We start from the raw sequence: 235,245 nt of genomic DNA, 5'->3' as shown, positions 1-235,245 counted from the left end.
TTTCCCCCCAGTTCAGGATCCAGTCAGAATTGTGTATTGTATTTAATCTCTTTTAGTCTGGAAAATGTCCTCAGTCTTCCTTGGTCTTTCCATTTAACATTTTTTAATAATATTTTTGACATTTTTTAGTAATACCGGCTATTATTTTCTTTTAGAGAGGGAGAGGGGGAGAGAGATTTTTTTTTTTTTTTGGGAGAGAGATTTTTAAGCAGCACTGAGCTTAATCTCATGACCCTGAGATCACAACCTGAGCCAAAATCAAGAGTCAGATGTTCAACCAACTGAGCCACCCAGGTGCCCCCAGCCTAAGTTATTTTATAGAATGTCCTCAGTTTGGATTTCTCTACTGTTTCCTCATGGTAGGAACACATGGTTGGAATTTCATGACTGGAAGACTGCATAAATAATACCAATGTAATTCCTAAGGCATCAAATCTGGAGGTATGTGGTATTTAACCCCTATTAGTGACATTAATTTTGATTACTTGGTTAGGGTATTTTGACTTCTTCAGTGTAGTTACCCTTATTATTAAGTAATTTGGGAGAGGGATATATTGAGATTATGTTTTTTTGTTTTTGTTTTTAAGGATTTTATTTATTTATTCATGAGAGACACAGAGAGAGAGAGAGGCAAAGACACAGGCTGAGGGAGAAGCAGGCTCCCTGCAAGCAGCCCGACGTGGAACTTGATCCCGGATCCCGGGATCACGCCCTGGGCCAAAGGCAGATGCTTAACCGCTGAGCCACCCAGGTGTCCCGAGATTATGTTAAATAGCCTATTCCTAATAAATTATCACTCTCTGGATTTCTCATCAATTGATGATTCTTGCCAAACCTGTTTTATTTTTATGGTTGCAAAATGGTGATTTTTTTCCCCCTAACTTTTTTTTTTCCTAAAGATTTTATTTATTTATTCATGAGAGATACACAGAGAGAGAGAGAGAGGCAAAGATATAGGCAGAGGAGAAGCAGGCTCCCTAGAGGGAGCCTAATGTGGGACTTGATCCCAGGACCCTGGGATCATGCCCTGAGCCACCCAGTGCCATTTTTCCCCCTAATTCTTTCCTATATATATTTGTTGGCATTATAAAAAATAGCTTTCTTTGAAGAAGAATTTCCAATAAACAGATGGGTGTTAGGAATAGCATAGATCAAGACAGAGAATTAGAACGCCCAGGGGCTATTTGAGAAGTATGGCAAACAATCCAGTTTATTCGGTGCAAAGAGTACATGTAGGATAGTAATGGGCTGAAAATATTGGTTGAGAATAGATTATGGAAGGCTTTTAAAGCCATCCTATGGACTTTGGACTTATTTTTTACTATATCAATTTATTAAAGGAGAATGACATCATTAAAGCTTTAAGGTAATTGTCACCATAGTTCCTATAAAAATAGTTGATTTCCTCTGAGAGGCTATCAATAGGATGAGAGGAATACTAGATCTAGTTAAGAAGGTAGAAAGAACCTTGGAGGAACAGTGGTGGTAATGGACAAATTTGTTCTTAAAAAAGTGAAGATTCACCTTCAAATTACTAAATGAAAAAAAACCAAAACAATGAAAACAATGTTATCATAGAAAAATGGCCAACAGACATGTTTTCTCACAAAAGAGGAAACATGAATGGTAAAACAAGATACTAGTAATTAGGGAAATCAGTTGAAAACAGTGAGATGCCATTCGTTTTCATCAGATTGGCAAAAATCAATATGCCTGAAAAGTGTTGGCATAGAATAAGATGCTTTTATTTTAGGGAACATTTTGGCAATATCTAGTAAAGCTGAAGATGTGCATAACCAATGACCCAGCAACCCAACTTTAGATCTATATCCTAGGAACTCCTTGGGATTATATAAAATACTCTGTTCCTCATGAAATTTGACTCATGTAGACTTAGCATCAGTTGATGATTAATGTTAAATACATAAAAATGTCAAATACATCATTCATTAAAATATATGTATTACATTGTTTCTAATAGCAAAAAAGTCGAAAACCATATATGTATCAATAGGGAAATTGTTAAATAATTGTGATATGTTCTTATGGTCAAATTCTTTACACAGTGAAAGTGATTTTTGAGACTCTTGATGCCTACTCTTAAAGGGCTTTGCAGAACAGGTGAACCAGTTTCCATTCCCAACAGCAGTGTAGTAAAGTACCTCAAAAATATTCTTCTAGGGTACCTGGGTGGCTCAGTTGGTTAAGTGTTTGCCTTTGGCTTAGGTCATAATCTCAGGATTCTGGGATTGAGCCCTGCATCAGGCTTCCTGCTCAGTGGGGAGCCTGCTTCTCCCTTTCCCTCTGCCTGCAGCTGTCCCTGCTTGTGCTTTCTTCTTCCTGTGTCAAATCTTTAAAATCTATATATTCTTCTAGTTATAGACAAAAAAGGTGCCTAGTTATTATGTTAATTTAGATATTCAGCTCTTTTCCTTTATGTTCAAACTGAAATAACTTTTCCCTTATGTTCAAACAAGAAATAATTGATTTGAATTTGATAAGGCCACATAATAAATATTTTAGGCTTTCAGGACATACAGTCTCTTTGGAAACTACTCTGCTAAAAAAAAGGTGGGGGGGGAACTACTCTGCTGTTGTAGTATAAAAGCAGCCACAGACAATACATAAACAAGTGGGTATAGCTGTGTTCCAATAAAAACCTTATTTATGGACAATGAAATTTAAATTTCATATAATGTTCATATCAGGAAATATTTTTTTGATTTTACTTTTTTAAGTACTTGCACTTTAATCCAGGAAAGCTACTTTTCACATAGCCATTCTAATTCAGATTACTTCATTTGTAAGAAAAGATCTTAATTTCATAAAGTATCTGAGATCTTTCTGGCTTTTATTTTTCTTATAGCAGAGTTGATAGGATTGAGCATAATGTTAGGTATCAATAAATTTAAATTATCTTTATTCTCCCCAGAATTTTCAGAGTACTCTTTTTACTTGTTAGCTGTAACTGTAACCCGAAAATATTAATAATACAAAATTCTCTTGGGAAACTATTAAATATTTTCAACTTTTTTTTTTAAGATTTTAAAAATTTATTCATGAAAGACACAGAGAGAGAGGCAGAAACAGGCAGAGGGAGAAGCAGACTCCATGCAGGGAGCCCGATGTGGGACTCAATCCTGGGACTCCGGGATCACACCCTGAGCCGAAGGCAGATGCTCAACCACTGAGCCATTCGAGCATCCATTTTCAACTCTTTTTTAAAAGATTTATTTATTTTAGAGAGAGTGAGTGGGGAGAGGGGCAGAGGGAGAGAATCTTCAAGCAGACTCCCCACTGAGTGAGGAGCCCAATGCAGGGCTTGATCTCATGACCCTTGAAATCACCACCTGAGCTCTGAATCCAAGAGTTGGATGTTTAACTGACTGAGCCCTCCCCGCTTTTTTTCCACACCGAATGTGAGGCTTGAACTCAACCTTGAGATCGAGAATTGCATGCTTGGGTGCCTGGGTAGCTCAGTGGTTGAGCATCTGCCTTTGGCTCAGGTTGTGATCCTGGGGTCTGGGGATTGAGTCCTGCATCTGAGAATGAGTGGCAAATTATTCATTTGACCTACTTAGTGTTAGCTCAACTTACTGGAAACTGAAAAATACTTCAAAAAAGCCCCCCAAGATGACACTAATAATCTTTCCATAGTATAGCTCTGATTCCTCTCCCAATCACACAAGCTCCATCTCCTTTCTTATTCTAGTCCAAGTCCTACTCTGCCTAACTCAGCTTATAATCTATTTATCCTACTTCTTAAGCTATTATAACATTTATTGACTATACCAGCTATTTAATTCAAGGCTCAGGGCCAACTTATGTTGTCACTAGTCATACCAGGAACTAGCACAACAATCATTTATAAATATCTGTCATATACAAAAGGCACCAAACTGGGTGTTATGCTGTATTTTGGATTAATCTATCTCATTTCCTATAGATTAGCTGAGAACCAAGTAATATTAGGTTAAGAAACATGTAGATTTTATCTGGACAAGTAATGTGATTCTTTTCTTTGAAAATGCATAATAGGGATCCCTGAGTGGCGCAGCGGTTTGGCGCCTGCCTTTGGCCCAGGGCGCGATCCTGGAGACCCAGGATCGAATCCCACGTCGGGCTCCCGGTGCATGGAGCCTGCTTCTCCCTCTGCCTGTGTCTCTGCGCCCCCCTCTCTCTCTCTGTGACTATCATAAATAAATAAAAAATTAAAAAAAAAAAAAAAGAAAATGCATAATAGCTGGGGTGCCTGGCTGGCTCAGTCAGTAAAACATTCAACTTTTTATTTTTTTAAAGATTTTTATTTATTTATGAGAGACACCAAGAGAGACAGAGACACAGGCAGAGGAAGAAGCAGGCTCCCTGCAGGGAGCCCCTTGTAGACAAAAAAATTTGAAAATGAGGGTTTTTTTTTAAAGATTTTATTTATTCGTGAGAGGCATAGAGAGAGAGAGGCAGAGACACAGGCAGAGGGAGAAGCAGGCTCCCTGCAGGGAGCCCGATATGGGACTCGATCCCCATCCCGGATCTCCACGATCACACCCTGGGCTGAAGGCGGTGCTAAACCACTGAGCTACCCGGGCTGCCCTGAAAGTGAGTTTGGACTTGGGTTATCCTTTTATAGCATATAGTACTTAGAGATTGACATTGTGTGCCATTCTGCTATTCCATTTAATTACCTTTCAAGAAATGAATTTTTAAGCCTTCTTGAGAAATGAGTATAATCTCATCTCTACATCTGATTTGATGGCTTAGTTAGATAGCCTCAAAATAGAAGGTAAAGGGCTGTCTTTATCAAGTTTTTTATTTTTACCTTCAAGAGGCATTTCATGCCTCTTGGTGCTAACAGAGCTGGCTCCAAAAAGGAAAAGATTTTAAAGATTGTATTTATTTATTAGAGATTAAGAGGGCACAAGCAGGGGGAGGGCAGAGAAACAGGGAGAATCAGCCCCCCAGCTGAGCGGGGAGCCTGATGTGGGACTCTATCCCAGGACTCAGGATCATAACCTGAGCCAAAGGCAGAAGCTTAACTGACTGAGCCACCCAGGTGCCCAAGAAAAAGAAACTGAAATCAATAAATGAGGTAGGCTTGTATGAGTGCTATATATTTTTCTTTACTGGAATGTTACGGAATGAGTAGTTCTGTAGTTGTACACTGTACAACATTAAACTCACAGTTACTTGGAATAAAAAGCAACCAGGAAAAGGAAATAACCAGGTTTTTGTTCATTTTATATAATCCACTTTTATCAGTCATGTCATATTAAGGTAAGTCATTTTTTAAAAAGTAATTCGTAGTGTATCCTAAATTTGGCACATACTCAGATCAGGCTACATATGTAGGAATACTTATAAAAACTCACAGTGATGAACCTGAGGACTTTAAAATTCAGAATTGCTTTCCTCATATAAAAAATTGTTGGGACGCCTGGGTGGCTCAGTGGTTTAGCACTGCCTTCAGCCCAGGGCATGATCCTGGGGTCCTGGGATCGAGTCCCACGTTGGGCTCCCTGCATGGAACCTGCTTCTCCCTCTGTCTGTGGCTCTCATGAATAAATAAAATCTTTTAATAAATAAATAAATAAATAAATAAATAAATATTGCTTAATCAAAAGATTTTAACATTATTTAATTTTTCATTGTATATACTGAAAGGCATTTGTTGATCAAATAAATTAGATTATACTTCCTTGAAATTTTATTATTTTTTTTGAAATTTTATTATTGAGTTAATCAAAACCTTGTCTACCAGATTTTGGTTTTTAACCATTCTGTTCTGAGAGTTTACGCTATACGTGCTGCATACGTGCATTGCTATTAGTAGAACTATCTGGAGTGTGACAAAACTTTAAGATTGCTAAGAGATGGGTCATGCTTTTCTTTGGAGACAGTAATAACCCTAGGAAATGAATAGAGACAGTTCTGCGTATTTAGAAAGGAAGGAAAAAGTAGTTCATAAAAATCATTCCAACACCCTGATCCTCATCATTCCTTGATTGTATAGGTCTTCTCAAGCTTGTTGTGACTTTAATTTTTGGATATGAAAGGGATATTGTGACATGACACCTGACTCCCTATTGATCAGCAGGGTTGTAACTCTTCTGGTTTTTCTGTCCACAATGTTCTGTATTTGAACCAACTTTTCTGAGATGACTTAAGGTAATGTTATGAGCCAACTTCATTCTTTTGCTGGAATCTGATTTAACCTTTAGACAACATGGGAGGGGCCTATATGACTGAATTCCAGATTGTAATCCCACAGGGCTAGTCTGGGGTATTCACTTGGAACATGCTCAATCCTGACACAGAATAAAGATTCATTATAGATCTTATTTGCCATCCATGATACATTATAAAACTTGTCTACATAAATTAGATTTAGAATAAGCCTGAGTAGTGAATGATACTGAGTATAAATTTAGGTCCATCTCACACTAAAAAGGCCATGAAAAATTGTTATGGCTTTGTAAATGTTTCTTTTCAAGTGACCTTTGACCTAATCAGTTTCTTGTCCAGGGCCAAAATAAAGCGGGCACTATAGGTTGATAACCTGAGTCAGTGTATTTGATATGCTGCTTTTTACATAATCCTGTGGGATTCATATCAGTGGCCTTTGGGGGCTGAGATGTTTCAAAGCTGCTGTTTAAGTGGCAAAACCACTTATTGGATAAATGCTAAAGTATATCCCTCTTGGTTCATTAAAATCTGAATTTTAAATCATTGGTACAGTGGGTTAGGCTTGAAGTTCTGCTTTAAAATTAATCTCGGGCAGCCCAGGTGGCTCAGTGGTTTAGCGCCGCCTTCAGCCCAGGGTGTGATCCTGGAGACCCAGGATCGAGTCCCAAGTCGGGCTCCCTGCATGGAGACTGCTTCACCCTCTGCCTGTGTCTCTGCCTCTCCCTCTCTGTGTCTCTCATGAATAAATAAGTAAAATATTTAAAAAAATAAAAAATAAAATTAATCTCATGATGTTTGAGAAATACCTTTACTTGGTGGCTCATGCTGTTTTTAAAAGGTCAAGTTAAAAGGCAGGGGCCTTAATTTGGGGGCTGCTTAAACAACTATCAAGGAATCCAATGAATGTTCTGAGGTGTCATTCTCACTGGTTGTTTTATATATAATTTTTTTTATATAAAACATCATAATATTATATTTTACATTGTATATACATGGTATTTCCTGGCATTAAATATAAAATTAGGGATAGAATAACAGTTTCTTGTTCAAGTTTTTGAGAAACTGACACTCCTCAAAATAGCATATGAGCAATGCAGTTTTTGCTAATGGTACTTGCTGTGACTCAGAGTGAGGAACTACTATTGAATATTCTGATTAAAATAGCTTAAAATCGGAAGAATTTGACCATTTATTTGTATTAATATGGCTACTTAGTAAAACATTTTCTGAAACTAATAGCTGGGATGATACTACATTAATAGCAGTAGATATAGGGGTGCCTGTGTAGCTCAGTTGGTTAAGCATCTGCCTTCAGCTCAGGTCATGATCCCAAGGTCCAGGGATGGAGCCCCACACAGGCCTCCCGTCTGAGCAGGAAGCCTGCTTCTTCCTTTCCCTCTGTTGCTCCCCCTGCTTATGTTCCCTCACTGTCAAATAAAATCTTTAAAAAAAAAAAGAAGAAGATACATTAAAAGACTTTGTCATAGTTAGGAAAACGCCCCCCCCCCCCCCCCAAGCCAGCATTTTTGTTATCTGATTTACAAGTTTATCTTCTCTAACTTAAGATAGCACCTGAAAACAAAGCCATTTGGTTATTGCTCAGGTAAATGGGAACAGTGACTCAGCCTTCAGGACTTCTCAACCAAGGGAAAACCTTTCCTGTCTTGATACCATTAGCAGGAACAGCTTACTGCCATGAAAAGCTCTCTTTATTACCTCAGCCCAAATTATTGATCTTTAGAATGCACAGGTTTGGGTTTTAATGTTTATCCTCTGGATCATTTTTCCTCTTGAAAAATTTTGGATTTATTGATTTGAAGGATACAGTGTTAAAAATGAACTGGTAAATTGTAATCTATTTTTCTTCTGTCTAAATGACTTCTGAAAACAATGCATTTATTATATTTCTATGTGTGATGACACAGCAGTCATTAACAGAACCTCAGTGCACTTTCGGTTAGATAGTCCAGTCCACACATTCAAAGATCCAAGCTAAAATCAATTGCTTTGGGAATTCTAAATGTACTTAAAATTACAGGTCTCTATGAAAATGCACGACAATTATTAACAAATTAAAGAAAATTTTGGTGATCCATTCAAGATACAGCTCTTGTATCCCAGATTTTGAGATTAGATATGTAACCTGATTAAGCTACTACTTTTACTGTAGTAAAACAATAACACCTTTAGATTTTTAACTTAGAATTTTTCTAATTCCAAAAAGGATTGAAAGCAGCTATTAAACTGAAATTAGAAAGGTTATTTCAAATGTCGCAGAATACAGAACATCTTGAAGCATTTGGCCTAATAAAACAAAACGCAATTTTGCCTAGCATAAATACTCTTACTCTTTGCAGAACAGTCTTCTGTCTCCTCTCTTACCTGCCAAACATTCTTCTCAATTCGTGTGATATATTTTGGGAAAAACATTAAAAGCAATTTAAATGATTAAGCAAACCTCTCTAAGCAAAATTGCTTAACACACAAAATTATTTTACACCTAATAGGGTTTTATGTTTAATTGAAAAGGGCACTAAAAAGGATTACAGTGAAAAAAAATAAATAAATAAAAAGGATTACAGTGTACTTGTTTTTCCTCAAGATCTTTCTGGAAAAATAACATCTGTTATAAAGATGAAAGGCGCAGAACTAAATTCTTGTATTCTTTATTGCATTTGTGTTAATAATGAAATACTACAGCTTACACCTTAGAAATAAAGCACTGGAAAGGTTATTAATTGATAATGAATATTGTAGTTATCTTAATGCTGTTGGAAGACAAGATTCTCCAGCTTTGAAGTACTTACTTTCCCAAATACTGCTAATTAACTGGCAATGTGAAAGTGGTCCCACTGAAATACACCGCTAATAGTTAACCCCGTTTTCCAAAAATGTTTTTAGCCACACCTTAGAAGAACCTCAGAGGTTTCAAACCACCCCCTTAAACTCATTATCGAAATCTCTGACTCCTTATTTGCTGTCGCTAAAAAACTTTGCCTGCCACAATTTTGGCCCCATTCTGTAGTATTTACGAGGTACTCAAGGTCTCTATACTAACCTAGACCCGTATCACATACATGTCGGCCAAAATGTCCGCAGAAATAAGAAAGCTATCGCCAAGCCAGCCGAGACACCTCATAAACGGCCTTCACTGTCCTTTGAGCCAATTATTTAGGTAACATACAAAGAGACTGCTGGTTCTAGTTAGAATCCCACCGTCAGCTTCTCTAAGCGTCAGAAGGGTGTGCATAAGGGCAGGGGAGATCTCCAACCCCATCTCATTCCTCCACCCTGAGACGTAAGAAACCACCCACGGTACGAAAGCAGGCGGGGGAGGAATGCTGCAGCCGGCTGCCAGGAAAGCGCTCTGCTAGGAGGCCGTTTCCCTGAGTCACGGAGAGGGCGGGCGGCTGGGCCCACCTGCCCAAGCCATGTCCTCTTCGTGAGGGGCTCCGCTTAAATAGGCAGGGCCCACAGGGTATGGGAATAGCACCGCTATGCCCCGACGCGGCCCAACAGCCACAGCCATTCCCGAGAGACTGCCTCTCCCCCGAACTCGCTCTGTATTCTGGCAGCAGTCAGCCGACCCTTCCCGACCAGCATCACGTGCACGCGGAAGTGCGTGGGTGGGACCGAAGCGCCCACGGAAATGACGTCGCTCACTGCTAGTCGCATGATGTGGCAAAATGCAAAAAAAAAAAAAAAAAAAAGCGGGGGGAGGAAAAGCAGGAGGCTGGGGAAAGTGATGAGTCCAAAAAAGTAGTCCCTTTGAGTCCTCTAATTTACCCTCGTAGCGCAGCAGCAAGCGAGGTTCTCGGCGCACTGCGCCCCGAATTCCTGCGCCCCACTGCACCGCGGCACTCCGTGGAGGGGTACATAAGACGGAGGGGGTGAGGTGACTTGGGCGGAGTTCTGTCGTCGGGATCCCTCCGCAAGGCTCAGCCGTTTCCGGAGTCTGCGCTGCGCCCGGTTCCGCCATTGCGGCTCTCCCGGACCCTGGAGCCTCCGCCCCCGACCCGAGCTCTTTCGTCTGCCTGCCAGTTTCCTGCGTCCCCGGAGAGTATCCTGCTGAGCCCAGCCTCCCCCCTCCCCCTTCTCCTCCTCTCCCTTGGAGAGCCCGGGCAGCCACTGCCCCGCAGCCCCAGTGACAGGAGGAGACCATACACCCCGACAGCGCCATGGCCCAGATTCTGCCAATTCGTTTTCAGGAGCATCTCCAGGTGCGGCCGGGCCCGGGCCAGTGAGGGCTGTGGAGAGGGTGATAGGAAGGAAGGAGCCGGAGTTTGGGCCCAAGTAGAAAGAGCAGGATGGGAGGGGTGTGGGTATTGGTGCTTGGGGTAGGTGGAGGACGGGGGCGCTATCTTGGAAAGCTTAAGGGTTAACGACGTGGGGCTTGGATAGAAAGGACGAGAGTCGGGGTGCAAAGGGCAGCGAGGCCAGGCCTGGGTTCGAGGGCCTCTTTTCACTTCCTGGGTGATAAGAACTGCGCATTCTAACTCCCTCCCCTTTCGCCGTTTTATTCAGTTCATTCATTTGTGTAGATTGGGCGGGCGGGGGCAATTCTTCCGCATGTCCTCCAGAGCAAGGATTTTCATCCTCCTAGGCCAGTGCAGAGCTGTCACCTACCATTGCTCTTCTCTTACCCTTTCCCCTTCGTATCTGCACCCAACAGTTGTGGGGCGGGTGGGCTGGGGAGGAGCAACCTTTTTTCTTCCTCCCTCTGCGGCTCTCTACTGGGAAAGGCACCTTCCCCTGGGGGCTGTGGGTACGGCGGCGACTAGCCTCTTGCCTTCCCCGAGGCAGTAGGAACAGAAGGTCACTGAAGGAACAGAAGGAGGATAGAATGGGGGAACTTATTTCTCAGGGCGGTGTCAGTCTCAGAGTGCGTGGGGTCAAGGTCCCTAGGGGTATTCTTTTTTTTTTTTTTTTTTTCCCCTTATTTCTCTAGGGATGGTGTGGCTTTTATTCCCTCTTTCGTTTTAGGAGGTAGGAAAGAGTTATCAAGAGGTTATCTCGGGGTCTGCTGGAGTGTACTAGATAGTTGTGGGCTTGGTGTAAGTACCTCCCTCAGGATTGCATGGAATTGAACCGAGCCCTGGAGATAGAGCACACCTGCTCTGAGACATGCAAAGTTATTTGGTCTGTAATTGGCTTCCTTTTAGTAGGTTCTAGAGTTCTTTCCCATGGTGCATTTTCCTGTAGGCAACATACTGTCTTATCTGGCAGTGTGCCTGCAGCGGGCCGAAGCAGATGATCATTGGAGGGCTTGACTGAATTAAGCCTCTGTGAGCTTCTGATTTTTTCTTAGTTCACCAATCCTGGTTTTACTTTGGCTGCAGTAATTTATTCATATTAATTTGCTTTCTTCCCAAATATTCCCTTAAAGAGGCCAGCCTCAGCTCAGTCTTCTGAAGGCCTAAATTCATAATGATGAAAGATGCAACGATTTGACATAATATTAACATTAGTGACCTATTGGACACCTTATCATTGAAGACTATTTACTTTCTCCAGGTGATACACATAAAGGATTCTTGTTAATAAAAAGGTTGAATATGAATATTCAGACTATGGTAACAACCTCATTTCTTTACAGGTATTCTCTTGGCTTGCATGAGCAAGAAAATTTTTTACCTTTAAGTCTTAAAATGTAAGGAATCTAAAAAATAAGTAAAGCACTTCAGTCATCTGTAGTTTTCAGATAACTCGTCTGAAGTAATGGAGCACTTAAAAAAGGTTTAAAAATGTTAAATGAGGGAGTGGACACAGAAGTTACTGTTTTTGCTCAATTCAGGTTTTAATTGCTGTGGTTATTTCTGTTAAAGTGGGGTGTAAATGAACGTAGAAGGCTAGAAAGATATTTTTGGGTGTGAGGTGAAAACAGGCTCATCCTCACATTAGAGTGTTTCTGAAATATCTTTCTGCAGACAGAATGTTTACAAATTATAAATGGCAGGTACAGTTGTGTTTACAAGGCAGAGGTATATCCCATTAGTAAACCTTCTTTCTTGACTAGTGGTGGTTTGGGCAGTAGCTTTTCATTTTTATTAAAGAGGAGACAATTGTTAAATAATCCCAAAGATTGGAATCCAGCCTTGTCACTAATTGAAGACAGATTTAATATGGGTGTGATTTCTGAGTTTCTGCACATACTCAAGTGAGACCATTTTCTTCTGAAATAATTTGAAGATTTGAGTATAAAGCAGCTTTGCAAATGTATTTGAAAAATTCAGCCATTTTTTGTAGTAATACGTCATGCCCAAAGTTAAGCTTGCTACTCCAGATGATGATTCATTGCTCAGAGCCCCAATCAGTAACCTCTTCCAGAATATCTCCTAACTTCTCATTTTTATCCCTTACAAAATTAATAAAGATGATTTTAATTGATATCTCAGGGTTTTTTTTTTTCTGAGTCCTGCCAGTTCAAATAGCAGAAAACTTCCGAAACACTTAGAATAAAAATTGGGAACAAGAATTGAGGAACTTGAGTGTAGAATTAGCTTTTGTGAAAGTTTCTAAAGGTGAACGGTAAATTTGTTTTTAACTACTCTGGCCGACTGAAGTATCTGTCAGCAAGGCTTGGAAATAATCAAATGAATGTTAATATTTAAAGTTATGAAGTATTTTGCTTTTTGGGTTTTTTGTTTTTTGTTTTTTAGGATAGGCTGATAGTCAACAGATGAGTGCCTATTTGAGCAAGACATTGCTAGAGTTGCAGATTCTAAAAAAAAAAATCCTAGACTACACATAAAATGTTGCTTGGAGTTCTCACTTCTTGGCACATTAAGTTTCTTTATGCCATTTGCACATTCTGCTGTATTCCCAGGTTCTTAGGTTCTGCAATAAAAAAATCTCCCCACTTTTTTCTTTTCCCTTTGATCCATAAATGCCAGCATGGAATGTGTTGTGAATTATATGGTAGGGGTTCTTACTATGGTTGTTTTGATTTGAAAACAGTGCTCAGTATCACTGTGATATGCTATATGCTTAACTGTACTGCTTGGAGAGGCATACTGCCTGGAATTCTGCTACAGACTAACCTGGGAATGACCCCCAATCTTAAGATACATCACGTTTTTCAGAATTTTCCTAATGGTCAGTTTACTTAGCTTAAAGGGGTGTGGCTAATTCTAGTGAATATACTTTCACTCTATTTAGGAAATAATTTAAGACATGGAACTGTGTGCGTGTGTTTATAGAATCACGATCATTTTCATTTTAGTGTAATACATGATTTTAGAAACCATAACCTATGATATTTGAATTATATTTAACAATATATTTTTCCTGTCACTGATGTGGTTTTTCCTTTGGAGTATTACTGTCCAGTAGAACTTTCTTCCAGGGTGCCTGAGTGGCTTAGCTGGTTAAGCAGCAGACTCTTGATTTTGGCTCAGGTCATGATCTCAGGGTTATGAGATGGAGCCCTACTTTGGGCTCCACACGTAGCATGGAGCTTGCTTAAGATTCTGTCTCTCCCTCTCCTTCTGTCCCTCCCTCCCTTAAAAAAAACAACATTCTTTCATGATGAATATTTATACTAGGTACATAGGGATAGTGAAATGTGGCTTGCTGACTGAGGAGCTAAGGTTTTACTTTATTTCTTTTTAATTAATTTAAATGTAAGTGGCCACATGAGGCTCTTGTCTATGACATTGGACAGCACAATTACAGGCCAAACTGATGGGCTTTGTAAGAGTGAAGATTTATCTGATTATCCACATTTACATTTTATTAACTACAATTAAAACATTATTTGAGAGTAGTAGTTGGAAAAAAAGTGTTGGTTGAATACTGTCTCTTTTGGGATGTGGTAGTGATGAACAATGATTAATGAATGGAGAGAACAGCAGACTTCTCGTGAGAGCCTGTTTTTCCCTATGACTGTGGTTTGGTGTTTTCAGGTCTTCACTTAATCCCTCCAGACATCCTTATTAAATAAAGAGAGTGAAATTCTGCCCAAGGGAATACTGTCAGAATAGAATTTGATCCTGGGTCTTCAGATACAAAATATTTCATGAAAATAGAATGGCTGTGAGAGAAGTTATACAATATCCTACTGTACTTTTTTCTGTTGAACTTTGCTCTGAGAGTGTTATAATTTGACCCAGAATGTTGTCATTTCAGTGTGTAAGGAGTATAACATTTTCTTTTCTTTTTTTTTTTTTTTTGTAAGATTTTATTTATTCATGAGAGAGAGAGACACACACACACACACACACCTGGGGGGGGAGGAGGTGGCGGGGGGGGCGGGGGCGGGCAGAGACATAGGCAGAGGGAGGAGCAGGCTCCATGCAGGGTGCCTGATGTGAGACTCGATCCCGGGTCTCCAGGATCATGCCCTGGGCTGAAGGCAGCGCTAAACCGCTGAGCCACCTGGACTGCCCAACATTTTCAAATGAGATATTTTACCTTCCTTTTTGAGGATACTGATTTTTCAAAATCTGGTGTGTATTTTACACTTAGACCACATCTTAATTCAGACCCTATTTTCATTAGAAATATTTGATCTGTGTTTAGCTTTCATAATATTTGCAGTTGAAATAGCAGATTTGCATATCTAGGTTATTCCAAACATACTTAAGTTTTCCATAATTGAATCAATTATCAGTTACCATTTTGTTTTAATTATTTTAATTTTAAAATCTGTCACAGTAACCACATTTCAGGTGCTCAGTATCACATGTGGCTTGTTAAATGTGACTCCACTATAGAAGAACACAAGGTTAAGACTAACCTCTTCTTTTTCTCAGTAAAATAGGCCTACTGCCTCAAAAAGTTACCATAAAGGCCTGAAATCATTTATGTGGAAGTATTTGGTGTAGCACTTTAGGAACATTGTTAGCTATATAGTTTTTGTCTAGTGTATTTTATTCCTGTATTTCACAACAAGTGACACAGTATTTTTTTTGCAGACCTAGATATTTATGATTTATAAATATTTGGTACCTAAGATTTGAGTACTTACCAGCAACTGTGTTAGACTAGGGATAGAGTCGTGAACAATACCGACTATAGCTTACATTGATGAGTTGGCAAAGGCTGTCAACACATGGTTGCAACCATGGATGTTATTCAATGTTAGATGCTGTGCAGGACTTAATACAAATATTCATATGATACAAAATCGATCCCGGTTTGAAACTGTGCGCAAAAGAAAGAAATCTTTAAATCACTTTTTTTTTTTTTTTTTTTACGGCCCATGAGCACTTGCTGTCTGCCATTGGTACATTTTTAATTAGTGTTCCTTGGTCAGATACATTTGTTAAACCTGATCATATTTGATAAAATACCCACCTGGAATGCCAGTCAAACCCATGCTAGTGTTATATATGTTCTTCTATAAGATGGTAGTGTTAGGGGCACCTGGGTGTCTCAGTTGGTTAAGCAGCTGTCTTTTGCTCTGGTCATGATCCTGGGGTTCTGGGTTCAAGCCCTGCGTTGGAGACTATGCTCAGCCAGGAATCTGCTTTTACCTCGACTCTCCCTCTGTTCTCTCTCTCAAATAAATAAAATCTTTTTTTTTTTTTAAAAAAAGATGATAGTGTTAAAGTGAATGTTCTCATTTAGATGGGAAATGAGTTCATAACTGATATTTCAATTTTTTTTTTTTTTTTTAATTTATGATAGTCACACAGAGAGAGAGGCAGAGACACAGGCAGAGGGAGAAGCAGGCTCCATGCACCGGGAGCCCGACGTGGGATTCGATCCCGGGTCTCCAGGATCGCGCCCTGGGCCAAAGGCAGGCGCTAAACCACTGCGCCACCCAGGGATCCCGATATTTCAATCTTTTATATTAGAATGAGGTTATTTTTCTAAACTTATTTACATATATACCATGCTAAAGCTACTTTACAAAGTCAGCTTGTAAGTCATAGCAAAGTTTATGGCTCTTGATGTTTTCCCCCCTTTCTTGGCCAAATGCCTGTGGCTAATGCCCTTAACCTGAAGGGATGGCAGGATGCTTGGATCTGAATACATTATACATAACCCATCTGTCAGTTTTGGATTTTATGTCTCCTTTTTTTTGTGTTATGAGAGACATAATTTATTTTGTCCTAACTTAAAGGGAATAACTATTCATCAAATCTTAATTGTCCTGACATCCATAATATCAAAATTAATTGACCACTATAGATTTTTGAATACCTACTGTGTGTCAAGAAGGCAGGTAAATATTTTATGTTTATGATCTCATAATTAGCAAGAAAATCCCGTCAGGTAGGTAGGGTTAGCCTTATTTTGCACATGAGGAAACTGAAGTTCATAGCAGTTAAGTTGTAGAGTTACATAGTTGGTGAGTGGGTGGTCAGGCTTTATTACTTGGTCTTTTTGCATTGTGGCACATTGCCTCATTTGGTGAATGATTGTATAATTTGAACTGCAAAATATAGTACAATTTGTTTGCATCTGTGCTGTGGTGTTCTTTGATGTACACATTTTACCAGTGATTTGTTTTTAGGTCAGTAGGGTTTTTTAAAATATTTATTTATTCATGAGAGACACAGAAAGTGAGAGGTAGAGAGACAGGCAGAGGGAGAAGCAGGCTCCATGCAAGGAGCCTGAAGTGGGACTTGATCCCGGGTCTCCAGGATCACGCCCTGGACCAAAAGCAGGCCCTCAACCCCTGAGCCACCCAGGCGTCCTGGTCAGCAGTTTTTATATTAACAGAAGAGTAGGGGCCACTTAACCAACATTTGATTTTCTGTGCTTTAAATGGTTAGATGATTTCTTTTTTCTTTTTTTTTTTTTTAAGGTTTTATTTATTTATTCACGAGAGACAGAGAGAGAGAGAGGCAGAGGGACAAATAGGCTCCATGCAGGAAGCCTGACGTGGGACTCGATCCTGGGTTTCCAGGACTTGGACTGGACTGGACTGAAGGCGGCGCTAAGCCGCTAAGCCACCGGGGCTGCCCTGATGATGTTTTTTTTTTTTTTTTTTTTAATTTTTATTTATTTATGATAGTCACACAGAGAGAGAGAGAGAGAGAGGCAGAGACACAGGCAGAGGGAGAAGCAGGCTCCATGCACCGGGAGCCGGACGTGGGACTCCGATCCTGGGTCTCCAGGATCGCGCCCTGGGCCAAAGGCAGGCACTAAACCGCTGCGCCACCCAGGGATCCCTGATGATGTTTTCTTTATTCAAGTTCCTACTAGAAAATTGTGCAGAATGATTGGGATCAGGTTAACTTGTAACGAGATTATCTTTATTCCTCTCATAAAGCTGAAATTCTCAAATGTGTCTATGGTGTTTATCTTAATGAAAAAAGTGAATGTGTTCCAGTCTGAAGCCACTTCAGAAAACAGGAAACTGCTACTTTATTATTCACGATTTTGTATTTATACTGATACAAAACTTGAATAGGAAAACATGGTGCTGGAGTTGGGGGCAGGGTAGAAAGTGGAAGTTGAACATGTTTGCTTAGTGTGAATAGCATAACCATAGAGGGAAAAATGGTTACAAACTTGTAGGGTTGTGCTTTGGAGGTAGAACTACCCAGTAATATTAGTACTTCCTGTTCTGAATCATTGGGTAAATAGGGACTTTTTTAAATGTTCTGAAGTAAAGCTGATTTTAAAGCTTATTTCTGAAAGAACAGGGATTGAGTACATTGAAACCATTTTTGCCACATTAAGAAATTTTAGCTGTGTGCTATTGTAGAAAATGTCTCAGCTATTTAAGCTCTTTTTATTCTTTTTCAACTTCCTCATTTATTAAGTTAAAATAATACTTTTTGAAAAAAAAATAATACTTTTTGGCCATTGAGAAGTTAGACTGTGGTGTGTTTTTTGTGTTTATGTAGTAAGACTTGGCTTATATAGACACTCAAATGTTAGTTTTTTGCCCTATGCTAGAGAGGAGTCTCCCTTTATCTAGTAAAGTGGAACATACATGCCAAGCTAAAGGAAAATACCAGCTATGTGGTTTTTGAAGCCAAAAACTTATTCTTTCATTTTCTTCATGCAGTCCATTTCTTGAGTAGGAAAGGGAAGAACCCTAATTAGTGATACATGCTGGGGTTCCTAGAGATTGCAGTTTCTGATGACCTTGATCTATATCTATATAGGTAATTTTGTTTGTTTTAACAAAACAAACTTATTTTAAAGTTTTAGAGGACAGAGGCTGAAATGAATCCTGGAGGAGAAAATAGGGTGTTGGCAAGGGTTTATTATTTGTGGAGGCTCTAGAGCAGAATCCATTTGACTGAGAATCAGAGTAGAATCAGAAAATGGGATTTGGGTTGAGAGTTGCTTTCATCTGTTTCTGACTAGCTGAGAAAGAGGACTTAAAAACCACCATTGTGGACACAGTGAAGCCAGAGACTATCTGTGTATGTTCGGTTTGGCAAACAGCTGACTTTGGATCACTTCTTATTTGAGGATGAATAATTAGAGGGGAAAAAACCCGTAGGGAGAGCATGGCTTAAAAAATTCATGTCTTTCCCCATTCTGCAATACTATATATTCCTCCCCTTTGAACTGTGCAGATCTAAGGTAGTTTTCTTTTTTTACCAGAAAATATTCTTCAAGAAAGTGTTTCCATATATATATATTCTTTAAAATGTGTTTCTCCTTTTTTTTTTTTTTTTTTTTTTTTAATTTATGATAGTCACACACACACACAGAGAGAGAGAGAGAGGGGCAGAGGCAGAGGGAGAAGCAGGCTCCATGCACCGGGAGCCCGATGTGGGATTCGATCCCTGGTCTCCAGGATCAAAGGCAGGAGCTAAACCACTGCGCCACCCAGGGATCCCTCGTTTGTTTTTTTTTTTTTTTTTTTTTTTTTTTTAAGATTTTATTTGTTAGAGAATGAGCAGGGGAAGGGCAGAGGGAGAGGGACAAGCAGACTCCCTGCTGAGCAGGGAGCCTGACTCAGGACTCCACCCCAGGACTCTGAGATCCTGACCTGAGCTGAAGTCAGATGCTTAACCAACTGAGCCACTGAGGTGTCCCAAGAGTTTCCTTATATTATTATTATTATTTTTTAAAGATTTTATTTATTTATTCATGAGAGACACAGAGAGGCAGAGACCTAGGCAGAAGGAGAAACAGGCTCCTCACAGGGAGCCTGATGTAGGACTCCATCCCAGGATCCGGGATCAGGCCCTGAGCCAAAGGCAGATGCTCAACCGCTGAGCCACCCAGGCATCCCGTTTCCTTATATTAAAAGCCTTACTAAGTCTCCACTTTTTTTTTTTTTTTTAATGTAACTTCTCCATGCTTTCCCTATTTCCTTTGCTTTATTTTTCTCCAGGACCCTCATCTCAATTTAACATGTTTCACTTTTTTTTTTTTTTTTTTTTTTTTTATTCATGAGAGGCACAGAGAGAGAGAGAGGCAGAGACACAGGCAGAGGGAGAAGCAAGCTCCATGCAGGGAGCCCGATGTGGGACTCGATTCCGGGTCTCCAGGATCAGGCCCTGGGCTGAAAGCGGCGCTAAACTGCTGAGCCACCCAGGCTGCCCAAATCTCCACTTTTATTGAGTCCTCTCACAGTTACTTCTGTTTTGAATACTACGATACTGTTCATTGAAAGCTATTTTAGGCTTGAAATTATCTGGATTGATAAGAGGTAAATGTAACATCTAATATGTTTTCTGGCCTCACAACTACAACTGCTGGATGTAGCAAAGAAACATTTTAAACATCCCTCAAGAGGCATCTTGGTGGCTCAGTTGATTAAACATCTGCCTTCAACTCACGTCATGATCCCACAGTCCTGGGATTGAGCCCCACATCAAGCTTACTCCTTGGTGGGGAGCCTGTTTCTCCCTCTTCCTCTGCCACTCCCCTTGCTTGTGCGCTTGCTCTCTTGCACTCTCTCTCCCTCTCCCTCTCTCTCTCTCTCTGTCAAATAAGTAAAATCTTAAAAAAAAATCCCAAGACCCAATCCATCAGGGATATATTTCTGGGGACATAATCTAAGAACAAGTGAAAAAAAAACCAGCTCTTTTAATATGCAAATGGAAATTTTAAACATATTCTAATATTTCCATGATTGTTCCATAATAGATTTTTTTATAAAGCACTTCAGTGGAATGGAGATGACTTTCCAGTGTTAATGAAAACACTGATGTAAAAAAGTGCATATGAAGAGTTAAAGTGGTTTCTGAAATGTAAAGAGTAGAAAAACATTTTCAAGTAAATTATAATTTTATTTATTTTTAAGTATGCTATATTCCCAAAGTGGGGCTTGAACTCACAACCCTGAAATTAAGAGTCATGTACTCTTACTGACTGAGCCTGCTAGGTGCCCCTGTAAATTATAATTTTAAATATATTTGTAAACTGAGTCAAATGACTACATGAGCTATGTGTTAAGCATATCTAATCCCTATATTAACAGGACCAAAGTTCTTTTAAAATTGAGATGAAGTTCATATAACTTAAAAGTAACCATTTTAAAGTGAACAATTTAATGGTATTCAGTACATTCACAGTGTTTTGCAACCATTATCTGTATCTAGTTCCAAAATATTTTCATTGCCCCAAGAGGAAACCCCAAATTCATTAAGCTATATCTCATTGCCACCCCCACTCCCATGTCCTGCAACCACTAACACACTTAACGTCTTTATGGATTTACCCTTCAATAAAATCTTAAAATATGTGACCTTTTTTGTCTTTTACTAAGCATAATGTTTGAGGTTCATCCATGTTGCAGTACGTATCCGTACTTCATTCCCTAATGGCTCAATAATGCTCCATTGAATAGATATACTACATTTTATTTGTCCTTTCCTTAGTTGATGGACATTTGGATTCTTTCCACTTGTTGGCTATTACAAATGAATGGTGCTGCTATGAACATTAAAGTTTTTGTTTGAATACCTGTTTTCAAGTTCTTTTGGATATATACCTAGGAGTGGAATTGCCAGGTCATATGGTTTAGAACTGTGTGTTAAATTTTTGAGGGATTGTCCCACTGTTTTTCATAGTAGCTGCATCATTTTACATCCTCCCCAGCAATGTATATGAGAATTCCGGTTTTTCCACATTCTAATATTGGTCAAAAGCTTTTTTGAGTATCCAGGGAATCGTTTACTTGCCAAAATGAATACCCTATTTGGGCACATATGATATTCTTAGTTCTGTCTGTTCTCTCCCAGGTTTGTAACTCTGTCTTCCCTTAAATTGTATGTCCTGCTTCAGATTGTATTTCCATTTCTTAGACATTGTGTATACCCCTGCATATATCTGGGCCAAGCATGCATCCTTGTAACCTCAAGGCACCCTTATAATTATTGTGTGCAGCTTATGCACTGAGTAGAGAAGGCCATAGTGCTTTTACTGTAGAATTCTGTATATTAGTGTAGTGTCTGGCCTACAGTAGCTGCTTATTAATTGTTTATGTGATTATTGGAAAAATACTATAGAACAAGGAAGAGATCTAAGGAAATAAGTTTTTTTTCTACTGTAGCTAGAAGAAAACTTCAGAAAATTGTTGGCATCATCTGTGGCATATTTAAAAACTTGATATAATATGAATAGAAAGGCCTATGGAGCTAAAAGCCTGCAGTAATAAAATATATACAGAAACAGTTGATCCTGGATACAGGAACAGAATTGCCCCTGTGGAAATCAGCAAGGTGGAAGATTAACTTGAATTTTTTGAAAATTCTGTATTTAGAAATCACAATTAAAACAGGAGTTGTGACAGACTAAGTTACAAATCTAAGAACTATAGAAGCCAAAATAATTGGAATGAAAGCTTTTTCAGATAGTGGAAGAAAATTTAACAGATACAAAGTAAGAAACAGGATTTTTAAATTAATTAATTAATTATTGGAGTTCAATTTGCCAACATATAGCATATAACCCAGTGCTCATCCCCCTCAGTGCCCATCACCCAGTCACCCCAACCCCCTGCCCACCTCCCTTTCCACTATCCCTTGTTTGAGCAACAGGATTTAAAGAGTTCAAGGTTTGAGACAGGCCTGGGGAAGTTTAGTCCCATGAACTCAATTAAAAAAAAAAAATCTGCAAGCATCAAAAGCTTACCGTTTCCCTGACCAAAAAGCTAAAAGGTAGTCTTAAGTGTTAATTCTGAATGTCAGACAGTGAAGCGGTATTTATAGGGTTTGGGGATGGAAAGTTTTTTCCACTTTTTAGAAGATATGAGCTACAAATTGTACACTCAAAACCCTCTGAACCTAAAATCTGTTATTTTCCCTATAGGTTGTTATCTTAGTAGTAATGAGAAATTTGTAACTTAATACAAAGGTAAAGAAAGACGATTTCACACAAAATTTATACTTCAATAGTAGGTTATAAAATATTGATGTTAAATTGCCACATAATAGATACTCAATGGGTATCAGAAAATAAATCCTGGTCATTTAGTCATTTTAATGTTTCAGACTCCCTGAATTTGTTAATGTTAAATGATATTAAAAAAGATTGTAACTTTTTTTTCCCCAAAGATTTTATTTATTTATTTATTCATGAGAGACAACAGAGAGGCAGAGAAACAGGCAGATGGAGAAGCAGGCTGCCTACAGGGAGCCTGATATGGGACTTGATCCCAGGACACTGGAATCACATGACCTGAGCCAGAGCCAGATGCTCAACTACTGAGCTACCCAGGTGCCCCACTTATAACTCTTCTTGCTGAGTGTTATTCACTGTTGAACTTGGAATTTTTGGCATTTAGGTTCACAAGAAAATATTTCAGTGACTCAAATGTAAAAAAAAAAAAAAAAAAAAATGGTTTCAGTCTTGTAACTTATATCACCTACATGCTGATCATGCTTTAAATGATTGCTCCAACTAGAAAAATGAGCAATAATTGTATAATGTCTAATTTCCTAGCAGGTCTATTGGTATAGGGTAGAAAAAGACATGAATATGTGCAGCAGTAACGGAGTTGACCGGAATCACTGGGCTCCCACTTAAAAATAATTTTGGGAAGTTAGGTCATAGAATGAAGTTTCCTTGGAACCTTTACAGTTTTAATAGTAAGGAAACTGACCAGATGTTGTAGTTATCTATACCAGGAAACCAAGCCTTTGGTGTCTGCCTAGGGACATTTTAATCATCTTTTGAAGTTTTTTTTTTTTTTTTCTTTTGAAGTTTAATGTTAAGTCAGCACTAGGTATTTATTATAATCTTGAACCCTCATAGTAGCCTCATTTCTAGTTCTTTGAAAAGAACGTTTGGACGTACTATGACCTACCAACCCCATACCTGCCCCATACACACCTATCATCAGTGATGGCTTTGGTGGCATTCTTGTTTTGTACAGCTGAATGGCATGCAGAAAAGGGTGGAACCTTGGAGAGTCTGCAACATATAGGGCATAAAAATTTCCCTATATTCCCTTGCAGCTTGATCAAAATTGATGTGTGATATTCCATGTAATTATTGGATTGTTTTTTAATAATGAGTCAAATTTGAAGTTTTTTAATTTTCCAGTCGGTAATTGACTATAAGTAGGAAAAATTCTCTTTGAGTTTCCTGATAATTTCTCAAAGCTAATAGTCTTACAGTCCTTCTTGAATGTAGTACTTAATTTTGGAGCAAGTGACCAGGGTCCAGTTCTTAAGAGACAGTGATTTCCTCAAAGGCTAAGATGGAGTAGAAACCAAAGGGTCAGCAAGAGTTAAAGGCATTTTTACTTGCTTGAAATGTGTGGAGCACACAAAACAATGGCCAGTATCCTGTTGATGGAAGAACTAAAGGAATCCTGCATTCTCAGCATTTTTCTTCATTTCCTGTAGAAGACAGCAACTGCAGCTTTTATGTGACATTCTGCTGGTTTCATGGCTAATTTCAAGGGCTCCATGAAGTGGCTACTATCAGCATTTTTTGTCACTGTGATTGATATTAATAAAGGCTGAGAATGTTTAGGGACTTTAAAAGGAAATTATGCTGAGTGAAATACTTGGGATAGGAAGTTAACCAAATCTTTAGGCACTTAACTTCAAAATAACTGCATCAAGTGATGCCCAAATATCAGCAGGTCTCTCTCAAATTGTTTACTTCTTAATAGGCGTTACCACTACAGAGCTAAGTCTTTATCAAGATACCAGATTCAACTACAGAAAAGGTATCTGAAATAGGACTGTATACATAGAGCACTTACAAAATAGTCTCATCTGAAACGTAGTAGCTCATATATACTTCCTTTACATTCTAACTATTCAGATGAAAGGAGGAAGGATCTGGAAAGTGTAAAGCCAAGCACTAATTGTGAAACATAAGTTCTTAGTAATACTGTCATAAACACAAGTTTTAAGGTATTTTGATTTTCAGCTGATAAATGAGTTTCTGTTCTGAGTTTACTACTCATTCATTAGGAAGCTGTCTGTCTCCCTGAGCATGCTTATAAAGAAGGCTGTTTGCAGTGAATGTTCCTATTTGATCAAATGTAACAACTGCTTCTTGAAATTAGTAGGCTTAAAGCAAGACTAATATTTCTTTAATTGTATAATGTTTGTAGGCACACACAGTTGTGATTTATTGCTGAGAATGGAGATTGTGCTAACAGTCTCCTTTTCAGTCCAAGAATTGGGCTTGAAAAGTAGCATGGTTTTACTTTGTTGTACTGCCCTTTTTAATAAATGTATACTATTGGGTTACATATATCCATAGTCCATCTGGTCCCTTTAACAATATTTTCTAGGAAAAAAACAAAACAAAAATTTTCTAGGTTGATCACTAATATATTCTCGTAAGATGCTGACTCACCATTGCTGGGTTCCTCATTCCTTGTTATATGGAGGTTTTCCTAAGCTGTCTTTAGTACCATGTGTTTTGAACAAATTGGCACACCCTAGGTTTGACAATGTCATGGTGTCAGGGTCCCTGAGGTAGATAACTATAAAATGACAGAAATTCATAAAACACGGAGTGCTTACGTGCTAACTCGCTTTAACCTTTCATGTAGCACCTAGGCATGCTGTGCTCACCCTTGAGCAAGCATGGACACTTTCTCTTTTCTATTTACCACACATACAATCAAATCAAGTCTAGTTTCAAAACCAAGCTTTTAAAGTGTTAAAAACTGATGAGTCTTTAACTTAGATTTCTTAATCTAGTATTTTTGAAATTGTTTTTTTCCATATTTCTTTGATTTTTCAGTATGATCTCTTTCACACTTAGGGTTTTTTTTTTTTTTCTTTCTTTCTTTCTTTCTTTTTTTAATGATAGAGAGAGAGAGAGAGAGAGAGAGAGAGAGAGAGAGGCAGAGACACAGGCAGAGGGAGAAGCAGGCTCCACGCACCGGGAGCCCGACGGTGGGACTCGATCCCGGGTCTCCAGGATCGTGCCCTGGGCCAAAGGCAGGCGCCAAACTGCTGCGCCACCCAGGGATCCCCCACACTTAGGTTTTTTAAATTAGGGTTTCATCATAGAGATGTGTACTCTTTCTCCAAAAGCTTTATCATATTGAGAAATTGACACAGTGGTAGTTTACCAAGCATAGAGATGGCTTCTCTTTTTTCGTGTTCTCTGAAGAAAGTGCATCTTATTATATCTGCACATTCTTAGTCTTTTATAATGTTGGGCCTTTGCTATTTGAAAGCTTAGTGATTTCTTTTTTTAAAGATATTTATTTTTTATTAATGAGAGAGAGGCAGAGAGAGAGAAGCAGGCTCCATGCAGGGAGCCCAACACGGGACTCGATCCCGGGTCTCCAGGATCACGCCCTGGGCTGAAGGCAGGCGCCAAACCACTGAGCCACCCAGGCGGCCCAAGCTTAGTGATTTCGTTAGGGGAAAGAGGCACCCAGATTGAGGAGTTTTTCTTGGGTTCTGACTTCTGCTAGTATTGAACTTTGCAGATTTTTTCTCCAAGCCTCCTATAGCTATCTGGACTCTGAAACTTGAAAATTTTACTTTTCCCTGCTTCTCCCATTTTGTTTGAAATTCTTGTGTAACGTTACCAACTGTCTTTCATATTTTGCTGGAGTTTAATGTTAAGTAAGTTTTCATTTTCTCCTTATTAGACTTCCAAGAAAACGTCTGAAAACCGTGCTCTTCCTTAGACTGTGGTGATGGAAATATATATTTTGTGCTTTCTAATACAGTAGTCACATGTGACTGTTGAGTACTTGAAATGTAACTAGTGTGACTGACAAACTGGATATTAAATTTTATTTAGTTAAAATTGAATAGCTGAGCAGCTTGGGTGGCGCAGTGGTTTAGCACCACCTTCAGCCCAGGGCGTGATCCTGGGGTCCCAGGATCGAGTCCCATTTCGGGCTCCCTGCATGGGGCCTGCTTCTCCCTCTGCCTATGTCTCTGCCTCTCTCATGAATAAATAAATAAATAAATAAATAAATAAATAAATAAATAAATAATCTTAAAAAAAATAAAATTGAATAGCTGCATATGAACAGTGGCTACTATCTTGGACAGTATAAGTGCAGCAAACCTCTTAGTTCTGATTGGACAGACATCTGGTGTACAACGCCTTTACAGAACAGCATAACTCTTACACTTGAATTACATCACTCTTTGGTTTGATTATCATCTTTACCTTTTGAAAGATGTATTGTTCCTTCCTGCCCCATAGGTAAATTGCCTAATAAAAATCTATTCCTTATAATTTAATTTTTGGGATGCCTGGGTGGTCTTTGGCTCAGGGCATGATCCTGGAGTCCTGGGATCGAGTCCCACATCGGGCTCCCTGCATGGAGCCTGCTCCTCTCTCTGCCTGTGTCTCTGCCTCTCACTCTCTCTGTCTCTCATGAATAAATAAATAAAATCTTAAAAAAAAAAAAGGACTGGCTTTTATACAATTTAATTTTCAATTTCTCTAACCTTATAAGAGAATATAATTCCTTTTTAAAAACTTTAAAAAATAAATTTGCAAGCTTTCCTATAAGACTGGGGAGAGCTATATCCCAGTCACTTAGATTTTTTATTTTTTGCAATATTTGCTTTTGTTTTAAACATTTTAAAGAAATTCAAGCTGTCATGCCATTTCATTTCTAAATAAAATGCTCCAGCATGCATCTTTAGAAAATAAAGAAATACTTCTTATAATTATGAAATTATAGCTGCCTAATACTTAATAATCCTTTAATATCTTAAAAAATAGTCCATATTCAAATTTCTGATTGTCCCCAAATATTATTTGGTTTGTTTAAATCCATATTCAGGCAAGATCTACATGTTGCTTTCAGTTATGTCTCTTAAGTTTCTTTTAAACATTTTTCTTTTTACAGAGTTTCAAATTTACAGAAAAGTTAAAGAATTCCCATATACATTCTTTTTTTTTTTCCTTAATAATTTTTTTTCTTAATTTTTTTATTCGTGAGAGGCACAGAGAGAGAAGCAGAGACACACACAGGCAGAGGGAGAAGCAGGCTTCTTGCAGGGAGCATGATATGGGGCTCAGTCCTGGGACCTGGGAACCTGGATGATGGCCTGAGCCACCCAGGCACCCTTCCCATATACATTTTTTTTTATTCTTTTAAGATTTTATTTATTTATGAGAGAGACGGGGGGTGGGGTGGGAGGCGGGGCAGAGACGTAGACAGGGGGAGGAAAAGCAGGTTTCCATGCAGGGAGCCCGATGCTAGACTTGATCCAGGGACTCTGGGATCACGCCCTGAGCCAAAGGCAAACACTCAACCACTGAGCAACCCAAGCATCCCTCCCATATACATTCTTAACCAAGATTCAGCAGTTCGTCACTTTTTTTTTTTTTTTTTTTTACTAGATTTATCCTCTTTGTCTCCATACATACATTTTGTACTGAACTGTTTGAAGGTAATTTGCAGACATAATACCTCTTTATCACAAGTATACTGTGGGGTATATTTATTGAGAATAATAAAATGGTCTTACATAAGCCACTACAGTTAAAAGGGAAGAAACTGGCTGATAGAATCTTGTTATCTAATCTCAGGCCTTATTTACATTTCATCAGTTGTTTCAGTAACATCTTTTATATCAAAAGTCCAGGAACAAGAGTTGCTTTGTGTTGTTCTGTCTCCAAGGTTTTTTTTTTAAAAGCTATAACTCTATATTTTAAGACTCAGATATGTTTGAAAAATGCAGGTCATTTGGGGGGCTTGAGACTTGATCCCAGGACTCTGAGATCATGACCTAAGCCAGAGTCCGATGCTTATCCAACTGAGCCACCCAGGTGCCCCTCTCTTCCCTTTTGTAGTAAGAAGTATCTTGGGAAGACTATGTAAATATGTATGTGACCACATATGTAATAACCACACTACAGTTACCAAAGGGAGGAAATTTCATCTGTTAATTTTAGTACAGGTTGATGAATCTTTCCTGAATCAATTATTGTAATACTTGCAAAAGAGTGACTTTTTAAAAATTCCATTGGTCTTTCACCATTTTAAAGTTTGCTTTCTTTAAGGAACAGCTTTTCATTTTTTGTTACTTAAATTTTTATTTATATTAGTGTGAACTCCTGATTTTAAAAACCTCTTTTAATCTGTAATTGTCCTGAAAAGTAATTGACTGTATACATATAGCAAAAGGAAATGCTATCACTCTATATAAGATGATTCTCACCTCTGTAATATTAGTTAGGCATATTGAAGAGCAAAGATGGAAGAGGCTTGGATAAGTTGACCTGGAATTATGTAGGTATGTGCTGACTGGGAACCTCTGGTTTTGGAAAGGTATAGTATAGGTGTGTACCTTAAACTTTTCTGTATGTTGAAAGAAATTCTATGCTTGCTTTACATTTTACCGTCTTTTTTTTTTTTTTAGTCTTGAGCTCTTTAGGGCAAAGAGAATTTTTTGATGATACTGACCTTATGCCATCTGTTTGCATTAGGTTTCCCAGCTTGCTCTCTCAGCACAGGTGTTAGAGGAATATTTGCCAAGTTTGTTTGAAAGCCTTAGCAATGTTCATGGTGCACCTAAAGAAAAGAATTAAAATAGGGTTACTTAGTATGAAAATGTTATGTGATTTTGAAGATTCTGGTCTATCTAACTTTAGTCAGTCAAATTAAAGAACAGAATTGAAAGATTTTAAGTATAATTTCCTTTTTTTTTTTTTTTTTAAGACATTTCAGTGTCTGAGTAAGTTAAGCAGCCAGAGACCATTACTCTGTTATCAGCAGTCAAAAGATATTCACGCCCAGGGTTGCGAACAACCCAGACAGCTGAATTAAACAGATAGTAAAATGCAAATACAAAAAAAAAGCTAATTTTGAACTGGCCTTATATACTAATGTGTTGTGTGTTCCAATAGCATCTGTCAAGCCTTTACTACGTGTCAGAAATTGTTCTAAGTGCTTTACATTAAACCCTCACAATTCTGGGGTAGATCCTGACATTTCAGATGTTTCAGAAGAGGAAACAGATAACTGATTTCCCCAGATCATTTATGTGGCAAAACTGGGGCTAAACCCAGACATATTTTTCTTATGAAGAATCCACAGAACCAACTAAATTTGGATAGCACTTGTACTTCATAATCAAAGTTATATATTTTTATAGTAATTGTCTACTTGAATGAACAACCTGTGTTCTCTAGATAATGCAGAATCTGAAATACCGCGTCACACTACAAAAACTGAGAATGTAGTGGTTTTTTTCCCCCCCGGCATGTTTTTTTTTTTTTTTTTTTTAAGATTTTATTTATATATGAGAGAGAGAGAGAGAGAGGCAGAGACATAGGCAGAGAGAGAGGCAGAGACATAGGCAGGGAGAGAAGCAGGCTCCATGCAGAGAGCCTGATGTGGTACTCATTCCCGGGACTCCAGGATCACACCCTCGGCCGAAGGCGGCGCTAAGGCGCCGCTAAACCGCTGAGCCACCCAGGGATCCCTCCCCCAGGCATGTTACTTGAAATTGGGATGTGGAGGAGAGGAAAAGGAAAAAGAAACACTTTTTTTTTTTTTTTTTTTAAGATTTTACTTATTAGAGAGAGAAAGCACGAGTAGAGAAAGCATGAGTAGGGGCAGAGGCAGAGGGAGAAGTGGAGCAGGGAGCCTGATGCAGGGCTCAATTCCAGAACCCCAATATCATGACCCAAGCCAGAGGCAGACTTTTAACCAACTGAACCACCCAGGCACCCATTTTTTATTATTTCTAACCTGTAACTCCAGGACTCCCCAGAGTTTTGGGCTAGCTGATTAACAGTAAATTTATTAAGCTTTTTGGAAATTAAACTGGGCTTAAATGTCAAGTCCTATAGTAGTACCATTTAAGGACCAGGACCCAAAATGTAGTATGGAAATCAAAATAATTGCAACATTCGAGTTTTTTTTTTTTTTCTTTTTCTCAAAAGGGAGCAGTTGATAATTCATATGGCTTCGTGTATATACCATTAGTGGGTTTTTTTTTTTTTTTTTGGGAGGATGCAAATCTATACTTTCATATACATAGGCTGTCCCTAAAATGGAAAAGTATCTCTAATTGCTGGGGAGAAAAGTATTACTGGAAACATAGGTGGGTGACTTTTCATAGTATACCTTTTGTACTGTTTGAGTACTTTGCCATACATGTAATAACAATTCAAAAAAATACATAACCCCTTTTCTTGGACCTACGTTTATTGATTCCATATTCTTTTGAATTTTTAATCAAAAGTTAGAAGATTTTTGAAGTTAAAAAAAATTTTACTAGAAATTTCCAAGTATATAGCAAAACAATATCCCCAGCTTCAGTAGTAGCAATATTTTGCCAAATGAAACTATAAAAAATGTAGCCAGAATTTGAATATTATTGTGTATTCTCTGAAAATAGCTGCAAGTTTGAAGACTCATATATCCTCTGAATTTATTAATGGGTTTTGCACAGCTTCTTTGGTTGGTAGCTCATATACCATCACACGTTTACAAATAACTAAGAATTTTTTATGGGTAGTTTGTGCTGTTTGAAAATAAAACCTTTTTAAAGACATTGTTGCATTAAAATTTTTTTTATCTGTACAGATATTAGTAGACATAGTTCCCTAGTATAACCCTTTTATATGATGATCTATTTTATTAAGGATGTACCTAAGCCAAATTGCTATTAATGATGGTGTCTTGTCCTGTTACTTTGTTTTGGGATGTTTCACTTTTAAATATGTTATAGGAAAATATGGGAAGAATTGGTGAGTGTTCTGAGCACTTTCACTGAAAAGTATCACTAGTAAGGAAAAAAATCTCACTGACCTTACTTGAAGTCATCAAATGTAACTTTCTGTTAACTGATAGGAATATGTCTCTTAAAGTTCTGTCACTTATCCTAACAACTGGGAGAGGCTTTTTATTTAGGAAGGAGCAATTTCCTGGATAGTAGTGTAAATGGGCATCACTTCAGTATGCTTTTTTAAATGTTTAAGCATAAAAAAAAATAAAACATTTAAGCATGTGGAATTGGTGAGAGCTTGACATTTGCCTCTTGTTTAATTTTGTTTTGTAAATAGAATACGTATGTCTATTTCACATGGAGTATTTTGAATAGCACTAGTACATTCATGGTAGAGAAGATAAAAAATATATATGCATAGCTTTCTTGGTAGAATGTGTAATGAAGAATGAGAAAAGAATGTATGATTATGTAGATTGCAAGGAGCACAAGAACCCCATCCATTTGTAACCAAGTCTGTTTTTTCTGCAAATAGCCCTGAGGCCTAAGGTCCGTGCTGTTGACAGCATGCTTTTCTGATTGCATTTATTTGAAGGGACTTTACTATTTTCTTCATCTACTATCTTTCCTAATAGTTTTCTTTTCTTATAGTTGTCTTGCACCTGACTCTGAGGAATAATTTGGGATTCAGTTAGTTGCTATTTGACTAACACTATTAAATTTTTACTCTTTCTCAACATTGTAGAATTTAAGCTGTGAGAATTGAAATTCAGAATTGTCCTATGTGCATGTTTGGTGTAGTGACTTAGAAACATAGAATTCTTTTTTTTTATTTTTTTATTTTTTTTACAGAATAGTTAAGATAATGTGTTGCTTTTACACATAGAGTTCTAGGGAGTCATTGGAATTTTTTCTCCACAATTATTAGAAAGGTAGCTATGGATTAAATTTACAAAAGTTTGAGGATCATCCACTCAGAAAAATAGATGTGTATAATAAACCTCTGACACTGGGGATCCCTGGGTGGCTCAGCGGTTTAGCGCCTGCCTTTGGCCCAGGGCGCGATCCTGGAGTCCTGGGATCGAGTCCCACGTCGGGCTCTCGGCATGGAGCCTGCTTCTCCCTCTGCCTGTGTCTCTGCCTCTCTCTCTCTCTCTCTCTCTCTCATAAATAAATAAATAAATCTTTTAAAATAAATAAATAAACAAACAAACCTCTGAAACTAGATGGACAATTTGGTTCATTGAGGTCCCCAGAAGCCCACCCACAGACCCTTTATATGCAGTTGGAGTCCTCTTTTGTTTATCTTCCTTCATTAGTTCATAGGAATAAATGAAAATTAACTTTTAAATTTTTTTTTTTTTAATGGAGACTCTTATTTATTTATTCACAAGAGACACCGATATAGGCAGAGGGAGAAGCAGGCTTCAGGCAGGGAGCCTGACATGGGACTCGATCTTGGGTCTTCAGGATCAGGCCCTGGGCTGAAGGTGGCGTTAAACCACTGAGCCACTGAGCCACCCAGGGTCCCTAATTTTTAAAGTTTTATTGTAACCAAATTTATTATAAATGATATCCCAGCTTGTATACTTGCTTTGCATTGCAGCATATACTTGAGTTTGTAAAGCTAATCTATTTTATTACCATGTTTGTATTAATAGTTAAACAGTTGCTTGACTCCTTGCCCTGGTATTCAGTAACTAAGTTACTGTAACTACACATAACTGGTTGTGCTTGCAGTCATTGAGGTATAAGAGGAAAATTAAAGTGCAGTCTTTTTATGTTGTATTTTATTCAGATCCTGGCCTGATTATAATTAAGTCCTATTAGCAGAATTTGACAGAAAGAATTTAGATAAAATACAATGAACTTTACAGAGCCAGTCCATAAGAGAGTAGTGAATGGTGGTTTCTGGGGAAGGAATTTGGATATCTAGGGGACTTGGGCAGAAGGAAGACTTATTTTTTTTTTATTGTTGTGTTTTTCCTGTGCTTTTTCATTTTTGTTTGTGTTTTGTTCCATGTGAACTTATAATCCATTAGAGAAAAGAAAAATATTGGCCAAGGCTAATAAAACCTTCAAGTAACTTTTTAGTGGGACTGTTAGTAGCTGTTACACTACATTTAGTCACCCAGAATGTTGATGACCCACTCTGGTAGAGACCTTCTTTTAGCAAGTGCCTTTTGATCTTACACACTTAACTGGTTTTCAAGGATCTACTATCTTTAGATCCTCTGTATTTCTTTAGCAAACACTTCAATATCTTCTGAGTATTCAAAGCAAATCTGATTCCATTATTTTCCTTGTTAAAACCCTTAAGTAGCTTCCTTTTGCTTATTGAAGACATTCGGGATTCTTATGGGATACATTTAGCTCATCATTCTGGCCCTTGATTGTCTTTAAAACCTTAATTCTTTACTCTGCAAGCCTTTCATAGTCTGTAACTTCCCGTGTTACAGAAGTACTTGCATTTCCCTGAGCAGACTACCCTTTCACATCTCTGGGCGCTAGTATTTGTTCTTCCTTCTGTTGAGTATTCTCCTGTCTGTCTCCCTTGAACACATTCCCTTAGCTGTGGGCCTTTTTTTTGACAAGCTCCCTCTTACATTTCTTTGTTTTGGCTTTTTTTTTTTCCCCCAAAGCATTGCTAATTGTTACTTGTCTGTCTGCTTTTGTTAGTATGAATTCCTTTAGATAAGAACTCTGAAATTTTAAATATCTTTTTATGGTGAACTTAATTTTCAGATTCCTACAGTCCAGTGCATGTGAACAAGTGACTGCTAAATATTAAAGGGGGTAAGGGAAGACAGATCTTAAACAAAGAAACATTGATGACCTCAAATCCCCTGATCACAAAGACTAGCTCTTAGGTGTAGCACTTTCCTTTGCTCTTTTATGTATTTGTTCCATCTCTTAGTTTTAACTCTGGAGTTATACATCTCTAATTAGAACTACAAGGTTATAACAAAATAATTGAATGCCATATTTGTTAGGAGAACAAACAGTCCATCATTTGGCTATCCAAGTGCCTTATTTGAATGGATGTATTGGAGTTGGCACTGTTGACGTTAAAGCATTAATGGTTAAATGAAGATTTGTAATGATGACAATACACGAATATATCAAGTCTTTCTGATTCACTTTGTAACATGATTTATTATGTTTTTGTTTTTCCCCCCAGCTCCAGAACCTGGGTATAAACCCAGCAAACATTGGCTTCAGTACCCTAACTATGGAGTCAGACAAATTCATCTGCATTAGAGAGAAAGTAGGAGAGCAGGCCCAGGTGGTAATCATTGATATGAATGACCCAAGTAATCCAATTCGAAGACCAATTTCAGCAGACAGCGCCATCATGAATCCAGCTAGCAAAGTAATTGCATTGAAAGGTATAAAAGATTGTGGGGATTTGTTTCTTTCTTTTTATCTTCCTATGCATAATTTATTCAAATACAGTTGATTAGGATTTACTTTTCTTAGTATATTGATTAAATTTGGTTAAGTCTGCAAAGTTAAAGCTATTACTAAATTTGATTTTAACTACTTTCATGACTTGGCATGTTTCTGTGAAATGTTTTATTTTCTACTCAGCAAAGACTATTTGGAAAAAATTTAAGTTTTAGATTGAATGAATTTAAATTTTATACCTCCAGTGTAATAAGATCATGCTAGAAATATAACTCCATATGCAGAAGATAAGAAATTAGGGATTCATATTCTGGAATAAAATGCTTTAATAGCACTGAAACATTGCAGAATTTTGTTATGAAGATAAACTTAACCATTTATGCCGTTCCTTTTTTATACTTCAGGTGTGTGTTTCTGTTAGATTATCAAGTTCTACAAATGTCTTGAATTGGGTGCTTGGCTGGCTCAGGCAGTAGAGCATGAGAGCATGACTCTTGATTTCAGGGTCATGAGTTCAAGCCCCACGTTGTTGGGTGTGGAGCCTACTTGTAAAAAACATGTATTAAATTAACACTGATTGTTAGAAGTGTGTATATACATGGATGGATATTAAAGCTTTGGAATCAAGGGTGTTAGACTTTATTCAGACTGACTTTTTGGTTCTCACAGTAGGGAATGCATAACCTACCAGTCTAAGCAGTTCAATGAAACTCCTACTGTCTGGGAGCCTATTTTAATATTTTTCCTTTGAAGTATACAGTGAGGATATAATTGCTCCTTTAAAACAAAAGTTTGTGAGAAGACTAAATGATAAGCTGGCTGACTGTAAAAGAGGCATTTAATTGTCTATGTTTTGCTTTGTTGTTTCTTTTCTTGGTAGTAAGAGGAGTTCAGATTCCTAGTAATTTCTTCATAGATTTGTGGATGAGTAGTCAAAGGCGCTGAGGGTTTTAAACAGATTTTTTTTCTTCAAATGATTTAAACTTTGTGTTTAGTAGTGATACTGGTTGGATATTAAATGCAGGGTTGGAGGCAAGCATATTCAAATAACTGTGTCACCTTTACATATCCAAGATAGAGTTGTTGATCTCATCTTAAGGAAAGATGGTCCAGCTTTCACCTAGGACCACACGTTTTATGGCAGCAAGCTTCTTGCTTCTATTAAACAATACATATATTATACTTGAAAGTATTAGCTCCCTTCAGCCTCCTTAAAGAATTTAAATTCAACTGCTTAGCAGCTCTTACACCTCTCTATTAAGAGGCCATCGTTTTAATTTTCTCACAATTCTTTTCTATTTTTAATGTTATTGTTATCTTATCACATTTCTTAATGCTTTCTTATGTGTGCAGATGGTGAGTTATCTCAAATTAGATTGTATCAGTTATTGTCCTGTTATATAAAAAGAATAAATTGAAAAGATTATCAGAGCATTGTAATAATAGCATTCTAGATTTATGCCTATATGTCTATATTAGAGTTAAGCTGTCATCCTGCCCTTGCCCTCCTTTCCAAATCACCCTACATACGTATACTCCAACCCTTTTTGTGTGAAAATAAATAAAAGCCTATTAACTAGAGGCTGGGAAAGGCAGCAAAGGAAATTAAGACATTCCCAAATACTGCTTCCCTCTGAAGACAATTGTAAACCCTTTGCTTCTTTTTATAAACAGGACTATAACTCTAACAATTGTTCAAGTCTGGTTGTGGTTTACATATTGTGTGGGATGGGAATAGCATTCTTTGTTTTATGGAAGAAATATTTTACACATATGGTAAGAAGGGTAATGGTACAAAGCTGTTTGTTTTGTGTCCCATCCTGCCCCCCCCCCACCCCTGCCCACTATCTTTATAAGTTTTGTTTTTCAAGAGCCAGATTCTCTGTGGCTCAGGAATAGAGTTTTCCTTAGTGTCGAAGGACTAATCTGTATTAGTCTAGTGACAGCTGTGGGCTTTGACCTCTATTAATATAGACCAAATCACTTTTCAGACTGATGATTTTCAAATTACAAGTATAAGCCTTTGCATCTGACTTGGTAAACTCTTAACACTCAAGGCAAATTTCATCCTTCTTTTACTGTTTGCTGTCTTATTTGGATGAAGCCCAAACTTTGTTCATATCTCTAGTATATTAACAGCATCTGAAACTGTTCTCCTTTGTCTCCTTTTTTCGCCAGCACCTCTACCTTTCCCTTTGTATCTTAAACCAGTGAAATGTAGCATGCATTTCTTCTCTTATGTGCTTAATACAAGGCAGAGTTGAAGTAGATCCTCCTCCAAAAAGGCAGTTTCCACAAGATTTGGTGGATGGGGAATGACTGCCTTTTAAAAAGTAGATGTTTCCCCATGTGCTTGTATCAGATTTGTTTTGTTCTGTATTACCTACAACTAATTTAGTTCGTGCATAAAGTAAACATTCTAATTATAAGCATGAAGGCTACAACCTTGTTTTCCATCACTATTAAGTCTTTAGATTCATTTTTAGTTGGGATTTAGAATTCTATAGAAATGATACTATTTAAAATGTCTTTAGTAGAGGTATTACAGTTTTTGCTTCAGCTGTAGATATAGATTTTTGGCTTAGTCTCAGCTATCTCTTCAAAGGTTGCTGCTCTATCAGTATGACTTCTGTAGTTGGTTATTAGTCTCCTGATAGAACCATTTTGTTTTGAAGTTACAGATCTTGTTACAGAGATAGTCTAGCTAGATAAAAATTTATCCTGAACTTTGCTTTCTTTATGATTCATAATTCTTAATTTTGTTTTTAGCTGGGAAAACTCTTCAGATATTTAACATTGAAATGAAAAGTAAAATGAAAGCCCATACCATGACTGATGATGTCACCTTCTGGAAATGGATCTCTTTGAATACGGTTGCTCTTGTTACGGATAATGCAGTTTATCACTGGAGTATGGAAGGAGAATCTCAGCCAGTGAAAATGTTTGATCGCCATTCTAGCCTCGCAGGGTGCCAGATTATCAACTATCGTACAGATGCAAAGCAAAAGTGGTTACTTCTGACTGGCATATCTGCACAGGTAATGTTTTTTTTATAGTTTTTCTTTTTTAAGAAATAAAGATTGTTAGCTTAATGGCTTTATACTGACATACATTCTCAAAGTACTCTTACCAAGTGAGATTTTTTTTCAAGATAGTGTAAAGAGATGGTTGTATTTGAGGCACACTTTAAATATTCATATTAAGCTTTAATAAGATAATGTTGGGGCCAAATTTTAAATTAAGAGGTATTAAATCTAGGGATGCCTGAGTGGCTCAGTGGTTGAGCGTCTGCCTCCGGCTCCAGGCGTGATCTCGGGATCTGGGATAAAGTCCCATATCAGGTTTCTTGCAGGGAGCCTGCTTCTCCCTCTGCCTATGTCTCTGCCTCTCTCTCTCTGTGTCTCTCATGAATAAATAAAGTATTTTAAGAAGTTAAAAAAAAAAAGTATTAAATTTATATTGAGAGACTAAATTTACAAAGAATTCTAAATCCTGCCAAAGGTGATATGAAGCATTTTAATTATTTTACTGGTTAATGAATCTGGGAGTTATTGATTCATTGGGTCCCCAAAATTTATTCTCTTTGATCCTTTGTAGCAAAATCGTGTGGTGGGAGCTATGCAGTTATATTCTGTAGATAGGAAAGTGTCTCAGCCCATTGAAGGACATGCGGCTAGCTTTGCCCAGTTTAAGATGGAAGGAAATGCAGAAGAATCAACGTTATTTTGTTTTGCAGTACGGGGTCAAGCTGGAGGGAAGGTAAGTCTTGGCTTTGGAAATTATTATGTACTGAGAACTTGTCTTTGTTTCTTTACTAATTAGTCCTCTGATTTCAAAATAGTCTTCTCCTTTCATTGTTAATTTGTTTTTAATATTCAGATTTGTGGTGACTTAGTTTGTTTAAATTTTGCTTCTAGTGCTACGTACCTAAAATAAATAATGTTTTCTTATGATACGTGTTTAAAATGAATAATGTTCTTTAACAACTTTTTTACATCACCTGTTTATGATTAACACTTTATTTTGATTGCCTTAACCAAAGGCCTTAATCTGATGGTTTTCAGCTTTACTGTGTATGAGAATCATTAGGGTTGCTACAGTGTACATTTGTTTGCCTTATATCTAGAGAGTCTGACTCAGTAAGTGGAGCCAATAATATATTTTAAATGCTCCAGGTGACTAGATTGATGTGGACCACAATTTGAATAATATGGTCTTAAGTCGGCTTCTCAACCCTGACTATACATTGGAACCACCTGGACAAATTGAAGTACTTATATGTTGGGGTTCTTAATTACAATAGTTACAATTAAAATAATTACAAAATGCAAGGCCTGGTTGATTAGAATATAAAAAGTTTAGCAAAAAGATAATAGGTAGTTTATAATTAGCTAGGAAGGTTAAAGACTAAGGTTGGATAAAAAATGAAGAGGAATAAAGGAGAATGGGCAGCAGCCACGTTCCTAGCAAAAGACCTGACACAGAACTCTGAGGATTCAGGTGCTACTATGATTTTATTGCTGGATGCCAGTTAGTACTGCTGGCCTGGAAACTCCGTTTAGCTGCTGTTGTAGCTATCAGAGTATAATCTCTGAAGTCTTCCATAACTAGTTAAAAAAATTAACAAAACTGATGAATCACTAGCCTCTACCTCTGAAATTAATACATTCATTAAATGTTAATTAATTGAATTTAAATTTTTAAAAAATATGTTTATTCAAACTGAAGGTTGCTAGGGAGGATGGGGGATTGGGGTAACTGGGTGATGGATGTTAAAATGGGCACGGGAGGTAATGAACACTGGGTGTTCTAAGACTGATGGATGAATCATTGAATTCTACCTCTGAAACTAATCACTATATGTTAATTGAATATAGATCTAAATATATATAAAATAAAGATTTAAATATAGATTTATAAAAAATAAGCTCAGAAAAAAAAGAGATAAGATAGAGATTGCTTGAAACCTATAGCTTCTTAGCAGAGAGAGAACATATGCACAGAAAGTTACAATTCTGCCGAAAACTTCAGAATAAGAATCCCTGAACTGAGGAATGAGCCATTCAACCTTTCAATATGATAAAGATAGAAAGCATTGGTATTTAGTCTACGGTCATGCCACCTTGAACGTGCCTGATTTCCTCTGATCCTGGAAGCTTAGCAGGGTCAGTCCTGCTTAGTACTTGGATGGGAGAAAACATTGATATTTTGGTCTGAATTTAACAAAAAGACACATAAGTTTTAGAAATCAGATCTTATCCTTAAGACCTAAAGCTGAGGGACGCCTGGGTGACTCAGTGGTTGAGTATATGCCTTCAGCTCAGGGCGTGATCCTGGGGTCCCAGGATCGAGTCCCACATTGGGCTCACCATGGGGAACCTGCTTCTGTCTCTGCTCTCTCTGTCTCTCATAAATAAATAAAATCTTTTTTTTTAAATCCTAAAGGTGACATACCTTTTGAAAAATCTTACTGAGAAAAAACTTTTAATATCATTTTTATAGCATCTGAAGACCTGTTTCTAGGTTCTTGAGCCTATTTGATACATTGTGCTATATATCTTTTGTAATCTGCCATGGCTTTTAGAAGACAGCTATGTTCTCTGCTGTAGTGTGTCATGGCTTTTGAAGGAAGACAATTCTTAAGTATGGGTAGTTATCCTAATTAAGGATGAGACCCAGAGGTTTCTTATAGTACATATCTTGGAAACCATGTTGTTTTTTTGAGTTCATTCCTGACATGACTAAGCTAAAATACATAATGCTCCCTTATTGAGACTATTTAGTTTCTTTTGCTTGGCTGATGTGCAGCATCAGATATTTTAAACCAGAATGTTCTCATCCATGACATATATGTGATTAGAGAGACAACTTAGGTGTACACTTTCAATATCTGTGTTAGAGTATAGACAGAGAAGAATTTAACAAATTAGAATTCTGTTTGTAAGAAGTAAATTATAATTGAAAGCCATGAGAAAAGTACCTTCCTGGGTCATATATTACCATTATGTGCCCTTAATTTAAGGTAGATGAGGGTGATCCCTCTAGCAAATAACTTCTTAAAGTTTTTAGGGCAGCCCAGGTGGCTCAGTGGTTTAGCGCTGCCTTCAGCCCCGGGCGTGATCCTGGAGTCCCAGGATCAAGTCCCACGTCGGGCTCCCTGCATGGAGCCTGCCTTCTCCCTCTGCCTATGTCTCTGCGTCTCTCCCTCCCTCCCTCTCTCTCTCTCATGAATAAATAAATAAAATTTAAAAATAAAGTTTTTATCTTGAAATAATACATATTCATAGGCAGCTACAAAGACCATACAGAGCAATCCCTGTGTTCTTTACCTAGTTTTTGGTTATATCTTACATAGCTATAGTGCAGTAGAAAAACTGGAACTTGACATTGGTACACTTGTATTATTCTATATCATTCTGCAGGAGTAGATTCATGATATATACTATTTCATCACTACAGATTTAGCCCTGCTACTCCTTATAGTCATACCTACTTGCCCCTGCTCTTCCCCAGTATCTCTAACTCCTGATTATCTCTAACTCCAAATTATTCTTCATCTGTATAATGGTCACTTCAAGAATGCTACATAGAACACCGTAACATGTGACCCTTTGAGATTGGCTTTTTTTTTTCCACTTAGCATAATGCCCGTGAGAATTTATTATTATTATTATTATTATTATTATTATTATTATTATTATTACTGGGGAGTATTCCATGGTATGGTTGTACTGTAGTTTAATACCTATTTTAGGACATTTGGGTTGTTCCCAATCTGAGGCTACAAATAAAGCTGCTGTGATGAACTGCTAAATGATACAGATTTGTACCAGGTTTACTTTCTTTTGTATAGTTACATATCATTGAAGTTGGCACACCACCTACAGGAAACCAGCCCTTTCCAAAGAAGGCAGTGGATGTTTTCTTTCCTCCAGAAGCACAAAATGACTTCCCTGTTGCAATGCAGGTATTTTAAGCAAACAAATGGACTTTTAAAATCTCTCCTCTTAACAAAATTAATCCCAAAATTATTACAGTCAATATAATTTAGTAGTGCTTAGAAAAATACCCTTTATTTAAGTGTAAAGTTTACTAGTGAAACTTTGTAAAGAAAATTCTTAATTTTCATGTAATACATAAACTCTGGGTTATCCTAAGTTCAAAATTATGTTTTCTCATTTATACATTTTATTCATACTCTATTTACTATAAGAGCTTGGAATAGTAAATGTGCTGTAAAAATGAGGAAACCATATATATTAACTTTTCATATAAGTTTGTTGTCAAAGTTCTAAAATTTATCCTCTCTAAAATGGAATTGGGTTAAATTTTAGCTTTATAGATTCATAATTTACTGAATTGTTGATTTTCTTCATACAGATCAGTGAAAAACATGATGTAGTATTCTTGATTACTAAGTATGGCTATATCCACCTCTATGATCTTGAGACTGGTACCTGTATCTACATGAACAGAATCAGTGGAGAAACAATCTTTGTTACTGCACCTCATGAAGCCACAGCTGGAATAATTGGAGTAAACAGAAAGGGACAAGTAAGGAAACCTTGAAACAAGCAATGAAATAACACTACTTTTTAACTTTACTTTTTTTCCCCCAAAGCAAATGATTTGGATGTCAGAAATAATATATACATAAAAATACAGAAGCATATGTTAAGAGTCTCTCATTGATTCTGTCTCAGAGAAGAAACTTTTGACATTAAAGCCACTTAAGATTTTGTTTATCTGTCTTCATTGTCAAAAGAATCTACTCTCAGGGTGCCTGGGTTGCTCATTCCATTAAGTGTCTAGATCATGATTTCAGCTCAGGTCTATCTCATGTGTTAGGGGATCCAGGGATCAAGTAGAGCTCTGCACTCAGCAGGGGCAGGGTGGGGAGGGGGGAGTTGCGTGGGAATTCTGCTTGAAGAGTCTGTTCCTCTGCACCTCAAATAAATAAATCTTAAAAAAGAAAGAAAGGACTCTCCATGCAAAGAAACAAGGGTCACATTTGACAGATGTTTTACTTTTGTTTAATACAGGTTTTTTTCTTCCTGTGATTGCTAAGACAGATGATCAACTACTGGGGAAAGAATTCTTTCTACATCTCTTTTTCTAATTCGTTAATTATTATTAAATATTTAATGTTAGAAAGTGATATGTTACAGTAGGTGTTCCGGGGTACCTGGAAAGCTTATCCAATTAGATAGGGAAATATTAGCTATTCTGAAATTGTCACAAGTGATCCTTTTTCTGTTTTCTTAGTATTTTAGTGTAATCAAAAATATCCCATCAGGAGGTATCTATTTTCTTAAAATGATTAAAATTTCAAGGAATACTGTTACTGTTTGTTTTTGCCTTTTGCTAGTTTTACTTTAAATTAGTATTTTTCCTAGATAGTAAGCAAAGGAAGTAAATAGGGTTTTTTCTCTTTTGTTCTACTAATTTTTGGAAAATGTTATGTATGTAAAGAGGCAAATACTATAGAGAAAGGGAGTCTTTCCTATCCATTTCCTATCTTATCTCCACACCTGGTTAGGTGCTTCTGCTTTATGCCCCTAGAACTTAGGTAGCCCTCCTCATTTACATCTATCACAGTGAATTAAAATTGCTTGTTTATCTGCTTCCAACACTATTCCTATTCTTCATTAGGAAAGGGGCTTTTCTTTGTTTAAAGGTATTTCTATACCAGTCAGTGTCTTGGCACTAAAACAACTCTAAAAATTCATTAGCTTTCATTTATTTAGTTGTTTGGATCTCTCTCTTGGAAAAATCAAGAATGAGTTGGCCTTTTGGTGAACTAGGTTAGTGATAATTTAATAATCATGAAGTTATTAAGCCAAAGACCTTATTTCTGCTGCTGTGCTGATGTTTTTAAGATAATAATACTTAAAATATCTGGAAAAATTTCGCCATATATATTGGCTATTCATAACTGATTCTGTAAATTTATTGATTATTCTCCTTCCCAACAAATTTTCTGTTCCAATTGCTTGGAGTAGGGGTTTGGGTGTTTATAGTGACCTTAGGCTTCAAGGCATTTCCTCTGGTCTCTGATCAAAGCCAATTCTTGTTGGACATATGCCCTGAGGGAATGAGTCTTCCTCAAGCTTAAAAGCTACGAAGAGAACATTATTGTCAATATCTAGATTAAATTCCGAACTTGGCAGAACTGAGTGTGTTAGAAGGTAGGGGAACCTTCTCTGTCTCTTGTACATACTAAGTACTGGTTGCAAGAAATTTGTTAGAACAGTCTAAAATAGGATAAAGATGAAACTGTGGATTTGGTGTTTGGGGAAGGAAAAGGTGTGTAGCATTCAGTAAGAAGCTTCAGACATTGTAGTTGGAACTGGATTTGTTCATCTTTCTTTTCCTGGGTGCTAAGCACTACCTTAAGAATGAGGGTCTGAGGGGCAGCCCCAGTGGCTCAGCGGTTTAGCGTCGCCTTCAGTCCAGGGCCTGATCCTGGAGTCCCAGGATGGAGTCCCACGTTGGGCTCCCTGCAGGGAGCCTGCTTCTCCCTCTGCCTGTGTCTCTGCCTCTCTCTCTCTCTCTCTGTCTCTCATGAATAAAAAAAAAAAAAAAAAAAGAATGAGGGTCTGGAATGCAAATGACTTAAAGAAAGAAAGTACTTCCTTCCTTTAAGTCTTAATTTGTAGTAGAATGACATGAAGCAATACAGGATAGCCTAAGCTTTGGGGATAAGGGTCTGACCTACATGTGAGAACATTTGGAAGTTAAAATGTCCTCATTTTTCTCAAAAGGAAGAATAGAACAGACAGGGTACACCATTACGTATCTATTTGGTTGTTGAATTCTCAGGTTGTATTTTGATTCTTGTTAGTCCTGGGACAGAAATTGCCCATTTTCATTTATTTAACAATACCAAGCACTTATTTCAGGCAAAACACTGTCTGGTGCTAATAAATACAACTAAGGAAAGATATGTCCCTGTCCTTATGTAATAGTGGCTGAGAAATATGAGAAATTTTAGAATAAGAAATGCTATTAGGATAATATTAGTAGTTTATAAGCTGAGGTGTATAACAGCTCTGGTGATGGGGAGAGGAATGGATATGTAGATAGTGAAGTGAAGGCTCCCTTTCTCATGTCAGGTGATAGTTTAAGTTTTAGACAAGTAAGTAAGGCAGCACTCCGTGACTGACTTTTTAGGAGCACTAAGGGTGAGTAACTCTCTTCCAAATGGAAGCAGTTAGAAATGCTTTTACTGATGCTATGTTTATTAAGCACCTACTGCATACCTTGCATTATATTAGATGCATGAGGATTCAGTGATCCCTCCCCTCTTTGAGTATATAACCTGGCCTCTTGCAGTATAAATGTAATTAAAGAAAATTACTGAAAATCTTTGTTTAAAAAAATTCCTAGACTTAAACTAAAAGGAATATATCTTAAACTTCTTACAGCTGAGCCCTAGATGTCATTTAAATTGCAAAGCTTTTTCATATTCCTGTAGGTTATCCAGATTGTCTCCTAAGAATCAATAAACCATATGGAGAGTTGCCTTTCAGAGCTCAACTAAATGAGAGTCTTAATCTTTGATATTAACCATGTTAAGAATGAATGGGTGATAGCAAAGCAATTAGTTTGGACAATATGAAGATAGTATGAAGTAGGGAGTTTTTTATATCACAGAATGGCCATATTTTAGGAATCCCCAAATGGCTTAGTCGTCTTTCTCTTGGCCTCTTTTTGTTTTTGTTTTTGTTTTGTTCGGTTTGTTTTTTTGTTTTTGAGAGAGAGCGCACATGCATGTGTGCAGGAGCAGAGGAGGGGAAGAAAATTCTCAAGCAGGGTCCATACTTCATCATGGAACCGATATGGGGCTTGATCCCATGACCCTGAGATTATGACCTGAGTTGAAATCAAGAGTCAGATGCTTAACTGACTGAGCTACCCAGGTACCCCTAAATATTTTTTTTTTAATTTTTAATGGCGGGATCCCTGGGTGGTGCAGCGGTTTGGCGCCTGCCTTTGGCCCAGGGCGCGATCCTGTAGACCCGGGATCGAATCCCACGTCGGGTTCCCGGTGCATGGAGCCTGCTTCTCCCTCTGCCTGTGTCTCTGCCCCTCTCTCTCTCTCTCTCTCTCTCTCTCTCTGTGACTATCATAAATAAATAAAAATTTAAAAATTTTTAATGGCAGCAAGAATGCAGTTGTTGTAATTTCATTACCTTTATGACTCAGTAGTAAACAGCTCTAAACAGATTTGGTATCACTGATATCCAAATGAATACATTGCAGCTATTCATTAATCTTTAAATTGCAGGTTCTGTCAGTATGTGTGGAAGAAGAAAACATAATTCCTTATATCACCAATGTCCTACAAAATCCTGATTTGGCTTTGAGAATGGCTGTACGTAACAACTTAGCTGGTGCTGAAGAACTCTTTGCCCGGAAATTTAATGCTCTTTTTGCCCAGGGGAATTACTCAGAGGCAGCAAAGGTGGCTGCTAATGCACCAAAGGTAAATAGTTACGGAAATGAAGTTGCCATGATTGGATTAATGTTAATATATTCAATTTCTAATAATAATAGAAGTGGAACCAGCTTTCTATAGAGAAACTAACCCTTTTTAGGTTGCACTTTCCTCTAGTAGTATATGCTACTTGTCAGTGCCTCTAGAGTTGCTTAGCTTTTTAAAAGTCAATGTCAGAAGATTATGTAGATCTAGCAAACTAATTTACATAGATGTAATGTTCAGTTATAACACCATTAGCCTTCATCAATGATAGCCACAGATTTTATTTCTAAACTTGAAAAGTAAATAGATCCTGTTTAGTTTATGATAAGATTTATCTGAAATTTCACTGTATTCTCATCATCTTAGTATGTTGGACTGAATTAACACCCTACACACTAATCAGTATCATGAAGTTTGTACTTAACGTGAAACTGGAACAATAGTTAGCCATAATTACTTTACGCTTATGCTGTTCTCTTAAACATTGGCATTGTGATTGGATTGGTATATTTCTGATTCTGAATTATTCTCATAACCTTGAACCAGAGTTGTGACAGACATTAACTGAATCTTTGCTATTCAGTGTGTGAAGATTTGAAATTTGTTATATTGGTAGAAGAAATCCTGCTTTCAAGATTGACCAAGAGATCCTTGGAGTTATTAATGTGATGTTAGATTACCTTTGAAAGGAATCTTTAACATTCCTCTTTCTTAAAGGGAATCCTTCGTACTCCAGACACTATCCGTCGGTTCCAGAGTGTCCCAGCCCAGCCAGGTCAAACTTCTCCTCTACTTCAGTACTTTGGAATCCTCTTGGATCAAGGTCAGCTAAACAAATATGAATCCTTGGAACTATGTAGGCCTGTACTTCAGCAAGGGCGGAAACAGCTTTTGGAGAAATGGTTAAAAGAAGATAAGGTATATTAACTACGTTAACATACTTTTGCTTTGATTGTATTTAAATACGATGGTAGCAAGGTAGAAACATCTAGGCTGCCCCAAAATGTCCATTATTTACTGCTTATAGGAATAGAATAAGGGCAGACCTTGTATGAGATGCATTTAACTCACTACCTCTTTAAAATGTATTTTTTATGGCATGTTGAGATAGGGTATCTTTGTTCAGTTTTTTTAAGTGGAATCCAGGATTTTTGCTTGGTGCTTAAAATTACTAACCTGGAAGCAAATTGCTATCCTTTTGCTTTAGAAAAAGTTTAGTATGAGAAGCTTACTTCAGTATATATTCATATTTGTTAACATCTATAATACTTATTTCTACATAGGAATATATTTTTGTATCTCACATCCCACATTTGATATGCACAGTAGCTTCAACCATACAAACACCACATCTTTTAGAACTTACCAAGTATGATGAAAATGGTAATTGCTACTAATAACTGTGTTTTTTTTTTTTTTTTAAAGATTTTATTTATTTATTAATGAGAGGCAGACACACACACACACACAGAGGCAGAGGCAGAAGCAGGCTCCATGCAGGGAAGCTAACATGGGACTCGATCCTGGGTCTCCAGGGATCAGGCCCTGGGCTGAAGGCAGTGCTAAACTGCTGAGCCACCTGGGCTGCCCATGTGTTTGGATGTGCAAGGGAAACATAAAATGTTGGATCATTGATAAGATACAAGACATCAGGATTGCCTAATTAGCACTGTTAGAGATTCCCAAAGTGATTTCACAGAATGTTAATTAGCATTACATGGAAAAATATTTAACTAATTTCTTGAAATTTACTTAAATTGTACTCTTAAAATCTGTTCTTAACCAGTTTTCTTTACTGTAAAGTTTCCTTATGCTTTATGTTTGCCCAGTGATTTCTTTTTACACAGAGCATCCAATAGTACTTAAAGCACATTATGGAAAATGTTGCTTATTTGTAAGGCAGCTAGCAAGTTTAAACAATTCCTTGGTGGCATTATTCCTTTCATACCAACGTAGAAAGCCTTTTTCTACAAAGTGATAATGCTGAATTACCCTATCTTCTGTCACTGTCAAGTGAGTTGGTACTGTTCAAAATAACTCTGAGTAGTGAATAACTTTTAATGTTATTACACCTTTCAGCTTTAGCATATATTGGTAATATTTTTACATTACTAATTCTAAGCCCTTGTTCCCTTTTTTTTTTTTTTTTTTAAGTCCTTGTTTCTTGACCAGCTTCTGGTAATCTTATAGGATACTGGAGAATAGTGCTTCAGAGTTGGAGTAGTGGACAGGAGTCTGCTGAAGAGTAGTTGCTAGCCACACTAGCGAGTATTTGAAGTCTGTCCTGAATGTTTAAGGGAGGATCGGAACAGCCAAAGTAACTGAGTTGACCCATATAGCTGTGTGAAAGCTTTTTGGATATCAGTACCTTTCTTGTAAATGGTCATATGATTTATTTATGGTGAAAGGGACACTGGTCAACTCTAAATTAGTGTATTCAGTTAAGAGGTATAGACTCTGAGGCTGCCCTGGTGGCTCAGCAGTTTAGCACCGCCTTCAGTCCAGGGCCTGATCCTGGAGTCCCAGGATGGAGTCCCACGTCAGGTTCCCTGCATGGAGCCTGCTTCTCCCTCTGCCTGTGTGTTTCTGCTTCTCTCTCTCTCTCTCTCTCTCTCTCTCTGTCTCTCATGAATAAATAAATAAAATATTAAAAAAAAAAAAAGGTATAGACTCTGGTAGAACTTTTTTACTTGTCGGTGATAAACGCTATCCTTTGACATAACCAATAAAAGTAGAAAATCAAAACTCTTAGAGAAACTGTTTTCCTCATTGGGCAGCTAACTCAGGTTAAATAGTGCAGAGGAGAGGGTATCTGTGTACCACCTAAAAATTCTAAAGTTTTTATCTCTGACCTCATAAAGTTAGTATGTTCTGCTTTGCAACCTTAGATCCAAAATTCAAAATAATAATGATCTTAGATCCTATAGACATACAAATTATGCCTTAATATTAGGAAGGGCCCTTAGGGTAAGCCTCATCTGGCTCCTAAAATATTAAATTTTCATTTGATAACATTACATTAAAAGTTTGATTCTTTTTTAAAAATTGGGACCATGCAGATCTGATTATCTGAATATTCATAATAGATAGAAGTACAGGATTCTGCTTTTTAAGTACCTACTTTCTTAACAAAGTAGTTGGTTATATCTATAAGTATGAAGTCTTAGTGAGCTTTTTATCCTTAAGTAGGATGTGTGAAGAATTCTACTGAGACAGTGCTTTGAATACAAGATCAAGAGTCTTTACTAACCACAATGCTTGCATATTTATAATATATTCTGGGACAATTGAGTAAGTGCCTGTCATAATAGCTAATATGTATAGTGGAAGTAATATCAATGACTCATTTATAAAATAGCTCATGGATCACTAAACAATCTCTTTTTCCTTTGGACAGCTGGAATGTTCTGAAGAACTGGGTGACCTTGTGAAATCTGTGGACCCTACATTGGCACTTAGTGTATACCTGCGGGCTAATGTCCCAAATAAAGTCATTCAGTGTTTTGCAGAAACAGGTCAAGTCCAGAAGATTGTTTTATATGCTAAAAAAGTGAGTTCAGTGAAACAGATTCTTAATATAAATTCATGAAAGCATTGAAATATTAGCCTATAGGAATGGTCAGTGACTTTAATAGTGGATTTCTTTAAATTTTGAATTACTTGAAAAAGTATAAAAACTCTGTTTTAGCTCCACATATAGAATTACACTAATTAAAAAATGATACTCTGGGGCTCCTGACTGGCTCAGTTGGTAGGCATATGAGACTCTTAATCTCAGGGTCGAGTTTGAGCCCACAGTGGGTACAGATATTGTCTTAAAAAAACTGTTTAAAAAAAAATGGAGACATTCTTACTTGCCTTCTCAGAATTTAAGATGTCAGGGGCCTGTTTAACCTGTTAGAACAAACTTTGAAATTCATTGGAACTAAGTAAGTCATTTATAAAAACTTACAGCTCTCCATTCAAATATGTTATCACCAAAGTGTCTATTTGCCTATTATGAGTCAAACATGTTAAGTTAAAACTGAATTTGTACTTGCACCAGTAGTTCTATATTAGAAAAATTCTGTTGTAGAAAAAGCCTTTAAATGATATAAAAATGAAATTTTACAGCAGCATTACAAATTTTTGTCTATTTGTAGGTTGGATATACTCCAGACTGGATATTTCTGCTGAGAAATGTCATGCGTATCAGTCCAGATCAAGGACAGCAGTTTGCCCAAATGTTAGTTCAAGATGAAGAACCTCTTGCTGATATCACACAGGTAAAGGCAACTTCTGTAGAAGTTGATTTAAAAAGTGAATGAGGGGGATCTGAATTTAAACAGCTTTGGAGAAGGGGCACTGTGGTGGTTCAGTGGTTGAGCATCTGTCTTTGGCTCAGTTCATGATCCCAGGGTTCTCGGATTGAGTCCTGAGTCAGGCTCCCCAGAGGGCGCCTGCTTCTCCCTCTGTGTCTCTGCCTCTCTCTGTCTCATGAATAAATAAATAAAATCTTTAGAAATAAATAATAAACAGCTTTGAAGAAGAATGGGTTAATTTTTTAATTTGTAGAAGTTAGAGCTATGTCTGTCTGCATAGATAAACCTCAAGTAGCTTATTAAACAGAAAACAAGTTGCAGAGGAATGAACAGGAAGGTACCACATATATACAGTTTTAAAACATGCAAAACACTCTCTTATTTAGAGATATATATGTATTAAAAATGAACAAAATATAGGAATAATAAAACAAGGATGGTTGCTGCCATTGGATTAGGGAAGAGATGGATATTGGGAGTGGAACTCAGACTCCTTCATATTTTGTATCTTTTAAATAGTTCATCAAAATTTTAAAGCCATTGTTTTGATTGTATTCTGCTATTATATATAATATCTTGATTTTTTTTTTTTTTTTACCACAACTAAAAGCTGTAGAGGACAAAAATTTATTCTTAAATTATGAAGTTTTAAATGATATTTAAATCTGGGATTCAGTCTGGCAATTTTTTATATAAAGAGATACCTAATTTCCTTTCAGGTACAAATTGTCAATAGTATCATAAATCAAGTTTTAAATATCTTAAAACAATTTTCTTCAAATGCTTTTTTTCCAGATTGTTGATGTCTTTATGGAATACAATCTAATTCAGCAGTGTACTGCATTCTTGCTTGATGCCCTAAAGAATAATCGCCCATCTGAAGGTCCTTTACAGACACGATTGCTTGAGATGAACCTTATGCATGCACCTCAAGTAAGGTTTTCCTGCTTTTTAGGCATGTTTCCACTGTTATAGTAGTTATTGACAGCTTCTTAGATTAAGCTCTTGGAAGCTACTGAGATGCCTTTGTACTCTCTCCTTATTTATTCACAATTGAATCTTAATATGTAATCTGGATATAGAATTATTGATGTAAATGGGATATAAGATAAATTTGTCCTATTTGTGGTTTCTTAGGTTGCAGATGCTATTCTAGGGAATCAGATGTTTACGCATTATGACCGGGCTCATATCGCTCAGCTGTGTGAAAAGGCTGGTTTACTGCAGCGTGCATTAGAACACTTCACTGATTTATATGACATAAAGCGTGCGGTTGTTCACACTCATCTTCTTAACCCTGAGGTATTTTTAGTTTCTTACCTAAAAGATGGTGATATGATTGATTGGTATACTGAAAATGTAGGACTGAATAATAGTAATTTCATTCCAATAAGGTTCAATATTATTTCACATGTGTATTTATTTACCTGTTATTTTGTCCTCCAGTGGTTAGTGAATTACTTTGGGTCCTTATCAGTAGAAGACTCCCTAGAATGCCTCAGGGCCATGCTGTCTGCCAACATTCGTCAGAATCTGCAGATCTGTGTTCAGGTGGCTTCGAAGTATCATGAACAACTGTCAACTCAATCTCTAATTGAACTTTTTGAATCTTTCAAGAGTTTTGAAGGTAATTAAGAGTTTGAGTTGTTTTTAATTAGAGAGCCAAGAGAGATATTATTATGATCATGTACTGTTGGAAATTTTATCTTTCTACAAGCTTAATTTTATGGGACAGTTTGAGTTTTATTTAATAAATGTCAGCTCTTTTATGTCAGGTTTTTTTATCATAATTGAATAAAATGAAAATACTAATCAGGTATAATAAGATTTCACACTTAGACCATTCTGACTCTTAAAATGATAAATGTTTCTAGCCAAGAACATTTTGTGACTTGTCACTATACACTAGGTTTTCTCAGCCTTTGCACTATAGATAATTTGGGCTGGATAATTTGTTTTAGGGACAAGTTGTCACGTGCATGCAGGATATTTAGCAGCATCCCTGGCTTCTACCTGGCTTCTTTAGATGCCAGTAGCATCAGCTCCAACAGTTGCAACCACCAAAAGTGTCTCCAAACATTGCCAAATGTCTGTCTCCTGGGAAGAAAATCACCCCGTGTGAGAATCACTGATATACTGAATACTAACGTAATCACTATTGGGTAACTGTTAGGTTTAATAGCTAAACTTTGGTTTCTAGTTATCTTTTTTCCCTTCTTTTTGTCATTTTGGTCTAGTCAGAAAGAATAAGATTTCTACTACTTAAGTTTCTCGATTTCTGTATATTAACTACACACTAAATTGATTTTGTTCATTCAGGTTCTCTAGCCACGTGTAGATATATAAATTTAAAGTAATTAAAATTGAATACAATTAAAATTTTAGTTCTTCAGTCACAGTACCACATTTCAGGTGTTTAATAGCTGTGTACTGTTAGTAGCTACCATATTGGACATGCCGATATAGCACATGTTTTTATTGTTCTGTAAAGTTTTGTTGGACAGCACTGCATTAGTCTTTTCAAACCACTTTTGTAGTTTTGCTATTAATTGCATATAGGAAAAACCTGTTATAAAGGACTTCGTTTAAAATTTCTCATATATAGGGAGCACCTGGGCGGCTCAGTCTCTTAAGCATCTACCTTTGGCAGAGGTCATGATCCCAGGCTCCTGGATCAAACCCTGAGTTGGGCTTCCTGCTCATAGTGGGAAGCCTGTTTCTCCTTTCCCTCCGATTGTGCTCTGTCTTGCTACCTCTCTCAAATAAATATAAGATACATATCTTATAAGATTTATTTATTTATCTGAAAGAGATAGCAAATAAATAAATTTATTTATTTATTTTTAAAGATTTTATTTATTCATGAGAGACACAGAGACAGGCAGAGGGAAAAGCAAGCTCCCTATGGAGAACCTGATGTGGGACTTAATCCCAGGACCCTGGGATCACAACCTGAGCCAAAGGCAGATGCTGAACCACTGAGCCACCATGTGCCCCTAAATAAAATCTTTTTTTAAAATTCATTAAAATTTTTCATGGAATATGGTGTGGTTTTATTTAAAATTTCTCATATGGAACATGGTATGATTAGCTTTGGTATTAAGTAGTTGCCTCTTTCTCAACTACTAGAAAATATTGAATGATCTGTTTTGTAGAGATTACAGTGTATATTCATTTATTGAATTGGTTATTGGATTAATTAGTATTCTTATTAAGCTTTTTGAGCAACCAGTTTTTATTTGGGGCTATTCAATATAACATTTATTTTTAAATTGAGGTATAATCAACATACTATTTTTTTAATTGCTTAAATATTTTTCAGTTCTATCATTCTCAAAGGTGCACCTATACTTAATTTCAATTATTTGTCTCTTTAAGGTCTCTTTTATTTTCTGGGATCCATTGTTAACTTTAGTCAGGACCCAGATGTGCACTTTAAGTATATTCAGGCAGCTTGCAAGACTGGGCAGATCAAAGAAGTAGAAAGAATCTGCAGAGAAAGCAACTGCTATGATCCTGAGCGAGTCAAGAATTTTCTCAAGGTAAGTGGTTTTGAATAATGCACTTTCTGGCTGGAATGAAGATCAGCAGTTCTACGTCAGTATCATCATAGTTTTAAAATATTTGTTTTCCCTAAATGGAAAATTCTCAGCAAAATTGTGTGCTGAATTATTTCTTCCAAATTTAACATTCTGTGGTTTCCTTTGAAATAAGGAAGGGAGTTGGTAAGTAATACTTAAGAAGGACCATCTCTTTAAAAGAAGAGAAAAATGGCACTATGTCGAAGAAATTTCCTTCCACTTGAATTTTTGAAGAAAAATTTTGAAATGTGGTTGGAGATTCTCAATGTCACTTTAGAATTTCAAGTATGCTCCCTTTGAAGATAAGAACAGTTTGTCCTCAGTGTCCTCTTTTATATACAGACGACTATCTAAAGGACTTAGATTTATCTCTCTCTCAAATTAGCTATTGTTTAGAAACTAAATATTAATTGTGTATAATTCATTAAACTGAAGGTACGATCTAACAAAAACCCCTCAGCTTTGCAATACTAGTTACAGAAAACTGCCTGTGTTGCAGTAAAGAGTAATGATTTAAAGATTTTTAGCTCTTCAAAACATACCTAAAGACAGTTAAATTAATGTTTACTTAACTTTAGCTTTATTCTCATACCTTCCAGTCACACTATGAGGAAAATAAAAGCTTTAAAATTGGCAGTTGTCGATAAAAATCAGGTAAACTATAGGATACTTAGAGAACCCCTTAAAGATATATATATTTTGCATTTAAATAATACACGAAATGATTCTAGGGATTGTATGTAAAGTTCTTAGTTTTTGTCTTTTTGGAAGAATTTTTACATTGACACTAAACCCAAAATGTTTATTTTGTAATTAAGTAGGAAAACCAGGCTTTTCCTATTCCTATACTGTTATTTTAGATAATCTATAGTTTTATTAACTGTTCTTTTGAAGAATTACTACTGGGTTCTAGATTAAATAGCTAAATAGAGGTTTTAATGTAATGAAGTAGTTAAAGTATAGAAGTTGCCTTATATTTTAGATTAAAAGATAAACTTTTCTCCATGGTATAGTTTATATAATACCTTGGCCATCACGAGTATTCTCAGTAGCCTAGATAGTATGATATGTTTGAACCCAAGTCTTTGTGGTATCAGAAAGCCCTCCAAATGAGAGAAAGATTTGATGCTCTATGCTTGACTAGAGTACCATGACTACAATTTAGTTCCTTCTTTGAGTATCGGTACTGTTTCCTTTTTAAAAAATACTACCAGATTCTTAGATTCCCTTTTCGTTGTTGTTAAACTCTTGACTGTTAAGCTTCAGTTGTCATTTCTTTAGAATTGCATTTGTATTTTTTAAGTGATTTATGTGTAAAGCAGGACTAAATGAACATCACAATTAAGTGAAAATAGTTATTGAGCTTCAAAAAAAAGAAAATCCTCTGGATTTTAGCATAGTGTAGCCTTAAGTTGCTTAGCCCCTGAGATCTAATGAGAAGAGGACTCCCCTTCCACACATCATGCTGTGAATTAGGTGCAAATCTGATAGAGTGGGGAAATGGATGTGGATTTTGGGCTTTTAAACCAGTGAGACCTGGTTCAAATTCTATTTCTGTTATTAGCTATTATTTGTTCATTCGGTATTTACCTAGCTGTTACCTCAGGCAAATTAACTTAGCCTCAGTTTTTCTGACCAGAAGCTGTGTTGATCTAGTCAGTACCTTGTATTGCCATAGGTATTCAAGTGATAACCATTGTTAATAAACTGTTGGTGGGCCTTGGAAATAAGGTAGTCAGCCTACCTATCTTTTTCTATCAAGCAAGTTTTATCATTGGTTTTAAGTTATTCATGACTTTGTGAAGGAATTTTAATTCCAGCCCAAGTTAGAGGTAAACCTTGTGTCTTATCTTCAGTCTGAGATGGGAGCTCAGTACTAAGATGCTACTATTGTATTCAACCTTTCACCCCAGTAGTAAAAATAGAACATACTAGACACTTTACTCACTTTCCTTATTGACCTGTACAATATAGCTGTAATGCTACATCTCATCATCACTGCCATTAAATTTCAGTTTGGAGATCCTAGCTGTATAATAATTGGTGTTATATGTAAACTCTGATAAGAAAAAATACTCTGATCTTGAACATTCAAGTGGCAATTCCATGTTAGCCACCAGGAATACAGAGATTGGTAGATTATAACTTTGTCTTTAAAGGAGCCTGTGAGCAGGAGGAAGTGGTTTCAGTAGCATCATTTGGCTCATACGTTCACCCTGTAGAACTATAGCTATCCATAGAAAGCATGGAACTGTTCTTTGGACCCATGATCTGCTTTCTACTACCTTTGATCTTTTTTTTTTTTTTTTTTTTTTTAATAATTTTTCTTTTCTGGTTGTACTTAAACCACACTGGCCTGCTTGTTATTCCTCAAACTCCCTGAACCTTCTCCTGCCCCAGGACCCTTGCTTGTGCCCCTTTCTACTTTTTTTCTCAAATCTTCAAATCTTCATGATTAGGATTCCTTACCTTTGTTCAGATTTCTGATGAAATGTTATGAGAAAGGATGTCTCAGATTACCCTGTTTAGAATAAAATCTATTCCTATTCCATCTTCACCTCTCCCATATCCTGTTTTATTTTTCCTTAGAACACTTAATATTATAAGACATTATTTTTTCCCACTAGAACATATGTTCCTTGAGGGAATGCTTTACTTTGTTCCTTGCTATTTCATTGCATAAGAACAGTGTCCGGTATATGGGTACTCAGTAAATATTAGTTAAGTAAGTAACATAATGTTTAAGAAAACCTCTGAATGTGTTTATATAATTTCAATTTTGTTCTTCAAATCTTTAACCATATAATAGCTAGAGGGTTAAGCTTTTTAATACATAATTTAAAATATTAATAGCATTACTCCCATGTGTGAAATCATGTGCAAATTAAGGCAGTCAAGAAAATACACTAGTGTTTGTCTACTTTTCCAATCTTAAATTTTCATTGGAAATACATTCTGGTTATCTTTACCAACAGAAACCTCAAACACCCATGCATGCATGAGAATAGAACACATAGGTAATCTTCCATTATTTTCAAGTGTATTTTCTAAGTGGTAAAGTATGTAATATTTTATGTGTATATTAAAGAGGATAAAGAAGATTAGTATATTGATCCACTAACTTTCTGATGTTCATTTAGTAGGAAAAATTTGGCTAACTGAAATATTTTGGATAGGTAGATCCAACATGTTTTAGAAATGATTGTAGTTGTTAGTACAGGTTTCCATGGTGCTAAATACATGCTTTAGACTTTCCTTAATGTGAAAAATCTGCAGCTGGACTTCCACTTCAGATTTACAGCCATTTTGATTTTTTTTTTTCATGATTTCCCTGACTCCTAGATTTAGTTGGGTATTCTCTGAACATTTCATAGTCTAATCTTCAAATTTATGATTGGATGAGTGATGTGCACTAAACTTTAGGAACCATTTTATTTTAATATTGCAAATAATATTCTGAGTGGCTGTCATTAGGGAAAGTCTAACCTGCTTAGTTGTGCTTCCTTAATAAACTGACATAGAGGAATCATTTATTGAGGAATGTTTCACTGTGTATAAATGAATTCCTGATGGAAACTGTTATTTTTTGTGCTGTACCTTATGTCTGTGGAATGTAACAGGACATGTATCAGGTAAATGCCCAGTACAGGTCTTAGCTACCTGTCTGTACCATCTGTGTCAATCTATAAGTAGGATTATAGCTTGGTATTTGTAATGGTAAAAGTAATTGGTAATTTAAAGATGTCTTTTTCTTTTTTAAATGTGTGGTGTTTTTTGTTTTGTTTTGTTTTTTTAAATCATCATGCTGCTCCTTGTAGGCTTTATTGTAATAGTGTTAGAAGTTGGCCATATAGATTGGAATTGGGAGGGGTGAAAAAGAAATCATTAGTTTGAAATAACTATGAGCCATTTATGCCATAATTTTTATAATGTGACTATAGTTCTTATGAACTCCAAACTCAGTTGCAATGTTACTATTAATGAAAGTCCCACTGTGATGATTTTATATCCTAAGTGCCACTAGTGGCTCATAAATCTTAATTTGTTATCTTTTTTTTGGTAAAGGGTGTTTTGCACTGAGGCTAAGTCTAGCTTAATAAAAATTTAATGAAACTGGGATGGGCACACACCATCTACTGGGGCATTTCTTTCTTTGAGAGAAGAGCCAAGTTTATGTGAGCCTCTCTTACCAGTGTAGAACAGCTTCTCATATTTTACATAGATTTGATAGCTCAAAAAAGGAGAAAATTAAGGCTACTTTTTGTTCTTTTTTCAGGAAGCGAAGCTAACAGATCAGTTACCACTTATCATTGTATGTGACCGATTTGACTTTGTCCATGATTTGGTGCTCTATTTATATAGAAATAATCTTCAAAAGTATATAGAAATATATGTACAGAAGGTAAGTAATATTTAAAAATACCTTATTGTAAATTTTACTTCTCACACTCTGGAAATCTTCATATCCTTTGAAATTCTGTACTACAAAATGGGAGTAGTCTGCTACAGTGCCTTTCAACTTTTTTTTTCTCCTTAGACTTCTTATTTAGATTGGAAATTTACATTCATATTAAGCCTTTAAAGCAGAACAAACTGCTATAGTTGGAAAAGTTGGATGACCTACACACTAGTTAACTTGAACCCAACCCCTGAAGTATATCCATGTAGAAGTCATAGACTCTAAAGCAGAGTTTTAAAACCATCTTAACATAGATATTTGAAACTTTACTTTGTAACTAGAGAAAAAAGAAAAACAGTTTTATTCTAATGGAGACCTTTTAATTAGTCTTCCATAGACATTCTGTGACTATAGCCTCTTTGGACAGACTGACTTTATTTAGAGCAGTCGGAGGTATGAATTAACCAACCCATACTTCCTGCTAACTTTTTCTACTAGCAAATTCAGACTCTTGGTTTATTACTGAATTTTAAAACTGAGCTTCAAAGAGGGAAATGAGTTTAATTTTTTTAAACTCCTTTTTTGCTTTGCTTGTTAATAACATAATGACTTCTTTTTTTTTTTTTTTTTTTCTTAAACCATAGGTAAATCCAAGTCGACTTCCTGTGGTTATTGGAGGATTGCTTGATGTTGATTGCTCTGAAGATGTTATTAAAAATTTGATTCTTGTTGTAAGAGGTCAATTCTCTACTGATGAGCTTGTTGCTGAGGTTGAAAAAAGAAACAGGTGTAGTACCATTTGAACCTACATAACTCCTATAAATGAGTAGTCTCTCTTAGCATGCTATTGGATAAAAAATAACAGCCTGTCATTTGCCTAAAAGCTATTCAGTAAAATGTGCGTCATAATTCCCTGGAGACCTCCAATTGAGAAGTGAAGATAGCTTGAGTACTGGAAAAAAAATCTGTTTCTAAAACATTACAGTTTTGTCATACAGACATTATTTGCGTGTTTATAATTAAAACTGTGTGGTTTGACTATATGTTTTTAATGTAAACTACATAAAAAGCCTCTTTTTAGTTAGGTCCAATACCACTGTTTTAGTAACTAATTCTTCTTTGGTTAATTTTTCTCAAATGAGAGAAAAAAGTTTCCTGTGTAACTCTGGGTTAAACTGATTTATTTTGAACCTAAATGTGATAACATGAATTCTGAATTTCCAGTGGAAGAGAATAGAGTATAAGTGCTTCTAATACTGTACTATGAAGTCCTTTTTCTAGCTGGGACATTTTGATGAACTAGTGTTTAGAAAGTATTGATATAGTGAATGAGGTTGGTGGATTGGTCGAACAGTGGAAAGTTACTCTGGGTATGAAAAGATATAAGAAAACCTGTGGGGTTTAATTTTAACCTTAGTATAGGTATCCTAAAAATGATATTCATAGAATTTGCATTTGAATATTTCAAACAGAAAAATTGTGTAAAGACAATGGAGATATATATATACACATATATATAATACTGATTTTAAAAGCTTGAGCCTCATTTGAACTGATTATAGGTCATTACAATTTAACATTTAGAAAGAGGTTTGAGTTGAGTCTTAAATCTAATACCTGAAAACAATCTTTTGTTGTTGTTGCAAGCAAATAGCCAGAGAATTACAGTTAGACTATTTGGTCTTTAACTTACAAATTATATTATGATAAGCTAGATTAACATCTGAGTCACTAGTCTGGATGTGCTTTAGCTAATCTTTATTCTTTCGGTTGCCATGGCACATCTGCTTAGGTTGCACATGTTTATAGGATCTTGATTTTTTTTTTTTTTTGCCTTAATATTAAAGTTGTGTCTTTACTCTAATGGGAGTATGTTCATAATAACTATATGATTTTGATAGCCAAAATATGGCTTGTTGTTTTTCCTCTGGGTATTTTTTTTTTAATTTTTAAAAAAGTTTATTTAATCTTTATACCTAACGTGGGGTTTGAACTCAGTACCCTGAGATCAAGAATTACGTGTTCCACCAACTGAGCCAGCCAGGCACCTCCCTCTGGGTGCTTTTAATACTTAAACCAGGGTCAGGAGTGTTGGGTCATCAGGACCATTAAAACAAAAGCTAATATAGCTCAGTGAAACCATGATCCTTGGTGAAGTGATCATATGACTGCTAGAATTATTAAACCCAGAGCTTCTGAAGCTACCAGATTTTGTTCCCATTGTGTATTTAGTGTACTGCACCCTTTTGCTATAGGTAATGTCTATTAATTGTGTTAGATTTGTAAGGAACCTTAGATAATCTGGCCTGTTTTCTCATATGACATCCCCATCTTCTAAACAAAATTTCTCTGAGGTCTAGATATTTTGTTTAGTATAAGAAAATAACAATATGAATCTATAATCTCTTTTTTCTATATCCTATCTGAATAATGTAGCAGATAGATCTTGGAGATTCTAAAGATAGTCTTTTATACCTTTTGTGTAATCTTGGGCAAATCATTTCACCATCTCTGAATCGTAATTTCCCAATTTGTAGTAGAATTGTTGAGAATTCAAAATTATGTATGGGAAAGCATATTATATACCATAATACTTCTGTAATTAGCATTGTCAAGAGTTGTGTGTTTTTTTTTATAATATAGCATGTGTGGTTTTGTGTTGTTTTGTGTATATGTGTGTTTCGTTTTTTTGTTTTTGTTTTTGTTTTTTTAAATATTAGATTGAAACTACTTCTGCCTTGGCTAGAGGCCAGAATTCATGAGGGCTGTGAGGAGCCTGCTACTCACAACGCATTAGCCAAAATCTACATAGACAGTAATAACAACCCAGAGAGATTTCTTCGTGAAAATCCTTATTATGACAGTCGCGTTGTTGGAAAGTATTGTGAGAAGAGAGATCCACATCTGGCCTGTGTTGCTTATGAACGTGGCCAATGTGATCTGGAACTTATTAATGTGAGTACTATTAGTTAAATATGTATAGAGAGAAGGCTGCATTTTTAAAAACCTGTTGTATAATGTTAGATTAGTGAATTTTGAGTTTCACAGTGGCTAATACAGAACATTCCTTGTAGATGTGTGCTTTTTAAAAAAACTTTATTTGCCAATAATTATGAATTTAAAGTGGCCAAAATAGTAAATTAAGTCTGTATTCACCTATTAACATTTTAACTCCAGTAGTTTTATCACTTGTGTTCTCGTACACTCATTCTCATACATAAACATACATACACACCATACATACAAATATATGTATACATATGAGAATAGGTTGCATACCTCTTCAGTGTATATTTCCTAAGACTTAAATATTCTGTTTCATAACCACACTGTAGATACCAACTTGAGTCATCCTGACACTGATAGAATAATTTAAAAATCTGTAATATTCTAGTTTTGTCATTGACCCAATAATGTCCTTTTTAGCTTTTTTTTCTAGGATTGCTTATTGAATTTTAATAAAAACTTGGTTGTGACCTACTCAAGCTTATATGTAAAAGTGATTAATTAAAAAATTATTAAAACCATATACCAGATTATATATATATTAACATACATGTATATAATATATATATATATTATATATATATCATACAAAATAACCTTTAAAAGCAAAGTTAGTCTATAAGAAGTCTTTACTTTTTTACCTTGAAACTAACCTTTAATATCTTATTTAGGTTTGCAATGAGAATTCCCTCTTCAAAAGTCTTTCCCGCTATTTGGTACGCCGAAAGGATCCAGAATTATGGGGTAGTGTGCTGCTGGAAAGCAATCCTTACAGGAGACCCCTAATTGACCAGGTAAAATTGGCAATTGTGTTTAAGGCTCATCCTTTCAACTATGAATAAAACCTTTCCCATCATCATATCTATATGTACTTAAATGGATCATATTTAACTATGAGAAGTCAGTAAAAAGTAGAAGAAAATAAAATTAAACTAATATACATATATCTTGCACACATATCATAAAATGAAAACTTTTTCTTAAAGATTTTATTTTTGCGAGAACAGAGTGCACTTGAGCACAAGCAGGGGGGAGGGTAGTGGAAGAGGTAGGAGGAGCAGACCCCTTGCTGAGCAGGGAGCCTGATATGGGGCTCAATCTAAGAACCCTGGGATCATGACCTGGGCTGAAGACAAATGCTTAACCTACTGAGCCACTCAGGTTCCCATAAACGTTTTTTCAAAACCCTAAAATTAGAGGTTGTTATAATGGTTCTTAAATTCTCCTGGTAGAAGTATAAATAAGGAAGCAAATAAATTGAGGGTTATTTTTCATTCCTCTCCTAGGAAGCATTTCTAAGGAAAATTCCCATGTTAGATACAAAGCTTCCTGGAAAAAATATTGAAGCACCTGGGAGCCATATAATTAGCCAAAAATAGAGGAATTACTGAGTCCATATTGCCACATCTGTGTGGTTGAATTCATATGTAGCCATTAAAGTTATGGATAATATTTTAATCAGAGAAAAAGAAATTATCTTATTAGGTGATTTTTCTAAAGAACAGAAATACACATAATGTGGGTATATGTGGATTTGTGTAGAAAACCCTTCATGTTGTGAATTTAAAGGTATTTATTCTCAAGTTTTCTACCGAGATGCCAGCCTAAGAGTAGAATGTTTTCTTCATAACTACCTTGATTTTCAGTACCATTAACTCCCTGTGTATGTATGTAATCTGTAGGTTGTACAGACAGCCTTGTCTGAGACTCAGGACCCTGAAGAAGTATCAGTAACTGTCAAGGCTTTTATGACTGCAGACCTTCCTAATGAACTCATTGAACTACTGGAGAAAATTGTCCTTGATAACTCTGTATTTAGTGAACACAGGTATGTTATAAGAAGAGTCCATTGGCTATTTCTATTCAGTCTTCAGTTACCGTCTATCACTTTTGAGAAGGAACAAAGAGACAAAGATTAGAGAAAGTTGTTTGAATTCTGACTCTTCTAATACCCTCCTTTTCTAACTCTGCCCCTGAGAAAAAACTCCTCATAGCCACAGTGTTTATTCTTTATGACTGATAAGCTTTTGAAATAATGCATTCAAATTTTTGTTTTCTTAAAAGGAATCTGCAAAATCTCCTCATCCTCACTGCAATCAAGGCTGACCGTACACGTGTTATGGAGTATATTAACCGCCTGGATAATTATGATGCCCCAGATATTGCCAATATTGCCATCTGCAATGAGTTGTTTGAAGAAGCATTTGCCATTTTCCGGAAATTTGATGTTAATACTTCAGCAGTTCAGGTAGGTCTTCACATTCACAAGTTGATTCAATATTATGTGTTGTCCTGTTAGGCCTGGTGCCCAGCAAAATCGATTGCTTTGGCTATAGAAAAGCAATAAAATCCTAACTGTTTAAATGTAATTGCTATGTGGCAAGATTGATTCAATTTTATTGATTGATTCAATTTGAACCCAAATTCAAATATTGGTTGCCTAGGTCTTGATTGAACATATTGGAAATTTGGATCGGGCATATGAGTTTGCTGAACGCTGCAATGAACCTGCAGTTTGGAGTCAGCTTGCTAAAGCCCAGTTGCAGAAAGGAATGGTGAAAGAAGCCATTGATTCTTATATCAAAGCAGATGATCCTTCATCCTACATGGAAGTTGTTCAGGCTGCCAACACTAGTGGTACGACTTACTTTTATGTGTTTGTGACCTCAGAAAATGTACCTAAGCTATGATTAAGCTAAGCATTAATATTTAGGTCTATTCCGAATTTATATAGGAGTTAGATACTGCATGGTTACTTATGAAGACATTTACCACTTAATCTTAGTCCACATACAGAGAGGTTCCATTTTGTGAATTTAAAAAGGTCCATAGGGAAGATTAGTTTTCTGTTTTGAAATCTCCTAAAATTCTCATCAAATTCTAATCTTACAACCTAAAGGAAAAGGGGAATTCAGCTATTCATTTGGTCAGTGGTAATACAGAAATGTAATAGAAATTTTGCTATTTTAGATAAATTTTATTGTTTATGTTATTCTCTATGTTATTTCCTTAGAAAGGAAATAAATAGCAGTTCTCACTTGAGTGAAAAGATAAATGTTAGGATGTTAGTGTTTGAATTTATTTTCTTCTTTATACCTAGGAAACTGGGAAGAACTGGTGAAGTACTTGCAGATGGCCCGTAAGAAGGCTCGTGAGTCCTATGTGGAGACAGAATTGATATTTGCCTTGGCTAAAACAAACCGCCTTGCAGAGTTAGAAGAGTTCATCAATGGGCCAAATAATGCTCATATCCAACAAGTGGGTTTCCTATTCCGATATTTTTCAGAGAATAAAAATAAACGGTTAAGCCACTTTGTTAATAGGATCTAAACCCGTCACAACTGATGATTTCCAAGGAAAAATAATGTTTCTCAGTATTAAATTGGGTTATGACTTTAGAAAGAGGATTGAGTTTATACTTACTGAAAATAGATTGTTTGTTTCAGGTTGGCGACCGTTGTTACGATGAAAAAATGTATGATGCTGCTAAACTATTGTACAATAATGTATCCAATTTTGGACGCTTGGCATCTACTCTGGTTCACCTGGGTGAATATCAGGCAGCTGTTGATGGAGCTAGGAAAGCTAACAGTACTCGAACATGGAAAGAGGTAATCTCAACATCCATTTGAGTGAAGAATTAGGATTCTTAGAAATCTTTTTAAACTGATTGACTTAACCAGCCATGTTTATATTTGAGTTTTCATAATTGAAATTTTTGTTATAGGTCTGCTTTGCCTGTGTAGATGGCAAGGAGTTCCGTCTTGCTCAGATGTGTGGGCTTCATATTGTAGTACATGCAGATGAATTGGAGGAACTTATCAACTACTATCAGGTAATGAACAGGAGTCTTGTATTAATTGAGATCTATTGCCACAGGTAGTCTTATCTTTAATTGTGTATTTCCTTATTTAGGATCGAGGATACTTTGAAGAACTGATAACCATGTTGGAAGCAGCATTGGGACTTGAGCGAGCTCATATGGGAATGTTTACCGAATTAGCTATTCTGTATTCTAAATTTAAGCCACAAAAAATGAGGGAGCACCTGGAGCTATTCTGGTCCAGAGTGAATATTCCTAAGGTAACCCAACCTTTTAACATTGTGAGGTAGCTCTATAGCTGTAACTGAAACCTTAAAATATCTTTTCTTTTTAAGGTTTTAGCTAGAATACAGACCCATATCTAAAGCAATTAAATCTTTCTAGGTGCTTAGAGCTGCAGAACAAGCTCATCTTTGGGCAGAATTGGTGTTTTTGTATGACAAGTATGAAGAATATGATAATGCCATAATTACAATGATGAATCATCCAACTGATGCGTGGAAAGAAGGACAGTTCAAAGATATCATTACCAAGGTGTGTGACTTCTTCAGAATATGAAGCTTCAAAAGGAGAGAGCTCATTAGGAAATAACTTACATATGGATTTTTCCCATTTTAGGTTGCAAATGTGGAACTATATTACAGAGCAATACAGTTCTACTTGGAATTCAAGCCTCTGTTGTTAAATGATTTGCTGATGGTGCTGTCTCCACGGTTGGATCATACTCGTGCAGTCAATTATTTCAGCAAGGTAATTTAAAAACTTGAGAACCTCATAGCAAGGCAGTAAGGCATATCTGGATAACTTTTGTTGAACAATAAGGATATGCTACGTTTGTAACAAAACTCTTTATTTTGAAGGTTAAACAGCTACCACTGGTGAAACCATATTTGCGTTCAGTTCAAAACCACAATAACAAATCTGTGAATGAATCACTGAACAACCTCTTTATTACAGAAGAAGATTATCAGGTAAAACATACAAATATGTTTATATGCAAAAACTCAAAACTCAGATTATGATTGAGTCACTAGGTTGATATGTTTTGGAGTAAAAAAAAAAAAAACACATTATCTTTTAGGTTTGTAAACAGTAGGTACTTATATGCCTGCGATCTAAACTTAGTGTTTTCAGGAACGATAAATCTGAGCTCTAATTGTCTGTTTTGTAGAATTTTGCTTAGATCATGTCTTGGTTAATGCTTAAGAAAAAAATACTATTGTTACTTTGTCCTTAAACACCTAGATTGTACGTAAGGCTCAAAAAAGCCTTTGATCTCTTAACTAGTCTATGAAATTATTTGGTATTAAGTATATTCACTGCTTTTCTTGCCCAGTAGCATATTAGTATCTGTCTTTTAATAAACTTTCCCTTGTGAAGAATTTTGCAAACATAAAATCAGAAGTAAGATTAAGCTAGTTGCCTTTTTTCTTTATCAACATGATGGGTTCAGATCTTATACTGCTCTATATTACTAAATACCATGTTGTGTTGTATCAGGAGTTTCTCTAAAGCATAAAATCTTTCCTCCAAATTATGAATCCTCCCATTTTCATAACTATTCAAGTTCTTGATACTAAACACTTTGGAAAAAATTGTATCTTTAGAAATTTTATAGAATCTGGGACATCTGGGTGGCTCAGCGGTTGAGCATCTGCCTTTGGTCCAGGGCGTGATCCTGGAGTCCTGGGATCGAGTCCCACATGGGGCTCCCTACATGGAGTCTGCTTCTCCCTCTGCCTATGTCTCTGCCTCTCTCTCTGTGTCTCTCATGAGTAAATAAGTAAAATCTTTAAAAAAAATTTTTTTTATAGTACCTTTGAGCACTTTATTGTTACGCAGTCAGATTGAAGAACCTTGATACTTGTTCAGCTTACAACTTTCTAGCCTGACACTTGAATTTAGGCTGTCGTATTGTAATAATAGCTCATTGGTCAATTTGTATTTTATATATACACTTCATACATCATATTGATCAAGTCTTATACATTCAGTCATATACAGTAATGACTTCTTGATAAAAAATGATGGAACAAATTTTAAACTAAAATGAAACTGATTTGGCATTGTATGGTTTTGTTTTGTTTTTTAAGGCTCTGCGAACATCAATAGATGCTTATGACAATTTTGACAATATCTCACTTGCTCAGCGTTTGGAAAAACATGAACTCATTGAGTTCAGAAGAATTGCTGCTTATCTTTTCAAAGGCAACAATCGCTGGAAACAGAGTGTAGAGCTGTGCAAAAAAGATAGCCTGTATAAGGTGGATAAAGGTGGTGGGGCTGGTCTGTTAAATCGAGTACTAGATGATCTGTCTTAATCCTAAAAATGGTATATTCGAAGTGATGTGGTCTGTACAAGTATAAGTATATGAGAATTGCCCTCAAGCCCCCATTTGAGGGAGATAGTAATTATCAATTTCTTGATTCTAGGGGTCTTCTGTTTATGTCAAACCTCTTAAAAAAATTTCCTTGTCTTCTTTTCTTTCAACAAATCTTCAATTTAAATGATATAACTGGGATTTATTCCCCCTATTGTATTACTTGTTTTGCCAGTTTAGTGTATTTGAGTTTAAAATTATTTGAGTTTAAAATTATTTGACCTTCATCCTTTTCTTTGAATAGGATGCAATGCAGTATGCCTCTGAATCTAAAGATACTGAGTTGGCTGAAGAACTCCTACAGTGGTTTTTGCAGGAAGAAAAAAGAGAGTGCTTTGGAGCTTGTCTTTTTACCTGTTATGATCTTTTAAGGCCAGATGTTGTCCTGGAAACTGCATGGAGGCACAATATCATGGATTTTGCCATGCCCTATTTCATCCAGGTCATGAAAGAATACTTGACAAAGGTAATGGTGCCTCTGGGTGTATTCAGAACTACTTACCTTGAGGATATATAAAATTCCATGCACAGATTTATTTTTTTCAAATGCTTTTTCTCTAGTAGAAGTGTAAGTCATTTGGTTGTCATAAAATATTTTTGTTCTCCAGAAATGTGTAATATCTGGCAAATGACATTGAATGGAAAAGGGAACTTAAACATAACTTGTCAGAATTTTTACCTCTTCATGTATTACTGAAGGTGAATAGTACTACTTCTATATTGTATGTTTGGTTCTTTTTTTTTTTTTTTTAAAAACATAAAGATTTTTTTTCTCCCCAAAATAAAATCTTCCTTAAATCAGTTCCTATAACTCAGTTATCCATAACTTGGTAGTGTAGATTCCCTTTGTTTGGTTGCTTCTTGACTTTAGTATGTCTGCCTGTTTCTTCTGGGGAAGCAAAATCTATATTCTTAACATCCCATTAATCTCAATATTTTGATAGCTTCATCCCCAATTTAAAAATATCCTAGCAGGTTAATAATTAACATATTACCTAAAAGTGCATTAAACAAGCTGTGGGTATAATCATCTTACAAAATTCATTTACCTATCTAGTGTTACTTTTTGATGTCATAATATTTTTTTTTTTACTCACTTGATCCTCAACAGTTAGTAGCTCTTTTACTGTAGAACATTTTAAAATGGTCCTAAAGGATCCACTTGTTAAAAGTAAAACATGCTTATTAAAATCAGTTTCACATCTGATCTCTTCAGCATGCCTGAGGAAAGGGGGGAAATGTACTATCAATGACCCCCAGTATGAATATTTCCTTAGGGTGCCATCTAAGTAGATACCATTGTGTTCCATTATAATTTTATTTATTTGAGAGAGAGAGGAAGTGAGCACAAGCAGGGGTGGGGGGTGAAGGGAGCAGAGGGAGAAGCAGGCTGGCTCTCCCCACTGAGCAGGGAGCCCACCATGGGGCTTGATCCCAGAATCCTGGGATCATGACCTGAACCGAAGGCAGACGCTTAACCAGCTGAGCCACCCAGACATCGCTCAGTTTTAATTTTTTAAGAATTAGCATTTTTGGTATAAAAACTGCTTCAAGTCCAATGTAAGAAAACTGTTGCCTTATATTAGCCATGATGAGAATAGCTTCTTTTCATATGCATAATGCCAACTTATGAGACTTGGCTCTAAGCTGCTGTTAACCGAAATGCTGTAAGTTTTACTAGCGATTAAGCTGCTTTCTTTCACACTGACTCTAGCATAAATTCTTCTGCAATAAGCTCTGAAATTTAAAAAAATATATTCTAAATTTTGCTTCCAGTATGCCCTTTATTTTCACTTTTCTCATGCCTTTTTTAGTGGTTAGATGTTTCTCCCCTAAACCTTTGTTGCTGATTCTACCTTTTTATGCTCAATATGGAATTTGATTTTTTTCTAAGCTGCACCTTCTGAATTCCTTTGCAGGTTGATGCAATAAAGGAAAAGGTGAAAGTTGATTCTTTTCCATCTTTAAGTCTGGAGGACTAAGTCTAAGAAACTTGCATGATTTTTTTTTCCTTCCTTTTCTACACTGCTGCTGCTGCTTTTTCCCCCAATAAATTTTCACTAAAGCCTCTGCAAGTCCCTTGAAACATAACTATAATAGAGCTGTAGGACATTAGTAGATGTTTGCTACTAATCGGCTAATAGGCTTTAGGAAGGGCAGGAGGCTAATCAGTAGTTGGTTCACAGTCTCTCTTAAATATATTATTAAAAACCGAGCATGGTGAGTTTCCATATTAATTACAAAGTTTCAGGAAATTTCTCTTCCCTGTCAGAATATCTGGACCATAATAGGATTTTCTTAATACTCTAAATAAATTTAAGCAGCCTCTGGTTTTATTTTGTGAGCTTGCCTGACAGTTGTTGAATTTATATATGTGTGTGTGTGTATATATATATATACATATATATATATACGCCCTAAAAGGCTTTTTGGGGTTTTTTTTGGTATTGAAGGACTGTGATCCAGTTTCTGATCTCTTGATTCTTACTAATTTTTTGCTGAAAGTAGATACAAGAGATACTAGCTGCTTCCGAAGAGACTTTCCTCATGTTTCTCCAGGTGTCCAGTTCTTATGGTGCTAGTCCATTTTCAAGAATTAAAACTTTTTTAATCATGAGAATAGCTTGCTATAATTGTTGCCAAGCAACATGGATTATTTCTGTATATAATGAAGCAATATTAACTTCTTCCTATAATAAGGCATACCTCTGAAGCTACCTAAAATTTGCTCTCTTATTCATCCGTTGGCTTGTCCAAGGTCAAATTTAGGCACCTTTTGGTTGCTGCTTCCTTCATTGGCTTGTCTCCATCCCAGTTTAACTGAAACAAACTTAATGTCTGGTATCAAATTGTTGTAGTAAAAGGGTGGGAAGGTAAAGGAGAGTTGAAACAAATTTGAAAGAATTTGGGTGGGGCACAATGCCTTGGAATCATATTTAACCAAACTGGAATCACCATTGGAACTTAAGGCAAACCTGAGTAAAATGCATTGTGTGTGAGGCCCTTCAGCAGCTAGTAAGCAAGGCAGTTAGAAAGCGTGTGTGTGAAAAACAGGTAATTGAACTGCAGTGTTATGCATTGTTTTAAATCAAGCATGTACAACAGTCATTGCAATTACATCATACTACTTTTGAAACTCTTAAATAAGCATTGCTGTGGGCTGTGTGTGTTTCTTGAGAGCCTGTATAGCAACAGTCATCTTCAGATCTCACTTCTTGCTTCAGTACTTTTGCCTTTTTTTCATGCACACATACACCAAAATAACTGACTGCATGTTAACTTTTCCTCTGCAGCATATTGCAGTCTTTGTGGAAAAGCCTTTTACATTATAGTGAATTTTTAATAGTACAGATGGAACTGAACTCAGTGACATGCTTACCTATAATTTTTCTTTTTAAATCCAAGGATCAGAAACTTTTGTTACAGCTCTTAACAAAAGCTTGTGTTCATAAAAGCCTTCTCTGCTTCTCTTTTTTGAGCAATCTAAATTGGGTCAGTAGAAACAAAAATTAGATGTTGCGATGCCAGAGGCTGTCCCATTATATAGAAAAATAAAATTTTTTTGCTTAATTTGATGCTATTCCTTCAGAGTTCTTCTCCCCGCCACCCCCCCCCCCCCCCCATGCCCAACCTATCTGTGTTCATGCCTGGGCATTGCGCTATTCCTAGCTCTTCTGAATCTTCAATATACTTCTTTAATAGGACATCTTTCTTCAACATCTGACTCAGATTCACCTCTGACATTAATGTTTAAACCTGTGTTCACTTAAGATTCTTTTCCTTAAAGTCTGGAAATGTTTTATGCAGTGGTGACTTTTTTTTGGTTGGTGTTTCATTTTTCTTCTAGTAACTTGAAAGTAATGTACACTCATACATGTATGCTTTTTTTGTATAACCTCTTGGATACTGTTAACAAAACTCCAAATGACCCTGATGGCACAGACTGTGCTTTAAAGTATACAATTGAAAGAATTTTTTAAGTTTGAATACCAGATATTGGGTATTTTTCATGGTACTTCTACTCCATAGTTGTTTTTAATTTGATATTGGGGTAATTTCTAACACATGAACACTTAGGCTATAAAATAGTAAAATAGCATGCAAAAGCAAACCAACCCATTTTCCTAGTGTAGAAAAACCACATTTTATCTGAAGGTGTCTAAGGTGTCTACCTCAACTTACTTTTCTCAAATTATTCCCTGATAAACTAGAATGAATTAGACTTATGTATAATATTTAATATGGGACAATTAAAATATGTATAAAATACTGTCCTGACCTTAATAACCTATGTGAAGACTCACACTATTTTAAATAGTTTCAAATAGAAACTAGGGATTGCTTTGACCTTTTTAGGACCCAGTCTTTATACTTTTTCACTAAAGTCTGCATGTCTTTTTTGGTGAGTAATTTTCACTATTTGCTTTACTGAGTAATATGCCATGAACATTCATTAAAAGTTTTTCCTGCACTCTGCCCCCCCATCTTACCCAATGCATTTAGGATTTTGAAAAACATGAGTAATAGATAACATCAAAATCTGAAGCTTTAGTTTTATTTCAAGTATAATGATAGACTTTTAAAATATAGTTTAAAAGACAAATATAGTTTAAAATGCATTTGGATGTTGTTTAGTAGACATCCCATAAGCCCACTATCCTAGTATGATTTCTCCCCAATTCTTTGCAGAATTACAGAACCAAATCATGTTAGTCCTGGAACAAATGTTGCAGAATATCTTAATGCAACTATATCATTATACAGACAAGGAAATTTGAGGATCAGTGTGATGGTTTGCTAGGGTCACTCAGCTAGCTTGTGGAATGACCTATGTATTCCAGCTCCTTTCTTTCACTTTTTTCTTTTTTTTCTTTCTTAACATTTGAACTTTACAGTATTAGGTCTGATACTATCCACTTTTATTTAGAGTAGTTAGCATGTAATAGCCACTTAGTTCTTTGACTTCATTAAAAGCAAAGAAAATTCTTCCTCAAAGACATTGGGGCAAAAATTAGGCATTCCTACTACTATTTCTACTTCTTAGAAAATAGAGCATTAAAGCACGCAGCCTGTCTTTATCTAAAAAGATGGAATATGGAGCCACTTTGTGTCTTAAACTTCAGTCCACATATGTAGCAATTATCTGCAGACACTATGCACAAATGAGAAAAGATAGCTTATTCTAAATGAGTATTTGTCCAGTCATTAACTCATTTCACTTTTTTGAATATCTTTTCCTTTGGGAAGGGAAGTCTTGCCTGGTCATGAGTTCATTATTATTACCTTTGATATGGTTTAAACTTCATTTGAAAAAGTGGTTCCTTCTTGTTATTTCCCTCCCTCAGGCTGGCTGCATCCTAGCATGCCCAGTTTTAGCCTGGCGTGAGCTTTTATGGCATTTATAAATCCCTCCTTCCTGAGGGTTTATAATGACAGTGCTAAAAAATCACCTTGACTGAACTGTGAACATTGCCATTGAATTTGAGGGGGCCTGAGAATGTTCTTTAGTCTGTTTTATTTTGACAAATTTAACATACTAAGGCTTTTCCACTTTCTGCCATAAACCTAGGTTTATAATACTTTTGAGGTACTAAGTAACATTACCTGTTTTTCTCCAGGTGGATAAATTAGATGCTTCAGAATCACTGAGAAAAGAAGAAGAACAAGCTACAGAGACACAACCTATTGTTTATGGTAATCTCGCTCTCTTTTTAACCCCACAGAAAATAGTAGACAAATGTTTCATTCTTTAGGGATCCTACCTCAAAACAGAAATATAGCAAGTTTCTAAACTGTAGAAGGCTCACTGAGTTTAGGAATAATTCTGCCATCTTTTTCTGAAAATAATCTTAAAGCAGACATTGACATTGTTGATGAAGGTCATCTTAAATGCATAGACAGTACTTAAAAACAGTCACTTAAGATCATAAGTTAAATTTTCCTATTGCCTGCTCACTGATTGATTCATAAATTACTAAGAAAGAAGTATTAATGAATTCAGCTTTCAGAAGTACAGAGGTAAGAGAACATGCCAAGGCTGTCTTTAGTGTGCTTTACATAAAGAGTACATCTTTTTAAGTTCTAACCAGGGCAGAGAACTGGGTTATTTCCATTTGAGAACTTTCCAGAGAGATAGGATCTCGAAAGTCTCAGTGAATATTGAAGGCAATTTAATTTCTTCTTCCACGTGCAATTCTGAACTACTTCCTTTTCCCTTTCACTCTTGGTGAACAGACTCGTTTGAACAGTGAATTAGAAGCGTTACAACCCGGTGTTCTTTGGAGGAAGGCATAAAATTGTGACCATTAGATCTTAGCTTGCTAAAGGAAATAATAATATACAAATTATTGCGAGAACTCATTATTATAGTTAAAAAGTATATGGGGAATTTAGAGGACTGTGTAGTTTTGATAAAGTTGGAGAAGACCAATTTAAAAGTAGATTAAAGATGATTAGATTAAAGCAGGCTAAAATTAAAAAAAAACAGGCTAAAATATTTGAGTGAGATGTTCGACATATTTGAGATAAGGAAACAGTAGGAACAATACTGCTTTGGGGACACCTATTGAATTTGGCTTACTTTCAGAGTGTTTAAATGGAGAGTCCTTCTAGGCAGTTGAAAATTTCAGTATCAAAAAAAAGAAAAAGAAAATTTCGGTATCGAGGTGAAAAGCGGTTTTTACAAACTGTTGGTTTCCAAAAAGAATTTGCTCACAATAATTTTGGTTTTCATGAAAAAAGACATGAGGTCACTTGTCTGAGAGAAACCTGATACTAGGCTTACGTTCTAGTGGAGGATTACGAATACTTTTATAGGAGAGTGGGTAGATAGCCTCCTTTTAGATAGCCAGGTTTCCTACAGGTTGTTTTCTTTATGTGATCACCATTATTTAAAATACATAAGAGTGTTGGGCCGCCTGGCTGGCTCAGTCAGTAGAGCATGTGACTTGATCCTCAGGGTTGTGATATCGAGCCCACTGTTGATGGGTAGTTTACTTAAAAACTTTTTTTTTAATGAAGTACATAAGAGTGTTAACATAGTTTTTGAAACAGTATATATGCTCTAATGTATTCATTCCCATTGCATATTTGAATATGTTTTGTTATTTTTGATTTCTCTTACTTAGTACTGGATTCTTTGCTAGGTATGCATTAGGTTGCTATTTCATTACTGTTTAGATAGCTTAAATCAGAAATATTTTTAAGATTGATTGATTGATTAAGAGCTTGGATCTGGACAGGGGCTGAGGGAGAGAGAATCTCAAGCAGACTCCTCTCTGAGTGCAGAGCTTGCCATGGGGCTTTGATCCCATGACCTGAGAGTCCAGATTCAGATGCTAACCTACTCCAGGTGGCCATTTAAATTAGAAATTTAAACCTATCTTTAAAAGTTCATTTGTACAACAAAAAATAAAAAATAAAAAATAAAATAAAAGTTCATTTGTGAGAAAAACACATCTATTAAAAAATTAAGCTTTCCTGTGCTTACTATATTGTTCCCAGATACAATGTGCAAATACCAGCTAGTGATAAGCTTATTGGCAGCTGTCTTGCTCGGTCATGTGGCGCATGCCTCTGCATATTGCCTTAATGAAATAACATAGTTACTGTTACAGTTCTGCCCTCTGCCTTGAATTGTTGGCTTTTTAGGCAGAACCATTCTTAGGATGATTGTCCTGCCAAAATTGTAATAGTCAAAAGCACCACTACAAAACTCATTCTAAGTTGTGATAATGTTATTAGAGTTGGGGAGATTGGAGTGTAATCATCCTATAATGCTAACGGTTTCTCCCACCTTCCACCCCCCATCCCCTGCCCCTTCTTGTCTTTCTTGTTTTTAGGTCAGCCCCAATTGATGCTGACAGCAGGACCCAGTGTTGCAGTCCCTCCCCAGGCACCTTTTGGCTATGGTTATACTGCACCACCCTATGGGCAGCCACAGCCTGGCTTTGGGTACAGCATGTGAGAGAGAATGCTGATCCTGTAGTCGCCTATTTTCGTACTGAAACATCGTCTCTACCCACTTCTCAGTTTATAATGGGAAAACAGGCACATGTTCTTGTAACCTTTATTTCATGAAGGACTACTTTTTGTTTCTAACTATAAACTCGGATCACCTGTGTTAAAAGCTTATTTCACATTCCGCATCATTTTAGAATTTATTTTCAAAGGGGAATAGTTTCAATGTTTTATTCACTTGGGCTTTTTTTTCTTCCCCCTCATTCTTTGAAGAACTGCTTAATAATCTGTTGTGAAGAACCTGATTTGCACTCTGTAGTGTTTAAAGAAAAAAAAACTCTAATATTGAATCTCTTAAATTTAGTGTATGTAAACAGCTTTCGATATGTATTGTCTAAATGCATTTAAATCTCTTTTACTCAAAAGCTACAGCAAAAATACTGGTATGTGACCACGTAAGACTGTCAATGCCAACAAAGACAACACTAATCAGCATATCCTACAGTGGATTGCAGTGCTCTCCAAATTATTTGAAAAATGCATTACAGACAACTTGCCTGACTTTGAGCATAAAAGGCCCTCTAACCTATGCAGGTTTCCTCATTACGCATCTAGAAAATGCTAGTGTGTTTTTGCTCACTTCATACGTAACAGGTGCCCTTATGTTGTGCTGTATCCTGTGCTTTTTCTGTGGGACCATTCCATTCAGGAACAGAGCACCATGATTCCAATCTGTGTGTATTTACTAACCCTTCCCTGAGGTTTGTGTATGTTGGATATTGTGGTGTTTTAGATCACTGAGTGTACAGAAGAGAGAATTCAAACAAAATATTGCTGTTCTTCAGTTTTGTTTGTGGAATTTGAAATTACTCAAATTTAAAATAAATTACTGGACTGTGGAAATAACATGTAGAATGGCAGTTTTAATTAAATACCTCTCAAACTTAAACCAAAAGAACCATGGTTGTAGTGGTTTCATATTGGATACTGAGGTGGAGTACTGTGAGGCAGGAGCGCAGCAGCAGAATGAGCACTGGGATACGGAGAAACACAGCATTATATCATGTGCATTCTGTAGTTAACAAGGTACATGCAGTAGTCTGAAGAACTAGCACTGTAGTGGGCTACATTTTGGCTGTCTCCATCCTTTTAACCAGAGGGCACCTAGGTTTTGATATAAGCATTTCACTTAAATGAACAGATCGTGGATGTGATATTAACTTGAAATAAAAAGATGTAAGCATGTATCCCTTACCATGAATAGTAAGGGCCCTTACATTATGGGTACTTTGACTTTTTTAATCCAGTGTTTGAATTCAACCCTTATTGTTGATGGCTAATAATGTTACTTTAAGTTCATTTCATTGTTAATCCTCACCAGAAGGATGCTCTTTAACCACCATGTGTTTGAGTTTCTTCCAAATTTCTTTTTTGGGATTGCGTTCTAGTGTCAAAGCATTATGGTCTGAAAATATGCAGGGGACAGTCCCAATCTTTGGTATAGGTTGAGACCTGATTTGTGACCCAGGATGTGGTCTATTCTGGAGAAAGTTCCATGTGCACTTGAGAAGAATGTCTATTCAGTTGCATTTGGATGGAACATTCTGTATATATCTATGAAATCTATTTAGTCCACTGTATTATTTAAGGCCCTTGTATCTTTGATGATTGTTCTGCTTAGAAGATCTGTCATTTGCAGAAAGTACAGTGTTGAAGTCTCCTACTATTAGTGTATTATTATCTCAGTATCTCTTTACCTTGTTATTAATTGATATACTTGACAGCTCTCCCATTAAGGGGTATAAATAAATACTCATGATTGTTTGGTCTTCTTGTTGGATAGACCCTTTACGTATGATACAGTGTCTCTCTTCATCTCTTACTACAGTCTTTGGTATAAACTTTATGTGATATGAGGATTGCTACCCCAGCTTTCTTTTGAGAACCATTTGAATGGTAAATGTTTCTTCACTCCTTCATTTTCAGGCAGGAGGTGTCCTTAGGTCTAAAATAAGTCTCTTGGGGATCCCTGGGTGGCGCAGCGGTTTAGCGCCTGCCTTTGGCCCAGGGCGCGATCCTGGAGACCCGGGATCGAATCCCACGTCGGGCTCCTGGTGCATGGAGCCTGCTTCTCCCTCTGCCTATGTCTCTGCCTCTCTCTCTCTCTCTCTCTGTGACTATCATAAATAAAAAAATAAATAAATAAATAAGTCTCTTGTAGATAGCATATAGATGAGTCTTGGTATCTAGTCTGATACCCTGTGTCTTTTGATGGGATCATTTAGCCCATTCACGTTCAGAGTTAACTATTGAAAGATATGAATTTAGTGTCATCGTAATACCTGTTCTGACCCTGTTTTTGTAGATTGTTTCTTTGGGCTTCCTCTTTCTTTTACAGGGTCCCCCTTAATATTTCCTGCAGAGCTGGTTTGGTAGTCACGTATTCTTTCAGTTTCTGCCTATCCTGGAAGTTCTTTTCTCTCTCCTCGATGGGATGAGTACTGGGTGTCACACTATATGTTGGCAAATTGAACTTCAATAAAAACAACAAAAAAAAGTAAAAAAAAAAAAAAATCCTCACTAGAGTTAGAGAGCCCCCTACCTAGTGTCTTGTATTGCTCTTGAATTCTCTACATAAAGCAAATGACCATAAGCTGCTTTGGAAGACTTTTCTTCTTCTTCTTTTTAAACTTAGAACCCTTGCCCTTCCCCACTTTTAATCATCCCATCCCTTACTTTCCTATCAAAAATTATAGTATTAGATGGAAAATCCCTTTTCCTTTTCAGTTTCTCCTAGTGAAAAGATCCGGCTGTTTGTTTCTGCTGGATCTCTGCCCACCCACCCACCCACCCCCACCCTCCTTCATTGTTAATCAAAATCACCAGGGAGAATAACCATGGTCGCTGGGGGTTCATTCTTTTCAGAATTCAAGATTTATTCTTGTGGACCTTTCCTGTACTTTGAATCAGTTGTGGGTTTGTTTTCTGTCTTTCCAATGGAATAATTCATCTCTTAAGTTTTAAATATTCAGTAAAGGTTTTCTTATAAATTTAAGAAAAAAAGCTTTAATGTGCTATCTCCAATGCTGTGGAGTTGCCACATAAACCACCCGTAATGGGCTATAGTTAAACTGCTGTGGTATATGACATAGATTCACATCCTGAGCAAGCTGAACCTCTGACCATGTTCCCTCTTGTGTATGTTAACATGTTGAATACTTTCCAGAATTATTTGCCAGGAGTATGTTGAAATCACAAAATGCCTATCTCAAGAGTTGGCGGTAAAGTGTTATACAATAAGTGGTATAACAAATTGGTAATAAACTTTAAGTTGTCTTCCCTAACATTACTTTGAAGGATGGTCTGGGAGGAGGAAGTAAAAACAAAATGGGCTATTAAGAGTTCTTATAATTGTCTAAGTTTAACTGAAACTGGAAGGAAGGAAGAGCAGCGAGATTAATGGGAGTCTTCTCAGGAAGTAAGCATGCTTTCCATGATCTTTTGTCCTAGTATCGAAATATGGCCATTGTACCAAAAAATCTGATACTTGTTAACTATTTCAACATAGTATAGTAAGAACAGACAGACATGATGTCCAAGTAGTATGGCTGCTTGAATTTTGTGTAAATTGATTTAGTCATGTAGACATTTTCACATGAGTGGTTTTCAAACTTCTTAGTATCCTTTTATACTCTTAAAATTATTGACAATCCCAAATTAGTTTAGGTGGAATTGTACATGTTAATATTTACTGTATTAATAATTAAAACAAATTTTAAAAATCACTTAAATATAACTATAAAACTCCTTGCATGTTAATTATGAATCAACCATATATCTCAGAGTGGCACTGCACTGTTTTTTTGCAAATCTCTTCAAAGTTCATCTTCACAGAAGACTGCTGGATTCTATTTGCTTCTGTATTCAGTATATTCCCTTTTTTAAGTATGTGAAGAAAGTCTAGCCTCATGGAGATATGTAATGAGGAAAGGAGTATTTTAATAGCCTTTTGAGATACATATGTGTGGATAGTAGTTGAAATGTGGAATCTGAAACCATAACAGTGAACTTTTTGTAATGTTATATTAAAATCCATTAGTGTTCTTTGAATGGATCTTTTACCCATGCATGATTTGTACCCTCCTGCATTCGTTATATGAAAAATACTGATTCACTAAGTTGAATAGGTCTTCTAAATGTTGACAGATATCTTTTAAATAATTTGTTAGGAACACTGATCTTATCAGAAAATCTTTTTTTTTTTTTTAATCAGAAAATCTTAAGTTTTGGGAAACTTAGGAGGAAAGGCAGAAGTTTTCCAGAATATCTGCCAAACACCCAGGTCTGGATGGGTAACTAGTTTGTCAGTTTTTGCAAGTAAAAATCTAATATGACAAAGTTCAGTTCACAACTCAGCCACACATTTTTTCCTCAAGACAACATTCATACATCAGTGTGTACTGGACCAGAAGTGTTTAATGTTAGAGAATATCAAGACAAGGATCAAATTTAATACTTCTTTTTTACTACTTTATCAAGGACATGAAGTGAAAACTTTGTTTTGTTTTTTACTGTAAGTATAGGGCAGTGAAGTACTACTTGTATAGGTTAGGGTGCTCCTGCCTTGATTTGTGAAAGGTGCTAACAGTTTTATCCACCTTTACAAATGTCAACACAGAAAAAAAAAGTGTCTTAGCATTATGAAAATAGTTTTGACCCCTTGCAAGTATCTTAAAGACCCTACGGGCTCTACAGAGTATACCCCAAGAACTATAAGATGAAGCACCCTGTAAAATAAATACTAAGTATAGGAGAAATAAGCACACTATATTTCCAGATTTACTAGCATTTGTATACAATTCATCTTAGTAGCTATACCATGACTTCTTACAATTACTTGAGTCAGCCACAGCAGGCCATCCTGTTGGGAATGTGCCATCTTTGAACTTGGGAGTCATCATTCTCTGAGGCAAGCCTCAGAAATTACCTGAGCCAGAATCCTACATTTACAATTGACTTCTCTTCATCTCAGTTACATACTATTGCATCACTTTTAAACCTAGTATAAACCTTCTATTTAAAAACAGTTGCTACCGTGGCATCATTCACAGATGCAATTTCTCCTGTGCTGTCATATGTCAGCATAAACTCTATAAAACTGACTAAATATTAGAAGCAGTAGTTGTTAGTGTTCTGCCCAGACTCCACTGACCTTAGACCCTGGAAGTTGAGTTATTGTGCTGCTTATGTTGAAGTTAAACACAGAAGACTGGAACTACTTTTTTTTTTTTTTTTTTATGATAGTCACACACACACACAGAGGCAGAGACATAGGCAGAGGGAGAAGCAGGCTCCATGCACCGGGAGCCCGACGTGGGATTCAATCCCCGGTCTCCAGGATCGCGCCCTGGGCCAAAGGCAGGCGCCAGACCGCTGTGCCACCCAGGGATCCCGGACTGGAACTACTTAATGTGCATCTGTTAACCAAAATTCTCCCTGGTACCACCAGTTCTTAGGAATATACTTGATTTAGAAATACTGTCAGGATCCCTCTAAAAGAAGGTTTCATTCAAGAAACTGTAGCTTCTGAGAACTGGGACCTCCGTATTCTGCAATAATAGGCATATAAAGATCAGAAGGGAAATAAAAGTACTCTTAAATCTGATTCCTTAAATTCTAGGTAAAGAAACTGTAGGATGTTGGGATGACCTACTACATTCACTTCACAATTACAAGTCATTTTACAAGTTTTTCAATGCCTTCATTATTAGGAAAGTTGAGGGAAGTAAAAGGAATTTTTATAGGCCATGGTGTAGAAGCACTACTGAGAACCTTTGGCCAATGTGGGTCAGGGAAATGAACGTGAAGTACTGCACAGGTAGGTTACATCCACTGCTATAAAACCTCAACCTTGAAACAGAAAAATCTAGGAGATTAGATAGTAATCCCACTGTGTGGGGCCATACCATGATCTATTAACGATTGGCTATCAGTCATCCAAAAAGTGATCGCAGGAAAACAAATTCTAGTTTGCATCCAATGGGAATACCTTGAACCCCTGATCCTTCAAGAGGGTACAGCAATGCTGTCTTAGAGAAGAAGAGCTCTTAAAACATAGGGACCTAACTATGCACGGGAAATGCTGTCCCCTGTCCCCCACCCTTGGATTCCAATCTTGTGATCAGTTTCTCACAAAAACATTTTTTATTTCAGCAATCACTTGAACCATCGGGATCACTTAACCAACTTTTTTTTTGTTAAGCCCAAGATAACTGTGAGCCAAGTACATGACAGAAAAAAATGGGAATGGATTTTCACCTCAAAAATACTTAAGCTGAGTGTGGGAAGAAATTCAGCTTTTATTGTTAGAATTTACAGTTTCCAAGCACATCATGTTGGGACTATCATACAAAATTCCTAGTAAAGTTTTAGGTGACCAGTGACTTTGTCAATTAGGTCTGCTGGTCCTGGCCCAATTCCCAAGACAGTTCTAGAGCCTGGTGCAATCTGAGTACGTCCAGCATCTTGGATTAAACTTACAGTCAGTCCTAGCATTTTCGCATGGGTCAATAATTCAACCAAGGTTTCTTCATCAGGGGCTTTGACCACCACTTTGGGCTGGCCACAGTATTCCCATTGTTTGAGCAACTCAGGGTTTCTCCTTTGAATTTGCTTGTAGGCAGAAACAGCAGCATGAGAGCACTGGGCAGCCACTTTCCCTTTTCCCATCTTTAAGTCATTTCGAACCACAAGAATCATTTTATACTCCCCACTCTCTCCTAAGATGCTTGCTTCACTTCCAGTCTCTGTGTCTGTCTCGCTGACCGAGCTTCTGGGGATCATCCCAAAGCGTACACGGAGGCCCCAGCCCAGGCACATGCCACAAGCAACTCCGGCAGCCAAGCTGAGTGCACCAGGATGAGCCAAATATTCCATCACCAAGGATTTGGAGAGCATCTTAAAGGAAAGGAAAGGAGTTATCACTATCTAGCAGTGAAAAGATACAGGCTTATCAGACAAAACATCCTGACAATATATGTATGCGGCAATATCTTAAAATTATATGAAGTCATCCAGAAAAAAAGCAAAATAGGGGTGCCTGGGTGGCTCAGTTGGTTAAGCGTCTGCCTTTGGCTTAGGTCATGATCCCAGGGTCCTTGGATCCAGCCCTACATCAGGTTCCCTGCTCAGCAAGGAGTCTGCATCTCCCTCTCCCTCTGCTGTTGCCCCTGCTTGTGTTCACTCTCTGTCAAATAAATAAAATCTTAAAAAAAAAAATTATATATATATATATCTTTACTGTTTTTTCTCTTCTGTGTACTAGAAAAAGATTCAAGAAAAGTAAAGCAGTTTAAGACTTTGAATCTCAACATGAGGAATATCTATCTTGTTCTTAGATACAATAAAGCTCTGTTCCTCAGTCTTCCCTAAGTCTTGTAGAAGAATAAAATATTCCATTTTACCAAGTTGTCTAAATGACCCAAAGAAACCATGAATAATTCATCCCTTCTCTGGAATATAGTGCTCATTTACTTGTGTCTTTATAATCAAGTAGTTCTCAATGGGGATGGTACCAAGTCCTCAAAAAGTTTCTGGCTGTCAAAACTGGGCCTGGAGTTGAGGTGCACTGGTGACATTTTCCTAGACCTAAGCATGGAATGTTAAAAATCTTACAAAGGAAGATTTGTTCCATTAGAAATTATTCTAGATGGGGATCCCTGGGTGGCGCAGCGGTTTGGCGCCTGCCTTTGGCCCAGAGCACGATCCTGGAGACCCGGGATCGAATCCCACGTCAGGCTCCCGGTGCATGGAGCCTGCTTCTCTCTCTGCCTCCCTCTCTCTCTCTCTCTGTGACTATCATAAATAAATAAAAATTAAAAAAAAAAAAAGAAATTATTCTAGATGAAAAACTATTAACACCTGAGACTAGAACCCAACTTCATTATACATATGGACACAAAGTATTTTTTGCATAGTTCTAATATACACTGAATTTACCATATAAAACAAAGATAAAAAAATAATAAAACAAAGATCATCCTTTATATTTTAAAAATTCCTGTTACCTCAGCTAGCTGTTGACAGTATTTGAGTCACCAATAAAACACCTATATCAGTCTACATTTGAAACCATTAAATTCATAATGCTTCCATGTATAGGCACAACCATCAGTTTCTTCTAGTGGGAGAGTAAGCATTTATATACTGAAATACATGAGGCCACCATATTTGTAGTGCTTATAAGTAACACCTTCTGTTATGCATTGCATAATCTACATGGCATAGATGGCAGTCAAATTTCCTTTTCTCAGGGATCCCTGGGTGGCTCAGCAGTTTAGCGCCTGCCTTTGGCCCAGGGCATGATCCTGTAGTCCCGGGATCCAGTCCCGTGTCTGGCTCCCGACATGGAGCCTGCTTCTCCCTCTGCCTGTGTCTCTGCCTCTCTCTCTCTCTATTGTGAATAAATAAATAAATCTTAAAAAAAAAAAAAAATTCCTTGTCTCATGTATGTTAAAATGAGGAGATTATGTTAAGGTTTTTGAAATTAAATTTTTTTTAATTTTTTTTATTTATTTATGATAGTCACACAGAGAGAGAGAGAGAGAGGCAGAGACATAGAGGAAGAAGCAGGCTCCATGCATCGGGAGCCCGACGTGGGATTCGATCCCGGGTCTCCAGGATCGCGCCCTGGGCCAAAGGCAGGCGCTAAACCGCTGCGCCACCGAGGGATCCCGGTTTTTGAAATTACATGATAGATTGTACAATTTTTTTTTTTTAAGATTTTATTTAAGTGAGAGTGAGAACGCAGAGCACAAGCTGGGGGAGAGGCATAGAGAGAGGAAGGAGCAGACTCCCTACTGAGCAGGGAGCCTGATGTGGGGCTTGATCCCAGGACTCTGGGATTGTGACCTGAGCCAAAGGCACATGCTTAATTGAGCCACCCAGGTGCCCTTTATTATATATTTTAAATGAGGATGGAGTGTCTGGCTGGCTTAGTCCATAGAGCATGTGCCTCTTGATCTCAGTTGTGGGTTCAAGCTCCATATTGGGTGTAGCTCCTTGCTTGGCGGGGAGTATGTTTATTCCTCTCCTGCCGCTGTTCCCTGCTCATGGCTCTGCACCTCTCTGTCTCTTTTGTGCAAATAAATAAAATCTTAAAAAAATAATAAAATCTTAAAAAAAATAAATGACAGCATAGGAGATGTTAAAATTTTGGAGATATAATCCACATACTACAAAATTCACCTTTTTTAAAATACACAATTTACTACAATTTTGTAATATATTCACAAGTTTGTGCAACCATCACCACTATCTAATCCCAGAACATTTTCATTGTTTCAAAAAGAAATCCCTGTACCCATTAGCAGTTGATTCTCATCCACCTCTGGGCCCTAGGCAATCACTAATCTATTTTGCCTATTCTGGACATTCATATAAATCAAACCATACAGGGATCCCTGGGTGGCGCAGCGGTTTGGCGCCTGCCTTTGGCCCAGGGCGCAATCCTGGAGACCCGGGATCGAATCCCATATCGGGCTCCCTGCATGGAGCCTGCTTCTCCCTCTGCCTGTGTCTCTGCGCCTCTCTCTCTCTCTCTCTGTGACTATCATAAATAAATAAAAATTAAAAAAAAAAAATCAAACCATACAATAGGTGACCTTTTGTTTCACGCTTCTATCACCTAACATGTTTTCAAGGTTCATCCATGTTGAGGCATGTATCAGTACTTCATTCCCATGTTCTTAATGCTGCTCTATTTTGCCTTTCCCAGTAGTCTAGATGAGGTGACACTTAGACAAGAGAAGCAGGAATGAAAACAGAAAGAAGTGGCTCAGGCACCTGTGTATGATTTGGAGATTCACTGGAAATCTAGTGATAAAAGAAAGGGAGTTCAGAATTACCTAGCTTTGAACAAATGGAGAAAAGAGGTACTCTTTACTGATGAAGAAAATTTTTGTGATATAGCAGGTTTGAAAAGTAAAAGATACTGAAATCAGTTCAAGGGATATTACACTTGGTTTGACCAAAAGACATCCTGGTTAGAGATGTCCAGCAACAACAATAAGAAAGGATATGCCATCTTAAAGGTCAGAAGATAAGTCTCAGCCAGAAATACAGATTTAAGAAAACTTAACATGTAACTGTAGTTACTCAAGTGATGAAAGTAGTGAGGCCACTGGGAAAAGTATACAGAGTGAAGGAAAGGCTAAAACAGAATCCTGAAGAAATGAACATTGAGGGATCAGAGAGTGACGTGGAGTGGCCAGAGGTAGGAGGTTGTCAGTACCTAGTTTCATTCCTTTCACTGTTGTCTAATCTGGTGACATGGCTGTACTGACATAATTTATGGATCTAGATGCCTTTGCAGTCAGGAAAAAAAAATTAAATTTTTAGTAGAACCTACATTATCTCAATACATCTATCATTCAGTTACTACATGAGGTTTACGTGTCAGCAGGACTTTTCTCTGATAATCTAACAACTAGGGAAACCTGGGTGGCTTAGTGGTTGAGCGGCTACCTTCAGCCCAGGCTGTGATCCTGGAGTCCCAGGATCGAGTCCCACATCGGGCTCCCTACATAGAGCCTGCTTCTCCCTCTGCCTATGTCTCTGCCTCTGTGTGTCTCATAAAAAAAAAAAAAAAAAAAAAAAGGTCTAACAACCAGACTCCAAAATGAACAAATATCAAATTACATAAAAATTATATATATAAAACCTCCATGTTAACAATTAGAATGTTCTGCACTAATTTTAGGTTGCAAAGTAACCAATATCCTATATATCAGATTCAGGTACTAACTGGAGAAGGGAACTGCATATAGAGGACCTGTTGTGCATTTCCATCATGGTTGTTGTGGGGGGAAAAAAAAAAAAGGACATGAAGCTCACATTAAAGACAAGAAAAATAAAGATCCAACAGAGAAGCTACTTATCCCCAGTAGCATAACTAATAAAAGTAGTATAAAATATACTCATCCAGAGGTCATGACAGAAAACTTCTCATCTTCTCAACTGTATCTAAAAAGATATGTACCAGTAAGAGTCAGCACCCCCCACCAAAAAAGAAGTTCCAGAAATTACTAAGCTTACTGCTTTGGTACCGTATCTCATGAGAACTCCAATTCTTTTTTTTTAATTTTTTTTTTTTTTTTTTTTTTTTAATTTATGATAGTCACAGAGAGAGAGAGAGAAAGGCAGAGACACAGGGAGAAGCAGGCTCCATGCACCGGGAGCCTGATGTGGGACTCGACTCCGGGTCTACAGGATCGCGCCCTGGGCCAAAGGCAGGCGCTAAACCACTGCGCCACCCAGGGATCCCCGAGAACTCCAATTCTAACATGTTAATATTAACATCCTTAGGATATTCTAATCTCCTACCAGCCTAATCACATTTTTTTAAAAGATTTTATTTATTTATTCATGAGAGAGAGAGAGAGATCGAGAGAGGCAGAGACAGGAGCAGAGGGAGAAGCAGCCTCCATGCAGAGGATGCAGAACTCGATCCCAGAACTCCAGGATCACGCCCTGGGTGGAAGGCAGGCGCCAAACTGCTGAGCCACCCAGGCGTCCCCTTAATCACATTATCATGTAACTCCTCCAAAAGGTGTTTCAGCCTGTCCCCCTTTCTGCATATCCAATACAACATATCAATAAACCCAGTGCTTAAGACTACGGAAAAGAGAACTATTCTTAGTCTCATGGATAATCCTGGGCAATGATGACACTGCAAAACAAACATGTCCTATAAAACCCTCCTCCTGGTGGGTTCTAATTCCTCTACCAGATTAAGGCCCTTTCACCAATGCTCTTGATCCATTCCCTTCTGAACCATGTTCCACCCATTAATTCCACTCCACCGGCCATACCTTGGCCTTTCCAACCCTCCCCCACCCAAAAAAAAACACCTTCCTCAAATCCTCTTTGACTCTTAAACCATTGCCTGACTTTTCCTCTTCTGTTTACCTCTAAACTTTAATTACCTGCCTCCTTTCCCCACTCAACTGAAATTGCTAAGGAATTAGACACTTGTTAATTGCCAAATGTAGTTGCCTCTTTTAGGCTTCATCTTAAGCTTTCCCCACCACTCGTTGATAACTTCTTTTTTACTCTTCTTCCCCAAATTCTTTAATCTTCCACCCTGTTGGGGCACCTGGGTACCTCAGTGGTTGAGTGTCTGCCTTTGGCTCAGCTTGTGATCCTGGGGTCCTGCGATCAAGTTCCATGAAAAATAGAGACCAAAACAAATAAATAGGACAGAGAAATTTAGAGGTATAGAGATAATGCCAGAAACAAAAGAAAATATCAAAAATAAAACTACTGGGATGCCTGGGTGGCTCAGTGTTGAGTGTCCGCCTTTGGCTCAGGTCGAGATCCTGGAGTCCTGGGATAGAGTCCCACATCAGGCTCCCCACAGGGAGCCTGCTTCTCCGAGTATGTCTCTGCCTCTCTCTGTATGTCTCTCATGAATAATAAATAAAATCTTAAAAAAAAAAAACAAAAACAAAACCATACACACAAGTTTCACCCTATTATCATCCTACCTTTCTCATAGCTTTTTTCTGTCTCCTCCAGCTCTATGTCTCGTTCATCCCCAATGAACATAATACACCTGCTTTGGCCCTCTCTTCAGTCTATACCTACAATGTCCAATATAGTAGCCATCAGTCAAACATAGTTATTTAAACTTAATTAAAACTAAATAAAAATTCAACTCTTCAGTTGCACTGAGCCATATTTCAAGTGCTCAACAGCTCAACAACTTAAAAGTGGCTAGCAGCTACTCTATTAAGATTTTTTTTTTTAAGATCTTATTTCTTTATTCATGAGAGACACACACACATAGAGAGAGAGAGAGAGAGAGAGAGAGAGAGAGGCAGAGACACAGGCAGAGGGAGAAGCAGGCTCCATACAGGGAGCCCGACGACGTGAGACTCCATCCCGGGTCTCCAGGATCAGGCCCAGGGCTGAAGGTGGCGCTAAACTGCTGAGCCACCTGGGCCGCCCTCTATTAAGATTTAGAACATTTCCATGCAAGTTCTATTGGACAGTGATAGTCTATATACTCTCTTTCCATTGAACTGACTGATATTTATGGAGGGTCTTTTGTGCACCAGGCACTGTTCTGGACCCTAAAGATAGAGCACTGGAGAAAACAAAGTCCTGCTATGGAGCCGACATCTAGTAGGAGGAAAGAGACAATCTCATTTATTTCCAAACTGTCATAGGGCTCCTAAGGCCTCTCCTGGGCTCCTAACTTGAAATTTACAGCTTCTGCTAGAGTGCTATGAATTATTATACTCTGTCCCAAACTGAATTCGGTATCTTCTTTTTCCTCTCAAATTTCCTTTTACTGTATTCTTGATTTCTTTCTTTCTTTCTTTTTTTTAAAAGATTTATCCATTCATGATAGACACAGAAAGAGAGAGAAAGAGAGAGAGAGAGAGAGAGAGGCAGAGGGAGGGAAAAGCAGGCTCCATGCCGGGAGCCCGACGCAGGACTCGATCCCAGGTCTCCAGGATGGCGCCCTAGGCCAAAGGCAGGCGCCAAACCGCTGAGCCACCCAGGGATCCCCTGTATTCTTGATTTCTGAGTAACCCTGGCCTTTTTTTCCTATGTCCTACCACATCCAGTTACCAAACCTTGTTGAATTTATCTGTACTAAACCTCTCTCTCTACCTTTACTATCACTGCCCTAATGAACTCTTGGCCCAAAGCCTCCAAAATTAACTTCTCTAACTGATCCTTCCACATTTGCTTCATGCATGTCCTAGTTCACCCTAGTCCATCTGGCATTAATATTATGCTTCTAAAACACAAATTTGATCCTGTAGTTTCCCAGATCAAAAACCACCAGATAAACGCCTTAAGTATAAAACAAATCCCTTAGCACAAACTCAAAGCATCACATAATTTGGTTACAAACTACTTTATCCTTCTAATCTACTCTCCTGCTACATACTGTACTACCCAGCCACCCCAAATTACTAGATCCCTTCAGGAATCAATCTCTCCCACAAAATTTTCTACTTTTCTCCACTTAAATACACAAATACAATCTCTTCAGCCACGAAGGCTGATTCAAAGGACACCTGTCTCTTAAGTCTCTTATCTCCCAATCAATCTTAATTATTTACTCTACAGAACTGCTGTAGTAATTACACATAATCATCATACGTACATCATATTCTCAGCGTCTGGTACCTGGGGAGTACCACGTTAAAGGACTAAATACTTCTCTGAACATTTATGTCTGTGTTACGCGGAAAGACCCATTTTTCGGTCATATTCGTGGAAACCTTTTCTTTCCTAGTAGGACTCAACAGCTTCATACTCTGCGGGTATTCGAGAAGTACTCAACAGAATGTAAGGCCTGCGCGGTATTTTCTCACATTCGGAGCCAGCGCATCGATGCTGCCTGACTGGAGGCTCTGCCTGGAAACCAGAAATTCTGGGTCCTTCTCCTTCCCAGGATCTTGGTCCCTTCTCCCAAAGGACGACTGGCAGAACAAGAACAGGGGCTCCAGCGTCCACTTGGGCGGAAGAGTTTATGGAGATGAAAGGCTGGGAGAGGAGGTATGGAATGAGGTGGGAAGAAACATTCCAACTGGAGAGAGAATGGAGAATGACATCCCTCTCCTCAGCCCTGTGAAGGGCCGACTTACCGAGCGAACTTCCCCGGCGCCTCACTCGTGCCTCTGCGTTTTTTCCCTGCGGGTAGTGAACACGCTTCTAACCCGCGAGTTACCTCTTCCGGGACTCCCTAATAAGTTCCGGATCAAGAACGGCGAAGTGAACAGTCATTCTTTCTCTCGCCCCGCCCACAGGTCCCGAACCTAGACCCGAATTGAAGTCCCGCGACGATCAGCGGACGTTGCCGAAAGGAGAGGGGGAACTTTTGTGTTTTTAGAGGCGGTCCCCGAGGGGGGGCTGAAGGGGGTGGGGTGGAGAACGGACCGGAAGTGACGTATACGAGTTCCGGTTGGCCGGACCCCAGCGGCGGGTGTGAGAATCCGTCGGCAGCCGCTTGCAGGATCCTGAGATCGGGAGACGCCGGGGTCAGAGCGGGTAGGTAGGTATACGAGCGCGTGGAATTGGGGACGGAAGCCTGACACTATCCTCAGAGCTTGGCTTCTTCCGGAGCTCTCCCACTTAGACTATGCGGATCTGGGGCACCGTGATTTCGACTTCAGGCAGTGTTTTAGGGCGCTGGTGACTCGGAGTGTCTGTCTGGCGGTAGCCTGGTTATCTGGGACACCTCCTCAGGGTTGGCTACCAGTACAGTGAACCCATACATTGGGTTTCCTGCCGTTCGCTCTCATTGTCGCAGACTTGGAAGCTGTCCTAAACGTTCTGTAGAGTACCCATCTCTTCTCCGAGGGTATCTAGGACCTCAGAGTAAATGGAGAAGATCCTCCCTGCTGATGACCAAGCTGTTTCTCAGGACCTGTCAGTGTGACCTCCTCAACCACTAACACATGGCACTAAACGTATTCATTCGCTACTAAACAAAATTTAGGCGTGTGAGTGCCATCTGAAGCGTTGGTGGCCAAGGGAATGGGGCCTTCCCGCCCTTGATCTTTTGCAAAGAACTGTCACGGATCTCCTACTAATTTTTAAAGGGTAGGTTCTCTACCTCTTCCAAATCCCTGGCCACTCCCCGCCCCTTTGTTGTTCTCTTGCAGTGGAGGTATTTGCAGTACAACCTGGAGATCAACTTAATCTCTAAACTTCCAAGAAGCCATATGTGGCCCTGTGTCACACTAAGATTACCTCATGACTTCTAGTAGGTTTAAACTATTATCTTTTGCTTTTCTGCAAATCTATGCAAAAAATCTCATATAGGCTCTGGCACTGTTTTATCTATCATGGCAAGACAGCCCCTTTTCCTAACTTTAATGTCTTTCAATTCTCCTTTGGGGCTGATGTCAGAAATTTTGTAGACAGACTACACTGATCTTTTGGAGAAGCTTGTACAAGTATTTCTGGTGTTGTAATGATAGAGAATTAAATGTTCTGACTCCTACTGCCTATGTGTAGTATGAACTATGATCTTTAGTTGTGTATTTTTAGCATAAATGATGATAATAAGAAATTATTCATTAGGCAACATTCATGCATTCTAGAATGTGGTTTTATTGACCTTTGGAGGAGGGATGGTAGTACCCAGACAAATGTGGCCAATTTGTATGGGTGTGAAATGATTCTATAGTGGAAATCGTTTGTATTTTACTTCTTTGCCTGTGTTATAAAACACTAAAGCTGCCCCCCCCCCTTTGAGGAATATATCCTACTTGATTAATATAGTTTAATTTCTGTGGTTTACGTTCCAGAATAAAGATTGGTTGGTTACCTAACTTTCTGAGCTGGTCTGGATCGTGACGATAAAAGTACTGCTCACGTATTTCATAGAATTGTCATAATGATTAAGTGAGATAGTAAATGGGAAATCACTGTATAAATGAAAATATGGTAATGTCAGTTTACTCTGAAAGCTGGAAATGTACCAGTGCAGAATTCTGTTGCTTTGTATCATTTCACAATTTGATGTTTTATATTGTGTCATTTATCTGAAAATATTATCATACACTCTTCTGAGATGATCTTTGCCCTACTATTGACCCCAATAAAAACTACCTAAGAGTAGTGTGATACTGTAACCCATTGAATTAGTCACTGTGGTTAATAAGTAGGTGACTAGAAAATGAATATAGTTTTGCATTTGGGAGTTTAAATCTGACCTTTGTTGGTCATCATGTATTGTCACTTAAGAATTTACAAGTGCAGAAGAAGGTTAAGTTTTTGGTGTTTACATATAGTTAACTAAAGGTAGAAAGTAGCCTTACTTACTTTATTAAGTAAAAAATTTTATCATTTTACCTGAAACTTACTGAAAGCAATATTTAGAATTGGAAGCATCCTCTGTGAACAGATAGTTATAATCTTCCCCAGAAACAATCAGTAATTGGCTTGCCTGAGATAATATGGTTTAGGTAGTACCAGAGCCTGAACTGGAAATGAGGTCCTAAGTATTCTTTCTGTTCTGCTAAGGTTGTCTCTAGGCATCTTTTTATGGTTTGGTAATATTTCCTGGTCTGCATGAAAATGGTTTCTTTTATGTATTAAAGGGATCTAAAGGTTTTCATTTTTCCCTCTTTTTTGCTGATTTAGTCTTGTAAATTCTAGGAAAACAACATTGTGCATGGCAAAATTTGTAGTAGACTGGAATAAGGAAAGAAAAAAAGAAAATTAGTTCTGTTCTTCAGAACTGTTATTCTAAGTTCGTGCTTCATTACTATCAGGTATCAAGGTGTCTTCTTTCTAACAAGTGGAAAAGAGAGTATCTTTGTAACACATGTCTCTACTGAATGAATGTTGTTGGTAGTAAGTAGGAGGCAACTGCATTAATTTCTTTATTCCTGCTAAAAGAAATTCCCTCCCCCAAACAAAAGAAATTCCCCCAACTGTTTGTAATTTTAATATTGTTACATTAATTATCTATTAATCTATAAAGTCATTTCTCGATTTTATTCTGGGTAAATAGCCACTGTAGAATACTTAATTCTTTGTCTTGTTGAGAACCTTTTTGCTTCTGCAGATTCCACAAAACCTATTTAGTCTCTCCTTTTTTTTTGGAGATTATAGGGCCAGATACTTATTATCACTGCTCTTTTGTCCAGGGCTCTTTGTTGGAGAGAGTGTGTGTGTGTGTGTGTGTGTGTGTGTGTGTCTACATCTGTCTGTCTTTGGTATAGAAATAAACACCAGATTAGAGAATCTTTACTAACCTCAGAAACAGATTTGATTGTTGTTGTATTAATCTGCTTTCACAGACTTGCAAATATTTTGAGGAGTAAACTTTTAAAGTGTTTATTGCTTCAAGAAACTCTGGGAAAGCAACTTTGTATAGGGTTTGCCAAACTGATATTATATATTATGTAAACCTTCTGTAAAGCTCATTTGAAAATATTATGCACCTTGAAGGTTTTGGAAATTTGAGCAGAAGATACTTTTCTGTGTCAGATAAAAGATTAAGGCACTTTTATTTTATTTTATTTTTTTTTAATTTTTTTTTTTTATTTATTTATGATAGTCACAGAGAGAGAGAGAGAGAGAGAGAGAGAGAGGCAGAGACACAGGCAGAGGGAGAAGCAGGCTCCATGCACCGGAAGCCTGACGTGGGATTCGATCCCGGGTCTCCAGAATCGCGCCCTGGGCCAAAGGCAGGCGCCAAACCGCTGCGCCACCCAGGGATCCCAAGGCACTTTTATTTATTTTTAAGGCATTTTTAAATAAAGCAAGGGCAACCCACTGAATAATCCTATGCTAGCTTGTCTAATGGTAGTTGGTAGAATTTGTCAGTATTCAGAAATATATAATCTTTTCAGTAGTTCATTATGATGTTTTCTCTTGTTCTTGAGGTTCTTTAATAATAAGCTTGGTCTTTATAGATTTTTTTGGAAGGACTAGGTAGATAGTGTTAAGAGCCAGGGCTAATAAACTAGATTGTCTTGTTTCAAATTCCACCTCTTAATACTGTGCAACCTTTAGGCTGGTTACTTAACCTCTTGCCATCTCAATTTCTTCCTAGACAATGAAGTCAGTACCTTTACTGTTAGGGTTAAATGAATAGATTTAAGTAAAGCATTTAGAATGGCATACAGTTAACAATGACTGTCACCACTGTTATCCTTCTGTAGCCTACTGTACAGTTGCTAAGAGAAAACTCTTTCCAGCCCTCTTTGAAAGCATGCCTTTGTTGCTGCTTACTTGATCATTGTTTACTCAGTATTTTTGTTTTGTTTCAAGTTTTTATTTAAATTCTAGTTAACATATAGGGTAATATTAGTTTTAGGAGTAGAATTTAGTGATTTATCACTTACATTTAGTGCTCATCATAAGTGCCCTCCTACTGCCCATCACTCACTTAGCCCATCTCCCGCCTCCCTCCTTCCGTCACCTTTCAGTTTGTTTTCTGTAGTTAAGAGTTTCCTATATTTTGCTTCCCTCTCTTTTTTCCCCCTTCTCATTGTTCATCTGTTTCTTAAGTTCAACAGTGAAATCATATGGTATTTGTCTTTCTCTGACTGACTTATTTCACTTAGCATAATACACTCTAGCTCCATCCATGTTGTTGCAAACGGCAAGATTTCATTCTTTTTGATGGCTGAGTAATATTTCTGTGTGTGTGTGTGTGTGTGTGTGTGTGTGTGTTTATGCACCGCATCTTTATCCATTTATCGGTTGATGGATATTTGGGCTCTTTCCATAATTTGGCTGTTGATAATGTTGCTATAAACATCAGTGTGCATCTTGTTTGCTCAGTATTAATGAAGGTTCAGTAAATAAATATATATACATTTAATTGTGTGTATATTTTACAGCATATGTGAGACTTTTTAAAAACGAGGTGTTCTTGTAGGCTATGCTTTCATTATTTTTGTATTATTGTTAATAGTTTACATTATTTGTATAATCAGTAACAATTTGAGAATTGAAATTTGAGAATTTGTTGGCTGATGATGTCTTCTAGCACTTTCTTTGCATGGGAAGAGTATTTTGCAATGACATCTAGTGCTCATATCTGTTCATTCATCCAATCAGTGAGCAAAAATCTTAAATTCTAGGTCTTTTTACCAGGTTTTGAGGAAAACAGTGGGAAGCAAAGACAAACATCTTTTAGTTGGGAGGCTAATAGAGATAAAGGTATTTGAGTTGGGAGCCTAATAGAGAAAAAAGTAAATACAAAAATGAACGATTAAACCCACTGTAATAAGTATCACGAAGGAGATAAACAAAGGCCTGAAAGAGAGTTAATGTGGATTTGTGCCTATTTGAGACTTAGCACAGTATACCGGAATATAGAGACATGAAATAAGGTAGGAAATATACTCATGGTCCAGGTTATGTAGAGCTTTACAGGCCATGGAAATTAGTTTGGATTTGATTTTGAGTATAATAGGAGGTCCTTCTACAATTTCAAATAGGGGAGTAATATAATTTGTAAGAAGACCACTCATGTTTGTATGTGAAGGATGAATTGAAAAGGACAAGAATAAAAATGGAAAGAGAAGTTAGGAGTTCATGGCAGTAGTCTAAGTGAGAGATGAAGATGGCCTGGACCAGAGTGGTGACAAAAAAGTGGTGAGCTGTGGGTGGATGGATACTAAATATATTTGGAATCAGACTAGGTCTTGGATTAAATCTGAGGAGTAAGGAAATGAGAAGAGTCAGGGATGACTGTGCTTCTGGATTTAGTAACTGGGTGGATAGAGTTGTGCCAAGTACTAGGAGAGGGAAGGTTTGGGGAGGACCAGGTTTGTTACAAGAAGGGGGATGGGAATGAGGAAGAAAGGATATACTAAATTTGAGATGCTTAGGAATCACCATATGTGCTCTTAGGTGTATAGATCTAGAGATAAAGACCAGAAATATAAATTGAGGCTAGTATTTTAAACTGCAGGACCAGAAAAATCACCTGGAGAGAGAGGGAAGAGGAGAGGGCCCAGATCAGGTAAAAGAGAGCTGGCAAAGGGGCCTAGGAGCGTTTGAAGGAAGAATGATCAGATACACAAAACTAATAAAAGTAGTTAAACCTAGCAGGGAGCATACTAGATAGATGAGGAACAGAGGGAAACAAGATTTTTCAGTTTGTATACACGCACATATATACATCTATGTTTTTATATACGTATATATGTAAGACATGTAAAGCATGTGAAAAATTTTACTTATTCAGAATTCTTTAAAAAGGGTCAGTTCTGGGCACCTGGGTAGTTCAGTGGGTTAAGCATGTGCCTCTGGCTCAGGTCATGATTCTGGGGTTCTGGAATTAAGCCCTACATCGGGCTCCCTGTTCAGTGGGGAGTCTGCTTCTCCTTCTGCCTCTCCCCACTGCTAGTGCTCTCTCTCACTCTCTCAAATAAATAAATATATATATGTATCTAAATAAGATATCTAAATAATTTATTATTATTATTATTATTATATACTTAAAAAAGAAAAAGATCAGTTCTGTCAAATCTTGCTCTGTGGTCTAAATGAGACCAAAGTCCAGTGAAGTTGAAACTGATGATCTGACTAACCACTTCCTTATTGTTGAGTCTGATTCCTTCCAGAAACTTTCAAGTCTCCACATTGCAAAAAGCATTTAATCAAATATACTATACAAGTTTTTCTGCCTCTTTTTAAGTTTTTAAGGTCTATTTATAGGAGATTTTATACTGCTTCTATGGAGCAGATTTTTCTTTAATTTTTTATTAAATAATCATAGGGATATCTCTAGGATCTCTATGCTTTCAAAACTTTTATTTTTAGAAATTTAAATATTTGAATTTATCAGTACTTTAATCACTATGGATAAGTGATGCATCTCAAAGTATGCCTAGCAGATAGTATGTACTCAGTAAATATTTGTTGAACAAGTAAGTGAAAAATTCATTTTCAGGGATGCCTGGGTGGCTCAGTTGATTAAGCATCTGCCTTCAGCTCAGGTCATGAGCCTGGGGTCCTTAGGGTCAAGCTGTGCATCAGGCTCCCTGTTTAGCAGGGAGCCTGCTTCTTTCTCTCCCTCTGCACCTCCCTTGTTCATTCTTTCTCCCTCTCTCTTTCGCTCGCTCGCTTGCTTGCTCTCTCTCAAGTAAATAAATTAAAATCTTAATAAAAAGAAATTCATTTTCACTGCTATATAAAATTGCATTGTATAATTATATGCCAATTTATTTATTTGTTCTTCTGACAATGGGCATTTGTGTTGTTAGAGCTTTTGCTATTAAGACCAGTGTTGCTAAAAAATATTATTGTACATATCAACTCTTTATATGCAAGAGGTTCTTTTGGCTATATGTCTAGACATAGAATTGCTAGCGAGGTTATACCAGTATTCAATTTATACACGTTGTCTTCCAAACTTTGCTATTGTCATCTTAATTTCTGCTGAAAGAATCCATGTAAAGAATGGTATGGTGAATTATAAAATTGAATATTGAATAGCAGAATGATCATAAATTCTCATCATTGTATGCATACCCCTTTTTTAAAAATTTTTATTTATTTATTATAGTCACAGAGAGAGAGAGAGAGAGAGAGAGAGAGAGAGAGAGGCAGAGACACAGGCAGAGGGAGAAGCAGGCTCCATGCACCGGGAGCCCGACGTGGGATTCGATCCCGGGTCTCCAGGATCGCGCCCTGGGCCAAAGGCAGGCGCTAAACCGCTGCACCACCCAGGGATCCCCTGCATACCCCTTTGTAATATGATTTTACTGTTACTCTGCTCCTTGACTGTGTACTTGGCTATATGATTTGCTTTGACCAAGAAGACATTAGCAAGTATGATATAAGCAGAGACTTGAAAAACTTGCATATTGGGGCTTTTCTTCTCATACAGCTCTTTGGAACCCTGAGCCTACCATGTGAAAAAAGACCAGACTAGCCTTCTGGGATAGGGGACCTTACACGAGGCATCCCAGCTGAGACCTGCCGTTCAAGAGCCAACCTACCTTAGACCAGAATTGCCCGGCCTAACTCACAGAATTGTGAGAAATATTAGATGATTTTTGAAGTCACTAAATTTTGGAGCTAAATTGTTACATAGTAAAACATACTGGATAAAAATGGTATCTCATTGTGATCTTGATTTATATTTTTTGATCGTCAGTGAGATCAAGTAGGTATCTTCATTATTGGCCATATATCCTCTCCTATGAAATATCTCTTTATGTCTTCTGCCTATTTTACTTTTGTAGGGTTGTCTTTTAATATTTTCAGTTCTATATATAATCTGCCTACTTAGTCCTTTTCAGTTAGGTGTTTTCTCTGGTTTATCTTTTCACTTAAGATATCTTGTAATGAATTTAAGTTTTAATTTCGGTGTTCTGTTTATTAATGTTTTCCTTTATGGAAAGCTCTTTTTTGTGTGTCTTAAGAAATCATTCCCTACCCCAAGGCAGAAAGGTATTTATATTTTCTTCTAAAAGTTTTGCTTTTTGACTTTTAAATCTTTAATCCACTTGGAATTGAATTTTGTGCATGGTTCAAAGTAGTAATCCAAATTTTCTTTTCTTATATGGATAACCAATTTGAATAATTTCTCCTTTCCCAACTGCTCTGTCTTGCCGTAAAGAGTTCCAAAAATACAAGAATCTTTTGAAATGCCCTCTATTCTGTTTCTTGGTCAGTTTCTCTATTTCTATACCTATACAAGACACCTTCATTATTTATTACTATAATATATGTGTATAAATACATGGAGACACAAGACCTTTGATGGATACATGTATCTTGCAAATATTTTCTCTCTTTCTGTGGCTTACCTTTTTGGTTTTCTTAACCATGTTTCAAAGAGCAAAAGTTTTTAAACTTTATAAAATCCAGTTTATCAATTTTGTCTTTTTAAATCCTAAGAAACATTTGTGTACTCCAAGACTACAAAGATTTTCTCCTGTTTTTTTTTCCTAGAAGCTTTATAGTATTAGTTCTTACATTTAGATCTATGATCCACTTCAAATCAGTTGTTGCATTTGAGAAACAAGGGTCAATGTCCACTTTTTTTTTTTTTTAATGATAGTCACAGAGAGAGAGAGAGAGAGGGGCAGAGACATAAGCAGAGGGAGAAGCAGGCTCCATGCACTGGGAGCCTGATGTGGGATTCGATCCCGGGTCTCCAGGATCGCGCCCTGGGCCAAAGGCAGGCGCCAAACCGCTGCGCCACCCAGGGATCCCAATGTCCACTTTTTCATAAAAATACTTAGCTATCAGCAGCCCGGATGGCTCCGCGGTTTAGTGCCGCCTTGGCCCAGGGCATGATCCTGGAGACCCGGGATTGAGTCCCACGTCAGGCTCCCTGCATGGAGCCTGCTTCTCCCTCTGCCTGTGTCTCTGCCTCTCTCTCTCTCTCTCTCTCTCTCGAATAAATAAAATCTTAAAAAAAAAAAAAAAAAACTTAGTTATTCTAGTGCTGTTTGTTGAGAAGACTTTCCTTTCACCATTGAATTGACTTTCCATTGACCATGGAATTGCTTTGTACGTTTGTTGAAAATTAATTGACCCAATATATGTAGGTCTAATTCTGTTCCACCAATCTATGTCTGTCCTTTTGCCAAAACCACACTATCATTACTGTAGCTTTATAATAAATCTTGAAATCAATTAGTGCAAGTCTTACAGCTTTGTTCTTTATCCAAATTGTTTTAGCAGTTCTGAGTTCTTTGTGATTCCATATAAGTTTGAATCCATTTGTCTTTTGATTTTTTAAAAAGCTTGCTTGAGAGGCGCTTGGGTGGTTCAGTTGGTTAAGCATCTGACTTTGGCTCAGGTTATGATCTCCCAGTCCTGGGATCGAGCCTTTGGGCTCCACATTCAGCAAGGAGTCTGCTTTCCCCTCTGCCCCTCCTCTTGTTCGTGTATGCGCATGCTCTCTTTTTTTCTCTCTCTCAAACAAAACCCTTAAAAAGAAAAAGTTTGCTTGAGTTTTGATTGAGATTGCATTAAACCTATATATCAGTTTGAGGAAAATTGTCATATTAACAATATCAAGTCTCTCAAATGATGTCCATCAATCTAGGAAATACAATATATCTCAAGTAGTACAAATAAAAATAAATCCAGTCCAGAAACACTGCAATCAAATCGCAAAACACTGAAGTAAAGAGGTCTTGATCCTCAAAGAATTCGAAAAGAAAGGACACATTGCTAAAAATGGAAGAACAATTAGAATCAAAGAATTCTCAACAGCAACAATAAAAGCCAAAACAACGATTGATGGACTCATTTTTTGAAATTTTAAGTCTTTATCTTTTTAATTTACATTTCTCCCATTCTTTATACTCTTCTGGGATTGCAATTAAACAAATAATAGACCTTCTCATTCTGTCCTCTGTGTCTTTTATTTGCTTATATTTTCCATTCCTATCTCTGCTGCATTCTTAATAAATTCCCTGGATAGCTTATCCAGTTCACTTCATCTGTATTTGATCTATACCTTTATCTGTCCATTGGCTTTTAATTTCAACAATTATTACTTCTAGAAGTTCCATTTGCTTTTCTTTCCTTCAAATCTATGTAGGTGTGATAGTTTTTATTGTGTATTCATTCATCTTTGTGATTGCATCCATTGTTCTGTAAACATTTTATACATAGTTATTTTATAATATACTTAATCTGTACCTGAATTTTTAATATCTTTTGTTCTTGTCCTGAAGAGGTAGGGGATTGGTGGGGCCACTTGGAAGGGTTTACAGTGATAATGGCTTGTTTTCTGGAACTTCTGTGAGTTTATTGATTGATCTTATTCTGTTGAGAATCCAACAGACCTGATTTACAAAGAGGGTTTACATTTCTGCTTAGAGTTAGAAAGACACCTCTGACTTAGGACTACATCAGTGGCTCTGTGGTTGTAGCAGATGAAATATTCTCTACCTTCTTTTGGGTCTCCTGCTGGACCTAGGAATTAAGTTGATATGACATATTAGTAGGAGAAAAGCATAAAACTTTACTAATTGTCTTTACATGTAAATGGAAACATTCACAAGGGAATGAAGACCCCAAGAAGTGACCAGAGCAGGACGCTTTTATACCTTTTAGACCAAGAAACAATAAATTTGTGAAGACATGACAAGACAAAGAAGTTCGATCCAAAGGTAGTAAATGGTAAAGACGTAACTAGGAAGATAAGGGTTAATTTAACAAAGCTTGTTTGTACAGATTTATCAGCCCCAAGTTCCCATCTCTGATGATAAGAGTGTCTTCCTTCCTTCTGGTACAGGGTGGATACCTTTGACATGGGAGTTTTATTTCTTGCTTTCAGAAAGAAAAAAGAGAGTAAATGTGTCTGTTTAAAGAACAGAGTGCCATTTCTTATAAATTCCTTTAATTCAAAGTAATCAGTATGCCAAAGTGACATATTTTGGGGTGACAGTCTGTTTTTCTTCATGGATTTTTGCCCAAAGAAAAAGTCACTGATACAGCTTCCCACCTCCAAAGTTCAGTCTTCCTACAAAGATGTTGGTCTCAGAATCTTTCCTCCGGATAGCTTGAGCACTCTCTATTGCCTTTTGCTCTTACCATTTTCCTTCCTACTGCTCAAGTTTTCTTCTTTTCCTACCATGCCTTGCAATCTTCCTAGCTCTTAGACCATTCAGTCTCTCTGGGTCAGTTGTGTAGTTTACTTATTTTTTGGAGAGATAGAAGGGAGACGTTGGAGACTGCCTCTTCCCTTTGTGAAACCAGTGATATCTCAAAGAATATATCCAGTCCTGGGTACAGTTTTTACAGAAAGGATAGAACCCTCAAAATTCCTAGTACGTGTATCTGACTTCACATAGTAAATATTACTAGAAAGTTTAATTTACATTTTTCCATGTGTTGTGTTTTAGTTTATTATTTTATAAAACCCTATTTGGATGCTAAGAATTCATTGTTACATGTAGTGACACCATAATTTATCTATTCAGTAGGTTCTAATTTTCTTAAGATAGAAGTGAAGGTACCTAAGTGATTATTATCAGGAAGCTATATAATATTTAAGAGAAAATGAAACCCCCAAAAAACCCTTTAAAGTGGGCAAAGAATGACAGTTCAACGTAGAAAGTGTTGTAGGTAATTCTGGCCTCTTTAATGTTGAATGACCAAAAAATACCAATATTTATTTTCATTTACCCATTTAGTGGGTCTAGTGACGACATTTCAATGGATGGATAACAAAGTTCTAGTATTTTTCTAAAGAGATAATTTTTAAAAATCTGTTTCATAGATCATAAAGCTTAGAATTATCTGGATCAAATCCATCATTTTGATTTAAATAATCTGAAATGTGTACCTTGGTCATTTGCAGATATTCTGTGATTTAACTCATTTTCTTATTAATGACTTGTATGGGCTAGTTTATATTCCTAGGCATTTAGGGGCAGTAAAGTAGGGAGTCTGTTAAGCAATCTGAATTTAAAATTTTGTCGGGGGGATCCCTGGGTGGCGCAGCGGTTTGGCGCCTGCCTTTGGCCCAGGGCGCGATCCTGGAGACCCGGGATCAAATCCCACGTCGGGCTCCCAGTGTATGGAGCCTGCTTCTCCCTCTGCCTGTGTCTCTGCCTCTCTGTCTCTCTCTGTGTGACTATCATGAATAAATAAATAAAATCTTTAAAAAATAAAAAAATAAAAAAATAAAATTTTGTCGGGAGTACACAAACAGTAAAAACCCACAAAGAAATGACTGAAAGAAGCACAGGTGAAGTCACAGGATTTTAATGACAGTCCATAATTTATCTCTTTGTGAGAATCAACAGAGATGAGTGTTCTCTTTACTAATGGGAAATGTTTGTGAATACTAGAACATGCTAAACTTTTGGAACTGTTTTGTTATTGTTTTATTTTTTCTTGACTCAGGAATTCATTGATGAGAATTGAAAGGACTCTCACTAGACTGTTTTGTGTAGCAGAAGAACCATTGATTTTGGATGTATAAACCGGAGGTTGAACTCTCACTTTGCCATTTGTATGCTACTGAATTGCTGTTGAGGGCCCCTTTAGCCCTGAATTTCTCAATTGTAGAAGGCAAGGATAAAAACAACTGTTCCCTAACAAGGGTTGTTAATATCAGTTTAGCTAATCTGCATCTAAACTATAAATCACTATACAGCATAGTTCTTGTTACATAAATCCAAACCCTAACCTTGGACTGGGTTAGACTATTAGAATAGACTATTAGAATTCTTAGACTATTAGAATAGAAAGAAAATTATGGCAGTAATTTACTTTATGTGCCTGATAATTGGATGCAGAAAGAAAGAATCAGCTATGTGAAGTAACATTCCCAAGGTCTCACAGTTAACTGAATCTCCCAACTTTGGAATGTTACTCTTTTTACTGTTTTAGATCTTAACCTTACTCCCCCATCTTTTTGGTGAAAATGTTTGCCTAAGATTGCACTGGTTATGAAAAACTGAATGAACATTTAGTAGATTGAGAGAAAATGAGAAATGGGATTTTTCAAGCTGTAATTTTGCAAATTATGTATTTTCTCCATTAAAATAAAATCATGGGGCAGCCCCCGTGACGCAGCGGTTTAGCGCCGCCTGCAGCCTAGGGCATGATCCTGGAGACCCTGGGTGAGTCCCACGTCAGGCTCTCTGCATGGAGCCTGCTTCTCCCTCTCTGCCTGTGTCTCTGCCTCTCTTTCTCTCTCTCTGTGTGTGTGTGTGTGTGTATGTGTGTGTCTCTATGAATAAATAAATAAATAATCTTTAAAAAAATAAATAAAAATCATGTTTTTACCCATGGGAACATAAAATTATATCTTTACATATTAGAAGTGAGAGATAAACATTCCCCCCAAAGCTATGAAACTCTGAAAAAGGGGGGTCCCTAAAATGTTCTCCAGGTTGTAGCTTTACTTAAAATTTTATCTAATTAAAAGTTAGATCCGGAACAATGGCCTGTTCAACAATTAGAAGACTATTTAATGTATTTTACACTTCACTAAATTAAGTTGAAGGACATTTTAAGCCAGAAATATAGACCCTTATAATCTACTGACCTATTATTGGGAGATATATTGAGATTTTGAATGCATAAATTGTATCCTAACTTGGGGTTTTAATTTGTCTAATTCCCCTAAGACTTTAGAAAGTTCAAAAAGAGGGGCGCTTGGTGGCTCAGTTGGTTACATAGCCAGCTCTCAATTTCAGCTCAGGTCACAATCTCGGGGTTCTGGGATCGAGCTTTGCATCAAGCTTCCATGTGGGGCTCTGAAGCTCAGTGGAGAGTCAGCTTGAGGATTCCTTCCCTTTTCTCTCTGCCCATTTCCCCCTCTAAAATAAATTAATAAATCTTTTTTTTAAAAAAAGTTAAAGGATTCAAGGACTTTGTTTTTTCATATACTTTATTCAACTAATGAATTTTCAAAGAACACACTTTTATACTGCCCAGCCATGTGATAATCTCTGGTTCTTAGAGCCAGATGATCTAAGAGTTAGTGATATTGTGCATGGTGTTTGAATTATCTTTGGCTTTTTACCCCTGCACAAGTGGAAAACTGTATCAAAAAGCCTCACTAGTCAAAATATATTTATTACTGTTTGTTTAGATTATCTACTAAATTTCCAACAATAAATTGCAATTTCTTAATCTTAATAGTTGTAGAGAAGTCTACAGCTACTTTGAAGAAGTCTGTGAATGAATGTACTGAATAGCCCCATTAACTATACATGCTTCTGGAAGCAAGAAAGGTTACTGAAAAGTGTAATATTCATGCATGCCTTGTATGAAGAACAGTGTGCATTATTGAGAAAGCTGACTTAATATTTTTGTGAGAATGTAGAATCACTTGAATAAATCATTTTTTTAATGAAATGTGTTCATTTTATTTAGGAATACAGTGGCCAAGAAAATTAGTCAATGGCTTCATCACTCTTTTCATGTTAAATTCTCCACTGATTCCTATTACTCTGGGAATTGCTATTTTCATGTCATCCTAAATGTTATTTGTGTTGCTTTAGGGAACGCAAAGTAATTTAGTTTCACATTGTTTTTGCATTACAAATGTAGCTAATGTTTAAAATGAATGGAGTATTATAGTCTTAGCAGTGGATGTACAGCCTACAAAGAACCTTTGTGAGCTGATTTTGGCAGTATTTTCTCAACACTCCTGCGAGAAACAAAACACCCCACATGTTTTAATATCAACCTTTTATTTTAAATGCTTCAACTGTACTTAAAATCTGCTAGTTGCAACATTTTAAAGTATTTCTTGTATATAAATATATCCTCACAATGAAAATTATTATTCAATGTTTGATTTATGCTTCTTTCTTATTTATGTCTTCTCATCCTATCCACAGACCTATAGAGTTTAACAGTTTTATTCTTAAAAATAAAAATTAAGTTGGGGTACCTGGGTGGCTCAGTCAGTTAAACTTCTGCCTTTAGCTTGGGTCATGATCCCGGGGTCATGGAATGGAGCATGGCATCTGCCTCCCCACTCAGTGGGAAGTCTGCCTCTCTTTCCCTCTGCAGCTCCCCCTGCTCACTTATTCTCTGTGTGTGTGTCAAATAAATAAATAAACTAAACTAGAAATAAATATATAAACTTAGTCGCAGGCTATTAAAATTGTTATTATGGGCAGCCCTGGTGGCGCAGCGGTTTGGCGCCGTCTGCAGCCCAGGGTGTGATTCTGGTGGCCCAGGATCGAGTCCCACGTCAGGCTCCCTGCATGGAGCCTGCTTCTCCCTCTGCCTGTGTCTCTCCCTCTCTCTCTATCGCTCATGAATAAATTAATTAATTAATTTTAAAAAATTAAAATAAAATAAAATTGTTATTATAACTCACTGCAAAGTAAGCTCCATTGATTGTCAGGAATATGTGCTAGATTCCTGTTTCAGGAGATTTTAGTCCTTTAAACAATCTAGGAATTCTTTGGATTTATCCACATGCCTCAGAATCTAACATTGTTTCATCACAAATTTCCAGAAAAAAACTTTGTAAAGACTTTACTTTGAGAGAACATGAGTTTATTTTTTTATGTAAAATTTTTAAGTTTTGTAGTTTTTTATTTTTATTTATTTATTTTTAAGATTTTATTTATTCATTTGATAGAGCACAAGCAGGGAGAGTGGCAGGCAGAGGGAGGGAGAAGCAGGCTCCCTGCTGAGCAGAGAGCCCAATGTGGTGCTGATCCCAGGATCCTGAGATCATGACCTGAGCCAAAGTCAGATGCTTAACCAGTTGAGCCACCCAGGCACCATGAGACCATGAATTTAAAGTAGCTGTGCAGTTTTGTGATTTTTCTCCAGTTACATTCAGCTGGTCAGACAGACCTTAAGAATGCAGGTTGTTCAGGGACATGCAGTTGTGCAACATGGTATATGATTGAGGAAGATGGGGACAAAGGAATTAGGGGTGTTTTCAAGGGAGTTATTTTATTATTTTATTATTTTATTTTATTTTATTTTATTTATGAGAGACAGAGAGAGAGGCAGAGACACAGGCAGAGGGAGAAGAAGCAGGCTCCATGCAGGGAGCCTTACGTGGGACCCGATCCCGGGTCTCCAGGATCACGCCCTGGGCCAAAGGCGGCGCTAAACCGCTGAGCCACATGGGTTGCCGTTTTCAAGGGAGTTTGAAGAGACAAAGAATAGTGTAAAATATTTTCAAAAATGCTTAAAATGCAAAAAAGTTGTGATGCTTTTATAATCTTAACTAGAACACAGGTAGTTCTTTGCATGTTTGCCTTATTAGTTCTTTCGGAATGGCAAAAGTTTTTCAAAAGTTGTTTTTAAAACTGTGAATTGGGATCCCTGGGTGGCTCAGCGGTTTAATGCCTGCCTTTAGCCCAGGGCATGATCCTGGAGTCATAGGATCAAGTCCCACATCGGGCTCCCTGCATGGAGCCTGCTTCTATCTCTGCCTGTGTCTCTGCCTCTCTCTCTCTCTGTGTGTCTCTCATGAATAAATGAATAAAATCTTAAAAAAAAAATAAAAATAAAAAATAAAACTGTGAACTTATTTTGTTTGTAAGAAGTAGACTGATTAAAAGAAAATAACTTCCCTTGGTTATTCCTTACAAAACAAAATTCCAGACTATTTTGTTTTCCAGAGAATTGAGTAGGAAATGTCAGTAAGCTGTTTTCTTTTATAGCGTATTGTGTAAGAACACATTATTTGCTCAAATGAAAATTCCTATTGCAATATCTTTAAAAACATCTTCAAATAATTGCATAATACCATTATTATAAGTAAGAACTCAAATATACTCAAGTTGTTTTGGACAAAAGTTTTTAACTCAGCTATCACAGTCTTTTGCACAGGGACAAGTTTTAAAATTTTTTCTTCATAACATAGATACCCCTTTGTGACTTGTTCATCCTTTTGCCACAAATTAATTACATTTTACTTATTGTGATGTAGGTGAATGGCTGTTCATCCCTGAAACAAATTCCCTACAGAATTAGGCTTGATACGAATGCATCAGATAGAAAATCCCAAACATCCTCAGTTAATTTTATTTATAAAGCCCAGAAAGCATGATTTTTGGAATAGATTTACACTTTGTGAACCTGTTGTGATTCTCTGGTTTTAGAGATTTTCACAAAATAACGTCATTTATCTTTTTTTTGGAATTGCTTGGGCTATATCTTTTGAAAACATCCTCACATAAGTATGACTTAAGTTTGCAGAATCAAATTTCCAGCTTTTATGAATTCTTCTGAATGTACTCTCTGAGCTCCCATACTTGCTTCTGTACTTTCTTCCTCATCATTACAGCTAGTATATATTGAGTTCGTAGGAAAAGTGAGAGAATATAATTAGTATTTTATATGCATTACCTTGTTTGATCCTCATAGCAACGCTTTGATATATGTCATGTTATCTCTATTTTACAGATTAAAGAAACTGACATTTAGAGAGATTTAGAAATATGTCCAAGTTCATAGATACTTAAGTTTGAGTTTGAATCCAGTTCTGTTAGACTCCAAAACCTATTTTCTTCCCACTAAGTTAGATATTATGTATCTATTTCATTTTAAGTGAAGTCCTGTGCTCGTCTGGCTTCCCCACCAGAAGGAAGGACCCTCTGGAAGACAAGGACCTTGTGTTATTTGTATTTATGTCTTCAGAGTCTGGTACAGCCCCCAGGATTTTTTTTTTGATCCCCAAATTTTTTAAATGAGAATTTTAAAAATTTTTTCAGTGAAAGACACTGAAATAGCAATGAGGCATGTACCAATGAAGTAGTTCCTCTAGTGTAAGCAGTTTACTGCCTCATAAACCTCCTACCCTTTTGATGTGGTTATACACATGCATGTACAAACACACACACATACATGCATTCTTTCATTCTTACCAATACCGTGGCACCGAGAATTTGTTATCATTTTGTAGATCCGAAAATCAAGGTCTAGGAATGCCTGGTAGCTCAGTTGGTAGAGCATGACTCTTGGTCTCGGGGTTGTGAGTTCTAGCTTCATTTTGGGTGTAGAGATTACTTTAAAATAAAATCCAAGCAAACAAAAAAAGAAAATCAAGATCTAGAAAAAATGAGATTTGCTTAAGATCACATCACTAATTAGTGACAAATCTGGGATGCAAATCCAGATTTTCAAGCTTTCTTATAATCATCTACTCTAGGCTATCCATCTGTGCTAGTGGAAACCTATACTTTATTTCTTGATTTCTTTATTTGCTTATTGTGAAATGATGGCAAGAAAACAAAGGTGTTCACAAGTGGATTATGTCTAAAAGAAGACACCTTCTGTGGGACACCTGAGTGGCTCAGCGGTTGAGCGTCTGTCTGCCTTTGGCTCAGGGCATGATCCCGGAGTCCCTGAGTCCCGCATCGGGCTCTCTTCAGAGGAACCTGCTTCTCCCTCTGCCTATGTCTCTACCTCTCTATCTGCGTCTCTCATGAATAAATAAATAAAATCTTAAAAAAAAAAAAAAAAGACACCTTCTGTTGAAGTAATGGATGTATGCTCTTTGTTCAGTCTTTTTATATATAGTCTTTCACTTATTTTCCTTTACAAAGCATATATTTTGCAGGTAGTAATTATAGTTAGAATTTTAGTCAAGGAATAAAATAGTTCCAACTAACTATAGAAAGACCGAACCCGTGACTATATCATATTCTAATCAGTTGAATATAGGCTTAACAGGATTCCTGGCACACTCAGTGTTTTAAGGACTCTGCATTGCAAATCAGACCAAAGTACTGTGCTTCTTCTTCTTTTTCTTTAAAATGTATTTATTTGGGGGGTGGAAGGGGCAGAGGAAGAGAGACAATCAACTTGATCTCAGCACCCTAAGATCATGAACTGAGCTGAAATCAAGAGCCAGCCAACTGACTGAGCCATCTAGGCACCCCAGAGTTCTGTGCTTCTTGAGTAGAAAGATTTGCTTTACTAACACCTAAAAGAATTATAGCAGTTATAGACAATCTTGCATTTTTGTGTAGAATAATTATGTCAGCACAATTTATATATTATAATACAGGGGTTTAAAGTAAAAATTTATATCTATACATGTAATATAAAACATGATATAAAGAATAAATTTAGCATAAACATTTTGGAATGACTAGAAAAGTTTACAACTACATGACTTTTATACTTTTGCTACTTCTATTAGGGTTTCTGTACAAATTATTCAAATCTTGATTATAATAGAGAAGATGGAAGTGTAAACACGTTATTCAAATAGTGTGTAGAATATTATTACCATGTTGATTTCTCAGTTTTATTCAGTCATAAATGCAAAGCAGAACTATGTAACATGTCATTGGATTTTATTTTGCCTTGTTAGCTCCTCAAGAGTTATTGATCTATGAAATGGCAGAGAATGGAAAAAATTGTGACCAGAGACGTGTAGCAATGAACAAGGAACAATATAATGGAAACTTCACAGGTAAATTATGGTGGTTTGGAGGTAGAAGATCTACAGGTTTAAATGATATCCTTTTCATTGGAATAAAATAGAAATATATCTAGTATTTACTATCTTCTGTTAATAATATGTTAAGATACATAAGATTCTTATATGTCTTTATATAAGATTACAGAAGTCCCAGCCCCTTGTTTGCATTTTCTTTTTCCATGGTTTCAGTTACCTGTGGCCAATTGCAGTCCAGTAACAGAATGATCTATTATCAGAAGTCCAGTAAAAGCCTAATGCCACAATGTAATGCAACAATGCCTGCATCATTTACTTCACTTCCTCTCATTACATAGGCATTTTATCATATCATGTAATCTCAAGGACGACAGTACAATAAAACACTTTGAGAGAGAGAGTTAACATTCACATAACTTCTATTATAGTGTATTTTTATAATTATTTTATTATTAGTTACTGCTATCAATCTTACTGTGCCTAATTTATAAATTAAACTTTATCACAGCTATATAGATACAGGAAAAAACATACTATATATAGAATTTAGTACTATCTGTAGCTTCAGACATCCACTTGATGTCTTGGAACATGTCCCCCACAGATAAGGGGTGACTACTGTAATTATCTTTTGTTTATGCTTCATAGTAAATGAAATTATGGGCCATTTGGTGAACTCTTCACAGTAAATGAAATTATAGGACCATACAGGCCTATATGGTGAATTTTGACAGTGATAGCAGAAGCAGCCTAACCACAGTCACATCAGCAGTGGTCTAGGTACAAGATGATGATTTGTTAATCTTATAGTATGGTTAATATTTATTTGGGATTGTTTGGTGCTCAGTTTTATCGTGCTGCTTTGTAACTTTAGAAGTAAATTATAAAGTTATTTATTATAATAATCCTAAACATACAAATATCAAAAAAGTCAGAATGTGATCATTGTGGGTTTATCTTAAATCTTTCATTTGCGACAAATAAATTTGTATTTTAATCAAAATCAGAATTTGTGGTAAATTTCAGTATTTTCATACTCTTTTCATACATTTACCCCCCCCAAAAAAAAACCCTGAAAGCCCTGAAAATTATGGCTTTTATTTACATAGATGGTTCAAGTAGGAGCTTTCCTTACTGTGTTGAAAGGACAATGAAAGATTTTCCATTTCTGTTCATTGTAATAGTTTTCTTTTTGACTTCTAAATTGTTTGGCATCTCAAATGTATTGCAAATAAACTCTAGCATGGTGATAATATATTATAGAAGTTATCTTATGTTGGAAGAAGTACAAACTATGTGAAATAGTAGCTCCTCTTTGTCCTGATCACTACGTTGCCTTGGAGAACACATTTTGCAGCACTTCTCTGACTTTTGGTTACTCCGATTATTGATAAATTTTATACCATTTCACCAAGAGTTTCAGGTTTCAGAGATAGGCGTGCATATGTCATATAGTCTCTTCACATTAGGAGCTTAGGCATAGTATTTTTTCTTTCTCTCTAAAGGAATGCACATTTATATATTCTTTCCCTACTGCCTACTCCCTTGAAATTTAAAATTAATGTTAGTATGGCATATTTACTCTCCTGTACAGTGTTTCTTTTTTTAGCTTAATATTTCCTAAGGATTTTGCTGTAATTGTACATGAAGAACTTAATCATTATGGCTGTTTAGTTTCCCATCGTATGAGAATTACTCTTCTGTTTTCTGTTGTTAACATTTAAGTTGATTATAATCTTTTGTTTAGACAGATAACATTGAACTGAATACACTTGTACAAGAAACATTTCACCTCATACTTAATCATTATTAGAAATGGGATTATTAGGGATCCCTGGGTAGCTCAGCAGTTTAGCGCCTGCCTTTGGCCCAGGGCGCGATCTGGAGTCCCGGGATTGAGTCCTACATCAGGCTCCCTGCATGGAGCCTGTTTATCCTTCTGCCTGTGTCTCTGCCTCTCTCTCTCTCTGTATCTCTCATGAATGAATAAATAAAATCTTAAAAAAAAAATGGAACTATCTGGTATATGCATTTGCAATTTTGATATTAACCTTAATTGTACTCTTACTAAGTGTCAGACTCTTCTGAGAACTTTACATATATTAACTCATTAAATCTTTTCAGTGACGTTAAAATAGTAAGTACTATTTTCATCTTCATTTTAGAGAAGGGAAAACTGAGACATAAAAAAATTAACTAACTAACTTGCCCAAGGTCATTTGACTTGTAGCCAGGATTTGGAACCAAGTAGTTTGCCTTCCCATTTGGAACTCTAAACCACTTTGCTCTGTGATATGATGCTGAATTACCCTTCATAGAAGGTGGGCCAACTTAGTATCCCAGTAGTGTACAAGAACAGAAATTTGTGTCCTGACAATAAAATCACTGCAAAAATCATTCTTAGAATATAGCAGAAGTACGTTAGCCAAAACTTATTATAATGTGAACATATTGCTTGTTTTTTGAGGTTTTTATGCAGTCCTTTAAATATGGGTTGTAAAAGTAGATTAATTTTGAAAGTGATGAGGAGAAGTAAACATTCTGTTTTACCTTCTGCACTAATGTTTTTCAGACCCCTCTTCAATGAATGAAAAGAAGAGGAGGGATCGGGAAGAAAGGCAGAATATTGTCCTGTGGAGACAGCCACTCATTACCTTGCAGTATTTTTCTCTGGAAATCCTAGTAATCTTGAAGGACTGGACCTCAAAGTAAATATCTTCCATTACCTTTTATATAAACCTTATTTACTAACTTTAGAAATCTTTAACAATCTCCTACTCTTTACCAACTGCTCTTTCAAAATGAATTAAATTTAAAATATTTAGGAACATTTATTTTCCTTTCTGAAGTTTGCAGAAAAATAGATTAGGGGAATATATTGCTATTTGCTCACTGGATTATTACAGTCTTTTATGCAAAGAAGAACCTAGAAAACAAGATATTTTTTTTTCTTCTGGCTTTACCTTTAGAAGAAATTGGGCCTGTGTACATTAGATACACTGATTCTTTGGTAGGGCAGGGTCCAGGATATGTGGCACTTTTACTGATAATTTGAGTCAGTGAAAAAGGACTCTGCCATGGAAATGTGTTGTATCTTTAAGGTCAGTACTTATAAGCCCTGTTTCAGATATCATAACAAGCAAGTTGAACCTTTACATACTTTATCATTTTGGCTTGTCTTTCTAAGTTATTATCTTTAATAATATCCTGTTTTTATTGTATTTAGTTTCTAAAACATTTTGTAACCTTTTTCGGTTCATTTGCTCCTTAAAGCAACTCTGTGAAACTAGTGAAACAAGTTTATGATTACAGTTGGCTCTTGAACAACATGGGGTTTGGGGATTCCAACCCCCACACATTTGAAAATCTGTGTATAATTTTTGACTCCTCAAAAACATAACTACCAACTGGAAATTTGTTGGCATAATTTTGACTGGAAATTTTTGGAGATATATATATATATATATATATATATATATATATATATATATATATATATTACATGCTGTATTCTTAGAATATAGTAAACTAGGGAGAAGAAAATGTTATTAAGAAAAATATATGGAAGAGAGCAGCCTCAGTGGCTTAGTGGTTTAGCGCTGCCTTCAGCCCAGGGCGTGATCCTGGAGACCCCGATCGAGTCCCACATTGGGTTCCTTGCAGGGAGCCTGCTTCTCCCTCTGCTGTCTCTGTCTCTCTCTCTCTGTGTGTCTCTAATGAATAAATAAAATCTTTAAAAAAAAAAAAAGAAAAGAAAAGAAAAACATATGGAAGAGAAAATAACCTTTACAGTACTATACTGTAAAAAATCCACGTGTGATCCCTGTGCAGCTCTGACCCATTTTGTACAAGGGTCAATTTTATTATGATCTTGAAAACAAAAAACCGAATCAGATTAGTTGTCTTACTCAATGTGCGATACTTAGGGACTCTGACCCAGGTCCTCTAACTTGAAGGCCAGTCTTCTTTTCATGCCTCTCCCAGTGGGAAGTTGAGTTGTAAACAAGATCAGTCTTTTGGGTAAGGGAAAGGCTACAGTTGGGCTTATGATAAGAAATTGAGTGTTCTATACCCATGTATCTTCTCTTGACCTCTGTAACCCAAGAGACCATCGTGTTTAAGGACAGAAGAGTTCAGCACAAAAGATATGATTCTCTAGCTATGTTAAATAACATAAGTGCTTCAATAAGAAATTGTTTTGGAAGTGGTAAATACTGAAAGTGAGACTGAGATATTTCATTTATTTTTGTTTTTAAATTGTTTTTAAGATTATGGCATCGTCAAAGCATTGTGGTGTCTTTTTTACTGCTGCTTGCTGTACTTACAGCTACGTATTATACTGAAGGAGCACATCAACAGGTAAGAGGTTCTGCTTTTCTGTTTTTGTACCTCATACCTCCCAAAGAATTTTAAAAAGGGACTATTGTGGATTTGATAACAGTTTTTAACCGCTACATTTTTAGACTTGGTTTTGTCTTTTAAATTTATCTCATAACTGATATCTTAATGTCTTTCTTTTAAGACCAAATATTAAAAATATTCTTGTGTCAGTTCATGGCTGCTGAGCATTTACGCATCATTTTTATTTTCAAGGTTTCAAATGTAACTTTCCTGATTGTGTTTAGTCAAAATAGTCATGAATCCTTTAATCAGCACCAAGTCTTCATATTTTTTTTAACACACTCCTGTGATCCATCCAAACAGATATATTCATCTTAGATTGAAAGTTAGGTTTTATAAGTCTAAAATAGGGAGAAGTTAATTTGCCAGTAGTCTGTAAGTACAACATAACTGAAAGGAAAATAGGACGTTTTGTTAATAACTTTTGTTAAAATAGTAAGACATTAGTGTATTCTAATAGGAAATGGTTTTAAATGTGGTATCGTTTTATATTTTAAAGCAGTTAACCTCTAATTGCAAAGAAGTTTTTATAGTTTTAAATGCATTTCTCTTAAATATTTTGAAGAAATCTATGCCAGTAAGAGTTTGTGAGGAACTGGTTTGATGAATTTGCTTGCCGGTATGAGAGTCTAGGACCTAGTGTCTGGAATGCCTCCAACAAGTCCTTTGCTCAGTGGACTTTGTTCAGTTTGCTCGTTTAAAAAGCATCTGGGTCTTAAAGTTACAAAAATAATTTTATTCCATTTTTTACTTGGATAAACAAGAATCTATTCCATTCACAAATACATAAATAACTGCCCCACTCTCATGCTGTTTATTACAATGCTTTCTTAAACAAAATGCTTTTTGTAACTTTTAGATAGATTTAAAAATTTTATTCTTATAGTTATCTTATTAGTAATTTGTGTTTTTCCTGTAAATGTCATTATATAGGAATGGTAGGACTTTAAAGGTGTAAAAACAAGAGCTTTATTAGAATCAGATGAATTTGTTGCCTCTCTGCCATCATATATATGAAGAATTAGGCCTTTTGAAGGGGTTTTTACTCTTAATGCTTTCTTCCTACTAGAAATTTATATAGTTGGTTTGTTTTATTTTGATCATAGGTGGTATATAACACATTTTTGTTTAACAAATTTGTTGAGTTTTTTTTCACTGGATCCTTTTTGTTTTTCAGTATGTGCAACGTATAGAGAAACAGTTTCTTTTGTATGCCTACTGGATAGGCTTAGGAATTTTATCTTCTGTTGGGCTTGGAACAGGGCTGCACACCTTCCTCCTTTATCTGGTAAGAATAACAATAAGCAAGATTGAAAGAGATGTTTCAATTGGTGCTTTTACTTCAGAAGTTAAAAATCTAAGATTTTTATTTACCTTTGCATTTTAAAAGCATTCTCATCCTCAAATCAGTGTTTTAAATTTGATTTAGAATTCTGTTTTTTTTTTTTTTTTTTTCCTTTTGGGTTGAGGATTTAAAAAGAGAAGGATAAAACCCTTGGGCAAATGAGATTGTTTAATTAAATTAATTCACCCGGGAAATGTTTTTTCCTTCCAGATTTTGGAATAATGGTTCTTTTGCTTATGTAATTATTATTTTAATAGTTGAAGTTCTTTAAATGTACAAAATAACATGTAAGGCTTAGAATTAATTTAAACAGTTTACTTTGTTAATCAGCAAATGAGAAATGGTGTCTTCCCTCATGTCATCAAACACCATGTATACACACTTGAATAGTCATTTTGGTATTCTAACTGAATGTGGTTAATGAAGTGTTATTCATATAGAATTAAAAGCTTCCTTAAGCCCTTTTAAATCAAAATATAAAATGTACCCCTCCTAAAAATATTTTATTTATGAAATTGGAGAGATAAAAGATAGGTTTTCCAAATGTACTGAAATAATAGCAGAATTAAGACCAGGAGATGAAAAGCAGGACATCTAGGGCACAGAATGTAAATGACATTTTTGGGGTCATGTAAATATGGGCTTGATGAGTGAGTGCTTCATTAAATTTTGTGCCGGGATGTCTCTCTTATTTCACTCTATTCCTGTTCCTGAGGAATTGAAAACCATTCCCTATTTGAAACAGCTTGATCTTGGTTGGGGAAAGACAGGTAAAAAGTTGTCACAGCAGTACTAATTGCTGAATAAAGTTCAGCACAGCAAACACTTGCAACCTTTATGCTTCAATGAATTCATTTCTGAAGCAGGGAAGTATTAAGGAATGATTGTTCAGAAGACTGCTGACTTAATGGCTTGAAGAATAATTTGAGAATTAATCTGTAATGCATACCTTCTCCAAGTTTATAACACTTGAAAATCTGAAATTTTATAATTCTGTTCATGATTGGTTGCTGATTTTATCCCAAATAGGGACATAAATCTCAGAGAACTAATCTATATCAGTGTTTCTTTAATATTTACATTCTTAGAAGTATGCTATATTAGAGGTTGAGGGAGAAGAGAAAAGAAGGAATTAAAGAGTCTAGGTTACCTTCTGTTCTTTTCTAGACCTTTCCTCTGAGACTCCTTGGGGAAACCAGATTAAGGAACTCATTTGTAGCATTTTATTAATTTAGGAGTATCCAAAAAGCAACCCAGGTAGCAGATTCTGCCAAACCTTAAAGAGAGATTCTAATGAAATTGCACAAGTTAAAGAAATTTGAAATAGGGAAGTTTTATGTTTCCTCTTTCTTTTCATGTCCATGAGAAACCTTTATGAAATGACATTTATAAAATGTCTTAATGTGAAGCATTATTTAGTTCCTTCGATCCATGAAGGACTTAGAAACGTACAGTCATTTATTATTAAATTCATTTGAGTGAAAAATTAGGTCTTTGCCATAAATTAAGCAGCTACTTCTGCTGGGGGATCAGAGTGCAGATGTAATAGAGTGTGGTTAGGCTTTTCATAAGTGTGGAAGGAATTCCTCAAGAGTTACTTGAAGAAACATGTTATACTCTCATTAAAGTCAATACTGTATATATTATACTAGTTTACCAAGTATATAGATTTAATCAAGGAGCATCTAAAACTGTGTTGCATTTTACATGAGAGCTATATAAAACTTTTGTGGCGGGGATCCCTGGGTGGCGCAGCGGTTTGGCGCCTGCCTTTGGCCCAGGGCGCGATCCTGGAGACCCGGGATCGAATCCCACATCGGGCTCCCTGCATGGAGCCTGCTTCTCCCTCTGCCTGTGTCTCTGCCTCTCTCTCTCTCTGTGAGACTATCATAAATAAATAAAAATTTTAAAAAAAATGTAAAACTTTTGTGGCACAGTGCCTTGGTGGCACATTGAGTTATTTGCCTGACTCTTGGTTTTGGCTCAGGTCATGATATTGGGTTGTGAGATTTAGCCCCACTCCACGCGTAGCATGAATTCTGCCAAAGTTTCTTTCTCCCTCTCCCTCTGCCACTCTTCCCCTTGCGTGCACACTGTCTCTTAAATAGATAAATCAATCAACATGATAAATAAATAAAAGTTTTGTGGCGTTATCACTGCTGATAATAAACTGGGGTCCAGAATGGATCAGACTACTTTTTCAGCATTAAGTAAATTTGATTTTTGTTTGTGAGTAGCATTTATAATTATTTTAAATGTGCTAAAATTAAATACAAGTAAAATAACCATATCTGCATTTTGAATATATGTTACTGGCTGTACTGGGGGAGATAGGTTGAAAGTGGGAGAAAAAGAAGATAGGGCAGTTATGATAACCCTTCAGAGAGATACAGGCTTCCATGGAGATAGCAAGAAGTATGGAGAGCAGGGGAAATTACAAAAAAGAATTTGCAGAGAGACATCAAACAGAATGGAACTAAAAGATGGTATAAATTTTTAGTATTTCAGAAGAGTGATTGGAGTAGTAGTAGCATTTGGATGAAACAGGATACATCTTAGAGAAATGTGAATAGTACAATCGCTAAGATACTGTGATTTAGTTATGGGGGAAAGAGCCAAAGATAACTGTTGGATTTTGCTTAGAGTGAGTAGATGCTGATACCATTACTTTTTTTTTTAAAGATTTTATTTATTCATGAGAGACACAGAGAGAGAGAGAGAGAGAGAGGCAGAGACACAGGCAGAGGGAGAAGCAGGCTCCATGCATGGAGCCCAACGCGGGACTCGATCCCAGGTCTTCAGGATCAGGCCCTTGGCTGAAGGCAGCGCTAAACCGCTGAGCCACCCGGGCTGCCTGATGCTGATGCCATTACTGAAGAGAAAACAATTTTGTATTATAAATATCTGAAAAGAGAAATTTTAAAAGATGTACTATATTGCAGGGTAGATGACATCTTCACCTGATTTGAGTGGGTTACTCATGCCAGTGGTTGGACAGAAAGAAAAGGGAAATTTACAAAGGACTAAGAACACCCACTCCCCCTCCCTCCCTCCCTTCCTTCCTTTCTTTTTCTCTCTCTTTAGAGAGAGAGAATGAGAACATGCCTGTGACAGGGCAGGGGGAGGGGCAGAGGGAGAGAGGTAGAGAGAATCTTAAGCAGGCTCCACACCCAGTACGTGATCTGATGACCCTAATTGGGATCATGACCAGAGCCAAAACCAAGAGTCAGTCACTTAATCACTGAACCACCCAGCTGCAGTGCCCTATTTCTCTCCTCCTTTCTTCCCTCCCTCCTTCCCTCCCTCTCTCCCTTCCTTTCTTCCTCTCTCCCTCCCCCCTCCCCTTTCCTTTCCTTTCTTTTCCTTTCCTTTCCTTTCCTTTCCTTTCCTTTCCTTTCCTTTCCTTTCCTTTCCTTTCCTTTTCCTTTTCCTTTTCCTTTTCCTTTTCCTTTTCCTTTTCCTTTTCCTTTTCCTTTTCCTTTTTCTTTTCTTTTCCTCCCTTCCTTCCTTCTTCCCTTTCCCTTTCCCTTTCCCTTTCCCTTTCCCTTCCCTTTCCCTTTCCCTTCCCTTTTCCTTCCCTTCAGGCTGACTGGCTGGCTTGCTTTCTTTATTTTTTGCATCAGTTTTAGGGTTACAGAAAGGATAAAGTTTTCATGTACCATTTTACACACACAAACACAGAGTTTTCCTTTTGTTTTGTTTATTAATTAAGGCATAATTGATATTAAATATTATTTTAGTTTTAGATGTACAATATGATAATAGTTTCACTATTATTAACATCTTACTTTGGTATAGTACATTTGTTACAATTAAGGAGCCAGTATTGATACATTATTAACTAAAGCCAATTATTTACATTAGAGTTCATTTTTTATTTTACAGTTCTATGGGTTTTTTTTTTTAAGATTTTATTTATTTATTCATGAAAGACACAGAGAGAGAGAGGCAGAGACATAGGCAGAAGGAGAAGTAGGCTCCATGCAGGAAGCCCGATGTGGAACTTGATCCTGGGACTCCAGGATCCCGCTCTGAGCCAAAGGCAAGTGCTCAACCGCTGAGCCACCCAGGTGTCCCTAGTTCTATGGGATTTTTTTTTTTTAAGATTTTATTTATTTATTCATAGAGACACAGAGAGAGAATGAGAGGCAGAGACAGGCAGAGGGAAAAGCGGGCTCCATCCAGAGAGCCCGATGTGGGACTCGATCCAGGGTCTCCAGGATCACACCCCGGGCTGCAGGCGGCGCTAAACCGCTGTGCCACTGGGGCTGTCCCATATGGGATTTGACAAATAGATAATGTTATGTATCCTCCACTATAGTATCATATGGAATAATTTCACTCCACTAAAAATTGCCTGTGTTCTTTCTACCTATTTACTGCTACCTTCCACCTCCCCTCCACCCATAAACCCTTAGTAACCACTGATCCTTTTATTGTCTCTGTAAGTTTTGGCTTTTCCAAAATGTTACATAGTTGGATTTGTATATTATATGTTTACTCCCTGGCTTCTTTCACTTAACAATATGCATTTAAAATTCCTCCATGAAAAAAAAAATTCCTCCATGTCTTTTTATGGCTTGCGGCTTCATTTCTTTTTAATGCGAATAGTATTCCATTTTCTGGATGTACCACCAGAGTTTGTTTCTCCCTCTGCCTGTATCTCTGACACTCTCTTTGTGTCTCTCATGAATAAATGAATAAAATTTAAAAAAAGCCGGATGCCTGGGTGGCTTAGCGGTTGAGCATCTGCCTTTAGCCCAGGGCGTGATCCTGGGGTGCTGGATGGAGTTCCACATCGGGCTCCCTGCATGGAGCCTGCTTCCCCCTCTGCCTGTGTCTCTGCCTCTCTCTCTCTGTGTCTCTCATGAATAAATAAATAAAATCTTTAAAAAAAAAAGAAAAACTGCTATGAACATTTTGCCTGTATAAAAATTTTCAACTCATTTGGGCAATTATTAGAGACATGACTCATGGATTGTGTATATTAATTACTGGTATACAGGAAAGCAGTTAACTTGTATATTAACTTTGTGTACTACAACCTTGCTATAACAATGTTCCAGGACTTTTTTGTTTGTTCTTTAGGATTTCCTACATTGATAATCATCTCATCTGCAAATAAAATTTTGTTTGTTTCTTCTTAATCTGTATATCCTTTCATTTTCTTTTTGTACTGCATTAACTAGGTCTTCCAGTATGATGTTGAATAGGAGTGGTGAGGGGACATTATGCTTTGTTCTTAGTGGGAAATATCTGGTTTCTCACCATTAAGTATTATGTTAGCTGTAGGATATAGCAAATGTACTTTATTGAGTTGATAAAACTTCATCTCTATTCCTAGTTTGCCCAGGGTTTTATCATGCATAGATGTTATTTTTGTCAAAAGAACACTTTTTTAGACAGTAGTGATCAGAAATGAATGAAAGACCAATATATCAAACAAATTCAGTATGTAAAGGCTTGGGGCACAGTTTGTTAATATTAAAAAGAAATAGAAAGACTCAGCATATGACATTTCCATTTGACCAGATTTAATTTTTAGACCTTTTCATTTAGACATAGGCTTTCCTTCCAGAATTCCTTAAGTATAATGGGGATTGTGGAGAAAAAATGAGCATCTTCAAAAAATAGTTTTCAGAATTGAGCAAAAGGAAAATGTAAGATATCACTGGTCTTTATTTTTCAATTGCCTGGTTGGGATGGAAGTCAGATTGCAAGGAGTTCACACTACTGTTACTACTATTAATACAATAACAAACATGATCATGGTCCTTACAGTAATACTAGCAAAAGTGAACTTTATTATTTTTAATCCTTATTTGTTGTTTATTTTTATGGTGTACATACCTCCAGGAAGATTTTACATTCCCATCATATTTGACCCCAGCCATAGATTTGCTTTGACCAATGAAATGTGAGTATAAGTGATAGCTACTGCTTCCTGGCAGGAGCTGCAAGGTTTGTCATACTCTTTCACCTGTCTGTTGTATGAAGATGGAGCCTGAAACTCTATGATGAGCAGATTCCCTTTGCCATGCTGTGATGGATATGTATAGTCAGGGAGAAGTAAACTTATTTTAAGCTATGTAGATTTTTGGATTGTTTGTTATTGTAGCTTTACCTGAATAATAGGCTAGCTAACAGTACTGAATGCTTACTGTGTGCCAGGCTGTGTGTGTGCTCACCACTTTACATGAATTATCTCATGTATTCCTCCCAAGAGGAAAGTAATCAATAACCAGATATGGAGGGAAAAAATTCATCAGTAAGTATCGACTATCCACTTGTAAACTTTGGCAATTTTGGAACAGATCAAAATAGCCAGGAGCAAAGCAGAATCAAATAAAAGTTTAAAAATTTGATCTGTGTTATTAAGAAGCTATTCTAAATAATTGGTTTATATTTTGGAGGAAATATAAGCTACTCTAAATAATTTGTTTATATTTTTAAAACTTAACATTTTCTTGGTGCTAGATGACCAAGGAATATATCCTTTTTGATCACCACTCTTTTTGCTTTGTATCTGTGAGATGTGATTGTATTTGGAAAGTCCTAATTATACTTCTTTTGACTTATGAGCCTTTATTATCACTTAGGAATGTGATACTAGCATTCTCACGTCATATATTTGTGCTAATGAAACTGGCACATTTTCTATGTACATATATAACTCTTCAGTCAAGAAAACAAGTGACCAAGTTAGGAGATTAGTCTGGTCAGAATTTAACTATCCTTTTGACAATAATTTGCAGTAAAATAGGTGAAAAATAGGGGAAAAAAATAAAAACAAAAGGAAGAATGGGATGTCTGGGTAGCTCAGCGATTCAGCACCTGCCTTCAGCCCAGGGCGTGATCCTGGAGACCTGGGATCGAGTTCCATATTGGGCTCCCTGCATGAAGCCTGCTTCTCCCTCTGCCTATGTCTCTGCCTCTCTCTCTCTGTGTGTCTCTCATGAATTAAAAAAAAAAAAAAAAAAGGAAAAGATTTAACTCATTCTTTATCATGGTACTCTTTACTAGAAATTATGGCTTAAAAATGAAAGAGGGAAATTTTTCCTGTTTAAATAAGCAACACTTCCCAGTTAGGTCCTTCTCAGTATAGAAGTTAACTCTTTTAGAAGTTTTAATTAGAACTCATTGTACAACTAAATAGTGATCTCAGAGTGTTACTATATTTCCTACAATATTAGATACTTGTATATCTGCCTTTAAAATGGAAAGATTGTCTTGGAGCATCGGGTTGGCTCAGACAGTAGAGCCTCTGACCCTTTATCTCAAGGTTGTGAGTTCGAGCCCCACATTGGGTGCAGCGCCTACTTAAAATAAAAAAATAAAATGAAAAAATTGTCTTGGTTTTTAAGTTTGTTAATAATTTCGTTTATATTTTAGGTATAATTGAAAAGTTATAACTTAATTCAGATGGCCTGAAGGTCCTCATTACTTCTTTAAACATCAGAAGTAAAAGTCGTTGCTTGATCCACATTAAATTTAATGAAAATCAATAGAGAAAAATGACCAGTTTGGGCTACCATCAAATATTCTAAGTTGATTTGAAAACAGTGGAAATCTAGTAGTTTTCCGAGAACAGATATCTAGCCACAAAGTTAGATACTGTTTATGCAGAATTACTGATTACTAACCAGACAGTAAGGGAATGGAAAGTGAATGGATTTTTTTCTCAGAGGCCAAGGGGAGTTAATTGGGCCTCTAGGTTCGTTGTTTTTTTTCTTTAATTGTCGTAGTCAACAAATGGGCTTCAGGAAGTCTGTTAATGCCCTGAAACTACACATATTGTTATGTTTCGTTGCAAATATGCATTTTTCTTGTTAAAAAGGACCTATTATATTAGATTCACCAAAGACTAACCCTTAAGAACCACTCTTCTAGAACTTTTTTCCTAAGTATGTCTATATTTGGCTGCCACTAGGTGGCATTGCTAATACAACTAATGTACAGTACTATATTTGCAAGTTCTCTTCTAGATAAATATGAAACCCTCAAAAAGTTCTACTTAGGGATGCCTGGGTGGCTCAGTGCTTTAGCATCTGCCTCTGGCTCGCGGCATAATCCCGGGGTCCTGGGATTGGGCTCCCAGTGAGGAGCCTGATTCTCTCCCTGCCTATGTCTCTGCCTCTCTTTCTGTCTCTCATGAATAAATAAATAAAATCTTTAAGAAAAAAAAAAAGTTCCACTTAGATTAGAGTCATATTCTATTATTTATCTATATTTACACTTACATAATATCAATTAATGCACGTGAGTGGAAAATAAATTTTCTTAAGAGTTTTCTGTATTCATTAATTAGTTTAACAATTATTATCCTTTCCTTCCATCATAACATAAATATTTACAGGTAGGTCATACTTCCTTGACATGCTCAGTTTCAGATATAATGCCAATTCCATTCTTTTCTTTATTATTTAAGAATATACAGGGATCCCTGGGTGGCGCAGGGATCCCTGGGTGGCGCAGCGGTTTGGCGCCTGCCTTTGGCCCAGGGCGCGATCCTGGAGACCCGGGATCGAATCCCACGTCGGGCTCCCAGTGCATGGAGCCTGCTTCTCCCTCTGCCTGTGTCTCTGCCTCATTCTCTCTGTCTCTCTCTGTGACTATCACAAATAAATAAAAATTAAAAAAAAAAAAAGAATATACAAGTGATTGAAGGTGATTTTGTTATGGGACTAAAGTCTTTCATTCCTATCATGGAAAGTGATAAAGGTATTCAGAGTCAAGCAGCTGGGTTTGAATGCCTAATAAAATATTACTAACTGTGATATTTGGCAAGTTTCTTAACTTTTAAACCTTAGTTTAGTCAGCTGAAAATGGGAATGATAATAATAGTACTTATTGAATAAGCCTGTTTTGAGGATTAGATGAAATAACACATGTACTCTTCAGTTCAGTGGCTAATATATATATAAGGTTTTCAATAAGTGATGACTACTATTATCATTATTCTTACTCTGATTTTACTTAAAAAGCAGTCATTTCATTTTACATACTTTAGCTATTATTTTTAAGAAATTTTAATCAACATTTCCCACAATTGATTTTAAAGTAGCATTATGTTAGCATAGTTGAAAACCACTGATCATTGTTCCATTTTCAGTGATGATAGGTTAGGCAATTTGGATCAGTTCTCTCAGGAAAGAATCTTTAAAAGGTTGATATTAAAGAGGAAGCCTAGAGAGGTGGTACTGGACAATGATATGCCTCGATAAACCTGCAGGCTTTGGATTGGAACCCTAAGGGGCCACATTTTAAAGTAAAGATGGGGCAGCCCGCGTGGCTCAGCAGTTTAGCGCCGCCTTCGGCCCGGGGCCTGATCCTGGAAACCTGGGATCCAGTTGCATGTCAGGCTCCCTGCATGGAGCCTGCTTCTCCCTCTGCCTGTGTCTCTGCCTCTCTGCCTCTCTCTCTGTGTCTTTCATGAATAAATAAATAAAATCTTAAAAAAAATAAAAATAAAGTAAGGATGAATTAGATATAAATTAGGCCTTACAGGAACTAAATCTCAGGCTTAACTCTCAAGTGTGAAGGAAAATAAAACCATCCTAGGCTTCACCTTAACTTTATTTTTTTCTTGTATAAGTCCAGCACTCAATCAAAAGTAATCAGATATTTGAGGAGACCAGATAGATTGGTCAATACAAAGAAATAATAGGAATAGATCCATTAAGGGTCCATTTAATGAAGTTATTATACATGTATTTTAATCTAAAAGCAATGTGTTCAAGGTAATAAAAAACAAGTTTAAGTATTTCAACAGAGAATTAGAGACTATAAAATATAAAAAAAAGCCAAATGGAAAATCTAGAATTGAAAAAACATAGTAACTGAAATTAAAAACTCTATTAATGGACTTTCAGTAGACATAGCTAAAACAGGACTAATAAACTGCAAAGTTGGCCAGGGAAAAATGTCAAGAATTAAAAAGGATTGGAGAAAAAAAAAAAAACATGTACTTCAAAGAAACTCCATTAAGACTGATTTCTTACTATCAAGGGTTTGTTGAGGAGTCAAGGGCTGACAGTGGAATGGTATCTTTTTTTTAAAAGATTTACTTTTTTTTAAGATTATTCATTTGAGAGAGAGAAAGCTACCCAGAGCATGAGCGGGAAGGAGGGTTAGAGGGAGAAGGAGGAGCTGACTCCTCACTGAGCAGGGAAGCCCTATTCAGGACCCAATCCCAGAATCCCGGGATCCTGACCTGAGCTCAGGGCAGACACTTAACGGACTGAGCCACCCAGGTGCCCCAAAGATTTATTTTTTATTTGAGAGACATTGCATGCATGTGAGAAAGTGTGAGCATGAGCAGGAGAGGGAGAGAGAATTTCTCCCAACCAGACTCTGCACTGAGCACGGAGCCCAATTTACGGCTCAATCTCATGACCTGGAGATTACCACCTTAGCTAAAACCAAGAGTCAGAGGCCCAACCAACTGCGCTACTCAGGCACCCCTGGAATGGTAACTTTAAAGGGCTAAAAAAAAAATAGCTAACAACAAAGGACTCTATACTCAAAGTATTCCTGTGAACAGTGTAAAATAAAGATATTTTTAAAAAACAGAAATTTTGTTTTTTAAACTAACCAGCTAACATTCTCTAAAGGAAATAGTAAAAGATGTTCTTTGAATCGAAGTAAAGTGATTCTATATTGAAGCCCAGATATTCAGGAAGGAAAAGTTATAAAAGAGTAAATATATGGATAAATTTAAATTAAGATGAGTAGTAATGATAATGTCTTGAGAGATTAAAATGTAGCAAAAGAATTAGAATATATGATCTACAAATCAGATGTGTAATAATTGAAATTGTTGAAGATCATTCTAAGGTATATATATTGCCCTGTTAAAGCAAGATATTAGTTTATATAATACTTTAATAAATAAAGACTTATAATCTTTAGGGGAAGCATTACAGATATATAACTATCAAGCTAATAGGGGCAGGTAAGAATTGAGTAGTATTTTAAATTTATTTTATTTTATTTTTTTGATAGAGAGTGCAAGCGGGACATGGGGGAAGTGGTGCAGAGGGAGAGGAAGAGAGAGAATCTTAAGTAGGCTGTATGCACCCCAACATGGGACTTGATCTCACAACCCTCAGATCATGCCCCAAGCTGAAATCAAGAATCCAAGGCTTAACTGACTGAGACACTCAGGCATCCCCAAAATTGAGTAATTTTTAAAAAACCAAGGGCCCCTGGGTGGCTCAGTTGGTTAAGCATTTGACTCTTGATCTCAGTTTAGGTCTTGATCTCAGGGTCATCAGTTCAGGTCCTGTGTTGGGCTCTATGCTGTGCGTGGAGTGTAATAGAAAAAAAAAAAAAAAGAAAAGAAAAGGAAAAGAAAGAAAAAGAAAAAAGCCAAAAGAAGGCAAGGAAGAACAAAATGAATATAGAACAGGCAGGATGAATAGTAAGCGTTCAATGGTAGACTTAAATCCAAATATATCAATTTTTATGTAAGTATAAATGGAGTAAATATTCCTTTCTGTTGTCCAAATAAATGTAAAAAAATATTTAACTGTTTGTTGTATACGAACTATGTAAAATATGAATACACAGAAAGATTGATAGTAAAAGGATGGAAAAAGATGAGCCCATTTAGTGTCAACCAAGAAAAAGCTTATGTAGTTATATTGAAATCCACGTGGAGTATGAGGCAAGAAGTGTAATAGATAGGATCCATTCATTCTTTTTGTAAATTATTATTTTATTTTTTTAAGAATTTTTTAAAGGTTTTATTTATTTATTCATGAGAGACACAGAGAGAGAGGCAGAGACATAGGCAGAGGGAGAAGCAGGCTCCACACAAGGGAGCCCGACGTGGGACTCGATCCCTTGTCTCCAGGATCACGACCTGAGCCAAAGGCAGATGCGTTAACCGCTGAGCCACCCAGGTGTCCCTATTATTTTATTTTTAAAGTAGGCTCCGTACCCAGTTCAGAGTCCAACACAGGGTTCAAACTCACAACCTTGAGATCAAGAGTCAGATGGTTGGGGGCACCTGGGTGGCTCAGTGGTTGAGCATCTACCTTTGGCTCAGGTTGTGATCCCAGGGTACTAAGATCCAGTCCCGCATCAGACTCCCAACAGACAGCCTGCTTCTCCCTCTGCATATGTGTCTGTCTCTCTCTGTGTCTCTCATGAATAAATAAGATCTTAAAAAATAAAAAAGAATCAGACACTTGGGGCACCTGGTTGGCTCAATTAAGTGTCTGATACCAGATCTTAGGGTCATGAGATGGAGCCCTGCATCAGGCTCTCTGTTGGACGTGAAACCTATGAGATTCTCTCTCCCTCTCCTGCCCACTTAGCCTCGGTCAGTCACTCTCTCTAAACAAAACAAAACAAAACAAAACAAAACAAAACAAAAAAACTTGGATGCTTACCCGACTGAGCCACCCAGGCACCCCTAGAATGCATCCTTTTTTTTTTTTTTTTCTTTTTAGATTTTATTTATTTATTTGAGAGAGAGCATGAGTGGCAAGGAGAGACAAAGAAGCAGACCCCACTGAGCAGGGAGCCCGATGTGGGACTCGGTCCCTGGACCCCAGGATCATGACCTAAGCTGAAGGCAGATGCTTAACCACCTGAGCCACCCAGGCACCCTAGGATGCATTCATTCTTTTTTTCTTTTCTTTTTGCATCAATTCTTAATAATAAAAGATTCAATTCATCAGGAAGATATAATAGCTATAAATTTGTATTTATTTAATAATATATACTCAACATATAAAAAGCAAAATTGGGAGCATCTCACTGACTCAGTCTGTAGAGCATGCAACTCTTGATCTCAGGGTTGTGTTCAAGTCTACTGTTGGGGTTACTTACTTTAAAAAATAAAAATAGGGCAGCCTGGGTAGCAGTTTAGCGCTGCCTTCAGCCCAGGACCTGATCCTGGAGACCTGGGATCAAGTCCCATGTCAGGCTCCCTGCATGGAGCCTGCTTCTCCCTCTGCCTGTCTCTCTGCCTCTCTCTCTCTCTCTCTCTCTCTCTCTCTCTCTGTGTGTGTGTGTGTGTGTCTCATGAATAATAAATAAATAAATAAATAAATAAATAATCTTAAAAGAAATAAAAATAGGGCGGCCCGGGTGGCTCAGTGGTTTAGCGCTGCTTTCAGCCCAGGGCCTGATCCTGGAGACCTGGGATCCAGTCCCACGTCGGGCTCCCTGCATGGAGCCTGCTTCTCCCTCTGCTTTTGTCTCTGCCTCTCTCTCTCTTTCTCTCTCTCTCTCTCTCTCTTTGTATCTCTCATGAATAAATAAATAAAATCTTTAAAAATAAATAAATAAAAATAAAAAGCAAAATTTGGCAGAACTACAGAGAGGAGATAACTTCCATAAATTAGTGGGAGAGTATAGTAGAATTGTTGGTATAGTTCTTTTGCCAAAGTACAAGGTATATAACATACACATAACAGTTGTATTTCTGTATACTACAGTAAACATTTAGAGAGTGAAATTTTTTAGAAGGTACTATTTATAATAGCGTTTTTTAAAAAAGCAAAATCTAGGGACGGCTGAGTGGCTCAGCAGTTGGGCGTCTGCCTTTGGCTCAGGGTGTGATCTCAGCACCCCAGGATCGAGTACTGCATCAGGCTCCCTGCGTGGGGCCTGCTTCTCCCTCTGCCTATGTGTCTGCCTCTCTCTCTCTCTCTCTTTCTCTGTATCTCTGATGAATAAATAAATAAAATCTTTAAAAAAAAAACAAAATCTAGGAATACATTTAATAAAAGATGTGGTTGGCCTCTGCATAAATTGTAAAATACTATTGGAAGCAGAAAGATCTAGGTAAAAGAAGGGATGTATCATGTTCATTAACTAAAAGATACAATATTGCAAGGCAGCGAGTTCTTCCCATTTTAATCTACAAAATCCGTGCAATATCAGTCAAAACTTTGTAGAAATTGACAAACCAATTATTAAAAGTTTTCAATGCAGTAGCTTTGTAATCAATCTTGATAACCAATAGGATATGTCCCTTTATTGTGTGTTTGTTTCTTGAACTAGATAGAAGATACTTGTGCTATAATAATTCATTAGGATGTATGCATAATGCACTTTTCTGTATATACTGTACTTAAATATCCTGTTTTAGTATATATAATCATTTGTTAGAATTTTATATTCTGAGGGTGTCTAGGTGCCTCAGTTGGTTAAGCATCCGATGCTTGGTTTCAACTCAGGTCCTGATCTCATGGGTCATGATATCAAGGTCTGTGTCATAAGACTGAGCCACGAGATTGAGTCCCATGTCGGCCTCCAGCTCAACAGGAGTCTGCTTGGATAATCTCTCCTCCTACCCACCTTCCCCACCCCAACCCCTCTCCCCGCTGCTCACATGTGCATGAGCTCTCTCTCTTTCTCAAATAAATACTTTTTAAAAAAAGAATTTTATAGTTCTTTTGCCAAAGTACATATGGGTAATGTCTGCTATAGTTATTGTATTTTATTTTATTTAAGTTTTATTTATTTAAGTAATCTCTATACCTCATGTGGGGCTCATACTAGGACTCCAAAATCCAGAGTTGCATGCTCCTCCGATTGAGGAGGCACCCCTGCTCTACTTATTTTAAATTGGCATCTAACTACTTCCTAAAATCAGAAATACTCATTTAGATAACATTCATTTTTCAGAGACTTTTTCAAACTAAGACTGCAAGGAAATGGGTTGTCTTACGTATTCTCAAAAAATTAAATTCTCTCATAAAATTATCACTGTAGTAGTTCATTTTAGTCCACTTTAAAAACCTTGAACATTTACTCAGTGCAAAACAGTCTGAAATACTATGTGAATTACAAAAGGAATTGGATATGTAGAGCAGAAGATATATATTACATAAATAATTATACTCCAGGATATTGTGGTAAGTACTCACATAGTGATACTTGTAAATTGTTTTGGGACCCCTAAAATAAGGAGGAATTCTCTTGGACAAAGAAGAATAGGAAAAGTTCATGAAGATGGTTTTGTTGAGGGAAAGACAGTGAATGCAGAGATATAAAAATAGGATATCTTGGAAAGAAGACCAATGTGAGAAAATAAGTTGGTGCCAAATGGTAGAAGGCTTTGAATGTCAGACTAGGGAGTTTATGTTTATTGTGACATAAAGAGATTTTCAAACAAGTTTTAACATGTGTTTTAGGAACATAACTCTCGTAGCAATGTGGAGGATAGATTTGGTGGGAAAGCAACTGAAAATGAGTCCAGTTAGAAGGTAGCTGGCCAGGTGAGAGGTAGCAATTACCTGATCTAAAGCAGTGGCAGGGGATCCCTGGGTGGCGCAGCGGTTTGGCGCCTGCCTTTGGGCCAGGGCGCGATCCTGGAGACCCGGGATCGAATCCCACATCAGGCTCCCGGTGCATGGAGCCTGCTTCTCCCTCTGCCTGTTGTGTCTCTGCCTCTCTCTCTCTCTCTCTGTATGACTATCATAAATAAATTAAAAAAATGTTTAAAAAAAAAATAAAGCAGTGGCAGTAGGAAGAGTTTCAAATTTGGGGGATTGGATAATGTATGGCAGTGCAAGTAGCTGAAATAAGAAAAACTAAATATACTATAAAATATGTATACTAAAATTTGAGCTTCGCTTCTAAAATATAAGCTCTTGGGGCACTTGGATGGCTCAGTCAGTTAAGTGACTGACTCTTGATTTCAGCTCAGGTCATGATCTCTGAGTTGTGAGATTGAGTCCCATCCTTGGTGTGGAGCCTACTTAAAATATTTTCTCTCTTCCTCTCTTTCTGCCCCCCCAGTCAAACAAACCCAAATATATAAAATAAAATATAAGCTGACAGGAATTTTTTCTGTTCTACTTACTGCTATATTCTTGGTATCTAGAATAGTATCTAGTGCATAGTAGGTATTCAATAAATATATGTTGAATAGTTAATATAAAATCTTTGAAAAAACCTGGGGGTGTGCAGAATAAAACAGAATAGTTGGACTTCTTTTATTGGCAAAACCAACTGTCCCTAACATTTGACTATTTGTGACTGTTGATGAAAAATGACCTAATCTGTATATGGCTTTTTATTATTTTGCATAATAGTTTTATACTGAGCATCACTACAGCCTCCTTTTTTTTTTTTTTAAAGATTTAATTTATTTATTCATAAGAGACAGAGAGAGGCAGAGACATAGGCAGAGGGAGAAGCAGGCTCCATGCAGGGAGCACAATGTGGGACTCGATCCCAGGACTCCAGGATCATGCCCTGAGCCAAAGGCAGATGCTCAACCGCTGAGCCACCCAGGCATCCCTCACTACAACCTCTTTAATTCCCCAGCAGATAAAACTATATACATACTCTCTGCTTTACGTACAACATTGTAATATGGTCTTTGCATTAAATTTACATAAATTTAGATAAATACCAAGTACAATGAATGACTTAACATGTGATTTTTTTAAATTATTATTTAGTGTATATGAACATGCTTACCAACTTTGGTATGTCTGTATAGTAAAGTATATTATTTTTTGGTCTAAGAAAGTATCCTTACTAGATAACAAAATAGAAATGAAATAGCATTTATACGGGTGCCTGGGTGGCTCAGTTGTTTAAGCATCTGCCTTCAGCTCAGGTCATGATCCCAGGGTCCTGGGATCTAGCCCCACAGTGGGCTCCCTGCTGAGCAGGGGAGCCTACTTCTTCCTTTCCCTCTACCTGCTGCTCACCCTGTTTATGCACTCTTTCTCTCTCTCTCAAATAAATAAAATCTTTTTTAAAAAAAGAAATAGCATTTGTAAACTACTTCTGATTTTATTTCTTTTGGGGGTGTGGGGAAAACACCGGTTTTATTTATTATGCAGGCATTTTTTGTTCCTTTGTGTGATGTCTCTTTCATGAGCAAATTTTCCCTGGCGAATAGTACAGGCTACTGATTTTATTCATTTACTTTACTCATGTTTTTTTTATAAGTATATCATATGTAAAAAGGCTTCTGTAGCTGGCAGGTTTTTCTCAGATTGTGCCTTCTAAGCACTCTTCTTTTGGATATTCATTTCCAGAAATCCATTAACAAATCTATTTTAGTCTTAACAAGCATGTAGCAGGTTTCCTTTCAGAAGATTTAGAACATGAGTGATCCAGGAATGCTTATTTACTAGTGGAAATTATGCCCAGAGTAAAACAATAAGTTAATGAATGTAATGTTGTTGCTGTTAACCTCTTTGATGCATCACTGTTCAGATGAGTCAAAATTTCCACTTTAATAATGGTCTGACCCAGGGCTAGACAGCCCAGTGGTCAGCATTTTTTTTGTAAAGAGCCAGATGGTGTCTTAGGCTATACAGTCTCTCTTGCAACTCCGATCTATCATTGCAATAAGAAAGCATCCAAGGACAATGTGTAAAGGAATGAATGTGGCTGTTTTTTCTAATCAGCCTTTACTCACAAAAACAGGTGGCTGCCTGCATTGATCTGCAGGCTCTAGTTTGCTAACCCGTGCTCTAACTCACAGAGTGACAAGTACATTAGAAGAAGCATATTGAGTTTGAAAGCTTTAGTGAGCTAGCCACCTTCTAAGGATTTTTAAAAGACATGTGCACTTGACTCAAATGGATGCATTTGCCAAAAAAAAGGAGTGATCACTTCTCTCTTCCAGGTCATAACGTTAGACTTAACATGATGCTTTATTTTTTTTTATTTTTATTTTTTTCATGATGTTGATGTTTTATAAGAGAATATAGTTGTGCAAATGCTTGAATGGTCTAGAAAACCATCAAGGGGAAAATAATAGCAACTTTGCATGAAGAGGAAAGTAGGAGAATTTCCTCAAAATAAGCTAATGACAGCAAGATTTTATTCTATGTTGTAATTGTTGATGTGTGCAGTTATTAAATACTGGTTTTAAGAACATTGCAATTATTTTGAGAAGTAAATTTATGGATTAAGTTTAGATTGTTATAAACAGTTGGGAGAACTGATGGATTATTTCAGTAGCCACCTTAGAATTACTTCCCATTACTAGAAAAATATGGTTCATAATCCTGTAAACAACCAGGTTAACATAAACAGGAACTTTGGTACTTGATAATGAGAAATATATCTCAGGCATGCTCCTTATACGCACATACATTATTATTCACCAAGTTACAACAAGCAGATAATTAAAGAGCCGTTTGTAAACTGTAAGTGTGATTAAGACTTAATTTAACCTGTTCTATTTAACAGTAACAAAGAGAATAAGTCCTTTGGCAAGAATTTATGCCTTAAATAATGTGATATTGAACACTTTTGACACTAGGTGGAGCACTTTGCTGGACAAAGCCTTAACAAGCTCTATATTCCTTCAAATAAACGCAGCTCCTAGAAAAAGTCTGATGAGAACAGTTACCTATCAACGATAATGATAAAAGACACCCAGATATTGAGCTATAAATAGAAGACTGAATATATTTTGCAGATAACGCTCCCCTTTGTGTGTATGTGTGTGTGTATACACATATATACATATATGTATATATAAAGATTTTATTTGAGAATTTTTATTTGAGAGAGCATGAGTAGGGGGAGGGGCAGAGGGACAAGCACACTCCTTGCTGAGTCGGGGAGCCTGACACAGGCTCCAGCCCAGGACCCTGAGATCATGCCCTGAGTTGAAGTCAGACACTTAACCAACTAAGCCATGTGGGACTCCATCCCAGGTCTCCCGGATCACGCCTTGGACTGAAGGCGGCGCTAAACCGCTGAGCCATCCGGGCTGCCCTTCTTAATACTTTTTGACTGTTGGCTCTTTAAGGCCTAAAGTAAATATTACTTGGAAAACTGCATGCGTAGGGATTGAAATGAAATACCAAAATAGGTTCAGTTAAAAAAAATAGTAACTATTTAATTCCATTGAGGTAGAATATTCTTTTAAAAAATTGTTAGCTAACCTCTTTACCTTTTTCCTGCTTGACTTCTGACTATTGCTTAATTGCTCACCTGTCTATACCTCTGCAAGAGGGAAAAAAAAAACAGCGAAGACATTGGCAAAAGTAGGATTCTGGTATAACGTGATACTGCTCTGTATAGGTATAATGACTCTGGCTATAAGTATGCAATGATTCAGGGCTCTTGCGGGAAGACCAAACAGGCCCTTCTTAGAAAAGATCTGTTTGTGCTTTTTTTGATGAAGCATGATCAGCTTTCCTCCCTGCCTTTCCCCAAGGAATGACTCATCTATTAACTCTTGTGAGTATCACCACATCAAAAGAAGAAACCAAGGCCTTTAGGACATAGGGCCAGGTTTTCACATAACAAAAGGGGTATGCATAGACTGGATAACTTCCTGCCCTTAAATCACTGTTTATTAATGTGTGCTTAAATGAAAGGTAAGGAGATTTGGTTTAGCTGAAATCTGTCCTGTTGGGTATGTATATGTGTGTGTGTGTGTGTGTGTATGTATATATAAAACAATTTATGATAACCTTCTTAAATTCTCTATAAATATGTGGCATGCTTCTCCTGAACACTTAAATCATCTTGATAATCAAAAGTTGCTTAGGTTTAGATAAGAAAAGTAAAACATGTCTAGGGGTACCAGCCTGGTTCAGTGGGTAGAGTATGCAATTCTTGTTCTTGGAGTTATAAGTTCAAGCCTCACACATGGAAACATGTCTTATGGATTAATTCAGTATAATGAAAAGGACTTCAACAGCATGTCCTTATAACTTGGGAGCTTGAACTGTAGAATTTACTATACATTTTTTTGGGTTCGGTTAGCAGTTTTATACTTCCTATAATACTTTTACTGTAGGATCTCGTATAGGGGCGCCTGGATGACGCAGCCGGTTGAATGTCGGAGTCTTGGCTTCAGTTCAGACTGATCTCATCCAGCCCAGAGTCAGGCTCCTGCTCAGCCTAGAGTCTACTTGAAGATTCTTTCTGCCCCTCCCCCTACTTGCGCACATGCATGCATGCTTTCTCTCTAAAATAATTTTTTTTAAATCTCATATATTCTTGCTGTCACTTAAGTTGTACATGAATTATTATTACTACTACTACTACCACTACTACTGCTACTATTAGGCTTTTAATCAAATGAATGTGAGATAAAAGTCTGATTGTATCTAGTAAGTTACTAGCAAATTCAGAAAACAAACCCACATTAATGCCCAAATTACTGGTTTTTGACATATGATACTGCATTTTATAGAGAGGGACATAGGTTTATTTTATTTTTTAAGATTTTATTTATTCACTCATGAGAGACACAGAGAGAGAGAGCGAGAGAGAGAGAGGCAGAGACACAGGCAGAGAGAGAAGCAGGCTCCATGCAGGGAGCTCGATGTGGGACTCAATCCCCAGTCTCCAGGATCACACCCTGGGCCAAAGGCAGGCGCCAAACCGCTGAGCCATCCAGGGATCCCCGGGACATAGGTTTAATTTGTAAACTTGAGACCTTCCTCACAAAGACAATATAAGCACTAGTTAAACTTTTCAGTGCCCATTTGGAATTAACAGTTTTATGCTCTAGCCTTCTAGAATGATTTGCTGTACACCATAGCCTTAGGTAAATTGTTTTCTGACTATGATGAGAAAAGCAACAATTAAAGGAATATGAGAAGTAGAATTCCTGTTTCCAAAAGCATTTTTAAAGTCCCCTCAAAATTGGACTTAAAGAAAACAAAGGTTTTGCAAGTTGTACAGACAACCATTTGTCATCTCTTTTCATTTATTTATCACCCAGATATTCCTAATGAATCACATTCCAGACTAACCACTGACTCCTTTTGTTCCTTGGTGAAGGAGTGTGGCAAACAAATGTTTTCCCAGTGAATCAGCACAGGATTCTTGATTTTATTACCTTTGCCCTAAAATTTCCAGACAAAACTAATTGGAAATTTTGCCTTTGGGATCTCACTTGACTTCTGTGTATGGATGATGGATTAGGCTATGAATTGACATTACAGATGTTGTACAAACAACTCTAGTCTTTAGGAATGTTTTATCAGTTCTAAGGGAGCCGCCTAATGTGGAAGAATGTCTGTCTGTCCCCTTATCTTCCTTACAAAAACTCCTGCATATACATACTGCACTCTTAATATGATATCATATTCTTCATTTTGGTTGATAAAGAGGTGTGGCTAAATAGTCTAACAATTAACTAATATAACCATTTTAGGGTTTTACTTTTAAAAAATGTCTCAAAAAATAAAAAATACTAATTTTTTTAAAAAGTCTCTACAAGATAGGGCCACCAGATAAATCCAACAGTAAAGTTCAAAAGTAGAAAACATTTTTTTTTTAATGAAGCAGCAATGCACATACAAGTTTGTCATTTTGCTAATATTTTTTTCAGGGATTAACATAAATATCCCACAACTCCTAATGTGTTTGTAGTACCAAGACTATTATCGGGGTTTTTATAGGTACTACATTATTATCCAGGCATTACTTACAGCTTCTCTTTGCTACCAAATTAGGGTATTTTTGTGTCATATGATTTCAGGAATGGTGATTTTTTTTTTATATTTTATTTATTTATTCATAAGAGACACAGAGAGAGAGAGGCAGAGACACAGGCAGTGAGAAGGAGGCTCCACGCAGGGAGCCCAAAGTGGGACTCGATCCCGGGACTACAGGATCACGCCCTGGGCCAACGGCAGTGCTAAACCGCAGAGCCACCCAGTCTGCCCAGGAATGGTGATTTTATCTCTCTAGGACAATTTTTTTTAATTCTAAATTTGTCTTAGAACTTTATATTACTATTCCTGATGTTAGAGTACAAATTGATCTCATAGAATTGTCCTTAAATTTTTTTTCAATCAATCCCTAAACATCCTTTTATATTCTTCTCATGAAAGAGTTTAAATTGTATAAATATAACTTAAAATTTATCTTTAAAGAATATTTTAGAAGTTAAGATGCTTTTTCCACAAATATCTATATCTGCTCTTATAAGAAATTTTACCTCCAAATTAACTATGATTTTACTCTTATCCTGACATAGCATTCCCTGGCCAAGCAAGCATCGTTTATCTTGGACAAGGCAAATTATTCCATGATCAAAATTTTGGAAAATATAATGTAATACATCTCATGAGACTAGATAGATATATGAGCCTTTGAACTGAAGCAAAACCAGATGTCTGATAGATCGCAAATAGCTGATCTTATTGAGGTGACTTCACTTAGAATGACTATACTGAATTACTTTAAAAAAAAAAAAAACGACCTAAAACCTGCCTTTTTGATGAGTGTAACTGTTCATTACAATCATAAAATTCCTTTCTTAATATTAACAGGAACTTCTATTGGCAGTAATTAGGAATTCTCAGGAGTTATGAATAAAGTCAATGAATGTAACTGTGAGTTGGTCTCTAGGAAACATATAGAGCTTACTTTGCTGGGGAGTAACAGTCTGGGCTAGATTTGGCTATTTAGCTTCTTTGATTACCACCTTATAGGTTAAAGGATACTGACTTTTACTGGAGAAATTAACCTACAAGGATCTTCATTTGCCACTTTTCCTTGGGTAGTGCTCCTTGTATTGATCTTTACCTTGCCACACGGCACATCCTTTTAAATGCACTCATTTTGTATCACATCACATGGTCTATCTTGATGAATGTTCCATGTGTTCTTGAAAAGAAAATGGCTTTTGGCTTTAAGTGGTGTGTTCCATATTGTTCAAATGTTCTATATCCATACTGGTTGTCAATTTAATTGTTCTATCAACTAAGAAGAATATTGACATTTCCAGCTGTAATTGGGGATGTTTTGTGCTGTAATGGTGGGCTTCTTATAGATGACAAGTACTGAGGTCTTGTTTTAATCCAATCTGACACTCTGCCTTTTCATTTGTATGTTTGGTCCACTTATAATTAATGTAGTTCTCAATATGGTTGGGTTTAAATGTAACCTCAAACCATTTGTCCCACTTATTTTTTATTCTTCTTTTCCTACCTTTTTTTGGATTGAGCATTTTTTTAGTATATATAATATAACTGCTTTGCAATAGTATATTCCCGTTTCTCCCTCCCATACTCTATGGTGTTGTCATATATTTTACTTCTACATGTGCCATAGTTTTTTTTTTTTAAGATATTATTTATTTTAGAGAGGGGGGGGGGATGTAAGTGCAGGAGGGAGGGGCAAAGGGAGAGGGAGAAGCAGAGTCTCTGTTGAGCAGGGAACCTGATGTGGTTCTTGATCCCAGGACCCTGGGATCATGTCCTGGGCCGAAGGCAGACATTTAACCAACTGAGCTAACCAGGTGCCCCCATAGTTTTTACTTCAGACAATGATATTTTTGAAGAGATTTTAATGAGAACGAAAGGTCTTTTATATTTCAGTACTCTTTACTCCTCTGTGTACTTTAAATTTTTCATCTGGTATCACTTTTAAAGTTTTTTTTTTTTAATTTTATTTATTTATGATAGTCACACACACACACACACAGAGAGAGAGAGAGAGAGAGAGACAGGCAGAGACATAGGCAGAGGGAGAAGCAGGCTCCATGCACCGGGAGCCCGACGTGGGATTCGATCCCGGGTCTCCAGGATCGCGCCCTGGGCCAAAGGCAGGCGCCAAACTGCTGCGCCACCCAGGGATCCCCGGTATCACTTTTCTTCTATCTGAGAACTTCCTTTAATGTTTGTTACAGTGCAAATCTGGTAAAACTAATTTTTTTGGCTTTTGTTTATCTGAAAATGTCTTTATGTTATCTTCTCTTTTGAAGTATATTTTCCCTGGATTCTAGATTTTTTTTTTCTCTCAGTATTTCAGAGAAGTAATTCCATTGTCTTTTGGTTTGCATTATTCTGATATGAAATCTTATCTATGTTTCTCTGTAGATAATTTATCTTTACCCCTCCAATTGCTTTTAAGATTTTCTCATCATTATTGAGTTATAGCAATTTGATCATATTATGATTATGGTTATTTGTTTTATTTTCTTCATATTTGTTTAGACTGAGGTTTATTGAGTTTCTTTCTTAGCTTTGTGAATTGATGGATTGGTATTTTCCTGCACACACTCCTCTTCACCAACACATACCTTCTTCTCTCTTTCTGGGATTCCAGTTACATGTATAGTAGACTGGTTGGTATTATTCCACAGATTGCTGAGGTTTATTTCTTTCATACACTTTACTCTCTGTATCCTTTAGGTTGGACACTTTCTATTGCCCTGTCTTCAAGTTCTCTAATATTTTCTTTTGCAGTATCTAACCTATTGACAATCTAGCCAATGAATTTTTCTATTCAGGTATTATATTTTCAGCCCTACTAGTTCAATTTTTTATACTTTATTTCTTCCCTCATGTGTTTATGTTTTCCTTTAAATCAGGTATCAACAAACTTTTTCTGTAAAGGGCCATGTAGTAAATATTTTAGATTTTGTGGACTACAGAGTCTTTTCAAAGCTATTCAGTTTTGCTATCGTAGCACAGTATTAGCCAGATACAATAGGTAAATGGATGCACATGGCTGTATTTGAAACTTTCTTTATAAAACTGGTGTGAGTCAAATTTGGCCCATAGTTTAAAGTTTAAAGTTTGCCTTGAACACTTTTATACTTACTGTTTTTAGGTTCTTGTCTGCTAATTCCATTATCTCTGACATTTTGTTGCTATTGACTAATGTTTCTTTGGTTATGGGTCATATTTTTGTGCTTCACAGATCTAGTTGTTCCTTATTGGATGCTGGGCATATATTAAATTGTTGATTATATGGATTTTGTTGTCTTCGTTTGCAGAGTGTCAATTTCTTTGTTTTGGTGGGCAGTTACCTATGGATCAGCTTGATCTGTTTAAGGGCTTTTTTTTTTTTTTTTTTTTTTAAAGGAAAAACATGTTAGAGCCTATCTGGAGTAACTATACTCTAGGCTTTTTCTAAGTCTTCCCTGAATGCTGAGTCTCCATTCTAGCTTATTGAAGTATAAGTGTTTCCTAGTCCTGTGTGGACTCTAGGAACTGTTTAATTAACAATTCCTTGTTAGTTGTTTTCCGACTACTTGTACTTTGCCTAGCCTAATGGAATCTGACCCTGGCCTGCAATGTAGCTTTGTATGTCAAAGTCTCACAGGGACATTGTGCATATTTCTAGAGTTCTTTCTCTACATAGCTCCCTCTTCATCAGTATTCTGTCCCATAGATTTCAACTATTCAGCCTGCCTAAACTCAGATTTACTTCTGAACTAACCAAGACCTTTTTTTTTTTTTTAAGTTTATTTATTATTATATACCCAACATGGGGCTCAAACTCACGACCCTGAGATGAAGAGTTTGTGCTCTTCAGACTGAGCCAGCCAGGTACCCCAAGATCACCATGCTTTGCTGGGGCTGTTTCTCTTTGGATTTTGTTATTGACATGGAATGTGTCTACAGATATAAAACCAGAGCCATCATAGGGGTTCCTCATTTGTATCCCTTCTCTCAGCAGTCAGAAATCAAGTACTGTGGTACAGTGCCTGAAAAGAATTATTTCATAGGTTTTATCTAGTTTTCTAGATTATTGTAGATGTAAAAGTCCGTACCACTTCATGATCTGAAGCAGAAAGCCCCTAACCAAAGACCAGGACATCTAACCCATACATACCAATACCTGCATATTTGTAGATTTTGAAAATAAATTTAAAAGGTAGTTTGAATATGTTTAACCTTTAAAATTATTTTAAAGCCATTTTTTAGTTTCGGTGTTTGGATTTTTCATGTAAACTAATATTTATTTTAGTCAATTCAATTATATTTAGGAACCACCAGCCTAAATGTTGAAAAGAACTTTTGAAGTTTCTTATAGTTAGCATAGTTTAAACTAAAATGTCAAGGTACAGGCTAAATGGACTCTTGAGAATGAACAAAGGACAAGAAGCAGAGTTATTTGTGTCCATTTTGCTGGGAACCACCACATCTGCCTCTAAGGCTGAGTAATCATGACTTATTAGTGTGGTTATGGAAAGTATATATCAGTTTAGTTGTGTGAATGAACTGTCCTTTCTTTAGGGGAAAAATTCTCATCAGATTGCTGAAATTTTCCCTTTTTAGAATTACTTAAAATTGAAACTATGAATAAGTCTTTTATCTTGTTGGATAATGTGTTTGATCTGTTGAGGTACATACTTTATTATATTTCTAGAATAGAAATATAATTTTGTCTTTCCTGTGCATCCCAGAAATCTTACTAGTTTGGCATCCAGGACAGTTTAATTTTTGTTCACTTAGAGTTCATTTCTAGAGTTGAGGTGTAGTTCCTACATCTTACAGAAGACAATTGTGTGGGGGTAATTTGGACAAACCCTTCACTTTCTGGTTTTACTTACTGATATCACATTTTTCTTTGTGTTTTCAAACATCACAGGTGGAAGTTACAACTTTTTTTTCTTTTAATTGTATCTGATACTTAGCTATGTGTACAGTAAGAAATTTTTCACTAATTCAATTATTTTGGATTCCACAAACTTTAAACTTTTGTAAATTTATTTTTTTTAAGATTTTATTTATTTATTTGAGAGAGAACACACCAGGGGAGGGGCGGAGGGAAAAGCAGACTTCCTGCTTAGCTGGACTTGGACACTTGCTCTCAGGACTCCTCCGGGATCACAACGTGAGCTTAAGGCAGATGCTTAACTGACTGAGACAACCAGGTGCTCCTAAACTATTTTTTTTTAATGAATCACAAACTAATCCTTTTTCCCCCAGCTATGATATCTCTTATGCATATAGTATTCAAAGAAGCAGTTGTGAATTTCGTGGTTAATCATAATTTTTAAGGAAAATATGACTACTCAAAAGTGTTTATATACTTATTTTTTAAAAGTAAATATTACTGTTTTTGGATTTCTGTGAATTAAAACTCAAGAAAAAAGGAACAGACTAAAAATTTACATATAATTTTTTGGTCCAGAAAAAACTAGTAATTAATTGATTCAGTGCGAAGTGTAGAACTTCATTTTTTAGATTTTATTTAAACAAATAATTGCATATAGGGAGAAATGTAGCTTAGATTTATGAATATATTTTTCATATTAATCTGCAACAGAAAGTTTTATTTTAAATCACTTTTTATCTTGATAGCAATAGTTCTTTAATGCTTTATTTTCATTATTGCATCCTGTGCACATTTGTCTTTGAACCACAAATTCTTTTTTTTTTTAAACTTTATTTATTTGAGAGCTCACAAGCACACAAGTGTGGGGGGAGGGACAGAGGAAGAAGGAGAAAGAGAATCTTTTTCTTTTTAAAGATTTTATTTAGGGTAGCCCCCGTGGCTCAGCGGTTTATCACCACCTTCAGCCCGGGGCATGATCCTGGAGTCCCAGGATTGAGTCCCACGTCAGGCTCCCTGCATGGAGCCTGCTTCTCCCTCTGCCTGTGTCTCTGCCTCTCTCTCTAAGTCTCTCATTAATAAATGAATAAAATCTTTAAAAAAATTGTTTTAAAAAAATAAAATAAAGATTTTATTTATTTGAGAGAGTGAGCGAGAGAGAGCACAAGCAGCGGGAGGGACAGAGACAGAAGGAGAAGCAGACTCCCCAGTGAGCAGGGAGACCAATTCAAGGCTTGATCCTGGGATTCCAGGATCATGACCTGAACTGAAGGCAGAGGCTGAACTGACTGACCTACCAAGGCACCCTGGAGAAAGAATCTTTAGCAGGGAGCAGACTCCCCACTGAATGTGGAGTCTGACATGGGATTCAATCTCACAACCCCAAGATCACGTCCTGAACTGAAGTCAAGATGCTTAACGACTGAGTGCCCATGAACCACAAATTCTTTTACCTTATAATTTAAAAAGGCTCTCATATCTACCGAGACCACTTTATGTGTATGTGTATAGAAAGAGTGTGAAAGAATAAAATGTATATTTTCTACATATGTAACATATAATTTCATGTTATATTATTCATAATACTGTGTTAAAATTTTTTAATATATTATTCTATAAAATTTTATTCTACAGATATAGTATTTTTCATCATAATAACTAATGGCTAGTACATTTTAAGGGCTTATTCTAAGCTGAGTACTTTTTATGAGTTGACTGATTTAAACCTTACAATATACCCAGAATGGAGGTTCTGAAGATATTTGATTTCCATTTTATAGATTAGGAAAGCAAGACTCAGAAGATACGTGGCAGAGGCCAGAACCAGAACCAGAACATCTAGCTCTAGAAGTTATGCTATGGCCACTGTGTCTACAGTATGCTTTACCCCTGTGTGTTAGAGCAACATGTTAAGGATGTCCAGGGTTTAGCTCTGACACCTCATGAGAACTTTGGAAATTATTGTTAGAGTTTATTGACATATTTGATTATATTTAGAATTTTGAACTTTGGACCTGATGTCCCAGGAATTTATATTTTTAATAAACTCCTTAATTAGTTCTTATGCATGCCCCTTGCCTTGGCATTCATGTGCACTTGGGAACCATTGTATCTAAGCTTTTATCACACATCTAATATTAATCCATTTTAACCTATGTGATTATTATTAATTTATAACATTTCAAAATATAGATACAAAATAACACAAAAGCTACCATAGAAAAACTTGCTTTAAAAGAAAAACTCACTGGGGTTCCTGGGTGACTCAGTAGGTTAAGCATCTGCATTTGGCTCAGGTCATGATCTCAGGATCCTGGGATTGAGCCCCACATCAGGCTCCTTGTTCAGTGGGGAGTCTGTTTCTCCCTCTGTCTCTAACCCTCCTCCCTACTTGTGCTCTCTCACTCTCTCTCTCAAGTAAATAAATAAAATCTTAAAAAGAAAAGAAACACTCACTGATAGTGGTTCCACAGCTTTATTTTGTTTTAGGTTCTATTATCTTTGGGAAAGGTAAGTGAGGTAATTACTTCACCAACTGTTTTTAACTAAGTAAAAAAAGTGGTATTCTCAAATTATGCAAAAAGGAATAGGGCACAGGAAGTTTTTTGTCTCAGGCTATAACATTCTTACAATTGAGAATATAGACAAAATCAGAACAAAGCCAGAAATCATATGGTTTCTAGGGGCTGGTGTTGGGGGAGAAGACTGACTACCAAAGGACACTAGGGAACTTTTTGTAGTAATGGAAATGTTCTATATCTTGATTTGTTGTGGTTATACAGTTGAATATATTAGTCAAAATTCATTGAACTATAGACCTAAAAGAAACAGACTCTTACTATATGTAAATTATACCCCAGTAAATCTGATTTTTTTAAAAAAAGCAAGCCTGTGATGCCTGGTGGCTTAGTGGTTGAGCGTCTGCCTTTGGCTCAGGTTGTGATCTCAGGGTCCTGGAATCGAGTCCCACATCAGGCTCCCCAGATCCCGCATCAGGCTCCCCACAGGGAGCCTGCTTTTCCCTCTGCCTATGTCTCTGCCTCTCTCTCTGTCTCATGAATAAATAAAATTTTAAAATAATAAAGAAAGCTAGCCATGAAGAAATTCTGAGAAGTATTATTTTTTTCAAATTACCAACTGCAACTTGAAATATTTAGACAGATTCTTTTTTTTTTTAATTTTATTTAATTATTCATGAGAAACACAGAAAGAGAGGCAGAGACACAGGCAGAGGGAGGGAGCAGACTCCATGCAAGGAACCCAATGTGGGACTCAATCCCAGGAATCCAGGATCAAGCCCTGTGCCAAAGGCAGACAGACACTCAACTGCTGACCCACCCAGGCGTCCCAGTTAGGTGGATTCTTGTTCTTTAAAAGCTAAGATTTTGGGGGGCACTTCAGTGGCTCAGTAAGTTGAACATCCAACTTTTGATTTCAGCTGAGGTCATGCTCTCTCAGGGTCATGAGATTGAGCTGCACATTGGGCTCCATGCTGGATATGGAGCCTGCTTAAGGTTCTCTCTCTCCCCCTCCCTCTGCCCCTTCTCTCCCTCTCTTTCTAATATAAATAAAAGCTAAGATTTCTCTATGTATAGTAATTAAGATACTGTTAAAATGATATGTATATTGATAATTCCTTTTTCCTTAATATTTCTCACCAGAGGTTTCTCTTATTTGTTTTATAGGGTCCACATATAGCTTCAGTTACATTAGCTGCTTATGAATGCAATTCAGTTAATTTCCCTGAACCACCCTATCCTGATCAGATTATTTGTCCAGATGAAGATGGCATTGAAGGAACCATTTCTTTATGGAGCATCATCTCAAAAGTTAGAATTGAGGCCTGCATGTGGGTAAGATGTCTGTTTTCATCTTTGTCTAAAATTAACCTCACTATCTTGATACTTTGTTGTACTTCATTGAAATTGAGTCCAGATATATATCCACATAGCAAGTCAGTAGATAACTCATGAAGTCACCAATTATCTGCTTCCAGGTAAGAGAAACCCTTTACAGCTTCCCCTATTCATGAAGAACATTCATAAGGAAGGCATGAAGCCATAGGTACCACAAAGCAAGGGGTGCCAAGTAGACAACAGGAAGGAAAAGGAGTACAGATAATGCAACTATACTACTTTGCAAAATTTTACCGATGTTTGTATATTTGACAAACACATAGCAAGTGGCTATATCTCAGTCCCAGATTGGTAAACATTTTATGTCTCTCTCCTATATTGAGATACTCTGTGTTTATTCTTAGGAGGCTTATTTCATTTTCTGAGTTGTTAATAATACTAAAGTAAGGTCAGATTATTTCTTAATAAACCAAATTTTACTATAGTGGAGATATCAGACTATATGGTGATCTTTTAGTTGTACCAGTTATTCTTTTTATGGTTTGCTTAAATATATTTTGGGAAGCTTTTGGACTGTATGTTCAGTGGCAGGTTATTTTAATCCTTACAAAGCATTCTTTTCTTTTTTCTTTATGCCTATGTTCATTCAAATGTGCATCATTGAGAAATAGTTCCTATGCTAAAAACTTTCTTTTATCATTTGGACTCATTTAGTTATATGTTCCTGGTAACTTTTTTCCCCTAACAGTGTCTTATAAAGTAAAACATATGAAACAGATCACTTAAAAATCTTAACTAAAATGAGCATGAATATCATATCCACAGAAGAGGAAGATTTTTCAAATATATTTATTTAAATGTTAGTAAGTATGTTTGATGTGTTTTTTTTTTCAAACTATTGTCTTTAATTTTATTTTTTATTTATTTTTATTTTTTTAGAATTTTTTTAAGATTTTTATTTATTTATTCATAGAGACAGACAGAGAGAGAGAGAGAGGCAGAGACACAGGCAGAGGGAAAAGCAGCTCCATGCAGGGATCCCGACGTGGGACTCGATCCCGGGTCTCCAGGATCACACCCTGGGCTGCAGGCGGCGCTAAACTGCTGCGCCAATGGGGCTGCCCTGTCTTTGATTTTAATATAAGTTATTTGTCTGTTGTAGTATATATACTATAACCTAATATGTTTGTTTTAAAAGAATTATAAGGAAAATGCCATATGTTGAATTTGTTGAATGTGAAAGACAGGAAAAATTGTATTTCCTGTTACTCTTTTATAAACACTGGAAACAAGATCATTGTACTAGCTGTGTATGTTTTATAAATTTGACCATTAATCTTTTGATGAAAAATTGTTATTAAAATAACAAAAGATACTTGGATCATGCTAGAAAGAAATCATGTATATAGATTTTGGTTTTCTATTTTCCTTCTGTTATTTTACAAATGATTTACATGGCTGGATTAACGCTAATGCCAACAAAGAAAAGCTTCCATTGGAGCTGGCAGTGATAATTGCCTCCTCCAGCTCCCATAGTTCATATTGTCTGAAGAGCTCATTTGGCCTGGCTCCATGCATGCCTAAAATTAGTTAACTTGGCTGGTGTAGCAGCTTGCTTTCCCAAACAAATTTTAAGCTGCTAAAAAATATAGATTGTTCCTTAAATTTATTATCCTCACAGCAATCAGCATTAGGCTTTGCACATAGTACAAGAATGTTGATAAATATTAATTGGCTGAGTGCTCCTCATACTTCCTTTTTTGAAAGTATTTTTTGTGATGTATAAAGTATAGCACATATCAAGTTATGTTTAAATTGGTTCCTTTTGTTCTCGACGTTTATATAGATAGTCCTTTCAACAAAAGGTACTGGGAAAACAATATTCACATGCAAAAGAATGAATTTGCGTCCTTACCTTGTGCCTTACATAAAAATTAAAATGCTTCGAAGACCTAAATTTATGAACTAAAACTATAAAACTCTTAGAGGAAAATGTAGAGACAAATCTGTGTGATGTCACATTTAGCAGTGGTTTCTTAAATATGACCCCAAAAGCATAGGCAACAAGAAAAAAAAATAGATAAATTGAACTTCACTAAAATTAAAATATCTTATACATCAAAGGACATTAATAAGAGAGTGAAAAGACAACCCTACAGAATAGGAGAAGATGTTCATAAATCATATATCTGATAAACGTTTAATATCCAGAATCTTTGAAGGACTTCTGCAAATCAGCAACAAAAGATAAACAACCCAATTTTAAAAATGGGCAAAGAAGTTGAGTAGACTTTTCTCCAAAGAAGATATACAAATGGCCAGTAAGTGTACAGATTGTCAGCATCATTTAGTCATTGGGGAAGTGCAAATCCAAACCACAAAGAAATATCCCTTTACACACATTAGGATGGCTGCTATTTCTTTAAAAAGAAAACAAGTGTTAGGATGTGGAGAGATTGGAACTCTCGTAGATTGTTGGGGAGAATGTAAAGTGATTCAGCTGCTGGAGAAAAGAGTTGAGTGGAATTTCAAAAATTTAAAACATAGATTTACCATTTGATCCTCCTCTAATTCTGCTCCTACATAGATACCCACAAAGAACTGAAAACTAGGACTCCAGTATAATAAGTATATATACTTGTACTTCACTTTCATCAGCATTATTCACATTTTCAGAAAGGTGGAAACAACACAGTGTCCCTCAGCAGACAAATGGGTTATCAAAATGTAGGTGACCATCCACTGCCAAGGCCTGGCCAGGGGCTGCTTTCTGCTGCTTGGGCATCTTGTCCAAAGCTAAGGCCTTAGGCTTGGTCTCTTCCAGGTTACATGGCACTCAGTTTCTGAATGCCTATAGGAAGGAGCTCTTTGACCAAAGAACACCACTTCTTACATAGCCTGGCTTTGTTAGGGGTGCCCCATTGCAGAAAGGCCCTCTGGGCCAGGATACTGCTAGCCTCTGGAAGTACCTTATTCTGCAACAGCTTTTACTGCCAGGCTCAAAGTGCAGACCCCAGCATCCAGACTTGGGCTTCTGTGGGAAGGAGCCTGCTAATTTTGGGTTGGATCTTTGAGCTTCCTTGTATTTGATGTCTAGGTACTTCTCTGACAGTTGGAGCAGGGAGGGAAGGGAATTAAAAGAGAAAGGGAAAAAAAAGGTAGTATATACATATGATTGAATATTACTCATCCATAAAAAGGAATAGAGTTTTGGGCAGCCCGGGTGGCTCAGCAGTTTAGCACCGCCTTCAGCCCAGGGCCTGATCCTGGGGACCTGAGATCAAGTCCCACGTTGGGCTTCCTGCATGGTGGCTGCTTCTCCCTCTGCCTGTGTCTCTGCCTCTCTCATTTATTCTCTCATGAATAAATTTTTAAAATCTTTTAAAAAAATGGAATAGAGTTTTGATTTGTGCTATAATATGGATGAACCTTGAAAACATTATGTTAAATGAAATAAGCCATTACATAGAAAGACAGATATTATATGATTCCACTTATGTGAATTGTATAGAAGAGTGAAATTCATAGAGACAAGAAGTAGATTTGATGTTACCAGAGTTGTGGGAATGAGAAGTTAATGCTTAAGAGGTGCAGAGTTTCTGTTTGGGTGATGAAAAATACTGTAAATAATAATAATGATAGCTGCACAATATTGTGAATGCAGTTAATGCCACTTAGTTTTATATTTTAAAATGGTTAAATGGAACCCAGTCATAAAAAAGCTCATACTACTGAGGTTGAGAAACCTAATTAGAATGTGTGGGTCTTAATTCTTGTACTTTACCCTTCTATAAATGTGATCCCATTTATGTTCATATTCAACTGTTTTTTTAAGAGAATGTCTTGCTTGATTTAAAATTTATATCTTATTTGAAATTTTTATCTAATTTGTACTTATTAGCAAAGTAAAATGTCTTTACAGACTTCACTGTCATTATAAATGTACTGAATCAGTAAAATTATTAAAATAGGAAGTACTTCCAATGATAAGATAAAAGACTTGGGCTAACCCTCAGTTTGAAATTATTCCTATGGGTCTTTGAAACAAGCGGAAATGAATTGTTTGATATTGCTGATCATTAGTTACTTTTTTTCATTGCATCTTTTGATCTTCCCCAGTTTAGATGTACCACCAATGCATGGCTTCACAAATTTTTTACTCTTGAATTCCAATAACAGTTATTATATATCCAAGCACCTTAGATTCAGAGTGAACAGAACTGAACAGTTTCTATCCTCACAGAGTTTTACATTCTAGTGAGGGAAATAATTATGAAAAAAATGTATAATTGAGTATCATGGGAAAATTATGTATATAAATATGAAGGAGAATACTGTATAACAAAAATTTCCCCTAGTGTGTGATTCAGGGAGGATTTCCATGAAGAAGCAGTGTACCAGTTCAGATCTAGGAATGATAAGGAGTAAAGCAGGACAGCAGGGCAAGGGAGAAAAAGAGCATGTGTGTTGACTTTTAGATAAAAAGCATCACCTTTTAAGGTCATTATTTGTTAAGTTCATGGTTAGAGGATATTTATTGTGGTAAAATATACATAATGTAAGTTTTACCATTTTAACCATTTTTAAAAAGATTTATTTATTCTAGAGCAAGGGATAGGGAGACTAATCTGTATTCTACTTTCTGCCTCTTTGAATATGTCTAATCTTAGACACCCCATCTAAATGGAATCACATAACACTTGTTTTCCATGTCTGGGTTATTTAACTCAGTGTAATGTGTTCAGGTTTTATCCATGCTGTAGCATTTGTCAGAATTTCATTCCCTCCTGAAGCCATTTTAAAACTGACCTCAAGGGAAACTGGAAGCAAATTTTCTGTTTTATTTGCAAAACAGTCTTGATAATTCTACTAGAATTGGTAAAATAGTTTTTTTAAAACATTGCTGTGTAAGAGCCCTGAATTTCTCAATGGTTTCAAGCTTACCCTCCTAACTTCTGCTTTTAACTTCTGATTTATGTTTGTAATTGGAATATGTTTTGTTTTTAAAAATTATTAATACACAGATTATACAAAACTACCGTAATTTCTGAGAGTCAGCATATATATAATTTTCTGCTTTCCAGATTTGTATTATTAAACTTATGATTCCCAATGTAGAAAAGCAAAACACTGCTGATTTACTTGTGAATCCACTTGACAAAACTTTTTAAAAGGATAAAAATTCACTTTTCTCCTCCCCCAAATCTTTGAATAAAATTGACACTTGAAGAAGATATTTCCCTCTTGCTTTTGCATGTTTGTGCACGTTAAACTCTTCTCCAATTCAAGAAGCAGAGATTTCAGGGTAATCAATTGATATAGAGCACATGGCTTTAAGAAGAGCATTCTAAATTATCGTTTGACTAAAAACCACTTGCCTCTTTGTTTTGCAATAAGGAAGCCAGTTATTTCTTCCCCTTAATTAAACCTAGGCTGGCAGTTTTTAGTGTTCCACAGTTCTGTTTTGGCTTTTTGTTATGATTTTGCAAGAATTATAAAATTGTTTTGTAAGAATCATGAAATTATAGGACTTCAGTATCAGATAACTGATTAAAGAAACTTTTATTTCTAGGATATAATGTGTTTTGGGGAACCTGTCTAGATGACTATATTTCTTTTATTTATTTGCATAAAAAAACAAGTATTGACTTATGATCACCCTTCTTGTTTCTTGATAATGTGGGAAAACATGAGAAGAATTAAACAGTAACAATAAATATGGTCAACCGAGCTGCATAAGATAGTATGCAGCTCTTGATTTTATTTCAATCTACTATTACTTCCTTTTTAATTTTAAGGAAACTCGTCATGAGTTTGTTTTTTTTTTCTTTTTTTTTTTTGTTTTTTTTGTTTTTTTTTTTCGTCATGAGTTTGAATCATATGATTGCCTTCAGAACTATTGAACGTTTGAGTTAACAGGTTTTAAGAGAAGTTCATGTTTTGAATAAAATGTTGCAATTAACTTTTCTTCCTATTTTTTGTAATGGGAAAAAATTAAGTATAGAGAATTATATAATTAATCTAATAATCTCACCCAACCTCAGCTAATACTAATTCCTGGCTAGTATTGATTATCTATATCCTTTGTCACTTGGTTGTCAATTATCTTGAAGCATATCGTATATACCATGTCACATTTCATCTGTAAATGTATCAACCTTAGACTTAAAAAACATTATCACACCCAAGAGAAATTAGGAATAGTCTTTTCAAATCCATTACTCCATTAATGTTCAGGTTTTTTTATTGCGTTTATTTCCTTGTTTTTCATTGCGTTTATTTCCTTGTTTTTCATTTCAAATTTGTTTGTTATTGATACTGGGTTGTTTGTCAAATATAGTTTCCCACCATCTGGATTTTACTGATTGTATCCCAATTGGTGTAGTTCAAATACATAAAAAAGTTCTGTTCTCTTTGTTTCCTGTGAGTTGATAGATTAGAGGCTTGAAAAAAAAAATTTTTTTTTTACAAAAATACACTTCATAGTCTTGTGTATTTCTACCACAAGGTATAATAATGTCTGATTGTCTTTCTTTTTCTGACATTAGCACCATTGTTACACAAGTCCATTGTTTTATTAGGGGTTATATACTGGGGGTATTCCAACCACATCAGAAATGTTCTGACTAGGGACACCTGGGTGGCTCAGCAGTTGACCGTCACCTTTGGCTCAGGGCATGATCCTGGAGTCCCGGGATCAAGTCCCACACCAGGCTTCCTGCATGCAACCTGCTTCTCCCTCTGCCTGTGTCTCTGCCTCTCTCTCTCTCTCTCTCTCTCTCTCTCACTCTTTCTCTTTGTGTGTGTGTCTGTCATGAATAAATAAATATTTTTTAAAAATATTCTGACTAGAATATTTTTATAAAGAAAAACTTCTTTTCACCAATTTGGTTACTCTGAGATATCTTTCATATAGGTAAGACAGGATAAGTAATGGATTCTTTGCCTTTATCTGTTTTTTAATTTTTATTCATTTATGTTTATTTTTTAAAGATTTTATTTATTTATTCATGAGAGACAGAGAGAAAGAGAGAGGCAGAGACACAGGTAGAGGGAGAAGCAGGTTCCATGAAGGAAGCCTGATGTGGGACTCAATCCCGGGACCCTGGGATCATGCCCCAAGCCAAAGGCAGACGCTCAACTGCTGAGCCACCCAGGCGTCCCTTTACCTGTTTTTTTAAATAATAAATTGGTTCTCTCATATTCTCCAAAGTTGACTAATGTTAACTTTTTTTTGTTTAGTAAATATGATTTGTGTTTTATTCATATGTCCTTCAATGTATATGTCTCTCCTCCCTCTCATCTCTCTCTCTCTCTCTCTTTCTCTCTCTCTCTCTATTAAGTATAGCCTGATTCTTTTGGTGCTTAAGGATATTCTTTTTCAGAACTCTTGCTTCACATATGGATAATGAAGTTTCACATGGAGATTGTTGATTCCACGTGTAAAAATATAGCACAAAATGTTAGAATTTGATAATGTTCTTTGGGGATTCTTTTCAAGGCATTTGAGGACATAGTTATAGTACAGAGAAAATAGACCTAAAATTGCTGCTGAGAACTACGAAAGCTTTTTCATTCACTATGACTCAAGGCAGAGAAGGATGGTTCAAATTTGTGAATTTTCCTGGAGACTGTGTACCTTTTACATTATTATCTATCTTGTATTTAAGCCTTTTAAGTCCAAATCAAGTTCATGATTCTCTTACCTTGTTTTCATCCTTATGTCCTGAGTTGATTGAAAAAAAAAAATTCTCTTCAAAAACAAGAATCCACAAAGTGACTGAAACATGAGTCACTCAATGTCCTGAGGAAATAAACACTTTTTCCTGTGGTGAAAATTTATCTGTCCTAATGTTGAGTTTTCAAGGGGCTTCCTGACCACGATTTGTTAAAAGTTTTAACTCTGCACAAAAAAAAGTTGTATTGAGATTAAAGCAACACCCTAAACACCAGAAGATTTTCCAGAAAAAAAATTTTTATTTTTTATTTTTTTGAAAAAAATTTTAATATTTTATCTAACAGTTCTATTAGTGAATACTCATTACCAAATCATTTGAAAATTTGAAAAGGGGAAAATTGGCAGAAATAACAGTGTAAGTAGAGATGCTAGAGAACTAACATTTAGTGTTTGCAATGCACCAGATATTATCTAAGATTTTAATGTATATTACCTTGTCTGACATTGCATAGACAATATAAGGGCCAGGAATCACACTTACGTGCTCTTGATTATGTAATATATGCTTTCCTCCCTAACACATACATCTTATCATGCTTTTGGTGATATAGAAAAATATAGATTTGTTCTGTGTAGTGTCATTGTGTTGGCAACAGAATCTCATGTGAATATTTTGGTTTTTTCACATAGGGTATCGGTACAGCAATTGGAGAGCTGCCTCCATATTTCATGGCAAGGGCAGCTCGCCTCTCAGGTGCTGAACCAGATGATGAAGAGTATCAGGAATTCGAAGAAATGCTGGAACACGCAGAGACTGCACAAGTAAGAACAGTAGGAAAAAAAAAAAACAGAATACCTTAATTATCCTTAAAGAATTTATGGCTAAGGTGAAATTGTTAATAGTTACTTTGCAGAAGAAAATTACCAGTGTAAAAATAGAAAATACAGGGTTTGGGATAGAATATTCAGAAAAGCTGAAGTATAAAAGTGATTATAATCTTGATTTTAGAATAGAGAGATACAGAAAGTCCACAAGACAACTCACATTAAGCTGAAACACCTGGCCAGAAAGTAGGGTAAGTTGATGTTGCCAATGAAGTTAAGGAACTGAAACATTTCTTTATCCATTATGTGTTTTTAAGTATTACCAAGCAGACCACTAACAAAATAAAAAGGACAAGTAGATGGGTCAGGTTATGAGTCCAAAATAGTAGAACTTGTAAATTAAGTTTTTGAGAATAACATCAAAATAGTTTGCCATGTTAGGGCAGCCCAGGTGGCTCAGCGGTTTAACTCCGCCTTCAGCCCAGGGCGTGATCCTGGAGACCCAAGATCGAGTCCCACGTCAGGCTTCCTGCATGGAACCTGCTTCTTCCTCTGCCTGTGTCTCTCATGAATAAATAAATAAAATCTTAAAAAAAAAAAAAATTTGCCATGTTAGAGGAAATTATTTGGAATTCCTAATTAAGAAAGGACAATTACAAGGTCAGCTCAGTTGGTAGAACATGCATCTCTTGATCTCAGGGTCATGAGTTCAGGCCCATGTTGAGAGTAAAGATTACTTAAAAAAAAAAAAAAAAAGATTTTTGGGACACCAGGTTGGCTCAGTCAGTAGAGACTGTGATTCTTGATCTTGAGGTCATCAATTTGAACCCCACATTGGGCATAGAAATTAACTTTTAAAAAAACCGAGCAACTTGAGTGGCTCAGTCAGTTGGGCATCTGCCTTCGGCTTGAGTCATAATCCCACGGTCCTGGGATAGAGCCCTGTATCGTGTGTGTGTGTGTGTGTGTATAAGTATATTATTAAGAAAGAAAGGACAATATAATATACTAATCCTTTAACAGTGAGAGGGAAGAAAGGCTGTGGCCTTTATACCTGAATATAAACTATGTATCAACTTGTATCTTAATGTTATAAAATAGGTATTTTATTCTTTGTAGGAAAATTACTAAGAATATTATTAACTGATTGAGTCTCCATCTTAGGAATGATAGTAGAAATCAACATAGTCAAAAATAAAAAGGATATAAAAGAGATTTTTGAATTATTATATATAAAATAGATCTCCCTTTCCAGTGAAATGAAATGGAAAAGTTGTCTTACTGGGATGCCTGGGTGGCTCAGCAGTTGAGCCATCTGCCTTAGGCTCAGGGCATGATCCCAGAGTTCCAGCCAGGATCAAGTCCCATGTCAGGCTCCCTGCAAGGAGCCTGCTTCTCCCTCTGCCTATGTCTCTGCCTTCTCTCTGTTTCTCTCATAAATAAATAAATAAAGTCTTAAAAAATAATAATAATAATTTGTGAAAAGTTGTCTTACTGTTTTGTGTTTTTAAGTGCGTGTACCCACGTGAGCAGACACACATTTTTATTAGGAATGAGTTCATAGTTTTCCTCTGAGTGGAACCTGAGGCTCAAAAAAAACCATTACCCTCGAGGGGGAAGAAAATATATATTTTAATGACAGATGGGCTTTTTAAAAAGGCATTTTGAGGGGCAGCCCTGGTGGCTCAGCGGTTTAGCGCCATCTTCAGCCCAGGGTGTGATCCTAGAGACCTGGGATCAAGTTCCACATCAGGATCTCTGCATGGAGCCTGCTTCTCCCTCTGCCTGTGTCTCTGCCTCTCTCTCTCTCTCTTTCTCTCTCTCTCTCTCTGTCTCTCATGAAAAAATAAATAAAATCTTTAAAAAAAAAGAAAAATTTCAAATATGAATATAGAATAGCCAAATAACCAAACATAAAACAAATGAATCAGAGAGATTTGAGCATCTGCTCTGTGTAGAAAGAGACAAGTTGGCCTTGGTATTTGCTTTGCCTTATCTATCAACCAGGTATTATGTCTCTTTTCCTCACAACATAATGCTTATATTAATGCTAATAGTTGTTACTAATATAAAACAATTTTTAAATTATTTTAATGCCTTTTAAAATCCAATATCTAATTTAACCCTTATATGGAAAGGTACCTTTCTTCTAATTTTATTGAAAACTTCAGATCTAGAAGTTGTTACCTCCCTAATTTTACACACTTAGAAGTAGAGCTAGAACCAGAACTCAGAATGCCATTGGTATATTCCAATTACTGAAACCATGTTCAACTGTAGACTAAATGGCTAAGTATTTTCAGTAGTAACAACTGATACATTTGGAATTGTGGCAATAATAATGTATGTCATTTAACATCTCAAAAACTCCTCTCTCCATCTATATTAAATGAGCAAACTGAAAGTAGAATAAGTCTAGGATCCTTGCAGTTTAAAATTTTTATGCTATGGATTGGATGCCAAATAGGCATAAGTATTGTTTTCTGTTAAGTCAACTAATATACTATTTTTGTTTTCCTTTTTTTTTTTAACTTTTTGTTGTGGAATTAACAGTTTTTCATTTGCATAGTTTTTTCAATTTCTTCTCTCCATTCTACCAGCTCTGCAAAACACTTTGTTTCTTTCTTTTTTTTTTTTTAATATTTTATTTATTTATTCATGAGAGACACAGAGAGAGAGGCAGAGACATAGGCAGAGGGAGAAGCAGGCTCCATCCAGGGAGCCTGATGTGGGACTCAATCCCGGGACTCCAGGGACTCACACCCTGAACCAAAGGCAGACGCTCAACCACTGAGCCACCCAGACGTCCCTGCAAAACACCTTTCTTTATCACTTTCCACTTGGTGAAACCTATAAAATATTATCAGTTCTGTCTTCTTTCTTGGGAGTCCTCACTCAGGAGCTAGCGCCCTGTACACACACTGTAATCTGGACTGTATTCTCTTGGATTCCCTTTGCACAGTTACTGCTTTTACAGTTTGGATCTCTTGTCTTCTTTCTTTTGTTTTTGCTGTTTTTTCCCTTTCTTTCTTTTTTTATTTTTGTAATTTCTACTCCCAACATGAGGCTCAACCTCACGACCAAGAGTTGCAGACTCTTCCAAGTGAACCAGCCAGGGCCACTTGTTTTCTTCTTTCTTAATTTACTCCCTCATTTTGGTTGAACACATTCTACCATAGCTTCCTGAGAAAGATTGAGTCGATGGAAATTCTGAAAATACTGTGTCCTTTACTCACACTTAATAACTGAATGTAGTATTCTAAGTTGAAAATCATTGTTTTAACTTAGAATTTGGAAGTCATTGCTCAATTATCTTTAGACCTGTGATGTTGATATTGTTGGAGCTAATGCCATCCTGACTCTTCTTCATAGACAGTCTTTTTAGGTTATTTTATTTTCTTCTCTATATACTGTTAGATTCATTATCTGAGGTATGGGTCTTTAAAATTTTAAATTTTAAAGTTTTATTCTAAGCACTCAGAAGCTTGTCAATCTAGAGTCCATTTGTTTGGGGAAATGTTCTTGTATTTTTTCTGTGTCTATTCACCTTTTTAGTCTCTATTTTTGCTTTCTGTAATTCTTATTATTTTGGTGTTGGGCCTCCAACATTCATCCTTTTAAATTTTTTTTGATAATTTTGCTTCTAATATTTATCACATTCTACTTTACATGCACGGTCTTTATCTTTTAACTCTAATATTAAAATGGTTTTCCACTGTCATATTTATTTTCAAAAAGTAATTTTTACTATATTTCCAAGAAATGATTTCTTGTCTTTTTTTAAGATTTATTAATTTGTTTTTGAGAGAGAGAGCATTCATGAGTATGAGCACTGAGGGGAGGGGCAGAGGGAAAATGAGAGAGAATCTCAAGCAGACTCTGCTGAGCATGGAGCCCAACTCAGGGCTCAGTCTCATGACCCTGAGATCATGACTTGAGCCAAAATCAAGAGTCAGACACTTAACTGACTGAGCTACCTGGGCACCCCAGTTTCTTTTGTTTTTAAAGATACCCTAGTTTCTTTGGTTTCTTCAGTTTTTTTGTTACTCCAGGCATTGTTTCTGTTTTTTCCTTTGTTCTGCTTCCTGTTGGAAGCTTTCCTCCAACCTGTGATCCTTATTTTTCTGTTTATATGTAAGAATAAGGCACTTAAAAGTTGAATGGAAGCTATGTGTGTGGAAGCAAGTTGTAGGAGTGGCAGGCCATCTTATTTATTGGAACCTCCATATATCAGTTTCTGTGGCTCTTTCATTTGGGATAGTTCATTTTCTCTAGTGATGGACTCTCCAATTTTTTGCTTGGGGAATATAAACTTTGTTGCTAACATTGTAAAACGAGGCTATAGAAGTGGGGTTAAAGATGACCATTTACCATATAGACTTACCATTTAACTCGTTAGTGTTTAGTCTAGATACCTACACAAACATGTCCTGAGCCCAGAACCTTTTGGTTCACTTTATCTAGAGACTATACTTGATGTCTTTTATGGGACTAGGAGGAATTATCTGGCTGTGCTAAGTAGTGAGGGGACCTGGGAGTCTACTTATACAGTCTCCTTGGGGACTCAGTTGGTTGAAATGTCTGACTCTTGATTTTGGCTGAGATCACGATCTCAGGGTCATAAGATTGAGCCCTGCATCAGGCTCTGCACTTAGTTAGCAAGGAATCTGCTTTTCTCTTTCTCCCTCAGCCCCTCTTACCAATGGTGCTCCCTCACTAAAATAAATAATCTTAAAAAAAAAATACAGTCTCTCTGGTTTTAGCCCTACCTCAGCCTCTCCTGCATTTCAGCCAAAAATCCTTTTTGGAGTTATGTAATATGCATCACTTTGCTTCTCTTTCAAATCCTTCACTGTAGGTTCTCAGGTATAATATTTTTTCCATCTTTCCTTACCTTCATTAATGTTCATTTCATCAAAGACAGAGTTCATGTTTCTATTTTTTTTTGTTTTGGGGGCTTATTATTAAGATAGGAGGTGTTCCAGCTATCTCTTGCTGAGTAACAAACTATGCCAATATTAAGTGTTTTTTTTTTTTTTTAATTTTTATTTATTCAAGAGAGACACAGAGAGAGAGAGAGAGGCAGAGACACAGGGAGAGGGAGAAGCAGGCTCCATGCAGGGATCCTGATGTGGAACTTGATCCCAGGTCTCCAGGATCACACCCTGGGCTGAAGGCAGCGCTAAACCGCTGAGCCACCTGGGCTGCCCAATATTAAGTGGTTTTAAACAAGAACATTTATAGTGCTCACAGATGTGAAATTTGTTGAAACGAGTTTGACTGTAAATTAGAGAATTTACTTTTTTTTTTAAGATTTTTATTTATTTATTCATGAGAGACACAGAATGAGCAAGAGGCAGAGACACAGGCAGAGGGAGAAGCAGGCTCCATGCAGGGAGCCCGATTCAGGACTCGATCCTGGTCTCCGGAATCATGCCCTGGGCCAAAGGCAGGCACTAAACCACTGGGATCCCCAGAATTGACTTTTAAGATGGTTTACTTACATGACTGACAAATTGATGCTGGCTGTTGGCTTGGAGTTCAGCTGGACTCTTGGTTTGGGATTTCAAGTTATTCTTCATGGAGATTTTTGGGCTTCCTCATACCATGGCACTTGAGTTACAAAAACATCTGTTCCGAAGGAATTTAGGTGAAAGATATAAGGTTTCTTAGTTGACATAATCTCAGAAATCTCAATCACCTTGCCACATTTTGTAGGCCAAGTAAGTCACTAAAGTTAACCCAAATTCAGAGAGTCAAATTAAATTCCACCTCTTAGTGAGAGGAGTAAGGAAGAATTTGCAGCCTTCTCTAATCTACCACAGGGACAAAGGTCTTATTTGATTATCTTGTAGTGGGAACCTTCCTGTAATATTTTTAATAGGAGGGACACCTGGGTGGCTTAGCAGTTGAGCATCTGCCTTCAGCTCAGGGCATGATCCTGGAGTTCCATGATCAACTCCCAAACTGGGCTTCCTGCATGGAGCCTGCTTCTCCCTCTGCCTGTGCCTCTGCCTCTCTGTGTCTCTCATGAATAAATAAATAAAATCTTTTAAAAATATTTTTTTAATAGGATATATCATTGGCAAACCAGAATTTCTTTATAGGAGGGGAATGGGTTGGTAAATGATCTTGAATGTGTATAATGTAAGAAGTTGTTGAAAAGAATTTAGACAATGATGCCTGGGTGGCTCAGCAGTTGAGCGTATGCCTTCGGCTCACGCCGTGATTCTGGGGTTCCAGGATTGAGTCCCATATTGGGCTCCCTGTGAGGAGCCTGCTTCTCCCTCTCTCTTTCTGTGTCTCTCATGAATAAATAACTAAAATCTTTAAAAAAAGAAAATAATTTAGACATATTTATTTGAATGGGGGAAATGATGAACTTGTCACATATCCAAAAGTTGTCTCTCCTGTGACAAGAGGATATAGTCATGCTGAAACTATAGAGGTAAACTTTGTCTTAGAATTAGTGGGTAGAGGTTTTCTGAGGCCTACAATGGCTCAATGTTGTTAAAACAACTGCCTATCAACTTTAATTGTGTACAAATGGAATTGCTATTTCGAAAAGAATGAATGCCTTATCTCTCTCTGTAATATCTTTCATGGATCCATGCACAGCACTTCCTGCGTTGTGTAGAATACTAACTGGATGACTCATTTCATTCTTTACAAGTTTTTAATTCTGGGATTATAAATAATACATTCTGTAAACTTGTTAACATCTAAAAGCTCAATCTCTAAAAACTCAGATCCTCTAAAATTTGATAAAATTAATTATTCTTTTTTTAAGATTTATTCATTCATTCATTCATTCATTCATTCATTCATGAGAGACGGGGGGGTGGGCGGCAGAGACACAGGCAGAGGGAGAAGCAGGCTCCATGCAGGGAGCCGGACGTGGGGACTTGATCCCGGGTTTCTAGGATCATGACCTCGGCCAAAGGCAGCACTAAACTGCTGAGCCACCCGGGCTGCCCCAAAGTTAATTATTCTTCATCTTGTATGTATGATTTGAGCTTTTGAAGACTTTTGAGTCTTAAAGATACTTAATCTTTCTTTACCATTAGGGCAGTAATCTTTTTTGCTCATCTATTACAGCCCTGATTATTTTAGTTATTTTTTGACTGGATCTTCTCTAATTCTGCTTTGATGGTTTTGAGTTGTGGAAACCAGCCTGCACACTGTCTTCTGATGGTTATGAGGTTTGGCTGCTTTTATACTATAAAGCCAATAATTACAATCACTGTTTTAGGATAAGCTGTATATTTCTTATTCCTTAACTTTATATTGGCTTATATTGAAAAACCAAGTAAGCAAAGTGTGGGCATTCTTTTTCATGTCCTTAAATCAGAAGTTAAATATTCGGGCAGCCCCGGTGGCCCAACGGTTTAGCGCCACCGTCAGTCCAGGGCATGATCCTGGAGACCGGGGATCAAGTCCCACGTCAGGCTCCCCGCATGGAGCCTGCTTCTCCCTCTGCCTGTGTCTCTGCCTCTCTCTCTGTGTGTGTGTCTCTCAGGAATAAATACATAAAATCTTTAAAAAAAAAAAAAAGAAGTTAAATATTCTTTTTTGTATTTTAATACTCTATTTATTTTTTCCTGAGAGATAAAGAGAGAAGCAGGGACGGTAGAGGGAGAAACAGGTTCCTTCTCTCCCAGATCATGCCCTGATCCAAAGGCGGACACTCAACTGCTGAGCAACCCAGGCATCCAAGAAGTTGTTATATATTCTTTATGAATGTTTCATTTAAAATTTCTATGCAGGGAAATCCCTGGGTGGCTCAGCGGTTTGGTGCCTGCCTTTGGCCCAGGGTGTGATCCTGGAGTCCTGGGATTGAGTCCCACATCAGGCTCCCTGCATGGAGCCTGCTTCTCCCTCTGCCTGTGTCTCTGCCTCTCTCTCTCATGAATAAATAAATAAAATCTTTTTTAAAAATAATAAATAAATAAATAAATAAATAAATAAATAAATAAATAGAAAATTTCTACCCAGAAATACAGTTATATGTATTGTCAACCAGTTTTACAAAATAATTAAATGAAGTAATATGATAAAAGACTAATTCTTCATCCCTGACAACTATTGATTTCAATAAAACTATGTATAAGACCCTTAAATGAAGTGCCACAGTACAATTCTGAAGTTGAGATATTTTTCCTGATTTGGCAGGAAGCACATTCAAGAACATATAGTGAATCTCAGAACCAGCACCCAACCCAGTTTTCTGACATCTAGATTAGTTTTCTGCTTACTGTACAACAACATAGCAACATTTTCCTCTAGGTTAATGCAATAAAAAGTGAAGAACTAAATTAAAATTTGTTTTCTTCTGTATTTGATTTTTCTTTCTTTATGGCCTTTCCTTTTTTTTTTTTTTTTTTTTTTGACCAGTTTTCATCAGTTCTGTGGTTCATTATAGATTTTAGCATATGTGAGTATAGTTATCCCTGTATTTTTTTCCCCAGGTTTAGACAAGGGGTTGTGTGAGGTTTATAATTTTCATTTATTTATTTTGTGGTTATAGAGGATGGAAGTAGAATAGTTGGAGAGGTGATTATTGCCAGTTTTCCACATTATGAATTATCTGTCAGAGTCCTAATGTTTTAAATCATTTAAAGAAGAGTTTCTAATTATGGCTTAGCAGAAATAAGTTTTTGTTTTTGTTTGTTCTTGGAAACACTGTGGACTGTTACTATGTCCAAGTAAGATCTATTATACCTCAGCTATTTGATACACTTTTGTGACACATTCTCATTTTTGTTTTTAAGGTTTTTCACTATGCAATTAAATTTGTAACAATTTACAAGGATTTTTTGTCATTTTATTTGTAAACAGTAATCTTAAAAACATTTTTTTATGTTTTCTTCCTTTTTTAAGATTTTATTTATTCATGAGAGACACAGAAAGAGAGTCAGAGACACAGGCAGAGGGAGGAGAAGCAGGTTCCATGTAAGGAGCCCAGTGTGGGTCTTGATCCTGGAAATCTGGGATCACTCCCTGAGCCAAAGGCAGATACTCAACCCCTGAGCCACCCAGCCATCCCTTTTTATGTTTTCAGTAACAAATTTGTCTTAGAGTCTTTGCTTCTGTTATTTTTCCAAATTTGCATATTTTAAAAGTACATTAATGCTTAAAATAATAGGATTGGAACATTCCAGAAGTAGTAAAAGCAAAAAGTGAAAGCCCACATGCCTACTTCCCAGAGTAGTATAATAATCACCACATTCTAGACTGTTTTCTTTCCATATATAACTTTTAAAAATAAAAACTAGAATCATACCATAAATATTAGTCTGAAGTTCCTTTTTTCACATGTATGTCATAGACATTTGATACTGATTTTAAAAATTGTGTTCTTGGGGTACCTAGGTGGCTCAGTTGGTTGGGCATCTGCCTTTCAGCTCAGGTTGTGATCCTGGGACTAGCCCTATGTTAGACTCCCCAGTTAGTAGGGGTGTGCTTCTCCCTATGCCCCTATTCCTGTTCATGCTCCATCTCTCTCAAAAATAAATAAATAAAATCTTTTAAAAAATAAAAATAATAAATAATAAAGCTGTGTTTTATTATGAAGTGACACAGGTCATTGTGGAAAATTTGTCTGTATATTTAAAAATAATTCTTCCATCCTTCAGTCTGTTTTCCTATAAGCATCTATAAGAGTGAATCTGTTTATTGCTTTGTGACTTGTTTTGAATATAAACACATCCTATGGGGATGCCTGGGTAGCTCAGTGTTTAAGCATCTGCCTTCGCCTTTGGCTCAGGGCATGATCCCAGGTCCAAGGTCCAGGGATCGAGTCCCACATTGGGCTCCCCGTAGGGAGCCTATGTCTCTCCCTCTGTCTCTGTGTCTATTTATGAATAAATAAATAAAATCTTAAAAAAAAATACTCAGCTGTAGCCGTGAGTTCAGTTGGGTTGGTGACCGCCTATCCTATAATTAATTAATTAATTAGTAAGTAAAAAGTAAAAACATCCTATGGACCTTTTTCAGTGTCATTAAATATTTTCCACATCTTTGCTTTTTATAACAACTTTCTTCCTGGTTATAAAGTATTCTTTGTATGACATGATGAAAATACAGATAAACAAAAAAAAGAAAGAAGAAAACTTTCATCTAACTGGTTTCTTTACCCAGTTTTTATATTTAGTGTATGTCTCACTTTGTTGTTGATTGATATTTTTAAGGAGATTCCTTTTGTCATATGCTTCCACTATTTTTTCCATATTGTTTATTCTGAGTGTTCTTATGTTTTACTTCTTGGATAAAGAAGTGTACTTTTTTATTTGATTGACTGATTGATTGATTGATTGATTTTTAAAGATTTTTATTCATCCATTCATGAGAGACACAGAGAAAGGCAGAGACACAGGCAAAGAGAGAAGCAGTTTCCATGCAGGGAGCGCTGCGTGGGACTCGAACCTGGGAATCCAGGATCACACCCTGAGCCAAAGGCAGGCACCCCACCACTGAGCCACTTAGGTGTCCCATGTTTACTTTTTTAAAAATTCTAATATCTTAGACTTTTCCTTTTGGAATAATGTCTAAAATTATCTTGCTGAACCCTTATGATTATGTAGTGAATATTCAGCCATATTCCCCTTTAATATTTTTATGGTTTGATTCTTTTACCCTTATATATTTATTAAAATATTTTTATTTATCATATAATATAGAAATCTGACTTTTTCACCTTTAAGTAACTAGCTATGTATATATCATTTCAACATTTTCCCAGTGGTATGGCTATCTTAGTTTTGTCTTACACTTTATTGGTATAAATTGGATATTATTTATTTCTAAATGTTTCTGGTACATAAAAAGATACTAGGTTTTTATTTGTTAAGCTATAACTTTAATGACCTTTTTTTATTTATATCGTATTGGTTGTGATTTAAAATTTTTTCATACTATTCAGTTTCACAATGATCCAAAAGTTTATCTGACTTTGGTGTTATAATCTCCTCACAGATACATGTATTTTGAAAACCCTCAATTTGATAAGAGCAGTAAAATATAGAAAAGTTGAATCAACCAGCTAGAACAGGGAATTAAGGAGAATGAGTAATATGAATGAATATTTAAATTTTAAGATTGCCTGAAACTGAGGTAGAAAATGTGTTTTTTATTCATTTAGGTAGAGCCCTTTGATAGAATAGGTTTATCAGCAGGAAGAATGAAAAAAATACTTGGCTTTCAGTGCTTTATCATGTGCTCTCCAACTAGGCTAAAGGGTGTATGTGCTTTTACTAGGAAACTATTACTAGGTAGCAATCTACAGCCAAGTATTTGCTTAAATTCTACTTTTGACTAATGATTAGGTTTTATACTATAGTATTTTGAGAGGAATAAGAGATTATTAATCGATTCATCTAAATTCAGATTCCTTATGGTACCTAATTTATTTTCATGAGTACAGCACTGAGATTAGGCAGTATTTTTCCACTAAGCTGACTTCCTTTTGTTCTTGGCTTTCTATCATGTTTTCACTTGATGTCTGTGGGAGGTAGACATGAATAAATGTAGCTTCCTATGACCTTGAACTATTCTGGCATAATTATAAAATTTAAGTCAAGATAGCTGTCTGTATGCTTTATGGACTATTTCATGCAAGGTCTTTTTTATTATTTTATTTAGAGAAAGAGAGAGCACAAATGTGCAAACAGAGGGAAAGGGAGAGAATCTTCAAGCAGACTCTGCACTGAGTGGGGAGCCCAGCATGGGGCTCGATCTCATGACCCTGAGATCACCTGAGCCGAAATCAAAAGTCAGATGTTTAATTGACAAACCCACCCAGGTGCCCCTCATGAAAGGTTTAATTATTCTCTTCATGATATTCTTTTTCTTCTTTGTACCTGATTTTTGTTAATGTCACCATCCTCATAATCACAGTCAAAACTGAGTCATCTGACTCTCTCCTTGTTTCCCATATCCAGTCATTCTTCAAGGCCTATGACTCTATCTCCTCAGTATCTTCATATTTGCCCTCTCTGGTTCAAATCTTTACCACCTCTTCCCTGAACATTTCCAGTGACTTCCTAATAGGTCTCCTCTTTACTAGTTTTCTTTCCTCAAATCTGTTCCTGCAAAAAGCAACAAAAACGACTTTCTGAAAAAATACCTTTAGTCATGAAACTTTGGTGCCCAAAAATCTTCCTAATCCCTGGAAATTGTTTCTCGCTATAACTTTCTTGTGTCGTATTCTACCTTCTTTTAAAACTATTTTTGAAAAAAAAAAAAAAAAACTATTTTTGGGGCAGCCCCGGTGTCTCAGTGGTTTAGCGTCGCCTTCAGCCCAAGGCGTGATATTGGAGACCCGGGATCGAGTCCCACGTTGGGCTCCCTGCATGGAGCCTTCCTCTCCTTTGCCTGTGCCTCTGCCTCTCTCTCTCTCTCTCCCCCTGTCTCTGTGTCTTTCATGATTAAATAAATAAAACCTTTAAAAAAAAAAACCTATTTATAGACTTTTTGGAGTACCTGGCTAGCTCATTCAGTAAAGCATGTGAGTTTTGATCCCAGGCTGGTGAGCCTAAGCCCCTTATTGGGGGATAGAGTTTTCTTTAAAAAAATAAAATAAAATAATAAAATAAATTTTTTTAAAAAGGGCAGCCCGGGTAGCTCAGTGGTTTAGCACCACCTTCAGCCCAGGGCATGATCCTAGAGACCTGGATAGAGTCCCACATCAGGCTCCCTGCATGGAGCCTGCTTCTCCCTCTGCCTGTGTGTGTCTCTCTCTCTCTCTCTCTCTTTCTCTCCTCTCTGTGTATTCTCATGAATAAATAAATAAAATCTTTAAAGAAAATAAAAATAAAAAGTATTTTTAAAAAATAAAACTATGGACTTTTCTTTTCTTTCCCAGGAGTCTGTAAACTGCTTGAGAAGGGAGTACCAAAATTATTTTCAGCAACACTTGCCTAGTCTTGCACATACTACTCATGTGGTAGATACTTTGAATAAACTAAGGAATATCAAGAGAAAAAGTGTACATTACATGAAACATTTTCACTTAATAATCTCACTCCACTGCAAAATAAAATGTAAACTGCAGTGAGTGAACACAGATCATTTTATGTAAGAAAGACTGAATTTTCTACATCTTTGAATTTAATAGGCACCTCAGAACGAGGCTTGAAGGTAATATAGGAAACACCAGTAGTTAAATGACTAATTTTTAAATTCACATTAGGTAAAACAAGATTTATAAAATTCCATATTTTAGAAACATGAAATTTCTTGTGGCACCTTATTTATTCTCTAAGCTGCATAGCCGAAGAAAAGGGGAAAATTAAAAACATTAGGAATAAAAAATTTTGAAAAATAAAGTAACCTATTCACTTGATGTATCATAAAAGATTACAGCAGCCAGTATTATTGAAGCAGTGGGAAATGGGAGCATGGGGGTGGTTGTGGTATTTTTGTGTTTAAAGCTTACACAATAGAGCAGGAATGTTGTACATATTTACTTGGGAGAATATGGTTTGAATAAGTTTGCTTTCCTAAACACCATCTCTCCAAGTGACCTAGCTACTTGGATTCTTTTGCACAAAGTATTAGGTTGCTGATTGTGTGAAATTTACTGTTTCTTATTATTCCTATAGGAAATTGAAAATTAAGGCAGAAGTAGAAATTTAATATTCTTAAAACTTTATCTGTTAAGGGGTGCCTGGGTGGCTCGGTTGGTTAAGCATCTGCCTTCAGCTCAGATCATGAATTTGGGGTCCTGGGATCTAGTCCTGCATTGGGCTCCCTGCTCAGCTGGGAGTCTGCTTCTCCTTCTGTGTCTCCCCCTCCCCTTGCTCATGTTCTCTCTCTCTCTCTCAAATAAATAAATAAATAAATAAATAAATAAATAAATAAATAAAATCTTTAAGAAAAACAACAACTATCTGTTAAGAGAATGCAATTTTTTCCTCCATATTTAGTTTGCTTTTCTCCTGAATGTAAGTCATGAGTCTGTGGTACACCATCTTAGGTTAAGTATTTCCTCAAAGGCGATTTTACAGTTTCTGGATTTAATCTTAATTTAAGGGAACATATTTTTAGCTTCTGTGTAGGACTGCAATATATAAATTGATGAATACTTGCCACTTAATCTGATTTATTGAAGCTAAATCCCCAAATTAAGTTTAAATACTAATATCTTTTACTAGTCTTACTATATTTAAGGCCCAAAACACTTTTTTCTTAGGCTAATAAGATCCTTTCCTATTCAGAAATTTCAGGTTATTTACATTACTTTTTTAGTGAAAACACATAACACAAAAAAGTTCATCAGTTGTAACGGTAGTTCTCATTTTTATGGCTGGTATGTTACTCTGTATGTAGTAGGATAAATTACCCAGTGAACATTCCCCCAAAGTACAAGATGATAATTAAAGGTTCTTTTCACATTCTTTTGGTAGTGATAGAATATGTGTTTGAACATTGGAGTTTAGAGACTATGAGAAAGTAATAATGATTATTTATACACCACTGAAGTGTTTTATCATACCTTTGATACTCTTGTCTGTTAAGCACATTTTCCAATGAAGTGTTTGCAGTTGCCCATACCATGTCAATGCCTGCTAGTTTTTACCCCTGTGAACTCTCTGTTCCTTTACATACAGAAATTTATGAAAGAGTTCATGATGTTGATGATCTGAAACCCAACAGGACTATTTTTGTATACTTCAGTGCCAGTTGAACACACTGGGTGTCAGTTGTTGCTGGGACCTGTTTTTGACTTTCTCAAACCTTTACTGGCTGTGGTTTGTCTGGCCATCACATGACTTCTCTGAAAATTCCCCCTCCCCTTCATTTCCAGTAAACTGTTTGAGTAGGAGTGAGTCAGAGTGAAACCAGCTTCCCTGTAACCGCAGGGCTTGTTAAAGAATTTGTCAACGTGGACTCTAGAGGGTTTGCATTAAGCTTTGCAGTAACTACTATGATTTGTGTTGCGTCAGGACTTCCACAGAAAAGCTTCCTGCTCTCAAGATCTTTTCCCTGTTTGCAAAGGGTTAAACTGATAAACTTTGCCATAATGAACAGTAGAGACACATGTTAAACACTTTTCTTTATCGTTTAAAGGCGTGTCAAAGCTACCAGGGCTTACTGTAGTTTCTCTTTTCAGAATCAACCACACCCAACAACATTTAGTTTTTGAAAAGACAGGCCTGCTAGATCTTCTTTCAGAGCTGGCTCATGATTTTACCACAAAGTACAATCAAGATTAAGCAATTTTAAGTGGTCTCTTTTGAAGGATTCTGTTGCAGGATATTGCGACTGCTAGCACATTTAGCTTTGGTACACAAAGGTCACTTGCATTGGGCTCAACAAGAAAAGGTAGCACTTGAAATAGTTCTATAGTTGTAGTTTCTAAGCACACATACTTAGCATGTTTTATTGTGGAATTCTTTTTTTTCTAAGAGTTTTTATTTGAGAGAGAGAGAGAGCACGAGCAGGGGGAGGGGTAGAGGGAGAAGCAGAAGCAGACTCTTTGCTGAGCAGGGAGCCTGATGTGGGACTCAATCCCAGGACTCTGGGATCATGACCGGAGCCAAAGGCAGAATTTAGCGACTGAGCCACCCAAGCACCCATATTGTGGAATTCTTAATACCTCATTTTATTTGCTTTCCCAGGAAACTTTTACTTTATTTTGAACTCTTTTCTCGGTACCTCACTCCCAGACTTTTAATCCTTATTTGTTTTCTGAGTCTTCTCTATTTCTTTAATCTATTTTTATAGTGGTATTAGCTAACTGGAGAGGAGTTGCAGCTTGATGCAAGCTGCTGAATGAATGGCCACTAGGAAACATATCTACTCAGCGTGCATTCCTAAATCTATTTGATTTTACATGGGTGTTTCTGTATTTAATCATGTCATTTCAACCAGGCTTTTTTTAAAAAATTTAATGAATACATTTAAATCCAACCAACTAAAAATCATTTTTATTCAGCTTACTTTTTTTGATAACAAAATAAATTTAGAGAAAACAAGTGGTAGAATATTTTGAGCTTGGGCAGCCCAGGTGGCCCAGCAGTTTAACGCCGCCTTCAGCCCAGGGTGTGATCCTGGAAACCCGGGATGGAGTCCCATGTTCAGGCTCCCTGCATGGAGCCTCCTTCTCCCTCTGCCTATGTCTCTACCTCTCTTTCTCTTTCTGTGTGTCTCTCATGAATAAATAAATAAAATCTTTAAAAACAAATATTTTTGAGCTAGTTCTTCACAGGAAAGAATACAGAATAGTGGAAGTTTAAAATTGTTATATTCTAGCAATGCTCACTAACTCTCAGTGATCAATGTAAAATAGAAAAAAAATTCTTTTGATGAAGGAGCACTTGAAACTAGATTTTAAAATGAAAATAAACGGTTAATGTAGCCTAATCATTAGCAAAGCACAGTAAGTAATAAATGTTTAAGATTTTTCTTGTTCGTTTGCTTTGGATATTGGAGTAGAATATAGGTTTTTTGGGTTTTTTTTTTTTTTTAGTAGAATATAGTTTTATGCCTGCTTCATTCTTTTCATTTGCACACCTATTTACAGATATGGAAAAAAATTAGCAGTGGGTAGGTATTAGGTTACCTTTGTTAAACTAATTTAAAGATTGTTTTTTTCAGGGCAGCCCGGGTGGCTCAGTGGTTTAGCACCGCCTTCAGCCCAGGGCCTGATCCTGGAGACCCAGAATCGAGTCCCATGTCAGGCTCCCTGCATGGAGCCTGCTCCTCCCTCTGCCTGGGTCTCTCTCTCTCTCTCTCTCTCTCTCTGTGTGTCTCTCATGAATAAATAAATAAAATCTTAAAAAAAAAAATTTTTTTTTTCAGGTTATGTTTCAAACACCTTTTGTAAAATGCCTTTGGAAAGGCCTCTTTCATTGAAACATGGACCAACAGACTATGTATGCTGTGGTTTTGCTCATGAGTTTGCAAATCATCAATGTATAAACATAAACCCATCCTATGTTATACCTGCTAGTGCTCCCAGGGGTCTTGTCTGAAGATCAGAGTTTAATTGCAAGACAGGGATAATAGAATAACTGTTATGCTCATTTCCTATTACAGAAGGTGTTTTTGTTTCTAATTAGCCAACATGTTTTTGGTTTGTTTTAATAGATCTATAGTTCTCTCTTGTTGAGTTCTACTCTCCTGGTAGAGTGTCCTTCCCATTTTCCTTTGGTACACAAAGGTCACTTGCATTGGGCTCAACAAGAAAAGGTAGCACTTGAAATAGAAATGTAAAACCCTGCCTGGGCAGCCCTGGTGGCTCAGCAGTTTAGCGCCGCCTTCAGCCCAGGGCCTGATCCTGGAGACCCGGGATCGAGTCCCACGTCAGGCTCCTTGCATGTAGTTTGCTTCTCCCTCTGCCTGTGTTTCTTCCTCTCTCTCTCTGTGTCTCTCATGAATAAATAAATAAAATCTTAAAAAAAAAAAAAAAAAACCCTACCTGTAATGCTTTTTAAACTCAAGCACTAGGATACCTGGAAGAGGGCATGATAATTAATTCAGTACTTCCCTCTAAAGTATGCATGTACTCTAGATTTCTCTGTCTCTTTCCCTGATGTGGATCTGCATCAATTAATCAAAATCTGTAAAAATTTGTGTTTACTACTTCATGAGATAAAGATTTCAGTAAGTTCACAGCCTGTTATTTAAAGCAGTGCTAGCATTTGTAGGTTTTAAATTTGCCTGTCTCATATGATGAAAGGTGCCACCCTCATTCTAGCATTGTAAGATTTTTTTAAGCACTTCCCTTTTCCTTTTTCATAACTATAGATTTTAGTTGGTTCCCTTTTCAGCCTTTCTAGAGAAAGTAATAATTTACTTTTTATATCTAACAGCCCCTAAAAGTCTTCGATCCCTTTTTTTCAAGGCTCTTTATCTAATTCTTTGATATCTTTCCTAACATGAAGTTATTGGATCTGCATAGATTTTTTTAAGGGCATTACTATACTCATGTTTTTGAGATATCTACAGCTATTGTCCTATTTGCAAATGGATTTTGCTGATATTTGTAATAAATTATTGACTTCAATAAACGGTTTACTTGGGAGATTTACAAGTTTACTTGTAAACGTCAATAAACCATTTACTTGGGAGACTACTCCCAGTTCCCTTTTCTTTGTTCATAATGTAAAACTCTTATAACCCATCTTTTATTAAGTAATTTTTCCCTAAATGTGTTCTCTTACTGTGATCTACACTGCTGTGTTCCTTTGTACTTGCTCAAGTTCTTCCAATTTACTGTCATGAATTTGGCATTTCCTACTTTAAAATTTTAATTTCAGCTATGAATTTGGAACTTAAACTCTTTGCTCCTTTTGTCAGGACCATTTTATAAATTTGTTAAGCAAAATGGGTTCTATCTTAGGAAAGAATCCCACTATTTACATGTCTCTTTAATAGAGAAGATCCCATTTATCTTTATTCTTTGTTTTCAGTCTCTTAAGTTTCCTATCCTTGATAGTTTTGTAAATTCAATATTGACTTGATTTTCATAGCTTTAGGTGTTTAAGTGAAGTTCATCTCAGTGGCTTTCACTTTTATCCACCCACAACCTAGTATTTTTGTCTTACATACATAGCAGATTGTCATATGCTTTTTGTTTTCTCAATTCTAGTTTGAATTTGGAAATAAACATTGTTCATTAGTTATTTGTAACCAAAATATAATCAACTATAAAGTGCTAAAAAAGAAGGATGATTTTCCCACCCCAGCATCAAATTAAGACTTGGTAAATGCCCTTTCTCATGAGACATGAGGAGATCACATGAGGAGATACTGACTTCAGACTGGAAAAAGGGAGAAAAGAAAAATGCATGACTTGTATAACGTGTCATTTCTAATAAATCTTGCATACTCAGACATTTTCCCTGAGTGTCTAGAGCACTGTTGTTCTTCTTGGACTACAGGGTCTGTTTTTATTTCAAATAGAAGCTAGGCAGGCACTGATAAGAATAGATGCCTGCCTGCCTTCCTAAGAAATACTATATGGTTTCTTTTTCTTTTTTTTTTTTTAAAGTTTATTTTTTAGTAATCTCCACACCCAATGTGGGGCTTGAACCTACATCTCTGAGATCAAGAGTAGCACTCTTCTGACTAAGCCAGTCAGGTACCACTTTTTTTTGTTTTGTTTTTTGTTTTGTTTTTGTTTTTGTTTTTGAGAGAGAGTGTGTGCACACACGTGCCCCTGAGCGGGAGAGGGAGAAAATCTCAAGTAGATTCCCTGTTGAGCACAGAGCCCTAAATGAAGCTCAGTCTCACAACTCTGAAATTGTGACCTAAGCTAATATCAGGAGTCACTTGCTCAACCAACTAAGCCACTCAGGCTCCCCTTAAGTTTTTAAATTCCAGTTAGTTAACAAATAGAATTAGTTTCAAGTATGCAATATAGTGATTCAGCACTTACATATAATACCCCATTCTCATCACCATAAGTACGCTCCTAATCCTCTTCATCTGTTTAACCCATCTCCCCGAATTTCTTCCCTCTGGTAGACATCAGTTGTTTTCTATAATTAAGAGTCTGTTTATTGATTAGCTTCTCTTTTTTTTCCCTTTGCTCATTTGTTTCTTAAATTCCACAGATGAATAAAATCATATTTGTTTTTTTCTCTGACTTATTTTACTTAGCATAATACTCTCTAGCTCTATCCATACCATTGCAAACAGCAGGATTTTATTCTTTTTTAAGGCTGAGTAATATTCCATACGGTTTCTTTTCAACAGATATCTAAGCAGGAAGAAAGAAATAGAGGAAAAGGAAGCAGTAGATACTGGTCATTTTAAATGCAGATAACGTGGACTTCAGTTTTAATTTGACTGGACTATGTAAAGGGAAAAAAACTGTTTGCTTAACTGAACTTCTAAAAATACTTCTCTTCTTTTTATCTGACAGTGTTAACAAATACTGATGATTGGCCCCTGAGAAAGCCTTCTGAAACCTTACTTCTTCCATCTTGTCTTTCCTCCTAGACTACTCATGTGTTATTTTATATCTAATAGATTATTTGTGAGTTTTAAGATTTATAAATCATAGTGAGATAACCATTATGGTGTAAATAACTAAAGAATTACATCTTATTTCTAGAGACAAAAATATGTTAAGAATTAGCAGGAAGGAGTAGTAATCTTTTTTTTTAAGATTTTATTCTTTAGTAATTTCTACACACAACATGGGTCTCGAACTCACAACCACGAGATCGAGTTGTATGTTCTACCCACTCAGCCAGCCAGGTGCCCCTAGGAGTAGTAATCTTATCCATTTCTACCCTCTTATGGAGGAGGATTTGGTAAGCTAATTGGTGGCACTACAAGACAGATTTGATAAATTTTAATTTTTTTTTTTTAAGATTTTATTTGAGAGACAGAACAAGAGAACACGGAGAGTGAGAGGGAGAAGGAGGCTCCCCACTGAGCAGAGAGCCAGGTGTAGGGCTTGATCCCACGACCCTGAGATCATGACCCGAGCTGAAGGCAGATGTTTGACTGAGCTACCCAGGTGCCCCTAAATTTTCAATTCTCAATGCATCTCCTTCCTTTCTTCCTACATTACACCCCTCTTCCTTCCTTTATATTAACATGCTGCTTTTCTCTTTTTGAAATTAAAAATAAAATAAAACAAAAACCTCTTATCCTCTTTGTTGTGAGATTGTACTAGAACTGAGCTCATAATAATGCCAACTAAGAATTCTGATGAGATACTTTATTTCATTGGCTCTCAGGTTTTTGTTTTTGTTTTTAAATATTTTGAGTTACTGAGTTATAGAACTTTGGTCTGTAGTTTTATCTCCTATTTATCATGGTAATAGATACTGTTATCACCATTTTATAGAAAAGATTAAAAAACTCTGGCTCAGGAAACTTTAAAGACAGTATAATCCCTGCCGTATCATTTTGATGTCACAGGAGGTCTGTAGAATTGGTGTTTGTATTGTTTCTCTAAGTACTTTTACTTCATCTTTTTTGTTTTTCTTGTTCTCCCTTGCATGGTACATTTCCTGAGTCATTCATCACCTCCTTTTGTTTTTTTCTACCAATCCCTGTCCCCCTCCCATATACGCACACTAAATTTTCACAATATGCAATTTACTAAAAGTGCCCTAAGTAATAGAAATTTTTGAATATGAGCAGGAACGAAATCTGAATTTTCTTTTCAGATTTCTAGAGGATCTAGTTTTTTAGTACTCATTTACTTTAACTAGTTGCCAAAATAAATGTTTCTTACTGTTTCAGAGAATACACAGATCCTCTTTGCTTCTGTTCAGTTTTCATCAATTTTGATTGATTTGAGACATATTTTATATATAATCTCCTCTTTTTTAAAGGGGAAAAATGATTTTTATTTTATGTTCTAGTTTATTTTTAATGTGCCAGGGTAAAGGAAACCATAGTCCCACTTTTAGGTAGTAACAAAAGCAAGCAATAGTAATTCTAGCTGATAATCCAATATTGTTTTACAGTCATTATCTTTAATTCTCAAAAAAATTAGTGTACTAGCTGGGAGATGAAGAAGACAGGACAGTTGTTTGCTTGTTACACATCAGAGTACTCAAATTTCTTATATTTGTCATTTACAGTCTTGATTTTTGCCACATCTATGAAACAGTTATACCATTAGTCCCTTGTTTTATTTTTTCATTTTAACTACTGAATTCTCTTTTTTTTTTTGAATGAGGTATAATTGAGATATATTTGTATTCATTTTAGGTATACAACATAATGATTTGACACACATGTATGTTGTGAAATGGTTACCACAATAACTTTAGTTAACATCCATCACCACACATAGTTAGAATTTTTTTTTCTTGTTGTGAGAACTTTCAAGATCTACTCTCAGCAATTTCCAAATATACAATACAATATTGTTAACTATATCAGCATGCAATATACATCCCCAGAATTTATTTGTCTTATTACTGAAAGCTGGCATCTTTTTACCACTCTGACCCACCCCTCCTGCCCCCTGCCTCTAGCAACTTCCAATCTTTTTTCTGTATCTATGACTTCAGAGTTTTTAAAATATTCCATATATAAATAAGATTATACAATATTTGTCTTTTCTGTCTTATTTAACTTAAAACTCTCAAGGGCCATCTATGTTGCTGCACATGGGAGGATTTCCTTCTTTTTTAATGGCTAAATAATATTTTAGGATGTTATATGTGTTTCCCACATTTTTATTCATCCATCAGTGGACATTAGATCGTTTCCATATATTGGCTGTTATAAATCATGCTACAGTAAACCTGGGAGGGGTGCAGATATTCTTTTCAAGATATTGACTGTTTCCTTTGGATTAATATCCAGCATTGGAATTGCTGGATCATGTGGTTGTTCTATTTAATTTTCAAAAACTTGCCATATTGGCTATACCAATTTTAATTCCTCTAAACAGTGCACATGGGTTCCCTCTTCCACACCCTCACCAACACTTGGTGTCTCCTGTCTTCTTGATGATGGGCTTTCTGTGACATCTGGTTGGCTCAGGGATGTGAGCTTGAGACCCATGTTGTGTGTAGAGCCTACTTTAAAAAAAAAAAAGGTAATAGACTTTGTAACATTTATAAGGTGATATCTCATTGGGGTTTTGATTTACATTTTTCTGATCCTTAGCGATGTTAAATACCTTAAAATGTACCTGTTGGCCATCAATAGATTGTCTTTGTTAAATATATCTATTCAGATCCTCTGCCCGTTTTTTAATCATATTTTTTCTATTGAATTGTAGGAGTTCTATATTCTAGATATTAACTCCTTATCGCATATAGGATTCATTAATATTTTCTTCCATTGGGTAGGTTACCTTTTTGTTTATGTTGATGGTTTCCTTTGCTCTACAGAAGCTGTTTGGTTTAATAGAATCCCAGTTTATTTGCTTTTGTTGCCTTTGCCATAGTGTCCTATCCAAAAAATTTTTTGCCAGAACCCGTGTCAAGGAGCCTATTTCCCTGTGTTTTCTCTAAGTGTTTTATGGTGTGGGATCCTTTATTCAAGTCTTTAATCCATTTTGAGTTGATTTTTGTGTATGGTGTAAGAGAGGGTTCCAGTTTCATTCTTTTGTGTGTGGCCATCCAATTTTCCCAACACTATTTTTTGAAGAGACTATCCTTTTCCCATCGTATATTTTTGGCTCCAGTGTCTTAAATTAATTGGCCATATAGTTTCTTTCCGGGCTCTCTATTCTTTTCTAGTGATCTGTTTGTTTGTTTTTAAGTTAACTCCATACTATTTTGATTACTATAAAATATAATGTTTGGAATCCGGAAGCATGATGCCTCCAGTGTTGTTCACCTTTGTCAAGATTGCTTTGGCTACTCTGGGTCTTTTGTGATTCCATACAAATTTGGGGATTGTATGTGAAAACTGCCATTGGAATTTTAAAAGGGATTACATTGAGTCTGTAGATTACTTTGGGTAGTATGGATATTTTAATAGTATTCTTCCGATCTATGAGCACAGAATATCTTTTATTTGTGTCTTCACAATTTCTTTCATTAGTGTGGTATAGTGCAAATATAAATGGGATTATTTTCTCTTTCTGATACTTCATTATTAATGTATACAAATATAACTGATTCTGGGAGCACCTGTCTGGCTTAGTTGGAAGAGCATACAACTCTTGATCTTGGGGTCATGAGTTTAAGCCCCACCTTGGATTGAGAGATAACTAAAAATAACTACACTTATTTTGTATCCTCCAGTGTTACTTAATTTGTTTATTTAATTCATTTATTCTAATACTTTTTATGAAGTCTTTAGGATTTTCTATATATAATATTTTATCTACAAACAAACATAGTTTTACTGTGTCTCTTCTGAATGAATGCCTTTTTTTTTTTTTCTTGCCTAATTGCTCTGGCTAGGATTCCCAGTACTATGTTGAATAGATGTGGTGAGAGTGAGTATCCTTGTCTTGTTCCAGATCTTAGAGGAAAAGCTTTCTGTTTTTCATGATTGAGTATGAAATTAGCTGTGGGCTTGTCATATGTGGCCCTTACTATGTTGAAGTACATCCCTTCTATACCAACTTTGTTGAGAGTCTGTATCATGAATGGATGTTGGGTTTTGTTAGATGTTTTTCCTGCATCTGTTGAGATGATCACCTGATTTTATCCTTCATTTTGTTCATATGGTGTATTTCGGTGATTTTATGTATATTGAATCATACTTGCATCCCTGGGATAAACCCTAGTGGGTGAATGATTCTAATAGTGTATTGTTGAATTCAATTTGCTAAAAATTTTTGAGAACTTTTGTTCATCAGAGATACTGTCCTGTAATTTTCTTTGCTTGTAGTATCCTTGTCTGGTTTTGGTATTGGGATAATGTTGGCCTTGTAAAATAAGTTTGGAAGTGTACTCTTCTATTTTTTTGGAAGAGTTTGAGAAAGATTGGTATTAGTTCTTCTTTAAATGGTTAGTAGAATTCACCAGGAAAGCCAGTTGGTCCTGGACTTTCACTTGTTGGGAGGTTTTTGATTACTGATTCAATCTCCTTATTAGTAATTGGTCTGTTCAGATTTTTTATTTCTTCATTATTCAGTCTTGGTAGGTTGTAGATTTTTAAGAATTTATCCATTTCTTCTAGGTTGTCCAGTTTTTCAGTGTGTTATTTAAGTCTGTTTTTTCTTGTTGAATCTGGATAACAGTTTGTTATTTTTTCAAAGAACCATCTTGGTTTTATTGATCTTTTCTATTGTCTTTTTAGTCTCTATTTTATTTCCACTGTGATCTTTGTTATATTCTTCCTTCTGCTAACTTTGGGCTTAGTTTGTTCCTGAGGTATAGAGTTAGGTTGTATTATTTAACCTAACGCTCAGGTGGCTCAGCGGTTGAGCATCTGCCTTCAGCTCAGGGCATGATCCCAGGTCCAGGAATTGAGTCCCACATCAGGCTCCCTGTGAGGAGTCTGCTTCTCCCTTTGCCTGTGTCTCTGTGTCTCTCATGAATAAATATATAAAATCTTTTTTAAAAATTTTTTTTATTTCTTTTTTTTTTTAAGATTTTATTCATTTATTCATGAGAGACACAGAAAGAGAGAGAGAGAGGCAGAGACAGGCAGAGGGAGCAGGCTCCATGCAGGAAGCCTGACACAGGACTTGATACTGGGTCTCCAGGATCAGGCCCCGAGCTGAAGGTGGCACTAAACCACTCAGCCACCCGGGCTGCCCTCTTTTTCATTTCTTAATGTAGTCATTTATCATTGTGAATTTCTCTCTTAGAACAGTTTTTGTTGCATTCCTTAAGTTAAGCACAACTTATGTTGTGTTTCCAGTTTTATATGTCTCAGTAGTTTTTTATTTCACTTTTGAGTCCTCCTTTGACCAATTGGTTGATCAGTAGCATGTTGTTAAATCTCCACATACTTGTGAATTTTCCAGTTTTCTTTTTATTTTTTCCAGTTTTCTTTTTAATTTCTAGTTTCATACTATTGTGGTCAGAAAGGATGCTTCATACAATTTCAGTATTCCTAGTTATTAATACTTGTCTTCTCTCTCAAAAAAAAAAAAAAAGGGCACCTAGGTGGCTCAAGTCAGTTATGATCTCAGGTCATGATCTCAGAGTCATGAGATCAAGCCCTGCACCAGGCTTCATACTGGGCATGGAGCCTGCTTACGGTCTCTCTCTCCCAGGCACCTGGGTGACTCAGTTGGTTGGACATCCAGCTCTTGAATTTGTCTCGGGTGGTGATCTTGGGACTGTGGGATTGGGCCCTCTGTGGGGCTCTGCATTCAGTGCAGAGTCTGCTTGTCCCTCTCCATCCCCCTCTACCCTTCCCTTAGCTTGCATGAGCATGTGGGCTTAAGCGCTCTTGCTCACTCTCTTTCCCTCAAATAAAATATGGTGGGGTTTTTTTTTTTTTTAAGATTATTTATTTATTTATTCATAGAGACACAGAGAGAGAGAGAGAGGCAGAGACACAGGCAGAGGGGGAGAAGCAGGCACCATGCAGAGAGCCTGACCTGGGACTCCATCCAGGGTCTCCAGGATCACGCCCTAGACTGCAGGCGGCGCTAAACCACTGCGCCACATGGGCTGCCCTAAAATCTGTTTTTTAAAAAAGATTCTGTCTTTCCCTCTGCCCTTCCCCATTCTTTCTCTCTTTCTCTCTTTTAAAAAAATACTTATCTCATGTTCTAATATATGATCTATCCTGAATAATGTTCCATATGTGCTTAAAAAGAATGTGTATTATGCTGCTTTTGGATAATGTTTTGTAAATGTCTATTAAGTCTAAATGGTTTTACAAAGTATCATTTAATTCTACTGTTTCCTTATTGATTTTCTTTCTAGATGATCTCTCCATTGATGAAAGTAGGATTTTGAAGTCTCCTAACATTATTGTATTGCTATTTCTCTCTTTAGATCTCAATGTTGCTTTATATATTTAAGTGCTAATACATGGGTGCATAAATATTTGCAAATGTTATATTTTCTTGTTGAATTGATACCTTCATCATTGTATAATGGCCTTTGTCTCTTATTACTGTCTTGTCTTTTTTTTTTTTTTTTTTTTTTTTACTGTCTTGTCTTAAAATTTGTTTTGTCTGATACAAGTATAGCTACCCATGCTTTCTTTTGGTTTTCATTTGTGTGGAATATCCTTTTCTATCCATTCACTTTAAATCTCTGTGTGTTGGGATGCCAGTGTGGCTTAGCGGTTGAGCATCTGCCTTCAGCGCAGGGTGTGATCCAGGGTCCAGGGATTGAGTCTCACATCCGGCTCCCTGTGAGAAGCCTACCTCTCCCTCTGTATCTTTGCTTCTCTCTCTCTCTCTCGCTCTGTCTCTCATGAATAAGTAAAATCTTTCTAAAAAATAAGTAAATTTTAAAAGAAAAGTGAGTGTCCTTAAAGCTGAAGTCTCTTGTAGGCAGCATATAGATGAGTCTTGTTTTTTTAATCCATCCAACCACTCTGTGCCTTTTAATTGGAGAATTTAATCCATTTACATTCAAAGTATCTTTGATAAGTATGGATATATTGCCATTTTTAGAATTGTTTTCTGGCTGTTTTGTAATTCCTTTGCTCCTTTCATCTTTTACTCTCCTCTTTTGTGATTTCATGATTTTCTGTAATGGAATACTTATATTCTTTTCTCTTTTTTGTGTGTGTGTATCTACTATAGGGTTTGCTTTGTGGTTACCATGAGGCTTAAATAAAACATATTTATAACAGTCTGTCTCAAGTTAATAACTTCTTAGATTCAAACACATTTTATTTATTTATTTATTTTAATTTTTATTTATTTATGGTAGTCACACACACAGAGAGAGAGAGAGGCAGAGACACAGGCAGAGGGAGAAGCAGGCTCCATGCACCGGGAGCCCGACGTGGGATTCGATCCCGAGTCTCCAGGATCGTGCCCTGGGCCAAAGGCAGGCGCCAAACCGCTGTGCCACCCAGGGATCCCTCAAACACATTTTAAAGCTCTACATTTGGGGTGCATGGCTGTCTCAGTCCATAGAGCATGTGACTCTTGATCTTGGGGTTATGAATTTGAGTCCTCTGATGGATGTAGAGATTACTTACATTAAAAAAACAAACTTCTTAAAAATGGTATATCTAAATGACCATTATGTTTTTTAAAAAAACTCTACATTTTTATTCTTCTGTCACATTTTGTTTTTAATGTCACAATTTGCATCTTTTTGTCTGTGTACTCATTAACACATAATTGTAGTTATAGTTATTTTTGCCCTTTTAAACTTTATACTAGCTTATAAGTGATTAACCCACCTTCACAACATTAGATTATTCTGAATTAAACTATGTAAACTTTACCATCAAGATTTATACTTTCACATGTTTTCTTGTTACTGATTAGCATCCTTTTGTTTTAGCTTACAAATGTTCCTTTAACATTTCATATAAGGCTAGTCTAGTGGTACTAAACTCCTTCAGACTCTGCTTGTCTGAAAAACTCTTTCTCTTTGCTTCAGTCTGGACACCTTTGTCACATAAAGTATTCTTGATTGGCAGGGTTTTGTTTTTTGGGTTTTTTTCCTTTTAGTACTTTGAATGCATTGCACCATTCTCTTCTTGCCTATAAAATTTCTGTTGAAAAATTTGCTTATAGTGTTATGGGAGTCCCACTGTATGTAACAAGTTTTTCTCTTGCTGCCTTTACAATTCTTTCTGCCTTTAACTTTTGACAGTTTTTAAATATAAAGTGTCTTGGTATGGGTCTCTTTGGATTCATCTTATTTGGAGCTCTGGATGTCTGTTTCCTTTCCTAGGGAAGTTTTCAGCTTTTATTTCTTTAAATAACTTTTTTACCCTTACTCTCTCTCTCCTCTTTCTGAGACCCTTATACTGTCAATACTTGTCCACTTAATGTTCTCTATAATTCCCATAAGCTATCTTCACTCATTTTCTTTTCTTCTTGTAGTGCAACTATGCAAAACTGTCATTTTCTTTTCTTTTCTTTTCTTTTTTCTTTTCTTTCCTTTTTTCTTTTCCTTTTCTTTCTTTCCTTTTTTCTTTTCTTTCTTCTTTCTTTCTTCTTTCTTTCTTCCTTTCTTCCTTTCTTCCTTCCTTTCTTTCCTTTCTTTCCTTTCTTTCTTTCCTCTGATTAGAGAAATGTACTATCCTGGCTTCAAGCTTGTTCCTTTTTTCTGCATCATCTTGTTTACTGTTGAACACCTGTATTGAATTTTTTGATGCAGTTATTGTATTCTTTCTTCAGTTCTATGACTTCTGTATGGTACTTAGGTTTTTATCTTCCTTGGAATTCTTGGTTTGTTTGTATTCTGTTCTCATCTAAGTGAGCATATTTATGATTATTATTTTGAACTTTCTATTAGGTCATAACTCATCTTCATTTCATTAAGGTCTTTTTTGATGTTTTACCTTGTTCTTTTGTTTGGAACATATGCCCTTTTTTCCTCATTTTCTGTGACCATCTGTATTGGTTTCTATGTAGAAGATAAAACATCCACCTCTCTCAGTCTTGAACAAGTAGCCTCCTGTAAGAAATGAACTGTATCTTTCAACCTTGCTTTAGCTTATAGTGTTATAGAGTTGTTTGTCAGTCCTTTGTGATTGTGTCCAAACAGCTTTATTTGTTCTTAGTGACTCCCAATAGTTGAGGGTGTGCCAATACCTGTCAATGTCCATAGGAGGAGTTGCTTAGTCAAGCATCTAGATGCATGCTGATTGGAAAATGGACACTCAGGCAGCAACTTTTAATGTATGCAAACATAGCTCTTTCAGGGAAGATTGGGAAATGGGCATTTCTGTCTGCTCCCTCTGCACTAAGCCCTGGTGAGATAGTTACCTAAGATGGTCTGTTTGCTACTATCCTATTAAACCCATGAACACAAGCCTCACTGGCTACCAGACCCAGGCTATCAAGGAATGTGTCCCTTGCATGGCAGCCATAAAAGCTGGTGCCAAAACACCAGCAACTGGGGGCAGGGCAGTATGGTATTTACTGGCTTCTGGAGTCTCTAGAAAGGATTGCAGTGGGCCCCTGGGATTGTTAAATTACAAGCCTGCTGGGACACCTGGCTGACTCAGTTGATAGAGCATGTGACTCTTGATCTCAGGGTTGTGAGTTTGAGCCCCAGGCTAGGTATAGAGATCACTTTTTAAAAGGGGGGGGGGGAGAAACTTGCCCCTCAGGCCAAAGCTTTTTTAGATAAACAAATAGACATCTTTCATGGAAAGACCCATCTGCTGCATTTGCACTGTTCCTTTGGTGGATATGCACTTAAGGACTATTTCTCTGTTGTAGTCCTATGTGACCTGAGAATGTAAGCCCCACTGGCCACTAGAGCCAGGCAACCAAGGAGATCCCTTGTATAGTAACTGAAAGATCCAGGGCACCAGACGTGTCCATACGCTTCTTTTTGGGAAAACCCAGAAATCTGAAAATGGATAAAGGGACAATGTGAAGATGGGACCTGCCAGGCTTTGTACCTCTGGAGAGTATTGCAGTCAGCTTCTAGATACATTTTTTTTAATGATTTTTTTAATTTATTTATTTGAGAGAAAGAGCACAAGTGGGAGAGGGTACAGAGAGAAGGAGAAGCAGACTCCCCACTGATCATGGAGCTGGATCCCACAACCCTAAGATCACAACCTGAACCAAAGTCAGATGCTTAACTGACTAAGCCACCCAGACATGCCTAGATCCATCCATTTTAAATTAGAAGCCCATCTTTCAGACCAAACCTTTCAAGATAAGCAAATGGTCCTTTTTCACAGAAAGACAGAAAGAGTTTTAGTCCACTGCCTGTATACTGGGTCCTGAGGTCTTAGTCATGATGAGTCGATGTTTTTAAGAACATAAGTTTAAGAACTGTCTTTTAGTTTGGCTTTGCAGTCTCATGAACATAAATCCTACTGGCTTTCAAGCCCAGATATTTTGGGGATGCCTCTGTCAGGTGGAAATCTAAATATAGGGTGCCAAAAGTATGGGTTTGGTGGGGAGCCAAACCCTTCATTCCTCAGGAAGAAGATGAGAATTGTACATTCCCTCCCAGTTGCAGGTTGTCTCACTGAGGTAGGGTTTATGGTGAGCTGTTTTCAGGCCTCTTCTGCCCTTTTGATGTGAGTTTTTTTTTCCTCGTTCACCTGATGTGTTGGAATAGCTCAGCTAGTTTCTGGATTTCTTTCAGAGGGAATTGTTCTGTATGTAGCTATAGATTCTATGTGTATATGGGAAGAGGTGGGTCAGTTCAGGAGCTTCCTATGTCACCATCTTGAATCAGAACTCTGTAATCTCTTAAAACTTCTAAATCTCTTAAGTTTTCTCAAAATAAATTTTCTTTGCTTTGCATTTGTTTTGTTTTGTTTTTTAAGACTTTATTTATTTATTCATGAGAGACCCACAGAGAGTGAGGCAGAGACATAGGCAGAGGGAGAAGCAGGCTCCCTGGAAGAAATTCCAGTGATCGTCTCTGATGTAATAATGTAAAAGCCATAAATTTGATTTTAAAACCTTTCATTTTTAGTAGTTGTTCCACAGCTCTGTTCTGGTCAGTTTTTTTTGTTTTTTGTTTTTTTGTTTTTTTTCTATGTGTATATGCATTTTGTAACCTGGCATTTTTAGTAGTTGTTCCACAGCTCTGTTCTGGTCATTTTTTTTTTTTCTATGTGTATATGCATTTTGTAACCTGGCATTTTGTAACCTGTCATTATTAACTACTTACTACTTTTGGAATCACTTTATTTTATCAAGATAATATCCCTGCTTTTGCCTATAACTCTAGAATTTATTTCTTTACAGTCTTTACCTTATATGCATGCTTGAGTGCAATACAATTCAAAAACAATAGATAATATATGACTTAAAAATATAACTCATTTAAAGGAGACTTACTCAAAATATATAAAGGAGATTTATTTAAATATGCAGTATTAAAGCATAGCAGTTAAATTATTGATATTGTTTTTTTTTAAGATTTTATTTATTTATTAATGAGAGAGAGAGAGAGGCAGAGACACAGGCAGAGGGAGAAGCAGGCTCCATGCAGGGAGCCTGATGCGTGACTGGATCCTGGGTCTCCAGGAACAGGCCCTGGGCTAAAGGCGGCGCTAAACCGCTGAGCAACCTGGGCTGCCCAAATTATTGATACTGTTGAGGAAGTTAACAGCAAGATAAAATTTTTGTTCACTTGAATTTAATGAATTAATCTACATTTTTAAAATTTTATTTATTTATTCATGAGACGCAGAGATATAGGCAGACAGAGAAGCAGGCTCCCTGAAGGGAGCTGATATGGGACTCATCTGGGGATCACGCCCTAGGGCAAAGGCAGACTCTGTACCCCTGAGCCACCCAGGCAGGCATCCCAATTAATCTACATTTTATGTGGAAAAAAAATATGAAGAGCCTATGATACGGGATAGAAAATTGCAATTTGGACATGTTTTAGTGTGAAAGGTTTAAAGATTAAGAGTTATGTTTCATTGCAGTTTCTATGAAAATGAGAATTAACTTTAATTGTGGTACTTAATACTATTTAATATAATTTCAATGTAGAAAATATTTAGTTACATGGTTATTAGGATCTTAGTAACAAGTTAAGAACTGTCTTTTATATTTATATATATATAAATATATATATATATTTATATATAACTGTCTTTTAATATTTCAGACTACTCACCCACAGTGCTGAAACAGCTTATAATATTAAATCATCATTATTATTTAGCTCCATTTCTAGTTAATAGAATTTTACTTCCTTGATGCAACATATTTGACTAGGGCCAAGGAACTAAAAAATCATTTTTAGATGGTGAAAGAACTTCAGGAATACAATATATTTTAAATTCCCCTTGTATACAAGGAATTATTACTGAAGCAGTTGCTCTGTGTTTTTTAATATGATCTGTGGAGTCACTTCAATACCAACTCAAGCTCAGCAGAAGTTTTAACATATAATGCATGAAGAAGACAGATAATTTATAAAATTGTTCACCATTTATCATCACATTGATAGTAATAGTTGGTCTCAAACTAACATAAGCTATTAACCAGATACATAATTGTCTCTAGTAATACTGCATTCACCTAACAGGCTTAGGTATTTTTTGTTGCTCTTAAAGAGATGCTGAAATTTCCCATGATCATTTATGAAAATTGAAATAAGTGTACTATTGCCAGTTGAAGATAAATGTTATTTCATGTGTTTAAATCCATCTGGTATCTTTAGATTCAAAGATTAGTATTTTGCAAGCTAATTATAATTAGCCATATAGTGTCTCTTCTTCCTTAATCATAAATATTTTTCTTAGGAAAAAGAAAGATGAAGTAAAACTAGTGCAGGAATATTCATACTTGAAGGCTCTATCGGTTTTTTCCTTTTTAATCCTTAAAAGTCTCAGTGATAAGGATTTATTGTAACATTGCTTCATTTGTCTTGTAGTTATTGGGGAAAGGCTCCTCCTGTCTCTCATTCTTAATTTAAGAAGCATGTTTAGTTAAATACATAATCACAATTGGTGGGAGTGGGAAAGATAATTTTACTAACTTGTATTTTAGTTTTTAAAAACTCAAATGAGATATATGGTTACAAATTGTAAATGCATGCTGTTTATTTAGGGAGAACTAGAGAATAAAACTTTGCTCTCAGGATTTAAATTGTGAAATAAGTAAATGTTGTGAAATGTGAATCCAGAGAAATGAAACTATTAAAAGGAATTTGTTTTTAGTTGTACAGATTTTTTTTAATGACGAATGATAATTGAGGAAGTAATCAAGCTGAACTTGGTGCATTGTACCCACAAAGACACCAAAATCATTAAAATGAGATACTGATTTCCTTTGATTTTTTTTTTAAGATTTATTTATTTATTCATGAGAGACAGAGAGAGAGAGAGGCAGAGACCCAAGCAGAGGGAGGAGCAGGTTCCATGCAGGGAGCCTGATGCGGGACTCGATCCTGGGACTCCAGGATCATGCCCTGGGCTGAAGGCGGGCGCTAAACCCCAGAGCCACCTGGGAATCTCTGATATTTCACTTGAATATCGAATGCTTAACATATCAATTTATTAAACTTTTTCTTTAAAATGTTGTTAATTATTGATGTACTTTTTTTGGCTTATTTTATTTACTGGCCTAAAAAGATTAGCAAATAATGTTTGAAATGATTCTTTTGAACTTTAGTAAAAGAAGCTTTTTTTTTGGCTCTTGGTGAGGGTGTGGGAGGAGGCATGGAAATTGAATTTATTGTCATAATATACCTACCATACACTTCAATTTTTAAAAAAGATTTTATTTATATATTTGACAGAGAGCACAGGCAGGGGAAGCAGCAGGCAGAGAGGAAGAAGCAGGCTCCCTACTTATTTTAAACTGATGCTGAGCAGGGAGCCGGATGCAGGGCTCCATCCCAGGACCCTGAGAGCCTGCTTTGAGCCAAAAGCAGAGCTTAACCAACTAAGCCACCCAGGCACTCCACAATTCTATTTTAAAAGCAAGCAGAAATATAAATAAACGTAGGCATAGACATTGTTACTTTAAAATCAACATAATAAGAAAGAACTGTCAAATATGCAAATATTTAAAAGTACTGAAGTTATTAACCAAAAGAACTTTTAAAACTACAAAGTTCAATTACATTTAACATGTAGAACATTTTAGACAATAAAAGTATGATGTTTCAATAGATTATGTCAGTAAAGCCTTAGAGCCATATCAGTAAGTTTTGAATATATGGCTTTAAGTGAAATAAGTCTAGGGGATCCCTGGATGGCTCAGTGGTTTAGCATCTGCCCTTGGCCCAGGGCGTGATCCTGGGAGCCAGGATCGAGTCCCATATCGGGCTCCCTGAACGGAGCCTGCTTCTCCCTCTGCCTGTGTCTCTGCCTCTCCGTGGGTGTATGTGTTTCTCATTAATAAATAAATAAAATCTTGAAAAAAAATTTTAAAAAAGAAGTCTAAAATAAAAACAAAATACATTTGTGTTTATGAAATCTAAAAATATCGGTTACTATCGGAAAGTATTTTAGATTTGATATAGATACTAGTACAATGTTCCCTGAGTTTTTTTTTTTCATTACACAGCAAGGAAAAACATCAAGAAAATATTCCCTCAAGCTGCGTATTCTGCTACTGTTCACTTCTTGTAATGAAAACAAGTGTACAGACTTCATATTAGTTGAACTTAAATGAACGTTCATGGATTGTTTAGTATATAAATGTAACTTTAATTCTGAGAATATTGTGAAAGTCCTGGAAAATAAATTACAGGAACTGAAAGTAGCATGGTCACTGTGTGTGTGTTAAACACATAATAAGATTTGTGAAATCCATTTTCAGTAGATAACTTTCAGACTTTTTAAAAAGTAAAACTTCCCATTAAAAAGCCACTTAATTTGTTTTCCTTGTAAGACACGCAAGGTAGAAATTAATTTTTTTAAAAAGTTAAAGAGAGATTTCTACTTCATTTATTTAGATGAAGTAACTTTTTCCCCTGAAATGAAACTTCTTACAGCACCCTTAAGGATAATTGATGATGGGCACCCAGGCATTTGAAAGAACAAGGAGCCTATTTTCTGTTGTTCTTATCTAATTCCTCTTGAGTAAAGAGATTCTGCCCCAGAGGGTTAAAAGGACTTTTTTTTTTTTTCTTTTTAGATTTTATTTATTTATTCATGAGAGAGAGAGAGAGGCAGAGACACAGGCAGAGGAAGAAGCAGGCTCCACGCAGGGAGCTCAATGTGGGACATGATCCCAGGTCTCCAGGATCACCCCTGGGCCAAAGGCAGGCGCTAAACTGCTGAGCCATCCCCCAAAGGACTCCTTTCTTTCAGGATGTTTTTAAAAACATGATTCCATGAACTTCTGTAGGCTTAAATATTTTCATTGTTCTGTATATTTTATGGTGATCTGCATAATGTTTCATCTTTCTTTTTCTTTTTTTTTTTTTAAAGTAATTTCTCTACCCAACACGGGGCTCAAATTTATAACCCCAATATCGTGAGTCTCATGCCCTACTGACTGAGCCAGCCAGGCACCCCTAATTTTTTTTCTTTATATAAACCAGTTGGGGGCAGCCCAGGTGGCTCGGGGGTTTAGCACCGCCTACAGCCCAGGGCGTGATCCTGGAGACCTGGGATCAAGTCCCACGTGGGGCTCCCTGCATGGAGCCTGCTTCTCCCTCTGCCTGTCTCTCTGCCTCTCTTTCTCTCTCTCTCTCTCTCTCCTCTGTCTCTCATGAATAAATAAATAAAATCTTGAAATTAAAAAAAAAATTGGTATGGTTATACCTCTTTTCCAATTTAAATGTGTTTGTGTGGGGGTGCCTGTCTGGCTGTTGTAGAACATGTGACTCTTGATCTCAGGGTCATGGATTCAAGTCCCACTTTGGGCATAGAACTTACTTTTTTTTAAAAAAGTAAAAAGGAAAAAAAATTGTGTGTGTATATGTATCATTCTAATAGAAAAAAACCCATCAATTTAAAATGATGGTACTATCATAGTCACTTGATTTAAATAAATAAAGATTCTAAAGTCTTTAAGATAAAACGGGATACCAAACTTTCTAAATAAAACACTTTGTTGGGATCCCTGGGTGGCGCAGCGGTTTGGTGCCTGCCTTTGGCCCAGGGCGCGATCCTGGAGACCGGGGATCGAATCCCACATCGGGCTCCCGGTGCATGGAGCCTGCTTCTCCTTCTGCCTATGTCTCTGCCTCTCTCTCTCTCTCTCTGTGACTATCATAAAAAATAAAAAAATAAAAAAAATAAAACACTTTGTTGATCTTTTCTACACTATTTTATGCAAAAAAAAAATTTTTTTTTGCTGTAATTTTACATATTGAGGACTACATAAATGGTATGCTAGAAAAGTGTTCCCACATATGTCCACTTGGGAAATACATTTATAAAAAGTATGTTGTCTTGGGGGATCCCTGGTTGGCTCAGCGGTTTGGCGCCTGCCTTCGGCCCGGGGCATGATCCTGAAGTCCCAGGATGAGTCCCACATCGGACTCCCTGCATGGAGCCTGCTTCTCCTTCTGCCTGTGTCTCTGCCTCTCTCTCCCTCTCTGTGTCTCTCATGAATGAATGAATAAAATCTTTTTTTAAAAAAAGTATGTTGTCTTTAAAATAAAATTTGCATAGACCTTTTTTCCTTTGTTTTACTTTTTCTTAACAATTGAGTACCATCTTAACGCTCATTAAAATGCATTTGCTGGGGATCCCTGGGTGGCTCAGCGGTTTAGCGGTTTAGCCTTTGGCCCGGGGCATGATCCTAGAGTCCTGGGATGGAGTCCCACATCTGGCTCCCTGTGTGGAGCCTGCTTCTCCCTCTGCCTGTGTCTCCAGCATGCGTTCTCTCTCTCTCTCTCTCTCTCTCTCTCTCTGTGTCTCTCATGCATAAATGAATAAAATCTTTTAAACAAAAATGGATTTGCTATAAAGACACCAAGGGCTGTAATGGAAGGCATTTTTCTGAATTTGTATTTTTAAATTTTGGGCCATATTAGTTAAAATTACATAACTAGTTTATGCTCTAATGGTATTGTTTGATATTTTTAAAATTCAAAATATGTCTATTCATTAAGGCTTACCAGGTTTTATTTAGTGCTGCTAATGAATTATAATTTAATGACTTGGGGATTGATTGTGTAAATTATTAAAAATAAATGGAAGTATAATTTGTTTTAAAATAAGTTATATATAGGGTAACTGGCTTCATTATGTATTAAATAGGTTTCAAATCAATAAAATCAGAAGAAACAGCAGGTGTTGGGGAAGATGCCGAGAAAGGGGAACCCTTTTGCACTATTGGTGGGAGTGCAAACTGTTGCAGCCACTCTAGAAAACAGTATGGAGGTTCCTCAAAAAGTTAAAAATAGAACTACCCTACAATCCTGCAGTTGCACTATTAGGTATTTACCTAAAGGATAAAAAAATACAGATTTGAAGGGGTATATGCACCCTGATGTTTATAGCAGCATTATCAGCAATAGACATACAATGGAGAGAGCCCAGATGTCCATTGACTGAAGATGTGGCGTATGTGTGTATGTGTGTGTATGAATTGGAATTTACTCAGCCATGAAAAAAAAATGAAATCTTGTCATTTGCAATGTAGAGTGTTGTGCCAAGCGAAATAAGTCAGAGAAAGACAAATACCATATGATCTCACTCATGTGGAATTTAAGAAAGAAAACAGATGAACATATGGGAAGGGGAAAAAGAAAAAAAAAGAGAGAAAGAGAGGGAGAGAAACCATAAGAGACTCTTAATGATAGAGAAAAGCTGAGGTTTGATGGAGAGAGGTGGGTTGGGATGGGTTAGATGGGTGATGGGTATTAAGGAGCGCACTTGTGATGAGCACTGGGTGTTGTATGTAAGTAATGAATCACTAAATTCTGCTTCAGGAACCAATATTGCCCTGTATGTTCACTAAAATTTAAATAAGTTAAAAAGAAGAGGGGATCCCTGGGTGGCGCAGCGGGGGATCCCTGGGTGGCGCAGCGGTTTGGCGCCTGTCTTTGGCGCAGGGCACGATCCTGGAGACCCGGGATCGAATCCCACGTCAGGCTCCCGGTGCATGGAGCCTGCTTCTCCCTCTGCTTGTGTCTCTGCCTCTCTTTCTCTCTCTGTGTGTGACTATCATAAATAAATAAATAAATAAATAAAAAAGAAGAAGAAAATACGTCTATCATCATAGAAGAAAAAAAATCAGTAAATCAATAAAATCAGTGCTTCACACTTAATGCAATAGATGCCAATTTAAGAAGAAAATTAAATCTTCAGGGGCGCCTGGGTGGCTCAGTTGGTTAACCATCTGCCTTCAGCTCAGGTCATGATCCCAGGGTGGTGGGATCAAGCCCCAAATGGGGCTCTCCACTCAACAGTGAGTCTGCTTCTCTCTTTCACTCTCACTCTCACTCTGTGCTCTTTCTCTTAGATAAAATCTTTTTTAAAAAGTAAATCTTTAATTAGAAATCTGAATAAAAGTAGAAAGTACTCTCTGCTGCAGTAGTTCAGTTTGTTTAAAAATATTAAATCTCGGAGCACCTGCCTGGCTCCGTTGTAGAGCATATGACTCTTGATCTCAGAGCTTTGAGTTCAAACCCCACATTAGGTGTAGAGCTTACTATTAAATCTGATATAATTGACTTACTGAAAAAGGAAGACTTATCCCAAAAAGAAAAATTCTCTCTTTGGAAATAAATTGTAAAATTACAAAACTGCATTGTAGAATTTGGTTAATGATTGACTTTGGGAGCCAATATATTTTAACTTGAAAGTGTTTATCCTGTTAATATCTTTTAAAATATACCTTATTGGTTTAATTCCTTTGACTTTCTCACCAATCTCAGCAAATAAGTAGGAGGGAGTTAGTGTTTAGTTCTGTTCTATTTTCTTTTCTTTTCTTTTCTTTTCTTTTTCAAAGAAAGATTTTATTTCTTTATTTGAGAGAGAGAGCATGCATGAGCAGGGGGAGAGGGAGAAGCACACTACCTGCTGAGCAGAGACCCTGATGTGGGGCTCAATCCCAGGAACCTGAGTTCATGACCTGAGCCAAATACAGATACCCAACCAGTTGAGCCACCCAGTCATCCCTGTTCTATTTTCTTTTAGTGAGCCCGGCAGCCAACATGGAGCTTAAACTCACCACCCTGACTGAGATCAAGAGTCTCATGCTCTACCAACTGAGCCAGCCAGGTGTCCCCAGATTGGCACTTGCACGAAAAAATATATACATATATAATTGTAGCATCAACATACAGGAAAAAGAAAATCCTGGATATATGCTAGCCAGCCAATTGCATGTTTCAGCATGGGAGATAACATAGTGAAAATTAAAAGAGCACTGATTTCAGAGTCTGAAGGATCTGCCCTTTTACACTGTAGGAGCATTGAAAGGCTCAAGTAAAATGTTTTTGAAAACATTTCATAAAACTAGTACAAGCTGTGAAATGTAAGATGTCATTTTGTTTTGAGGGGTAATAAATACTTATTCAGTTATTGCCACATAAGCATTTTTTTCATCTTCTGGCTAGTGATCAAGAGGTATCTTCTTTGGCTGTCTTGAAAAATCCTATGATTTTTAACTGTGATGTTAATCAGGGAGAAAGTCTGACAAGTGGTGGAAGGAAAGAGAAAGACACATGTGGTAGGTCAATATTTCCAAAAGAATGAGTTGGTTCAGGGTACCTGGGTGTCTCAGTCAGTTGAATGTCTGACTTTTGATCTCAGGTCTTCAACTCGGGGTTGTGAATTCAGGCCCCAAGTTGGGCTCCATGCTGGGTATGAAGCCTACTTTATTTTATTTTATTTTTTTAAATGAATTATTTATTTATTTATGATAGTCACATGGGGGGGGGCAGAGACACAGGCAGAGGGAGAAGCAGGCTCCATGCACCGGGAGCCCGACGTGGGATTCGATCCCGGGTCTTCAGGATCGCGCCCTGGGCCAAAGGCAGGCGCCAAACCACTGCGCCACCCAGGGATCCCTGAAGCCTACTTTAAAAAAAAAAAGTTTTGGTTCATAATTAGTTTATGACATTTTGTTCATCCCTAGATAATCCAGAGATAATCTGAAAACTAAAGTAACTCTTTTGGCCTATTCTTGAATTGTGGTAAAAGTTTATCTTCAAGGGTGTAATTAATGTTCTATAAGAGCTTATTTGCATATTTTCTAGTACAACCTGCTATGATTTTTTTTTTTTTAAACCATCAGAAGCAATGATTAAGTGAATCAAGTTGTGAGACATTTAATATTATAAACTCTGTAAAAGACCCATCTTTGATTCTTCTTTTACTTTTTATTAATGTTTTGATATCTTCTTTTTATACAGGACTTTGCTTCCCGGGCTAAACTGGCAGTTCAAAACCTAGTACAGAAGGTTGGATTTTTTGGCATTTTGGCCTGTGCATCAGTAAGTGAATTGTATTAAAAGTGAGAAATTCCAAGAAATACTAGATTTATATTTGATCCAATTTGTTTTTATTTTTTATTCTTTTTCCCTTTTTTTTGAAATTTTACTTATTTATTCATGAGAGACACACAGAGAGAGAAACAGGGAGAAGCAGGCTCCATACAGGGAGCGTGAAGTGGGACTCGATCCCAGGACTCCAGGATCACACTCTGCCTGAGCTGGAAGGCAGACGCTCAACTGCTGAGCCACCCAGGCGTCCCATCCAATTTGCTTTTAAAGATAACACACTAGAAAAAAATAAAGATAACATCTGAGTGAACAAAAATGCCATCACTTTAGATGAGTATGTAATTTTATTAATCATTCGTCGTACTCATCAAATGAACTGTTTCTGTTGGATAGGTTCATATCTTGTTTATTGACTTTTTTTTTTAAACAACTTTATTTTTTTTATTTTTATTTATTTTTGATAGGCAACACAGTGAGAGAGGCAGAGACATAGGCAGAGGGAGAAGCAGGCTCCATGCACCGGGAGCCCGACGTGGGATTCGATCCCGGGTCTCCAGGATCGCGCCCTGGGCCAAAGGCAGGCGCTAAACCACTGCGCCACCCAGGGATCCCGTTTATTGACTTTTTAAACATTTCATCTTGCCATGATGACTTCAGACCTAAGTGGCTTGTTTCAGTAATAAGAGATTTTTTTAAAAGATTTTATTTATTTATTCATGAGAGAGACACACAGAGAAGTAGAGACACAGACAGAGAGAGAAGCAGGCTCCATGCAGGGAGCCCAATGTGGGACTTGATCCTGGGACCCCAGGATCACACCCTGGGCCTGAAGGCAGGCGCTAAACTGCTGAGCCACCCAGGCATCCCAATAAAAGAGATTTTTTTTTTAAGATTTTTTAAGGGATCCCTGGGTGGCACAGTGGTTTAGCGCCTGCCTTTGGCCCAGGGCGCGATCCTGGAGACCTGGGATCGAATCCCACATCGGGCTCCCAGTGCATGGAGCCTGCTTCTCCCTCTTCCTGTGTCTCTGCCTCTCTCTCTCTCTCTCTGTGACTATCATAAATAAATAAATAAATAAAAATTAAAAAAAAATAAAAAATAAAAGATTTTTTAAAAAGAATAAAAGAGGTAAGATTCTTCCTTTCCATGAAGAATTTATAAAATGAAGGGCATTTAACTAAATAACAATGACTTCATTCTTACCAGAGTTATAGATAAGTACTCTTTTTCCAGAATTTCAAGCATTAGTTATAAGGAAGAATTTATATGAAACCTGTTTTGGCGGATATTTACAATTATCAAGGTAATTGAAACCTCTCAGGCAAAGTTATGTGCAACTTTGGCTACAATGAACTAAGAAACCACTTACGTCAAAATTGTAGTTAATAGGGACAGCTGGGTGGCTCAGTGGTTAAGTGTCTGCCTTTGGCTCAGGGCATGATCCCAGAGTTCCAGGATCGAGTGCCGCATCGGGCTTCCTGCATGAAGCCTGTTTCTCCCTCTGCCTGGGTCTCTGCCTCTTTCTCTCTCTTTGTGTCTCTCATGAATAAATAAATAAAATATTTAAAATGTATATATAGCTAATATCTCAAACTGCAGATTTGTGAAATTGACATTCCTTGATGAGTTGGTATTTATCCTGGTCTTTTTCTAATATAATAGAAGCAGTTATGTTTGAAATGGAACATTTTGATCAAAGTTTTCTTTGGTAACCTGTACATAATTTTTGGCAGTTCAGTGGTGGATTTGGCCAGTATAACTAGTTACACCTAGTTGATAGGATAAAAACCGCTACTGTAAATATAATTCACAAAATTATTGTCTAATGACACACAATTCCCTTACCCATTATGTACTAGAATATGAATTCATCTTTGAGTACTCCTCCCTTAGCAAAGCAAATGGCTATAAAAGAGGACATTTGGTGCCAAAATTTCTAATGTGATACGAACATTCTAGAGATTTACATGTGCTTGAATTATTGTCTTTTGAACCTGGCAATATTAGAAATTTTCATAATCTGATTTTTCTTTATAATGTAGAGCTCTTTATCATAATATTGACCTCAACCATTTGAGCAATTTATAAGTATATTGTAGTGTGATATAGTAGAAAGAGAATTGCCTTTGGCATTCCTTTTTTTTTTTTTTAAGATTTTATTTATTTATTCATGAGAGACACAGAGAGAGAGAGGGAGGCAGAGACGCAGGCAGAGGGAGAAGCAGGCTCCATGCAGGGAGCCCAACGTGGGACTCTATCCTGGGTCACCAGGATCACACCCTGCGCTGCAGGCAGTGCTAAACCACTGCACCACCAGGGCTGCCCCCTTTGGCATTCCTAAACCAGTTTGCCTCTTAGTAGCTATGTAACCTAGTCAGGTTACTCTCCAAACCCTGGTTTTCTAATTTTTAAAATGGGGCAATAAGACACTCATTGTAAAGGTTGATGTGAGGATTTAAGGAAATATATGTGAACTAACACAGTGCTTAGAACATTATTGTTCCACCATCATCTTTTATTGTTATCTGTCAGCTTTCATTCAGTTATGAGTGTTTGGAATAAAGAGATGAAAGATATATTCCCTTTCCTCCTCAAGGATCCTGAAGTCTAGTGAGGGAGACCATTGAAATACAGGAATAAATAGAAAGTGCTGTGAAAGTCAACAGAATGGGATTAAGCTGAGAGGCCTAATGGATAATAATGTCCTTACTTTGGAGGCTAAGTGAACAACCATGGGAGCCACATTGCCTGGGTTGAAATCCTGCTCTGCTGCTGAATGAAATCCTACTATCCTGAATAAATTGTCAAACTTGTCTCTCACTTTTCTTTTCTATAAAATGAGTGTAATGATACCTTTTGGCATTGTTTTGGGGATTAAGTTGATGATGTAGAAACATTAGAAAAGCACCGAACAAGTCAAAGCATTCAAGAAAAATTAGCTTTCATTATTCCTAGGGAAAACATGGAATACCTTCAATTTATTAAAACAAAAAATAGTATTTATTCTTTGGCACTCATCTATCCCTGTGTCCTCACTGTGAAAATCAACTTTCTATACTAGTCAGTCTTCTTTATATTTGACTAGGAATAATCAATATTGAACATAAATTGATAGATCATTCTGGCCTTCTAGGAACTTTTTTCTGGAAAATTTTTGATACTTAAAGTGTTAAAAGCATATATACTTCAAATAAGTTTTTTAGTTATTTTGTTGTTAACATTCAAACTAAGATAAATAGGGGATCCCTGGGTGGCTCAGCAGTTGAGCGCCTGCCTTTGGCCCAGGGAGTGATCCTGGAGACCTGGGATCGAGTCCCACATCAGGCTACCTGCATGGAGCCTGCTTCTCTCTCTGCCTATATTTCTGCCTCTCTCTCTCATGAATAAATAAATAAAATCTTTTTAAAAAAGAAAACAAAGATAAATAAAACTACTAGTTGAGGGAAAATTTCAAAGCTACTTAGTAGTTCTTTTAATCCCAGTCTTCCTTTATTTAGTCAGCAGTTGAAAAAAAAAAAAAAAAAGAATAAATAGTATGTAACAATAAATACACTGATTATGCTCTACTGAGGGTATCCATACACTGAGGTGTCCAACATGTTTAGCAAATTCTAATTTTTAATCTACTCTTTTACATATCTTGTATACTTTAATTTCTTTTTCAACATGAGGTAGAGCCTGATAATAAAGGAAAACAAAATTGCAGTCCATGGAGTTATGAGGGTCACGTGAGAAAATATAAAAAATGATCCATGTAAAGCTGTGCAGATGGTATTGTTATTACATGAGTATAAGACAGATGAAATTGCATAAAACATTTGAATTTGGGGGACACCTGGGTGGCTCAGTGGATGAGCATCTGCCTTTGGCACAGAGTGTGATCCCAAGGTCCCAGGATCAAGTCTCTCATTGGGCTCCCTGTGGGGAACCTGATTCTCCCTCTGCCTGTGTCTCTGCCTCTCTCTCTGTGTCTCTCATGAATAAAAATAAAATCTTTAAAAAAAAAAAAAAAACAACCATTTGAATTTGGATGAGCAAAACAAAACTGAGTTATTAAATCCAAGTGTTATAACAAAAGAATACTTGAATTCTAATTTAGTCGTGGCATTGTTTTTAAAAGAACATATGTCACAAATATTTTTTAAACAACTAGGCTTTGCTTTGAAAGTTCAAAAATGAAATTATATAAATTAATTAGCTTCTGAGTTCTGCCAACTGCCACAAGGACAGAGTGCTTCTATGGGAGAAAAATGGATGAAGTGCTCAAAAACAGCTTGTGGTTTCTTTGCATTTTTACATGAAATTGTCTTTCAGCATTCTTGAAATGTGGGAATGTTTGGAAAAGGTATTTGTTGTGAATCACTTCTTTGTCTGGGACTGAGTATTCAAAACATCTGAATCTATGTGCTCATATTTCCACACTTGATTTTCTTTTTAAAATATATTACACAGCCCTACAGCCTTGGTCTGTCATACAAATGATGAGATTTGTATGTGCAAAATACAAATTATGAATTTATGTTGAGGAATAAAAGCACATCTACATGTAAATGTATTTGTAATTTTTTTTAAGATTTTATTTATTTATTCATGAGAGACACAGAGAAAGAGAGAGAGAGGCAGAGACACAGACAGTGGGAGAAGCAGGCTCCATGCAGGGAGCCTGACGTGGGACTCGATCCCGGGACTCCAGGATCACGCCCTGGGCCGAAGGCAGGCACCAAACCACTGAGCTACCCAGGGATCCCCTATATTTGTAATTTTAAAAGAATGTTTGCTGTATAGATGTGAGTGATTTCTAGATAATATGTGAGAATATTTCTAGATAATATTCTTTTTTATTTTTTAAAATATTTATTTATTCATTCATTCATTCATGAAAGACACAGAGAGAGACACAGAGACATAAGCAGGGAGCCTGATATGGGACTTGATCCTGGGACTCCAGGATCACACCCTGGGCTGAAGGCAGGTGCTCAACCCCTGAGCCACCCAGGCGTCCCCTGAGCCACCCAGACGTCCCTCTTTTTTTTTTTTTTTTTTTTTAAGATTTTATTTATTTATTCATGAGAGACACAGAGAAAGAGGCAGAGACACAGGCAGAGGGAGAAACAGGCTGCTCGCAGAGAACCCAATGTGGGACTCGATTCCTGGACTCCGGGATCATGTCCTGAGCCAAAGGCAGATGCTCAATCCCTGAGCCACCCAGGAGTCCCTAGATAATATTCTTATTTCAAGCTGAAGATTTTAGAACCCTATTAACTACTAAAATAATCTTAACTCTTTTTCTTCCTTTATACCTCACCTTAGACACAGCTAGCAAATGGCAAAATATCTGCTGAATGATACTAAATTCCTGTGGGTCCATTTTTTTTTAATCCAATTCTAATGTGATTTTTTAAAGAAAAGTATATTTGTGAGGTGTTAGCTATAAGTAGTGTAAGCAGAAGGACAGCTGGGTTTGCTTTGAACAGCAACCTGAGATGAATATGAGACCCAACTTACAGAAACATTAGAATACTTGCCTAGCCTTCTGAACAGTCTAGTATTGATCAGGGAACCTATGAAAGCAAGGCTTAAAGCATAATTCCACATAGCTGTAGGTGGTAAATTAAGCTGTTGGATTATATATTTTAACCTTTTTTTTTTTTTAATAGATTCCAAATCCTCTATTTGATCTGGCTGGAATAACATGTGGACACTTTCTTGTACCTTTTTGGACTTTCTTTGGTGCAACTCTGATTGGAAAAGCAATAATTAAAATGCATATCCAGGTAATTATACCTTCTGGTTTACTGCCTAATGATGATGAACCCATTAAACAGCATTGAAAATTAATTCCTTTGCTCATTCTAATATGAATTGTTAATATTTGGTTCTGCTTCTTTTGGTTGGTATCTTACTTAGGTATTTAACCATGGAAAGTTACTTGGAGGTTAGTGAATTTGGTGCAGGTTTTCCCTGTCCTTATTGGAAAATTGTGCCACTTTAAGACTTTTCTCCTTGTTTTCTTTCCTTCCTTTTCCTCTCTCCCTTCTTGTCTTTCTTTATTTTACTTTTTGCCTTGTGAAACTGCTCATCCAAGACTATTACCAAGCAAAAATAGTGTTCCTATATAGGAAAATGCACATTATTTTCATTCATAGTTCAAAAATGTCATATTTTTGCTGACCATTAGCTGCGAGAAGATTGCCTTTCACTAATTCTACTTTTCTTTTATACCCCCCAATAATACTCCTCTCAAGGCACCAGTCCTTTACAGAAAACCAGCCAGATGTTAGTGTGGGGGAGAATGGGGGAAAAGGGGAACTCTGAAGAGGTGAAGAGCTGTGGTTGTGGTTAGAGAAGTTAGAATCTGTTATTTTTCAAAGCCAGTCTTAACAAAAGCTTTAGGATAGAGGGGTGTGTGTGTGTACGTATGTATGTATGTGTGTGTGTATATATATATATATACATATATATACACACACATATGAATAGAAAGAGAATAAAATGGAATGAATATGTACTTCTAGAACTATGATATGAATTACTTTTAAAAGGACAAACTCACTAGAAAAAAATAAAATTTAACTAAAAAGAATTTCTTAATCAGTGATGTTTGCAACACAGAGACATTCACAAAAGGAAAGGCAAGAGCAGTGAGTAATATTTGTGCCCTAATAAGATTCCTTCAAAATTAAAAGTACCTCTGTCCCAAGTTTCATCTTAATACCTCTCTGCCTTCACTTATTAGAAGAGAAGAATGAGACAGAAAAACTTTAGCTAAAAAAAAAAAAAAAAAAGAAAAAAAAAAAGAAAAACTTTAGCTGCTTTTACCTGCCCAGTTTCTAATATTAGATTTTGGTATTTGGAGTAAGTTTATTGAGCCTAACAAAAATTAAAAAAAAAAAAAAGTTTATTGAGCCTATCCTCTACTCCTCTGCCATGATAATCACTCACAATTCCAAGGGCATTCCTCCTTCAAGGAATATATTTTCTCCCATTTACATTTAAGTATATTGTTCAATGAAATGAGTTTTTTAATATTGGAATGCTAGTTACTTTGGTAAATACTACAATACCGTATTAGGATTTTTTTTCAAATAATACAGTACGATTGTGAGTAGTAAATTATTTTGCAGTATATCAGAAGATAATTTTGTCTTTGATCTTTTTAGCTCTTTCTGAAGGAAGGGGGAAGCTATCATTTTGCTTTTTAAAAATTATTAATTATTCCTAACAAACAATAACAAATTATTTTAATTCCCTTTATAATAGCAACTTCTCTGAGAATCCATAAGCTTTATGCACCCAGCTTTGTGTAGTAACTGTCTACATAAATTATGGTAAAATGTATTATGCTAAGAGTATTCTGTAGTGATAGGGCATGCAACTTAATCAGATTTTTCATTACAAAATATTAAAAATAGTATATTTTTAAACATTCTCAGTTTTTTTCAAGTTCTGATAATGCTTAATTTTTTTGTATAGTACTTCACACTTTAAACCACTTAGTGTTTATGAGCTGATTTTATTGTTATAATCCTCAGAGAAATTACTACTCCCAATTTGTAATTGTCTTACAAATGCTTAGGAAGTTAATAAGTAATAGTAGCCTAAGAAAATAAGTAACAGCTGAAATTTGAACCTGTGTCTACTGGCTTCAAGTTCAGTGTTCTGTCTGTTCTTTTCAGTTGCCTTCTAAACTATAAATTATTTATGTGATTAAAGAAACTGAATTGTTTACTGTCTGCAATTTATCAGGACCTGTGCCATGCAATGTGCATTGGTCATCTCAAAACAATCCTGTGAGATGGTTATTATCCGTATTTTCATACATAGGCGAACTGATTGTTAGAGAAGACAAAAATTCTTCTTGTGCCTAAAGCCCTGGAATTCGGGATGCCTGGGTGACCCAGCAGTTGAGCGTCTGCCTTCGGCTCAGGGTGTAATCCTGGGATCCAGGATCGAGTCCCGCAGTGGGTTCCCTGCGAGAAGCCTGTTTCTCCCTCTACCTATGTCTCTGGCTCTCTCTCTGTGTCTCTCATGAATAAATAAATAAATCTAAAACAAATAAACAAACCTGGAATTCAAACCAAACTCTATAAATTTAAAGCTATACCCAATATATATGTGGAAAGAAAAAAAGAAAGCCAAAATCCTTTTACATTTCTGAAAGCAGAGAATCTGAGTTCCTTCACTAAACTGAGACCATGGATATGTTTGCTGTGTTCCATTGTACAATGGATACAGACTTTCTAAAGGCATGTCACTTGATGTACATCCAGATGAGCTCCAGGCAACAAACATTTCTCATTCTTTGGGTAAGCAATAGTAACACATAATATGAATATTTTAACTGTTTCTGAAGTAACTAGAGGGAAACCCCAGATACAGATTTTTCTGTAATCTAGTAAACCCATTTTTTTTTTCTGGTTCTTTTCCCCTTTTCTTCAGCCTAAAGTAGTCAAAAATATTGTCATTTTTATTAATATCTTGCTATTTGTTAAACTTCCCCTAAAAACTTCAAAGTAGCTGGGGCACCTGGGTAGCTCAGTGGTTAAGTGTGCCTTCCCTTCAGGTCATGATCACGGGGTTCTGGGTTCAAGTCCCACATCAGGCTCCTCGCGGGGAATCTTCTTCTCCCTCTGCCTATGTCTCTGCCTCTCTGTGTGTCTCTCATGAGTAAATAAATAAAATCTTTAAAAATTTTCAAATTAGGGGCAGCCCCGGTGGCGCAGTGGTTTAGCGCCTCCTGCAGCCCAGGGTGTGATCCTAGAGACCCGGGATCGAGTCCCATGTTGGGCTCTCTGCATGGAGCCTGCTTCTCCCTCAGCCTGTGTCTCTGCCTCTCTCTCTCTCTCTCTCTCTGTGTCTCTCTGTGTCTCTCATGAATAAATAAATAAATAAAACCTTTAAAAAAAATTTTTTTTTCAAATTAGACCACCTTGTAATATCAGATTGGGATTTCCAAAGTCGTTATATTTATACTCATACTTAATATTTCACATACACTATAACTTTCTCACTGTGTGTATTATTTCTTGCCTCTTTATCTTTCCACCACAGACACATAGAAATATAAGCTCCATGAAGGTAGAGAGTTTTGTCTTTGGCTCACTGAGGTATTCTAGTGCCTAGAATATATCATGTGACTTGTAGTAGACAGTAAATTTTTTTAAAGATTTTTTTTAACATTTTATTTAAAATCCGGGACCCCAGGATCACACCCTGGGCTGAAGGCAGGCACTAAACTGCTAAGCCACCCAGGCTGCCCAAAGATTTTATTTTTAAGTGATCTGTACACCCAATGTGGGGCTCAAACTCACAACCCTGAGGTCAAAAGTCCCATGCACTACTGAGTGAGCCAACCAGGCACCACTCAGTAAATTTGAGTTTTTTTGAGATTTCATTAATTTGGGGTACCTGAGTGGCTCAGTGGTTGAACATCTGCTTTTGGCTCAGGTCGTGATCCTGGGGTCTTGGGATTAAGTCCCACATCAGGCTTCCTGCAGGAAGCCTACTTCTCCCTTTGCCTATGTCTCTGCCTCTCTCTGTTGTCTCTTATGAATAAATAAATAAAAATCTTAAAAGAATTAGTTTGAGGGAAAGAAAGAGAGTATGCACAAGCGTGAGCAGGGAAAGGGGTAGGGGAGAGAGACTCTCAAGCAGACTTTGTGCTAAGTGCAGGGCCCTATGCAGGGCTCAATCCCACAGTGCTTATTAGATCGTGACCCAAGCTGAAACCAGGAGTCAGATGCTCAACTGACTGAGCCACCCCGGCACCCCACCCTACTAATAAATAAATTTTTAATAAATGAATATAAGATTTTTCATTCTATTGAAGGACCTTCTTTTATAAATAGTTTCTTCTTTGTTCATTCTGGCACTGTTAGTTTTCTACGCCCATATCTTTTTTTTTTTTTTTTCCCTACTCAACCCTTTCCTCTACACACATGGTTGAGTGGGCTATTTGGTGGTCTATGGTTTTTGTTTACTTGGTAGAATCTCCACTCTGACCTCTAGCCCGAATGACTCTGAGATGAGACATATGTTCTTAAATATCTGACACATTTATGTCTTACCCAGCACAGTGAATTTTCAAGCTGTTACATATAAAAAGAAAGTCAAAGTCTTGTTTTGTTTTCAAGCAATGGAATTATGCAATTATCTGGGCATTGGCTTATTTTCAATGTTAGGAAATTATGGTAGGGAAAACTCATGGTGGTGAAATCACTGAGAGACAAAACTATTAGCTCTAATTCTTAGTGAAAGATTTATAGCTCCAATGGCTGGCTTTTATAGAAACTAGAAGGATCCCTATATATGAGTGCTTTTCTCCCTAAATAATCTGTAATAATTGTCTTGTTAGTTTCATAATCTTCATACACCATGTGTATAACTGTTTATGAAATCATCATCCATCTTGTAACTATTTTTAACATCTATATGCTTTTTTTTTCATAAGATAGGTAGTATCTTTTTTAAATTGTTACATAAACAGGGACAACTGGGTGGCTCGGTTGCTTGAGCATCTATCTGCCTTTGACTCAAGTCATGATCCCAGCATCCTGGTATTGAGCCCACATTGGCCTCCCCACTCCTTGGGGAGTCTGCTTCTGCTTCTCCCTCTACCCTTCCCCCTGCTTATGCTCTCTCTGTCAAATAAATAAAATAATAAATACATACATACATACGTACATACATACTTCAAAAAAATAATTGGGGCAGCCGCAGTGGCACAGCAGTTTAGCACCGCCTGCAGCCCAGGTTGTGATCCTGGAGACCCGGGATCGAGTCCCACATCGGCCTCCCTGCATGGAGCCTGCTTCTCCCTCTGCCTGTGTCTCTGCCTCTCTCTCTCTGTGTCTCTCATGAATAAATAAATAATAAAATAATAATAATAATAATAATAATAATAATAATAAATAATTGAGTTGAGGATATTTGCTACCTGTTAGCACTAAATGCATCTTTACTTATAACTAAAGTATCAGCATCTTTACTTAATGGAGAGTACTGGGGCACATGGGTGGCTCATTTGGTTAAGCTTTTGCCTTCAGCTCAGGTCATGGTCTCAGAGTCCAGGGATCGAGCCCCACATCTGGCTCCTTACTCAGCGGGGAATCTGCTTCTCCCTCTCCTTCAGCCCCTACCCCCTGCTTGTGCACACACTCTGTCTTCTCTCAAATAAATAAATCTTTAAAAAAAAAAAAAAAAGGAGAGTACTTCAGTAGCACCAAATTGAAAATGACCCAATTCTGATCATGATTCTCAGTAACCCATTGATGCTTTTGCTTGTACATAAGCCTAAAAGTCCAAGATCATTCAGGTTCTGAGAATGAAACTTTTGTAATAACTTCTATAAACTTTCAACGAAGGATGTACAGGCTTTTCAGGATCCTCTGGATTAGATTTAACCCAGACCCATGTCCTCAGTTTGACCAGCTTTAATTTTGGTATAATGGCTGTGTGGGAACCCATGACTTCAGTTTGTATACTCCACTCTAAGATCCATGGTACATGTGGAATGTCCACCCAGCCTTGGGTTTCATGACTCACATTTTTCCTTCAGACATAGTCATGTATCCTGTAAGACTTGATTCGTGCTTAAGGAAAAACATCTTTAAAATACAAAGTAGGTAGCATTTGCGAGGCAAGTGGTGTTTTTGTTTGTTTTTTTTTTTAAGAATTTTAAAAATTGTATTTGGAGCAGCACCTCGCCTTTTTAGACTCTTAACAGATTATTAATTTATATTGAGGTTTTCTGATAACAGATACTTATTTTAACTGGTATTTTCTCTACAGAAAATCTTCGTTATAATAACATTCAGCAAACACATAGTGGAGCAGATGGTGGCTTTCATTGGGTGAGTAATTATTTGTGGATTAATATTAATGTCATCACTGTTCAAATAGAAGAAAATGTATAAAAAATTTTATTGGGACAGAATTTTTCTGATACCTTTTTATTTTTTGAGGAGAAATCTTTTGCCCTGTTATTAGTTAAATTGAAGACTTTCTTACCCTACAGCAGGGAAAGATGAAATTTAAATAATCCTTATTTTAGATTTTTAATTAAATGTTAATTTTAAAGCCATAGAATTCTTGATTTAAAAAAAACTGAAGTTTGAGACTGTTGCTCCTCCAAAAAAATAAGAAATCCTCTTTATATAAAAGACATGTGTGTATTATTACAGTTTAATTGTGCTTTAGTACAATGCTATGATTTTTAGCCAAAATTGGATGCCAGATACACAGTTGCATTTAATTTAAATATAAATCTTACATAAAAATCAATATTTCGTTAAATAAGGCATAAGATGGTATAATATTACAAAATATGTCAGTTATGAACCTATTACTTCACTAGAGAAAAAATCGGCCATTTTAAAAGGCTAGACTATCCAAAGCTTTTATTTTTGTGTTTATAGTTGTGAGTAAAGTCAGTTACAATTTATGCTTTAAATGGTAATGTCACATACTTGTAGAGTACTTTGATAAAACAGTAGACTCTTTGGTTAGTCAAATTAATTATCAACTAGAATGGGAATACTGTCAGATAATGAAACTTTTTTTATGTATTTTTTTTTTATTCAATGTTTATAGGTGAAAGGTTTTCTTTTCCTTTAATAGTTTAACTGGTCAAGGGCACCTGGCTGGCTCAGTCCATAGAGCTGGCAACTCTTGATCTCTGGGTTGTGAGTTTGAGCCCCACATCGGGTGTAGGGATTAGTTAAAAATAAAATCTTAAAAAAGATTAACTGCCCAATGGTAGAAAGTACTCTTTATGTAATTTTACCATAAATCTTTATCTCAAAAGCCATTTATAAAACAAAACTTCTGGGGATGCTGGGTGGCTCAGTGGTTAAGCATCTGCCTTTGGCCCAGGACATGATCCTGGAGTCCTGGGATCGAGTCCCACATCAGGCTCCCTGCATGGAGCCTGCTTCTCTCTCTGCCTATGTCTCTGCCTCTCTCTGTGTGTGTCTCTCATGAATAAATAAAATCTTTTTAAAAAATAAAAAAAATTTAAAAATTAAAACACTTATGAAAATTTTTGCTATTTAAAAAAAATTGCCATTTGGAAGTGAGTTCATGAGTATTAGTTTTATTCTTTAAACCGTGTATTTTATATATATATATATGTATATGTGTATATTCTCTTCTATATATGATATATTTTACAATAAAATAGTATTTAATATTTTCTATTATGGTTTTAATATAATAATTGAAGAAAAACATATTTTTGAGAATATACTCAGTGGGGCCAGCTACTGGTTTTATTACTTCCTAATCTTCTGATTATAAATGTGGATTATAGCTTGTCCATCAAAATGTAATTACTCTAGTTTTTTGTTCTCTGGATCCTTATAAATAACTGGTTTATAAGTTACCATACATCACATTCAGAAACCAAGCAGAAATATTCTTTTTCCTTATTTTTAAATACAAAGAAGACATTTCATCTGTTTTTAGAGCTATTATTCCACCTCTAGAATTCCAAAGGGCCTAGAGCTGAGTACTACACAAACCCAGAAGTTACCTGAGTGACTGTGGATGTAGCACTATACCTTCTTCCCTTCTCCTGTTCCAAAGCTGAGCATTTGTAAAAGGAAGTTTTTCCAGGCACGTAGCAGCTCTATCCATCGGGGCATCCCACTCTTGATTTGGCTCAGGTCATGATCTCAAGTGTCATGGGATCAAGCCTCCCAGTGGATTTCATGCTCAGCAGGGAGTCTGCTTAAAGATTCTCTACCTCTGCCCCTTCCCCCCACTTGCTTACATGTGCATGCACACTCTATATATACAATAAACAATAAATTAATCTTTAAAAGGGGGGCAGTTTTTCAGCATTTTATACATACTCACTACCACTATCTTCTGTGTCCCCAGCCTTTGGAGTTTCTAAAAAGCTAGATTAGGTAACTACCTATCTTATCTACACACATCAAGTTACATTCCCTTCCAGTCTGTTCTCCATACTGCAGTTAGTAACATTTTAAAAATATTAATCTGAAAAAAAATAAATAAATAGATAAAAAAAATAAAAATATTAATCTGAGTATGTCACTGCCACTGTCCTTCCTCCAGCTCCTCATCTTCTTAAAACCCTTTTCTTCGTTTTTTTGTTTGTTTGTTTGTTTGTTTTACTTTCTTAAGATAAAGCTAAAATATTGTCTAGAGAGCCTTGTATGATATATTGCATATAATTTTCTTTTCTTGAGTCTTCCATCTATGGTCTTTACTTGCTTGTGGTTTTTCCTTTGCCTAGTTCAGGGTTTCTTAACCTTTGCACTATTGACATTTTAGGCCAGCTAGTTCTTTGTTGTGGGAGAGTATTCTATGCATTGTAAGATACTTAATTGCATCCTGTCCTCTTACTCACTAGATGGTACTAGTATCTCCTAGCCATGACAATCAAAAATGTCTGCAGACATTACCAAATATCCTAATGCACTTATGCCTCCACTACCTCCACCAACCCCACTGAGAATCATTGGCCCAGATAATGCCATTCATTCATTCATTCATTCATTCACTCATTCATTCATTTATTCATTTTAAGTGGGTTCCGTGCCCAGCACAGAACCCAACACAGGGTTTGAACTCATGGCCCTGCGATCAAGACCTGAACTGAGGGGATCCCTGGGTGGCTCTGCGGTTTAGCGCCTGCCTTTGGCCCAGAGCGTGATCATGGAGTCCCAGGATCAAGTCCCGCGTTGGGCTCCCTGCGTGGGGCCTGCTTCTCCCTCTGCCTGTGTCTCTGCCCACCCTCCTTTCTCTCTCTCTCTCTCTCTATCATGAATAAATAAAATCTTAAAAAAAAAAAAAAAAGACCTGAGTTGAGGTCAAGAGTCAGATGCTTAACCAACTGAACCATCCAGGCACCCCTATATAACATCCTTTAGATTTCAACTATTATATTAACAAAATGCCTTCCCTAACTGCAATCAGATATCCTCTTTTCTAGGGACATCTGTTCATAACAGTATGTACTACATGCATTGACAGTTGTGTTTTTACATTTATGTTTGAGGGTATGTGATTATTATATTGTATCTATAGCACCTAGAATGATAAATATATAATGGATATAATGAACACAGGGTGCCCATGTAAAGATCTGGCTGATAAGAATTAGCATATCATTTCATAGCCCAGAATCTTCTGTTTTCCCAGCCTTTGGAGTTTCTCAAGTTATATAACTTATCTACAGTAAACAGAAATAATAGGATCTTTATAATCTTAGGCCAACAAATTAAAGTTAGAATTTCTTTTTTTTTTTAAGATTTTATTTATTTATTCATGAGAGAACAGAGAGAGAGGCAGAGACACAGGCAGAGGGAGCTGCAGACTCCATCCGCAGGGAGCCCCATGCGGGACCCATCCTGGGACTCCAGGATCACACCCTGGGATGAAGGCAGGCGCCACCGCTGAGCCACCCAGGGATCCCCTAAAGTTAGAATTTCTTATGGTTTTCAAAAGTAGTTATTTCTTACCTTTAATATCTCATCTAGCACAGCCTTCAAAAAAAATCTAGTGGTGGGCAGCCCAGGTGGCTCAGCGGTTTAGCACCACCTTTACCCCAGGGTGTGATCCTGGAGACCTGGGATCAAGTCCCATGTCAGGCTCCCTGCATGGAGCCTGCTTCTCCCTCTGCCTGTGTCTCCCTCTGCCTTTGTCTCTGCCTCTCTCTCTGTGTGTCTCTCATGAATAAATAGATAAAATCTTTAAAAAAAAAATCTAGTGGTTCTTTTTTTTTTTTTTTAAGATTTCATTTTTAAGTAATCTCTATACCCAAACCCAACATGGAGCTTGAACTCACAACCTCAGGATCAAAAGTTGTATGTTCCTCCAAATAAACCAGCCAGTGACCCAGTGATTCTTCCTTCTTTCTTTTTTTTTTTAAGATATTATTTATTTATTTTTTTTAATTTTTATTTATTTATGATAGTCACAGAGAGAGAGAGAGAGAGAGAGAGAGAGGCAGAGACACAGGCAGAGGGAGAAGCAGGCTCCATGCACCGGGAGCCCGACGTGGGACTCGATCCTGGATCTCCAGGATCATGCCCTGGGCCAAAGGCAGGCGCTAAACCGCTGCCCCACCCAGGGATCCCAGATATTATTTATTTATTTATTTGAGAGAGAGCATGAGCAAGGGGAGGGCCAGAGGGAGAAGCAGGCTCCCACTGAGCAGGGATCCTGATGCAAGGTTCCATCCCAGGACCCAGGGATCATGACCTCAACCTAAAGCAGATGTTCAACCAACTGACAGCTGAGCCACCCAGGTGCCCCTGATTCTTCCTTCTTAAAGATGGTTTTGCATAAAGTTATCCTAAGATATTCAAGACCTGCTAGAATCCAATCTTTATTGAATTAAAGGGGTGGTATTATATATATTTTTTAAGATTTTACTTATTCATGAGAGATACAGAGAGACAGAGACACAGGCAGAGGGAGAAGCAGGCTCCACACAGGGAGCCCAATATAGGACTCGATCCTGGGAATCTGGGATTATGCCCCGAGCCAAAGGCAGACACTCAACCGCTGAGCCACCCAGGCGTCCAGTGGTATCATATTTTTAAAATTGTTTTCAGGAGATAGATACTGGAATGTCTTGATATCCTCATCTTTTCCCCAGTGTTATCCACAAGGATTATCTCATCAACTTCTTTTCTAGATAACGTATTAAACAGTATAATCAGACTTAGCAGATGATAATAATTCTTTATTACCAGATACCAATTGGTATATTTTTCATATCTGTCAGGAAAAAATAATCTTCTAATCAGATACAACAGTTGTGCTTGACATGATTGGTTTTCCCATATTTTGAAGTAGGAAATGCTTTTAAATACAAGTGTTCGGGATCCCTGGGTGGTGCAGCGGTTTGGCGCCTGCCTTTGGCCCAGGGCGTGATCCTGGAGACCCGGGATCGAATCCCACGTCGGGCTCCCGGTGCATGGAGCCTGCTTCTCCCTCTGCCTATGTCTCTGCCTCTCTCTCTCTGTGACTATCATAAATAATAAATTAAAAAAAATTTTTAATAAATAAATAAATACAAGTGTTCAAATGGAAGTACCTAAGTGACTTGGTTAAGCATCTGCCTTCGGCTCAGGTCATGATTCCAGGGTCCTGGGATTGAGTCCTGCATCAGGCTCCCTGCTTGGTGGGGAGTCTGCTTCTCCCTCTACCCCAATCCCCTGCTAGTGACTTCTCTCTGTCATACTCTCTCTTTCCCTCTCAAATAAATAAATAAAATCTTAAAAAATAAAACAACACAAGTATTCAAATGAAAAATAGACTCACCAAGCCTAGACTGAAAATTAAAGTTCAATAAGGAGAATGAATTTTTAGTAGTCATAAATTGATTATTATAAATCATAATAAGTAGTTTAGCAATTTATTTCAGAAAAGAGAAGAAGTTAAATTGACTCCCTTGACCCATTGCTGAGTTGAACCAAAAATAGTACCTCTAGCTTGCTGTAATAATATTATCTTCTGATTGTTAGTTGTCTCTCTTTACACTATTGAACTATAAATCATTTAGCACTTGATCAAACTAAACTAGTAAAGTTTGGAATATAGCCTTTTGAAGGATATTTTGAAGCTATATATAGTTTTATTTTTTATTATTATTATTTTTTTAAATATTTTATTTATTTATTCATGAGAGACACAGAGAGAGAGAGAGGCAGAGACACAGGCAAAGGGAGAAGCAGGCTCTATGCAGGGAGCCTGACGTGGGACTTGATCCCGGGTCTCCAGGATCGTGCCCTGGGCTGAAGGGAGCACTAAACCGCTGAGCCACCAGGGCTGCCCTAGTTTTATATATATAAAAACAACTATGGGAGTGATGAGTTACAATTATAGAGAAAAAAAATCAAAAGACAAGACCAAAAAAAGCAACAACTCAAATTTAAAATGATGATATACTAAGACAAGGAAGAATGAAAAATGAACCCAAACAGTAAAGAAGAGCTAGGAAGTAGAATATGAATAGTGTGCATAGCCTTTGAACAAAATAAATTGAGATTTGAATATGAACTCTGCCCCAAACCAGTTATTTAACTTCTCTCTGCATCCACTTCTATTTGCTCTTTTTCAAATAATACATCTTTCTTTTTTCAAAAAAGATACAGAGCAGCCTGGGTGGCTCAGCGGTTTAGCGCTTGCCTTTGGCCCAGGGCATGATCCTGGAGTCCCGGGATCGAGTCCCACGTCGGGCTCCCTGCGTGGAGCCTGCGTCTCCCTCTGCCTGTGTCTCTGCCTCTTTCTCTCTGGATCTCTCATGAATAAATAAATAAAATATTTTAAAAAAATAAAAAATAAAAAAAAGATACATTTATTTATTTGAATGAGTGAGCAGGAAGAGGGGGAGAGGAGGGACAGAAGGAGAGAGAGAATCCCAAGCTGACCCCCCCGCTGAGCACAGAGCCCACACAGGGCTCCTTCCCACAATCCTCAGATCATGACCTGAGCTGAAGTCAAGAGTGAGATGCTTAACCTACTGAGCTATTCAGGCACCCCTCAAACAGTATGTTTCTTTGGGTAGCATTTCTTCTCTAGTTCAGGAGGCAACTGACAACCTTTCCAACTTCCAAACAAACGGAAATGTCCTGTATAAAAATATTTTACAGTTTAGTTGAAGCATACTCATATCAGTGATATAACATTCCAAGGCATGTGGATTTTTAAAACGCCTTCAGTCTGTTTTTTCTTGCCTGTGGGGTTTTTTTTGTTTTGTTTTGTTTTTGCCTATGTTTTTAGTCTTATTTCCAGTTTCTGTTGACTGTTAGAAAGGTAGACTTTTAAGTGACTATATTGTGTACTCTCAGGGAGGATTGAGGGAAAGCCTAAATCCTGACCTTTAACTAGGATGAAGTTTTGTGTTTTTTTTTTTAAGATTTTATTTATTCGGGATCCCTGGGTGGCGCAGCGGTTTGGCGCCTGCCTTTGGCCCAGGGCGCGATCCTGGAGACCTGGAATCAAATCCCACGTCGGGCTCCTGGTGCATGGAGCCTGCTTCTCCCTCTGCCTGTGTCTCTGCCTCTCTCTCTCACTGCGTGCCTATCATTAAAAAAAAAAAAAATATATATATATATATATAAATATATATATATTTTATTTATTCATTCATGAGAGACACAGAGAGAGAGAGAGAGAGAGAGAGAGAGAGAGAGAGGCAGAGACACAGGAAGAGGGAGAAGCAGGCTCCACGCAGGAGGCCCGATGCGGGACTCGACCCCAGGTCTCCAGGATCATGCCCTGGACCGAAGGCAGGCACTAAACCACTGAGCCACCAGGGATTCCCCTTTTTTAAAAAAAAATTATTTATTTATTCATGAGAGAGAGAGAGAGAGGCAGAGACACAGGCAGAGGGAGAAAGGATGAAGTTTTTCATCAAAGATTGTACAAATAATTCTTGAGGATATTAATATCTATTTTTATTTTTTTAAACCGATCTTTGCATTTTTTTAAAAGATTTTATTTATTTATTCATGAGAGAGAGAGAGAGAGAGAGAGAGGCAGAGGCAGAGGCAGAGGGAGAAACAGGCTCCATGCAGGGAGCCGTACACCGGACTCAATCCCAGGTCTCCAGGATCATGCCCTGGGCCGAAGGTGGCACTAAACCGCTGAGCCACCTGGCCTTCCCCAAGGATATTAATTTCTAAATTAATTTATTTATGTAAGTATTCTCTGCACCCAACGTGGGGTTCAAATTCACATCCCAGACCAAGAATCATATACTCTTCTGACTGAGCCAGCCCAGGTGCCTCAAGGATACTATTTTTTTTTAACATAGTGAGCACTTTACATAGTTATTATTACTGTTTACTTCTAATTATAACTTTGTATGATGGATATTTTTCCCTCTTATTAATAAGGAAATGGGCTCTGAGTGGTTATAAATAACTCATTTATATAATTTCTACTTTAGTTTTTTTTCATTGAAAGGGTATTATACTATATGTAGTCGTTTTATACTTTTCATTTATTATGTTACCAATATTATTATGTGTTGCTGAATATTATTCATTTTGGCTGCTGTATGTTATTCCATTGGGAATTATTAATCCATTTACCATCGATGAACATTTGGGGGCAGCCCGGGTGGCTCGGCGTTTTAGCGCCACCTTCCGCCCAGGGTGTGATCCTGGAGACGCAGGATCGAGTCCCATGTCGGGCTCCCTGCATGGAGCCTGCTTCTCTGCCTGTGTCTCTGCCTCTCTCTGTGTGTGTCTCTCATGGATAAATAAATAAAATCTTAAAAAAAAGAAAAAAAAGAAAGAAAGAAAAGAATGGGCAGCCCGGGTGGCTCAGCGGTTTAGCGCCACCTTCAGCCCAGGGCGTGACCCTGGAGACCGGGGATTGAGTCCCACGTCGGGCTCCCCGCATGCAACCTGCTTTTCCTCTGCCTGCGTCTCTGCCTCTCTCTCTCTGTGTCTCATGTCTGTGTCTCTCATGAATAAATAAATAAATGAATAAAATCAGAAAGGAAAAGAAAGAGAGAGAAAGAGGAGAAAAGCAAAGAAAAGCAAAGCAAAAAGAAAAGAAAAGAGAAAGAAAAGAAAAGAAAAGAAAGAAAAGAAAAGAAAAGAAAAAGATAATTTTGTCTAGGACCAAATTTGGGCAAATTCTTACCTGTCAAACTGCTCACTGCCATCGCCCCACCCCCATATCTTGGTGGTGCAGTTTAGTATTAATTTTACAGAGGTATGAATGCTATACTGATGACTGAAAGAAATATTCCTTTCCAGAGGGCTCTAGCCTTAATGTAACTAGGAAGTAGCCCAGCTAAGTATAATACCCTAAGTATACCCTTGGCCTTTGGTATTTTTAGTACAGTATGTCATTGTATGACAGTCCTAAGATCGCAGAGAGAATGTAAGCTCTACCTTCAAAATTTACTGGGAATTTATAAGTAAATAGATCCCTTTCTTTTCTAATTATTATTAGAAATAATAATTGGTAGATTTATTACTTGGACAGTTCTGGAAAGCAATCGCTAATGGCATTAGTTTTTTTTGTTTGTTTGTTTGTTTTTTAATGATAGTCACACAGAGAGAGAGAGAGAAAGAGAGGCAGAGACACAGGCAAAGGGAGAAGCAGGCTCCATGCACCCGGAGCCCGACGTGGGATTCGATCCCGGTGTGGGATTCCATCCCGGGTCTCCAGGATCGCGCCCTGGGCCAAAGGCAGGCGCCAAACCGCTGCGCCACCCAGCGATCCCTAATGTCATTAGGTTTAAGGAAAGGTATCTCTGTTATCTTTTCCTAAATCAAAGGGTTTGTCTAGTTATATACGGAAACCTGAACAGATGTAATGAATCAGTTTTGTAATCTGAGAGATGTTAGAATACAGATAATAGTCTTGAGAAAAAGCCTTTTGGTTTATGGTATGTTTTGTAGAGGGACAGAGAAAGGTTCTGGGAAAAAAAAAAAAAAAAAACAACTAGGCATGTAATAGAGTTTTGAACTATTTGGTGTCTTAGGTTGAAATAAGTAAGGGAACAGAACCAAACAAAGAGAGAACTTCAGAGCTTGCTTACTGCTTGCTTGCTTTATAAAGTTTTATTTATTTATTTATTTATTTATTTATTTATTTATTTATTTATTTATTCATGAGAGACACAGAGAGAGAGGCAGAGACACCCGCAGAGGGACAAGCAAGGTCTATACAGGAAGCCTGATGTAGAACTTGATCCTGGGACTCCAGGATCACTCCCTGGGCCGAAGGCAGGCGCTAAACTGCTGAGCCACCCAGGGATCCCCAAGTTTAGAGCTTTAAAGGCATTATATTTGTTTCATTTTTTTTTAAATAAGATTTTAAATGAATTTTTATTTTAAACTTTCTCCAATGAGAGAGACCTGGACATATTTCTTAAAGAGCATGACCAAGTCTAACCTTAAAATCATGATTAAAATGACATGTTCCAGTTTTCTCACCAAATAGAGGATGAGAATTCCCAGAAAATAACATTAAGCATATGACTTGTAACAAACCATATGCAGAACATTGGCTCATTGTCAGGTTGCCAGGGTCTTATTGGAAGACAAAGTCCCTAGTTTTACCACACAGGAAAGTTTCCATAACTCAATCATTGAACTTGGGGGAGGGGGTTGGCTGGAGCAGGGACTTTTTACCAGATACAGAATGTTCCATACTCTGCTGTCTCCTGTTTCTGAGTTAACTTGATGTTTGACCTCAGAGTGGACTTGCCTGTGGCAAGAGAGATCGTTTTAACCAGTGAGTAATTAAGTGCTTGAATCTTAACAATGTTTCTTGTTCCTTACTCTGTAACAAGTGGTCAGAATGAGCTATGTTTGCCTGGACTTTATTCTACAGAAAGAAGATCTATTCTTTCATTTTAAAATATAAAATGGTTAATGTAGTTGATTCTTTTTTACTTTGATCATTAATAAAATAATCAGAAAAAGTTATGGAAGTATAGAATACAAATATTTGTATTAACTGAAGAAAGATACTCTAAGTTTTTTGTTTTTTTTAAAGATTTCGTTTATTTATTCATAGAGACACAGAGAGAGAGAGAGAAAGAGGCAGAGACACAGGCAGAGGGAGAAGCAGGCTCCATGCAGGGAACCTGACGTGGGACTCGATCCCTGGTCTCCAGGATCACACCCCAGGCTACAGACCCTGCTAAACCCCTGCGTCCAGCAGGGCTGCCTGATACACTTAAGTTTTAACACCCTAGCTGCTGAGACTCAGTCGTATACACTAACTTTAGCATAATCTGCAGTTTAGGTGGAAAACTCCTGCCTTTTCATATCCTCTTCCTATAGTTTCTTATTTTCTCTTTTGACACTTTAACTCTTCTATATTTTTGTTGGAGATATTGTGAGGCAGCATAGCTAACGGATAAAACAGGAACTCCGAAGTTACACTATATGAGAAATTGTCATTGTACTGGAAGTTACTACTGCCCATAGTTATATAATAATAATGCCCACTCAACATTTCTGTAGAATGATGAAAACTAAAACTGAACTATATTGTATTACATAGAATTGTTGATTAAAGGAAAAGGTAGGTCAAGGTCATGTCTGACACATTTTAAGTGTTCTGTAAATATTTGTCGACTAAATGAATTAATTCATTATTAGGAGAGACGAGACGTCTGTATATTTTTAGGCTGAGGGAAAGACTCTAGTAAAGAACTAGAGATGAGGGATCCCTGGGTGGCACAGCGGTTTGGCGCCTGCCTTTGGCCCAGGGCGTGATCCTGGAGACCCGGGATCGAATCCCACGTCGGGCTCTCAGTGCATGGAGCCTGCTTCTCCCTCTGCCTATGTCTTTGCCTCTCTCTCTCTCTGTATGACTATCATAAATAAATAAAATAAAATAAAATAAATTAAAAAAAAAAAAAAGAACTAGAGATGGAAAATAGAAATGGGGATCCCTGGGTGGCGCAGCGGTTTAGCGCCTGTCTTTGGCCCAGGGCGTGATCCTGGAGACCCGGGATCGAATCCCACATCGGGCTCCCGGTGCATGGAGCCTGCTTCTCCCTCTGCCTGTGTCTCTGCCTCTCTCTCTCTCTCTCTCTGTGACTATCATAAATAAATAAAAAATTAAAAAAAAAAGAAAATAGAAATGAAAAAAGGAAAGGATGTGGATTGGAAATTAACATTTAGTAAGAACCTGCTAGGCAAGGGGATCCCTGGGTGGCTCAGCAGTTTAGTGCTGGCCTTCGGCCCCGGCCATGATCCTGGAGTCCCAGGATCAAGTCCCACATTGGACTCCCTGCATGGAGCCTGCTTCTCCCTCTGCCTGTGTCTCTTCCTCTCTCTCTCTCTCTCTGTGTCTCTCATGAATAAATAAAATCTTAAAAAAAAAAAAAAGAACATGCTAGGCCAGGTGCTTTACATACATTTTATTGCATATGCGTAATAAAACCTGTAAGGTACTGTCGCTGTGTAGATGGGGAATCTGAAACACACAGAGAAGTTAAATTCATGTAAATGCAAGAGATGGAGATAGGATCCAAGAGGTAAGATCAAAAGCCTAAGTAGATTGATTATTTTCTTTAACAATTTCTTCCTTCAAATCTGGAGTAAAGATTCCGGGATCTTTTGAAATAGGAAAGAGGAATGTTGAGGGAATGCTATAGAAAGCAGTGAAGTAATCTACTTGAATTTGTAGTTTTGGACAAGAGCACTAGTTTCAAATGCCTATTGTGTGAATTTGATAAGGACTCAGCGTGAATTCTTTCTGTCCATTCCTTTTTACATGTATATTCACCTTGTTTAGCTGTAACTAGTTGCTGCAGGTGTTACTTTGAGGGAGAAATCTACTGGCCTTTGTACTGTAGGTTTTTTTTTTTTTTTTAAGATTTTATTTATTTATTCATGAGAGACACAGAGAGAGAGACAGAGACAGAGACAGAGAGAGACAGGCAGAGAAGCGGGCTCCTCGCAGGGAGCCCGATGCAGGACTCAATCCCAGATCCTGGGATCACGCCCTGTGCCGAAGGCAGACGCTCAACCGCTGAGCCATCCAGGTGTCCCCGTACTGTAGGTTTAAATGCATTTTCTTTTTAATTCTCTCTCATCACCCTTCTAGGTTAAGTTCATTAAGGACACAGATCACAACATTTTTCTTAGTTATCTACTGCATTTAGTGATTTTCTGCCTAACTAATGTCGGAATAATTATATTGTTCTTAGATGAGATTGAATTCTGATCTCTTTTTTTTTTTTTGCCCACACACCATCATGCCATTTTGAATGACTAAAGGTCAGTAAGTTTTTATGCCCTTTCACCATGAATTTAAAATTCTACAAACTCAGGACACCCCGGTTGCTCAGTTGTTGAGCATCTGCCTTTGGGTCGTGATCCCGGGGTCCTGGGATCCACTCCCACATTGGGCTCCTTGCAGAGAGCCTGCTTCTCCCTCTGCCTGTGTCTCTGCCTCATTCTGTGTGTCTCTCATGAAAAAATAAATAAAATCTTTAAAAAAATTAAAATAAAATAAAATTCTATAAACTCTTCTTTATTCTTGTCCTTGGATATATGTGTCCCTGTTGCTGATTTCATCCTTAGAACACAGTGGGTCTTCAAGCCAGACACAGATTTATTACTGTATAAAGCTGCTACCGGTTTGCCATTTTCTAGAACTGGAATCAGTTGAGTTTTTACAGGGTATTGTTTTGGCAGCCAGTCGCTTAGGTTCTTATAGACCACTCCTTTAGCTCTGGCTTCATTCATTAACATAAATGCCTGCTTGGCTCCTGCTGTTCAAGTCTACATTCTGATTTGAAGTTTTGTTTTCAAAAATGTCCCTTTAGTGATTGCATAATTCAAAGAGTAGCTGCTAATTATAAGGAGATTTTACCTCCATTCCGACTTTGATAGAAAACAATTCTAAATGTTCAAAAGCAAGAGCAATTGCAAATTCTTTTTTTAAAAGACGTCTGTGATGGAAATATGTTGTGAGCCAATAGCAACAATACACCTGATGTTTCTAGATAAAGCAGTGGTCTTCCTTCTACCCAGCTGCTTAGAAACTGATGGTGTCATATGTTTATAATACCACTGAGCACACAATGGACCAACGTTGAGTACAAAAGAGGTTTTAATCATTTGAAAGAGACACAGATGTGTATGAAATTCAAGATGTTTTAATTCCAAATCCTGAGGTTGAATCACCATGAATTTCAGACAGTGCCGGAGATTATCAACCCAAACTTTTGTATCTGAGGAAGCCCTGGATTTGTTAATGTAGTACATAATTTTCATTTTGGCTTTATTTTCTGTTGGGTACTCTTTCTTTCAAGATCCTAAGATATAAAGGAATTTGGCTTGGGTGGGCTACCACATTTCAGATCCAAAAGCAAGTAGAATACATCGTTAACAATTTTTTCTTGTAATATTAGCTTCAAAGATTCAGATTCTCCATTCAGTTATGTGGGAAAATTAATAACCCTTTCATTCCAGTCTTACAGAATTATGGGATCCCATTTTTATTAGGTTAAATATATAAGTTGATTTGCAATTAGCACCAGTTCATTTACTTGTCATATTCCTGGGTTAATTAAGTACCAATTTGTTTCTTTTTTTCTTTCTCTAATCTCTGAGAACTGGAAGGCTATAAATATTAATGAAGGTCAGCAAGATGGCCTTTAGCTTCTTCAGAATGATTGCATGATAAACTACACTCCTCCTTCCTCTCTTCTCCAGAACAATCTACCTTATGAGGAGACAGTTTCATTTGGAGGGCAATCTATCATTGTTGAATCAGGCCTGGAGTCTGAGATCCATTCTGAGTCACTATGAATAGAGCTCTAGTATTGGTTGGGCCCCAGGGAAACTGGTGGTTAAATACTGTGAGAATCTTTATCAGACAGGAAATGACAACTCATTAAAATACTAACCGTTAAGCCTGTTTAGATCACTGCGTGGGGGGTGGGGGGAGGGGTGACGGACAACTTAACTCTGTAGTGTTTGACTAAAATGTGCACATTTCTGGAAACAAGATTATAAGACTGTTACCAAGAAAGGGAATTAATTGCTAGAGCGCCTTGCTGGCTTAGTCAGTGGAGCATGAGACTCTTGATCTTCAGAGTCATGTTTGAGCACCATTTTGGGGGTAGAATTTACTTTAAAAAAAAAAAGTTAAAAATTAAAAAATTTAAAAGGAATTGCAGGACACCTGGGTGGCTCAGTAGTTGAGCAGTTGAGTGTCTGCCTTTGGCCCAGGGCATGATCCTGGAGTCCTGGGATTGAGTTCCACATCAGGCTCCCTTCATTGGAGCCTGCTTCTCTCTCTGCCTGTGTCTCTGCCTCTTCTGTGTGTCTCTTATTAATGAATAAATAAAATCTTAAAAAAAAAAAAAAAAGGAATTGCTAGTCCCATCATCTTCTTGAACTTTCAGCATGCTATCGTTGCCTCTTATGTACAGAAGACAATACCAGCCTGTAAAGGGGGAGTGGGATGGGAAAGAGCTTTTACTTTATCCCTGAACATATATCCTACTAGTGCCTTCATTGTAAAATTCAGTCTCTTTAGCAGAAGAATCTGTTGGCTTGAGTCTAAGAGACAATTTTCCATATAATAATAGGGCTCTCTACTCCTATCCTTCTAGGCCAAATTTCAGTTGATAGAATTCCCTGGAGTTACAGGATAAATCTGATTTATTGATTTATATATGGTGATCCTCACCCAATCAAGAAAATTCTGAAGACCCTGATATTCATTTGAAATATAATTATGTTCTAACTGAGGGCACAGGGTTTCAGTCTCTCAAGGTTTGGCTATCTAGATTCTTAAAGACCATCTTTATAAATGACCATTAAGAAGTCTGAGCAAAAAAGACATCCAGTCTGCATCTTTGTAGAAATAGTTTTTTTTCTTTCTGATATATTACCCAACAGCACAGCATTGAATTGGTCTGCTAACTATACCTTTTTAGGAATAAGGTTAAAAAAAAAATTTCTTTTTAAGATTTTATTTATTCATGAGAGAGAGAGAGAGAGAGAGACAGAGAGAGAGAGAGGCAGAGACACAGGCAAAGGGAGAAGCAGGCTCCATGCAGGGAGCCCGATGCGGGACTTGATCCTGGGACTCCAGAATCACGCCCTGGGCTGAAGGCAGGCTCTAAACCACTGAGCCACCCAGGGATCCCCAGGTAAAATGTTTATACCTCTTGAAGTTTAGCTTCATGGTCAAACAGTGGTCTCCACCATTGGAATGGGACTAAAGTAAAATAACTTTTTTTTTTTTTTTTAGAACTTCTATTTATATTTACTTTCATCTTTGTTATTTTCTTTTTTGTGTATTTTTTGTTAGGGATATAACATTATAGTAGCACATAGATACACAGTTTATATGACTATATACATATGGAGGATGGCTCCCTCAGGCCACATGTCAGAAAATCACACCTCATGGAATACAAAAATGGGCTAGGGGAACAGTGGGAGTTCCACAATACAAAAGGGATTTACAGAGAGCCTTTTGCAATTGATTGTTTTTCCTGTGCCTCATTAATCAGATTTATAATTCCTAATTTTAACTAAACTAACCCTCATAAAACAGACAAGTGACTTTAAAAGTTTACTATAAAGAAACAGTTGAAGGAAGAGAGTAGTAATAGTATAGTCACAAGAAACCATAAAAAAGTTGTAGCATTAACATATAACCTGTTCCTAGTATACATGTCTATAGAAATCAGCAAACACATTTAGAAATTACTACTTTTAATCAGGACAAATGTGTAATATGCCTTGAAATATTCACTCATGATAGCACAATAGCCATCGTACTTAGTAAGACATTTAAAATTAAGAATTTTCGAGAGACCTTGGGTGGCTCAGCAGTTTAGCACCATTCGGCCCAGGACGTGATCCTGAAGTCCCGTGATCAAGTCCCACATCAGGCTCCCTGCATGGAGCCTGCTACTCCCTCTGCCTGTGTCTCTGCCTCTCTCTCTCTCTGTGTCTCTCATGAATAAATAAATAAATAAATAAAATATTTTTTTAAAATTAATTAAAATAAGAATTTTTTTAAATTTTAGCTTTATTTTATCCTTTTAAATTTGTATTTGTAAAAAAAATTTGTATTTGTGCATTTTGCTATTTGCATATGTAAAAATACATATATCAAAAATGTTTACAGACCATTGGTCTAAGCTCCTAGCCTTAAAAGCCACTTTTTATGTTATCAAAAAGTACTAGGCATCATTAGTTTACTGCAAAAAATCTGTATAATGCTTTTGAATTCTAACTACAGTAGAATTGATTAAACCCTAACTTTTCTTTAATACTACCCTTGGCCTTAAGTTTATTCTAAAAACATTTTTCTTCCATTTACAAGCTATCAGAGATTTGACTAATCACCTCCTGAGAATATTATTTAGATATTATGATTAATCATCAGAGGGATGTTAAATAAATCAGCCTCAAAGCACAGCACAACCAGTGAAACGAGGATTGTTTTTTTTTTAAAGGAAATTTATTTTTTTTTTAAGATTTTATTTATTTATTCATAGAGACAGAGAGAGAGAGGGGCAGAGACACAGGCAGAGGGAGAAGCAGGCACCATACAGAGAGCCTGACGTGGACTCCAGGATCCCAGAGATCCTGGACGTGGGACTCCAGGATCCCGGGTCTCCAGGATCACGCCCTGGGCTGCAGGCAGTGCTAAACCGCTGCACCACCCGGGCTGCCCTGAAACGGGGATTAAAAAAAAAAAAAAAAACAAACATTGTGCCTATAATTTTTTCTAAGAAAGATAAAGGCTTATTACCCTATAGCCTTACTAGGAACTGATGTCAGTATGTTTTCTTTCTTTCTTTCTTTTTATGATTTTATTTATTTATTCATGAGAGACAGAGAGAGAGAGAGGCAGAGACACAGGAGAGGGAGATGCAGGCTCCATGCAAAGGAGCCCGACATGGGACTTGATCCCGGATCTCCAGAATCACCACCTGGGCGGAAGGCAGACGCTTTAACCACTGAGCCACCCAGGCATCCCCAGACAGTATGTTTTCAAGAAAGCCATTGTAATCTACACGCATTAATGCTAAGATCCTCAAAAAAGTGGTTAAGAATGGAACAGAGCCTATATTAAATAAAACATTTACTTTATTCATACCCACTTAATTCCTTATTTTAACTGCTTAACCTTTATATAAGACAGCTCTGTGTAAGTAGGTCTAAACAACAGGACACATCAATTTTTTTTAAGTTCATATTATTTCTGTTATTAAACACTGTGCCCAACTTTTATGGTGGCACAAAGTAACAATAAAAACAAAAAAATAAGCTGGCTGGAAAAATCCAAACAGAATCATGAATAGGAAAATTTCAGGTTTTCTAATGACAAGTCTTAGTTTGATGACTGACCATGATGGAGAAGAAATTGAAAGTAAATCAAAAGGTGTGTTTTTTATATCTGTTGAACCAGTTTATTTGAGAGTTAATTTCAAAGAAGTCCCTTGAAAACAGGAATAATAATGACTGATAAATTTTTGGAATGGGTGTGAGCCCAGGAATAACCAACAAAATGAAAATTTAAGCATTGTGAAAAATAATCATACCACCCACTCTGTGCAACCTCTGCTGATTGTGATGCTTCCTCTGGAAGATTTTCTGGCTTTTGTGGGTACAAAGAATAATGGAGACCTTTATATACAATGAGTCAGTATGGGGAGAGTTTAAAATATAGATTTCTTATCAGATAAATGGTTTTCAGAAGCAGAGTCACATGTGTATTAAACACTATAGAAAAATAATATAGATTTTGTTTGCATATTGGTCAGGGACCTTGACAGAATTTTACAAAGAAATTTGTCCTGTTTCTGTTTTAACACCTACCAGAATATATAAGCTTGACAAAATATTGTTCTCATGAAACCAACTTTCAAGTTCTGGATGGGTTTGGACTTACGTGTTTTTTTGTTTTTGTTTTTTGTTTTTTTCCCTCTTTTGTTTGGATTTTCTGAGGGTTTTTTTTCCTTTATTAAAATCAATAACAAAAATTCAAAAATTGTTAGAAATTTGTTTTTTAATGAGTTCTATATGCCAAGAAAATAAATATCAAGATAAATACTATTCACAAAGCTTTTTCTACCCACTATGTTGAGGGTCTACAGTAAGGAAAAGCATACGAGATCAATTTTGGTTTTTGTTTTTTATGTTGTTTGTTTTTTTAAGGCTTTCTTGCTTAGAAAAGGTGGCTGCTGACAAAGCTAGTTTAAACATATTTAAGACCAACAGTTGACTGAAAAATAGTTTTGTCTGTGTTTGTTCCCTTCCAACTTTATGTTCTTCTATATCACAAAACTGTAATATTTTGAACTTAATCTGCACCTAATGGCAGATGGAGTACTCATTCAGCTACCGGTTGAGATGAGTCTTTGGCCAGGTGCACACACAGGGCACTCTGAATTTAATGGCTTTCAAAGAATGGCATTGCAGCTATTTCCTAAGCCAACTGCAAAAAACCACTGAGATGGAATGCAAGTTATTCTTCCCACTCCCCACATATGTACCTTAAATCAATCTTAAATGTCAGAATGGACTCTTCTGTCTGCGGCTTGAAAATAACTTGAGGGATGAGGTCATAGGCTGGTTATTATTGTTTGCCTTAAATGCATGTAAAGAGTGACAAATGTAATCACAATTTTTATGTAGTCCATTACTAAAATAACTTTAGTGTTAATTAAGGAAGCTCTAGGGATGCCTAGGTAGCTCAGTGGTTGAGCATCTGCCTTCCTCTCAGGGCGTGATCCCAGATCTGGGGATCAAGTCCCACATCGGGCTCCCTGTGAGGAGCCTGCTTCTCCCTCTGCCTGTGTCTCTGCCTCTCTCTGTGTGTTTCTCATGAATATATAAATTTAAAACATTTTTTTAAATTTATTTTAAAAATTAAGGAAACTCTAGTTTAAGTGTGCTTTGTATAAACTGAGGCAACTGTGGCCTAAGCCATTGTTTGTAGAGATAGAGCAATGAAAATAAAACTAAAATTTTGATGAATATATAAAAATTAAGAGGATCTGACAAATAGTTATGTAACTTAATACCTGTATGTTCATTTTTTCAGATTTATTAGATCATGTGACATTTTTTCATGATAGTTTTGGTTAATATATTGCAATAAAAACTTTTAACTTGGGATGCCTGGGTGCCTCAGTGGTTGACAGTCTACCTTTGGCTCAGGGCGTGATCCTGGAGTCCCAGGATCGAGTCCCACATCAGGCTTCCTGCATGGAGCCTGCTTCTCCCTCTGCCTATGTCCCTGCCCCTCTCTCTGTGTGTATCTCTCATGAATAAATAAATAAAATATTTAGGAAAAAAAAAAACTTTTAACTTCTCCGTTTTCAGCTATTTTCCTGGTCTCTTACGAGAAACAACACCAAGACATATCCCACCCCACCAAAAACTATTCAAAGCATGTAACACTATAGTCCCTTGATAGTATTAATCGTAGCATTAGCCCAAGATAACTGAAAATTGCGCATCACTAAATGTAAATGTAAGGGTGCCTGGATGGCCCAGTTGGTTGAGTGTCTGCCTTTGGCTCAGGTCATGATCCTAGGGTCATGGGATGGAGGCCTACATCAGGTTCCCTGCTCAGAGGAGAGCCTGCTTCTCCCTCTCCCACTCCAACTGCTTGTGCTCCCCCTATCAAATAAATAAACTATTTTTCATAAATAGATAGATAGATAGATAGATAGATAGATAGATAGATAGATGATAGATTAGATAGATAGGTAGATAAATGTAAATGTGTAATGGCATATTCTCTATCAACTAGAGTGGAGCTCTTAGTGGACTTAACAATAACAATGGCAGTCATTTAATTTTTCAGATTATTTTGAAGGGAGTCTAGAATGATTGTTGCTAGTCCCTTCCTTACTCCCTTCAACCACAGCAACAAAAAAGTGGAACCTTTCTAACATTTGGGTTTTAGTTCTTCATTTTCTCTTTCAATAATGGCCCCAGAATGGAGCCCAAGAATGATTTGAGGGAAACTGTAAGCCAAATTTCTGCTCAACTCAAGTGTGAAGTTACAAGTCTGAAGAAAGAACAAGGCACATATATTGGAATCCAATTCTTAGAGGAAAAGAATTTTCAAGTCATTTCTTGTATAACCTAGCTATTCATTTCATTTCAGTCATTTCAGCTTTTATAAATAAAAGGGTTTTCTTAATCTTAAAAAAATATAATGCCTGGACTCTGGCTATTCTTCAGAGTTTATTTTTATTTATTTTTTTATTTATTCATGAGAGACACAGAGAGAGGCAGACATAGGCAGAGGGAGAAGCCGGCTCCCCATGGGGAGCCTGATGTGTGGGACGAGATTCCTGGACCCTGGGATCATGCATGACCTGAGCCAAAGGCAGATGCTCAACAACTGAGCCACCCAGACATCCTTTTCCTTGGGAGTTTATTTTTATTTATTTATTTATTTATTTATTTATTTATTTATTTATTTTTAATTTTTTATTTTTTATTCCTTGGGAGTTTTTTGTTTTTTTTTTTTTTTCCTTGGGAGTTTAAAACAATGACATAGGGTTGTGGGGTTTTGAGGGGGTTTTTTTTTTGTTTTTTGAAGATTTTACCTATTTATTTGAGAGAGAGAGCTTGAGCACAAGCAGGGAGAGTGGTAGAGGGAGAGGTAGAAGCAGGCTCATGCTGGGTAGGGAGCCCTCCAGCTCTATCCCAGGGCTCCAGCTCAAAAGCAGATGTTTAGCCAACTGAGCCACCCATGCACCTTGGGTATTGTTATTAAGAGTAAATATGAAAAAAAAAAAAGTGAATATGAGAGACGCCTGAGTGGCTCAGGGATTTAGCGCTTGCCTTCAGCCCAGGGCATGATTCTGGAGTCCCAAGACTGAGTCCCACATCGGGCTCCCTGCATGGAGCCTGCTTCTCTCCCTACTTATGTCTCTGCATCTCAATCTCTCTCTCTGTGTCTCTCATGAATAAGTAAATAAAATATTTTTTTTAAAAAAAGAGTGAATATTAATCAATATCCGAAGCAAGGTTCTTATAACTCCCATCTTCAAAGCCCATTTTTTACACATGTATTTTACTGGAATTCTTTTTTTATATTCACTTGGTTTGTTTCAGGTGTAAATGGATGAGCTACTTGCATTCCTTTATGCATTATGTAAGGAAAAGGAAATTTACCCAAGGAAAATTTCTATTTTAGAGAGGAAGTTTGGGAGAGTCTGGCTGGCTCAGTCAGAGTGTTTGACTCTTGATCTTAATGTCGTGAGCTTGAGCCCCAAGTTGGGTATAGAGATTACTTTAATTAATTAATTAATTGAGAAAGTTTGTCTTGTTGCCCTGTTGTAGTCAGAATCATTACTGATAAACAGCAACATAACTCAGACACAGCTCTTCTGGTTTACACCAGAATGGGTAGTAATGTAAAGGCACTTAGGGCAGCCCGGGTGGCTCAGCGGTTTGGCGCCGGCGGTTTGGCGCCGCCTTCAGCCCAGGGCCTGGTCCTGGAGATCAAGTCCCACATCGGGCTCCCTGCTTGGAGCCTGCTTCTTCCCCTGCCTCTCTCTCTCCCCTCCCCCCCTCTCATGAGTAAATAAATAAAATCTTAAAAAAAAAAAAAAAGTCAATGAGAGAGACTGAGACTGTAGGTTAAGAGACTTTGCCCTCTTCCATCTTTCATGTCTGTCATATGGGTCTTAGGGTCTGGTCAGTGCAGCCATTGCCTCCACTACATGTGTCTATTCAGCCTTTTTTTCCCATATCCTGCAGTATATATGAAAGGAGCTTTTTGTACAGCTTCACCCCACACTGATCTCCTTTCTTTCTCCAATTCTTTGGACTGTGTCTTCTGTACCAAAAAATTTAGTATTGATTTGTAAATTCTTTTTTTCACAGATCCGTGTGTATGTGCGTGTGTGTGTGTGTGTGTACATGCACGCATGCCTGTGTGTTTTGAATCTCCATAAAGATTTTAGGTTCCTTGTGGGCATGAACTATTTCTTGCAATTTTTTAATTTTGTTTTCCCTTAACATTGATTACAATGTCAGGCACAAAATAAGGATTCCATTAAGTATTTGGTGGTTGATAGTTAACAGGATCAAAGAAAAGTGTCAGCCAGGAGTTATGTATGTGTTAGCTTCTGGTAAAGATAGTAGCAAAAAACTTCTCTTCCTATGCTCCTCTGCTGTTTATTACAGAAAGCAGTAACTGGATTGTTCTAGAAAAGAGGAGGTGAAGTTAGCACTTAAAAGGGAGAGCATTAGGTGCTGTTGCAAATACCTATTGACATACCTCAGGAGATTGGGCTCTTCTACCTTTTAGCCCTATTATGGCAGATGAGAACATTTAAAAGATACAGAAAATAGAGATGTTTCCTAAATTGCCTCAAGTTACCATTTAAAAAAAAAAAAAACCGCCTGCAAGCATTTCTAAAACGGGATCTTGGTAGCTGGTTGCCAAACCGGTTTAACAGCACTGCCTCCACATACTCTGGGTGAGAGGGAGCTCCGAGCACATAAACTAATCAAAGATCACTATCCCAGTCATTTCAGAACAAGTTGTTTAGTAATGTACTGTAGTTTCTATGCAAACCATCTACCATAAACCACGAAGTGATTCAAAGTTCATAGTTCCTCCTTTGTTCCTTTGTTAATCACTGACTTCTGACTAGTGGGAGGTGCCTCCCAAATTTGCTAATGCATTCTTTTTGGATAAGGATGACGCACAGATTGTCCTAATAAGGACTTAGATTGAGAAAGGACCGCCCCCCTCTGAGAAGATGGGACAAGTCAGAGAGAGGGCGGGCAGTTTCTTTTTCAACTGGGGATGACACAAGCATAAGTCATTTCCTTATTAATCGGTTCAAACCAGTTCTTACAGGAACTGGTGGTGATAAATGTGGGACTTCTCAGAAGTCATTCATTTGATTCTTTGTGCCACCCCAGTGTGTAGCATCAGCTTAGCTGGCCTTACTCTGAGGATGAACTATTCTGCCAGAAGGGGCTCAGCTCCTACTTTCTCAAACATGTTGGTGGAAGAGATTTTTCTCCTATAAGGTGTTGTTTAAGGATGAATTTTATCCACTAAAAAGAGTTTGGAGGATTTGCCAACTCTGCTGATTATTGTACTTTTTTTTCTCTTCCTATCCAATCCCTGCTTTTTGAATCCAGGCGGTAAGTGGATTTTTCTTTAACAGTTTTCCTGCTTTTCTTCCTAAATGTATCTTTTTCCTTGGGTTATTGTACCCTGCTTCCAGTGCTGTCCCCGGCATAGGTCCATCTCTGCAGAAGCCATTCCAGGAATACCTGGAGGCCCAGCGGCAGAAGCTTCACCACAGAAGGGAAATGGGCACACAACAGGTGAGACTTGCCTCCGTTTTCTTCTCTTCCCTACCCTCACAGTTTCAGGCTGAAATTATGTTCACAGCACTCACTGGCATTTTTAGGCAAACAGAGAAGTTTGTTGTCAGTCTTCCTTAACTGAAGTAGAGGCTGTATTTACTTTCTCCTGGGAAGTTGTCTAAATCAGAAATGTAACTTCTGTTTTGTATCTATGTTCTCCCAAAAAACAAAGGTAGGGCTAATGGAAAATAATGGATCTGTTATGTAGAATGAGTTATTGCCTTGATCTTAAATGATTTATTAGCAAATATACTTCCCAAGTAAATTAAAAATTAAAATTTGTAGCATTCTATAGCATAAGAAAGTATTAGACTTAGGTCACCTGAATATCTCCTTTCATTTTGCCCAATTTTTCTTTTCAGAGATGGAAAAACAATCCTTTTTTTTTTTTTTTAATCAACTAAGGCTCTTTATATATCTGAACTTAAGAACTTTAACTTAAACTAAGCCTGCCTTTTCTGTAAACAGTTCTGTGGCAAAGGAAATGACTAGAAGACAATGAGTAAGCAGTAACCTGAAATGGGAAACTTGAAGGAAGCATACTTGTTGGATTTTTTTTTTCTTTTTTTTTTTAATGTAGGTTCCACACCTAGTGTGGAGCCTGGTGCTGGGCTTGAACTCACCACTCTGAGATCATGACCTGAGCTGAAATCAGGAGTCAGGTGCTCAACCAACTGAGGCACGAAGGCGCCCCCATTGTTGTTTGGGGGGTTTTTTTTGTTTTGTTTTGGGGTTTTTTTTGATGGCCTTAGATCCTTTGTGACCCTTTGTTGCCCTCAGTTGACCAAACATGACTTCAGGAAAAGATAGCATATTTTTTTTAAAACTGCTCTCAATTCTGGAACAAGAATACTACGTAACAATCTTGACACTACTCTCTACAAGTATCTATATGGCAACTTACAGAATCTGATCAATTTTATTCTTACGTAGTAAAAGATAAGAGGCAACGTCACACTGCAGCTCATTTTAAAGTGTGTGAATCAACATTGACTTTACATCTAGCGAAGTGAAATCTTAATAATTGGCTATAAAAAGACCAGAATGTAGACTGCAAGGTACCTAGAGACTTAAGACTTCTTGTTTTCATTTAGACTTTATGTGCTCTAAGTTCTCATCATTTTCCTTAAATATTATAAATGATTGCCTTTTTACTGCTGAATTAATGAAACATTTCTCGTGGATTGTTCTGCATTTATTCTTGCAGGGAGAAAACTGGTTGTCCTGGATGTTTGAGAAGTTGGTCGTTGTAATGGTGTGTTACTTCATCCTGTCCATCATTAACTCCATGGCACAAAGTTATGCCAAACGAATGCAGCAGCGGTTGAACTCAGAGGAGAAAACTAAATAAGCAGGAAAAGGTTTTCGCGGCAGAAGTTAGAATGGATGGGTTCTGCCTTAAATTGGGAGGACTCCAAACCAGGAAGGAAAATTCCCTTTTCCAACCTGTATCAATTTAAAAAAAAATTTTTTTTTCCTGAGAGCAGTTTAGTCCATATTTTGCACTGACATACTTTTCATTTTCCTTTGTTTGTTAAGGTAAGGTATTCACCCTCAATTCAATCCAACTTCTATTTTATTAGGGTGGAATATGATGTTTAGCAGCAAACTTAACAGAAACTGGCCTTTTCTTTGTTACATTCAAAAGGCCAACATGGTACAATTAAAGAATTGCGGACACCAAAAAACTGTTCCAAGTATGTCGAATATGTCAAGCCATTTAGGCTTGTCAGAAATGACTCCTTTGGTTTTTTTTCTAAGTCATTAAAATGTATATAAATTATACTAGATTGGATAACAGTCTTGCATGTCTATCATGGTAAAATTTAATATGCCATCCTGCCCAACCCTTCCACTCCTACCTTTAAAAAAAAAAAGGCCATTTTATGAAGCATTGCACACCCTCTTGGGAAACTGATCGTCAAATTTTGAAACAGTATGAAACAATTCTGGTTGGTGTCTCATGAATGAGCTGACACCATTTTTTTATTCTGTATATTTAGAATGAAGTCATGAACAAACTTTATAAAGACATCTTTGATCATTCCAAAATTGTGTCCGTTTTCTTGAGCGTTTTGATTTTTTGCTTTCTTTTAGCTACTACCAACTAAGGGTCAGCCTTGCCAGATCCACCTGCAACCATAATTTCTTAAGCCTTTCATTTATTTGCATGTAAGCCCCCACCAAGGCACTTTTTTGTTAGGCTGGAATTGGGCAGCTTGCTACACATTGCTGAGATGGCACCTTAAGAGATTTGCATAGCGAGGGGGTTGTGAAAAACAGGAGAAATGAAAGTGTACAGATTAAAGGGCACCAAAGAGAAATAACTCACTTTTTTCCAAAAAACTACACTCTCATATCTGTGTTAATTTTAGCTCAGCATGTACTCTGGTTTTGACAAATTTACGTTTATATGTAACCTAATTTTCTTGCCTTTCTTCAGTAAATGTTACGTTCTTTTGTGAATTTCTTTTGGAAGGTTTCTGGTTGAACTTGGCCATTTTGTTTTGCTTGGGAGGAAAATAAACAATTTCACTTTTTTTTCTTTAGGAATATTGTTTCTGACATTATGTTAAGAGTAGAATTGGGTTTAAATCTCAACAGGCCAGGAATGCCTGATGGTTTTATAAAATCCTGCCTAAATGTCTGCTTATTTTTGCCTACCGTCGTGACATCTCCATGGCTGTACCACCTTGTCGGGTAGCTTATCAGACTGATGTTGACTGTTGAATCTCATGGCAACAGCAGTCGATGGGCTGTCTGACATTTTGGTATCTTTCATCTGACCATCCATATCAAATATTCCCATTTAAACATTACCTAGCCTCATAGTTTATGGTCAAAAACTCTGGTCCTTATGTCTGGTGGCACTTTGAATCTTTTATGCCATGATGTTGCAGCAGTATTGAGAAGATTTTATGGAAAATTGGGATGGTCTCCATGACCATAACTAAATAAAGAAAGGACAAATAACCTGCCTTGTGGGTTCTGCAAAGGTTATTATTCTTAACGGTCGTTTTTTCTGCCCAGGGACCTTCTGGCAATGTGATTGTTCTTTATTTGAAAAGCAGTACCCAGATGCTCTATTTTAAATAGATTCATATTAACCAATATAAGTTTTTAGATTCGTTAGGATTAGCATAAATTGCTAAGTCAGCTTCCAGTTGTGTTTTCATCTCTTCCACCTGCATTTTATTTGGTGTTTGAAGAAAGGAAAGAGGAAATCAAATATGAATTGTACTATCTGAACTAAATCTTTAGAGTGTATAGGTAAATTTATTTCAGGGAAGGGTATTCAAAAAAGAAAAATGTTTCTTAGACTGAGGGTCCAAGTATTTAATACATTTGACTTAGGTTGATGTTTTTTTCACTTTGAAATGAATCTGTTTGGAATACAAATGAGAGCAGTTGTCCTCCTTCCCTCCACTAAGCATTCAGGTGTGACATGCTCAGATAGTCCTGCTGGATTCCTGCTGGAGCAGAATGTCACCCTCTGTTCCACTGGTTGGTTGGTTCCTTCCACCAAAGTGGACACAATAACTACATGATCCCAAAGACAAACCTAGTTGGTTCCAGGTGATGGGACAGCAGAAAATGTGTAAGTGGATGGTTTGATATTACTGCAAATAAAAAAAAAGGGTCTGGGAATTCTAATTCCGTCTACTTTGTTTAAGTGTCATTTTGTGCCTTAAATTTTCGTGGTACTTTATTATGTCTCAACTCTGGAGCAGTGCAGTACGAGATAATGGACTACATCAGCAGTTTATACACTTACATACCAGGGAACATCTCCCTTCAAACAGTTTAATGCAGTGTAAGAAACTCGCTAGTGTTTGCTACACTATGTATAATCTGGAGTGTGGGGCTTGAAAGAAAGGGGGATTTTTACTTTCATCTGGATGATGGCCACCCTCATTCTCTAAAAATTGGAAAAAGATAAGGCTAGAGTGAAGTTTCTGAAGTACACTAGTTCCGTATCTGCAGTAGCAAGTGTTCCTGTATAAACAAGCTCAGCCTGTAATTTCCATTGCGCTGTATGCTAGCTGTAGCTTTAGCAGGACAGCATGAGGCTTGTCTTACTTTCACAACTCAACAGTGATTGCTTCGAGTACAATTAATGCATTAAACTAATTGGAATAACCGGTTGACCTTTTGTACCCAGAGGTGAACTGTGTTTTGACTGACCCATGTGTAAAGAGCTCATAGGAGTTCCCAGCCTTTTATAGTGTCAAAAAGCCATATGTTTTCAGAACCATTTCCCTCCATGTGCAACAGTCTATGTTAATGGTGGTTTACAATTATGCCTCTAGTATAGGTGACCTTAAGGAACTCTTAAACTCTGAGCCCAGATTTCATCTGTAAAAAAACAGAAATAGCCAGGTTGTTCTAAGGCTTCAATAAAGATTTTTATTCATGAGCCACACAGAGAGGCAGTGAGAGAAACCGGCTCTATGCAGGGAGGACTCCAGGATCACGCCCTGGGCCAAAGGCAGACACTCTAACTACTGAGCCACCCAGGCTGCCCCACATGGAAGAATTTTATTAGAACATCACATTTACTCCAAAAACCTGTGTTCTTATTTACTTTATGAAGTAGGCTCTTCTCCCAGCATGGGGCTTGAACTCCTGACCCTGAGATGAAAGTTGCATCCTCTACAGACTGAGCCAGTCAGGCGCCCTAACATACACTTTTTTTTTTTTTTTAATTCATTCATGAGAGCGAGGGGCAGAGGGAGAAGCAGACTCCATGCAGGTATCCTGATGT

The 235,245-nt window shown here is 36.9% G+C and overlaps 4 protein-coding genes and 1 long non-coding RNA gene across 15 annotated transcripts; 3 read left to right on the top strand and 2 right to left on the bottom strand.

Moving 5' to 3' along the window:
• Nucleotides 1-6,902: 6,902 nt before the first annotated feature.
• On the bottom strand, nucleotides 6,903-11,305 carry LOC140606396 (uncharacterized). The gene is made up of 2 exons (XM_072779738.1): nucleotides 9,239-11,305; nucleotides 6,903-7,621 (listed from the first exon to the last, which is right to left on the bottom strand). The coding sequence occupies exon 1, from the start codon at nucleotides 10,358-10,360 to the stop codon at nucleotides 9,572-9,574; it is 789 nt and encodes a 262-aa protein (XP_072635839.1). The 5' UTR covers nucleotides 10,361-11,305; the 3' UTR covers nucleotides 6,903-7,621; nucleotides 9,239-9,571.
• CLTC (clathrin heavy chain) lies at nucleotides 9,890-76,436 on the top strand. Of its 3 annotated transcripts, XM_072779699.1 has the most exons (33): nucleotides 9,890-10,400; nucleotides 34,369-34,576; nucleotides 37,365-37,633; nucleotides 38,193-38,354; nucleotides 41,449-41,562; nucleotides 41,976-42,149; nucleotides 45,886-46,083; nucleotides 46,798-46,998; nucleotides 49,478-49,630; nucleotides 50,223-50,345; nucleotides 51,177-51,314; nucleotides 51,519-51,683; nucleotides 51,828-52,008; nucleotides 53,760-53,923; nucleotides 58,239-58,364; nucleotides 59,006-59,148; nucleotides 61,082-61,316; nucleotides 62,039-62,161; nucleotides 63,050-63,195; nucleotides 63,432-63,615; nucleotides 63,812-64,004; nucleotides 64,468-64,625; nucleotides 64,814-64,978; nucleotides 65,095-65,202; nucleotides 65,283-65,450; nucleotides 65,575-65,724; nucleotides 65,809-65,940; nucleotides 66,051-66,161; nucleotides 67,284-67,454; nucleotides 67,816-68,037; nucleotides 69,491-69,511; nucleotides 73,190-73,265; nucleotides 75,413-76,436. In XM_072779699.1, exons 1-33 carry the CDS (start codon nucleotides 10,359-10,361, stop codon nucleotides 75,535-75,537), a joined length of 5,049 nt encoding a protein of 1,682 aa, XP_072635800.1. In that variant the 5' UTR covers nucleotides 9,890-10,358; the 3' UTR covers nucleotides 75,538-76,436. The 3 variants fall into 3 exon arrangements, with proteins under 3 accessions (XP_072635800.1, XP_072635802.1, XP_072635803.1); XM_072779701.1 differs by lacking the exon at nucleotides 69,491-69,511; XM_072779702.1 differs by lacking the exon at nucleotides 34,369-34,576 and having other exon boundaries at nucleotides 10,019-10,400.
• A 5,433-nt stretch (nucleotides 76,437-81,869) lies between these two features.
• PTRH2 (peptidyl-tRNA hydrolase 2) lies at nucleotides 81,870-90,490 on the bottom strand. 3 transcript variants are annotated; one of them, XM_072779740.1, is made up of 2 exons: nucleotides 90,197-90,490; nucleotides 81,870-82,487 (listed from the first exon to the last, which is right to left on the bottom strand). In XM_072779740.1, the coding sequence occupies exon 2, from the start codon at nucleotides 82,485-82,487 to the stop codon at nucleotides 81,948-81,950; it is 540 nt and encodes a 179-aa protein (XP_072635841.1). In that variant the 5' UTR covers nucleotides 90,197-90,490; the 3' UTR covers nucleotides 81,870-81,947. The 3 variants fall into 3 exon arrangements, with proteins under 3 accessions (XP_072635841.1, XP_072635842.1, XP_072635840.1); XM_072779741.1 differs by having other exon boundaries at nucleotides 89,713-90,206; XM_072779739.1 differs by lacking the exon at nucleotides 90,197-90,490 and adding an exon at nucleotides 88,076-88,166.
• VMP1 (vacuole membrane protein 1) lies at nucleotides 90,335-234,134 on the top strand. 7 transcript variants are annotated; one of them, XM_072779729.1, is made up of 12 exons: nucleotides 90,335-90,599; nucleotides 109,819-109,920; nucleotides 112,478-112,613; nucleotides 114,174-114,264; nucleotides 115,484-115,594; nucleotides 145,600-145,767; nucleotides 154,139-154,270; nucleotides 194,527-194,607; nucleotides 200,274-200,390; nucleotides 206,407-206,468; nucleotides 230,336-230,438; nucleotides 231,688-234,134. In XM_072779729.1, exons 2-12 carry the CDS (start codon nucleotides 109,845-109,847, stop codon nucleotides 231,829-231,831), a joined length of 1,221 nt encoding a protein of 406 aa, XP_072635830.1. In that variant the 5' UTR covers nucleotides 90,335-90,599; nucleotides 109,819-109,844; the 3' UTR covers nucleotides 231,832-234,134. The 7 variants fall into 7 exon arrangements, with proteins under 7 accessions (XP_072635830.1, XP_072635834.1, XP_072635829.1 ...); XM_072779728.1 differs by having other exon boundaries at nucleotides 90,366-90,603; XM_072779727.1 differs by lacking the exon at nucleotides 90,335-90,599 and adding an exon at nucleotides 103,608-103,630.
• LOC140606405 (uncharacterized) lies at nucleotides 154,279-167,109 on the top strand. The gene is made up of 2 exons (XR_012008724.1): nucleotides 154,279-154,524; nucleotides 165,914-167,109. It is a non-coding gene; the product is annotated as an uncharacterized lncRNA (long non-coding RNA).
• Nucleotides 234,135-235,245: the final 1,111 nt, after the last annotated feature.

The sequence above is a fragment of the Canis lupus genome, chromosome 16 (assembly GCF_048164855.1).
Source record: "Canis lupus baileyi chromosome 16, mCanLup2.hap1, whole genome shotgun sequence".
NCBI lineage: Eukaryota > Metazoa > Chordata > Mammalia > Carnivora > Canidae > Canis > Canis lupus.
The sequence above is the reverse complement of the archived record's forward strand: the minus strand, read 5'-3'. Positions and strand labels throughout refer to the sequence as shown.

What these genes read in the sequence shown, in the direction of transcription:
- CLTC (XM_072779699.1), top strand. Translation starts at nt 10,359, where the DNA reads ATGGCCCAGATTCTGCCAATTCGTTTTCAGGAGCATCTCCAG. An exon ending in AATGGTTAAAAGAAGATAAG is followed by an intron (nt 46,999 to 49,477) that starts GTATATTAACTA and finishes TCCTTTGGACAG; the next exon opens with CTGGAATGTTCTGAAGAACT. An exon ending in ATAATGCTCATATCCAACAA is followed by an intron (nt 64,626 to 64,813) that starts GTGGGTTTCCTA and finishes TGTTTGTTTCAG; the next exon opens with GTTGGCGACCGTTGTTACGA.
- LOC140606396 (XM_072779738.1), bottom strand. Translation starts at nt 10,360, where the DNA reads ATGGCGCTGTCGGGGTGTATGGTCTCCTCCTGTCACTGGGGCTGCGGG.
- VMP1 (XM_072779727.1), top strand. An exon ending in ACACCTTCCTCCTTTATCTG is followed by an intron (nt 115,595 to 145,599) that starts GTAAGAATAACA and finishes TTTGTTTTATAG; the next exon opens with GGTCCACATATAGCTTCAGT. An exon ending in GCATTTTGGCCTGTGCATCA is followed by an intron (nt 194,608 to 200,273) that starts GTAAGTGAATTG and finishes TTTTTTTAATAG; the next exon opens with ATTCCAAATCCTCTATTTGA.